The 288,358-nt window shown below is 43.4% G+C and overlaps 9 protein-coding genes, 1 long non-coding RNA gene, 4 other non-coding genes and 1 pseudogene across 25 annotated transcripts in view; 4 read left to right on the forward strand and 11 right to left on the reverse strand.

The window, feature by feature from the left end:
• LOC139415914 (transcription factor Sox-19b-like) overlaps positions 1-1,919 on the reverse strand; it is a 5,397-nt gene extending 3,478 nt beyond the window's left edge. The window contains exon 1 of the mRNA XM_071164079.1: positions 970-1,919. Within this exon, the coding sequence (XP_071020180.1) occupies positions 970-1,625 (656 nt within the window). The 5' untranslated portion in view covers positions 1,626-1,919. The remainder of the gene's footprint in view (positions 1-969) is intronic.
• Positions 1,920-23,465: 21,546 nt separating this feature from the next.
• Positions 23,466-35,000, reverse strand: LOC139415915 (eukaryotic initiation factor 4A-I). The gene is made up of 11 exons (XM_071164080.1): positions 34,917-35,000; positions 33,518-33,569; positions 33,060-33,192; positions 32,288-32,427; positions 31,444-31,612; positions 30,807-30,916; positions 28,875-29,018; positions 28,250-28,387; positions 26,620-26,709; positions 26,261-26,340; positions 23,466-24,734 (listed from the first exon to the last, which is right to left on the reverse strand). The coding sequence occupies exons 1-11, from the start codon at positions 34,937-34,939 to the stop codon at positions 24,590-24,592; spliced, it is 1,224 nt and encodes a 407-aa protein (XP_071020181.1). The 5' UTR covers positions 34,940-35,000; the 3' UTR covers positions 23,466-24,589.
• Positions 24,994-25,136, reverse strand: LOC139417656 (small nucleolar RNA SNORD10). The gene has a single exon (XR_011635204.1). It is a non-coding gene; the product is annotated as a small nucleolar RNA SNORD10 (small nucleolar RNA).
• On the reverse strand, positions 28,688-28,814 carry LOC139417659 (small nucleolar RNA SNORD10). The gene has a single exon (XR_011635207.1). It is a non-coding gene; the product is annotated as a small nucleolar RNA SNORD10 (small nucleolar RNA).
• On the reverse strand, positions 31,097-31,239 carry LOC139417658 (small nucleolar RNA SNORD10). Its single transcript, XR_011635206.1, has one exon. It is a non-coding gene; the product is annotated as a small nucleolar RNA SNORD10 (small nucleolar RNA).
• Positions 35,001-39,949: 4,949 nt separating the features above from the next.
• LOC139415916 (sentrin-specific protease 3-like) lies at positions 39,950-59,493 on the reverse strand. Of its 2 annotated transcripts, XR_011635038.1 has the most exons (12): positions 59,327-59,493; positions 57,704-58,486; positions 57,144-57,284; positions 55,355-55,466; positions 52,776-52,923; positions 49,088-49,135; positions 43,690-43,767; positions 41,897-42,034; positions 41,577-41,660; positions 41,430-41,480; positions 40,660-40,823; positions 40,087-40,176 (listed from the first exon to the last, which is right to left on the reverse strand). XR_011635038.1 is itself a non-coding variant. In XM_071164081.1 (11 exons), the coding sequence occupies exons 2-11, from the start codon at positions 58,446-58,448 to the stop codon at positions 40,713-40,715; spliced, it is 1,656 nt and encodes a 551-aa protein (XP_071020182.1). In that variant the 5' UTR covers positions 58,449-58,486; positions 59,327-59,493; the 3' UTR covers positions 39,950-40,712. The 2 variants fall into 2 exon arrangements, 1 of the variants encoding a protein (XP_071020182.1); XM_071164081.1 differs by having other exon boundaries at positions 39,950-40,823.
• A 6,287-nt stretch (positions 59,494-65,780) lies between these two features.
• Positions 65,781-71,342, forward strand: LOC139415917 (uncharacterized). Its single transcript, XR_011635039.1, has 3 exons — positions 65,781-65,879; positions 70,665-70,769; positions 70,922-71,342. It is a non-coding gene; the product is annotated as an uncharacterized lncRNA (long non-coding RNA).
• Positions 71,343-96,723: 25,381 nt separating this feature from the next.
• Positions 96,724-107,368, reverse strand: LOC139415918 (serine protease HTRA3-like). Of its 2 annotated transcripts, none has more exons than XM_071164083.1 (9): positions 106,591-107,368; positions 102,955-103,054; positions 102,125-102,347; positions 100,147-100,341; positions 99,941-99,973; positions 99,205-99,319; positions 98,390-98,447; positions 98,138-98,233; positions 96,724-97,948 (listed from the first exon to the last, which is right to left on the reverse strand). In XM_071164083.1, exons 1-9 carry the CDS (start codon positions 107,009-107,011, stop codon positions 97,780-97,782), a joined length of 1,410 nt encoding a protein of 469 aa, XP_071020184.1. In that variant the 5' UTR covers positions 107,012-107,368; the 3' UTR covers positions 96,724-97,779. The 2 variants fall into 2 exon arrangements, with proteins under 2 accessions (XP_071020184.1, XP_071020185.1); XM_071164084.1 differs by having other exon boundaries at positions 102,955-103,059; positions 106,591-106,857.
• A 3,225-nt stretch (positions 107,369-110,593) lies between these two features.
• Positions 110,594-128,763, reverse strand: LOC139415919 (SH3 domain and tetratricopeptide repeat-containing protein 1-like). Of its 2 annotated transcripts, none has more exons than XM_071164086.1 (20): positions 128,248-128,763; positions 126,579-126,629; positions 124,748-124,878; positions 124,018-124,123; positions 119,395-119,538; positions 118,923-119,121; positions 118,722-118,798; positions 118,389-118,584; positions 117,675-117,805; positions 117,476-117,517; positions 115,936-117,321; positions 115,556-115,725; positions 115,153-115,221; positions 114,793-114,916; positions 114,116-114,296; positions 113,869-114,019; positions 113,664-113,786; positions 113,421-113,571; positions 112,949-113,145; positions 110,594-112,623 (listed from the first exon to the last, which is right to left on the reverse strand). In XM_071164086.1, the coding sequence occupies exons 1-20, from the start codon at positions 128,402-128,404 to the stop codon at positions 112,291-112,293; spliced, it is 4,119 nt and encodes a 1,372-aa protein (XP_071020187.1). In that variant the 5' UTR covers positions 128,405-128,763; the 3' UTR covers positions 110,594-112,290. The 2 variants fall into 2 exon arrangements, with proteins under 2 accessions (XP_071020187.1, XP_071020186.1); XM_071164085.1 differs by having other exon boundaries at positions 111,496-112,623; positions 117,470-117,517; positions 128,248-128,511.
• Positions 128,491-143,614, forward strand: LOC139415923 (calcium-binding protein 2-like). Of its 3 annotated transcripts, XM_071164095.1 has the most exons (9): positions 128,491-128,789; positions 130,148-130,648; positions 132,270-132,368; positions 133,214-133,349; positions 134,269-134,299; positions 134,665-134,808; positions 136,050-136,159; positions 136,484-136,631; positions 142,154-143,614. In XM_071164095.1, the coding sequence occupies exons 2-9, from the start codon at positions 130,521-130,523 to the stop codon at positions 142,180-142,182; spliced, it is 825 nt and encodes a 274-aa protein (XP_071020196.1). In that variant the 5' UTR covers positions 128,491-128,789; positions 130,148-130,520; the 3' UTR covers positions 142,183-143,614. The 3 variants fall into 3 exon arrangements, with proteins under 3 accessions (XP_071020196.1, XP_071020197.1, XP_071020198.1); XM_071164096.1 differs by lacking the exons at positions 128,491-128,789; positions 130,148-130,648 and adding an exon at positions 131,979-132,066 and having other exon boundaries at positions 142,154-142,331; XM_071164097.1 differs by lacking the exons at positions 128,491-128,789; positions 130,148-130,648 and adding an exon at positions 132,040-132,119 and having other exon boundaries at positions 142,154-142,331.
• On the reverse strand, positions 143,579-186,602 carry LOC139415921 (tudor domain-containing protein 7B-like). 2 transcript variants are annotated; one of them, XM_071164093.1, is made up of 19 exons: positions 186,432-186,602; positions 174,048-174,260; positions 171,936-172,080; positions 166,346-166,571; positions 160,142-160,221; positions 159,199-159,449; positions 157,645-158,270; positions 157,184-157,400; positions 156,866-156,977; positions 156,494-156,696; positions 156,183-156,317; positions 155,410-155,493; positions 154,717-154,851; positions 154,312-154,425; positions 152,205-152,341; positions 151,806-152,032; positions 147,357-147,540; positions 146,908-147,068; positions 143,579-146,121 (listed from the first exon to the last, which is right to left on the reverse strand). In XM_071164093.1, exons 1-19 carry the CDS (start codon positions 186,507-186,509, stop codon positions 145,901-145,903), a joined length of 3,549 nt encoding a protein of 1,182 aa, XP_071020194.1. In that variant the 5' UTR covers positions 186,510-186,602; the 3' UTR covers positions 143,579-145,900. The 2 variants fall into 2 exon arrangements, with proteins under 2 accessions (XP_071020194.1, XP_071020195.1); XM_071164094.1 differs by lacking the exon at positions 186,432-186,602 and adding an exon at positions 181,402-181,486.
• LOC139415920 (dynactin subunit 1-like) lies at positions 184,997-222,913 on the forward strand. Of its 6 annotated transcripts, XM_071164087.1 has the most exons (32): positions 185,011-185,177; positions 188,155-188,409; positions 189,215-189,293; positions 190,245-190,276; positions 190,409-190,426; positions 192,063-192,086; positions 193,424-193,579; positions 194,364-194,387; positions 194,868-194,948; positions 195,122-195,238; positions 195,592-195,796; positions 196,511-196,589; positions 196,932-197,091; positions 199,189-199,293; positions 199,986-200,177; positions 202,370-202,489; positions 202,686-202,838; positions 202,946-203,112; positions 203,362-203,530; positions 203,742-203,810; positions 204,158-204,279; positions 209,322-209,412; positions 209,816-209,977; positions 215,007-215,138; positions 216,381-216,506; positions 216,828-216,970; positions 217,346-217,512; positions 217,702-217,832; positions 218,097-218,301; positions 221,210-221,283; positions 221,406-221,495; positions 221,650-222,913. In XM_071164087.1, exons 2-32 carry the CDS (start codon positions 188,182-188,184, stop codon positions 221,785-221,787), a joined length of 3,759 nt encoding a protein of 1,252 aa, XP_071020188.1. In that variant the 5' UTR covers positions 185,011-185,177; positions 188,155-188,181; the 3' UTR covers positions 221,788-222,913. The 6 variants fall into 6 exon arrangements, with proteins under 6 accessions (XP_071020192.1, XP_071020189.1, XP_071020188.1 ...); XM_071164088.1 differs by lacking the exon at positions 192,063-192,086 and having other exon boundaries at positions 185,006-185,177; XM_071164089.1 differs by lacking the exon at positions 194,364-194,387 and having other exon boundaries at positions 185,052-185,177.
• trnaa-ugc (transfer RNA alanine (anticodon UGC)) lies at positions 198,639-198,709 on the reverse strand. The gene has a single exon. It is a non-coding gene; the product is annotated as a tRNA-Ala (tRNA).
• A 2,655-nt stretch (positions 222,914-225,568) lies between the features above and the next one.
• LOC139417043 (E3 ubiquitin-protein ligase TRIM47-like) lies at positions 225,569-234,307 on the reverse strand (annotated as a pseudogene).
• Positions 234,308-262,470: 28,163 nt separating this feature from the next.
• On the forward strand, positions 262,471-269,040 carry LOC139417098 (putative ferric-chelate reductase 1). Its single transcript, XM_071166348.1, has 7 exons — positions 262,471-262,588; positions 263,269-263,471; positions 264,146-264,337; positions 264,543-264,641; positions 264,983-265,127; positions 265,312-265,431; positions 267,802-269,040. The coding sequence occupies exons 2-7, from the start codon at positions 263,271-263,273 to the stop codon at positions 267,843-267,845; spliced, it is 801 nt and encodes a 266-aa protein (XP_071022449.1). The 5' UTR covers positions 262,471-262,588; positions 263,269-263,270; the 3' UTR covers positions 267,846-269,040.
• The last annotated feature ends 19,318 nt before the right edge of the window (positions 269,041-288,358 follow it).

Consider the following 288,358-nt stretch of genomic DNA (forward strand, 5'->3'; position numbering starts at 1 on the left):
ATCATAAAATATGTGCAGTAGATTTATCATTTCTGAAACCCAAAAAAAAAGCCATCTTCTGAAAAATATATAATTAGCAAAAAGAAAAAAGGCTCTGTGCTGTGTGGGTGACAGTTGTGGAGAGTCATGACACTGGTAATAATGAATCGTCCTTTGACAGGCTAGCAGATCCAGTTTGGCAACTAACAGATGATTAGATCCACTTGTGTGAGTGTGTTGAAGTGTTTGCCCATTGGGAATATTGACTATTGTAACTCAACTAATTAGATGGGAGAAACAATTAAAGACCATTATTCTAATTGTCGAATAGATATTTTAAAACCATAACGAAATAGGATAGGTAAAGACTACAAATATTGAAATAGGCCTAGTGCAATTGACAAAGCAGTAAAAAGGAACTGTTAAAGTGTTTAATAATTGATCTTGACTTTCAGAATATCAGCCACAACGTATTATTGTGTTGTTGTAATTAGGCCTAAGGTAGCCTATACCGATACCATTTAATTGAATTAAACAATTGGTTTTGATGATTAGGACATTGATTCTTCATCTTCAATAGCCTTCCACTGTTCGACTTCGAGAAAGTGAGTGCCTGGTTATCATTACAGATAACCATGCACTCGTTATCATTACTGATATCAAATCTTCCATTCAGATGATACTTTATAGAGGCCATTTAAAGCAGGATACAAACTTTCAAGCAAGTGTTGAAGTAGACCAAGGTTTACGAGGGTGATCTCTTCAAGCTTACAATACTGAATAGACCAAATAATCTAATCAAAAATGCTCAATTTAGTGGAGCTGACGGGCATACTGGAAAAAACAAGTACACGCATCAACCTTTTAATTTAAAAGCTTTAAACAAATTACCCAAACAGGAATTACGTGTAGTCTAGGCGCATGTAACGTTACATGTCCCTCGAGTCATTTACAAGAATATGTGGAAGAATGGAACAGAACATAGCCTACCTGTAGGTGTTGGCTCCATTCATATACGTCTGTGCTGCAGTCATGGCCTGGGGATACTGGAGGGCGGACAGGTCATAGCGGTGCAGCTGCTGAGTGTAGCCGAGGGCCTCGTTCTGCATCCCAGCGTAACCTCCCGCCGGGCCCCACCCGTAGCTCTCCATTCTGGCGCTCCCACCTTGGCCCTGCGCGGCCGCTGCAGCCAGCAGGTTCCCGGCGGAGAGAGGGTACTTCGCCATCGGGTTGTCCTTCTTGAGCAGGGGCTTGGTCTTGCGCCGTGGCTTGTACTTGTAGTCGGGATAATCCTTCATGTGCACTGCCCTGAGGCGCTTGGCTTCGTCGATGAACGGCCGCTTCTCGGCGTCGGTCAGCAGCTTCCACTCCGCGCCAAGCCGCTTGCTGATCTCAGAATTGTGCATCTTGGGGTTCTCCTGGGCCATCTTGCGGCGCTGGCCCCTGGACCACACCATGAAGGCATTCATGGGCCTTTTGACCTTGTCCATTGGGTCCCCGCCCGGAGGGCACACGGATTTGGACCCCAGGTGAGAGTTGCCAATGTTTCCAGTGACCGGGGACATGCCCTGGGCCGTTTGGTGGTGGTGCTGCTGCTGTTGTTGTTGCCCAGAAGGCTTCAGCTCGTGTTCCATCATGCTATACATTGTTTGGAACTTTGAAAAAGTGTCTCAGTTCAAAATAAATCAAATTAAAAAAATTGATAACTAAACAGTCACAGCCTCTGTCGCCTGTTAAAGGCGAAGCCGAACGCACCAAGTGTTCCTAATTAACTAATAAGAACACACCCGCTTCGAACCACAGGGATTAAATTACGAGTTAATCATGGGAGAGAAAAGTAAACTCGAAATGTTTGCGCTGTTTTAAAAACAAACACTCCTTCAGCAGGTTCTCGGCGCAGTTGCAGACAACCACTTGTAGCGCTTCGATTCTCTCAAACTGAAGAGACCTGTGTGATGACAAAAAGTTCTTCCCTTTCACTCGTCGGGTTTTTCCTAGATAATTGTATTCCAAGAGTCGGGACCAATCCCTGGGCGCGATGGGCTTCCGCCGTGCGCGCGCTCATTTGCATCACCATAGGTGGGTCCGGCGCGAGCTGCATGTGCTGGAAGAGCGGGCACTTGTTGATGAGCAAAAGAAAGCGTGTGAGAGAGACCGTGTGCTTTTCAATGAGAAGACGGAATAATCCCGATACACCCATTTAAAAGTGTGTTTTTAGCTCCAATTATTATAATGAAACGTTTAAAAATCATTCGATGGCATTGGTAGTTTGGCACACAGCGTGCGCATGGATCGGTGTGTATAAAATTGGTCTACTTGCTGTGCTTTCATGATTAAGAGTAAAACACATAACATGTAAACGTATTATAAAACATTAATATATTTTAACACATTTAATCGATGTATTTCTTTCATGATAATGTCAAGACAATTTTAAGGCTATTGAATAGAATGCTACTTCAGTTGCACTTGTAACCACAACAACAAAGTCCACAACAACAGCAAAATAATTTTACCAAACGAATCGACACAGGGTGTTGTGTCAGTGTGTCTGCTGATTTTCTAGACGTCTGACCTCGTTCAAACGATTGTTAGCCTATAAAGACGTTTGCGGCTTCTTTACATGGTATTGATACGATTACAATGGCGCAAAGAATTCCCGTGGGGTTCCATGAGAATGAGGTCTGTTGGTTCAGCCAAATAGACGCTTTTCTAATGCTGGAGATCCAATAGAATACCGGTAGGTCAATGTTTCCCAAACCGACCAGGGGCATTCTGGCTCTCTATCAACCCAGTACCTAACTTCATTCTTCCTTTCATACTATTCTTTTTGAAAGGAAAAAGACCAGTCATCATTCAAGTGATGTCTAGCAGATAGATAGGGCTTTGCTCCTCTCCAAGCTCCATCAAAGGTCAGATAAGGACAAATCATTTCCCACAGGGCACAGAAGTCAATTCAACATATATTCCAAGTCAGTTCAACTTCATTTCAACATGGAAACAAAGTTCATTCAAACAGTGTGTGCCTAGCTGGTTGGAATCACTTGATATCATACAAGTGGGAATCTTTGTATAATATAGACAGACAATGTATACATAATAAATAGATTATTTCGTTTTATTAATATGTTCAAGGCACTTTTAAAGTGATTTTCATTTGGCTACTTTGAAAGAGGTAATGGTGTGGGCAGGTCACGGTACTGTCTTTAGTTGCTTTCTGAGGTGTCTAGCATGCAGGTGACACACAGATATGTGTGTGTGTGTGTGACACTAGCTTTGGCCCATGGGAAGTTTCTAGGCCAGCTCTCAGGTTAGAAATGACCCCCCCCCACCCTCCGAATAGGTGAGCCAGTTTCTGTGAGAGTGACCTGGTTGACACCTGACTGACAGACATTATAAATCTCTCTCTCTCTCCCTCCCTCTCTCGCTCTGTCTCGCTGTGTTTGGGTCTCAGTGTGTGCTTGAGGGGCATGTGTGTTAAAGGGTGTTTTGGGTAGCAGGTGTGTGTAAGTGTGTGAGAGGGAGAAAGTGTTAGATGCAGGTCTTTGTCACATAAGAGTGTGTGTGTGTGTGTGTGTGTGTGTGTGTGTGTGTTCTGTATAGGCATATAGAGTGCAGGTGTGCTGAGTGGGACAGTTTCTTAGAGAGACATCTGACTGACAAGAAAAAACAGATTCTGTGAAAGTGACCTGGTTGACACCTGATTGACACACATTATAAATCTCTCTGTCAATTCAATTTCATTTTAAGGACTTTATTGGCATGGGAAACATATGTTAACATTGCCAAAGCAAGTGAACTAGATAATAAACAAAAGTTAACAATAATCATTACACTCACAAAAGTTCTAAAAGAATAAAGACATTACAAATGTCATATTATCTACAAATAGATGAAGTACAAAAGGGAAAATAGATCAACTTAAACATGGGATGTATTTACAATTGTGTTTGTTCTTCACTGGTTGCCCTTTCCTTGTGTCTCTCAATTCAATTTCAATTTAAGGACTTTATTGGCATGGGAAACATATGTCAACATTGCCAAAGCAAGTGAAGTAAATAATAAACAAAAGTGAAATAAACAATAAAAATGAACAGTAAACATTACTCTCACAGAAGTTCCAAAATAATAAACACATTTCAAATCTCTCTCTCTCCCCTCTCTCTCTGTCTCGCTGTGTTTGGGTCTCAGTGTGTGCTTGAGGGGCAGGTGCATTGAAGGGTGTTTTGCGTCGCAGGTGTGTGTAAGTGTGTGAGAGGGAGAAAGTGTGTTAGATGCAGGTGTTAGATGCAGGTGTTTGTCATGTAAGAGTGTGGTGTTTGTGTATGTTCTGTTTAGGCTCCTAGAGTGCAGGTGTGCTGAGTGGGGGAGAAAAGCCTTAGAGAGTGTGTGCATGTGTGTGTATGCATGTGTTTGCGTGTGTGTGAGTGTGTGAGCGTGTGTGTGTTTTCTGGTGAGGCCAGGTGTTGGTCTCGGTTGGTGACTGACAGTAACGCCCAGACACCAATCAAACCAGGGATTGTGGGGCTCCACTCTGCCGTTTCCGTTTCCAAGACAACCCCCTTTGGAATCTTTTCCAACACTCCCTCCCTTTCTCCTCTCTCCTCCCTTCACTCCCTCTCTCTCTCTTATTTTACATTCAGTTTTGCAGTCTGTTTTTTTTCTTGTTTTTTCCCTTTTTCTTCTACAAAAACAACTCTCTTACTCAGGACCTCTGCCCCAGTCTCTCACACACACACACACACACACACACACACACACACACACACACACACTATTTCCCACCTCTCTCTCCCTACACACATTCACATATATATACCAGCCACCACTTTGCCACTCTTTGTCAATGTTAAAATCCTGTTTCCAAGTCCTTGAAAGTTTAAATCCGCAGCAACAAGTTGCAACAAGGTTTTCCATTCCTACTGCTTGACAAAAGCCCAGCCACTCACACCATTGTCCGGGGCTTTCCTTAAATACTAATGGACTGATGCGGCAGCACCTGTGCTATTGTACTGTCTGTTTACTATTAGAGCTTACTAATCACTTAAATGTGGGGTTCGTTCACATTTCTACACGTGCCTTGGGATATGAGTATTGACTACACGGCCTATATTCTGTCTGTGACCGTTGTTGTTGGGAAATCAAAGACGAATCTGAAATAAATAGGATCACATTTCTGAGTGATTTCTGTCATGATTTTAGTGGTTTGTAGTAGAGTCTTAAAGTAATGATGGGCTGTCGTTTCTCTTTCCTTATTTGAGCTGTTCTTGCCATAATATGGACTTGGACTTTAACCAAATAGGGCTATCTTCTGTATAGCACCCTTACTTTGAAGTCACAACACAACTGATAGGCTCAAACACATTAAGAAGGAAAGACATTTCACAAATGAGCTTTTAACAAGGCACACCTGTCAATTGAAATGCATTCCATTCATGAAGCTGGTTGAGAGAATGCCAAGAGTGTGCAAAGCTGTCATAAAGGCAAAGGGTGGCTACTTTGTTTAACACTTTTTTGGTTACTAAATTATTCCATGTGTTATTTTATAGTTTTGATGTCTTCACTATTATTCTACAATGTAGAAAATAGTAAAAATAAAGAAAAACTATTGAATAAGTAGTTTCCAAACTTTTTACTGGTGCTATATATATATCGGCTATGGGCTATGCAGAGCCTTGGTCGGGTCCATTTGGGTCTATCAGCTGGAGTTAAATAGACCAAGAACCTAAAGAATCAAACCAACCCTGACCAGAGGGAAAAGTTAGAATTTTGGTCTTGTTCCGAGCCGTGAAGACCTCTAGTTTGTAGCCTATGATGTTACTTGGGCTACAATACAGGCTTACATAAGGCTAAAGTAACCTCTCCTTTAATTATTTTAAACACACTTGAAACTCAAGTCGATACCTGCAATAGCCTACATTCAGGAAGTTTCATTCAGGAACATTCAAAAACAACACCCAAGAAAAAATTACAAGACCAAAGCGGATGTATAGTATTAGTTATGTCAATAGACAAATGTAGAGGATTAGTTTGGTCTTATAATATCAAGCCTTCCTTCTTTTGTTCCTCCATGTAACAGTTTCGGGGTCATTACCTATAATTATCTTCACACCGCTTCTCTCTCTCTCTCGCTCAATTCATTTCGAAGGACTTTATTGGCATGGGAAACATATGTTTACATTGCCAAAGCAAGTGAAATAGATAATACATAAAAAATGAAATAAACAATAAAAAATGAACATTAAACATTACACTCAAATGTCGCCCCGGACGTTAAGAGACGCATCTGCCATCCTCAAGGCAGGTGTTGATGGGCGATACCTGCCAATAATGTCGGCTGTTGCCTACTGTGTGTGGATGACGACCGTAGCAGTGGCCGCTTTGCAGCCTGAATACTGGTTGCCGCATTGGGTGCATTTGCATTGGAAACAAATTCGCAGCAGCCTTATACACGACAATGCGCCTCGCTACATGCTATTTAACGGTGAATAAAATAAAGAGCGCGTTTAACCAGTGTGGAGTTTCGAATCTTGCACGTCATTACTAATATGTCAACCCTGAGGGAGGGATGGTGAGAAGTGTTTTCACCTCGGATAATGAGAGGGCTATCAGGAGAAATTCGCTAAATTGTTGGGGAATAAAATAAATACGGGAATTACCACACTGCACCACACTATAAGTGCCTGATAATCAGGTATTAACAGCCATCACTTCTTTTGGAGTTTGTAGGAAAAAATGAAATAATGTCTTGGTTAAAACATGTTTGAAACTACACTCATGTTGTCAGCATGACTTGCCTAGTTAAATAAAAGTAAAATAAAATAATAAATAGGCCATAAGTGAAGAAATATTTACAATTTAGCATTAACACTGGAGTGATAGATGTGCAGATGATGATGTGCAAGTAGAGATACTGGGGTGCAAAAGAGCAAAAATAAATAACAATATGGGGATGAGGTAGTTGGGTGGGCTATTTACAGATGGGCTGTATACAGGTGCAGTGATCGGTAAGCTGCTCTGACAGCTGATGCTTAAAGTTAGAGAGGGAGATAAGTCTCCAGCTTCAGTGATTTTTGCAATTCATTCCAGTCATTGGCAGCAGAGAACTGGAAGGAAAGGCAGCCAAAGCAGGTGTTGGCTTTGGGGGTGACCAGTGAAATATACCTGGTGGAGCACGTGCTACGGGTGGGTGTTGCTATGGTGACCAGTGAGCTGAGATAAGGCGGGGCTTTACCTAGCAAAGACTTATAGATGACCTGGAGCCAGTGGGTTTGGCGACGAATATGAAGAGAGGGCCAGCCAACGAGAGCATACAGGTCACAGTGGTGGGTAGTATATGGGGCTTTGGTGAGAAAACTGTTGGCACTGTGATAGACTACATCAAATTTTCTGAGTAGAGTGTTGGAGGCTATTTTGTAAATTACATCGCCAAAGTCAATGATCGGTAGGATAGTCAGTTTTACGAGGGTATGTTTAGCTTAATGTGAGTCTGGAAGGAGAATTTACAGTCTAACCAGACACCTAGGTATTTGTAGTTGTCCACATATTCTAAGTCAGAACCCGTCCAGAGTAGTGATGCTAGTCGGGCGGGTGCGGGCAGCGATCGGTTGAAGAGCACGCATTTAGTTTTACTAGCATTTAAGAGCAGTTGGAGGCCATGGAAGGAGTGTTGTATGGCATTGAAGCTCGGTTGGAGGTTTGTTAACACAGTGTCCAAAGAAGGGCCAGAAGTATACAGAATGGTGTTGCCTGCATAGATGTGGATCAGAGAATCACCAGCAGCAAGAGTAACATCATTGATATATACAAAGAAAAGAGTCCCTCGAGAATTGAACCCTGTGGCACCCCCATAGAGACTGCCAGAGGTCCGGACAACAGGCCCTGCGATTTGACACACTGAACTCTATGTGAGAAGTAGTTGGTGAACCAGGCGAGGCAGTCATTTGAGAAACCAAGGCTATTGAGTCTGCCGATAAGAATGCAGTGATTGACAGAGTCGAAAGCCTTGGCCAGGTCGATGAAGACGGCTGCACAATACTGTCTTTTATTGATGGCGGATATGATATCGTTTAGGACCTTGAGCGTGGCTGAGGTGCACCCATGACCAGGTCGGAAACCAGATTGCATAGCGGAGAAGGTACGGTGGGATTCAAAATGGTCGGTGATCTGTTTGATAACTTGGCTTTCAAAGACTTTAGAAAGGCAGGGTAGGATAGATATAGGTCTGTAACAGTTTGGGTCTAGAGTGTCTCCCCCTTTGAAGAGGGGGATGACCGCGGCAGCTTTCCAATCTTTAGCGATCTCAGACGATACGAAAGAGAGGTTGAACAGGCTAGTAATAGGGCTTGCAACAATTGAGGCAGATCATTTTTGAAAGAGAGGGTCCAGATTGTCTAGCCCAGCTGATTTGTAGGGTTCCAGATTTTGCAGCTCTTTCAGAACATCAGCTATCTGGATTTTGGGTGAAGGAGAAGTGGGGGGGCTTGGGCAAGTTGCTGCGGGGGGTGCAGAGCTGTTGGCCGGGGTAGTGGTAGCCAGGTGGAAGGCATGGCCAGTCGTAGAAAAATGCTTATTGAAATTCTCGGTGGTGACAGTGTTTCCTAGCCTCAGTGCAGTGGGCAGCTGGGAGGAGGTGGTCTTATTCTCCATGGACTTTAGAGTGTCCCAAAACTTTGTGGAATTTGTGCTACAGAATACAAATTTCTGCTTGAAAAAGCTAGCCTTTTCTTTCCTTACTGACTGTATATTTTGGTTCCTAACTTCCCTGAGAAGTTGCATATCGCGGGGGCTATTTGATGCTAATGCAGTGCGCCACAGGATGTTTATGTGCTGGTCAATGGCAGTCAAGTCTGGAGTGAACCAAGGGCTATATCTGTTCTTAGCTATACATTTTTTGAATGGGGCATGCTTATTTAAGATGGTGAGGAAAGCACATATATATATTTTTTTGAATTTTACCCCTTTTTTCTCCCCAATTTCGTGGTATCCAATTGTTGTAGTAGCTACTATCTTGTCTCATTGCTACAACTCCCCTACGGCCTCGGGAGAGACGAAGGCTGAATGTCATGCGTCCTCCGATACACAACCCAACCAGACGTACTGCTTCTTAACACAGCACGCATCCAACCCGGAAGCCAGCCGCACCAATGTGTCGGAGGCTACACCGTGCACCTGGCAACCTTGGCTAGCGCGCACTGCGCCCGGCCCGCCACAGGAGTCACTGGTGCGTGATGAGACAAGGAGATCCCTACCGACCAATCCCTCCCTAACCCGGACGACGCTAGGCCAATTGTGCGTCGCCCCACGGACCTCCCAGTCGCAGCCAGTTACGACAGAGCCTGGGCGCGAACCCAGGGGCTCTGATGGCACAGCTGGCGCTGCAGTACAGCGCCGGAAAGCACTTTTAAAGAATATCCAGGTATCCTCTACTGACGGGTTGAGGTCAATATCCTTCCAGGATACCTGGGCCAGTTGATTAGAAAGGTTTGCTCGCTGAAGTGTTTTATAGAGCATTTGACAGTGATGAGGGGTGGTCGTTTGACCACGGACCCATTACGGACGCAGGCAATGAGGCAGTGATCACTGAGATCCTGGTTGAAGACAGCAGAGGTGTATTTAGAGGGCAGGTTGGTCAGGATGATATCTTTGAGGGTGCCCTTGTTTACAGATTTAGGGTTGTACCTGGTAGGTTCCTTTATCATTTGTGTGAGATTGAGAGCATCTAGCTTAGATTGTAGGAAGTCCGTGGTGTTAAGCATATCCCAGTTTAGGTCACGAACTCTGAAGATAAATTGGGGGCAATCAATTCATATATGGTGTCCAGGGCACAGCTGGGGGGCCGAGGGGGGTCTATAACAAGCGGCAACAGTGAGAGACTTCCTATTATTTTTTATTTATTGAATATTCAAAATATACAATATATTTGCAGTGAAGCCGCTCAACAACTACATCATACCAGTCATCCAACAGATTCAGAGCAACACACAGAAGCATCCAGGGTCAATGCCCGATCTACCACCAGGCCAAAAAACGTGAACCCGAACCCTCCAAGATCTCCCCACAGTTCCCCAATAGCTGTCCCTCAACCATTCGAGGCCCCTCCCACAGTCCCCCCCCCCCAGGAAGAAAAATAAAATTCCATTCCCCACCCCCAAGAACCCCCCAATTCACCAACAACCAAGAGAATGAACTAAAGAGAAATGAGGAAAAGACAGAAGAAAACAGCAAACAATGCAAAAATAAATAAACGTAATAATACATTTAAAACAAAGGACAACTAAAATCATAACAGCAATGCCAACTGTATATGTTTGTGTGCATGTCTGGCACTATTACATGTATGTGTGTGTTCTTGTATGTGTTTATTTGAATGAGAGTGTGTGTATACAGCGGGGAGAACAAGAATTTGATACACTGCCGATTTTGCAGGTTTTCCTACTTACAAAGCATGTACAGTGCCTTGCGAAAGTATTCGGCCCCCTTGAACTTTGCGACCTTTTGCCACATTTCAGGCTTCAAACATAAAGATATAAAACTGTATTTTTTGGTGAAGAATCAACAACAAGTGGGACACAATCATGAAGTGGATCGACATTTATTGGATATTTCAAACTTTTTTAACAAATCAAAAACTGAAAAATTGGGCGTGCAAAATTATTCAGCCCCCTTAAGTTAATACTTTGTAGCGCCACCTTTTGCTGCGATTACAGCTGTAAGTCGCTTGGGGTATGTCTCTATCAGTTTTGCACATCGAGAGACTGACATTTTTTCCCATTCCTCCTTGCAAAACAGCTCGAGCTCAGTGAGGTTGGATGGAGAGCATTTGTGAACAGCAGTTTTCAGTTCTTTCCACAGATTCTCGATTGGATTCAGGTCTGGACTTTGACTTGGCCATTCTAACACTTGGATATGTTTATTTTTGAACCATTCCATTGTAGATTTTGCTTTATGTTTTGGATCATTGTCTTGTTGGAAGACAAATCTCCGTCCCAGTCTCAGGTCTTTTGCAGACTCCATCAGGTTTTCTTCCAGAATGGTCCTGTATTTGGCTCCATCCATCTTCCCATCAATTTTAACCATCTTCCCTGTCCCTGCTGAAGAAAAGCAGGCCCAAACCATGATGCTGCCACCACCATGTTTGACAGTGGGGATGGTGTGTTCAGGGTGATGAGCTGTGTTGCTTTTACGCCAAACATAACGTTTTGCATTATTGCCAAAAAGTTCCATTTTGGTTTCATCTGACCAGAGCACCTTCTTCCACATGTTTGGTGTGTCTCCCAGGTGGCTTGTGGCAAACTTTAAACAACACTTTTTATGGATATCTTTAAGAAATGGCTTTCTTCTTGCCACTCTTCCATAAAGGCCAGATTTGTGCAATATACGACTGATTGTTGTCCTATGGACAGAGTCTCCCACCTCAGCTGTAAATCTCTGCAGTTCATCCAGAGTGATCATGGGCCTCTTGGCTGCATCTCTGATCAGTCTTCTCCTTGTATGAGCTGAAAGTTTAGAGGGACGGCCAGGTCTTGGTAGATTTGCAGTGGTCTGATACTCCTTCCATTTCAATATTATCGCTTGCACAGTGCTCCTTGGGATGTTTAAAGCTTGGGAAATATTTTTGTATCCAAATCCGGCTTTAAACTTCTTCACAACAGTATCTCGGACCTGCCTGGTGTGTTCCTTGTTCTTCATGATGCTCTCTGCGCTTTTAACAGACCTCTGAGACTATCACAGTGCAGGTGCATTTATACGGAGACTTGATTACACACAGGTGGATTGTATTTATCATCATTAGTAATTTAGGTCAACATTGGATCATTCAGAGATCCTCACTGAACTTCTGGAGAGAGTTTGCTGCACTGAAAGTAAAGGGGCGAATAATTTGGCACGCCCAATTTTTCAGTTTTTGATTTGTTAAAAAAGTTTGAAATATCCAATAAATGTCGTTCCACTTCATGATTGTGTCCCACTTGTTGTTGATTCTTCACAAAAAAAATACAGTTTTATATCTTTATCTTTGAAGCCTGAAATGTGGCAAAAGGTCGCAAAGTTCAAGGGGGCCGAATACTTTCGCAAGGCACTGTAGATGTCAGTATTTTTTAGCATAGGTACACTTACATTGTGAGAGACGGAATCTAAAACAAAAATCCAGAAAATCACATTGTATGATTTTTAAGTAATTAATTTGCATTTTATTGCATGACATAAGTATTTGATCACCTACCACCAGTAAGAATTCCGGCTCTCACAGACCTGTTAGATTTTCTTTAAGAAGCCCTCCTGTTCTCCACTGATTACCTGTATTAACTGCACCTGTTTGAACTTGTTACCTGTATAAAAGACACCTGTAGGACACCTTTAGGAAACGTATGATCTCTGTAATTGCAAACAAAGGTTTCTGTACCAAATATTAAGTTCTGCTTTTCTGATGTATCAAATACTTATGTCATGCAATAAAATGCAAATTAATTACTTAAAAATCATACAATGTGATTTTCTGGATTTTTGTTTTAGATTCTGTCTCTCACAGTTGAAGTGTACCTATGATAAAAATGACAGACCTCTACATGCTTTGTAAGTAGGAAACACTGCCGATTTAGCAGGTTATCAAATACTTGTATCTCCCCACTGTATGCATGTGTACAAACACCTGCACGGCATCAGCCTCAGGCCAACCGGCATTAGTTGTAAAAACACTGCCACTTAGTGTCATTCAAATGTACTTTTTATTATGTTAAATTTTGACTTTAAAAAAAACTGTTACTTTTTTCTTTGACCATCATTCTATCTCACACACAGCAACTCCACTCCCACTTGTCTCCAATTCCACATACCAACCCTCAGCTTCCCTCAGCCCATCCCATCTATCTCTGCTGGCTACCCACTTCGGGTTTCTACGCAACACATATCTTTCAACTATGCTGTGATGTTTAACGTACAATTTCTATCTAATCGAATAGAATCCACAGATTGCGAGTTGAAGATAAATACTTTTACTAAGAGTATTAGTATATTAGTAATTGACTGACCCAGTCTCTCCAGATCTCCTAACAGTACTATTTCTAGGGTCAATTTTAGATCAATGCAATGCATTTCAGCCATTCCTGAACCTGAGACCAGAAACAGGCTACCTGAGGGCAATACCAAAAATAAATGGTCTATTGATTCTGTATCCTCACAACAAAATCTGCAGAGCTTCGATGATTGTATGCCCCAAATATTCAACATTTTGTTGGTGGCAAGAATTCTATATAATTTTAGCTGAAAAGCACGAAGCCTTGAATCTTGCGTTGTTTTATATTGTTTTATATACCATGGAATCGGTACATCAAATCTCTTCCCAACCATTTTGAAATCTGTATGGCACAGTTGTCAACATCCTGGTCCTCAAATGAAAGTGGTATACTTTCCTATATTTTTATTCCTTTGCCAGTTTTTATCCTTTATATTGGGCAGACAGACCAGTTCCCTAGCTCCTCCCGCTGCCACCTGCCTCCTCCATTTTTGAAGTAATACTGTAATCAATTGGTTGTACTCTTGGATTGAGCAGACCTTTCCGTACATTTCTGATACCTCCATGAAAGGCATAACTACCATTCCAGTATCATTTAAGAACAAAATACCCTTTTCAAACATCTTTCCCATAAATACAGGTATTTTATCAACCAGCACATTTGAGTTCAGCCATAATATTTGTTGTAATATTTGTTCTATCTTTTCAGGGGGATGAAATTAAAAAAAGTATCATTTTCAATTAATCGAAAATGAGACATGGCAATCTGTACAAAGGCAAAAGGGCAATTTTTAAACAATGGATGAGCTTTTCTTAGTAATCTACTTGAGAACCATTTCGGGGTAAAATAAAACTTTTGAATGAGTGAAGTGTCACGTCCTGACCTTAGTTCCTTTTTTATGTCTCTATTTTGGTTTGGTCAGGGTGTGAGTTGGGGTCGGCATTCTGTTTTTCATTTCTATGTTTTGTTCTGTGTGTTGTATTTCTATGTGTTTGGCCTGGTATGGTTCCCAATCAGAGGCAGCTGTCAATCGTTGTCTCTGATTGAGAACCATACTTAGGTAGCCTGTTCCCACCTGTTTTTGTGGGTAGTTGTTTCCTTGTTTTGTGTTTTTTTTTTTCACCTTAAGACCTTCGTGTCGTTCACGCTCTTTGTTGTTTTTTTGTCATTCAGTGTTCAGTTTATTTAATTACATTTACTATGAACACTTACCACGCTGCGTGTTGATCCGATTATTCCTCATCATCAGACGAAGAGGAGAGCCGTTACATGAAGCTTTTAGAGAGAGGTTTAGTGCTTCTATATTTAATCATCTCAACCCACCCAATTCATATTTATTATATAGATAGGCAAGTTAATGTTTGGTTTAGCATCCCAGATAAAGCTAAATATTTTTTCCTCATATGATTTGAAAAAAACGAATCATCAGGAGTAGGCAGCGCCATAAGTGAGTAAACTGAGATAACTAAGGAGTTAATCAGGGCAATTTTCCCATAAATAGACAGTTATTTACCTTTCCATAGTTGCAGGATCTTGTCTATTTTTACAAGTTTTCTATTGAAATTCATTGTGGAGAACTTATTTATATATTTTGTGATATGAATACAGAGTATGTCTTCTTCACCATCAGCCCATTTTATAGGTAAACTGCAGGGTAATGTAAAAGTTGTATTTTTTTAAGGATCCAATATGTAATATTGTACACTTATCATAATTAGATTTTAGTCCAGAGAGTACAGAAAAGTTATCTAGATCTTCAATGAGACATTGCAGGGATCTAGCTTGCGGACTTAATATAAAACTTGAGTTGTCGGCATACATGGACACCTTTGTTTTTAAGCCTTGAATTTTTAATCCTCTAATGTTATTGGATCTGATTTTAATAGCTAGCATTTCGATGGCCATAACTAATAGATATGGTGACAGCGGACACCCTTGTTTAACTTCTCTTGACAATTCAAAACTCTGACAAGTAGCCGTTATTTACTATTTTACACGGGGTTGCTATATACATTATTTTTACCCATTTTATAAGAGAATTACCGAAATTGAAAAAAAAATATATATAAATAAAATCGAGTCTTACATTATCAAAATCCACTGTAAATACCATTCCTGGCTTCTTATGTTTCATGATATTCTACTATTTCTAGTAGTTGTCGTATATGATCTCCAATGTATCGTCCATGTAAAAAACCTGTCTGATCAGGATGAACAATACCTGGTAAAACCCTTTTAATTCTGAGTGCTATGCATTTTACTAATATTTTTGCATCACAACATTGACATGTAAGGGGCCTCCAGTTTTTTAGATAGACTGGTTCTTTATGTTTGCCATCTGGGTCTTGTTTTAATAATAGAGAAATCCAACCTTCCTGCTGAGTACCTGACAAACTACCATTTCTATAGGAGTAGTTAAAACAATCTAACAATGGAGCTTTTAGTATATAAACAAATACTTGATATACCTCTATCGGTATCCCATCAAGCCCTGGGGTTTTTCCAGACTGAAAGGATTTAATAGCCTCGAAGTTCTTCCTCTGTAACTTGGCATTCGCACTGATCTTTCTTTCTTGTTAATTTTCCATTTTTTATATTATTATAAGTAGAAGCTCGAACTGTTTGATCACAGACCTGGATAGTATGACACAACTCTGCAGGCTATCTCTGCAGTAGATTGCAACTCCGCCCCCTTTGGCAGTTCTATCTTGACGGAAAATGTTCTAGTTGGGGATGGAAATTTCAGAATTTTTGGTGGCCTTCCTAACCAGGATTCAGACACGGCTTGGACATCAGCGTTGGTGGAATGTGCTAAAGCAGTGAATAAAACAAACTTAGGGAGGAGGCTTCTGATGTTAACATGCATGAAACCAAGGCTTTTACAGTTACAGAAGTCAACAAAGGAGAGCGACAGGGGAATAGGTGTGATACTGGGGGCTACATGGCCTGGGTTAACGTCTACATCAACAGAGGAGGAGCAGGATAAGGGTACGGTTAAAGGCTATAATAACTGGTCATCTAGTGCGCTGGGAACAGAGAATAAAGGAGCAGATTTCTGGGCGTTGTGGAATAGATTCAGGGCATAATGTACAGACAAATGTATGGTAGGATGTGTGTACAGTGGAGGTAAACCTAGGCGTTGAGTGATGATGAGAGAGATTGCATCTCTGGAGGCACCAGTTAAGCCATGTGAGGTCTCCGCATGTGTGGGGGGTGGGACAAAAGAGCTATCTAAGGCATGTTTGGCGGGACTTGGGGCTCTACAGTGAAATAAAACAATCAGTTCTAACCGAGACAGCAGTAGACAAGGCATGTTGACATTAGAGAGAGGCATAAAGCAATCACGGGTGTGGGTGTTGATCGGGAGAGCTAAGACAACAACGGGTAAATGGCAATGAATGGGCAGAGAGGATCAGTTAGGTACATACAGGACCTGAGTTCGAGACTGGGGCTGACAGATAAACAAAGAGGTACCACGTTAGTAAATAGTCCAGCAGGCATCAGTTGTGTAGCCGAGTGATCATAGGGTCCAATGAGCAGCAATAGGTGAGTCAGCGAGCCGTTCGGTAGTCGCTATTACGCTAGGTGAGCGGGAGACAACGGCGTTCAGAAAGCTAGCGGGCCGGGGCTAGCGGATGGGTCTTCGGCGACATCGCAATGGAAAAGTCTGTTGAAACCACATTGGACGATTACGTCGGCAGACCAGTCGTGATGGATTGGGTGGGGCCCCGTGTCGACAATAAAGGGTCTAGGCCAATTGGCAAAAGAGGTATTGTAGTCCAAGAAGTTAGCTGGTATATGGGCCTAGCTCGAGGCTAGCTCAAGGCTAACTGGTGCTTGCTTCGGGACAGAGGCGTTAGCTAACAGTAGCCACTTAATTGCAGCTAGCTAGCTACGATGATCCGGTGTAGAGGTCCAGAGCTTGCGGCAGGAATCCAGTGATGTGGTAGAGAGAAGCAGTCTGATATGCTCTGGGTTGATATCGCGCTGTGCAGACTGGCAGGTATTGTCCGAGCTAAAGCTGGCTGGTGTCCGAGCTAAAGGTGAAGACCGCTAGCCGTGGCTAACAAAGACTGATAGCTAGTAGCTAGTTAGCTGGCTAGCTCCTGATGGAGGTTCCATTTATAAGGAATAAAAATAGCAGATCCGTACCACATTGGATGAGGATTGGATATTTAGTTTGTAGATAGAAAGTGAGATTAAAATATATATATGAAAAAACCCAACTATTTACACAGGATAAGACAAAGACAAACACACATCCGACTGCTACGCCATCTTGGAAAAAAGGTTCATGATTAATTCATATTAAGCTGACACCCTTTACCGAATATGGTGTCAGTCACTTAATGTGCATTTGAGAAGCCTAGCATGACATCATGGCCACTGAGTCCCACTCAGGGCAGTGTGTATCTAAACCCTATTTTAGAATTTATTGTCAGAGTCATTTGCACCAGACCAAATAATGAGGATTCAAATGCTATGGTAATCACCCCGATAACTTTGAGCTTGATGGAAAGGAAATGAGAATGAACAGAAATTAAGTGAGACGAAATCAACTAAGAAACGGGGGTTAAAAAAGGAAAGAAAGATAGATTAGAGAGGGGCAGAGAAAGACAGATGGATTAGAGAGGGGCAGAGAAAGACAGATAGAGAGGGGCAGATAAAGAATGAAAGAAAGACAGGCAGAAAGGAGGGAATAAGTTGAAGAAGGAAGAAAGGAGATAGAAAAGTTGGAGGAGAGAGAGAAGTCTGGCTAAAGAAAAGAAGAGAAGGGTGGTGGGTTTTGGTGGCGAAGGAGGTGGAGGAATGGAAAGGAGGGCGGGGTTGTTCCTCAGTGTTCTCTGACAGGCCCATTGAATGCACCTCTATTCTCGCTCTCCCTCCTCTCTTCTCATGCTAATGGTGCCTTCAGTCTCCCATCCATCCGTCACAGCCCAGAAAGACCTTGGCAGGCCCTTTACGAGCCTCCCCCTCGCATAATCCTCTGCCCCACAATCGAGCAGCCAGCAGGGGGGGGGGGGGGGGGGTGGAGGTTGGGGTTATAGCCAGCACAGACCCAGGGTAGTGAAAGTGGTTGGGGTTGGACGGTGGGCCACCTACACTGTGACTGAGTGAACACGTATAATAACACACAGAAACATAACTTGTTGTGATGAGGTGTCGGCCACAGGGGGTTTGGAAAGGGTTTAGGGGTTAGACCTGTTTGTTTGGGAAGGGGACAAACAGAGGTACGGTCTATGGTGGAGTGAGTGAGGGGAGTGCTGGGAAGTTGGCGGATAGTGTATGAGGGACAGATGGAAGAAAATGGTTTGTGTGGTGCATGGGTGGGTATGGGTGCATGTGTGTTGAGGAATATTGAATAAAGATGCCTTTGGGCTTGAATAGCTGCTACTATAATTGAGGTTATATACGGTGAGAGAGATGCTGGTAGATTACCCGACCAACAGGCTTACTCTAAACAATATACACTATACATATGTGGACACCCCTTTAAATGAGTGGATTTGGTTAGTTCAGCCACACCCATTGCTGACAGGTGTATAAAATTGAGCGCACAGCCATGCAATCATAGACAATCATTGGCAGAAGTATGGCCTTACTGAAGAGCTCAGTGACTCACGTCATAGGATGCCACCTTTCCAACAAGTCAGTTCGCCAAATGTCTGCCCTGCTAGAGCTGCCCCGGTCAACTGTAAGTGCTGTTATTGTGAAGTGGGAACGTCTAGGAGCAACAACGGCTCAGCTACGAAGTGGTAGGTCACACAAGCTCACAGAACAGGACCGCAGAGTGCTGTAGAGTGTAAAAATGGTCTGTCCTCGGTTGTAACACTGCTTCTGGAACCAACGTCAGCAAAATAACTGTTCGTTGCGAGCGTCATTAAATGGGTTTCCATGGCCGAGCAACCACACGCAAGCCTAAGATCACCATGAACAATGCCAAGCATCAACTGGAGTGGTGTAAAGTTTGCCGCGATTGGACTCTGGAGCAGTGGAAACTTGTTCTTTGGGGTGTTGAATCACGCTCTACCATCTGGCAGTCCGACTGAGCAATCTGGGTTTGGCGGATGCCAGGAGAATGCTACCTGCCCCAATGCATAGTGCCAACTGTAAAGTTTGGTGGAGGAATAATGGTCTGGGGCTTATTTCATGGTTCGGGCTAAGCCCCTTAGTTCCAGTGAAGGGAAATCTTAATGCTACAGAATACAATGACATTCGAGATGATTCTGTGCATCCAACTTTGTGGCAACAGCTTGGGGAAGGCCCTTTCCTGTTTCAGCATGACAATGCCCCCGTGCACAATACCGAAGTCCATACAGAAATGGTTTGCGGAGATCGGTGTGGAAGAACATGACTGGCCCGCACAGAGCCCTGACCTCAACCCTATTGAACACCTTTGGGATGAATTGGAATGACGACTGCGAGCCAAATCCCCGCAGCAATGTTCCAACATCTAGTTAAAAGCCTTCCCAGAAAAGGGGAGGCTTTTATAGCAGCAAAGGGGGGGACAGACGGCATATTAATGCCCATGATCTTGGAATGAGATATTCGATGTGCAGGTGTCCACAGACTTTTAGTCGTGTAGTGTAGCAATAATCAAAATGGCAAGGAGGGAATTAAAAGACAAATGGTTAGTAACAAAATGCCTCTGAATGTATCCAGGTCTTTCCCTCTAACATAGAAACACCAACAGAAACAGCAGTAATTCATATGGCTTATTGGGGCAAACCAGGATAGTTAAAGTGGATGAACTTTTCCTGAAACGACATCTGGTGGTTATTAGGCAAAACTACACTTCTAAAATCCTCAGACTTCATAGGATAGTTTTCCAGGATTATAATTTCCAATATAGTATTGAAATAGCTCTGAAATTTGGTGGAAAATGTATCACTTACTATCTGATCAAATGACTACTGTATTCTTGATCATGTCTACCATCTAACTACTACAGTGACGGTATGTATGAATATAATCTTGTCTCCTTTTGTTTCATAAGAAATGTATCATAGCAAAGATAGGTGATAAAATGATTGGAAATTCTGCAGATGTTATCTCAGCTATTCGATTGTCTGTTACAAGAGACGAGGCCTGTATCAAGACAAATAGATGGTTCTGCTAATTTAAAAAAAACATGTCTTTGTTTTGATTTCTGATACTATTGTATAACACTGCACTTGTTTCCCACCCTGCTCAAGCCAGCTGTGACATGTACTTATCAGTGGTCTAATCTACTGAAGTAAAAATACTTTAAAGTACTACTACCTAAGTCGTTTTTGGGGTAACTTTTTACTCCACACATTTTCCCTGACACCCAAAGGTACATTTTCAATGCTTAGCAGGACAGGAAAATGGTCCAATTCACACACTAATCAAGAGAACATTCCTGGTCATCCCTACTGCCTCTGATCTGGCAGACTCACTAAACACAAATGCTTTGTTTGTAAATGAGTGTTGGAGTGTGTCCCTGGCTATCAGAAAAAAATACATATATTTTTTAATTATGTGTACTTTTACTTTTGATACTTAAGTATATTTTAGAAACTACATTTACTTTTGATACAAGTTGTATTTTACTGGGTAACTTTCACATTTTCTATTAAGGTATTTTTTATGAGAATTGAGTATGAGAATTTGTTCCACTACTGGTGGTTAAACAAGCACCTATAGTAGCCTAGACAAAGTTAGTGCATAATAAGATGTCTGTTACTGTGTATTGTCACAGGCCACACTGTCAACAAATCAACCCAACTGTGTCAGTGGCGTGTAGGTATCAGATGCCTGATAAGATGTCTTTGTAACATGTCACCACAAGCCACACTTGAAGCAGATAGTTGCTTCAAGATAATAGCTTTAGTTGTACCAAGGAATCATGGCAATGTTCCAGTGACATGCAGGCGCCAGGGAAATGCAGCTACTAGCTAGTAGTAAAGTTGACACTTTTTATGCTGTGTGTGTGTTATTAAGTCTAATTGAAAGAGTGCGACTCTCCTTTGGCGCTGATGTGTGACCCACTAGCACCTCCCCTGGTTAGAGTGGAATAAGGCAACCTCAGTGTTACCCTCAACGATCCGTGACACACACGGATGAAACACACGGAAAGGTAGTGGAAGTCCACAGATATGAGTCCAGCTGTTGTTGTGCAGGACAAAGATGAGCTTGCTGCTCTCTCCGTGGCTGGTTGAAGGAGACAGAGGGGAGGCAGGAATTGGGGATCTGGGACCCAAGATGACTGACGGATTGGCTAACGACACTGTGTGGCGCAGCGGTCTAAGGTACTGCATCAGTGTAAGAGGCGTCACTACAGACACCCTGGTTCGAATCCAGGCTGTATCACAACTGGCCGCGATTGGGAATCCCATAGGGTGGCACACATTTGGCCCAGCGTCGTCCGGGTAAGGCCCGATGTAGGCCGTCATTGTAAATAAGAATTTGTTCTTAAATGACTTGCATACTTAGAAGTGTGACAGGGCCCTGGCAACCATGACTCCCTGAGAGAGGGCAGTGAGAATGAATGGTCATTATACCTCTAACATGGGACACTTCATCAGGTAGAGCAGAAAACCAGCAGTAGTCCGGACATTGTAGCATAAGATTAACACCCCTGAACTTGAGCAACTTGAAACAGACCAACTGTACTTTAAGTAAGCTGCGTTGACACGCAGCCCAATTCTGACATTGTTTTCTACAAATTGGTATTTTGACCAATCAGATCAGTTCTGATAAGTATCTCATGTGATTGATCAAAAGACCAATTAGTGGAAAATCAGAATTGGGCGGCTTGTCTAAACACAGTTCTTGTAGCAGCACCAGGGGGTGGTGGCAGTGGCCAATTCACAAGACACCAGGAACATCATTTCAGGGGTTCCGACTAGTTAGCAGAAAGCAGGTTAGGAGAACTAACGCAGCAGGTTTGGAGAATTAACGTAGCAGGTCAGAACTTACTGTTAGGAAGAGTTAGATAAAATGCTTTCCTAACCTGCTAGGAAAAGTCACTTCCTATTGCTGTACTCCCTAGTCACAACCTCATTCCAGTACGGTTTCAAAGTTGGGCAGCCTGACAGTTTAGTTGCCCCGTGGCGATTTTAAACAGCAGTTTGTAACCTACCACCTCTCTCAATTAAGATTTATCAAGATCGTCTCAGTGGTAGGATGTTTTAGGACAATTTGAGACGTCTAAATGTGTGAGATTAGTACATTGATAACTGCATTGTTGGAAAAGGACCAGTATGTAAGCTCACAGTCTTCTATGCTGTTGTCTACAAAGCATGTGACAAATTTTTTTAAAGTACATATTAATGCAACTTGAACCATGATTTCAAACAGTACCAGTTTGTAACCCACCACTCTCAAGGACATCTAAAGATGTAAGTGAAATACGAGACTTACCTTATGACTTGTGCCCAAAAGCGTTTCGTAGGCAGCACCACTGAATTATTTCACTGTTGAAGTTAAATTGGGTGGGACTTCCTATGGATTAGGAGGGATCACAATTCCATCAAGGTCATTAGGATCAGCCAATGATTTATACTCGTAAGTATACAGCCCCTAACTGCAGGTCACCAACCGTGGCTTTACACCTGTTCAAACACTAGCAGTAGGCACCCTTTCAGTTTACCAACTCAGTGGCACTGTAGTTGGCCTCAATGGAGCTGTCCATGCAGACACCACAACAGAACAGAGCCAATGTCTATGGCATACCCTAAATATGTGAAAGCAGATACCAACATAAACCACCTACAAACACCAGGAAAATTATTCAAATCAAACTATTGACAACCTAATGTGTGAAAATGGACACGAATGCAACGTCAGTTCTTGTTAAAAAGGAGAAATACCTTTATTTTATTTAAGACCATTAAAATAAATACTATACAGAACCCGATGTAGAAAATTTGGTACACGGCTTCCGTCTCAAAAAAATGTTAACAATCACATTTCCTTTGATAAATTCAGTTAAAAAATAGCACTGACCAAGCAATAACTCTGCACATTCCTTTCCCCGCCCACCCAGTGACAGGCAATTTTATCAAACGAAAAAATAAAGACAATCGCCCTCATTTGTAGGTTGGTCCTTCGTATAAAGACCTCTCCAACAGTTTGGTGAGGTAGGTTACAAAAGTGACCCTTTCAAATCGAATCTTTCTGGAAAGAAAATGATAAACTAATGGAAGTAGCCTGTGAAACGTATAATCCTCACAACCGGGTTTGTGACAATTGGAAGCAAGGCATAGCTGGATCTCTGTAGGGCTGCAGAACCCTTCCACCGCAATTGGTGGAAAATCTGGGAATTTTTGGGAAAAGTTGGAATGTCACATTTTCTGCCTTGAGCAGCAGTCGCCCTGTCACCCCACCAATACACGGCAGGCTTCAAACTAAAATAATGCTACCTAACGTCGGACTATACAAAAAGATAAAGTATAAACAAGAGAATCACACAGCAGAGATCAGGATCAAGGAAACATTTCATACTCATTCATGATCACTTCTCTACATTTTATTTTTTATTTGTTGATGCTGCTCCTTGAACCCCTTTAAAACCCACCTCCCAAGACGAGTTGGATACCAATATCAGTTGGATACATTGTAGTCTTTTCTGAAGTACTATTCTGGTAGTAATAACTTCTCCAAGATCCCCCCCCAAAAGGGCAATAGTAATTTTATAATCACACTTAACTATTAACACCCACTGACTGAAGATCAATGAAGCACGTCACAATAGTGAGGTCACGTCCAAAATTGCACCCTGTAGCCTACATAGTGCAGTACATAGGGAATAGGGTGCAGTGTCAGATGTAGCCAGAGAGTCACCCTAACTAAAAGCTAGTCACTTTCCAACATTATACACAAATGCCATGAAGTTGCATCAATTGGGGGTAAAGTGTAGACAACCACAACTAAGGTGGTCAGGTCAGTCCATGAAGTTAAATAGAGGGCACAGACGGCAGGTAGCCTAGTGGTTAAGAGCGTTACCAGCAACCGTTAGATTACTGTCCCGAAACCCCAAGACAACTGGAAAAAATGCCCTTGAGCAAGGCACTTAACAGAAATTGCTCCTGTAAGACGCTCTGGATAAGAGCATCTGCTAAATAACTAAAAATGCACAAACGCCACTACGGCAAAGATGCATGTGTGCCCTCTATCAAACTCTGGGGAGTTAAAACTTATCACCCAGTATTAGTTCTAAACTTCAGTGTTTAGTGCTTTTGGGCACCCACTCATTTAGAACCATCTCAGGGTGTCAGGGGTTTAAAAACCAAAGAGGAACAACCCCATCGACAATGCATTTTTCACTTTGGAAAGAGGTGTGGTGGAACTTAAGCTATACTATACTTACCTGACCAGAATACCGTAAAGGGCTATGAAGACAAGACAAAACCCCCAGTGTAAGAGTAAAATCATTTGTAATGAGTTTGAATACCAGTCGGTATTCAATCACAAGAATAGGAATCAAAGGTGAAATAGGATCGGATTTCAGGTCAAGGGGGCAGAGGGGGCTCCAGGATCTGAGTGATTGGAGTTTTTTTTTGTTGAAGCCAATGGGATTGGAGAGAGGGGACAGAAGGTTTGGGACGGGGCAGAATTAAATCTTCCAGAACCTAGATGAGGTCAGCCACGTTCATGGGCATCTCCTCAACAGTGGTGTTGTAGAACGTCTCGATGTCCCTCAGCGTGCGCTTGTCCTCCTCAGTCACCATGTTGATGGCAACTCCCTTGCGGCCAAAACGACCCCCTCGACCAATCCTGACCGGAGAGAATGGAGGGTTTAGGTTGGATATTTAGTTTAATCTATTTTGGTTAACATGTTGAAATGGACCTGCTGCATGTAGGAGCTGCTTGGTGCTACTGGACAATAGATCAGTTCAACCCATTATCTGGAACAATTGGCAGAGTTCACATTTAGCCATTCGTTCTCCCCAATTCTGTAATTCTACCCAGTGTAATCCATTAAATGCATTGTAAGAGAACCTGGAAAGGAACCTCAACTGCCATCAAAAATGCTGTATTCAGCCAGTGTGGAATCTGATCATTAGTTCCAGAGCCCTGAGGTCCAGAACATACCAGCCAACAGAACGCTGAGTGGTAGAACTAGAACACTCAGGGGGTTCCAGAGTCAGTTGACACGCATGGATTTCATCATTATACAGCTCTAGAAAGCTATGCTTACTATTCATGGTTGCAGATGCACAACTGAGCATTCTAGTCAATGAGCGCTGATGATTATCAAGTTCATTTCAATGGCTTGGAAATACAATGACATTAGAAAGTAGTTAAGAAAAACTTTGATCATTTTAGTGTATAATATTTGAGTGGAGCACACCATTAGAACGCCATTTGACAATTTGCTAGCGCGCAACATTGATATCAGTCTAAAGTACAACTGATGACAATGCAGGCAAAGTTGTTTCATAAGTAATATGACAACTTTAGCAATGGCAGTGTAAATCAGACTAGTCGCTGGCCTCTGTCCAGAATGACTGAGGGTGTCAGAACTTTAGGGCCCACACTACACTGTCGCTTGAGCTCGTTCATAATGGTATGAAGCAACAAGAGGCAAAGTCAAATATATGTAGGCGCATATCAAACATGTACCACCCTGGCGTCAAAATAACGCTCTGCATGTACCACCCTGGCGTCAAAATAACGCTCTGCATGTACCACCCTGGCGTCAAAATATCACTCTGCATGTACCACCCTGGCGTCAAAATATCACTCTGCATGTACCACCCTGGTGTCAAAATAACACTCTGCATGTACCACCCTGGTGTCAAAATATCACTCTGCATGTACCACCCTGGTGTCAAAATATCACTCTGCATGTACCACCCTGGCGTCAAAATATCACTCTGCATGTACCACCCTGGTGTCAAAATATCACTCTGCATGTACCACCCTGGCGTCAAAATAACGCTCTGCATGTACCACCCTGGCGTCAAAATAACGCTCTGCATGTACCACCCTGGCGTCAAAATATCACTCTGCATGTACCACCCTGGCGTCAAAATATCACTCTGCATGTACCACCCTGGTGTCAAAATATCACTCTGCATGTACCACCCTGGTGTCAAAATATCACTCTGCATGTACCACCCCGGTGTCAAAATATCACTCTGCATGTACCACCCCGGTGTCAAAATATCACTCTGCATGTACCACCCCGGTGTCAAAATATCACTCTGCATGTACCACCCTGGTGTCAAAATATCACTCTGCATGGATCATAATGTTCAAAATTTTAACACTGCCTTCTGGGAATTGCACTTAGTCACCTGTGGATGTAGTTCTCCCTATTGGTGGGCAGATCATAGTTGATGACCAGGGACACCTGCTGGACATCAATACCTCTGGCCTGGAGCGGGACAGAGACCGAGGGAATAATCACTCATTAGCGCTGTACTTCTACTGGTGACAAAGCGTAAGAGGATGCACATGTTTCACATAGTCAGTCAACAAGGAAACACATTACATTAGAGAATTACATGAGTTGGGACATTGAGCCCAGTCACTGGAGAGCAGACTAGATTCACTACCAAAGACCAAGCTGGTAGGAGAGTTCTGGGCCCAAATTAACAGGGAGTGGGTGGGGGTGACCATTTAAGTGGGACACCATTAACAGGAAGGGACTTACCAGCAGGTCAGTGGTGATGAGAACCCTGCTGGAGCCTGAACGGAACTCCCTCATGATCAAGTCCCTCTCCTTCTGGTCCATGTCTCCGTGCTAGAAGAGATCAGACATGAGCTACAAGTCATATGAATGCATAAGACATCGGTATGAGAGATTCCTTTAGACCCAAGGTCCAGTCTAGATATTGTAGACTATCATTGGTGTGGTAATGCCACGATGGCCTTTAGACTGGGTTGTCAAAATGCTATACACAGTGCGAAAATACTACATTTGCCTCATCTGTGCCCATAGCATGAACCAGCCTATTCCCCACTGAACAGAGCTGGCCTATTCCCCTGCCAGATATAAGATTCAGTGCCATTAACAGAGCTGGCATATAAATAGAATTGACCCCATTGACTTGACACTAATTGTATGGGACAACCCCACATCGACAGTTACATTAAGGAAATCAGACAACACTTATGGACATTACCATGATTGCCTTGTGACTGGGTCACAAATCTAAGAGCCAATTTGAGCTTGATCTGAAAAGGTATTGGACTCCGCATGGAGGGTGAGAGGCAATTGTGGAGCCTCCGGAGGCACGCAGAAACTAAACTTAACTTCTTGAGAATACTTGACACGCAGACGTCCCAAGTATGCCCCTGGAAATGCAAATGCGCTACGCTAAATGCTAAATGTACTCGTTACAACTCAATCTTTGATCTGAAAATTCTGTTAAAAATCGCGCAACTTTTCAGCGTCCTGCTACTCATGCCAGGAATATAGTATATGCATATGATTAGTCCCCTGCCAGATATAAGATTCAGTGCCATTAGAGGACACCGCCTTGCCCAGTTGACAGGGGGGTGGGGGGTCATTTTGATAGATTATAAACGATACCTAAAGTTATTACAAAAGGATAAAATTGACCCCATTGACTTGACACACTAATTGTATGGGACAACCCCACATCGACAGTTACATTAAGGAAATCAGACAACACTTATGGACATTACCATGATTGCCTTGTGACTGGGTCACAAATCTAAGAGCCAATTTGAGCTTGATCTGAAATAAAATATAAAACATTCATTAAAAGGTATTGGACTCCGCATGGAGGGTGAGAGGCAATTGTGGAGCCTCCGGAGGCACGCAGAAACTAAACTTAACACTATCGCGCCTCCCAAATATTGTAAGGCTGAGGACTCCATATAGTTCCGCATTGACATGGTTGATGGTAGGTGGGGCAAGAGGTCCTGTATAAACAAGCTCCCTTGACAACAGCACCGTGAAGCTGAAGCAGGAATACCCTGACTTCTGCAGAGGCTGCATCACTGTAAATGCTGCACGGCCAATGCAGGTGTTAAATTGACCACGCAGTGCCTCGATCTAAAATTACCGTAAACAAAACTGTTAAGTTTCAATTCTCCAGCATTTAGTCTGTAGCGTAAGGTCCAAGTTATATTCATGCTAAGGCTGAAGCTCAAAGGGGGTTCCTTACTCTTGCTAGAGATCTCATAGCAACAGCTAGAGTAGTCAGGTCAGTCCTTCGAAGTTAGAGGGCGCAGTGCGCACAACATTACAGCAGCGATGCATGGTGGTGCTCTCTATCCACCCTAATGGTTAGTCAAAAGGGTTCTCGTCTTACCAGAGCGGACACAGTAAAATCCCTGGCATGCATCTTCTCAGTGAGCCAGTCCACCTTCCTCCTAGTATTGATGAAGATCACAGCCTGGGTGATTGTCAGGGTCTCATAGAGATCACACAGGGTGTCAAGCTTCCACTCCTGGTAGAGGGGAGACATTGACAATGGGTTAGAAGATGACTAGGCAGTGAAGGATGTGAGTTTAGTCACTCACAAGGATAACCTTCCACAATATGGATATGGTGTGATCAGAAGTAGCTTTCGTATCATTTAGTTTAGCCTTGCGAGTTTAGGTACAAATGACCAAATAGAAGTATAGAACACATCAAAACAGATGATTAACCACCCAATATTTTCACTCATACTTCTAACCTAGTCCAACTTAACTATGAGCCCAAATCTCACAAGAGGAAAGTCTTTGGCAGGACAGTAAATCATGAAGGTGTGCCTTAGATAACGCCCAGGGAGCCCTGAGGCCATTCTAACAACCAGTTGACAGAATGCCAACTGGCCACCGAGGCACAGGGGGGATTCTGATCAGTTGACATGCACGAGTTTCATCAACACCCCCCCCCCCCCCTACAAAATGCAACCCCATCTTAGATCTGTGCCTAACAGCAACACACACCTCTTTCTCCACATTTATGTAGAACTGTCGGATACCCTCCAGGGTAAGCTCCTCCTTCTTGACCAGGATGCGGATTGGCTCACGCATGAACTTCTTGGTGACCTCCAGGACATCCTGGGGCATGGTGGCAGACAACAGCACCACCTAGAGGGGTGTCAGAGGTTAAAGGGCATGTTTAACTATTTGAATTAACAGGAACGATAAAGGGTTGTTAGATGTGTTTATAAGTCAATTGACTTTGGTCAATTGCTTGCTTAAAGCCGGAGTCTTCACACCCCCCTTTGAAAAAGGTCAAAAGTAATCGAGGAGCGGGAGAGTCAATTCACTAGGCGCCTTAGTCAAGAGGGCGGATCCCAAAAGTTATTTCAAACAAATCAATTAAAACGATTTAGTTTTACAGGCGCCTGGTTTCCTACCGACAAGACAAAAGTTGTTTCAAGGGGGTGCGGCAGATCGAAACTATTCCGAATCATGTCATGCTTATCTTGGTGGGGAGAACTCGTCCATTCACCTACTAACAAATAGACACTACCACAGTTTCTGGGTCTCGGAGCAGCAAGGGCGGAGAATGGACTTTCACACGAGAAAATGACAAATGAATAGCCCCCTTGATGTCAACTGTTCAACCTCAGGGAAGAGGCAATGCCAACCACACCCACAGGAGTGACTGGTGTGCTGAACAGTGGTAAACTGAAAGTTGGGCAACCGGTGACTAAGTTGTAAACTGCCAATAAGTTATGGGTTGGGACTGAGGCCAGTCACTGGAGAGCAGTTAAACTGAATCAAGTTCATAACTAAAAGCAAAGTACACAGCAATTGACAGCTTAGGATAGAAAACTCTAAAGTTTCCAAAACTGTAAAAATATGGTCTGGGAGTATAACAGAACTGATATTGCAGGCGAAATCCTGAGAAAAATCAGGAAGTGACTCTTATTTTGATATCCCTGTCTTTCTATGCATCCCTATTGCCCATTGAAAGGGATATCAACCAGATTCATTTTTCTGTGGCATCCCTAAGGTGTCTACAGCCTTTAGACATAGTTCCAGGCCTTTATTTTGAAAGATGAGCGCAAACGACTTAAATTGTATCAGTGGCCAGCAGAAGGCTCTGAGTGATTCTTGCGTAAGACAGAGGTAGTCATTTTCTCTCGGTCCTACTGAAAAGCCAATTGTGCCGGTTGATATATTATCAAATAGATATTTGAAAAACACCTTGAGGATTGATTATAAAAATGTTTGCCATGTTTGTCGATATTATGGACATAATTTTTTCGGTGTTGTCGTGACCGCCACTTCCGGTGGATTTCACAACATAACCAACAAAAGGAGGTATTTTGGGTATAAAAATAATCTTTAAGAAACAAAAACATTTGCTGTCTAACTGAGGCTTGTCAGTGAAAACATCCAAAGATCAAAGGTAAACGGTTAATTTGATTCCTTTTCTAATTTTCGTGACCAAGCTTCATGCTGCTACCTGGACATAATGCTATGCTAGGCTATCGATAAACTTACAAATGCTTGTCTTGCTTTGGCTGTAAAGCATTATTTCAAAACCTGAGATGACAGGGTGATTAATAAAAGGCTAAGCTGTGTTTCACTATATTTCACTTGTGATTTCATGAATAGGAATATTTTCTAGTAATACTTTGACCGTTGCGCTATGCTAATTAGTGTAGTTGATGAATATTCTCCCGGATCCGGGATGGGTAGTTTTAAAATGATAATTATTAAAGCCTATCCTACAGATCAGTTAGCTGAAAGGTATAACAAGTGACTTATGCAATCTAACTAAATGTCCTTAATTAAGACAGTGCACTTTAGCAATGACTACCACGTTAAATATTTCAAGCTAGAGGAAACAGAGCGCGAGTTACTACAGATGGGTGTAACAGTGCTGGTGGGTTGGGGTTAGTACTAGTCAGAATGACATACCTGCGTGCTGGTGGGGAGCTTCTGGAAGATCTCGTAGATCTGGTCCTTGAAACCACGACTCAACATCTCATCAGCCTCATCCAGCACAAACATCTTGATGTTCTTGGAGGCTGCATGGAGGCAAGGTAGATTGATGCACCATTAAACATACATCTACAAGTAGTCACTTATTCTGTCTTCACTGGTATTATCACTACTACATTCATGGCAGAAGGGATAAAATGAGGGTAAATGCCCAGTGAACTCTGATTCAATGCCTTTACCCAAGTTATGAGTGATTGAAAAATACTGTATTCAGCCAGTGTGGAATCTGATCATAAGTTCCAGAGCCCTGAGGTCCAGAACATACCAGCCAACAGAACGCTGAGTGGTACAACTAGAACACTCAGGGGGTTCCAGAGTCAGTTGACACGCATGGATTTCATCATTATACAGCTCTAGAATCCTACCCTGTCAAGTGGTCTTATGCACTGCAAACAATGTGCAACAAACCATTGATGTTCCCACTACACTATTAAATGGTCACCTAATACATGTGTTGAATTGGATAATGTGTATCCAAGTACTTTTTAAAAGCCTCACTCCAAGCAGAAATTCAGCCATTGGTCAATTAAACAATTGTTTAACCCCTACCTACCCAGGTATTTGCGGTTCAACATATCAAACACGCGACCAGGGGTCCCCACCACTATGTGAGGGGCCTCAGCCTGCAGCTTGGTGACCTCGTTACGGACGTTGGTCCCTCCAATACAGGCATGGCAGGAGGCTCCCATGTAGTCACCCAGGGCCAAGATAACCTTCTGGATCTATTGAGGGGAGGAGGAGACATAGTAAACTTCAAAATGTACAATTAGGGGAGAAACATGGTTTCAGACTATAGCAGGGTGGTTTTCTTTACTAAAGAAAACACTAGTTTGTAAGACTACCACCTATTTTCCACATCAAAACCTCAACTGTATATGTTGAAGCACATCAGATATACATCTGTACCCATAGCATGAACCAGCCTATTCCCCACTGAACAGAGCTGGCTGGGATGAACATGGAATGATTCTCTTCCCCTGACAGATATAAGACTCAATGCCATTAGAGGACACTGCCTTGCCCAGTTGACAGGGGGGTTAATAAGGTCAAAAACACAAAAAGTCGAGTTTAGAATTGTGTGACATTTCAGGGTTGACCCAGGGTTAGCAAAATGTCAGCTGTTTACATTTCAAAGCTACAGACACATTTGGCTAGCCCTGCTGGTTTCAGTGGCAGCTACTTAAACCCAGGCCAAACCAACGTTAGCTTTGTGGCACGTCTTAAAAGCGGTCACTGATAAGCCAGAAACTAAGCCTACTAAAAAGTTACTTCAAATGCAATTCTTGGATATAGGACAAGAAATGCAACGGTTTCATGCTAGAGATGTGAACATTACCCATTTGTTTTTAATTCCTTTTATTGTCCAGCTCATTCCCTCTCCTCCCTTGTCAACACACCTGCTGAGCCAATTCTCTGGTGGGGGCCAAGACCAGGGCCTGTGTGCCCTTCAGCTCCATGTCAATCTGCTGCAGGATGGAGATGGCAAAGGTCGCAGTCTTCCCAGTACCAGACTGAGCCTGTGCAATTACATCATAACCTGGAGACAGACAAGAATGCCAAGCTCAGCATATAAATAAAGGTCATACACACATACACACTGATTTAGTGTTAGGTTTACTATACTCTTTGGGTGTTAACCAACGCTTTTTACTATAACGTTACATTAAAACGCAAACTAAACCAGAAAGCTCCTCCAACCAACACCAGTTCGCTTTCCGAGTTGTTTCAATAAAGCAGTAAATAAGCTACTAAGCCCAAAATTAACTAAATTTGACTAGTTTATGTCATCTGTGCCCATAGCATGAACCAGCCTATTCCTCACTGAACAGAGCTGGCTGGGATGAACATGGACTTTTTCTCTTCCCCTGCCAGATATAAGATTCAGTGCCATTAGAGGACACCGCCTTGCCCAGTTGACAGGGGGCATGAAAGCAACACGCAGAAGGAAAGACTTCAGCACTTTTAGTACCTTCCGTTAAAGTGACTGTTAGTCGTCTTTTCAAGCTGACGAGCTAAGAAACATTCAGATTTCAGTCACTGTAGTGACCATGCTGTATTGACATGGGATCATTCAAAAACATTTGAACGGTGATCTTGCCATAAGGCTTAGATTTAGTATTTTACCATTATGCCTTAGCATCTGAAAATTGGGTGTGGTTTAGTACTCACCCTTGATACAAGGGAGGATAGCCCTCTGCTGGATAGCGGAGGGTTTCTCAAAACCATAGGCATAGATTCCCCTGAGCAGTTTCTCGCCCAGGTTCATCTCATCAAAACTGTCCACGATCTCATTCCAGTTGCTCTGTAGGTTCAGGGCAGAATAGACATCAACATTACATTTTAGTAAGTAAAACAGACAATCTTATAAGTTGACAGTGCATTCAAACTAGGTAAAAACTAGCCATCCTTTAACTACTCCACGACATATAACTTCATACATTGGAGCTTTTGGAATCCAATTAGCAAGGTAGGCCTCATTAAACAGTATCTTGACCACCTGAGTATGTACAGTCTCTGCATTTAATTAGGCAGATTTCACACATTATCGAGTTATACCTGGAGCTATTGCACATCTACCTAGTCTTTCACATCCAATGTAGAAGTTGTCACACAGAAGCAATACACACCTCAATGATCCCATCTGGCTCCATGCCCTCTGGGCCATTGTCTCTGGGAGGTCTGAAATTTAACAGTAGATGGTCATTAACAAATACCAAAGCATTAATGACACTAGGGAAATCCTATTATTTACAATCTAAAGCTCGCATATTGTAGCTTTAAAAAATATCGTTAGGCTATCGTTAGGCTACACTAGACAAGCAGGTAAGTCCCAGTAATAGTACTGTCAACAAAAGCAGTTTATCTACCAGAATAGCTGTAGAATAAGTCAGCTAAACTTTTCATACGCGTTAATACTATTGCCGAACAGCAGAATTGCACACTGGAGTTCGCTCTGTAGAACACCTCGAGGGGGGCGCGGCATTTTCGGAGAAAAAAAAAGCCCCATGGTCTACAAAGCCGCCATTTCAAGATGGTCGTTTTTCACGGCCTGAATGCTGGTGATAGCATGCGGGATAACAGCAAGCGTAAACGACTGAATATATAAAATTTGTTTTAAAAACTCAGGTGGGGGGACAATTTAGACTGTTTTTGAACATCCGAGGAACGCATTTTCCTACTGAAATGAAGCCCCATGAAAACGACTAGTGGGTACTAGGTTTACATATACGTGTCAAACTAGGATTAGCTTGCTAGCCAGCCAACTAGGCCCAAAGTAGAGCCCTTTTTCGATTTATTTGGCAGCTTAATCTATATCACATCGTGACCATTATTTAAATACACTAGCCGTGTCTGGTGTGCTAAGTAGGTCAGAAAAAAAGTAGTAATCGTAAATCCTTCCATCTTGATCATAAGGCCTGCCATTGTCTCGCAAGTACCGTTAACTACGACGACCATGTGCGTGAAATTTCCCCCTGCACTTGCCATCCAGCTGACCTGTAATTTGTTACCATGTTGCCCTGAAGATAAATAGGTCGCCGTATTTTCAAAAGTATGGTTTGTCAATACTAGATTAACAATTCAGGCGGTATTCCGGGAAGGCCTTGACCAGGCTTGAAAAGCATCACTGAAGTGTATGCGGAGAAACCGGCACCGTCGCATCTCGCACTGAAAAGTAGCAAGTTGGGCTAACGATATGGCAGGGGTTTTCAAATCAAGCCTACCCCATGTTTCCCAATTCACCTGTTTTTATAACACTGACAATAAAACGCTGTCTTTCGACGTTACAGATAAGTCAAAAAGTTCTCAAAAGGCCGGGTCGATGGACCTTTAAAGAGCTAACGTTCACAAAATTAACATTAACTGGCTAGCCCATAATATGCTAGCGACTAAACAAACAACTTTGCTTCAAACATTGCATACATTTTCATTTCACATGCGTTACGAAACTTCATATTTTTCTATTTAAAATGACAACTTAAACAATATTACGCAATACAGTGCCAACTATATGCGTTCATTCCTTACCTATCTTCATACTCAGCCGACATTATCACAAAGGATGAGAATGTGGTAGGAACCTTATATATACGTCAACGTGATGACCAAACTAGCAATTTCATTGCAGCAGCTCGATGTCAATCAATTGTGACTCCCCCCACTATGACATATCATTGGCTAATTTATACGTCGTTAAGTAAGTGATTGACAGCATAATCGCGTTGATTTGCACACAAGCAGGCGGGATAGAGTGCATAACCCTCCCATTGCATGTAGCTATTGGGCAAAAGCAGTCTTAATGTCGGTTTTCATTGGGTATCCACTTTGCAACATTGAGCGCGCTCGGACACTGATCTTAGAACAGCGTTTTTGGTCCTGTTTTAAAATCTCATTCAAGAATAAGAATTCTAAAAACCGATCCAGGGCTAGTTCATGTGAAACAAACCATATGACCAGAGCCCTGCACAAGTCTGCACGTCACTATATCTTCATTTCACAAATTTAAGTAATAATTATGCCGCGTTCAAGTGCCTGTCGGAACTAGGACATTTGGAAATGTTCGACTTGATAACTGGTTGAAGTTATACACGTGCCGCGTTCAACGAATCAACAAGCCAAAAATGTTCTTCAAGTACCGACTAACATTTGAAAGCGGCATTAGAAGACGTCTCCTATTTTCGCAACGTATACTGCTTCAGTTTATGTGGGATAACATGATTAATTTAAGCATCATCACTTACCTAGACTACCCTCTGTTTTTAGTCATGGAGACAAAACTAATCTAATGATGACTAATGTCGTTTGCTTTGGTAATGTTCACCATAAAACAACAACTGAGAGATGTGATGGGCAACCTCAGCTCCACTCTAGCCCTGGGTTCAAATAGCACACTTTTGAGGACTAACATTGGATGTTCAGTTATCATCACGGTCAAGTCATATTGACAAAATTCTGTTGAAGATGGGGAGAGGTAGGTCTGTTATAAAAACACGTTACACGTTTTTGACACAAAGATCAACTGACTAGTTGTTCAGCCTGTGATATTGTGACTATGTACAGACTCTGTGAGCATAGCCTTGCTGTTGAGAAAGGCCGCCTTAGAGGCAGACCTGGCTCTCAAGAGAAGACAGGCTATGTGCACACTGCCCACAAAATGAGGTAGAAACTGAGCTGCACTTCCTAACCTCCTGCCAAATGTATGACCATATTAGAGACACATATTTCCCTCAGATTACACAGATCCACAAAGAATTTGAAAAACAAACCAAATTTTGATAAACTCCCATATCTACTGGGTGAAATTCCACAGCGTGCAATCACAGCAGCAAGATTTGTGACCTGTTGCCGCAAGAAAAGGGCAACCAGTGAAGAACAAACAGCATTGTAAATACAACCCAGATTTTATTTTTATTTTCCCTTTTGTACTTTCACTATTTGCACATCGTTACAACACTGTGTATATACATAATATGACATTTGAAATGTCTTTATTCTTTTGGAAGTGTTAACTGTTAATTTCTATTGTTTATTTCAATGTTGTTTATTATCTACTTCACTTGCTTTGGCAATGTTAACATATGTTTCCCATGCCAATAAAGTCCTTAAATTGAATTGAATTGAATAGATATTGTCCCATCTTCATGACTGTCCGGTAATATAGTCAATTTTTGCAAAGGAAGACCTAGCAAAGCAGCACGCCTGAACTGCATACACAGAACTAACATCAACATGCATGATAGTCTTTCACAGTTGAGGAGAAATTGACTACTTCTCTTCTAAACTTTTTAAGAAACATTTGGGTGTTGAAAATGCCTAACCACTTGTATAATCTATTTGCATAAACTACAAACAGACATACTGTACATACCCCAGACACGCCATTATGGGTTTCTTCACGGTACCCAAACCATAAACAGAATTAATGAGTCACTCAGTTACGTATAGAGCCATGTCATTGTGGAATGCTCTGCCACCAGAGGTTACTCAGTTACGTATAGAGCCATGTCATTGTGGAATGCTCTGCCACCAGAGGTTACTCAGTTACGTATAGAGCCATGTCATTGTGGAATGCTCTGCCACCAGAGGTTACTCAGTTACGTATAGAGCCATGTCATTGTGGAATGCTCTGCCACCAGAGGTTACTCAGTTACGTATAGAGCCATGTCATTGTGGAATGCTCTGCCACCAGAGGTTACTCAGGCAAAAAACGTTTAACGTTAAAAAAATATATTGTATCACAGCGCATATAATAATATGAAAGTGTGTAAATAGTATTTTTGTTGTCTTTCATATATATTTAAAACTATTATTTTATTTTTTAATGTAAGCTAAGGACCCTGGGACTAAACACCTCCCTCTGCAACTGGATCCTTGACTTCCTGACAGGCCGCCCCCAGGTGGTAAGGGTAGGTAACAACACATCTGCCATGCTGATCCTCAACACTGTTAACTCATGACTACATGGCCAAGCACGACTTCAACACCATCATTAAGTTTACCGATGACACAACAGTGGTAGGCCTGATCACCGACAATGATGAGACGGCCTATAGGGAGGAGGTCAGAGACCTGGCCGTGTGGTGACAAGACAACCTCTCCCTCAACGTGATCAAGACAAAGGAGATGATTGTGGACTACAGGAAAAGGAGGACCGAGGACCAAGTTCCTTGGTATCCACATCACCAACAAACTATCATGGTCCAAACATACCAAGACAGTCGTGAAGAGGGCACGACAAAGCCTATTCCCCCTCAGGAGACTGAAAAGATTTGGCATGGGTCCTCAGATCCTCAAAGTTCTACAGCTGCACCAGAGAGCATCTTGACTGATTGCATTACCGCCTGGTACGGAAACTGCTTGGCATCCGACATTGTTACAGCAAAATTTTGGAATAAATATGGTATGCATTAATGGCTTTGTTTTCCCCAAATACAGTGGTGTAAAGTACTTAAGTAAAAATACTTTAAAGTACTACTTAAGTCATTTTTTTGGGTATCTGTACTTTACAATTTATATTCTTGACAACTTTTACTTCACCACATTCCTAAAGAAAATAATGTAAACTCAGCTAAAAAGAAACGTCCTCTCACTGTCAACTGCGTTTATTTTCAGCAAACTTAACATGTGTAAATATTTGTACGAACATAAGATTCAACAACTGAGACATAAACTGAACAAGTTCCACAGACATGTGACTAACAGAAATGGAATAATGTGTCCCTAAAAAGGGGGGGTAAAAATCAAAAGTAACAGTCAGTATCTGGTGTGGCCACTAGCTGCATTAAGTACTGCAGTGCATCTCCTCCTCATGGACTGCACCAGATTTGCCAGTTCTTGCTGTGAGATGTTACCCCACTCTTACCCCAAAGCACCTGCAAGTTCCCAGACATTTCTGTGGGGAATGGCCCTAGCCCTCACCCTCCGATCCAACAGGTCCCAGACGTGCTCAATGGGATTGAGATTCGGGCTCTTCGCTGGCCATGGCAGAACACTGACATTCCTGTCTTGCAGGAAATCACGCACAGAACGAGCAGTATGGCTGGTGGCATTATCATGCTGGAGGGTCATGTCAGGATGAGCCTGCAGGAAGGGTACCACATGAGGGAGGAGGATTTCTTCCCTGTAACACACAGCATTGAGATTGCCTGCAATGACAACAAGCTCAGTCCGATGATGCTGTGACACACCGCCCCAGACCATGATGGACCTTCCAACTCCAAATCGATCCTGAGGCCTCGGTGTAACGCTCATTCTTTTGAACGATAAACGATAATCCGACCATTACCCCTGGTGATACAAAACCGCGACCTGTCAGTGAAGAGCACTTTTTGCCAGTCCTGTCTGGTCCAGCGACGGTGGGTTTGTGCCCATAGGCGACATTGTTGCCGGTGATGTCTGTTGAGGACATGCCTTACAACAGGCCTACAAGCCCTCACTCCAGCATCTCTCAGCCTATTGAGAACAGTCTTGAGCACTGATGGAGGGATTGTGCATTCCTGGTGTAACTCGGGCAGTTGTTGCCATCCTGTACCTGTCCCGCAGGTGTGATGTTGGAATGTACCGATCCTGTGCAGGTATTGTTACACGTGGTTTGCCAGTAGCGCTGTCTTAGGCATCTCACAGTACGGACATTGTGCCCTGGCCACATCTGCAGTCCTCATGCCTCCTTGCAGCATGCCTAAGGCACCTTCACACAGATGTATAATTCACACCCCTATCAAGAGAAAATACCCAGTCATCCCTACTGCCGCTGATCTGGCAGACTCACTAAACACAAATGCTTAGTTTATAAATGATGTCTGAGCGTTGAAGTGTGCCACTGGCTATCTGTAATTTTTTTAAATCAAGACAAATCATGCTGTCTGTTTTGCTTTAATATAGGGCATTTGGAATGTATACTTTTGATACTTAAGTATATTTTAGCAATTACATTTACTTTTGATACTTAAGTAAAACTCAGTATTTGTTTTTAAATGTACTTAAGTAGTATTTTACTGGGTGACTTTCACTTGAGTCATTAAGGTATCGTTACTTTTACTCCATTGCATCTTCATGAAAAACCATCCTATTCCTCAATTTAAATGTATTCGCTTAATACATGACAGAAATATTCAACTTCCATTCATCTCTTCCGTGTTTGTTTATTCTTATCAACTTTGTCTATCATTGTCGGTTGCCACTATTGCCGCCTAATCTTGTTGAATTACCACTTGTGTTATCCTTGATGATTTTCTTAAATTCTAAGTGGAGGCGTCACCGGCTGGAGCACCTTTATGTATGCATTTTAAAAAGAAAATTGTCTAAAATTCAATAAATGCTTTTTAAAAGATAAGTAAATTATGTTCCATCTGACTTCTGCTCAAAACACACACACAAAAAAACTTAACACATGATACCTATCAACAATGTGCTTTCAGTTACTAAAAGAAAGAGGGAAATATGATGTAATACCACGTGCTTCCCTGGTCAAAAGTGATGCACTATTAAAAAGGGGCATAGGCTGCCATTTGGGATCCAAAGTTGTTTGTAGCCGGCATGGTCCAACCCACATGACGTCAACATGAACTAGTCAGATAGTTTTTATTTGAATCAAAATAAGAAACATAAATCATCACTGCCCTCAAAACACCATGAACAATAAGCATTAGCAACATGTTGATTTTTTTTTTTTTACTGACGAGAGGGCGGAACAAAAAACAAGAACTTAAGTAAAGAAGCTAGAATAACCACTTGTTTCCACTCCAATCTTGTCTGTTTGGGGGGCTCCTGCGTCGATAAGGTGATAAATCTGTTGAGAGAAAGAGAGAGTCTCCCAAGTCCAAATAAAATGGTTTTAAAATTTTTTAAAATACAGTTTCACTGTCAGAATAGCAGACATGGTTTACGTCCCAAAAGGAACCCTATTACCTATACCTTGTACTGCATCTGATCAAGGCCCATAAGGCTAGGGTCAAAAGTAGTACACTACATAGGGAACATTGAGCCATTTAGGACGCACTCTTAGACTTGGCCTCTGTCAACCACAAGGAAACAACCATGGACATGAAATTTTAAAACTAGGGGGGGGGGGGGGGGGGGGTGTCAAGGGAGAAAAACAGAAAGAGGGCAGAAAACACGTGGGGAGAAAATATAAAATGCCCTCCTGACTTAAAGTAAGTAGTAAAGTCTCTGGATGTCGTTGTGAAGAGAAAAATGTTCCTTTGAAATGTAACACTCTTTTTCTTTCTTTCAGTCACTAGCTTAACCATAGCTTGTTAGAACCATCCCTCACTTCCTCGTTAGAATCTGCCGCTTCTTCACTAAGAATCCTCAGAGGGCGTGGCGTCACAGCGAGAGCTTGCAGTGACACAGTTCTTTGTACATGAGTCTTCTCAGTTTGGGCATATCCTGCTGGCCGAAGCTGAACGGCTGCCCCAGGGCCAGAGTCTTGCAGTACTGGAAGGAACACAGAGAGAGAGGTTAGACATAGTGCAGTGTTTCCCAAACTCTGTCCCAGGCCCTGCCTGGGTGCAGGTTTTGGCCCTAGCACTACACAGCTGATTCAAATAATCAAAGCTTGTAGAGTTGAAAAAAAAAAAAAAAGTACACCCAGGGGTGTCCTGAGGACAGAGTTGGGGAAACCCTGCCCTAGTGTCGTGAACAAAGGGCCCCAAAGCAGTGTCCAGGCCTTCTGGCACCAAATGGTTCCAGCTAGCCATCAGAGGGCAAGGTTAAGCGGTTATCATATCAAACCTATTAAATCCTAGTGTTTTGGATCTTTGTTATTTCTATATTCTTATTTTTTAAAATGTAGTTCTGTCCTTAAGCTGTTCTTGTCTATTAGTGTTCTGTATTATGTAATGTTTCATGTGGACCCCAAGAAGAGTGGCTGCTGCATTTGCAAAAGCTAATGGCGATCCTAATACAATCCTGATTTAAAAGGAGTGTCTAGGTCTTTGGGCTGGATTTGGAATTCAGCACAAGAGTGTGACGTACATGGACAGCTATGAACCATGGCTCACGATCCAAGTATGAACATCTAGGATTATAATTAGGACCCACCTGAAGAACGAACGCTCCGCAGTCACTGTCATTGTTCTGGCGGCCAACATTCTGAAACACACATCGAAATGTTTTGGTAAAACAACATATTCCCAGACACAGTCAAACAATCATCTGGTTGTTAATTCCTGAAAAATCTTGACATACCATTTTGAAATAGCCTTTCCACCCTGTGAGGAAATCTCTCTGGTCTTTCTTGACAGCCTCCGCCTGCAGGTACTTTGCAATATGCTGAGGTGGTGGAAAAGAGCAGATCATTTATAGAGACCAGTTCTTGAAGTGGGCTGATGCTGTCCGCAACTTCACATTTAACTGCTTTAATACTGGCTTCTAAATATAAAATACCTAATGCCCAAAATGAGTACTGTCAACCATTTCAGTCCCACTTCAAAACAGACTAAATCAATATAGGTGATTTTTGGGACTTGTTCTAATCTGACAGTCACGAGTGGCAGTCAGGCACTCACCTTTGGGCAGCGTCGGTTAAGTGTGCGTTGGGAATCGAAGTAGGTGATGGCCCTACGGGGGATGTCCACACTGACCAGGGACCAGTGGACCTCCAGGTGGATGGGGATCAACAGCAGGTCCTTCTGGAATATGTCCACCTGAGTGAGAGCATTATGATGAATAACAACACGTAATATGTGCTATTTTCATCCGAGAGGGGAAAGAGAGAAAGGGTTGAAGTGAAAGTGTTGTCTGTCCTGGTTTGCTCTTGGGGAAGGGGGGTTAAGACTTGGGTTTCTGTTCGGGCACTTTAACAAAATACATTTGTAAAGACACTAGTACAATCAACGTGCGGTAGGAGACAACGCTACAGCAGATGGCAAAAGTTGAAATATTTTAACTCTGGTGACAAGTCCCGTCTACCGTGGCGGCTGACGGCATTTACCGTCATGCTCTAATAGAAAACAATGAAATCCGTTTTGCTGTCTAGCTTGTACCATCTAAAGGCACCATTAGAGTTAGCTAAGATGACATCAAAAGCTGAACGCAATGGCTTCGCCTGGGTAAACTTGCCAGGTAAGTACACTGAAAAAATATATAAAACGCAAGATACTAAAATCTTTGAAATGTATACAAGTTACAGTTCATAAGGAAATCAGTCAATTGAAATCAATTCATTCGGCACTAATCTATGGATTTCACATGACTGGGAATACAGATATGCATCAGTTGGTCACAGATACTTAAAAAGGTAAGTTAGGGGTGTGGATCAGAAAACCAGTGACCACCATTTCTCTCATGCAGCATAACATCTCCTTCGCTTAGAGTTGATCAGGCTGTTGATTGTGGTCTGTGGAATGTTGTCCACTCTTCAATGACTGTGAAGTTGCTGGATATTGGCAGGAACTGGAACACGCAGTTGTACAAGTCAATCCAGGGCATCCCACACATGCTTAATGGGTGCCATGCCTGGTGAGTATGCAGGCCATGGAAGAACTGGGACATTTTCAGCTTCCAGGACTTGTGTACAGATCCTTGCGACATGGGGTCGTGCATTATCATGCTGAAACATGAGGATGGCTGTGGATGAATGGCACAACAATGGGCCTCAGAGTCTCCTCAAGGTATATCTATGCATTCAAATTGCCTTCGATAAAATGTAAACTGTGTTCTCCGTAGCTTATGCCCGCCCATACCATAGCCCCACTATGGGGCACTCTGTTCACTACGTTGACATCTGCAAACTGCTCACCCACACATAATCTTCAGTTGTGAGGCCGGTTGGACGTACTGTCAAATTCACCAAAAAGACATTGGAGGCGGCTTATGGTAGAGAACTTAACATTAACAGCTCTGGTGGACATTCCAACAGTCAGCATGCCAATTGCACGCTCCCTCAAAACTTGGAGACATCTGTCGCATTGTATTGTGACAGTAGTGCACATTTTAGGAGTGGCCTTTTAATGTCCCCAGCACAAGGTGCACCTGTGTAATGATCATGCGGTTTAATCAGCTTCTTAATGTGCCACACAGGTCAGGTGGATGATTATCTTGGCAAAGGAGAAACACTAACAGGGATGTAAACACATTTGTGCACAAAATAAGAGAAATAAGCTTTGTGTGTTTTGAACATATGGGATCTTTTATTTCAGCTCATGAAACATGGGACCAACACTTTAAAATGTTGCATTTATCATTTTTGTTCAGTGAGGTATGCTACAATTTCAATGGAAAATGGATTGACAAAGGATCATGAAAAGCCAGCGTAAGGGGGAAAAGAAAACATTTATGGGATGAATATAGGGTTTCTTACGTTCTTTGTCCATCGTTTGACTCCATCGTAGCCTTTCGTCCTCAACTTGTCGTAAAAGAAACTGTTGAAGAAGTGAACCTGAGAGAGGGAGCAAGACGGATGGTACAGGTATTCTCATTCACTGAATATAGTGCCTTCAGAAAGTATTAATACCCCTTGACTTAAATCAACATTTTGTATTTATTTTCTCACCCATCTAACACAATACTCCATAATGACAAAGTGAAAGTGTTTTTGAAAATTTCACAAATGTATTGAGAATGAAATACGGAGCTCATTTACATACAGTACAAGTCAAAAGTTTGAACACACCTACTCATTCAAGGATTTCTTTATTTTTACTATTTTCTACATTGTAGAATAGTGAAGCCCTCAAAACTAGGAAATAACACATGGAATCATGTTGTAACCAAAGTGTTAAATCAAAATATATTTTATAACTGAGATTCGTCAAAGTAGCCACCCTTTGCCTTGACAGCTTTGCACACTCTTGGCATTCTCTCAACCAGCTTCACCTGGAATGCTTTAACAGTCTTTAAGGAGTTCCCACATATACTGAGCACTTGGTGGCTGCCTTTCCTTTGCGGTCCAACTCATCCCAAATCATCTCAATTGGAACCAAAAGTCTCAAATTTGGACTCAAACCAAAAGGACAGATTTTCACCGGTCTAATGTCAACTGCTTGTGTTTCTAGGCCAAAGCAAGTCTCTTCTTATTGGTGTCCTTTAGTAGTGGTTTCTTTGCAGCAATTCAACCATGAAGGACTGATTCACGCAGTCTCCTCTGAACAGTTGATGTTGAGATGTGTGTTACTTGAAATCCGTGAAGCATTTATTTGGGCTGCAATCCGAGGTGCAGTTAATTCTAATGAACTCGTCCTCTGCAGCACAGGTAACTCTGGGTCTTCCTTTCCTGTGGCGGGCCTCAAGAGAGCCAGTTTCACTAGATGGTTTTTGCGACTGCACTTGAAGAAACTTTCAAAGTTCTTAAATGTCTGAATTGACCGACCATCATGTCTTAAAGTAATGGACTGTCATTTCTCTTTGCTTATTTGAGCTGGTCTTGCCATAATATGGACTTGGTCTTTTACCAAATATGTCTCTTCTGTATACCACCCCTACTTTGTCACAACACAACTGATGAGCTCAAATGCATTAAGAAGGAAAGAAATTCCACAAGGCACACCTGTTAATTGAAATACATTCCAGGTGACTACCTCATGAAGCTGGTTGAGAGAGTGCAAGCGTGAAAAACTGTCATCAAGGCAAAGGGTGGCTACTTTGAAGAACCTGAATTTTTAAATATATGTTTAACACTTTTTTGGTTGTGATGTCTTTACTACTATTCTACAACGTAGAAAATGGTAAAAATAAAGAACAATCTTGGAACGAGTAGGTGTGACCAAACTTTTGACTGGTACAGTAAATACTCACACCCCTTTGCTATGACACTACAAATTGAGCTCAGGGGCATCCAATTCCCTTTGATCATCCTCACAATGTCACTACAACTTGAGAGTCTACCTGTGGCCAATTCAAATTGTTTGGACATTATTTAGAAAGAAACACACATCTATGTAAGGTCCCACAGTTGACAGTGCATGTCAGAACAGAAACTATACCATGAAGTCCAACAAACTGTTCATAGATCTTCGGGATACAATTGGGGAAGGGTATAAAACAATTTCTAGAGTGTTGTAAGTTTCCAAGAGCAGTGGTCTCCATCATTGGGAAAGTAAAAAAAAAAATATGGATCTAGCCAGACTAAAGATGGCCATCCGACCAAACGTGCAAGAATGACCTTAGTGACCAAGAACTAAATTACCACTGATTTTAGATCTACAGTTTTAGAGTTCCTTGGCTCAGATGGTAGAACCTTCCAGTAGGAAAACCATCTCTACAGCACTTCACCAATCTGGCATTTATGAGAGAATGGCAAGACTGAAGCCACTCCTAAGAAAAAGCCACATGACAGCAAGCCTGGAGTTTGCATAAAGGCACGTGAAAGACAAAAGAGTCTGGTCTGCAGAGACAAAAAAGTGGAACTCTTTGGCCTGAACGCAGAGCAAAACCAGTCACAACTCATCACCCATCTAATACCATCCCTCCCATGAGGCATGGTGGTGACCAATGTTCCCTCTAAGCTGCCACACAGAAGAAATATCAGACTTAGTATGCAATACATTTTGTTATAGGCAGAATGCATCGAAGTAGGATTCCATTGCATTGACTCAGCACAACTAAGCACCTACTTTACACAGACCGCTGCGGAATAACCGTTCAGAGCTGCGGTATCCCTATATGGAAATAGACCATTGCCATAAATAGATCTGTGCCATTTATTTGAACTGGACTGTGTTTACAGCATGAGCGGTGGCGAGTAGACGCGCTTGTTTTGAGATCAAAGCGAAAGCTGCATTTAGCCATGTGTGCACAGGTCATATCCTTGGCTAGTCAGTGAGTTATTAGCCCAGTCAGACCATTTGTAGTCAGCAACATTTCTAGATATCTTTGAAAAGCTAGTCAGGTGAAGAGCTTTTTTTTATTTTTTTATTTTTTTTTTTTTTTTTATCTTAAAGGGGCATTGTTGTATTTTGAGACAGGCTTGAATACGCTAAGTAGCCAATAGGCAGAGGGTGGCATAATTTGCCTGATTCCCTGTAATAACAGTATGGGAATAATAATGTATTTTATTTTGTAAAGTGGTTTCTTGCATCAACCACCATTTTCAGTCACCTTGTCTTAAGGACAAGTGGATGAGCAGGTTAATGTCAAGCACTGCATGACATTTTCAAATTGCTCATGGAATGTAGGTCTACATTGAACACTAGCCTACAGTAGCAGCCGATGTGTTTATGATAGACCAGCCATTTACATGTTAAAATTTTATGGGATGCATTTTCTCCATTGTTTTTGATGGTAGGCCACTCTGGTAGGCCTACATTATGATCAAATAGCCATTGTAGCCTACTTGACTACTGTCTAAAACTGTAACTTAAAGCGGATAAAGCCTGTGTTCACAGTAAACACGCGCTGGAAGTTGCACAGAAGTTTGCGCTCAGCAGACCTGAAATTTGCTCAGTGCTGGATTAAAATTGAGGGAACATTGGTGGCAGCATCATGCAATGGGGTAGCTTTTGAGCGGCAAGGACTAGGAGACTGGTAAGGATAGAGGGAACAATGAATGGAGTCAAATACAGGCAAATCCTTGATGAGAACCTGCTTCAGAGTGCAAATGACAGATTGGGGCGTAGATTGACACTCCAACAGGACATTGACCCAAAGAAACGCTAGAATGGTTTCAGAACAAGAATGTGAAAGTCCTTGAATGGCCCAGACTTGAATCGTGCTGAAAATCTGTGGAGACTTGAAGATTGTTATTCACCGCTGCTCCCCATCTAACTTAAAGCTTGAGAAAATCTGCAAGGAAGAATGGGAGAAAAATCCCCAAATCCAGATGTGCAAAGCTGATAAGACATCCAACACGACTCAGTTGTAAACGCCGCCAAAGGTGCTTCTACTAAGTTAATCCTAGAGGTCAACCGATTAATCGGAATGGCCGATTATTTAGGTATTTCTAGACACCGATTAGGCCGATTTTTTAAAACACCTTTATTTATCCTTTATTTAACTAGGCAAGTCAGTTAAGAACACATTCTATTTTCAATGACGGCCTAACGGTAGGTTAACTGCCTTGTTCAGGGGCAGAATGACAGATTTTTACCTTGTCAGCTCGGGGATTCAATCTTGCAACTGTACAGTTAACTAGTCCAACGCTCTAGCCACCTGATTACATTGCACTCCACGAGGAGACTGCAGTAAGAAGCCAGGGTAAGTTGCTAGCTAGCATTAAACTTATCTTTTAAAAAACAAGCAATCAATCATAATCACTAGTTAACTACACATGGTTGATAATATTACTAGTTTTTTATCTAGCGTGTCCTGCGTTGCAAATAATCGATGCGGTGCGTATCGTTGCTCCAATGTGTACCTAACTATAAACATCAATGCCTTTCTTAAAATCAATACACTGAAGTATACATTTTTAAACCTGCATATTTAGCTAAAAGAAATCCAGGTTAGCAGGCAATATTAACCAGGTGAAATTGTGTCCCTTCACTTGAGCTCATTGCACGAAGAGTCAGTGTATATGCAACAGTTTGGGCCGTCTAATTTGCCAGAATTTTACATAACATTGAATGTTGTGCAATGTAACAGGAATATTTAGACTTAGGGATGCCACCCGTTAGATACAATACGGAACGTTTATTATTTCAGTGAAATACGGAACCGTCTTGTTTTGCGAGATGATAGATTCGAACATATTAATGACCTAAGGCTCGTATTTCTGTGTGTTATTATGTTATAATTAAGTCTATGATTTGATAGAGCAGTCTGACTGAGCGGTGGTAGGCACCAGCAGGCTCGTACGCATTCATTTAAAAAGCACTTTTGTGCGTTTTTCCAGCTGCTCTTCGCTGTGCTTCAAGCATTGAGCTGTTTATGACTTCAAGCCTATCAACTCCCGAGATTAGGCTGGTGTAACCGATGTGAAATGGCTAGCCAGTAAGCAGGGTGCGCTCTAATAGCGTTTAAAACATCACTCGCTCTGAGACTTGGAGTGGTTGTTCCCCTTGCTTGCATGGGTAACGCTGCTTTAAGGGTGGCTGTTGTCTATGTGTTCCTGGTTCGAGCCCAGGTAGGGGCGAGGAGAGGAACGGAAGCTATACTGTTACACTGGCAATACTATAGTGCTTATAAGAACATCCAATAGTCAAAAGGTATACGAAATACAAATCGTATAGAGAGAAATAGTCCTATAATTCCTACAACCTAAAACTTCTTACCTGGGAATATTGAAGACTCCTGTTAAAAGGAACCACCAGCTTTCATATGTTCTCAGCAAAGAACTTAAACGTTAGCTTTCTTACATGGCACATATTGCACTTTTACTTTCTTCTCCAACACTTTGTTTTTGCATTATTTAAACCAAGTTGAACATGTTTCATTATTTATTTGAGGCTAAATTGATTTTATTGATGTATTATTTTAAGTTAAAATAGGTGTTCATTCAGTATTGTTGTAATTGTCATTATTACAAATACATTTGATAAAAAAATAAAAATAATTTAATCGTCCGATTAAACGGCGTTGAAAAATCATAATCGGTCTCTAGTTAATACTTATGCAAATGTGGTAATATATTGAAAATGCAGTATAGAACTATCAAAAAATATGTTTTCACTATCATTATGCAGTATTATGTGTAGATGGGTAAAAAAAAGAATTGGAACAAGTCAGGGGGTATGAATACTTACTTGAGGCACTGTATATGGTTTTTCTGTGGAGGGGAAAAACATCATGGATTTTGTGGAAGTATGTTGTAAATGTTTTCCTACCTTCTCGGGCACCGAGTCCATCACAAGGTCACCATACATGTTCATGACCTGAAGAAACATTTTATCACCACAATGTACAATGCCTTGCTTTTAAACTGTTTAAAGGCCCAGTTCTGTCAAACATGATGTTCCTGTGCTCTATCTACACACACTTACCAGTTTGGAATAATACTGTAAAATTGTGAAAATGTTACTACCCTTTTAGTTATAAAAGCGGTTTTGGGAAAAAAAACACACAAAAAAAAAAAACATTTTCTGTGGGATGGAGTTGACACTTACCTGGTGGCATCACCAGGCAGTAAATTCATTAATAGATCAATGAGAGTTCCAAACCTCTCTGCTAACATCTAGTTTTCCGTTTTTCCCTTCCCACTCAGACCACTCCCAGACAGTCATAGCAAAACTCTTGCTTGAGAAATTGCTATTTGTTTCTTTTTGACTATTTTAACCAAAAAACAATCACAGTAACCATGTTTCCATCCACAGTTGTTATGCATGTAAAGTTATACTGTATAAATACATTTAAAAAAAATCACAGCTGTGATGGAAACAGGTAGTTTCGGTACAATTTTATAAACGCAGACATAATTTGTTAGTTCGACGTGGTGGGATCTTTTTGTGAAGTAAAATTAATTATGCGAGAAATTCCAGTGTAAATGCCTTTATGGGCAAATATAGATTATAATAACCTTCATATAGAAGTAAACTTGGAGTCACACAATGATATGGTGTGTGTGGTCCTCCCACTGTCCATGTTATCTGGGATCCTTGGGACGTCCCTATCCCATTGAAGTTGAAATAAAAATAAAAAAAATGTAAAAGGGACACTTCCGGATTTGGGCATTGAGGCCCTTTATCTACTTCCCCAAAGTCAGATGAACTCTTGGATACAATTTTTATGTCTTGGTGTCCAGTATGAAGAAAGTGAGAGATAGTTTCATGAACCAATGATAACTAGCGTTAACCTAGACTACCAGTCATTGCGCTATCTGCTAGCACGCAGATACCATAGACCTCCAGTCATTGCGCTAACATTACTTAGCAATTGACCTAGTTAACATAAATACAAAAATGGTATCCACGAGTTCACCCGACTCTGGGGAAGTAGAAAAAGGGCCTCATTACCAAAATCCTGAACTATCCCTTTAATGTAAGGGATAAGGTTAGGGTGGAGATGAAGGTTAGGGTTTAGAGTCAGGATGTCCCAAGGATTCCGAATAGCACTGACCTACCTCGCACTACGACTAGAAAAACCATGCATTTTGTTAAGATACAGATTAAATAAATTAAGAACTTCAGAGTGGTGAGCATGATGCTCTTAAAAAAAAAATAAAAGGATCAATGCTTGGCTGCCATTTGACCAAAAAATATTCTTGCTCTTATCCATAATAATCTCATGTAGACCAGGGCTTTCCCAAACTGGGTCCTGTGGCCCCACCTGGGTGCACGTTTTGGATTTGACCTAGCATTACACAGCTGATTAAAATAATCAAAGCTTGATGTGTTGGTTATTTTGTGTAGTGTTTGGGCAAAAACAAAAATGTGCACCCAGGGGGATCCCAGGGACCAAGTTTGGGAAGACAAGTCTACCCACACAGCATTCTGAGTTGTTAGTAAGAGTGCATGTGCCATGACCAAAATAGGCACATTTGCCATTTAACACTAAGGTAGATTTGAAAATACAATGGAAACACATCTTACTTAAGATTATTATTCTGCATTTTTTTTTTTTGTTGATAAAAAGTCAATCTGGTGGAAACGAACCACTTGTAAGAAAATTATACAGTGCCACCATCACATCCCGCTACCAAAACCTGCAGGCTCTCTTTCACTGCAGCCAATGTTACTAAAACATTTAAACGTTAAAACCCTCGCAAGGCTGCCGGCCCAGACGGCATCACTAGCCGAGTCCTCAGAGCATGTGCAGACCAGCTGGCTGGTGTGTTTACAGACATATTCAATCAATCCTTATCCCAGTCTGCTGTTCCCACATGCTTCAAGAGGGCCAGCATTGTTCCTGTTCCCAAGAAAGCTAAGGTAACTGAGCTAAATGACTGCCCCGTAGCACTCACTTCCGTCATCATGAAGTGCTTTGAGAAACTAGTCAAGGACCACATCACCTCCACTCTACCTGACACCCTAGACCCACTCCAATCTGCTTACCTCCCCAATAGGTCCACAGACGACGCAATTACAATCACACTGCCCTAACCTTCTGGACAAGAGGAATACCTATGCAAGAATGCTGTTCATTGACTACAGCTCAGCATTTAACACCATAGAACCCTCCAAACTCGTCATCAAGCTCGAGACCCTGTGACTCGACCCCGCCCTGCACAACTGGGTCCTGGACTTCCTGACGGGCCGCCCCCAGGTGGTGAGGGTAGGAAACAACATCTCCACCCCGCTGATCCTCAACACTGGGGTCCCACAAGGGTGCGTTCTCAGCCATCTCCTGTACTCCCTGTTCACCCACGACTGCACGGCCATGTACACCAACTGAATCATCAAGTTTGCAGACGACACTAGTGATAGGCTTGATTACCAACAACGACGAGACGGCCTACAGGGAGGAGGTGAGAGCCCTCGGTGTGTGGTGTCAGAAAAATATTCTCACACTCAATGTCAACAAAACAAAAGGAGATGATCGTGGACTTCAGGAAACAACAGAGGGAGCAGCCCCCTATCCACACCGACGGGACAGTAGTGGAGAAGGTGGAAAGTTAAGTTCCTCGGCGTACACATCACGGACAAACTGAAATGGTCCACCCACACAGACAGCATGGTGAAGGCGGCGCAGCAGCGCTTCTTCAACATCATGAGGCTGAAGAAATTTGGCTCGTCACCAAAAACACTCAAACTTTTACAGATGCACAATTGAGCGCATCCTGTCGGGCTGTATCACCGCCTGGTACGGCAACTGTTCCGCCCACAACCGAAAGTCTCTCCAGAGGGTAGTGAAGTCTGCACAACGCATCACCGGGAGCAAACTACCTGCCCTCCAGGACACCTACACCACCCGATGTCACAGGAAGGCCAAAAAGATCATCAAGGACAACAACCACCCGAGCCACTGCCTGTTCACCCCGCTATCATCCAGAAGGCGAGGTCAGTACAGGTGCATCAAAGCTGGGACCGAGAGACAAAAGTTTGCCCCCGTACATTGACTTTGTACCGGTACCCTGTATATAGCCTTGCTTTTGTTATTTTACTGCTGCTCTTTAATTATTTGTTACTTTTATTTTTTTACTTAACTTTTTTTTCTTAAAACTGCATTGTTGGTTAAGGGCTTGTAAGTAAGCATTTCACTGTAAGGTCTACAGCTGTTGTATTCGGTGCATGTGATAAATACAATTCGAGGTACTTAAATTGTTACCTAGAAATGATTTGATACCGAGATAAAAATGGTTGCATTGGAGCTTGAAAAATAACAGCTCTTTGCAAACAAGGCACAATCCTAACTTGACATGCAAACAAATACAAATGTTGCTTAAGTCATGCAAAGACGTCATTGCAAAATACGCAAAATGTATGCAAAAATTCAAGTGCAGATATGAAGTTAGAATCCAGACTGTTGTATTTGGTCCGGGGTCCCACCTTAGGGCATAAAGTTGTTTTATGACTTGTTATAAGCATGCAACAGGCCTGATAATGCTTTATAGAGTGTTTAGTACAGGGTGCCACCCACCTGGTCATTGAGCCAGTTCTGTCCGTATAGCGTGCTGAGATCATCCATGGTGAGGACATGACGCTTGTAGTTGACGCGGAACCCTCGCACCATGGCCGTGCCGGACGACCTCTGGTAGGACTGGATTAGGTGTTGCACCACCGCTTTCCTGTTGGACATGGAAACAGACGAGGAATATAAAACGTTCAAAACCTTTTCTGTATTATACTGGCCGCCTTTTTGTATTTTTTGGAAATATGACATTAGTAAAGGATAACAACTTGAACCATTAACAAAATAAAAAATAATTTTACACACACATACATACAGTTGAAGTCAGAAGTTTACATACATCTTAGCCAAATACATTTAAACTCAGTTTTTCACAATTCCTGACATTTAATCCCAGTAAAAATTCCCCGTCTAAGGTCAGTTAGGATCAACACTTTATTTTAAGAATGTGTCATCTCAGAATAATAGTAGAGAGAATGATTTATTTCAGCTTTTATTTCTTTCATCACATTCCCAGTTGGTCAGATGTTTACATACATTCAAATAGTATTTGGTAGCATTGCCTTCAAATTATTTAACTTGGGTCAAACATTTTGGGTAGCCTTCCACAAGCTTCCCACAATAGGTTGGATGAATTATGGACCATGCCTCCTGACAGAGCTGGTGTAACTGAGTCAGGTTTGTAGGCCTCCTTGCTTGCACAAGCTTTTTCAGTTCAGTTCAATTTCTATAGGATTGAGGTCAGGGCTTTGTGATGGCCACTCCAATACCTTGAAATTATATATCCACATAATTTTCCTCCCTCATGATGCCATCTATTTTGTGAGGTGCACCAGTCCCTCCTGCAGCAAAGCACCCCCACAACATGATGCTGCCACCCCCGTGCATCACTTTTGGGATGGTGTTCTTCGGCTTGCAAGCCTCCCCCTTTTTCCTCCAAACATAACAATGGTCATTACGGCCAAACAGTTATATTGTTGTTTATTCAGACCAGAGGACATTTCTCCAAAAACTACCATCTTTGTGCCCATTTGCAGTTTTAAACTGTAGTCTGGCTTTTTCATGGCGGTTTTCGAGCAGTGGCTTCTTCCTTGCTGAGCGGCATTTCAGGTTATGTCACTATAGGACTCGTTTTACTGTGAATATAGATACTTTTGTATCTGTTTCCTCCAGCATCTTCACATGGTCCTTTGCTGTTGTTCTGCACTTTTTTGATTTGCACTTTTCGCACCAAAGTACATTCATCTCTAGGAGACAGAACGTGTCTCCTTCCTGAGCGGTATGACGGCTGCGTGGTCCCATTGTGTTTATACTTGCGTACTATTGTTTGTACAGATGAACGTGGTACCTTCAGGCATTTAGAAATGGTTCCCAAGGATGAACCAGACTTGTGGAGGACTACAACTTTTTTTCTGAGGCCTTGGCTGATTTCTTTTGATTTTCGCATGATGTCAAGCAAAGAAGCGTTTGAAAGTAGGCCTTGAAATACATCCACAAGTCCACCTCCAATTCACTCTAATTGTGTCAATTAGCCTGTCTGAAGCTTCCAAAGCCTTGACATCATTTTTAAAAAATGTTCCAAGCTGTTTAAAGGCACAGTTAACTTAGTGTTCTGACCCACTGGAATTGTGATAGATTATTTCACATAAAATTCAGTGTAAGGTTAAACAATTATTGGCAAAATGACTTGTGTCATGCACAAAGTAGATGTCGTAACCGACTTGCCAAAACTATTTACAATAAATTTGTGGAGTGGTTGAAAAACGAGTTAATGACTCCAACCTAAGCGTATGTAAACTTCTGACTTCTGTGTGTCTGTGTGTATATATTAAAAGTTTACACTTGGTAACAGCTGGGTCATATTCAATAGTGCACACTGTAGCAAGACATTTTTCTACAACTATTCCCTCAGTTTCATTCCATTTTCTTCTGTTTGGTGCATAAACCCTGGTGATGATGAATGGACAGAACTGGCTCAATGACCAAGTGGGCGGGACCCTGTACTAAACACTCGACAAAGCATTATAATACCTGTTGCATTACAGATGGCTTAAGTCACCATCTTCAGTTCATAAGATTAATGCCTTGTCATAACAAAAAGACTAACTTGCATCAACATACTGAGAACTTGGGTGATGCTGGTAACATGTTGGTGGTTTCCTTTCCCTTTGGTTCAAATAGCTTAACAGATAAGAAGAGGTAAAAATACCATATTTTGGAGTCAAATCATAGAATTAGATTCTATGTGTGCTGCGTAGAAGGAATGCGTGACTACTCTCTGTAAGGACAGATTTATTTACATTCCACCAGGCCTCGGCCAACAGAACCAGGCTTTTTAAGGCCAACATTTAAAAGGCTCCTTACCGATCCCAAGTCGACATCAGTTAGTATAAATATTAGGCTACATTGTGTTTCTTTTTTGGGTTGGTGTCGCTCTCTGTGTATGTGTCCCTGCACAGTACAGGAAATTATGTTTCATTGGGGTTTGTACATGTTTACCGTGTGTGAACCATGCGCAGGTGTGCGTGTATTGCTTTGCATATCTGTGTGTGTTTGCATGTGTATGTATGTGTGTGGGTCAGACGGACCTGTGAGGCTGTGAGAAGTTGTCATTGAAGATGTCCTGTAGTTTCTCCACCACGTCGTCAGCGTGGATGGGGATCAGACTGCCATACTTCTGGAGAGACTCGTCCAGGATCCCTGAGAGAATGGGAAAACAGAATGTTGGGAGAGTAATAGTGAATCACACAGACAGTAGAGGATTCTACTATGGGGGGGAAAATCACACAGACAGAGGATTCTACTATGGGGGGAAAAATCACACAGACAGAGGATTCTACTATGGGGGGGGGGGAAAATCACACAGACAGAGGATTCTACTATGGGGGGAAATGACAGACAGTAGAGGAAAATAAATAAATCACACAGTAGAGGACTCTACTATGTGTGTGTTTGGGGGGGGGGCCTTCAGCAGCCAAGCTCAGTCCTATAATCATATCCTGTTGGTAGCAGGTGTGCAAAGAAACTATACCAATAGGAAAGAAGAACCTTAATGTCTCTTACTTTAACTGAGCATCAATTGACACCTGATGTAGATTTCACCGGAGTTGATGCAACACTTCCTTGAAATGAACTGACCACCTGCACTGACTCTCCCTACCTAAATACACTCGCCCCCCTCCAATTCCCCCTTCCCCAAAGCAAGTGTAAATATTGGACTATAAATTGAGCCTTACTGTATTATCCTTCATGTTTATTCTATACTACTGAACCATTTACTTTATGTTCATATTCTTATCTTTTATTATTTCTTACTGTTGATGCATTGTGGAGAAGGTACCTTCAAGTAAACTTGTCATTGGACGGTGTATACTGTACATACGACTAATAAAGCTTGGACCTTCCTTTTACATTTTCCTCATAGGTTTGGTATGTAAAACCATGGCTGCGGTCCAAACACTTAAAGACACACCCTCGTCCCATTACGTGCGGCCTTGTGCCCTTGCGGGAATCCCCGTCGCCATCTTGGAGAGCGGTCCAAATGATTAGCCAAGCAAGGGAAGTTTGACGTAAGCCCCCCAGCCCTTGTTTTTAGTCGGCTTTGTGAGTGTGCAATTATGTTCACTCCGGGGCCTGAAACTCCCCATAATTTAATTTGCGACGATTGTACATCGCTAAGAAAAGTCAGCGAAAACTTAAACAACATCAATGGACAAGTCAACATAAAAGTTTAAGTAAAAACAAATACAAATAAGTTTGAAATTGTGCTACTAATGCACACGACGGCACAAACGTGTCTTGTAAAAAGTATATGTTTTTGTTTGGTTATCATTTGGAAATTTTAGAAGAAAAAAAATGTCCTTCTTAAGTTCCAGCTAGGCAGGCTAACGTTAGTTAGCTAATTCATTTGCTAGCTATCATACAGTAGGCATACATGAATAATTATACAATTAATATAAGTAGACATGCACTCATAATTGACTGTAGCGTATATAAAGCACCCACAAGCTACCGGTGGCTGAAAACACAATCATCGCGGGATGAACGAATTGCGAATTTCCGGCCAAGGGTGGTCCATTTAAAAATCATTCCTTCATTGCCCTGCAAGTGTATAATTGTCAGACGTCATCAAGTGTCCACTTAATTTGAGGGCTGAGTGGATAGGGTGTGTCTTTTAAGTGTTTGGACAGCAGCCCATGTCATCCAACAAGCTTAAATTTCTCCAACTAACAAAATATGACATGAATTGATGTACAGTGTATTTGCCAGAAATGTCTGCATAACATGTTTGTAAGAGTGTTTTAGTGATTTCATAACATAATCAATTTAACTAGAAACGGTCATTTTCCGGAAGAACAATTATATGTTTTAGTTTACCATGCACGCAGCTCATGTGTTCTTCAGTGAGGGCGACCTCCACAGGTTTCTCTCGGACGATAGAGTAGGAAGCCTCCGGTTCCCCCAGAACTCCCATCTGGATGGACTGGTAATCTCCTGAGTAACCATTCAACCGGTCGTCTGCAGGGATGACAACTTTAGTCAATTCAAATGTTATTCATCACATGCTTGGTAAACAACAGGTGTAGATGAACAGTGAAATGCTTAGTTACGGGCCCTTCCCAACAACACAGAGAGAATTGCTAACATTATGATGATTGTCATCTTACATCCTGGTTAGTATGAGTTTAGGAATAGTTAAAACATTACGGCAATTATGGTGGAGATTACACCGTTTAAGATTGGTCAAAATCAAGGCACTCATTGTCAGACGCTTTAAGCAATACACTTGTTTTCCTCTACTAAGTTAATGGTACCCGTTAATGTGTATAAAATAGATGGAATGTTTTATGTATTGCTACATCCAAGTGTGTTGTTTATCGAAGAAACTGTCAACCCTTCTGTTTCTCAAAAACAACTTCCCCATCTAGGGAGCTCACCTCGTTCAGACCCACTGAGCCTCTCGTCGTCTGACAGCGGGCTGAGGCCCGGGTCTGCTCCCCTCCTGTGCCGGTTGGCGTACTGACTGTACTGGGGCCACTTCCTCGCCCTCCTGTGCCCCAGGGTGCCGACCCACAGGGCCCGCTGACGCCAGGTCTTCCAATGCTGAGTAAGGCGGGACCGAAGGCCGGAATGGGAGCGGAGCTTCCGCCAGCGCCTTAGCCTGCGCTGCCGGAGCACATTGAGCCTGGACTGGATAGGGTTGCTGGGAAAGTCCCTGGCTTTATTTTCGGCCTGGTTGTTGTCATTGTCGTCGTCATCATCCTCCAGTGGTGCTTGCAGCTGGTGATGATGATTCTGCTCTTGTAGGGATGTGGTGGGAACCATGTGTGGGACCTCCCATTCAACCTCAGCCTCCTCTCCATCTTCCTCCTCTTCTTCCTGCTCCTCCTCATCCCAGCCTTCACCTTCTTCAAAATCCACTTCTTCCTCATCTTCTTCCTCATCCTCCTCCATCTCCTCCCGCTCCAACTCCTCCATGTACTCAGCATCCCAGGCCTCTCTTTCTTTCTGGTCCAGTTTCAGGTGCATGGGGCTAGGCATCTGGTGGGTGGAGGTGGGGTCCATCCCCAGATGACCCCCAGAGATCCCTACACCACCACCTCCACTGTCTTCCTGGCCCACAGCTAGGCCCAGCTCTCCCTGCCAGCGGTTCTGTGCTAGGCTGCTACCACTGTCCCTCATGGTCCACGGGCAACCCACGACCTGCGCCAGCTCGTCGCCTGTGGAACGAGTGAGGGGAGAGACAATGGAAGAATGGCACATGACTGGTTAGTGTTTGTTTTTTTGCAGTAGGTAAAGGTATTCTGGTACTAATAAGCAAATATATATAAAATTAAGTGTCTCGCATATGTGCACGCTTAATCTGCAACCATATTTTTTTCCCCTGCAATTATTTGGCCAAATGTGTGTGTTAGCTAGATAAGCTGTCCATGTCACATAGGTAGTTCTCAACAGCTCAATATAAGTTAAATTTGCATCGACTAATTTACATCCTTGGCCGTGAAAAAGCAATACGTGACGTTACTGTAACTAATCATTATTGCTATGAACAGGAAACAGAATGTGTAATTATTGCGCTAGCTAGGCAGTGGTGGTTTACACTCCTATTGAAGACGCAAAAGAATACATACTTTACAAATTTGCATTACAGGACTGCTCATTAGGTAGTAAAACATCAGCTGGCAAGGTGGCTACAGCTGGCGTATGCAGCTAGTTTGTTAGCCATTAGCTGCTAAGCTAACTAGCTAACGTTAGCTAGCTAATGAAAAGATGGATACATGTTTAGGTTGTTTCGACATGACCTACTTAAGCTAATTTTACGTTAACCATCAAAATACGTATATGTTACACCTTACTGGGTTACATACACAATGTAGAAGCCAATGCATTCGTGATATAGCAAGTTAGCTACATAACAAATTAGGTGTAAAACGGTGCTGTTAGCAAGACTAGCTAGTTATGTCGCTGCTAACGCAAGCTAACTAGCCAACATAAAAATAAAAAAAATACACCCGGTCGGCCTAACGTACGCGTTAGAGATAACGCTAACCCGTACTCACCGTTAAACTGCAGTTTTGTGCAAATATATGACTTATATACAGTTAAGCGTTTGCGCAGTGTTTTCAATTATATTTGGGATCAAAACGGACACCAATGTTCTAGTAAACCTCATTCAATGAAGCAGACAGGTGTAGTTAAAGCAATCGTCAGTCACCCCCGTTACTTTGATCCCTTTCCGGACTTCCGGTTTCAAGAAAATAACATCACTTTTAGAACAGATGATTTGCTGTTATACGGCACTATGCATAATAAGGGACATAACTTAAATTACATTTGGGACGTTTTAAAATGGGTTAAAAAGCAGTAGCAGTTTAGCAAGACGATTTTATAATAACAACCCTGCCGATTGACAACACAAAATCGGTCGCGCTGCACATGCGTCATTTTTGACCTAGCGCCTTGACGTGACATCCGAGCCTAGCAGGGCAGTGTACAGGTAAGAAAATCCGATTTTTTTTGTCTTCTCGACCATTTTGCTTTTTATCAATTTGGGAAGGAATTTGTGGTTCTGAATTTATATAATCTGTAAATGCGCGACATAACATAAAATAATTATACGTAGTGTAATTATATTCAGCTGTGAGCGCTTTGGAAGTGTGCTGTGTTATGAAAGTGTTTGTTTATTTGCCTGTCAGTTTCAACAAAATGAGACGTTTATCTAGTCCAGGTTTGTGATAATTCATGTTAAAATGGTAACAGTTATTTGTTGATAGAGCAAATTGATAGATGTTATGCATGGTTTTCTCAGATATTGAAATGTGACCCTTGCTCTATAGATTATTTTCTGAAAAATACGTTTGAACCACACACCCTGGCTGCCACTTCTCTGCACATTCTCAAGAATGTTATCTAAAATCTTTTCGAGTAGGCTACATCAAGAGATTGGATGACTCAGGGATTGCTTGCATCAATACAACTCTCCACTCATCCCCTGTTAATTCCACTCTTTCTTCTAGGGAAGCATAAAGTGCCTTAGACAGAATGTGTCACCAACTACACAGAGGAAAGTATGAGCAAGATGGACAAAAGCAGTTCCTCTGGATGTACACAGGAGGAAAACGTCCTTCAGCTGGAAAGACATGGTCATGTTCCTTGAGGGAGAGGACTGCTAGCATTGAACGTACGGTATGCAATAAGAATTGAGCAGTAAAGGAAGGCTAACCTATATCAGAGCCTTTTATGTGTAAATAGGTTATGTAAAGAAACACTGACAATGGTGACTGACTGTTAGACTTATTCTTAGAGGAGTATCTACCATGGTGGATAATTGAAGATATCCCATAAAGGCTGTTTACCATTAAAAAAGGTAGATCACAGTTCCGGTCTACTTAAGGAGTGGCTCTCCCATACGCACCAATGCAATAGCAGCTGAGTCTGGTCTAGTTAGTTCATTGACTGTGTATAAACCAGAACAAATATCTTGCTTGCTCTTCCGTCTCAGGTATCTACCACAAATCACGTGACAATATTTTTGCCCACAACAACACGTGCTCCGGTCGTTAAAGAACGAGCGTATCTTTGCTTGGCAGCCCGGCGAAGACCTGTCCGCGGAGTAGATGTGTGAGGTCACGTTCAGACGCTGCAAACAGCTGTTCCGGTACGACTTCTTTGACACACGATGACATCATGGGGAAGTCGTGGAGTACAGTGGTGCTGAATGACTGTCTGGGCATGTATGACTGGCCCCTCCCTGGGTGCCAAGTATTTGAATCCTTAACAAATGGGTGAGTTTAGATGGATCGATGGGCTAAGAGGAGAGAAAGAGAGAGAGATGGGGATAGAGAAATTGTCAGGGCATGTACAGCTGGTCACTGGGGGAAAAGTTCCTGGACCAACAAATGGGTGAGTTTGGATAGATGGGAGGAGAATGGATGGATGGATTTTGTTTTCTTCATGTGATTTGCAGGGACCAGTCAAAACAGTAGTGTTTACAGTAGTGTCTCATAGACTGGCTGGACATGCTTACTTACAAGCCCCTAACCAACAATGCAGTTTAAAAAATCAGAATAAGAAGAAAAAGGAACAAGTAATAAAGAGCAGCAGTAAAATAACAATAGCAAGTCTATATACATGTGGTACCGGTACAGAGTCAATGTGTGGTGGCACTGGTTAGTCCAGGTAATTGAGGTGATCTGTACATATAGGTAGAGTTATTAAAGTGACTATGCATACATAATAACAGAGAGTAGCAGCGGTGTAAAATAGGTTTGGGGGGGGAGCAATACAAATAGTCTGGGAAGCCATTTTATTAGATGTTCAGGAATCGAATGGCTTGGGGGTAGAAGCTGTTTAGACCTAGACTTGGTACCGCTTGCTGTGCGGTAGCAGAGAGAACAGTCTATGATAACATCATTTTGAAGAAGCATCATATGGAGTAATGCATGTCTTTATCTTCTCAGGAGACATGATATAAGAGATTATTACAGTGTAAGCATGGCTTTGTTCTGTTTCAGATGTTTGGTGGGACAGTGGCCGACTCCGGATCCCAGAGACATAGCCGAGTATGTGCAGGATACGGAGGACATGACAGTAGACAAACAATCAGCATACACATTCATTCATATCTACCTTCTCCCTTTGAAATGTATTGGAAGTCATGCAAACACGTCTAAACAGTGATTTCATAGTGGCAGGTTATTGCTGTTCAGTGTGTTATGCATGTATGCACTTTGCCCTGGATGCGGCTAACTATGCTAGAATGCTGTACCTAAAAGACAACTTCTAGTTGTTACCACACACTTTTACATTTAAGCAGACACACTTATCCAGAGTGACTTACAGTAGGGAGTGCATACATTTTTCATCATTTTTCCAAACTGGTCCCCGAACCCACAACCCTGGCGTTGCAAGCACCATGCTCTACCAACTAGGCATTGACCCAAATGTTCTCCATAAAAACAAAGAGAGAAAAAAAAACCTAAAAGGTTGTCAGTAGAGAAACAGATTGCACATCGCCCATAGATAAACAGGTATGGAGACAATACGACTACAGGCTATATATTTCTCTACTTCAATAAACATATATCCAGGGACACAAAACTGTTGAAATACAATGACACGCCAGTTCAATACAATACAACTTCTCGTGTCCGAAGTCCTGTAAGCTGCACCTGTTGTTGTCTCTCTCCAATACCAGAGCTATGAGGACCACAGCCAAGTACGATCCTAGGACACAGGTGGATGGGACACAAACACTGGTTATTTTGTATTTGTAATCAAAATAAATACACAGACTTATATAAAAACGTAAATATATTGGAAACCAAACCTTGCACCATTTTTTGTTTTCTTCAGCAACTCAGCCATGATTCATAGAGTTAAACGACTTGAGTGTCAATGAGGATTCACTAGTAGCTATCCTGTCATGGTCTGCACTCTGATTAAAAAAGGATTGTGGATGTGATTGGTTGCGTGACCAGCAGGGCTATTGTGATCAGATTGCAGATGCACTTAAAAAACTAGACGATTGCTTCTCCGATTACTTTTGAATTCGGAAGAGATGTTTCTGGGGGAAAAAAAGGTGCATTGTGACACCTTTCTGTTTTCTTGGTGGCATTCGGTTTGGCTTTGAAAACGGTGCCAGTTTGGGTCTGTTCCACCTGAGCTTTCGAACTGCGGGTAAGGGACCACTGTGATGACACACCAGGTTTGTTTGATGGATCCTTTTTGTCTTCCTCTCGGGCCTCTTGGGGGGAGGTGAAAGTGTACATTTGTGTGGTACTGATCCTGTGACTATTGGTACTGTTTTGGAGGGAGGGCATAGCCCCCCCCCCCCTTTCCTTTGCAACTACCATTCTCTTACCAACTATATTATTTACGTATTTATTTTTATTTATGTATTGTATGTCTCGTTTTGCTCTATATGGAAAGAACACGTTTAATTATTTGTAATGAACATCTACATCTTTGAAAATGACAATGGAAACACTGAAAAGAATGTGGGGCACTCTCTTTCAGTGTTAGCTTGTGATGTTATATATCAAATCTATCCAACCTATATTGATTGTGACTTATGTCTTTGACAGGTCAGAGACCCCAAGACTGCTGGTGATGCCAGGAGTGATGGTAGGAGGTACGGGGGAAAAACTGGGTGAGAACGGACTGGACAATGAACAGGTTTAATACCATTTGTTTTTATAGAAAATAAAATGATGCCTTTCATCACACCATCCTATTCTTTGGCATGCAGTCTAAATGAGAAACATTTGTGTTATTATATTACTAAACACTCATTCATTGTGAACGTCTTTTTGCGCCCCTACTGGATGGAAATTACAAATGTAATGGCTGTGCTCAATGAAATGGCACTTAAAAATGTAGATCCTTCAAACACCCACAAACAGGGAAATCGATCCCAATCAAAGGTGTTATTACGTGCTTCACTAAGGCAGTTATTTATCTTAGAACTTGTCCTTGTGGTAAAAAATGATGTAGGTAAAACAAAGCGTGAATTAAAAGTACGTATCTCAGAGCATCGTAGCACCATTAGGTGTAAAAACTTGACTTACCCAGTTGCGGCCCACTTCCTAGAGGCAGGCCACTCGATTTCGTCTCTGCGTTATATTGGCATCGAACATGTCACCCTCCCTAGGAGAGGGGGTGACCTTGATAATTATTGTTAAAACGAGAGGCTGCCTGGATCTTTAATTTAAAGACCCTTGCTCTCTTCAGTCTCAACGTAGACTTTGATCTGAAGCCACTCTTGTGATTATTGTGACTTTGCCATTGTAATTGTTTGTAAGCTTGTGAAGTCGAAAATGAATTTATGATCGTATGCTATCCATTTGTTGTTTGTATGCTGTTCTTTGTATGACATTTTAATATTTGATAATTAACCAATGATATTAGGCCACTCTTGGCCATGATTACAGACACCTGTGTCTTTTGACACTACATAAACAAGTCCTCCCGCAGTGTTTGCGATTATACCCTGATGAAGACAGCTTGGCTGTCGAAACGTTGGTAATTACATTTTTGCATCTGAGCTCCTGCGGCTCTCTTTTATTTTTAAGTTTTCTACTCCGCTAGCCAGCACCTCGCCTAAATAGGTGTGCATTTCTTTTTCTTCTAGACAATTCAAGACCACCAGAGGGCAGTAGAATCCTACTTTATATCACTTAGAACGTCCACAATGTTATTTGGAACAGAACTTTCAACCATAAGAATGTTCTCTCCCAGGGTGTGCATAACATTCTCTCCCAGGATGTGCATAACATTCTCTCCCAGGGTGTGCATGACATTTTCTCCCAGGGTGTGCATAACATTTTCTCCCAGGGTGTGCATAACATTTTCTCCCAGGATGTGCATAACATTTTCTCCCAGGGTGTGCATAACAAGGGTGTGCATAACATTCTCTCCCAGGGTGTGCATAACATTCTCTCCCAGGGTGTGCATAACATTTTCTCCCAGGGTGTGCATAACATTTTCTCCCAGGGTGTGCATAACATTTTCTCCCAGGGTGTGCATAACATTTTCTCCCAGGGTGTGCATAACATTTTCTCCCAGGGTGTGCATAACATTTTCTCCCAGGGTGTGCATAACATTTTCTCCCAGGGTGTGCATAACATTTTCTCCCAGGGTGTGCATAACATTTTCTCCCAGGGTGTGCATAACATTTTCTCCCAGGGTGTGCATAACATTCTCTCCCAGGGTGTGCATAACATTCTCTCCCAGGGTGTGCATAACATTCTCTCCCAGGGTGTGCATAACATTTTCTCCCAGGGTGTGCATAACATTTTCTCCCAGGGTGTGCATAACATTTTCTCCCAGGGTGTGCATAACATTTTCTCCCAGGGTGTGCATAACATTTTCTCCCAGGGTGTGCATAACATTTTCTCCCAGGGTGTGCATAACATTCTCTCCCAGGGTGTGCAGAGTTTCTACATTACAAATGCTTAGAAATAAGCTATACAGTGTACAAAACATTAGGAACACCTTCCTAATATTGAATTGCACCCCCCCCCCCCCCCCCTGCTCTCAGAACAGCCTCTTGTTGTCGGGGCATGGACTCTATGAGGTGTCGAACGTGTTCCACAGGGATACTGGCCCATGTTGATTCCAATGCTTCCCACAGTTGTGTCAAGTTGGTTGAATGTCCTTTAGGTGATACACACTGGAAACTGTTGAGCTTGAAAAACCCAGCAGGTTGCAGTTATTGCCACCTACTACCATACCCAGTTCAAAAGCTCTTAAATCTTTTGCTTCACCAATTCACCCTCTGAATGGCACACATACACAATCCATGTCCCAATTGTCTCGAGGATTAAAAATCATTCTTTAACCTGTCTCCTCCCCTTCATCTACACTGATTTGAAGTGGATTTAACAAGTGACATCAATAAGGGATCATAGTTTTCACCTTGATTGACCTGGTCACTATGTCACGGAAACAGTATTCCTAAAATGGGCTCAATGGTTATTGGCAACTACCTAAGATATTCTTAGTTTCACCAATCAGGTTTGCAGTGTTTCACAATGGCCAAGTCCCTCTGGAAATATGCTCAATAAGATCAGTGATGTCACCCTGAGGGATACTCCGTCATTCATTTTTAAGGTGAGGAAACACACCTGCATGCACACACACACACACACACACAGACTCCTTTCACAAATACTTTTCCTCTCTGGAAAAAGGAAAGGATGAGGAAGTAGAAGTACATTTTTTACAACTAACTGCGTGTCTACGACTATGATCAAATATCTACTATTGTGTCTCAGAACCTAATAGTTTGTCATTGCAAAGTTTTAGCCAGGATTCCAACACCAACCTTCTGTAGGACTTGGCTGGGCTCTACTTATTCGTGGTGGGATGTCAAATGAAAACATATAAACAAACAATCTGGTTTGAAGTCTTCAGGCGTCCACGCCTGATCTCACAGGAGGAATCTTTCCTCTGTTTTTGTTCCAAACAAACATGGATGGGTTTGACCCCTGAAAAGAAAAATGTCTGTCTGTGTTTGCACACACACACAAACACAGACATGCACTCTCACACACACAAACACAGACACACACACTGAGATGACACTGCATGTGCTCAAACACGTAAACAGGAAAAGAGCGGGCCTCTCTGGGTTGTCCTGAATGATGGGAACTTGGCCTTAAGAGGCTTCTGAGAAAACACCTAATGACAAGGGGAGGAGGGAGCCCTTAATCGCTCTGCGGTTAGGATTGAATCCCCAGAAATGCCTGTATTCGTTACAGCAAACCGTAACAAAATGCAGTAAAAAGTTTTGCAACGGAAAATGAAAATGAGTATTTTGTTTTATTGGACAAGTTCAGGATGTCCCCTACTTGTTTCAGTCCGTGTTCTTCTGTTTGGTGCCTAATGAATACGACCCTGGTCAAAATTGGCACTTTTTTACTGCTAGTTTAATGGGTAACAAGGAGCCTAGAGGAAAAGGGGGTGAGGAGAGTAAGAAGAAATGTTTGGAAAATTCCTCTGTACCCCTGAGACATGTAACGGAGTCAGTCTTAACATGACTACTCTAAACAACCTGAAACTGTTCATGTTGGTGAAAGTCAACAGAAAATGATTCACATTGATGTTAAACTTGTACATAAACTTGGAGAACTGGACTGTCTTAATCAGTTGATAGTAATTAAGTGGGATTTCCTTCAATCAGTTAGTTTTTTTTTTTTTTTTTAACAAGTGAATGCTGATACTCTTGAAGAGTTTTACCCTCTTGCATTATTTAAGGTTTATTCAAGGGCTCCACAAATAAATTATGTGAAAATATGAAAACTGGTCCGTCCACCTTCCCACCCGTCCACTCTCCCTCCCGTCCACCCTCCCGTCCGTCCGTCCGTCCACCCTCCCTCCCGTCCACCCTCCCGTCCGTCCGTCCACCCTCCCTCCCGTCCACTCTCCCTCCCATCCGTCCGTCCACCCTCCCTCCCGTCCACTCTCCCTCCCTCCCGTCCACTCTCCCTCCCATCCGTCCGTCCACCCTCCCTCCCGTCCGTCCGTCCACCCTCCCTCCTGTCCGTCCGTCCACCCTCCCTCCCGTCCGTCCACCCTCCCTCCCGTCCACTCTCCCTCCCGTCCGTCCGTCCACCCTTCCTCCCGTCCACTCTCCCTCCCGTCCGTCCGTCCACCCTCCCTCCTGTCCGCTCTCCCTCCCGTCCGTCCGTCCACCCTCCCTCCCGTCCACCCTCCCTCCCGTCCGTCCGTCCACCCTCCCTCCCGTCCTTCCACCCTCCCTCCCGTCCTTCCACCCTCCCTCCCGTCCTTCCACCCTCCCTCCCGTCCTTCCACCCTCTCTCCCTCCCTCCCGTCCGTCCGTCCACCCTCCTTCCTGTCCACTCTCCCCTCTGTCCGTCCGTCCACCCTCTCTCTCTCTCTCCCGTCCACTCTCCCTCTTTCCCGTTCACCCTCCCGTCCACTCTCTCACTCTCTCTCTCTCCCGTCCGTCCACCCTCTCTCTCTCTCTCTCCCGTCCGTCCACCCTCTCCCCCTCCCGTCCGTCCACCCTCTCTCCCTCCCTCCCGTCCACTCTCCCTCCTTCCCGTTCACCCTCCCGCTCTCTCTCTCTCTCCCGTCCACTCTCCCTCCTTCCCGTTCACCCTCCCGTCCACTCTCTCACTCTCTCTCTCTCTCCCGTCCGTCCACCCTCTCTCTCTCTCTCCCGTCCGTCCACCCTCTCCCCCTCCTGTCCGTCCACCCTCTCCCCCTCCCGTCCGTCCACCCTCTCCCCCTCCCGTCCGTCCACCCTCTCCCCCTCCCGTCCGTCCACCCTCCCCCCCCCCCCGTCCGTCCACCCTCCCCCCCCCCTGTCCGTCCACCCTCTCTCTCTCCCGTCCGTCCACCCTCTCTACCCCTCCCGTCCGTCCACCCTCTCTACCCCCCCGTCCGTCCGTCCCCCCGTCCTCCACCCCCCCCCCCCCCCGTCCGTCCACCCTCTCTCTCTCCCGTCCGTCCACCCTCTCTACCCCTCCCGTCCGTCCACCCTCCCTCCTGTCCGTCCGTCCACCCTCTCTCCCGTCCACTCTCCCTCCTTCCCGTTCACCCTCCCGTCCACTCTCTCACTCTCTCTCTCTCTCCCGTCCGTCCACCCTCTCTCTCTCTCCCGTCCGTCCACCCCCTCCCGTCCGTCCACCCTCTCCCCCTCCCGTCCGTCCACCCTCTCTCCCACCATTCTCTGTATGACCCCCTAACAAGCGTTTTCCTGGGTGCCCTGTCCAGGGGCTGAGTCTCCATCTCCAGAATGGATGTTGTAAACCTGAAGCTTGCCATGACGGTAGCTATTCACTTCTCGGCCACCCGTCCTCACTTTGGTCCCGAAGACGACCAGGAAATCCCTGTTGGTTACTGTTGGTGGACATAACTAGTGCCAGGAGTTTTTCCGGAGACATTCCTTGGGATATAAATCCTTTATCATTTCACTGAAGGTTACATAAATCTTCCGTGGAGCCAAGAAGGACTAGTGGTCTCTAAGGGGTCAGCCAATAGGGATCAGAATACATTATAAACAATATATAACAAACTAGTTGTTATAGCAGGGTTTGGAAAGCCAGCAATGCAAATCAATGTAATATTTTCCCAGAGACATTTTTTTTCTCCCCCAATTACTTTGCAATGCACCACTGTAAATCCATCTTCATGGCCTTCTGGAGTTCCAGATCGGTATGATGATGAAGGACAGAGCAACCGACAGGGAAGAAAGGAAAGGAACGGGAGTTGAGGAAGGGAAAGAGGGTTAGACAGTGATCCCAATACTTGGGAGAGAGAGAGGGAGGGAGAGACACAAACGGGTCCTCTCTCCTCCCTCCTCCTCAAAACCCATTGGATGAGAAGGTCAGAGGGGCGAGACCTCTGGCTTTCTTGTCCAATGGGTTTTCAGAAGGGGAAGAGGAGAGGACGCGAGGAGCATGCATTTGAGGTGTAGGTGTGTGTGCGCAGAATATATAGTTAGGATCACCACTTTATTTTAAGAATGTGAAATGTCAAAATAGTAGAGTGATTTATTTCAGCTTTTATTTCTTTCATCAAATTCCCAGTGGGTCAGAAGTTTACATACACTCAATTAGTATTTGTTAGCATTGCCTTTAAATTGTTTAACTTGGGTCAAACGTTTCGGGTAGCCTTCCACAATAAGTTGGGTGAATTTTGGCCCGTTCCTCCTTGACAGAGCTGGTGTAACTGAGTCAGGTTTGTAGGCCTCCTTGCTCGCACACAAATTTTCTATAGGATTGAGGTCAGTGCTTTGTGATGGCCACTCCAATAACTTGACTTTGTTGTCCTTAAGCCATTTTGCCACAACTTTGGAAGTATGCTTGGGGTCATTGTCCATTTGGAAGACCCATTTGTGACCAAGCTTTAACTTCCTGACTGATGTCTTGAGATGTTGCTTCAATATATCCACGTAATTTTCTTTCCTCATAATGCCATCTATTTTGTGAAGTGCACCAGTCCCTCCTGCAGCAAAGCACCCCAACAACATGATGCTGCCACCCCCGTGCTTCACTTTTGGGAAGCCTCCCCCAGAGGACATTTCTCCAAAAAGTACGATCTTTGTCCCCCTGTGCAGTTGCAAACCGTAGTTTGGCTTTTTTTATGGTGGTTTTTGAGCAGTTGCTTCTTCCTTGCTGACCGGCCTTTCAGGTTATGTCGATATAGGACTCGTTTTACTGTGGATATAGATATTTTTGTACCTGTTTCCTCCAGCATCTTCACATGGTCCTTTGCTGTTGTTCTGGGATTGATTTGCACTTTTCGCACCAAAGTACGTTCATCTCTAGTAGACCGAAAGCATCTCCTTCCAAAGCGGTATGACGGCTGCGTGGTCCCATGTTGTTTGTACTTGCGTACTATTGTTTGTACAGATGAACGTGGTACCTTCAGGCGTTTGGAAATTGCTCCCAAGGATGAACCAGACTTGTGGAGGACCAGACATTTTTTTTCTGAGGTCTTGGCTGATTTCTTTTGATTTTCCCATGATGTCAAGCAAGTAGGCCTTGAAATACATCCACAGGTACACCTCCAATTGACGTCACCTCCAAATGATGTCAATTAGCCTATCAGAAGCTTCTAAAGACATTACATAATTTTCTGGAATTTTCCAAGCTGTTTAAAGCCACAGTCAACTTAGTTTATGTAAACTTCTGACCCACTGGAATTGTGATACAGTGAATCATAAGTTAAATAATCTGTCTGTAAACAATTGTTGGAAAAATTACTTGTGTCATGCACAAAGTAGATGTCCTAACCGACTTGCCAAAACTATAGTTTGTTAACAAGAAATTTCTGGAGTGGTAGGAAAATGAGTGTTATTAGTGACTCCAACCTAAGTGTATGTAAACTTCCGACTTTAACTGTATCTGATCATTGTCCATGTAGTGAGGATTGAGTCTCCACTGGAGTCTGTCAACTCCCTGGAAGACTTTGACCTCCTGGAGACTAGGTTCACTGCCACATCCACAGAGAAGTGCATGGACTCCACAGGTACACACACACACACATGACACCATAATAATTGCCGGAACGGAGCATATGGAATGGCATTGAACACCTGGAAACCATGCGTTTCATGTATTTGAAACTGTTCCACTGATTCCGCTCCAGTCATTAACACGAGCATGTCCTCCCCCATTAAGGTATCACCAACCTGTACGTGACACCCTTAGCTCTGTGCCTATGAGCAGTCAGTTCTATAAGCCGCCCACTGTTCAGGTTCTGGTGGAAAGCTCTTTACTGGAAAGCTATTGTCATGATGCCAGATGTAACAGCCACACTCCAGCTGCCACACCTGGTAGAGGGTAAGCAAAGCCACGCCATCCCGCTGAATGACCCCAGACACTGGCTAGGCCCCAGACCTCTGTTCAATTGTAGAGGGCTGGAACAAAATGATGTCAATTAAAAAGCAACTAAACAAATGCAAATAGAATGTGTTGAATCGAAAACGCGCACACACACACCGGCTCCAGGCTGTGTTTTCCCTGCTATGTTCTGCATGCAGCTGTGTGAGTGAATGAATGCCCTTCCGAGGTAAAGCCATCCAGACAGCCCATGTCTCAGAGAGGGAACAGATGATGTGAACCTTGGCTAGAGCCTCTCTTTCCTCATATGCTACACACACACACACACACACACACACACACACACACACACACACACACACATACCAAGCCCTTTCTCCCCCATCTGCAAAACATCTGGTCGGTTTATTGACATCATACCACAGAGGGTGACTCAGCCTGCGGGTCACCTAGCAACACAGGTCAGCTCTGGCATCTAATTGGCTCGATTGGAAAGAGAAAGGGTAAAAATAAAGGCTCCCATTTTGTGTACCGGATCGGTCACAGCCTGTCACCATTGTAATGTTTATGTTGTCACAGTAAAGGCAAAGCACGTGTGTCTGTGTCATAAGAGGGAGTAGGAGGCGGAGGAGTAGAATTCAAGTGTGTGTGTGTGCTTGTGTTAGGCTTGGGCAGTATAGCGTATACACAGTGGCTGTTTCCGCATTTGGAAATAGCCATGACATGTTTTTTTTCAATAGCACAATTTGATGGTACTGTATCTAGAACCTAAACGAGTTCTTCGATTTTCCCCATAGGATAACCCATTGATTTAACCCTTTTTGGTTCCAGGTATAACCCTTTCCACAGAGCATTTTACATGGAAGCCAAAAAGGGGTTATTCTATGGGGACAGCCAAGTAACCCTTTTGGAAGTGTTTTAATGCATTTGAATATTTGTAGCAACTTTTTAAGTAAATACCTGTAGTAAATAGATTGCGTTCTTCATTTCACCTCGCACATCGTTTTTCATTGTGAAGTTTACCGGTAGTCCCCAGTCATGCGCCAGGTGATCTAGTTGCAGTATGGAATTCACAATTAAGTGTTTGCCAGCTAAATATTTTGTAACTATTAAGTTACATGTCTAAAATGTGCTAAATGCACTGCAGTTGTGCATTTTGTTTTCTAATTTAGAAGCTAGTTATCTAGCTAAGTGGTTAGCTTCTTGCAAAATCAAACTTCTCTTGGTAACCGCAGAGAATCCTGGAACAAGAGCCTTGCTGTCTAATATTTGTTTTGTGCGTGCAGCAAACTGTAAGTAGCATTTTTGAGTTACTTGTATAACTTTATGGATGTCTGTCCTGAAAATAGTTTGTCAGAGACTATAACATTTTCGCAATGCGCTCATTAGCATTTAGCTAGCATTCATTATGGGATTTTACAGAATTGCTAACCTTTCGGATTACAGAGGCTCAGTAGGGTTGAAAATAGCTCCCCTTGTATTCAGTGCCGGTATTACCGATTATCCCGGTATGCTCCCTAAAGGAGTATCTCATTCTCAATGCTTAGATGGCAATGGTTTGATTTTGTTTTTGTTATTTCTCTTTCCTCTTTATTTTTATTAAATTGGTTTGTAAGGTTTCCTAGTAACTAACATTGTCCAAAAAACTAAATCTACTCTAAAGCTATAAATATTTCCCTATCTGACCCTTCAAAGTTCATATGGTCTCTGGTTAGTGTTTGTAGTGTTTCTGTGTCTAAACCCTACAACCATATCCTCCTGATAATCGATCCAGATCATATGTTTGTCCTCATCATCATGTTATACACTCCTCTGCATGCCTTGGCCCTAGAAGCTGTGAAAACAGATGCACACAGATGGGCACACACACACACACACACACAGACTCAAACACGCATACACGCGCACACACACACAGATGAGCACACACAGTCATACACACAGACACCTGCACTCGCTCAACCCCCACTCCTCACTCACTATCCATTCAGTCACTCACTACCTCTAACATATGTGTGCCTTTTGGAGAGGGAATCATTTACCCTGGAAAATCTTTGATACTCCAAGTGTGTGTGTGTGTGTGTCTGCATTCATTCTATGGCTTCCTTTTGTGTGAAAGCCTCCCTGTCTGTTTGAAGTCCCGCAAGGAGGCTTTGGCCCAGCCAGGGATTTCCACCACAGAACCACTGATTTCCACATGCTTCCAGGTTGACTGAAGGCATTCAGGGCTCGAACCACCCAGTTTACAATGTATTCTTCATCATTGGAGGCTTCTAAGAGAATGTTGTTTAAACATTTTCTTGATGTTGTGTGACCTTTGGTTCCTCGCAAACTGGAGCATGGTTTCCACAGCGTTGTTTTAAAGGGATACTTCAGGATTTTGGCAATATATATATATATACTTTCCCAGAGTCAGATGAAGTTGTGGATACAATTTTTATGTCTCTGTGTCCAGTATGAAGGAAGTTAAAGGTAGTTTCACAAGCCAATGCTTACTATCATTAGTTTCTGCTAGCATGCTAATGAGCCTCATCGTTTTCCCGTGACTAAAATATGAACTGGATTAATAAATTCTTAATGATACTGTACGCATTGGAACCATTCCTTGATTCTCTTCCCTAAGTTGTACTGTAATTATAACCTGATGAAATCTCTGAAGATAAATTAATTTCCCTTTTAATATTGTGTATAAACTCAGCAAAAAAAGAAACGTCCTCTCACTGTCAACTGCGTTTATTTTCAGCAAACTTAACATGTGTAAATATTTGTATGAACATAAGATTTTAACAATTGAGACATAAACTGAACAAGTTCCACAGACACGTGACTAAAATAAATGCTATAATGTGTCCATGAACAAAGTAACAGTCAGTATCTGGTGTGGCCACCAGCTGCATTAAGTCCTCATGGACTGCACCAGATTTTCCAGTTCTTGCTGTGAGATGTTACCCTACTCTTCCACCAAGGCACCTGCAAGTTCCCAGACATTTCTGGGGGGAATGGCCCTACCCGTCACCCTCCGATCCAACAGGTCCCAGATGTGCTCAATGGGATTGAGATCCGGGCTCTTTGCTGGCCATGGCAGAACACTGACATTACTGTCTTGCAGGAAATCACACACAGAATGAGCAATATGGCTGGTGGCATTGTCATGCTGGAGGGTCATGTCAGGATGAGCCTGCAGGAAGGGTACCACATGAGGGAGGAGGATGTCTTCCCTGTTACGCACAGCATTGAGATTGCCTGCAATGACAACAAGCTCAGTCCGATGATGCTGTGACACACCGCCCCAGACCATGATGGACCCCCCCCCCCCCCCCCCCCAATCTCCAAATCGATCCCGCTCCAGAGTATAGGCCTTGATGTAACGCTCATTCATTTGACGATGAACGTGAATCCGACCATCACCCCTGGTGAGACAAAACCGCGACTCGTCAGTGAAGAGCACTTTTTGCAAGTCCTGTCTGGTCCAGCGACGGTGGGTTTGTGATCATAGGCGACGTTGTTGCCGCTGATGTCTGGTGCAGGGACCCTGGGCATCTGTCTTTTGGTGTTTTTCAGAGTCAGTAGAAAGGCCTCTTTAGTTAGTGTTCTAAGTTTCCATAACTGTGAGCTTAATTGCCTACCGTCTGTAAGCTGTTAGTGTCTTAACGACCGTTCCACAGGTGCATGTTCATTAATTGTTTATGGTTCATTGAACAAGCATAGGAAACAGTGTTTTAAACCCTTTTACAATGAAGATGATTTTTACGAATTCTCTTTGAAAGACATGGTCCTGAAAAATGGCTGTTTCTTTTTTTGCTGAGTTTAAAACCTTATGAAATCTCCGAAGCCAAACTCATTTCCCCTTTTTAATAGGTACATATAGTAAATATAACCTGATGTAAAAATAAATAAATATATATATATATACTGCTCAAAAAAATAAAGGGAACACTAAAATAACACATCCTGAATGAATGAAATATTCTTATTAAATACTTTTTTCTTTACACAGTTGAATGTGCTGACAACAGAATCACACAAAAATGATCAATGGAAATCAAATTTATCAACCCATGGAGGTCTGGATTTGGAGTCACACTCAAAATTAAAGTGGAAAACCACACTACAGGCTGATCCAACTTTGATGTAATGTCCTTAAAACAAGTAAAAATGAGGCTCAGTAGTGTGTGTGGCCTCCACGTGCCTGTATGACCTCCCTACAACGCCTGGGCATGCTCCTGATGAGGTGGCGGATGGTCTCCTGAGGGATCTCCTCCCAGACCTGGACTAAAGCATCCGCCAACTCCTGGACAGTCTGGATGGAGCGAGACATGATGTCCCAGATGTGCTCAATTGGATTCAGGTCTGGGGAATGGGCGGGCCAGTCCATAGCATCAATGCCTTCCTCTTGCAGGAACTGCTGACACACTCCAGCCACATGAGGTCTAGCATTGTCTTGCATTAGGAGGAAACCAGGGCCAACCGCACCAGCATATGGTCTCACAAGGGGTCTGAGGATCTCATCTCGGTACCTAATGGCAGTCAGGCTACCTCTGGCGAGCACATGGAGGCCCCCCAAAGAAATGCCACCCCACACCATGACTGACCCACCGCCAAACCGGTCATGCTGGAGGATGTTGCAGGCAGCAGAACGTTCTCCACGGCGTATCCAGAGTCTGTCACGTCTGTCACATGTGCTCAGTGTGAACCTGCTTTCATCTGTGAAGAGCACAGGGCGCCAGTGGCGAATTTGCCAATCTTGGTGTTCTCTGGCAAATGCCAAACGTCCTGCACGGTGTTGGGCTGTAAGCACAACCCCCACCTGTGGACGTCGGGCCCTCATACCACCCTCATGGAGTCTGCAATAACCCAAAACAGGTGGTTAAATCTATGTTAAGACTGCCAAGGTAATGTGTAAGAATGTAAATATAAACCCACCTTTCTCAAGCACGTGTCATTACGTGTAGAGGGTATTTTGTGTGTGTGCGTGCGTGCGTGTGTGTTTCAAAAGCCAGCTGAGCCTTATTCTATCTAAACTTGAAGACTAAAAATCACTGCCTGTGATCACTTCTGGAGGAATTTAAATATCAACACACCCTTGTTGTCACGTCATTAGAAATAGAGAGCATTTTGTGTGTGTGTGCTTGTTTCATCCTTTAGTTCAACAAAACGTTGGTTGGGCCTTATTCAATGTCAACTAGGCTGGTGCTGTTGTCAACTAGGCTGGTGCTGTTGTCAACTAGGCTGGTGCTGTTGTCAACTAGGCTGGTGCTGTTGTCAACGGACGGATATGTCTGCGTCTAACTCTGACTTTTATTTGAAATCACTCATGTCAATAGGAAATCGGCAACGAAATTAAACACAGATTTTAATTTTAGGAATCATTCCAAAAATAATACGGAATGCAGGCCTTTTATCTGCTGGAAAGTGTGTGTGTGTGTGTGTGAGAGAGAGAATGAGGACGCTCTACAATGTACCATAGAGAATACAGTAATTCTGTTAAATATATATATAGCCACAGAATTTGTATGTATTATTTATTTCTTTAATCAGGTAGGCCAGTTGAGAACAAGTTGTCAAAACCTTTGTCTAGGTCCCTTCTTCAGCTAACTCCTTCTGAGCTATATGAATCAGGTCCGTGCACGTTAAACTGCAGGACAAGATATCTTTTGACTCAATAAACTGCCTTTTTGTTACAACTGAAATCCGCTCTGTCCAGCGTCCATGATTTGGTCTCACTCTCCTGTAGTTAATCATCAACAGAAGGCAAGTTGAGAACAAGTTCTCATTTACAATTGCGACCTGGCAAAACGATTTAAAACGATTGCAGTCAAGACCGGCACTACCAGATGGTATGATCGATAAACTGTGACTGTAACACGTTTGTCTAATTAGCGCGAGTCGGTTTGGCTATGTTCTCTCTCTTTCTCCATGCATCACATAGACTGTCACACACACTGGCGCCTGCTCCACTCTTGCCCCTCCCCCACCCCTCTGTTGAAACAAGCAGTGTCTTTCTCTCAAGTCGTGTGAGCAAGTCTCCATTGAAGTTTAAAAATACATATTATTTCTTTAAAACACATGTATTTTGATTATCCGGATATCTGAAAAAATATGATATTCAAGTCGTGAAATCATTTCAAATGCCTTTCCCTAGTTTGTGTTTGGTTGTACTATCCTTGTGAGGAGGACCTTCTGGTAAAACAAGGAACATTCTGACAAGTGGGGAAAAGGAAGAAAGCTATTTTGGGGTAAGGGGTTAAGGAAAATAGGATTTTGAATGGGAATCAATTAATGGTCCCCATAAGGATGGTAAAACGTGTGTGAGTGTGTGTGAGGAGCAAGCGTTTGATTTGGCAGCCCTCCGAAAGCCAGTTGGCTCATAATGTGTGGTGTGGTGTTGTCCAAACAGGGATTAGCTAAAGGCCGTCATGTGTTAACTCAGAGACCAATAACATATGTGTTTATGACTACTAAATCAGATCAATCCAAAATGTGTTTTGACTTATTTCACTTTTTATTAGCTCCAGTAAGAATATAAGACAAATTGGTAAGATTTCACTTTTCCTACATGGTAGCCTAATTTAGATGTTGGACTCAAAAGCTTCACTGCAGTGTCCCCTTTAACAAAACAAAAAAAATACAAAACCTGTATGTTGATCTTCCATTACTTCAATGATTGCTACAGCGACAGATGAGGTAGAGAGACCTGTGAGGTAGAGGGACCTGTGAGGAACCTGTGAGGTAGAGGGACAGGTGGGGTAGAGGGACTGGTGGGGTAGAGTGTGTGTGGGGTGTGTGGTAGAAGGCTGTGTGGGGATGTGGGGTGTGTGGTAGAAGGCTGTATGTGGGGTGTGGGGTAGAAGGCTGTGTATGTTGCGTGTGTGGTAGAAGGCTGTGTATGTTGCGTGTGTGGTAGAAGGCTGTGTATGTTGCGTGTGTGGTAGAAGGCTGTGTATGTTGCGTGTGTGTGGTAGAAGGCTGTGTGTGTGGTAGAAGGCTGTGTGTGGTAGAAGGCTGTGTGTGTGGTGTGTGTGTCGTAGAAGGCTGTGTGTGTGGGCTGTGTGGTAGAAGGCTGTATGTGGAGTGTGTGGTAGAAGGCTGTGTGTGTGGAGTGTCTGGTAGAAGGCTGTGTGTGTGGAGTGTCTGGTAGAAGACTGTGTGTGGGGTGTGTGGTAGAAGGCTGTGTGTGTGGGGTGTGGTAGAAGGCTGTGTGTGTGGGGTGTGTGTCGTAGAAGGCTGTGTGTGTGGGCTGTGTGGTAGAAGGCTGTGTATGTGGGCTGTGTGGTAGAAGGCTGTTTGTTTGGGCTGTGTTGTAGAAGGCTGTGTGTGTGGGGTGTGTGGAAGAAGGCTGTGGGAATGTGGGGTGTGTGGAAGAAGGCTGTGGGAATGTGGGGTGTGTGGAAGAAGGCTGTGTGGGGATGTGGGATGTGTGTTAGAAGGCTGCGTGTGGAAGAAGGCTGTGTGGGGATGTGGGATGTGTGGTAGAAGGCTGTGTGGGTATGTGGGGTGGGGGGTAGAAGGCTGTGTGTGGGGGGTAGAAGGCTGTACGTGGGCTGTGTGGTAGAAGGCTGTGTGTATGGGAATGTGTGGTAGAAGGCTGAGTGTGGGGTGTGGGGTAGATGGCTGTGTGTGTTGGGTGTGTGGTAGAAGGCTGTGTGTGTGGGGGGGGGGGGTGTGTGTTAGGCTGTGTGTGTGGGGGGTGTGGTAGAAGGCTGTGTGGGTGTGTGGTAGAAGGCTGTGTGTGTGTGGGGTGTGTGTTAGGCTGTGTGTGTGGGGGGTGTGTGGTAGAAGGCTGTGTGGGTTTGTGGTAGAAGGCTGTGTGTGTTAGGCTGTGTGGTCGAAGACTGTGTTGGGTGTGTGGTAGAAGGCTGTGTGTGGGGGGTGTGTGGTATGAGGCTGTGTGTGTGGGGTGTGTCGTATAAGGCTGTGTGTATGTGTGGTGTGTGGTAGAGGTGTGTGGGGATGTGGGGAGTGTGGTAGAAGGCTGTGTATGTGGGCTGTGTGGTAAAAGGCTGTATCTGTGGGGTGTGTGGTAGAAGGCTGTGTTTGTGGGGTGTGTGGTAGAAGGCTGTATGTGTGGGCTGTGTGGTAGAAGACTGTGTGTGTGGGCTGTGTGGTAGAAGGCTGTGTATGTGGGCTGTGTGGTAGAAGACCGTGTGTGTGGGCTGTGTTGTAGATGGCTGTGTGTGTGGGGTGTGTGGTAGAAGGCTGTGTGTGGGGTGTGTGGTAGAAGGCTGTGTGTGGGGTGTGTGGTAGAAGGCTGTGTATGTGTCGTAGATGGCTGTGTGTGTGGGGTGTTTGGTAGAGGGCTGTGTGTGTGGGGTGTGTGGTAGAAGGCTGTGTGTGTGGGGTGTGTGGTAGAGGGCTGTGTGTGTGGGGTGTGTGGTAGAAGGCTGTGTGTGGGGTGTGTGGTAGAAGGCTGTGTGTGTAGGGTGTGTGGTAGAAGACTGTGTGTGGGGTGTGTGGTAGAAGGCTGTGTGTGTGGGGTGTGGTAGAAGGCTGTGTGTGTGGGGTGTGTGTCGTAGAAGGCTGTGTGTGTGGGCTGTGTGGTAGAAGGCTGTGTATGTGGGCTGTGTGGTAGAAGGCTGTTTGTTTGGGCTGTGTTGTAGAAGGCTGTGTGTGTGGGGTGTGTGGTAGAAGGCTGTGTGTGTGGGGTGTGGTAGAAGGCTGTGTGTGTGGGGTGTGTGTCGTAGAAGGCTGTGTGTGTGGGCTGTGTGGTAGAAGGCTGTGTATGTGGGCTGTGTGGTAGAAGGCTGTTTGTTTGGGCTGTGTTGTAGAAGGCTGTGTGTGTGGGGTGTGTGGAAGAAGGCTGTGGGAATGTGGGGTGTGTGGAAGAAGGCTGTGGGAATGTGGGGTGTGTGGAAGAAGGCTGTGTGGGGATGTGGGATGTGTGTTAGAAGGCTGCGTGTGGAAGAAGGCTGTGTGGGGATGTGGGATGTGTGGTAGAAGGCTGTGTGGGTATGTGGGGTGGGGGGTAGAAGGCTGTGTGTGGGGGGTAGAAGGCTGTACGTGGGCTGTGTGGTAGAAGGCTGTGTGTATGGGAATGTGTGGTAGAAGGCTGAGTGTGGGGTGTGGGGTAGATGGCTGTGTGTGTTGGGTGTGTGGTAGAAGGCTGTGTGTGTGTGGGGGGGGTGTGTGTTAGGCTGTGTGTGTGGGGGGTGTGGTAGAAGGCTGTGTGGGTGTGTGGTAGAAGGCTGTGTGTGTGTGGGGTGTGTGTTAGGCTGTGTGTGTGGGGGGTGTGTGGTAGAAGGCTGTGTGGGTTTGTGGTAGAAGGCTGTGTGTGTTAGGCTGTGTGGTCGAAGACTGTGTTGGGTGTGTGGTAGAAGGCTGTGTGTGGGGGGTGTGTGGTATGAGGCTGTGTGTGTGGGGTGTGTCGTATAAGGCTGTGTGTATGTGTGGTGTGTGGTAGAGGTGTGTGGGGATGTGGGGAGTGTGGTAGAAGGCTGTGTATGTGGGCTGTGTGGTAAAAGGCTGTATCTGTGGGGTGTGTGGTAGAAGGCTGTATGTGTGGGCTGTGTGGTAGAAGACCGTGTGTGTGGGCTGTGTGGTAGAAGGCTGTGTATGTGGGCTGTGTGGTAGAAGACCGTGTGTGTGGGCTGTGTTGTAGATGGCTGTGTGTGTGGGGTGTGTGGTAGAAGGCTGTGTGTGGGGTGTGTGGTAGAAGGCTGTGTGTGGGGTGTGTGGTAGAAGGCTGTGTATGTGTCGTAGATGGCTGTGTGTGTGGGGTGTTTGGTAGAGGGCTGTGTGTGTGGGGTGTGTGGTAGAAGGCTGTGTGTGTGGGGTGTGTGGTAGAGGGCTGTGTGTGTGGGGTGTGTGGTAGAAGGCTGTGTGTGGGGTGTGTGGTAGAAGGCTGTGTGTGTAGGGTGTGTGGTAGAAGGCTGTGTGTGTGGGGTGTGTGGTAGAAGGCTGTGTGTATGGGGTGTGTGGTAGAAGGCTGTGTGTATGGGGTGTGTGGTAGAAGGCTGTGTGTGTGGGGTGTGTGGTCAAAGGCTGTGTGTGTGGGGTGTGTGGTAGAAGGCTGTGTGTGTGGGGTGTGTGGTAGAAGGCTGTGTGTGTGGGGTGCAAATTGGATTCTAATAAGTATGTTCTCTCTCTCTCTCTTTGTCGCTGTCTTTGTCTCTCTCTCATTCTTTGTGTCTGTCTCTATCTCTCTCTCTCTCTCTGTTTATTTGATTGTAAAGTACATTGTATACCTCAGCAGATTGGGGAGCTATGGCTACTTAACTTGGAGGAACAAAGCGTTACACAACACACATTTGTCTGTTCTTGCTCATTTGGCTAGCTAAGATACTATCCTGCCAATACCTGAACACACTTTCTATGTATTCAGCATCCATTTACTGATCTGATTAAAACACAATGTCTATGTATTCATCATCATTAAAACATCTTATTAAAACACACAGTCCTTTCAATGCTCCTATGTATGACTAACAGTATACTAACAGTCGTCCATTGATTTAATCATACACTCCTGTCTGTAACAACAGCCTCTTTATCCGTTAACTCAGACAGTGTTCTTGTGTTTGAAGGGTCTGTGGAGACTAATGACAATGTCTCAGACACTGAGTTTATACACACACACACACACACACACACACACACACACAGAATATGTTTTACTATCCTTGTGGGAACCTAAAATGGATTATTTTCCCTAACCCTAAATCCTAAGCCTAAAATAACCTCTGTCCTCATGGGGACATGGGAAATGACCCCACGAGGGAGAATGTTCCTTGTTTTACTATCCTTGTGGGGACTTTTGGGTATTTCCAGTACCCATGAGGAGAGTAATACAAGACCCCCCCCCCCCCCCATGAGGCTGCATACTGTTAAAGGAGGGGTGGGGGAGCTTTACTGTTAAAGGAGGGGTGGGGGAGCTTTACTGTTAAAGGAGGGGTGGGGGAGCTTTACTGTTAAAGGAGGGGTGGGGGAGCTTTACTGTTAAAGGAGGGGTGGGGGAGCTTTACTGTTAAAGGAGGGGTGGGGGAGCTTTTTACTGTTAAAGGAGGGGTGGGGGAGCTTTTTACTGTTAAAGGAGGGGTGGGGGAGCTTTTTACTGTTAAAGGAGGGGTGGGGGAGCTTTTTACTGTTAAAGGAGGGGTGAGGGAGCTTTTTACTGTTAAAGGAGGGGTGGGGGAGCTTTTTACTGGGACACAGAGAGGAGAGTTTGAGGCTGCTGTCATCTTCCAGTAACACACTGACCCGTGTCAGCCAGGAGGGGTGAGGGTGGGGCGCAGGGGGTTAAGTGTGTGTGGGTAATGCATTACCCTTGCAAATCAAAGTCAAGTTGATAGATTAATTATCTTTATCATCATTGTGACCTTACAGCAGTACAACAGAACAGTCACAATAGTATGAGCTGTTGTGCTCTGTAGTTAGGGATAGGAGTATTCCTGACCTCATAACTTGACCAGGAAAAGCTCTTGGACCTGGTCATAGTCAGTAGGAACAGTATTAGGAGGAGCAGGTGTTAACACGATGCTGTTGTTAACTTAATGGGCATTTTCAGGTGTTAACACGATGCTGTTGTTAACACGATGCTGTTGATAACTTAATGGGCATTTGCAGGTGTTAACACGATGCTGTTGTTAACACAATGCTGTTGTTAACTTAATGGGCATTTGCAGGTGTTAACACGATGCTGTTGTTAACACGATGCTGTTGTTAACACGATGCTGTTGTTAACACGATGCTGTTGTTAACTTAATGGACATTTGCAGGTGTTAACACGATGCTGTTGTTAACTTAATGGGCATTTGCAGGTGTTAACACGATGCTGTTGTTAACTTAATGGACATTTGCAGGTGTTAACACGAGGCTGTTGTTAACTTAATGGACATTCGCAGGTGTTAACACGATGCTGTTGTTAACTTAATGGACATTCGCAGGTGTTAACACGATGCTGTTGTTAACTTAATGGGCATTTGCAGGTGTTAACACAAGGCTGTTGTTAACTTAATGGACATTCGCAGGTGTTAACACGATGCTGTTGTTAACTTAATGGGCATTCGCAGGTGTTAACACGAGGCTGTTGTTAACTTAATGGACATTCGCAGGTGTTAACACGATGCTTTTGTTAACACGATGCTGTTGTTAACACAATGCTTTTGTTAACACGATGCTGTTGTTAACTTAATGGGCATTCGCAGGTGTTAACACGATGCTTTTGTTAACACGATGCTGTTGTTAACTTAATGGGCATTCGCAGGTGTTAACACGATGCTTTTGTTAACACGATGCTGTTGTTAACTTAATGGACATTCGCAGGTGTTAACACGATGCTTTTGTTAACACGATGCTGTTGTTAACACAATGCTTTTGTTAACACGATGCTGTTGTTAACTTAATGGGCATTCGCAGGTGTTAACACGATGCTTTTGTTAACACGATGCTGCTGTTAACTTAATGGGCATTCGCAGGTGTTAACACGATGCTTTTGTTAACACGATGCTGTTGTTAACTTAATGGACATTCGCAGGTGTTAACACGATGCTTTTGTTAACACGATGCTGTTGTTAACACAATGCTTTTGTTAACACGATGCTGTTGTTAACTTAATGGGCATTCGCAGGTGTTAACACGATGCTTTTGTTAACACGATGCTGTTGTTAACACAATGCTTTTGTTAACACGATGCTGTTGTTAACTTAATGGGCATTCGCAGGTGTTAACACGATGCTTTTGTTAACACGAGGCTGTTGTTAACTTAATGGACATTCGCAGGTGTTAACACGATGCTGTTGTTAACTTAATGGACATTCGCAGGTGTTAACACGATGCTGTTGTTAACTTAATGGACATTCGCAGGTGTTAACACGATGCTGTTAACTTAATGGACGTTTAACTACAGTGGTGTTGCTTTATGTCGTTGACGTAATGGCATTTCTAGACTGTGCAGACTGTGCAGACTGTGCAGACTGTGTGTTCGTGGGCATAAAGTTTAGTTCTTCAACCCATAGCGCCACCATTTAATTTCAAAATGTGTGTCCATAGATTATAAACCCATTTATTTTTTAATTGCATTAACACGATCCAGAGAGGCATAACAAATGTCCAACGATGTAGATCACCATGACAACAGCTACCCAAACCCATACTAACTAACGCTGCAGTGGTGATGTCAGTGAGATGGTGGATCTGTCCCAAATGGCACCCCATTCCCTATGTAGTGCACTACGTTTGACTAGTGCCCATAGGGCTCTGATCAAAAGTAGTGTAGTATGTAGGAAATAGAGTGTTATTTGGGACGCATAATGGTGTGAGTGACTGTTACCATAACAATAACAAGACATGCTGCATCCAATCAACTGAGGTGTTGCCAAAGCAACACAGCGCTGGTGATTGAACCCAGACGCACAGGGGAATTCCAGAACTTCTCAGAAGTTCCCATGGAATGGGGAGGGAAGCAATGAATATACACTCTGAATAGGGGTCAAACTCATCCACAACGAAGAGGAAAGAATCCATTGATGACTAGTGATATAGTTAATATTAGGACAGTTGGATTTGACACGCAGGCCTTCCATTATAAGCATGGTTTGATACATGCATTGCTTTCTCAGTGCAGTTGAGGTTAGAATGGAGAAGAAAACATGTTGTATGACAAAGGGTACTGAGCTAAAGGGTTAGAGCTGCCACTTTGAAGGAGCGGGACACAAACTCCAAAGCTTAAAAGTAATCCCACTATGCCTTCCAACTGGTCGAAGGTCAAATGGTCAAAGACTCCAGTCACCCTGTTCATTGACTGTTCTCTCTGCTACCGCACGGCAAGCGGTACCGGAGCTCCAAGTCTAGGTCCAAAAGGTTTCTTAACAGCTTCGAACCCCAAGCCATGAGACTCCTGAACAGCTAATCAAATGGCTACCCAGACCCCTCTTTTACGCTGCTGGTACTCTCTGGTACTCTCTATCATAACCCCCTGGAGGGTAGTCAAACTGTTATCATAACCCCCTGGAGGGTGGTCAAATTGTTATCATAACCCCCTGGAGGGTGGTCAAACTGTTATCATAACCCCCTGGAGGGTGGTCAAACTGTTATCATAACCCCCTGGAGGGTGGTCAAACTGTTATCATAACCCCCTGGAGGGTGGTCAAACTGTTATCATAACCCCCTGGAGGGTGGTCAAACTGTTATCATAACCCCCTGGAGGGTAGTCAAACTGTTATCATAACCCCCTGGAGGGTAGTCAAACTGTTATCATAACCCCCTGGAGGGTAGTCAAACTGTTATCATAACCCCCTGGAGGGTAGTCAAACTGTTATCATAACCCCCTGGAGGGTGGTCAAACTGTTATCATAGCCCTCTGGAGGGTAGTCAAACTGTTATCATAACCCCCTGGAGGGTAGTCAAACTGTTATCATAACCCTCTGGAGGGTAGTCAAACTGTTATCATAACCCCCTGGAGGGTGGTCAAACTGTTATCATAACCCTCTGGAGGGTAGTCAAACTGTTATCATAACCCTCTGGAGGGTAGTCAAACTGTTATCATAACCCCCTGGAGGGTGGTCAAACTGTTATCATAACCCTCTGGAGGGTAGTCAAACTGTTATCATAACCCCCTGGAGGGTAGTAACAGAGAATGTCTGACTTCTGCCATAATCTACTCCTAGTCACCTTCCGTCTCTTCAGTATGAATCACTAACAAACCAGACAGGCTTAATAAGTCACAACAACCACAAACATTACAAGCAAAGCGTTAGGTTTATAGCTGTGTTAAGCTGGGTTAATACAGTTTCTGGAAAGAGATTGTTATATTGTTTTGACCGGAGGAGTTTCTGAGAAGAGCTGGATGAGTAATGCTGCTGACTAGATACAGTATTAATAAAAACACTGTGGTTTATGTTTTTGACACAAAGTATATTCATACACACACACACACTACGTTTGCACATGTTTTTAATGTAAACTAGTGGTGATTAGTCATAGGTGAGTGTACAGCTAGATAAGATTTAACAGCTTGACTACTATGATATTATATAACATCTGTCTCTCTCGCTCTGTTTCTCTGTCTATCTCTCTCTCGCGCTCTCTCTCTCACACATTTCCTATTCATTCCATCATTTCTCTCTCTCTCTGTCTCTCTGTCACATTTCCTATTAATTCCAACATCTCTCGGTCTGTCTGTCTCTCTCTCGCTCTCTCTCTGTCTCTCTCTCTCTCTCTCTCTCTCTCTGTCTCTCTCACATTTCCTCTTAATTACAACATCTCTCGGTCTCTGTCTCTCTCTCGCTCTCTCTCTTTCTCTCTGTCTGTCTCTGTCTGTCTGTGTCTCTCTGTCTCTGTCTCTGTCTGTCTGTCTGTCTGTCTGTCTGTCTGTCTGTCTGTCTGTCTCGATCTGTCTCTCTCTCTCTGTCTCTCACTCTCTCTCACATTTCCTATTAATTCCATCATCTCTCTCTGTCATCTCTCTTAATTCCATTCCATCATCTCTCTCGGTCTCTCTCCTGTGTTCTAGATGTGTAAGAAGCTGTGGTTTACGGTGATGGAGGGGAACAAGGTTCTAGACCATCCATCCTGGTGGGCAGAGTTCACCTCAGACAAGCCTGTGGTGGGTTTTCCTCTGACCCAAGCTGTATGGTTCTAGATCGTGGTTCTAGAGTCCCTGGGTCCCTAAATGACTGTTGAAGCCACGGTACCTACATTTTGGAAGCTATAGAAATGAAGTCGTTGTCACGCCTCCTGTTTCGCGACGAAGCTACAGACACCTTAATGCTTTAAAAATAACTTTAAAATTATGTTTTGTGAGATTAACAAACATGTTAAATTAAAAATATATAAAAACAGTTTACTTAAAGTATACATTTTAGTTACTTTATTGAAAATGCAAATATATTGAAAATAAAATACAGAAATGTCTAATGTACATAAGTATTCACACCTCAGAGTCAATACAAGTTCATTATAATCCACATAATAATTCACATTTCCTGTTGCTGCAGGATTATTTTCCTGCTGTAGCAAACTGGCTCAAATTAAGATCCTACATCTGTATGGCCCTCAATTTCAAACACCCCCAAAAATATAAAATAAAGGATTATTTTACGATGGTAAAAATGGGGTAATTGTGGGAAACTGCCTATGAAGGGAAGTAGCAACACATCTGCCACGCTGATCCACAACACTGGAGCTCCCCAGGGGTGCGTGCTTAGTCCCTTCCTGTACTCCCTGTCACCCATGACTGCATGGCCAGGCATGACTCCAACACCAACATTAAGTTTGCAGTTGACACAACAGTGGTAGGCCTGATCAACGACGAGACAGCCTATAGGGTGGAGGTCAGAGACCTGGCCGGGTGGTGCCAGACTAAGGAATTGATTGTGGACTACAGGGAAAGGAGGACTGAGCACGCCCCCATTCTCATCGACGGGGCTGTAGTGGAGCAGGTTGAGAGCCTCAAGTCCTTGGTGTCCACATCAACAACAAACTAGAATGGTCCAAACATACCAAGATAGTTGTGAAGAGGGCACGACAAAGCCTATTTCCCCTCAGGAAACTAAAAAGATTTGGCATGGGTCCTGAGATCCTCAAAAGGTTCTACAGCTGCAACACCGAGAACATCCTGGGGCATCCTGGGGCCATCCTCTGATACCGCCTGGTGTAGAGGTCCTGGATTGGAGGCAGCTTAGCCCCAGTGATGTACTGAACCGTACGCACTACCCTCTGTAGTGCCTTGCGGTCAGAGGCTAAGCAATTGCCGTACCAGGCAGTGTTGCAACCCCCAGCCACCCCAGTCATAGACTGTTCTCTCTGCCACCGCATTGCAAGCGGTACCGGAGTGCCAAGTCTAGGATCAAAAGGCTTCTCAACAGTTTTTACCCCCAAGCCATGAGACTCCTGAACAGGTAATCAAATGGTTACCCGGACTATTTGTATTGTGTGCCCCCCCAACCCCTCTTTTACTCTGCTGCTACTCTCTGTTTATCATATATGCATAGTCACTTTAACTATACATTCATGTACATACCACCTCAATCAGCCAGACTAACCAGTGTCTGTATGTAGCCTCGCTACTTTTTATAGCCTCGCTACTGTATATAGCCTGTCTTTTTACTGTTGTTTTATTTCTTTACTTAGCTATTGTTCACCTAATACCTTTTTTGCACTATTGGTTAGAGCCTGTAAGTAAGTATTTCACTAAGTTCTACACCTGTTGTATTCAGCGCACGTGCCAAATAAACTTTGATTTGAAAGAGTTTCAATTCATTATATTATATTTCATAATTGGAACTGATTTACCATATGATGCCAGCTAACCCCACATAAAGTAGATTATCGATAACTACATTAATTAAGATTTCAATCAAATGTATTTATAAAGCCCTTTTTTACCTCAGCAGATGTCACAAAGTGCTGATATAGAAAGATATTTGAGCTTATTTTGATTGCCAAATGATTCCATGGTTGTCTAATGTGTATATACAGTGCCTTGCGAAAGTATTCGGCCCCCTTGAACTTTGCGACCTTTTGCCACATTTCAGGCTTCAAACATAAAGATATAAAACTGTATTTTTTTGTGAAGAATCAACAACAAGTGGGACGCAATCATGAAGTGGAACGACATTTATTGGATATTTCAAACTTTTTTAACAAATCAAAAACTGAAAAATTGGGCGTGCAAAATTATTCAGCCCCCTTAAGTTAATACTTTGTAGCGCCACCTTTTGCTGCGATTACAGCTGTAAGTCGCTTGGGGTATGTCTCTATCAGTTTTGCACATCGAGAGACTGAAATTTTTTCCCATTCCTCCTTGCAAAACAGCTCGAGCTCAGTGAGGTTGGATGGAGAGCATTTGTGAACAGCAGTTTTCAGTTCTTTCCACAGATTCTCGATTGGATTCAGGTCTGGACTTTGACTTGGCCATTCTAACACCTGGATATGTTTATTTTTGAACCATTCCATTGTAGATTTTGCTTTATGTTTTGGATCATTGTCTTGTTGGAAGACAAATCTCCGTCCCAGGCTCAGGTCTTTTGCAAACTCCATCAGGTTTTCTTCCAGAATGGTCCTGTATTTGGCTCCATCCATCTTCCCATCAATTGTAACCATCTTCCCTGTCCCTGCTGAAGAAAAGCAGGCCCAAACCATGATGCTGCCACCACCATGTTTGACAGTGGGGATAGTGTGTTCAGCTGTGTTGCTTTTACGCCAAACATAACGTTTTGCATTGTTGCCAAAAAGTTCAATTTTGGTTTCATCTGACCAGAGCACCTTCTTCCACATGTTTGGTGTGTGTCCCAGGTGGCTTGTGGCAAACTTTAAACAACACTTTTTATGGATATCTTTAAGAAATGGCTTTCTTCTTGCCACTCTTCCATAAAGGCCAGATTTGTGCAATATACGACTGATTGTTGTCCTATGGACAGAGTCTCCCACCTCAGCTGTAGATCTCTGCAGTTCATCCAGAGTGATCATGGGCCTCTTGGCTGCATCTCTGATCAGTCTTCTCCTTGTATGAGCTGAAAGTTTAGAGGGACGGCCAGGTCTTGGTAGATTTGCAGTGGTCTGATACTCCTTCCATTTCAATATTATCGCTTGCACAGTGCTCCTTGGGATGTTTAAAGCTTGGGAAATCTTTTTGTATCCAAATCCGGCTTTAAACTTCTTCACAACAGTATCTCGGACCTGCCTGGTGTGTTCCTTGTTCTTCGAGATGCTCTCTGCGCTTTTAACGGACCTCTGAGACTATCACAGTGCAGGTGCATTTATACGGAGACTTGATTACACACAGGTGGATTGTATTTATCATCATTAGTCATTTAGGTCAACATTGGATCATTCAGAGATCCTCACTGAACTTCTGGAGAGAGTTTGCTGCACTGAAAGTAAAGGGGCTGAATAATTTTGCACGCCCAATTTTTCAGTTTTTGATTTGTTAAAAAAGTTTGAAATATCCAATAAATGTCGTTCCACTTCATGATTGTGTCCCACTTGTTGTTGATTCTTCACAAACAAATACAGTTTTATATCTTTATGTTTGAAGCCTGAAATGTGGCAAAAGGTCGCAAAGTTCAAGGGGGCCGAATACTTTCGCAAGGCACTGTAGTTGTACTGTATATCACACGTAAAGCTGTATATATTTTTTGCACATTTTGTAAAATACTGACTGAATAAAGGGTTTGTAAAATAAACATGAAATAAAGATTTTGACTAATACAAATACATGGATTGCATTGATGGATTATAATTTCAGTGAAGCACATACTTAGTTCATTTTATATTCACATCTTAAGTAACCATGCTTGCTTGATGAGTAGTACCCTTGCCTGAGACCTGAAGACATGCGTTAACTCCCCAAGAGAATGTCGAGGTTTTAGCTCAGCTGGCTAACACTGTTGTGGTTCACTGGAGACCCAGATTTGAAGTCTAGGTGATCACATTAGCATTTATTACAATCATATGACATTTTAATAATGTTAGTCCTTTTTATATACTCTTGTGTTCTCATTCCTATCAGTTGAGCTTCATGTTTGGCAATCAGCATCCATTCCAATCAAAATCGGATTAAATCCTTATGAACAAACTACCCTCCCAAAATGTCCTGATATTGTTTTCTTAGTAAAAAAAATAATTCTAAAGTTCTAAAATGATTCATCTCTTCTTAAAGGGATACTTCAGGATTTTGGCAAGGATGCCCTTTATCTAGTTTTGTTAGCACAGTGACTGGAAGTCTGTGGCTACCCATAGACTCATAGACTTCCAGTCTTGGCACTAGTGCTAGTTAGCAACCTTCTTCTAACTGCATGCAGAGACAAAATAAATGATATCCACGGGTTCGTCTGAGTCTGGGGAACTTTAAGAAAGGGTGGAATCCATCTATGTGTCATTCTAAACACACCATCTTGGCAAAAAATAGGTCACATGTTATTTGGATAGTCCCTCTATAAGAAGATGCATAAGAGGGGGAAAAGAGATTTAGTTCATCCATCTCTGGATCGGATTCTCTGGATCTGAACAAAGTTTGAAAACCCCAAAGATTCTAGTGTGTGTGTGTGTAACGATGTGTGCTGAGAGTCGGGAAGCAAGTTCAGGGAGTGAGTGTTTTAATAAATAAACACAACATAATACAAAATAAGAAACACGAACAATGCACAGAACTGACACAGGAACAGAAACAATAACGCCTGAGGAAGGAACCAAAGGGAGTGACATATATATGGAAGGTAATCAGGGAAGTGGTGGCGTCCAGGTGAGTCTGATGACGCTCAGGTGCGCGTAATGATGGTGACAGGTGTGCGCCATAACGAGCAGCCTGGTGACCTAGAGGCCCGAGAGGGAGCACATGTGACAGTGTGACACAGTTTTGTGTTTGTATTTGCCTGGCAACACACGCACACACACAACACATGCACACACACACACGTCGTCTGGGAAGGAAATATTCATTACTCAACACCACAACCCTTGTCCTCCCAACATCCGGTCCTTAAAATAAAGCTTTGGACATATGTTGTCTCAGATTTTACAGTGTGTGTGTGTGGATGTGTTTAACTATTCTTGGGACCAGAAGTCCCCTCACGAATAGTAAACAAACAAACATTTGACCAACTGGGGACATTTTGTTAGTTCCGACGAGGTCAAAGGCTATTTCTAGGGGGTTTAGAGTTAAGGTTAGAATTAGTGTTAGGGTTAGAATTACATTTAGAGTTTGGGTCAGAAGCTAGGGTTAGTTTTAGGGTTAGGAGCTAGGGATAGGTTTAGGTTTTTGGATTAAGGTTAGGGTTAAGATTAGGGTAAGAGTACGGGTTAGGGGTTAGGGAAAATAGGATTTTGACAGAATTGTGTGTCCCCACAAGGTTAGCTGTACAAGACTGTGTGTGTGTGTGTGTGTGTGTGTGTGTGTGTGCGTCAGTGTGTTGTAACTTTAACTTAATCTCAAAATAATTGCTCCAAAATGTTTGTGTTACCGTTTCAGATAAGGGTTTGAGGGATGTTTACGTTGGAAGTCACCACGATATTTCAACATCATAAATTGCATGTAGACTTAAGTAATTCATTTATTGGAAACCAATCAAACCACTTCTGACCTACTGGTGAATCCAAGATGGCAGACTGAAATTCATAATTTCCTCCTTGGGAGGGACATGGACAGGACCTATGAATTAGAAGTGCTTGCCATTGCAAACACTCTAGACACTTGTCTCTATTGTGGATGACCATTGGCACCTGAACGTGTGTGTTTGGACAGATTATTTTTGCTATATTTCTTTAAATTTGACCATCTTCAGCCTATAGATGTAGGATCTTAATTTGATCACTATTTTGTTGCAGAGAATTTTCCTGCAGCGCAGTTAATGCAGATGAGCTTGATGATTTACATAAATTCACAGAAAAAGCTTACTAACACAAGGTCATATTAACAGTAGTATTCCACTTCTCATGTAGCATCAACAATGTAGAAAATAGCAGAAATAAAGAAAAACCCTGGAATGAGTAGGTGTGTCCAAACTTTTGACTAGTACTGTATGTAGCTGTGGTTGTCTTGTCTGGGCCAGCCGTGTTTTCTCCTTCATGTCTCCCTGCTTTATTTCTATGTCTGTACCATCACTCATTCTCTCCTTCCCTCCCTCCGGCCGTTCTCCCTCTCTTGTATGTCTGTGCCGTCAATCTCTTATTTCAGTTTTCTCCTTCCCTCGCTCTCGTCTGTTTTTAGTAGCATTACTATTTCGTTCTCTTTCACTCTTTCTGTCTCCCTCTCTTCTTTCTGTCACTCTTTCTCTCTTTTCTTCTTCATCTCCTTATTTTCCTCCCTCTATATCTGTACCATCTCTCTTTCGCCCTTTCCCTCGATGTCTCACCCTTTCTCTAGGTTCACTTGCTGCGTCTCTATGCGTTACATTCCAGGCATTCGTTCTAGAACCCCAGGAGATTCTAGGAGGCCAAATTCTAGCTCTTTGTTTTCAGGAGACACAAGTTCATCCCAATGAATTATGAACCGAACATCATAACTCAACCCAAACTGCCAGGTCATTTAAAGTGTCCCTGTGTCTATTACTGTACTGTCAGCAATATTTACAGATGCTTAACTATAAGACAATAATGGTGTTAACTTAAAGCATGCTGAGCATACATCAGCCAAGACACCAATGTCTTCTTTTATAGCTAAATGGATGGTTTATAGCTAAATGGATGGTTCATAGCTAAATGGATGGTTTATAACTAAATGGATGGTTTATAACTAAATGGAGGTTTTTAGCTAAATGGATGGTTCATAGCTAAATGGATGGTTTATAACTAAATGGAGGTTTATAACTAAATGGATGGTTTATAACTAAATGGATGGTTTATAGCTAAATGGATGGTTCATAGCTAAATGGATGGTTTATAACTAAATGGATGGTTATAACTAAATGGAGGTTTATAGCTAAATGGATGGTTCATAGCTAAATGGATGGTTTATAACTAAATGGATGGTTTATAGCTAAATGGATGGTTTATAGCTAAATGGATGGTTTATAGCTAAATGGATGGTTCATAGTTAAATGGATGGTCTTTTTTACAGGGTTTAAAGCTCACAGCTGCGGAGGATAAAGGTGAATTGCAGTCAGAATGGGAGCAAAGGTTCATTTCTATATTGGTTTGAGATTGCACCGGTGGGTTGTGTTTAGGATTCTCCTTTAAAACACATGTGGTCTGAAACAGAGAAGGAATGGAGGCACCAGCTGTATCTAGAGAGAGAGAGAGAGAGAGACTGGAAAAAAGGAAGGATATAGTAACCTCTTCAGTTGCAGTTACTCAGTGCTTGGGATCCACATTCAACTGTGGACCTATTTCAGAGAACCAGACAATACCCATAACATGCATTATTTCTGATGTCCAAATGATCCATATGTATGCCATAAGAGATCTTATTGAACTTAAATGAAACATTAGTATGCATTAAATGACATAAAACTTCATATTGCATTTCCAAAATCTCACGTTTGCTCTGTTATGGCTGGATTGAGGCTACATAGACCTAAACACACACACACACACACACACACACACACACACACACACACACACACACACACACACACACACACACACACACACACACACACACTGCTTCTGTAATGCTTTATTATATACCCATGACCGGCTGATACACTAAATCACATGGCTCCAACAGCCATGTTGGATTGATCAGTTACCCACACAGACTGAGGTTTGGGCTGGGAAACTGGAGCCCGGCGGCCTCGCTCTGTGCCAAGAGCTACAACCACTGGCCTGAAAGGCTAGTATTACTATGGCCTATATCTTGTTGTTGTCATAACCACAGAGTAAATCTTCCAATGAACTAACTCAGCAAAAGTTAAAGGCTGTGTTCATAAGGCTGAAACATTAGTGTTGGAAAGAGACATATAATTTATAGTGACAGACATGTTAGATAATGAATATTATCTGTTCTACATTATGTATTTCTATCTGAACGTTTTTGTAGTGTTCCAACGTCAGAACTAAAATGCTTTCTATAGCGATTCTATTTCTATGGTTCCAACCTTCTGGAGAAATCCCAGGTTCCTCCTCTTTGATTGAGTCTTTTAAACTAAAGTAGGATGGAGAATATATTGAGTTAATTTGTATGACCTTTTACCTAGAAATCCCTTTCTGGAATCACAAAGCTGAAAACCAAACGTGTTCCTTGGCTGTAAGATTACTTTCTCCTTGGTGGGGAGGATCTGTTTCTAGGTGTGCTAGGTTTTCATGTGTTAGGATGCAACATCCTATTGTTATTATACCTAATATTTATAAATGGTTTAAACAGAGTTGTGCCTGAGCGAGATGGATAAACCATTACCTAAGTATCTTATAGTTAATATTGACAGATGAAAACTAAACCCTGGTCAAAATCATGACATTGTTTCATGAGATTCAAGAGCGATTTCACACTGAGAAGGGCCATCACGAGCACCCACTTAGGACATATCCATCACGAGCACCTAATAGGATATATCCATCACGAGCACCCACTTGGACATATCCATCACGAGCACCTAATAGGATATATCCATCACGAGCACCCACTTGGACATATCCATCACGAGCACGTAATAGGACATATCCATCACGAGCACCTAATAGGATATATCCATCACGAGCACCTAATAGGACATATCCATCACGAGCACCTAATAGGATATATCCATCACGAGCACCTAATAGGATACATCCATCACGAGCACCCTAATAGGATACATCCATCACGGCACCTAATAGGATACATCCATCACGAGCACGTAATAGGACATATCCATCACGAGCACCTAATAGGATATATCCATCACGAGCACCTAATAGGACATATCCATCACGAGCACCTAATAGGATATATCCATCACGAGCACCTAATAGGATACATCCATCACGAGCAGCTAATAGGATACATCCATCACGAGCACCTAATAGGATACATCCATCACGAGCACCTAATAGGATACATCCATCACGAGCACCTAATAGGATACATCCATCACGAGCACCTAATAGGATACATCCATCACGAGCACCTAATAGGATACATCCATCACGAGCACCTAATAGGACATATCCATCACAAGCACCCAACTTGGATATAAGTTGCAATTGAAACTTGTTTATATGTTCTTTCTCTCATAGCAATATGCCAAGCTTCTATACTAAGCTCACTTAGCAGTAGTAGCTGCATCAAGGATATTAGCCAACAATTCACAGATTCTCTGGCGTACAAGAATATGGGTCAACTCTTCCATGGCAGTAAGTCACATCTAAAACTCTTCCAGACTCTCTGTATCATCTCTCTCCCATACAGTTTCCTTTCTAGACGACCTCCTTTAGGACATTAGACATACATGTATGACCCTGTGACAAGACAAGTAAAACAAAGATTATTTTTTTGTGACCCCTAACATAACATACACACAGTGCCTTCAGAAAGTATTCACACCCCTTGACTAATTCAAAATAAAAATGTGTTACAGCCTGAATTCAAAAATGGATTTACATTTTTTTTTAAAAATCTGAGCCATCTATAATGACAAAGTGAAAACATATATTTTTTTTTTAAATGATACAGAAATATCTAAATTACATAAGTATTCACAAAGGTGCTTCTTACATACTTTGTAGAAGCATCTTTGGCATCGATTACAACAGTGAGTCTTTCTGAGTTTTCCACACCTGGATTGTGCAACATTTGCCCATTATTCTTGAAAAAAAATGTCAAGCTCTGTCAAATTGGTTGGTGATCATTGCTAGGTTGTCATAACAAAAGGGGTTGAATACTTATTGCCTCAAGACATTTCAGTGTGTGTTTGTGCACGTGTGAGAGTGTGTGTATGTGTTTGAGTGTGTGTGTAGCAGGCAGCCACAATACTCCGATTGTACTAAACAGGGCCTGCAGCAGTAAACATTCCTGACTTCCTCATCAGCCATCTCCAAGTGCAGCAGAACGTTGTCAAGGGAATCACACATGCACGGACACACACTCCTCACTGGGTCAATGTAAGAACGTCCTATGACCTCGATTCCATTAAAGATGTTCATTCACATAGCCTGTTGGTAAGGAAACCACTCCTCACTGGGTCAATGTAAGAACGTCCTATGACCTCGGTTCCATTAAAGATGTTCATTCACATAGCCTGTTGGTAAGGAATCCACATATGAAAACATTCAATCTGAAGATATGATGATTAATATATAACTCACTGCCTGTAAAGTGAGTTTATTTATTCATACTTTAAGCACAAGTTGGTATTGTAAACTACTTATGAACAACTCATAACACCTTCATAAAGGGGACATTAATGGAAAGTGTTACCAACGTGTCGGTTATAGTAGAAGACCGCAAGAATACAGCAACAGATTCAAATCAGACATTTGCTTACATTTACCAGCTGAAAAATAATGTATTTCTTTCAACTGACCATTTCTGACCAAAATGTGATCTTTCTTTCAACCTATAACTGACCAAATAACATTCACAGTTGGTTAGGGGAATGATTCCGAACCGACAGCATTGGACACAGCTACTCGTATATACAGAAATTATTTCTATTCTAACAGATTTAAAAGGCCATAAAAGCAATGTAACAATTGAAACATCTATTATGCTAAAACTTGTCTTACCAATGATCGCTTGCATTTGGAGTAAGTGATTCTCAAGTAACAGCTAGTAGGCTTTGACAAAGACATTTAGATGATACAAAACACATATATAACAATAAAAATCAAGTGTTTGGTTTCACTGGGACTTTCAGTCCTAAATGCATCTGGACTCCAGAGTTCTGTGGAGATTTCCCAAACAAGGTTCAGTCGGTCTATCGTTTCCCCATCAAGGTTCCAACAAACAAACACAGTTTTTCTGTTTGTTGATCGTCTTCACCTTGGATCTGAATGGTTAAAAAGTCACCCTTTAGGCATAGATCTAGGATCCTATTTTACCCTCCCAAATCCTATCATCAACCATTACGGGGAGAAACAAACAACTGACCCTAGATCAGTGATTAGGGGCAACTATCAGTGTCTAGGTCTCTCAACAAGCGTGTTTGTTTGGTGGTCCATATACTTTTATCAGTCTCCCGGATTCCACACCACAGTTGCCATGGTTACTGCCCGATGACGTCGTCGGGCTCGGTGTTGGAACAGCAAGGGGCCTGTTCATGAGTGACATTGCAACGTTACAGAACGTTCAGATTATTATTATTTTTTTAAAATCTTGAATACACTGGTGGTCATTTTCGTCATGATTACTGCATAATGACATCAGGCTGGATGTTGAAGAGTAGGTCGTCGTTGCCCCTCCTGACCTCCAACAGCAGAGTCGTCTCCTCTGTGAGCGCCCCCTGTAGGTCAGCAGTGGTCAGCAGCGGACGGCCGTTCAGCTTCACGATGATGTCGCCGTCTCTGATTCCACCTCTGTGTGGAGAAAAGGGATTTCAAAATATAGATATTCTGACATGGTCTGTGGGTATTGCAAAGCATTTCGTTTTTAAATACAAATAATAATGTTCATTTATCGCGGCTTATTCATGAACGTTATTATAAAATGTAACTAAATCTTTTAAGCCAATCAATGGTCATGGTATAGCAGTATAGACCACCTACTTCTGTGCAGGAGAGTGAGGAACCACTTCATGAACGTAGATCCCACTAGTGACCTCTGGGAAGTCTGGGTTCTGCTGCTTCAGCTCCTCAACCAGGCTACACAGGACAGACAGGCAGACACACAGTAAAGTTAGTTTTGGAAATAGTACCTTTTTCTGTAATTATTGTAGGCTATAGAGATGTAATATATAATATGTAATATATAGTTTAACACACGTTTTAGTATTATGATTACGTGTTACCAAGACTTACGCTGAGGTGATGGTGAGCATCCTTATTCCAATAAACCGCTTCTTCAGTGATCTCACTTCTGTAAAAAAAAAAGTTATTTACTCATCTGTTCTATTCTACTTCCTTTTTCTGTTAAAATGTGATCATGCTGTCATGGTTCCACCTGTCAACAGAGGGCGGCAGAGACCGTCCTAGAGACATTAACGACACTCAGGTGTGTCGATTTTAAAAGGAGGTGTGTTTTCTGTTGTCCTTTGCAGAAAACAGAATTGTTTCCTGAGTGAGGTTGTTTCCTGAGTGAGGTTGTTTCCTGGGTGAGGTTGTTTCCTGGGTGAGGTTGTTTCCTGGGTGAGGTTGTTTCCTGGGTGAGGTTGTTTCCTGAGTGAGGTTGTTTCCTGAGTGAGGTTGTTTCCTGGGTGAGGTTGTTTCCTGGGTGAGGTTGTTTCCTGAGTGAGGTTGTTTCCTGAGTGAGGTTGTTTCCTGAGTGAGGTTGTTTCCTGAGTGAGGTTGTTTCCTGGGTGAGGTTGTTTCCTGGGTGAGGTTGTTTCCTGAGTGAGGTTGTTTCCTGAGTGAGGTTGTTTCCTGAGTGAGTGTTTGAGACTTAGTGTTTGTTGTTTTATTCAAGTGTACTGTGATCCTGACGCTACCGGTTCTCAGTGAAGTATTATGTTTATCCTTAACCACTGATTCCTCGTCTGGTCTCTTCTCTGCACCTGGGTCCAACCTTGCTACGTTACACATGCATGATGCTTCTGCCTGTGTGTCTTTACTGTATGGTGACGGGCCTTGCTCGACTTGTCCAATGATTTGTTAAGGAAGGGGAGGGGTGGGCCTACCTTTGCTCTGCTTGTCCATTGATTCGTTGAGGAAGCGTGTGATCCTATCAGAGGGGATGGCGAAGGAAATCCCAGCAGCCACCTTGAGAGTGTTGATGCCGATCACCTCTCCATCCTGGTGGCAGTCAGACAGATAATGTAACATTGTGTTATGAATAGAAACTGGATTGCTACGGTTACCGATCACCTCACCATCCTGGTGGCAGTCAGGCAGATAATGTAACATTGTGTTATGAATAGAAACTGGATTGCTACGGTTACCGATCACCTCACCATCCTGGTGGCAGTCAGGCAGATAATGTAACATTGTGTTATGAATAGAAACTGGATTGCTACGGTTACTGATCACCTCTCCATCCAGGTGGCAGTCAGACAGATAATGTAACATTGTGTTATGAATAGAAACTGGATTGCTACGGTTACTGATCACCTCACCATCCTGGTGGCAGTCAGACAGATAATGTAACATTGTGTTATGAATAGAAACTGGATTGCTACGGTTACCGACCACCTCACCATCCTGGTGGGATCCTATACAGGGGTCTTTAAGATGTCAGCACTGGGCTGACTTCATTTAATTACATAGAATATTAGAATGGGAATCCTGGCAGCGTGACTCACAAGATCAGTGAACGTTTTGTTACTAGCGTATTATATTTCTATGGCAATGGCTTCTTCTGAAGATTATCACATTGAAGGTTATGACTAATGTTATGGGCGCGGATGTAACTCTTACCAAGTTAACGAGAGGTCCACCTGAATTTCCATACTGAGAAAAGATGGAAACAATGATTATTAAAACAACCAATGGGATGTGTGTATGATCATGGATGTCCTCTAAATGTCACAGACAGCTAGACAGCCGATGAATTGGTTATAAGTGGAGTGTGCTGTAATTACCCTTTAAATAAAGTTTAGATAAGCTTTAATAGAATGTCTCACGTTAATGATGGCGTCCGTCTGTACATAGCCCATGTCAGAGTCTCTGATGCCCAGCTCTTTGCCGTCCCTCTGGGCCGTGCTCACGATCCCCGTGGTAACCGTGTTCTGGAGCGCAAAGGGGCTGCCGATCGCAACCACAAACTCACCGGGTCGAAGGTCGGCCGAGTGGCCTAGCAACAGCACAGAGAGCTTTTTCTAAAGGGAGAAAAGAGAGAGGAAGGGGGCGATGATGGGAGGGGGCGATGATGGGAGGGGGGGGGGCGATGATGGGAGGGTGGGTGGGGCGAGAGAGGGTGGGGGAGGGGAGAGGGTGGTGGTTGGGAGAGGGAGGGGGAGAGAAAGGGTGAGGGAGAGGGGAGGGGGAGAAAGGGGAGAGGGGAGGGGGAGAGGGGAGGGGAGAGAAAGGATGGGGGAGGGAGAGAGAGAGGGGTGAGGGAGAGGGGAGGGGGAGAGAAAGGATGGGGGAGGGGAGAGAAAGGATGGGGGAGGGGGAGAGAGAGAAAGAGAGAGGGTGGGAAAGGGAGAGGAGAGAGAGAGAAAGAGAGAGGGTGGGAAAGGGAGAAAGAGTAGACAGAAAGGGGGAAGATGGAAAAGGAAAGGAGGAGAGAGAGAGAAGAGTTAAGTAAAAACATATGCTCACAGACGGATGGTGTAGGAGAGCGAAGGAGAGAGGGACTTGTAGGAAATCTTTAAAAGGAAACTTCATTTTTCAACTTCATATTCATCATGTCCATGTTGTGTTAGACTGAATTTAAAATGGATTAAATTGAGATTGTGTCATCCGCCTACACACAATACCCCATGATATCAAAGTGGAATTATATTGTTAGACATTTGTACAAATTAATTAAACATAAAAATCTGAAAAGTCTTGAGTCAATAAGTATTCAACCCCTTTGTTATGGCAAGCCTAAATAAGTTCAGGAGTAAGAATTTGCTTAACAAATCACATAAGTTGCATGGACTTACACAATTGTTGAATGACTACCTCATCTCTGTACCTCACACATATCTGTAAGGCCCCTCAGTCGAGCAGTGAATTTTCAAACACAGATTCAACCACAAAGACCAGGGATGTTTTACAATGTCTCACAAAGAAGGGCACCTATTGGTAGATGGGTAAAAAAAAATCAGACATTGAATACCCCTTTGAGCATGGTTAAGTTATTAATTACACTTTGGATGGTATATCAATACAACCGATCTCTTGCCGGAGAGGAAGGAAACCGCTCAGGGATTTCACTATGAGGCCAATGGTGACTGGAAAAAACTGAGGATGAATCAACAACATTGTAGTTACTCCACAATTCTAACCTAATTGAGTGAAAAGAAGGAAGCCTGAACAGAATAAAAATATTCAACAACATGCATCCTGTTTGCAACAAGTCACTAAAGTAATACTGCAAAACATGTGGCAAAGAAATGAACTGTTTTCTCCTGAATACAAAGCCTTATGTTTGGGGCAAATCCAATACAACATTACTGAGCACCACTCTGCATATTTTCAAGCATAGTGGTGGCTTCATCATGCAGCCACCACTATCATTTATATTAAGCAACTCCAGTGTATATTTGGCCTTGTGTTTTAGGTCATTTGTCCTGCTGAAAGGTGAATTCATCTCCCAGTGTCTGGTGGAAAGCAGACTGAACCAGGTTTTCCTCTAGGATATTGCCTGTGCTTAGCTCCATTCTGTTTATTTTTTTATCCTGAAAAACATGAACCTGAATATATAACCACCATAGTATTTGGACTGTTCCATTGTAAAAAGTCCAAAAGTCTTTAGGATACAGTGTTAGTCTTCCTCTCACCACAAATATTGGAGTCTTACCACAGACATATTGTTCACAAAGAATTATCAGGTAGAACAGACAACCAGCAGTAGTCCGGACCTCCATGGGGAAAGATTTGAATATTTTTATATAAATCAACCATTCAACAATACAGTGGTATAACTCATATATAATCCACTTCTCTCACCAGTGAGTTGACTTTTATGGTGGCGATGTCGGACTTCTTGTCGATGTCCTTGATGGTCGCCTCGTAGATGTCACCACTGTGCATCTGAACCTTGAGCTGCTGATGACCTGACATAGGCGTGGTGCTGGACACGACGTGGGCATTGGTCACTATCAGGCCCGTCTCTGACATCACAAAGCCTGACCCGCTAGACAGAGGGACGTTCCGGCCGAACAGAGGGTGTCTGGGGGTCAAGAGGTCAAAAGAGGTACACATAGAGCTAGAAATATTGAATTTCTAATGAGAAGACGAGAGTTTACTGTGTCATGTGAAGTGCTATTGCCTATGATGAGAGATGACATACGATCTACACTGTTGTGATGAAGTTACTACTAAGTTACTACGTTATATGGGATCATTTTGGTTCAACCATCATGTGCCCTTTCTTCAACATGAGACACATACTGACACAACACCCAGTTGGGAATCCAATTTGAATATTGAAACAATGTTGCAAATGTCGGAGAGACAGACAGCAAGGTTTTTACAAATCTCCACTGTTGAAAACTAAATGTTATTCTAAAAAGAAATGTGAGATAATGTCTAGATGCTTTTGATAGTGGAGATCAAGTTTATAAATTACTTGGCTGGGCTGATAAGACAGTGGATTGCGCAGTCAAATGGAACACAGTAAATAGGCATTTTAACGTCAGATTTGGCCGGTGGTAACTGGTGGAATAGACACCAGCTGGGATGCGCTTTAAACCAATCAGCATGCAGGATTAGACACCCCCAGTTGTATAATGCAGTACAAACACACGTGTCTGCCTACACAAACACACTCAGCGTACCTGAGGAAGAGTTCGATGTGGACCACAGCCGGAGCGATCTTCTCCACCACGTCAGCTATGAAGTTAAACTTATACCTGGGACTGGTGGGGTGTGAAGTACCTATACTAGCGGGAAGAATTACTTATGTTAATAATAGAACCCAGTCAGTCCTCTACACCATCACCACTCAAACGTCATATTTTCTAGCTGTTATCTGTTAGCTGCAGCCTAATGTGCAGAAAACAGTAGGCTTCAAAGTGGTAACAGTAAGGGCCCAGAGTGGTCCCTAGTTAGGTCATGTGATCAGGACAACATCAACAGTATCAGAACAGCAGCAACACATATCGGAGGTCAACAAGTGCAGGTTCCTCTGTGAAGCCCTACACTACTTTATTCTTCCCTCCACCTCCTTCCTAAATGAAACCTCAGCACTTTGGTCTAAAAGCAGCTGGGAGGTTGTGCCGGGCTGCAGTCTTTCAGGGCCATGAAAGAGCCTTGGTGGCGTGTGTGGCGTGCAGCAGTCAAACGTTAATTACAGCGAGTTATTTCCGGTACATGGCAGCCGCGCCACCGACTAGCGTTTTGTTTTCCTCAGCTGACTGCGGTTTCCAGTGTGTGTGTCGGTGTGTGTGTCGGTGTGTGACCTCCTTGGCTTGTACATGTATACAAAATCAGGCTAGACAGCTGAGTTTAGAGTACAAACAGTCAGCAAAAATACACTCTGTAATGAAACTAGCCTGTGGCGTACTAGTGACCTCAATATCAACTCCCAGATTTTCCAGTTACTGTCACATGCAGTTATACTAGGGCCAGGAGTTTTTCCTGACTGGGGGATCGTCATCATGAAAAACACTATCACTAACCAGGGCCCAGAGTTCCTAGTCAGATCACATGGTCAGGGAAAAACATCTGACTCTAGATTTTAGAACTATTCTCATTCTAACCATTTGCAAATCCAATTTTTGTCTATGGTCATCCTCGTAATCATTGACAAACCGTTGGCTAAGGGAGTCTAGAATTAAACATCCAAGCGAAGTGGAATTTCAGAAGAACATATTTCAGCACTAGGCTACAAATTGGTCCTCTACGGTTGGCTAACCAAGCATTAGAAAAACCAAACCAGTGGATGGCACAATCTTGGCAGTAACTGTGGAAAAACCAACTCTGCTATTAGTCTAGCCTGGTTCCCCAGATTTGTTTTACTGTCTTGCCAACTCATATGGTTATTGGCAAGACGGCACAAACAAATCTGGGAACCAGGCTGCTATTATCCTGTGTGGTGGCCAATAATGATACTGTACCTCATGCTTTTCTGTGGGATAGAAGAATATATTGTAATTCCAGTGTTTATGTGCACACATGCATGTGTACATACTGTAGATGCAATGCTAAGGTAAGGGTTTGAGAGAAGTCTGGGAAATGTGGGTTTGGAATGAAGAACAGTTTGAAGATACTAATCATGTACTTAGACTGAAGGCCAGCCCATCCTAATGATAATGGGGAGATCATTTTAGCTTTAGGCCGATGTGGTAGATGGTCCATCTGAAATAACTCAAGGATGACTTGAGGGCAAACAAGTAAGTTGAATGGGTTCACATGCTGATATAATATTAGACTGAGTGGGATATGCTGTAGACTGAGAAATGAGAGGCAATGGATATCTGAGTATAGAAACTAAAATATAAACAGTGATAATCTTCTATTCCTAACTCAACAGGGAATGATCAGTTTAGTTAGGGAAGCTTTGAGTAATTGGCCAATTTGTCAGGAGATTAAGATAAAACGCCACCATCCATAATAATCTGCCTGTGTGAGGTCTCTACAAAGCCTCGATTCTAATTGGCTCATGGATGATTTGGACCAATGAACAGATTAGAATACAAATCTCATTATCAGTCATCCGTATCCCTCTTATTAAACTCCATATAGTTATGGGTTCAAATACTATTTGAAATCTTTCCAATATCTTAAACATTTGCTCTGCTTTCTCTGGAGTGCCCGATGGGCAAGGTTTGCAGTTTTGGGACTATTCTATTGGTTCTATTGCACCAGGCAAACTCAATCAAGCCCAGATTACATAGTTGAAATTATTTCAAATAGTAGTTGAACCCATGTATGGAGATTAGAACAATTCAATGGCAGTCAGTCACATGCTTTTAAGCCCCTGACACAGAATAATTACCTCTGATCAAAGTCAATACAAATCGGATATGCCATAACTTTCTGTGTCTGCATGGGACTTCCTGCTTCGTGTAAAGTCTCTGAAGGGACACAAGCCAACTGTTTCCCTCATTAGTGAGAGAGTACTGTATTATTCGGGTCAGGTCAACCTGAGACGTTATACACTTAGTTGTTTTGAAAAGGGAATTGATGGACAAATTCAATACGGTTTGATTAATTCTGTGTAAAAGACCTGCAGGATCTCTCTACCATATCACAATGGAGCCCCCTCAGTTTGCATGGGCTCTGTTGTCTATATGACACAGTACAACTTTGTTGATGTCGCCTGCAGTAAAGCGTGTTACCCACCATCCAAAAAGGAACTCTTTAGGCCGGAGATGGTATGAAGTCATGTTTTAATTCTAGAATGTCCCCCGGGAACTATTTGTAATGTGCTACATTATTTTTTATTAAAATAAATACATTCAGAATGGAATGGGAACCAAGGTAACTGCCACCCCTGGGCAGGAAAATGCCTATAAATGGACACAGGAAATGCAAATAAAAGCTAGACAGGAAAGTAAACATTGAACTCTGACAAGTGAAGTCATTCATTCAGTGGCTGGTGATTAGTTTTAATCATGTGAGACTAATCTATAGGAAGTCTGTCTGGGTGTAATGATGGAGATTCCCCAAGGCACAGATCAGCTTTCTCTCCCCCAATCCTAACCTAAACCATTAGGAGGGAAAACCACAAAACTGGCCTCAGATCAGTGTCTATGGAAAACATTTGTCCTTTTGCAATGAGGGACATAAGGGACTTGTAGGGGTTGACTTTAGGGGTTAACTTTAACGATCCAGTCACCCAGACAGTCTGCTGGCTACCCGTTCTGACAAAGGTGGGGTTGAAGGGTTGTTCATGCTCTTCCACTAGCCTACTTACAGTAAGCTGTTCCTATATAGCGCACTACTTTTGAGCAGAGCCCTATGGGCCCTAACCAAATCTCAGCCTTGAGTATGTAAAAAAAGAAGTGCACTATATGGAAGAGGATGTCATTTTGGATGAACCCTGTAATTGCACTATGCAAACATCACCCATATCAATTCATCATCCACAAATCAAATCTGATTTGTCACATGCGCGGGAATTCAAAAGTTGTAGACTTTACCGTGAATTGCTTACTTACAAGCCGTTAACCAACAATGCAGTTCATGAAATAGAGTTAAGATAATATTTACTAAATAAAATAAAAAATAAAATAACAATACCGAGGCTATATACAGGGGTACCGGTACCGAGTCAATGTGCGCGGGTGCATACCGGTACCGAGTCAATGTGCGCGGGTGCAGGTTAGTCGAAGTAATTTGTAAATGTAGTTAGGGGTAAAGTGACCATGCGTTGATAATAAACAGCGAGTTTCTGCTAATATTGAATTGTATGTTGCAACTGTTTGTTGTTGTTGATTTAGTTTATTTTTTAGACACAAATGACTTACCTTTGTTTTGGTTGATTTTGCATGGTCCCTTCTGGACCGAGTTGATGGCTGGCAGACCCTGTTGCAGAGCCTTCCTACTCTGCGCCTTAAGCTGACACACGTTCCCATATGTATTGCCATCACTGCCGCAGACTTTATGCACTAATTTGCACTGGCAGAACCCCTTGGCGAGCCGCTTGCCGGCCGGGTGCTTGCAGTCGAGTCCATCACCGCAGGGAAGGTCGTCTTTGCGCCCGCATGGTTCGCCTTCGCCCTGGGCGCATACCAGGCAGCAGTTGCATCGGTCTGGAACGTACCCCATCGGGCAGCTGGGGCTGGGGCAAGTGCTCACGTCGCAGCGCTCGGTGCACTTCTGTTTGGGCTCAGCACGGACGAAGTCCTCCACGCAGAAGAGAACGGTGGCTAACAGAAGGACCTGCATTGTTGGCGATTTGTTGAAAATTAAACCTATAAAATAAAAATAATGTAAAGTATTTACATGAAGGTCATGTTCGTCACAAAACGGTTACTGGTAATTTGGGAAGATTAAACGACGCGCAACGTCTTTATGCATCACTTTCACGGGACTGTTGAGACAAATTTACGCTTGCAGGACAGACATTGGTGTCTTCTTACGACTGAAAAGTTCTTCACTCATATGCATATCCTGATTCAGATTAAATGGGTAACTGTCTCCCAAAGGAGTGGAAATTCATCACAAAGATCGATGCAGTGTTTACAACTAGCTGTACGTTATTTGTAAAGATCCCGGTGACGCTGAGTCTCCATTGAAATGAGTGTCAGTGCAGCAGTGCAGTGGCTTTTCTTTTCTCAGGTTTTTTGGAAGATCCCATATCATTCGTTCGCATCTGTTCTGGCTCTGCCCCTCCGAAGCGCATAGCTGAGCAAGGGGCCTTTGATAATAAAAACGCGCCCCCAGGAGGCGGAGAGTAACTGACTTCATTGACACACACACCTCATAACCATTGAGTTTTCATCATATCGAGCATGGACGTTGTCATCATACCCTGTGATGAATAACTTGAAAATAAACTTTGTCTGTACCTTGCCACGGTAGGCCAAAGCCTAATTAATCACAATACTCACTGAGCAATATTATGCAGGTTACCGTGATTTCGTCATGAATCTTGTTCTGGAGGCTGCTCTGCAGAGTGGTCACTAGCTGGCACAGCTTCAAAATCATAAAATCGGATAAAACCAAAAAGCATATTTTTGTTTTCATACATTTCTTTTTACACTATAGCTAATTTTTACTTTGCAGCTAGCCCATGTAGCAGTGCAAGATTCATGACAATAAACGTGTCAAAATATGTGTCAGAATATTGACGTAAATAATTGGGTCTCTGTCTGTAAACATGGGCGTGGATGCACTCAGTAACTGAGTTGTCGCGTGGCAATTTGTTTTTTCCTTTTCAAAATATGAAGTCATTCATTCGTCTGGATGTGAGCAAGTGCACTATACATCCTAAATGGCACCCTATTCCCTACACAATGCACTAGTGCACTATAAATGGAATCGGCTGCACTAATAGGTTGGCATTTGGGACGGAAACACATGTTTTTATAAGCACCCCTTTTAAGGACAATTTAAGATGACCAGCCGGTAGAAACATAGTGGTGGTTGTTTTTCGCACATACTCTCTCTCCAAGAGGAATGGGCATCAGGCTAGAGCCTAATACATGTTTGTTTAGGTAGAGAAGAGAGGAAATGGCACACTATCCCCTATATAGTGCACTAGGTTTGACCAGTGCCTGTAAGGAATAGCGTTCCATTTGGGACAGAACCATATGTGTTTCACCAACCGCGGGTATGTTTATTTGAAAGCTTAACGTCAATCACTCCTGGCACTTTTCGGAAACACTGGACCCCTTGTTCCAGTCACCAACTGAGCTGACCGTTAATGGGAGAAGCAGTACTTGGTGATATTTTCACGATTCCTAAGCATACTTTATATGTGTTATTCTTGGGATAAAAAACATTGAATTGTTGCTGAAGTTGTGATATTACCACTTATTACAGAAAAGTAAGACTCAGAATGACTCTTTCTCTTTGTCCGTAACTTTTTCAATAGTCAGAGTTTCCAGGCATGCATTATGTACAGAACTCCAGCACAGCATGTGGTTCATTTGGAAAGTGTTTGGTGCATACAGTGAGCTGCAAAAGTATTGGGACAGAGACACTTTTTGTGGTTGTTTTGGCTCTGTACTCCAGCACATTGGATTACATCAAGCTTGTGACTCTACAAAGTTGTTGGATGCATTTTTGTTTGTTCTGGTAGTGTTTCAGATTATAAAAATGAATGGTAAATAATGTATTGTGTCATTTTGGAGTCACTTTTATTGTAAATAAGAATAGAATATGTTGGGGGGGTATGATATTTATGCCTTTTTAAATAAAACATATGATATTCTTATTTACAATAAAAGTCACTCCAAAATGACACAATACATTATTTACCATTCATTTCTATTGGGCACAGAATAATCTGACACACAACCAAAACAAACACCAAATGCATCAAACACAAGCTTAAAAAGTCACAAGCTTGATATTTTTATTTTTTTATTTTACCTTTAATTAACTAGGCAAGTCAGTTAAGAACAAATTCTTATTTTCAATGACGGCCTTAACAGTGGGTTAACTGCCTGTTCAGGGGCAGAACGACAGTTGTACCTTGTCAGCTCGGGGGTTTGAACTTGCAACCTTCCGGTTACTAGTCCAACGCTCTAACCACTAGGCTAGCCTGCCGCCCCGATATAATCATTGGTTGCCAGGAATATGGGACCAAATACTACAGTTTTGATTACTTTATTCAAAAACTGTGGTCTGATGAGTCAACATTTTAACTGAATGCAAAGTGCTATGTATGGAGAACCAGGCACAGCTCATTACCCATCTAACACCATCCCTACAGTGAAACATGGAGGTGGCAGCATCATGCTATGGGGATACTTTTCAGCGGCAGGGACTGGGAGAATGGTAAGGACAGAGAGAACAATGAATGGCAAATACATGCAAATCCATGATGAGAACCTGCTTCAGAGTGCAAACAACCTTAGACTGGGGCCAAGATTTACGTTCCAACAAGACAATGACCCCAAGCTTACAGCCAAAGCAATGGAGGAATGGCTTCAGAACAATAATGTGAAAGTCCTTGAGTGGCCCAGCCAATGCCCAGGCTTGAATCCCATTGAACATCTGTGGAAAGACTAGAAGATTGCTGTTCACCACTGCTCCACATCTAACTTAACAGAGTTTGAGGAAATCTGATGGGAAGAATGGGTGAACATCCCCTAATTCAGATTAGCAAAATTGATACAGCCATACCCAACACGACTCAAAATTGATACAGCTATACCCAACACGACTCAAAGCTGATACAGACATACCCAACATGACTCAAAGCTGATACAGACATACCCAACACGACTCAAAGCTGATACAGACATATCCAACACGACTCAAAGCTGTAAACACAGCCAAAGGTGCTTCTACAAAGTATTTACTCAGGGGTGTGAATACTTATGTAAATAAGATCTCTTTTCAATAAATTTGCAAACATTTCTAGAAACATGTTTTCGCTGTCATTATGGGGTATTGTGTGAGGGTGAGAAAAGGGTGAGAAAAGTCAAGGGGTATGAATACATTCTGAAGGCACTGTAGCTACTTTAAGATTAATGTAGTAACTGCAACTCGCTGTGGATAAGAACTTCTGCTAAAACGTAAATGTTGGTAAGATAACTAGACGTTATAACTAGGGCCCAGAGCTTTTCCCTTGTCAAGGGGCCCCAGTCAGTGGCAATTTTAGCATGTAAATCTTGGTGGGGCAAATCCCCCAAATTCGTTGGGGATGCATGCCAGCAAAGCCACAACACAATACATGAATTGCACTATAACGGTGACCACAAACTGTTAGGGCCTACATAAAGCTCCCAACAACAGAGTCCCAACACCTTACCACTGTTACACCTGGCTATCAGTGGAGCCTTGTCGGGCAGCGAAACAGTTAATTCAGCCTCATTTATTGCCTTTAAAAAAACATAGCTGATATGACTGACTTCCTTAAACAAACGTGATTTCTACTGACAATTGATATGTACAAACTAAACCATAAGGGGATGACAAGCGGATAAGAGGCAATCCATAATTTCGATTAAGACCTTAACTGAACGAGCGATGACAGACGTAGTCAATATAACTATTTGTTCAGCACTTTTGAAATGTAGAGTGACAGAATTCAGAACAAGGGCCGTTCTTACAGTATTCTCCCTGTACACCAAGTCAGAATTTTAGGATAAAGGGGGCATATAAGCAAACAATAAAAACACTTACAATATTCAATGATTACATTTCTCTAAAACAGGTTATAGGCTACATGTGCACCGCCTAGTCAGAACAGTATGTGAAATTAAGAGGGGGAAATAGACTAAATTATTAGAGTGAAGCACATGGGCTACTAACAGCTTACTACACAACATACAATATAATCATTTATATTATAACCATCATATGGAAGTAAACTTGGAGTCACGAGATTATATGGTGTGTGGTCCTCCCACTATGACTCAGGAAATCATGCAGTCTATTAGGCTACAGATGAAATAAGTTATGAACTTAACAGGGTGGGGAAAGTGGACGGTGATGAGCTTGATGCTCCTTTCCCATAAATATCAAGGGTCTTATTCTGGTGACTTGATGATCGACATTTGACAACTAAAAATATTCTCTCTCTTATCCATAATAATCTCATGATGTAGACTACCACCACAGCATACCTGTAGTGGATCTGCCACCTGTTGGCTAGAGTGCACATGCCCAGACCAGAGGAGGCACATTTTCTATTCAACTCAACAGTTTCTGTGACAAAACTATCAGTAGAGTAAAAAAAACAAAAATGCCATGGAAACACATTGACTCTTTCAATTTTTATTAATTACATGAAAACCTAAGCGAAAAAGTACATTTTGTGTGCACTACGTCATCACGCATTGATTTGTTATCTACAACAAGTCCGTTGGGTGGAAACACCACTGATGGGATTGCTGAATATTCGCATGAAAATCTTTGAGCCGATTGGATGGAAAACTAGCTAATCATACAAAAAAAGGCATTGACGGCTTATCAGAGTGCTGACTTAGGATCAGTTTTGCCTTTTGGATCAGAATAAATATGACTGTATGGACAGATCCTAGATCAGCACTCCTACCATGAGACACTGTGGATATGGGCCCAGCCGCGCAGTCCAAGTGGTCTTCACTCTCACAGAGCAATTCACTCCACACTCCACTGTAACCTGCAACAGCTGGACCTTCTCCATTATCTTCTCTGACTTTTTATTAGAGATATCTTTCATGATTCATTACTTTCACCATGACTTTACTCATTTCAGGTCATCAACTGAAGACAAAAGACAATTATAGATATTCAGTCATTGCTGTATGATTCTATTCTAAGTGATATTGTTCAGTAAGGCACAGAACACTGATTGGCAAAATCACAGCAGTTCAAAAATGACATATTTAAACCGAACGAAGGCCTACAACGCCCACTTGGCACAATATCCTCCAACACCCATAAACTCTCTAGCCTGAGTGCCAGTCTGTTTGTGCTATCATAGCAACTCCTTGTAACTCATTGTCATGTTTTGCTTGACAATGAGCATTGGAGTTGGTAAGAGCACAAACAGATCTGGGTCCAGGCTATAACCTCTCCCCTCTTCTCACTAACTTCAAACCAAGATGGCCGTTTGGTGGTGACTTATTTCTTGCTTCCTGGATGTTCACCCTGTTCGTCTTGTACTGTGACATACTGCTGAAGATCTGGTCTGGCGAGAGGTTGATGCGTCGTACATTGAGGTCGGAGGCGAACGCTCGTGCTTTCTGGTAGAAGAAGAGGGACAGTTCCCGATCGACCAGGAAGTTGTGGTAGATGGTAGCCAATCGGGTGCAGAGCTGGAGCTGGGACTTCTTGTTGCCGATGTCCATGGCTGCAGCAAGTGCTAGGTGGTAGTACCCTGCGGCGTCATACGGGTCCTAAGGGTCAAAGGTGAAAAGTTAGGGGTTAGAAGTAAGGTTGGTTCGGGTCAGTGGAGGAATCGTTGAAGCCGTTTTGGTTTGGTCCATGTAAATCAAACGTTATATAGCCATAATGAAATGGAAATTCATGCATATGTTTTCTGCATGTTTTCGAGGGTTGGCACCAACTCCATCTTGACATGGAATTTCTCCAAAGGAGTGCAATTCAAAGTTTAACTTTTGGGATCAAATTTCAATTTCTTATAGATATGTATTTAAAACCTGAAAATACAACAAACTGCCCAGTCATGAATTCCATTGATTTATTGATTGATTTGATTACCTTCAGGTCATAGAATATAATGTCCCCCAGCGTCCGATACACCCTGACATAGTACAGGGTTTCCTCATCAAACTCCAGGGGCGTGGGGCAGAGTGAGAGGGCCTTCAGGTAGTAGTGTTCAGCCAGCTCAAACTGACCCAGACAGTGGTACAGAGTAGCCAGGCGGTGGAACGCCACACGCTCGTTCAGACGGTTTCCTATATGAAGTACAACCGTGGTTTCATTAGTTAGTATTTCTTCACAGAAAGAGCTATAGCCAGGCTGCACTTGTTTTTACTTCCTGGCACGGATTCTGCTGATGGCGGCTTTTTGTTGTTGTTGTAATAATAACTGTGATGTGGTTGTTTTTTCCTGCCAAACCTTACTGGAATGCACTGACTGTAATTCACTCTGGATAAGAGCATCTGCGATATGTAAATACATATTTCTATTGGAAAATAAAAGCAAGGACTGTCTCTGTTGTGTGTCCTACCCAGTTTAACACTGATGTCCAGGGCGGTCTGGGCGTACTCAACAGCCTCTCCATACAGCTTCATCTGCAGCAGCAGCTCCACCAGCTTGTTAGACAGTCTCAGTCTGACCTCTGTACTGCTGGTTTTCACCGCGATGGGCAGGGCACGGTCCTAACACACACACACACACGAGGTGGGTCACACACATACATACACCACCTCTGTCCTACCCCATAGAAGCAGTGTGTGCGTCTGTGTCGTACCCCATAGAAGCAGACAGCCTTCTCTCTCTCCGTTGAGCTGTTGAAGAAGACGTCCCCTGCTGCCTCCAGCAGCTGTAGGATGAAGTGTGTGTCTCCCGTACTCACCCCCACATCTTGGGCCACCTGGGAGGAAATACAAGAGGTAACATGTCAATGTAACTCTGAGTGACTGCTGTCTGCACTGTGCTATAGAATAGGTTCTGACCTGTAAATAAAGGTCCACCAGTTCAGTCTGGCCCAGCAGGTGGTATATCTTCCCAGCCTGTAACCAGGCGTAAGCCTCCTTCTCCCTCCGGCCCAGGTCTATGAAGATACCCAGGCTACGCTTGGTGTAGTCCAGAGCAGACCGCCTAGCCCTGGACACAGAGATGGAAAGCATGGGAAATGTTATCATTTGCTGCCAAATAGATAGATAGATAGATAGAGAGGGACGGACGGATGGACGGACGGACCTCTCTGTCCCCAGACTAAGGTATAGCTGGCTGATGGTCTCCAACACCTCTCCCTCCTGTCTCCTGTCTCCCCGGGTCACCAGCAGGGCCAGCTGATGTTCGTTGTAGATGATGCACTGGGCCTCATCCGGACACACTGCTCTGTAAAGGTGGCACAAGCGTCGCGTCACGCTCAACTGACCTGGGAGAGGGGAATAGAGCACGGAGAGTCGGATTAACAGCATCTTTCTGTTAGCCTACTGAGCTAAAGCCTCAACATTAGCAAGAGGAGTAACACATATTTGGGGCAGAAGTGATGAATCGGGTATATTGCAAATGAAATTCATGCCATATGTTCAGTATATAGTAACTTAATATTTAAACATTCAAATCTTAAATAAATACATTATAGAACTGTAGAATGCATAACCAATGTCATTTTAGCAGGGAAATATTCACGTATCAAAGATTCTGCATCTCGGTTTCTCCAACAAAAACTAACCACAGGCTTGAGAGTATTTCCTTTCCTTGGATCCAATACCAACGTTCTCAGAGGCTCCCCATACCTCCTAATGTTGATTCAGCTGATGGCTAGTGGCGAGAATAGTGTTTGAACCTGTATGTGAGCCATGTGTTCTGTAGCATTGTGGTGACAATAGGAAATGATGGTTTCAACCAAAAATAACAAATGAACGTACTGTCTGAGTGGTTTGACTTGATAGCCATGAGTAGAGCCCATTCATAGTAGATCTTTCCTCTGTCCAGGTGTCTCTGGTTCACACAGTACTGTCCCAGCTCCAACAGCACGGTGGTAAAGTTCACCTTGAATAACAAAAAAGGTAACGACTAATGACAAACGTTATAATGTATGTTATATGGCTGTTATAAAGGCTTTATGAAAGCATTCATAATGACACCTGCAGTAAATTGTAACGATAGCAAATATTACATAGAACTAAATAAATAAATAAAATAGTAAATTTTTTGACATGAAAAATAAATCAAATAAAGTTCTCCTAATAGGGATGTGTAAAAAATAAAAAATGAATAAAATGAACCTCATGTTCTTGTCCCTCCAGCGCTGACAACATCTCAACAGCTTCTGTTAGATGCTGCTCCGCTAACCTCTGAGGATGAAGAGACAGGACTGCTAATCTATCTGGAATCCTAATTAAAGTAGCAACATTTCACCAACTTTCCCCAAAATGAACAGATTTTCCGGGAAATCCCTGTTGGAATATTCACGGATTCTTTCCAAACAGGATTTCTGGAAAACCTGGGAATTTTGTCATCATAATTCATATATCAAATCAAATGTTATTTGTCACATGCTTATTTGTCACAAATGCTTACTTACGAGCCTATTCCAAACAATGCAGAGTTAAAAAGTTTGAAAAATTGTCTAAATAAAAAAAGGAAATAGTAACACAATAAAATAACAATATATTTCTGATTATATACCTTAGCCCCAGCCTTCAGACACAATAACCCCAGGTTAGCTTCTGCTACTGCCCAGTTAGCCCTGTCCTCAAACTCCTCACACACATCAATGGCCGTCTGGTAGCTCTCTGCTGCCCTCCTCAGGTCCCCCATGCTTCGCAAGGCTACACCCCTCATGTTGTGGACCAGTCCTTGAGATGAGATTGTACTTCATTAATCTCTAAGGGGAAATTAGTTTGTCATACTTACAGCAGTAGTAAATAAACGATACAAATACTCACATATTTTTACAATAACACAAACAAGCATTACAAGATATCTACAAAATAAATACATATGTAGTATTAAGTAAGTAGTAAGTTCAACAGTATAGTATGTGCAAAATAACAACTTAAGTGTACCTTCCTGTGGGGTAGTGCAATGTTCTGGCATGGAGGCCAGCACTGAATCGAGGACGTCTAGAGAAACCTCTGGTTGGCTGTTACAGATGTGGAGCCATGCTAGCCACACAAGGGCGATGTTTCGTTCAGGAATGCTAGAGGTGCCCGATGATGATGACGGCGCACAATGATGGTCTATGAGAGTGTGCATGGAGCGTACGGCGTGACCTAGCATCCCATGTTCCTGAAACAGCTGGGATAGGCAGAGTGTTAGAGCCTGGCTTAGAGTGTGGTCACCAGTGCCACCGACTCCATCTAATTGCCCAGTGAAGGAGAGCGACCGGCTGAGATATGGAGCCACTTGAGCCGGAATGGCGACGTCCTGCTTCCGGATCCCATAGAGTCTGTCTGTGTTCTCCAGAACCAGCCCCATTCCATTCAGACAATCGGCTAGCCTAGCAGACGGATGCATCGTGGCTCTCCTGGCAGAGCTGACACAGAGGTGAGGGAGGGAGAGCTGGCTGTACAGCCCCGCCAGGCTGAGGTAGCCATGGCTGGGCACGACGCTCCGGACACCAGGGGGCTCCGTCAAGAGAACCAGAAGCCTCTCCAGGAAGGGAATGGTGTCCGCCGCCTCACCTTGCCTCCAGTGGAGCTTGGCCAAAAGGAAGCATGCTCTGGCTTCTGCCATCTTATTGTGACTAAGCACCGCCTTCTTCAGGATAAATTTCAGAACTTCTGAGTCTTTCTCCACTGTCGAGACGCAGTAAGGGATGCCCATTAGCAGCGCAGCGATCCGCTCCGACAGAGCCAAGTATTTCTCTGTATTTTTCTGCATGAGATAGATCACCGCTAGGTTAGCGTATATGCTAGCTAGCATTAGCATGTCCGTGAAGATGTCTCGAGGGACGCTAAGGGCCTCCTCGAAGTAGACGCGAGCCTGGGAAAATTTTGATCGTCCTGCGCAGAGTTTCCCCAAAAGGAAACAGAGGCGGCTCTGTGACCAATGGAGACGTTTCTTCCTGGCAGTTTCCCTGGCAACACCTAGATACGCCACTAATTTGTCAACGTCGTCCGAGTGGCCAGTGAAAGTGGCGAGGAGCCGTTCCGGAGTTTGGCCATAGAGGTCGCCAAACTCTGGCTTGTAGTTGCTGCCACCCAGGAAGGATAGAAGAGGAAGGAATTTCTCCTGGTTGGTGGTGGTGCCTTCCTCAACTGGTTGGATGGTGAAGTGAGGCCTGCTGGGTAATGTAGTCTTAGAGGTCTCACTCTGGTCCTCCAGAGTTCCATTTGTCGTCACAGTTGCATGAGGCACCTTCGATTTCATCTTCCCTTTTAGCAGAATCTCTTCAATCTTCCTCCTCAGTTCTGCTTGTTGGTGAGCGTCCATGTTGCCTTGGGAACCATCTGCAAGACATTAGATGAAGATCATTATTTATGATTTTGTTGACATGTGGGAAGAATCAGAAAAAGGGAATTATTTGAAAGTTTTCCAAGTTGAGAAAAAAAATACTCAAACCCAATAGTCCATAAGTACAAAGCAGACAATAAATACCCCTACTTTGAGTTGGTTCATTTGGAGAATCCGGTTGAGCAATCAGATCTGGAATGAAAGCAATAATTAATGAATCAATATCAAAACAGACCGTCTTTACACAGTAAGCACGTCTAAGAGAGCAAAAAATAAAAACAAGCTGTACTTGCTGGCAGCTGTTCATCACCAAGAAAAGCCCCTGATCATTTCCCAATTTCTGTCTCACCAAGTTTGTAGACGTGTCCAACATCATTCTGGTTGATTTTTTTCAGCAAGGCGATTGTCTCCTCTTTAATCTGATCTTCTTTCAGCTTGAAAAACAACCTCTCTTCTTTCTCTAGGAAAATGTCAGACGCCCTAGAATGGAGTTAATAAAACTAAATGTCTACTAATTTCAGACAAGGTAGAATGATAACTTTCTGAAAGGAACGTGAGGAGCTACGATGTGGGTTTGAACATATAATTCAACATGGCTCTGAAAGCATTGTCCACAGTGTGCCTTTGTACATTTACTGTAATACACCCATAGAGATAAACCAAGTGTGCTATTATTGAGTTCCGCCCCCCTCCTTTCCTCTCAGAACAGCCTAAATTCATCGGGGAACAGACTCTACAAGGTGTCGAAAGCATTCCACAGTGATGCTGGCCCATGTTGACTACAATGCTTCCCACAGTTGTGTCAAGTTGGCTGGATGTCCTTTGGGTGGTGGACCATTCTTGATACACATAGGAAACTGTTGAGTGTGGAAAACTACACTTGAGTAGCTGATACCATCGAGCTGCATAGTTGCTGGCACACCAATCACCATGTAATTGTTCTATTTAATTCTATGAATATATCACTACTGTATACATGATGACGCAGCTAATCTGATGCAGTTAACCAGTTAACCAGTTAACCAGGTAATCAATATATAACTCAGCAGAAGGACACACTTACTCACAAAGGCTATCGGCCGGTCTGACCAGTGTTGTCATCACCAATCCCACTTCTCCTGTCCTCTCCAGTCTGCCAGTGAACCACTCGAAGCACGACACCAACAGGCCCACAATGATGATGCGGTCGCCCTGCTCCAGGCTTAGCTCGTCTGGCCCACCGGCGTCATACTCAACAGTGGCCACGCAAGAGCCAGTGGCTAGCATGGGGAGAGAGAGGTGGACAGGAGAGATTCATTAGAATTCCTCCACATAACTCTAATTCTATGAGAAAAAGGAAAAGTGAAGCCCTTAGAATTAGGATTGTCAAGTGGAATTCAAACAAGGTTCTTCTTACCAAACTGGCAGGGGAAATCACATGCTGGCTTGCCACTGCCAACTAAGATGTTCTCCGCACATGATTTGAGGAACCATCTATAGGGCGGAAACAGGAACGAAATACGTGAATAAAAAGGTGAAACTTGGAAAATTAGCAGTATGCTTCTTCTGTATTGACTAAGAATGAAATAGCTAAGTATACACTAGGCAAAGTACTAACTGGTGGAAGGGGATGACGGGCTCCAGGGCTGGTTTGGGTTTGGTCCCCCGGGCTCCATCCCCCAGGGAGAGTACGGTCCACCCCGAGCCCAGGAACGGGGGCTCAAACAGGGCGATGTCCCCCTGCTCCAGGTAGAGGTCTCTACCAGAGGTGGAGCTGTCGAACATCTGGGTGGAGCTGCAGCTGGCGAACAAGGAACCTGACAGAGGGGGAGATTTGTCATACTTTATTTGTGGGTATAACTAAATAACTAATCATTTGTAGCATTGTAATTAAGAGTATAACATGTATAACATCTCATAACAGCATAACATGGATACTCAATGTTCATGTGATCTGTATGTGCTGACTTATCAAATTAAGTGCTTCTGTATATTCTGAATACACTATTCTGAATACACCACAGTGAATGTGGGTACCAAAAGCTGTCGAAGTCAGATATTTTAAATCTGTGTGTCACTCGGCGAGTTACCCTCTTGCATGAGGATGCCTTTGTACATGAGGTTGAGAGTCTCCTCTTGGATAGAGATCTCTATGGCAAAGTACTCCTGGTCCAGAGAACTCAACCAGAAGTCCTGGTCCAACAGCAGGTTCTCCATGCACTGACCCAGAAAGCCTGGGGAACAGAGGTCAGATGTCAATATGTCAGAGGTCAGTCAGAAGTCCTGGTCTAGAAGTAGTTTATGCATTGATTTCAATCGGAGATATAAAATCAGTTACTTTGTTATTTCAGACCCGAACCTGTTCAGGCCCGGGTCGGGTATATCGGGTCCACCCGAACCCGTGAAGACCTCTACTTTGTTTGGTATTTATTAGGATCCCCATTAGCCGCTACAAAAGCATTAACTACTCTTCCTGGGGTCCACATGAAACATGATATAATACATAGTACAGAACATTATTAGTCAAGGACTGAAATACATACATTTAAAACGTGACATATAGCCTATGTCATGACTGTCCTGTGAGGATCCAAATAGGTCAGATCAGCTTTGCAATAAATAACTTCAACCAGACCCCCTCTCACCCGCAGAGGGGGAGGAGGGAACTGGTGGGGATTAACACCTCACACCCTGTTGTAAATCAAGGACAAAACATTCAGACATCCCTCTCTAAATTCCCTCAAGGAATGTACTTTGTTTTAAGAAGAGTTTTCGCGCCAAAAGTCTAACACGTTCAAAAGCAACTACTAGAACAATATTTCTAATACAGAATGTGGGGATTTGTCAGAGGCGACCTAAAATAACACTAATGTCGGTTTGGTTGTTATTTTGTGATGTCATTAAAAATATTATAAAGGAAATACTGTAACTTGGAAAGTATACATACGACATGTACAAAGTTTCCATCCTCTGCGTTGTGCATGCTATATGAAAAAGTATTAGTGTTTTTGTTAAGAGAGGGATGTGATTTTAGAAACTAAGAGGAAATTGTTTCTATAACTGTGCACAGTAAGTAGTCACCGCCCCCTTGATTGAGGTCAGAGAGTGTGTCAGCCTGACAGAACCGCCCCTTTTGAACAAACTGTATAAAATGATGGGTTAAGAATTTTCATGTAAATGCATACATGATTGCTTACTCCACGCGGGTGGTTGCTGTGCCGCCACCCGCTGGGAGTAAGAAATCAAGTGAGAGTAGTTTCCAAATGTACCAACGTTAAGTGTCTCGGACCCACTCCCTCTCTCGCCCTCTCCATGTCTTTTGTAACAAGTAGCCCTATTGTTGTCAGTCCACCAGGGACCTGTTTTTAATGTATTAAGTGTGTATGTTTATCTTGTGTTACCATTTAATTAGCTAGTAAATAAATAATTAAATCAATTTGCGTAATACTGAATCTTACCGAGTAAGGCTCGGGTTTTTGCAGATGCAAAGAGGTTACGACTGTTCAGAATGATGATATGATACAAGGTTATGATTAATAAGTTGACTGTTTAGAGATGTGATAGGTAAAGACCTTTAGAGTTTAATTCGGGAGATGGTAACTCTTTAAATAACTGCTCTCGTGGTGCCCCAGATCCTAATGAGTTAATTGTTACATGATTCATTTAATCGGGTAACAACACAGTTGATTAGATATATAACAGTGTTCAGATTAATGTTAAAAGTCAAGTCACGACACCTACATATCAGTACATGCACACAACATCTAGGTCTAATACACAGTACAGTGCAAATTACAATACACTATAAAAATGTCTTGTGTCTTGTCACAGTCCCCTTTGTGCTGTAAGGTGTTCTTGTATCTGTTTTTTAAAAACTGGTTTAATTGCTAGCTTGAGTTACTTGGGGTGGCAGAGAGTTCCCTGTAGTCATGCCTCTATTTAATACTGTGCGTTTCCCAGCCTCTGTTCTGGACCTGGGGACTATGAAGATACCTCTGGTTGCATGTTTTCTGTTGTGTGTGCCAACTGCTTGAACAGACAGTTCGGTACCTTCAACACCTCACACAAAGACCAATAGTGATGCAGTCAACTTTGAGCCAGGAGAGACTGACATGCATGTTACTGGCACTCGTTCTTTGCCACACATGACCACAAAGCTGGGCAGTAGTCCTGGTGCGACAAAACTAGGGCCTGTAGGACCTGTCTGGTCGACTGAGATGTCAAGAAGGCAGAGCAACGCCCTATCATGGACAGACCTCTTCCCATTTTAGCAACCATTAAGTCCATATCTTTTGACCATGATAGCTTGCTATCTAGGGTTAGACCCAGCAGTTTAGTCTCCTCAACTTGCTCAATAGCCACATTATTCAATAATAGATCCAGATGAGGTTTAGTGTTAAGCGAGTGATTTGTCCCAAAAACTATGCTTTTAGTTAGAGATATTTAGCACCAGCCTATTGCTAGTTACCCATTCTATAACTGACTGGAACTCTATGTTAAGTGTCTCAGTTATTTATTTTCATGCTACAGGCGACATGTATACTGTTGAGTCATCAGCGTACATAGACACACAGGCTTTATTCAAGGTCAGTGGAAGGTCATTTGTAAAAATAGAAAACAAAAATGGCCCTAGCCGGCTGCCCTGCGGTACACCACACTGAATATGTAGAGGATTCCATTAACGAAGAGAGAGAGAGGATTCCATTAATGAAAACCCTCTGTGTTCTATTATAATTGTAACTCTATCCATAATAAAGGCAGAGGATTCAAATCCACTGAAGTCTAACAAAACAACTCAATCTTTTTACTATCAATTTCTTTCAGCCAATCATCAGTCATTTGTGTCAGTGCCCTTTATAAAGTGCCCTTTATTTTCTGTAAAATAACTTGAAAAAACTACTTTTTCCCAGAAGTTTGCTAAGCACTTGCAACAGGCTGATTGGTTGCCAATTTGAACCATTTAAACACATATATATTTTTTTAACTAGTCAGTTAAGAACAAATTCTTATTTACAATGACGTTCGGCTTTAGCCGGGGTAGGCCGACGCTGTGCGCCACCCTATGGGACTCCCAATCATGGCTGGATTCGAACCAGTGACTGTAGTGAAGCCCCTTGCACTGAGATGCAGTGCCTTAGACCGCTGCGCCACTCGGGAGGCCATTAAAGGGTGCTCTGCTATATTTCGGTAGAAATGACCTCAGACCCCTCCATGTCTGAGGGCAAACGGCATCTTCTAGGCTTAAATTGAAGATGTGACAAACAGGAGTCACAATGTATTCTGCTACCAACCTAAACAATTGACCATCCAGGTTGTTGGCACCAGGTGATTTGTCCCTATTTTTTTCACCTCTTCCACACCCACTTTGAGGAACTTCAAACTACAGTGCTTGTCTTTCATTATTTGGTCCATTATGCATGAATATGAAGACTCAGCATTTATTGTTTGCATGTCATACCTAAGTCTGCTAATCTTGTCAACAAAACAGTTATTCAAGTGGTTGGCAATATTAAAGGGTTTTGTTATGAACAAGCCATCTGCCTCAATGAAAGATGGAGCCGAGTTTGCGTTCTTGCCTATAATTGTATTTAAAGTACTCCAGCACTTTTAACTTTCATTCATCTTTCTTCCATTGTATAGTTTCATTCTCCTTTTTGTTTAGTTTAGTTACGTGACTTTTCAATTTACTGTATGTTTGCCAGTCTGCTGTGTTGTCAGATTTATTTGCTATTACCTTTGCCTCATCCCTCTCTGCCATACAGTTTTTCAATTCATAAGTTTGCTAGAGAGCATTTGGATGATCCATAAGAAGATTGGGAGAATGTCATATGGTCAGATGAAACCAAAATATAACTTTTTGGTAAAAACTCAACTCGTCGTGTTTGGAGGACAAAGAATGCTGTGTTGCATCCAAAGAACACCATACCTACTGTGAAGCATGGGGTGGAAACATCATGCTTTGGGGCTGTTTTTCTGTAAAGGGACCAGGACGACTAATCCGTGTAAAGGAAAGAATGAATGGGGCCATGTATCGTGAGATTTTGAGTGAAAACCTCCTTCCATCAGCAAGGGCATTGAAGATGAAACGTGGCTGGGTCTTTCAGCATGACAATGATCCCAAACACACCGCCCGAGCAACGAAGGAGTGGCTTCGTAAGAAGCATTTCAAGGTCCTGGAGTGGCCTAGCCAGATCTCAACCCCATAGAAAATCTTTGGAGGGAGTTGAAAGTCTGTGTTGCCCAGCAACAGCCCCAAAACATCACTGCTCTAGAGGAGATCTGCATGGAGGAATGGGCCAAAATACCAGCAACAGTGTGTGAAAACCTTGTGAAGACTTACAGAAAACGTTTGACCTCTGTCATTGCCAACAAAGGGTATATAACAAAGTATTGAGATAAACTTTTGTTATTGACCAAATACTTATTTTCCACCATCATTTGCAAATAAATTCATTAAAAATCCTACAATGTGATTATCTGGATTTTGCTTCTCATTTTGTCTGTCATAGTTGAAGTGTACCTATGAAGAAAATTACAGGCCTCTCATCTTTTTAAGTGGGAGAACTTGCACAATTGGTGGCTGACTAAATAATTTTTTGCCCCACTGTATTCTATAACCATGTATGTTAAGTTAGGATTCAGAACTTGTGTATCATTCATGTAAATAAAAACCCCATACTATATCTAGTACTTCTTATACTAGACGACATTACCCATTGTGTAATACGTGGTGAACCTCCATATCTCTTCAAATGTTTTGAATGTGACAAATATGGCGTTTTCTTCACAGTTGATGGAAACAAGCCGAGCTGATAGTTCCTAAAAGTACAGGAGAGGAGAACAGAGAAGAGTTCTAAATGTACATGATTTCTCACAAACTACTGTATAAAGCAATGTAATATGTTAATAAAGTACTAACTCAATAAGAACAAATACAACCTGATAACACAAACACTTCAAATGCAAAACTGGTGATATGACCATACACAATGCATTCATTATATTCACTATAACTTTTCACACTTGCGATAATTCCACAAAAGCTGTGACAAAGCATTGACAAAATGGGGTGTGACTGTGCTGAGTACAGTATCATAGCAAATGCATTTTTAGCAGCATATATAGATTACAGGAGTACATAAAGATTACATGAAAATTACATAGGTTAACATTTATTGTCCTGAATCTTTCCCTGGAAGCAGAACTGAGCGATTTCCACTAAATGGGCCAACTGCAAAGTCAAAATTGTCTATATCGTAGTTCATGAAAACAAAAATGATATTTTGTGTCTTCATTTAAGGTTAATATCAGGTTTTATGATTTTGTGGCTGTGCTAGCTACTGACCACTCTGCAGCAATGCCTCCGGGTCAAGATTTCTGAAAATAAATGCCAACCTGTGACAAGACTAACCTGGATACATAAAGGTTAATAGAGTGTTATACCATGAAGAGAGCGTTGACCTCTATGCTGTCGGCCTCCAGGAGGCGGAGTTTCCCCCTCAGCACTTCCTGTGACCCCTCGTCTGCAGGAAGCTTGTCCGGCCCCTCCACCATGGCCAACAGCATGGGCAGCGCTGGAAACATGCAAGGACACGGTAAAAATCACCATTACAGTCTATGACAAGCTGAGTATGGGCAATCCTTCTCTAGTTAATGTTTTGTAGGAGAGAAGAGGTGACAGAGATACTCTGGTGACTTTGTAATAAACAATAATGCTATTTCTCAAAACACCACGTAGAAGTAATTCACTTCAGTCAGCAGTTCAAAAGTGTCGTTTGAGGTTTGTCATAGTTAAAAGACTAAAAACGACTCAAAACAACAATGTCAATATCCTGACAGATACAGTACTAATACTGTATCCTCAACTTTACTTCCTGTTTCTTTATTAACCAACGGCCATTTTGGACACAATCATCTCACCACTTACAGAAAAACCACATGATTTCACATGTGAAATTGAATGTGAAATCATGTGTTTTTGGAACACTTGATCACGTTTTCACATGTGTAGTTCCATGTTATCACATGTTGCTTTACATGTCTCGTGTTATCATATTAACTTCACATACGATCACGCGATCACATGAAAACATGTGTTTTTGGAACACTTAATATGTGTCCACATGACATTCATGTTGTTTTTCAGTAAGGGACTGGTCTGGTGACCCTGTGATTGACAGTGAATGACCCACAGAGATTAATCAATGACTTCAAAGTGGCTTTCTCAGGCTCTCTCAGGTCCAAGGTACAATAATCATAGTTCAAATTCCCTGTCAAATACATGATTTTTCCATAATGAGAAGTGAATTTCCAGCCTGGTCACAGATCTGTTTGTGCTGTCTTGCCATCTCCTATGGTCACTGTCACACCAAATGTAACAATAACCATAGGAGTTAGCAAGACAGCACAAACCGATCTGGGACCAGGCTAGTGAATTCTAGTTTAATAGCATACAGGCTACTGCTTTGGTGAGACAAGAGAAGAAAGAGTGCAGAACACACAATAACTGCAGTAAGTTGTTTATTGGTACACTAAAAACCACAGTAGAAATATACAAAATATAAAAACTGCTTCCTACTGAACGAACATGAACCTCTTACCTCATAACTTATATGATTGTAATATGTCACCTCTCCTTTTTAATGGTTGACTTTGAGTCTGCAGTCATAGCGTGGGTCAAACCACTACAGCAGTGTGTGTTGCGCTCAACCTAGCCTGGTCCCAGATCTGTCTCCATTGCCGTCATTATTGAGTGACAGGGAGTTGGCATGATAGCACAAATAGGCTGGCACTCAGGCTACTCTCTACCCCTATGTTGATACTGGAAGCATGAGGCTGTATGAAATAGCCTGATGGTTCATAGCAGAATGAGTCATTCAAAACCCACAGTTGAATCTTAGAGCTCATAATGGCAAGAGAGAGAGTTAAACCCATAAACCATAACTTTACTCCAACTACCACAGCCAAACCCCAAACTCTCCCCCCTTCTTTTGGAAATACTGTGGTTGGAACCTTCATGAAATTCCATTCTGTTAAATTCTGAGTTTCCACAATGAGAATGAAGTGTCTGATATACATACATTGGACGATTGAAAATGGAAATCCCCCTTTCACTGAAAGGTGTCATATTTCTGGGTCTGTATTAATACAGTGTCTCAGGGTATGATCTAGGATCAGTTTAGCCTTGTAGATCATAATGAATAAGATTATATGGACCAGTGGGAACTGATTCTAGATCAGCCTTGTAAAGTAAATACAGTTATTAGTTAGTCACCTGTTGGGAAGCCGTCTTCGGATGTGCCTGCTCCTCTGGAGCTGGAGCGCTCTGCAATATACAGACATGTTCATTTAATACTGAACACAGTATGTATGCTACTTTGATCGATTGTAAGAAGTAGGTAAACAAAATAACCTAAAAATTAAAAGGTGACATGCCCAAAGGTCCTTTATGGGCCTTTTGGCTAGCGGCTGAAATGTCCTTTATGTGTTTATTATGACAAGAGCAGGAAAAGTTATGATCCCTAGTCCTCTACCCATGTTTCCTGTGTGTGCTATCGCTTTCTCTCACACACACACACACACACACACACACACACACACACACACACACACACACACACACACACACACACACACACACACACACACACACACACACACACACACACAGAGAGAGAGGGAGACAGGAGGAAATCTGTCAAGTTCTGATTTCATAACAGTGTCCCCAACTAAACAAGAAGGAAGAATTGAGAGAAAGGGGGCAGGGTCACAAAACAGACCACCATAGATAGAACTGAAACAACAATCAAGTTGTCAAATAACCCTCTTTTAAACTGAGCTTGTATGACTAGCACAGACAGTGTCACCAGCAAAGCACCCCCACATAATAACACCTCTTCCATGCTTTACCGTGGGACATACACATGCAGAAATAATCCGTTCACCCGACACCGCGTCTCACAAAGACACGGCGGTTGGAACCAAAAATCTCAAATTTGGTCTCCAGACAGGAGGACAGATATCCACCGGTCTAATGTCCACTGGTCGTGTTTCTTGGCCCAAGCAAGTCTTCTTATTATTGGTGTCCTTTAGTAGTGGTTTCTTTGCAGCAATTCAACCATGTAGGCCTGATTCACGCAGTCTCCTATGAACAGTTGATGTTGAGATGTGTGTGTTACTTGAACTCTGTGAAGCATTTATTTGGGCTACAATTTCTGGGGCTGGTAACTAATGAACTTATCCTCTGCAGCAGAGGTAGGTCTGGGTCTTCCTTTCCTGTGGTGGTCCTCATGAGAGCCAGTTTCATCATAGCGCTTGATGGTTTTTGCAACTGCACTTGAAGAAACTTTAAAAGTTCTTGAATTTGTCCGGATTGACTGACCATCATGTCTTAAAGTAATGATGGACTGTCGTTTCTCTTTGCTTATTTGAGCTGTTCTTGACATAATATGGACTTAACCCTTGTGGTAAAAGACCATCTTCTGTGCACCCCCCACCTTGTCACATCACAACTGATTGGGTCAAACGCATTAAGAAGGAAAGAAATTCCACAAAATAACTTAAGGTTGGCGGCACACCTGTTAATTGAAATGCATTCCAGGTGACTACCTCATGAAGCTGGTTGAGAGAATGCCAAGAGTGCGCAAAGCTGTCATCAAAGCCAAGGGTGGCTATTTGAAGATTCTCAAATATAAAATATATTTTGATTTGTTTAACACTTTTTTGGTTACAACATGATTCCATATGTGTTATTTCACAGTTTTGATGTCTTCACTATTATTCTACAATGTAGAAAATTGTAAAAATAAAGAAAAACCCTTGAATGAGGTGTTCTGAGACTTGACTGGTAGTCCTAAAAACAATATCACGGTATGCTACTACTGCAGAGGCAGATTGTGGATCTGTGTGTCATTTTAATGTCACTTTATGGATCAATGACTCACCCATTTTTCTACTTCTGGTCCCCTTTTTTACCGGATCATGGTTGTGGTCTTCTGCTGAGAGCTCTCTCCGGTAATGGCGAGTGCTAGTGTCCATACGGTTAACCACCGCCACGGGTTCCACCTCTGGTTCCGCGGTTGACATAATTAACTTTTTCATGTTGTAGCCCTACTTTAAACTCCCCGAGCGAAGCTGGATATCATGAGCATCTGCACCCTCCTCGCGCCGTGCGCACACTATCCATAGAGTACGTCACAAACGTTTACTATCACTGTCGAAGAGGGCGTGAGACGTTAAAACCGCTGACTTAGAGATGCCTTGTCGTAGAAGAATATCAATATTGTGTTGTCACTTAATGGTCCATAGAAGCGTTACTTATTCCAAAGTCAGATCTTTGGTGAAAAATCGGTGATTGTCATCCGTTGTTTTGCTTACAGAGGATTTCCCAACTCCATCAGAATTGTCCTGTCCTGTGACGTTTGGCACACGAGCCACTCCACTGTGCCATCGGTGCGAAGAAAGTGCAGCTGACTGCAGGGAACAGGTTAATAATCGCTGACTGAACAAATAAAGTTTATTTCTTTTCTTAAATCCACCGCGCTGTTCTGTCAACAGAAGGAGTTCGCTGTTGTAAATATAGGCCATTGACTGGGAAAGTTGAACTGTTTTCTCAATCCTCAGATACATTTTTCCAGAAGTTTGAGTGCTAAGTGTCGTATATAAAACTTTTTCACTTTGACCTCATCGTGGCATTCATAATTCCTTGCTATTTCAGCTATTTCCTATTGAGAAATTGAAAATGCTACGCGCATGCACGCACGTAACCTACGTGTACGTACATAAAAACACAACTGCTTAGGCCTATTGATTAATGTAGTCCTATGTGTAGTCTATTGCATCATTTGACCATTTCCACAGTCCGCTGCTGCGTACTCTAAAATAAGTGTCCTTTGCCCAAGCTAACCTCTGTCACATCCTAGGAAGAGAGTCAGCGCTTCCCTTTCCTCCTCTCTATCAGCCTGGCCTGGAGTTAACACTTAGTCTAGGAGACCAGAGCCCTGTCTATCATGTCCAACTGAATGGAAAGAACGACTCACTATTTCCATTCGAATCTGTTAGAATAAATAAATAAACCTGATTCCAAACCCGTTTTGCACTATGAAACACCTAAAAGGTGTTTGAACCTAGATTAGACAATAAGCAAACAATAAAGCTATTGAATAATATTTATTCAACGTCACACACTTAAAAAAAGCACTTACACATACGTTTTTAAAATGACATTCGTAAGCACGTTTCTTTGGTGAAAAAGTCGAACCTTAGGTTCTGTTTTCCGGGGAAATAAGCTTCTGTCAAAATCGAATACATGATAGATATCAATTATGATATTAGGGTTCCTTGATAATGGCATTCTATTAAGTGTCCGAATTTCACGTTATTTCCCGGGAAACAGAACCAAATATTACACTGGAATGCATTTATCACCCAAAGACAATGAAATCATTTCAGAACTGAAACATTTATTTTAATAAGAAGATGTGTCTGAGTTACAATGACATCCAAACGTTTCCATTATAATTATTTATTTATATTATTTATTATTATTATTATTTATTTGTTTAAATGTTACTTTTTTCTCGAATTTACAAGCCTAATTTTGCATAGGTCCCAATTCCCTATGGACCCTGATCAAAAGTAGTGCACTACATAGGGAATAGGGTGCCATTTCTCTTATCAAAAGTAGTGCACTATGTAGGGAATAGGGTGCCATTTCTCTAATCAAAAGTAGCGCACTATGTAGGGAATAGGGTGCCATTTCTCTAATCAAAAGTAGTGCACTATGTAGAGAATAGGGTGCCATTTGGGACTAAGCCTTTACTTCTGCCTGTCTTCCCTCCATAGGTATTTAGTATCCAGGAGCATGACCAGGAGTCCGACGGGGCCCAATGCCTCTACTCCGTACCCAACGACCCTGAGGTGAAACTGGGCGGCACCTCCAGTGTCCCGACCACCTCCATGCTCTTCCTCCACCGCGTGTCCATCCTACAGGACCTCACTGAGGCACCAGACGACCAGGGCTCCCAGGCTTACCAGTGTGGCTTGTGTTGGCTGCCCCTCCCCAGCCTTGCTGCCCGTCAGGCCCACCTCCTGGTCAGCTGGACGTACAGCACAGGCTGTAACCGCCTCTACAGTGACATGATCAGACTGAATCCGTCTCCTCCTTCTCCATTGGTATCTGAGGAGCCATCGCCATCCTCACCCAGCCCAGTCCACAATGACCAGTGGGACCAGGAGGCTGATAGGGCCCGTCGTCTCAACCCTGTCCCCTACGACCTTGAGGCCAAACTGGGATCGAGGCGAGGCGGGTACACTGACCACCTCCAGGCCCACTTCGTCTGCCAGGTCTGTGTGTTTTGTGATTATAAGCACATGACAAATCTCTGTTCTTTACTGTAACATATGGACAATAAAGTTGTATTGTATTGAAGGTCTCCAATGAGGGCTACCAAGGCTCTGAGGGCTACCAGGGCTCTGAGGGCTACCCGGGCTCTGAGGGCTACCCGGGCTCTGAGGGCTCTGAGGGCTACCAGGGCTCTGAGGGCTACCAGGGCTCTGAGGGCTACCAGGGCTCTGAGGGCTACCAGGGCTCCGAGGGCTACCAGGGCTCCGAGGGCTACCAGGTCTATAAGGGCTACCAGGGCTCTCAGGGCTACAAGGTCTCTGAGGGCTGCAAGGGCTCTGAGGGTTACCAGGGCTCTGAGGGCTGCCAGGGCTCTGAGGGCTGCCAGGGCTCTGAGGGCTCTGAGGGCTACCAGGGCTCTGAGGGATGCCAGGGCTCTGAGGGCTACCAAGGCTTTGAGGGCTGCCAGGGCTCTGAGGGCTCAGGGCTACCAGGGCTCTCAGGGCTACAAGGTCTCTGAGGGCTACCAAGGCTCTGAGGGCTACCAGGGCTCTCAGGGCTACAAGGTCTCTGAGGGCTACCAAGGCTCTGAGGGCTGCCAGGGCTCTGAGGGCTCAGGGCTACCAGTGTGCCCTGTGTCAGCTGCCCATTTTTGGTTCTGGTGTGTTTTGCAGTTCGCTTTTGACTTGGTATATACTTAAGCATAAATATTATCTATGCAGGGTTGGGGTCAATTCCATTTCAAGTTAGTCAATTCAGGAACAAACTGAAATTCCAATTCTGTTTCCAATTTTTTTCTCATAGAAGGCAATGAGGTAAATTGAAATTGATGTCGGAATTTCAGTTTATTTCCTGTATTGACTGAATTGAAAAGGAATTGACCCCAACCCTGCATCTACACTTGGTAAACACCAACTGAAAGAGGACTGTCAGATTAAAGGTTACCACACGGCCTATTCATGTGAATCCTATCTTACCTTTTTATTCATCAATTCATTTGCTCTGCATTTGATGAATTGAAATACAATTTCAATTAAACATCATTCATCTTTGTGCCTTTGAAAATGTGCACTACTTCACTAAATAAATGAGTTGTATCCGTCACACGCACACTCACACTCACACACACGCACACACACACACACGTTGTGACAATGTGTGCGTGAGTGTGTGTATGACAGAGCCACAGTCAATCACACTCTGTCACGCGTGTTGTTTGGTTATCTGACCTAGACACATTTAGCCAGGTAATCACATGATAATACTCTCTGACGGATGGACGGAGGGAGGGAGGGAAGGAGGGAGGGATGAAGGAGAGGAGAGCAAAAGGACCCAATCCTGTCATTCACATTACTGAAGGAGAAAGACTGCACCTCCTATTTCTTTCTTTAGCTTTTGGTTTTGTACCGGACAGCTGAAGGTAAGGACAACGCAGATCAATTATCAGTTTGAACTCTTTGCACAGAATAGAAGGTGAGATTGGTTGATGACCTACTCCTTGACTGTGTATCCCTAAAGTAGGTGACACCTCTTTTCCCTCAGTGTGATTGGCTAGACTTGAATAGAAATCATATTTTTTTGTGAGTGTGTGACAACTGAGTAACTTTCCACATTTTTCTCCAGTATGTCTAAGACCCCATCCACCACTTCTGCAGCCTCTGTAACCTCGGCAACGTCTGCAACCTCTGTAACCTCGGCAACGTCTGCAGCCTCCACAGACAGGTAAGATCATCTGAGACAGGAGAATTCACAGCAGGGAAAGACAGTGGGAATGTTGGGCAACAATAAAGTTATTGAGAGACATTGGAACCGTACACACTGATATGTTGCCTGAGGCTGACAAAGCGGTTGTGATACACCTGATGTTTTTGGCCCAAAAATAATTTCAAGTGGTGTCTTCACCACGATACCTGGATCGTTTTTTTTGTTTTGTTGTTGCAGAAAATATCTCTGTTTTTATCTTGTTGTACCAAATGCGTCTTACTTCAGTTGTAAAACTTCAAGGTGTACGAAGGGGCCATTGAGTGATGACCTTATTTCTATGCATTCACCCGATGGTGATTATGTTAAGTCAAGGTGTACGAAGGGGCCATTGAGTGATGACCTTATTTCTATGCATTCACCCGATGGTGATTATGTTAAGTCAAGGTGTACGAAGGGGCCATTGAGTGATGACCTTATTTCTATGCATTCACCCGATGGTGATTATGTTAAGTCAAGGCGGCGAGATGATAAGTAAGTATCCTTGCACCAGCATTGGCATGTGTGAGCAAGAATGGCTGATAGAACGGCCATCTCCTGTTTCTGTAACGTGAGGCAGCTTGATGAACAAGTACACCACCTGGAGTGGACATGACGCTAGTCTGTCGCAGAGCATTACCCCCAATCTATCTGCTTAACGCTGAGTGCCAAGCAGAGACGCATTGTCTCCCATTTTACAGTCTTTTAGTGTTACTCCCAACCTTCCAATCTCAGGGTCGGACACTCTAACCACACGGCCACTGAGCCGGTAAGATACCGCTTGTCATTGTCTCTAATATGAACCCCTGTGTTCTCTTGGCTCCTAGCAAAGGTGGTAAATCCTCCCAGAAGTCCTCAGCCTCGGGTTCAGAGTCGGCTCCCAAGAAGGTGTCTAAGAAAGAGCAGAAGAGACAAGACATGGAGAAGATACACACCACCCTGCTCTGCAGCGTGTTTGGAGCGGTATACACACAGCTACTTTACCCTTTGACCCCTAACCCATAATCCTGACCTATAACCCCACACCACTTAGTGAGCGACATGCTAGGCTAACAGCAGGCTGGTGTTTGGTGGGGAGTGAAAAGTCAGGGAAGCTGCTATTTTAGCTGAGCTTCGGATCTCTGCATGCCGATGTATGTGAGTGCGTGCCTGCTTATCTGCCAGCATGCTGCATCCGTGCCTTCCTGTGTGTATGACTGTGTGTGTGTGGTGGTGGGGGGGGAGTAGTTATCCTCTCACCACTCATTAGGATTAAGGCTAGAAGATGCTGGAAGAGCATCGAACAAAAGGGGAAAGTTAGACGGTTATTTTAATCATGTTTAGACCAGATCATGTTTTATGTTTTATGAACAATTGCTGTTGTCTTCCTTTGAAATGTTTCCTGACATTATGAAACTTAACCCGGGGACATCGATTAAGGAAAGAAGAATTCAAATCAGAACTTAAAACTAGATCGTATTGAGCATGCTGTGTGAGCATGTCGGCTGTGCGTGTCAACACAACACGTCACACACGTGTGAACGAGGTTGAATGTTTTCCCAGAGAAACAGGGTGGAACTCTTAATGATTTAATCCACCATGAGAAGGAAACGTCCTTAACTGTACCTGTCCCCAATCCCTCACTAATTTACCTCACTACAGTACCAGAATGATCTCCTCTTACACAACAGTCTAAATCTAACATTTCCTGTCCTAAACTTCCAGCCATAAGCATCTGTTTTTGTCCCAACGTCTTCAAGGTTGCCCTTATCCACATTGTAGTACATGGGGATCTTCTGCAAGTCATGCGCTATAATATTACACAAAATGTAAGCCTGATTGAAGTATTGTCAGACAGTGTTGTTTCTCTCTAAAACACCTCTCCCCTGCTGTCTTCCTTTAGGAGAGAGAGTTGGCTCAAGCTGAGTTGGATGGTGAGTCTTCTTAGCACAGTGATGTTGCATATACAGTAGAATGCTTTATTTCAAGTAGGTTGACCAGTAGCACCACTCAATACATTGAGCTCGTATTACTCAAGTTAGGATTCAGCCAGACATTATATTTGTAAAAGGGGGGTAGCTTTGAGTCATCCATAGAAATAGCATGACTAGAATGGACAAAACTCCCCTCAGACCACAGAACTTTGGCAGTACTGTCAGGGGTAGAATCAATATGGCCGTCAGCCCAGCCATCACAGAATGTTGACTTGGGAATGGGAATGGGAATGTTCTTTCTAGTAATTCGACTTCCATGGTGTCATCATCACCTTCTGACCTCTAACATTTGACGTTTGGAGCAGAGCTGGACTTTGCCTTCAAGGAGTTTGACTACGACTGCGACGGCTACCTGAACTACAAGGACGTGGCAGAGTGCATGAGGACCATGGGCTACATGCCCACTGAGATGGAGCTTCTGGAAATAGTACAACAGATTAAGATGAGGAGTGAGTGTCTTATAACTGTTATATAGCTGTTATGGACCTGTTACATACCTGTTATAACCTGTTACAGACCTGTTATAACCTGTTACAAACCTGTTACAGACCTACTATAACCTGTTATAGACCTGTTATAACCTGTTACAGACCTGTTACAGATCTGTTATAACCTGTTATAGACCTGTTATAACCTGTTACAGACCTGTTACAGACCTGTTATAACCTATTACAGACCTGTTACAGATCTGTTATAACCTGTTACAGACCTGTTACAGATCTGTTATAACCTGTTACAGACCCGTTACAGATCTGTTGTAACCTGTTACAGACCTGTTACAGACCTGTTATAGACCTGTTTTAACCTGTTACAGACCTGTTTTAACCTGTTACAGACTTGTTATAGACCTGTTACATACAGACCTGTTATAACCTGTTACAGACCAGTTACAGACCAGTTATAGACCTGTTACAAACCTGTTATAGACCCATTACAGACCCATTACATACCTGTTATAGACCTGTTTTAACCTGTTACAGACCAGTTACAGACCAGTTATAGACCTGTTACAAACCTGTTATAGGCCTGTTACAGACCTGCTATAACCTGTTACAGATCTGTTATAACATGTTACAGACCTGTCAAAACCTGTTATAGACCTGTTATAAATCTGTTACAGACCTGTTACAGACCAGTTACAGACCAGTTATAGACCTGTTACAAACCTGTTATAGGCCTGTTACAGACCTGCTATAACCTGTTACAGACCTGTTACAGATCTGTTATAACATGTTACAGACCTGTCAAAACCTGTTATAGACCTGTTATAAATCTGTTACAGACCTGTTATAAATCTGTTACAGACCTGTTATAAATATGTTACAGACCTGTTATAACCTGTAACAGACCTGTTATAAATCTGTTACAGACCTGTTATAACCTGTAACAGACCTGTTATAACCTGTTATAGACCTGTTACAGACCTGTTATAGCCTGTTATAGACCTTTTATAACCTGTTCTAACCTGTTACAGACCCGTTATAGTTCTGCTGGAGATCAAGATGAGGATTGTGTGATATGACTGCTGAAGAGGGAGAAAGAGAGATGGAGAAAGACAGAGAGAAAGACAGAGAGGAGAACAGATACAGACTCATGTCAATGTAGTGACATGACTGACATGACTGTTGATTGGTGTGTTGGTCCAGTCCCTATCTGTGTCCTGATTGTTGATTGGTATGTTTCTCTGCAGTGGGTGGTCTGATGGATTTTGATGACTTCTGTGAGCTAATGGGTCCCAGGATAATGGGGGAGACTGTTGACATGCTGGGGCTGAAGGAGCTCAGATCAGCCTTCTCTCAGGTAAGAGATTGAGATTGGAACCAAATGACACTACAAATAAAAACACAGGCATTATAACTCAAACGTTCATCCTCCAGCGTTTACATCCTTGCATGATTGAGCTGACCTACTCTTCCTCAAATTCAGATTCAGCCCTCAACCAATATTAACTCACCTGTTTACTTAATCACCCCCATCCTCTCGTCCTCAACATCCTCTCCTCACCTCTCCCCTCCCTTCTCCTCATTCCTCCTCACCTCTCCTCACTCCTCCTCTCACCCCTCCTCGCCTCTCCTCTAACCCCTCCTCGCCTCACCCCTCTCCCCTCCTCACCTCTCCTCTCAGTTTGACCAAGACTGTGATGGGAAAATCAGTCAGGATGAGATGAAGGAAGCGGTGAAGTGTTTTCTGGGGGAGAAACTGAAGAAAGGAGAGCTGGAAGATATCCTCAAGGAGATTGACATCAATGGAGATGGAAGCGTCGACTTTGACGGTGAGGAGATAATTGTGCACACACACAGACGTGTACGATCACTTACAGTTCCAGTCAAAAGTTTGGATACTCATTAAAGGGTTTTTCTTTATTTTTACTATTTTCTACATTGTAGAATAATAGTGAAGACATCAAAAATATGGAATCATGTAGTAACCAAAAAAGTGTTAAATAAATCCAAATATATTTTAGATTTTAGATTCTTCAAAGTAGCCACCCTTTGCCTTGAATGTCACTCTTGGCATTCTCTCAACCAGCTTCACCTGGGATGCTTTTCCAATAGTCTGCTGAGCACAGGTTGGCTGCTTTTCCTTCACTCTGCGGTCCAACTCATCCCAAACCATCTCATTTGGGTTGAGGCCGAGTGATTGTGGATGCCAGGTCATCTGATGCAGCACTCCATCACTCTCCTTCTTGGTCAAATAGCCCTTACACAGCATGGAGGTGTGTTGCGTCATTGTCCTGTTGAAAAACAAATGATAGTCCCACAAAGCGCAAACCGGATGGGATATAGCTGCAGAATGCTGCGGTAGCCATATTGGTTAAGTGTGCCTTGAAATGTAAATAAATCACAGACAGGGTCACCAGCAAAGCACCCCCACACCATCAGCTAACTGGCTACAAGCTATTTAGTCATTGTTAGTTTTCTAACCTGGATAACACTCGCCAGTCCAGCTTCCCTGCCCCATCCACCGCTGCCCCCTGGACACTGATCACTTGGCTACATAGCTGATGCATGCTGGACTGTCCATTAATCACGGTAATCCATTCTGCTTGTTTATGTTTTATCTGTCGGCCCCAGCCGCACTTAGGCTCTGTGTGTAGTTAATCCGACCCTCTCTGCCTAATCAATCGCCATTCTACCATGCTGTTGTTGTGCTAGCTGATTAGCTGTTGTTGTCTCACCTACTGTTTTAGCTAGCTCTCCCAATTCAACACCTGTGATTACTGTATGCCTCGCTGTATGTCTCTCTCAAATGTCAATATGCCTTGTATACTGTTGTGCAGGTTAGTTATCATTGTTTTAGTTTACAATGGAGCCCCTAGTTCCACTCTTTATACCCCTGATACCTCCTTTGTCCCACCCCCCACACATGCGGTGACCTCACCCATTACAACCAGCATGTCCAGAGATACAACCTCTCTCATCATCACCCAGTGCCTGGGCTTACCTCCGCTGTACCCGCACCCCACCATACCCCTGTTTCCGCATTATGCCCTGAATATATTCTACCATGCCCAGAAACCTGCTCCTCTTATTCTCTGTCCCCAACGCCCTAGGCGACCAGTTTTGATAGCCTTCAGCCGCACCCTCATACTACTCCTTCTCTGTTCCGCGGGTGATGTGGAGGTAAACCCAGGCCCTGCATGTCCCCAGGCACCCTCATTTGTTGACTTCTGTGATCGAAAAAGCCTTGGTTTCATGCATGTCAACATCAGAAGCCTCCTCCCTAAGTTTGTCTTACTCACTGCTCTAGCACACTCTGCTAACCCTGATGTCCTTGCCGTGTCTGAATCCTGGCTCAGGAAGGCCACCAAAAATTCTGAGATTTCCATACCCAACTATAACATCTTCCGTCAAGATAGAACTGCCAAAGGGGGAGGAGTTGCAGTCTACTGCAGAGATAGCCTGCAAAGTAATGTCATACTTTCCAGGTCCATACCCAAACAGTTCGAACTACTAATTTTGAAAATTACTCTCTCCAGAAATAAGTCTCTCACTGTTGCCGCCTGCTACCGACCCCCCTCAGCTCCCAGCTGTGCCCTGGACACCATTTGTGAATTGATTGCCCCCCATCTAGCTTCAGAGTTTGTTCTGTTAGGTGACCTAAACTGGGATATGCTTAACACCCCGGCAGTCCTACAATCTAAGCTAGATGCCCTCAATCTCACTCAAATCATCAAGGAACCCACCAGGTACAACCCTAACTCCGTAAACAAGGGCACCCTCATAGACGTCATCCTGACCAACTGGCCCTCCAAATACACCTCCGCTGTCTTCAACCAGGATCTCAGCGATCACTGCCTCATTGCCTGTATCCGCTACGGAGCCGCAGTCAAACGACCACCCCTCATCACTGTCAAACGCTCCCTAAAACACTTCTGTGAGCAGGCCTTTCTAATCGACCTGGCCCGGGTATCCTGGAAGGACATTGACCTCATCCCGTCAGTTGAGGATGCCTGGTCTTTCTTTAAAAGTAACTTCCTCACCATTTTAGATAAGCATGCTCCGTTCAAAAAATGCAGAACTAAGAACAGATATAGCCCCTGGTTCACTCCAGACCTGACTGTCCTCGACCAGCACAAAAACATCCTGTGGCGGACTGCACTAACATCGAATAGTCCCCGCGATATGCAACTGTTCAGGGAAGTCAGGAACCAATACACACAGTCAGTCAGGAAAGCTAAAGCCAACTTCTTCAGGCAGAAGTTTGCATCCTGTAGCTCCAACTCCAAAAAGTTCTGGGACACTGTGAAGTCCATGGAGAACAAGAGCACCTCCTCCCAGCTGCCCACTGCACTGAGGCTAGGTAACACGGTCACCACCGATAAATCCATGATTATCGAAAACTTCAACAAGCATTTCTCAACGGCTGGCCATGCCTTCCGCCTGGCTACTCCAACCTCGGCCAACAGCTCCCCCCCCCCCGCAGCTACTCGCCCAAGCCTCTCCAGGTTCTCCTTTACCCAAATCCAGATAGCAGATGTTCTGAAAGAGCTGCAAAACCTGGACCCGTACAAATCAGCTGGGCTTGACAATCTGGACCCTCTATTCCTGAAACTATCCGCCGCCATTGTCGCAACCCCTATTACCAGCCTGTTCAACCTCTCTTTTATATCGTCTGAGATCCCCAAGGATTGGAAAGCTGCCGCAGTCATCCCCCTCTTCAAAGGGGGCGACACCCTGGACCCAAACTGTTACAGACCTATATCCATCCTGCCCTGCCTATCTAAGGTCTTCGAAAGCCAAGTCAATAAACAGGTCACTGACCATCTTGAATCCCACCGTACCTTCTCCGCTGTGCAATCTGTTTTCCGAGCCGGTCACGGGTGTACCTCAGCCACGCTCAAGGTACTAAACGATATCATAACCGCCATCGATAAAAGACAGTACTGTGCAGCCGTCTTCATAGACCTTGCCAAGGCTTTCGACTCTGTCAATCACCGTATTCTTATCGGCAGACTCAGTAGCCTCGGTTTTTCGGATGACTGCCTTGCCTAGTTCACCAATTACTTTGCAGACAGAGTTCAGTGTGTCAAATCGGAGGGCATGCTGTCCGGTCCTCTGGCAGTCTCTATGGGGGTGCCACAGGGTTCAATTCTCGGGCCGACTCTTTTCTCTGTATATATCAATGATGTTTCTCATGCTGCGGGCGATTCCCTGATCCACCTCTACGCAGACGACACCATTCTATATACTTCCGGCCCGTCCTTGGACACTGTGCTATCTAACCTCCAAACGAGCTTCAATGCCATACAGCACTCCTTCCGTGGCCTCCAACTGCTCTTAAACGCTAGTAAAACCAAATGCATGCTTTTCAACCGTTCGCTGCCTGCACCCGCACGCCTGACCAGCATCACCACCCTGGATGGTTCCGACCTTGAATATGTGGACATCTATAAGTACCTAGGTGTCTGGCTAGACTCTAAACTCTCCTTCCAGACCCATATCAAACATCTCCAATCGAAAATCAAATCAAGAGTCGGCTTTCTATTCCGCAACAAAGCCTCCTTCACTCACGCCGCCAAACTTACCCTAGTAAAACTGACTATCCTACCGATCCTCGACTTTGGCGATGTCATCTACAAAATTGCTTCCAACACTCTACTCAGCAAACTGGATGCAGTTTATCACAGTGCCATCCGTTTTGTCACTAAAGCACCTTATACCACCCACCACTGCGACTTGTATGCTCTAGTCGGCTGGCCCTCGCTACATATTCGTCGCCAGACCCACTGGCTCCAGGTCATCTACAAGTCCATGCTAGGTAAAGCTCCGCCTTATCTCAGTTCACTGGTTACGATGGCAACACCCATCCGTAGCACGCGCTCCAGCAGGTGTATCTCACTGATCATCCCTAAAGCCAACACCTCATTTGGCCGCCTTTCGTTCCAGTTCTCTGCTGCCTGTGACTGGAACGAATTGCAAAAATCGCTGAAGTTGGAGACTTTTATCTCCCTCACCAACTTCAAACATCTGCTATCTGAGCAGCTAACCGATCGCTGCAGCTGTACATAGTCTACTGGTAAATAGCCCACCCATTTTCACCTACCTACCTCATCCCCATACTGTTTTTATTTATTTATTTTTCTGCTCTTTTGCACACCAATATCTCTACCTGTACATAACCATCTGATCATTTATCACTCCAGTGTTAATCTGCATAATTGTAATTATTTGCCTACCTTCTCATGCCTTTTGCACACAATGTATATATAGACTCCCCTTTTTTCTACTGTGTTATTGACTTGTTAATTGTTTACTCCATGTGTAACTCTGTGTTGTCTGTTCACACTGCTATGCCTTATCTTGGCCAGGTCGCAGTTGCAAATGAGAACTTGTTCTCAACTAGCCTACCTGGTTAAATAAAGGTGAAATAAAAAAAATTAAAAAAAATCAGACCTCCTCCTCCTTGCTTCATGGTGGGAACCACACATGCGGAGATCATCCGTTCACCTTCTCTGCGTCTCACAAAGACATGGCGGTTGGAACCAAAAATCTAAAATTTGGACTCATCAGACCAAAGGACAGATTTCCACCTGTCTAATGTCCATTGCTCGTGTTTCTTGGCCCAAGCAAGTCTTCTTCATATTGGTGTCCTTTAGTAGTGGTTTCTTTGCAGCAATTCGACTATGAAGATCTGATTCACACAGTCTCCTCTGAACAGTTGTTGTTGAAATGTGTCTGTTACTTGAACTCTGTGAAGCATTTATTTGGGCTACAATTTCTGGGGCTAGTAACTCTAATGAACTTATCCTCTGCAGCAGAGGTATTTCTGGGTCTTCCTTTCCTGTGGTGGTCCTCATGAGAGCCAGTTTCATTATAGAGCTTGATGGTTTTTACGACTGCACTTGAAGAAATTGTCTGGATTGACTGACCTTCATGTCTTAAAGTAATGATGGAGACATGAAGGTCAGTCATTTCTCTTTGCTTATTTGAGCTGTTCTTGCCATAATATGGACTTTTACCAAACAGGGCAAACTTCTGTATACCACCCCCTTACCTTGTCACAACACAGCTGATTGGCTCAAACGCATTAAGAAGGAAAGAAATTCCACAATTCCATGTTGATTTGTTTAATACATTTTTTTTGGTTACTACATGATTCCATGTGTGTTATTTCATAGTTTTGATGTCTTCACTATTATTCCAGAATGTATAAAATAGTAAAAATAAAGAAAATCCCTGGAATGAGTAGGTGTGTCCAAACCTTTGACTGGTACAAACACACACAATTCTCTAACGCAGTGGTGGCCAAACATGTTGTGGCCTTTCTAATTTCCCCTCTCTTGCCTCCCAGAGTTCGTCATGATTCTGTCCATTCGATAAGCGCTGGAAGACCTGAGAGGACGCTATATCGTTTTAATGAATCTTGTTAGACTAAGACGAGATAACATTGTATGTGTGCATCTGTGTGTACTACTACACATGTACTACAGTTTAAAAGTTTGGGGTCACTTAGAAATGTACTTGTTTTTGAAAGAAAAGCCATTTTTTTGTCCATTAAAATAACATGAAATTGATCAGAAATAGAGTGTAGACATTGTTGATGTTGTAAATGACTATTGTAGTTGGAAACGGCTGATTTTTAATGGAATATCTACATAGGCGTACAAAGGCCCATTATCAGCAACCATCACTCCTGTGTTCCAATGGTACGTTGTGTTAGCTAATCCAAGTTTGTCATTTTAAAAGGCTAATTGATCATTAGAAAAACCTTTTGTAATTATGTTAGCACAGCTGAAAACTTTTGTTCGGATTAAAGAAGCAATACAATTGGCCTTCTTTAGACTAGTTGACTATCTGGAGCGTCAGCATTTGTGGGTTCAATTACAGGCACAGAATGGCCAGAAACAATAACTTTCATCTGAAACTCGTCAGTCTATTCTTGTTCTGAGAAATTGTGTTTTACGGGTACTATTTAATGAAGCTGCCAGTTGAGGACTTGAGGTGTCTGTTTCTCAAACTAGACTCTAATGTACTTCTCCTCATGCTCAGTTGTGCACCGTGGCCTCCCACTCTTTCTATTCTGGTTAGAGTCAGTTTGAGCTGTTCTGTGAAGGGATTAGTACACAGCGTTGTACGAGATCTTCAGTTTCTTGGCAATTTCTCACATGAAATAGCCTTCATTTTTCAGAACAGGAATAGACTGACAAGTTTCAAAATAAAGTTATTTGTTTCTGGCCATTTTGATCCTGTAATCAAACCCACAAATGCTAACGCTCCACTCAACTAGTTTAAAGATGAGAACAGCAGTTTTCAGCTGTGCCAACATAATTGCAAAAGGGTTTTCTAATGATCGATTGGCCTTTTAAAATAATAAACTACACGTGTTTGTGTCAGTATGTATGCTACAAGATCATATCCATGCCTAATGATGTAATGTGTATATCAGATCTAAGGATGAGATGTACTCCTCCCCATCCTCTCTTCTCTTCTCTCCATTCCTGCTCCCCATCCTCTCTTCTCTTCTCTCCATTCCTGCTCCCCATCCTCTGTTCCTCCCAACCTCTCCTGCCCCCCATCCTCTGTTCCTCCCAACCTCTCCTGCTCCCCATCCTCTGTTCCTCCCAACCTCTCCTGCCCCCCATCCTCTGTTCCTCCCAACCTCTCCTGCCCCCCATCCTCTGTTCCTCCCAACCTCTCCTGCCCCCCATCCTCTTTAATGTATTTGGGTTATTTATCTATTTATTGACACTGATGTGATATGACATGTAGATAAGTTACCATATTGCTATTTTAATAAAGAATTTGAATTTCATTATGAGTGACAACTACAGACAACAACAAAAAAGTTACGTTTTCTTTCTGTCTCGGTATGAACTTAACTTCTGCAAACAACTTGGCAAAGTTGACCATTTAACATTATTTCTAAAACGTTTTACATACTGTATGCAGTCAACCTCAAGTCTAAATGTCAACGAAAATAAAACCAATACGCTTAAAGGGATAGTTCAGCGATTTTACATATTTTTGTTTCCTCCCCATGAAAGCAGTGTATTTTAACAAAACCAAAGTGTTCTGTAGACTGATTTCAAAGTTAGGAAAAAATATCTAAATATGTAAAAATGTCTGAATTACCCCTTAACGCCAAGTAGATATTCTGTTCTCAGCTAAAGTCCAGCCAAACCATCACTCCCAACGGTAATTCAACAGTTCAGCAACATGTCCAATATACCGTGCAGTACTAGCCTAATATTGTAACAAACTAGAGTTTTTCTCAGTTCACATGGCCAGAAAAAACCCTTGGCCCCTAAGGATGTCTGCAGAAAGTCTTGTCGTCTGGCACAAATTCAACACTTGAAAAATAAATAAATGAAAACCCACTTTAATTTTTTTCCCGACCGATCTAAGTCACATGAGCGGGAAATAGAAATAACAATGGCTTCTTTGCATCATCAACTGACTAGAGGCAATGTATTTTTAGAGAGACAGTTCAGCGATTTTTACCTTCAAAGCAGTCTATGGACCAAAAGATTGGCTGAACTATCCCTTTAAGTATGTTTTGTAAACCTTCATGACGTCAGCCTGAAGTGTACAGGTCTCGGTAAAGGCCTTCATACTGTAACTGTCTTAATTAACAACAGTCTTTGATAAGTTGAGTTACAGTGCATTCGGAAAGTAATCAGACACCTTGACTTTTTCCACATTTTGTAACGCTACAGCCTTAGTTTCCCCCCCTTATCAGTCTGTCATTATATATTATAATGTGTAAAGCAAAAACAGGTTTAGAAATGTTTGCACATTTATAAAAAATACAAAACTGAAATATCACATTTACATAAGTATTCAGACCTTTTACTCAGTACTTTGTTGAAGCACCGTCAGCAGTGATTACAGCCTCAAGTCTCCTTGGGTATGACGCTACAAGCTTGACATACCTGTATGGGGAGTTTTTCCCATTCCTCTCAAGCTCGGTCAGGTTGGATGGGGAGCATCGCTGCACAGCTATTTTCAGATCACTCCAGAGATGTTCGATCAGGTTTAAGTCCGGGCTCTGGCTGGGCCAATCAAGGACATTCAGAGACTTGTCCCAAAGCCACTCCTGCGTGCTTAGGGTCATTGTCATCAAGGATCTCTCTGTACTTTGCTCCGTTCATCTTTCCCTCAACCCTGACTAGATTCTCAGTCCCTGCTGCTGAAAAACATCCCCACAGCATGATGCTGCCACATTTCACCTTAGGGATGGTGCCAGGTTTTCTCCAGACGTGATGCTTGCCATTCAGGCCAAAAAGAGTTCAATCTTGGTTTCATCAGACCAGAGAATCTTGTTTCTCATAGTGTGAGAGTCCTTTAGGTGCCTTTTGGCAAACTCCAAGTGGGCTGTCATGTGCCTTTTACTGAGGAGTGGCTTCCATCTGGCCACCCAACCATAAAGGCCTGATTGGTTGAGTGCTGTTTTTTTTTTAATAAAAAGCTGTTTTCGCTTTGTCATTATCGGGTATTGTGTGAAAATTGATGAGAAAAATATATATATTTAATACATTTTAGAATAAGGTTGTAATGTAACAAAATGTGGAAAAAGTCAAGGGGTCTGAATAGTTTGAATGCACTGTAAATACTTATTGTGCTTTGATTGTTAATGCAGCTTATGTATCACATACATATTTATTGAGTCAAGAAAACAAAAGTACAATATGAGTGAAGGCGTCAGGAAACCCATCCCATATCAAAGGCTAGACATTCAACAGATCATGACAACTCCTCTGTGTGGCAAAGCTTTTAGGGAAGTGATATTATTGAGCTTTTGATCAGAATGCCATTCTATACTGTGAGCGAGTGTGTTTCACTGTGTCCCCCCACTCTCAAGCACAACATGTCCAAGTCTCCTCTCCTTCCAACTGTCTCCCATTGTAACGGCAACAGTTCTGCTTTCTCATAGCAACATCCGTAGAAAAGTCCAGCATCCAACTACACTTAGATATCCAAAACAAATGTTTATACTTTATTATATCTATTTTTTAACATTTGTTTTGAATAGACCTACCTAGTTGTTCCTGCCATAACCAGCACTCTAGATGTACTGTTGTGCACAGGGTTGATCTAACTACACTTCTTTGGTGAGTTCGTCAGCGAACTCGGCCATGATGTCGTGAACCCAGACGTCCTTCTCCTCCTGCGAGGTGTCAACCAGGAAGACGGTCAACTTCCTGTCCCAGGGGTGATGCGCATCCTGTACGGCCTCCAGCTGGGCCACCAGCGGCTTCTTCTCCACATGGTTCCGGAACAAGATGGAAGCCTCCTCTGACCACTGCCTCAGCTTCACTCCTATTGGTGGAGAAGAAATGTTAGCCAATCAACAAGCTTCATACGAAAAAAACTATCCTCTGAATTCTGTATGAGAAATAGGCAAGTCAAAATTTTAATTTCATGAAATGGGATAAAAAAGTAAAGTAAAACATTTATATCACATATATCGTTTAAACCAGAGGTGTCAAACTAATTTTGTCCCAGGGGCAGAATTCGATCTTCAACAAGGTCCGGAGGGCTACACTGAAAATTTCCTCGTGGTCATAATTAGCAAAAAAGATAGTCCTCTATTAATCATTTTGGGGATTTTCTATGCTCCCTGACAGTCTAGGTTTAATTTCAGTGATAATTAGAGAGGTATAAAATGTAAGTGGTTTAAATGTAAGTCCATTATCCTTTCTACACAGTTTAAATGTGGTTTTAATCCATTTAAATTTGTTCCCCCGTCCACCAAAAACAGTTCCCCCTTCCGGATCTGGCCCGTATGTGTCACCCCTGCTCTAAACTCATGACTAACACTGAAGTCATTTCTCAGTTAATTTGCTATCCTGGCCACCAGAGGACTCCCTACTCAAACAATCTGTATGTTCATAATTAATGGACTAATCTAGACATTAACAAGCTCAAGGACCATGTGACACATTCCAGAGGTATTTGTTCACAACAACACAGCCATATAAGGGACATAACTCTTTTTCCAAAATGTGCAGATCAGAAGAACCACCTGTTTCTGATTCTTTTGCAGTCTGGGTGCATTCCGAAGTCTACGCTATATGGTTGCCTGGGGCAACTCTCCTTAGTTACCTGCGAGTTGTGCGGTGATGCCCTGGAATGGTAGCAGTCGGAACTCCTGTATGAGGGGGCGGAGCTGTGTGCCGCTGACCAGCTCATGTTTACCATAGTCCAGTTCATAGACCGACACCAGACCGTTGGTCAACACACCCTTCACCAGCACACGGTGCCAACTGGGAGGGCACAGAGATGTCAATTAATCAAGTTAAATCAATCAAGAGGTTGTTAATTCAAGTTCATCTGTAGCCTGGGTGCCCAATTTAGTACACTGTTAATGAATGCAGTCAGACAGATCTTACTAGAAGACCTACCCAAATCCCTCATACACACTCCTGGGCTACAGTGGCCCAACACACTCCCGGGCTACAGTGGCCCAACACACTCCCGGGCTACAGTGGCCCAACACACTCCCAAGAAACATTAACCCCCCCCCTGCTCCCATCCACTACCAACATACTTACTTGTTCTCTACTTTGGCAGCATATATCTGGTTCTTCTCCCCTTTGAGAGGCTTCTCCTCTGTTTTATTATAGTACAGGATCATCTCTTCCATCAGAACCACCAGCTTGTACATATCTCTCCAAGGTTGCACTACGAAGTGGCCCGGATGACACGCCACCGACACATAGATATCCATGTTATGACCTGCAGCAGAGACCGATTTAGAGAGAGTTTGGACCATATAATTACATATAGAACACTAGAATTGACTTTGGCATCCTAGCAACATGATTAAATATTGGACATCTTGGTCAGGAAAACTTGGTCAGGTAACTGATCAAATGTTAAAATATTGTATAAAACAATGCATTTGTAGATACAGTCTGATCCCAAATTATTGGCAACCTTTTTTTTTTTGCTCATCTTTATCAAGGGTGCCAATAATTTGGGAACTCGCTGTATATGTGAACAGTAGGGAATTCTCAAAGCTGACATGGTGTCTGTTCTAAAATATTCCCTACATAGTGAACTATGTAATAATAATAATAATAATAATGGCGCCGGAGGGGTGGCTGCCGTTTTATGGGCTCCTAACCAACTGTGCTATTTTCTTTGTTACCCCTCACATTGTTTGTAACTTATTTTATACATTAAGTTGCTGCTACCGTCTCATGACTGAAAAGAGCTTCTGGACATCAGAACAGCGATTACTCACCTCGAACTGGACAAAGATTTTTTCTTTAATGAGTGGGACAGGAAGGATATACTGCTTTCCGGAGAACAGTCCGCATGAAGAAAAGGTGGAGATACAGAGGGAGAATGTCGGGACGCCTTGTTAGGATCTGTAGGCGAGTGAGTAAATCACCACTACCATCGGTTCTATAGGCTAACGTGCATTCACTGCAAAACAAACTCAAAGATCTACGGTCGAGACTATCCTACCAACGGGACATTAAAAACTGATATTTTGTGTGTCACCTAGTAGTTGCTGAACGACGACGTGGATAATATAGAGCTGGCAGGGTTTTCCGTGTATCGGCATGACAGAGCAGCTACGTCTGGTAAGACCGGGGCGGGGTGTGTGTCTATTTGACAATAACTGCTGGTGCACAATGTATAATATTAAAGAAGTATCGAGGTATTGCTCGGCTGTAAGCTGTAGAACACAATATCTATATTATTCGTAGCCGTCCATTTACCACCACAGACCGATGCTGGCACTAAGACCCCACTCAACAAGCTGTATAAGGCCAGAAGCAAACAAGAAAATGCTCATCCAGAAGCAGCGCACCTAGTGGCCGGGGACTTTAATAGAGACAAATAAATCTGTTTTATCTAATTTCTATCAGCATGTCACATGTGCAACCAGAGGGAAAAAAAATTCAAGACACCACACACAGAGACACTTACAAAGCTCTCCCTCACCATCCATTTGGCAAATCTGACCATAACTATATCCTCCTGATTCCTGCTTACAAGCAAAAACTAAAGCAGGAAGTACCAGTGATTCGCTCAATACGGAAGTGGTAAGATGACGCGGATGCTACTCTCCAGGAGGAGTACACCACCTCAGTCACCAGCTTCATCAATAAGTGCATATCTTACATATCTCAACCAGAAGCAATGGATTACAGGCAACATCTGCACCGAAATAAAGGCTAGATCCTGCCGCTTTCAAGGAGCGTGACACTAATCTGGATGCTCTATAAGAAGTCCCGCTATTTCCTCAGACGAACCATCAAACAGGCAAAGCCAGACAGATTACCAGGGCATGTACTCAGAGCACGCGTGGACCATCTGGCAAGTGTCTTCACTGACATTTTCAATCTCTCCCTGACCAAGTCTGTAATACCCACATATTTTAAGCAGACCACCATAGTCCCTGTGGTGAATCCGAAGGTAACCTGCCTAAATGACTACCGCCCCGTAAGCACTCACGTCAGTAGCTATGAAGTGTTTTGAAAGGCTGGTCATGGCTCACATCAATACCATCATCCCGGAAACCCTAGACCCACTCCAATTCGCATACTGCCCCAACAGATCCACAGGTGACGTAATCTCAATCCCACTCCGCACTGCCCTTTCCCACCTGGACAAAACGAACACCTATGTGAGAATGCTGTTAATTGACTACAGCTCAGCGTTCAACACCATAGTGCCCACAAAGCTCATCACTCTGGGACCCTGGGACTAAACACCTCCCTCTGAAACTGTATCCTGGACGACCTGATGGGCCACCCCCAGGTGTTAAGAGTAGGCAACAACACATCTGCCACACTGATCCTTAACACCGGGGCCCATTAAGGGTGCATGCTCAGTCCTCTCCTGTACTCACTGTTCACTCATGACTGCATGGTCAAGTACGACTCCAACACAATAATTAAGTTTGCTGACGACACAACAGTGTTAGGCCTGATCACCAACAACGATGAGACAGCCTATAGGGAGGAGGTCAGAGACATGGCAGTGTGGTGCCAGGACAACAACCTCTCCCTCAATGTGAGTAAGACAAAGAGCTGATCGTGGACTATGGGAAAAAGCGAGCCAAACAGAACCCCATTCTCATCGACTGGGTTGTAGTGGAGCAGGTTGAGAGCTTCAAGTTCCTTGGTGTCCACATCAGCAACAAACTCATGGTCCAAACACACCAAGAAAGTTGTGAAGAGGGCACGACAACGCCTATTCCCCCTTAGGAGACTGAAAAGATTTGGCATGGGTTCTCAGAAGTTCGACAGCTGCACAATCAAGAGCATCCTGACCAATTGCATCACTGCATGGTATAGCAACTGCTCAGCATCTGACCGTAAGGCGCCACAGAGGGTAATGCATATGGCCCAGTACATCACTGTGGCCAAGCTTCCTGCCATCCAGGACCTACATAATAGGCGGTGTCAGAGGAAGGCCCAAAAAATTGTCAAAGACTCCAGTCATCCAAGTCATAGACTGTTCTCTCTGCAAACGCACGGCAAGTGGTACCGGAGCACCAAGTCTAGATCCAAAAGGCTCCTTAACAGCTACTACCTCCAAGCCATTAGACTGCTGAACAATTAATCAAATGGCCACCCAGACTATTTACATTGACCCTCCCTGCCTTTGTTTTTACACTGCTGCTACTCGCTGTTATCTATGCAAAGTCACCTCGACTAATTACCTTGACGAACCTGCACCCCCGCACATTTACTCTGTACCGGTACCACCTGTATATAACCTTGTCATTGTTATGTCATTTTATTGTGTTATTTTAGTAAATTTAGTAAATATTTTCTTAATTAACTCTATTTCTTGAACTGCATTGTTGGTTAAGGGCTTGTAAGTAAGCATTTCACGGTAAGGTCTACCTACACCTTTTGTATTCAGCCATGTGACAAATATAATTCGATTCGATTTACTCAGTACTTTGTTGAAGCACCTTTGGAAACGATTACAGCCTCGAGTCTTGGGTATGACAATACAAGCTTGGCACACCTGTATTTGTTTTTTTTCTCCCATTCTTCTCTGCAGATCCTCTCAAGCTCTGTCAGGTTGGATGGGGAACGTAGTTGCACAGCTATTTTCAGGTCTCTCTAGAGATGTTAGATCGGGTTCAAGTCCGAGCTCTGGCTGGGCCACTCAAGGACATTCAGAGACTTGTCTTGAAGCTACTCCTGTGTTGTCTTGGTTGTGTGCTTAGGGTCGTTGTCCTGTTGAAAGGTGAACCCTGTTGGAAGGTGAGCGCTCTAGAGCACGTTTTCATCAAGGATCTCTCTGTACTTTGCTCCATTCATCTTTTCCTCAATCCTGACACGTCTCCCAGTCCCTGCCACTGAAAAACATCCCCACAGCATGATGCTGCAAACCACCATGCTTCAACGTAGAGATGGTGCAGGTTTCCTCCAGACGTGAGGCTTGGCATTCAGGCCAAAAAGACTTCAATCTTGGTTTCATCAGACCAGAGAATCTTGTTTCTCATGGTCTGAGTCTTTAGGTGCCTTTTGGCAAACTCCAAGCGGGCTGCCTTTTACTAAAGAGTGGCTTCGTCTGGCCACTCTACTATAAAGGCCTGATTGGTGGAGTGCTGCAGAGATGGTTGTCCTTCTGGAAGATTCTACCATATCCACAGAGGAACTCTGGAGCTCTATCAGGGTGATCATCGGGTTCCTGACCAATGCCCTTCTCCCCCAACTGCTCATTTTGGCCATAAGGCCAGCTCTAGAAAGTCTTGGTGGTTCCAAACTTCTTCCATTTAAGAATGATGGACGCTCAGTTTCAATACAAATAGCAAAGGGTCTGAATACTTATGTAAACAAGGAATTTCTGTTTTTTATTTGAAAAAATATTCCAAAAAACTGTTTTTGCTTTGTCATTATGGGGTATTGTGTGTAAATTGGTAAATAGTTTTTAATCTATTTTAAAATAAGGCTGTAACGTAACAAATTGTGGAAAAAGTCAAGGGGTCTGAATACTTTCCGAGTGCACTGTATGGTACTGACCTGCAGGTGGTAGTTCCAGCAGCAGAGGTAGCTTGATAGGTGTGGTGGATGAGGGAGGTGGGGGAGTCCCCGGAGATGTGCTTGTACCGCCTGTCGGCCTTGGTTCCAAGCGGGCACGTCTCAGCTGGGACTTGGTCCCGTTGGAGCTGGCTGTGGTGGTGGTTGTGGAGGTCTTGGGGGTAGAGGTGAGGGTGGCAGTGGAGGTACAAGTGGAGGTCTTGGAAGGGCTGTGATAAGAGAAGATGAAATATATACTATTGTCAATTGTCAAAGAGCCACTCAAAAGTGTATTTTTCCTAACCCCAACCCCACAAGAAAGCGGAGTTCGCACAACGGCAGGAGATTCCACACTGTGTAGGATTCAGGAACTGGCTTGTTGAAATGGACTCCCAGCCCTACCAGTGGTCCCCTCTGTGTTTGAAGAGATCCGAAGCAGCCATTTGGCGGTTGAGACTCCTCGCGGGGTCCTGGAAGTTCTTGTCCGGGAACAGGTAGACATGGGCTACACTGCGCTTGGTCTCATCCAGCTTGTCGATCTGTGGAGAGAGGTCGGGGAGTGGATAAGAAGCCCAATATTTCAATACACAAACATATTTATCATACAAAACAGTCCAATCTCAGAGTGACGTTTCCAATGTTTACTCAGCAAAGATGTAACAGCTGAATACACACATTCAATACAGTGGAGTGTCCATTTCTACCCTGAGCCCTCACCCCCTCCCTTCCACTAAGATGTACTTCAGTACTTTTCCTTCATCCAGGATTTATCCATGCTCTCCTGGATTAAATATTTATTTTGTTATTCAGCAATCTACACACAATACCGCACAATGACAAAAAACAGAAATACCTTATTTAAATAAGTATTCAGACCCTTTGCTATGAGATGTTTCAACAACTTGATTGGAGTCCACCTGGGGTAAATGCAATTGATTGGACATGATTTGGAACGGCACACACCTGTCTATATAAGGTCCCACAGTTCATGTCAGAGCAAAAACCAAGCCATGAGGTTAAAGGAATTGTCCGTAGAGCTCAGAGACAGGATTGTGTCGAGGCACAGATCTGGGGAAGGGTGCTAAAACATTACTGCAGCTTTGAAGGTCCCCAAGAACACTGTGGCCTCCTCATCTTTAAAATGGAAGAAGTTTGGAACCCCCAAGACTCTTCCGAGAGCTGGCCAAACTGAGAACCCGATGGTCACTCTGACAGAGCTACAGAGTTCCTCTGTGGTGATGGGAGAACCTTCCAGAAGGACAACCATCTCTGCAGCATTCCACTAATCAGGCCTTTATGATAGAGCTGCCAGACGGAAGCCATTCCTCAGTAAAAGACACATGACAGCCCGCTTGGAGTTGGCCAAAAGGCACCTAAAGGACTCTCAGACCATGAGAAACAAGATTCTCTGGTCTGATGAAACCAAGATTGAATTCTGTAGCCTGAATGCCAAGAGTCACGTCTGGAGGAAACTTGGCAGAGAGAGATCCTTGATCAAAACCTGCTTCAGAGTGCTCAGGACCTCAGACTGGGGCGAAGGTTCACCTTCCAACAGGACAACGACCCTAAGCACACAGCAAAGACAACACAGGAGTGGCTTCGGGACAAGTCTCCGAATGTCCTTGAGTGACTCAGCCAGAGCCCGGACTCGAACCCGATCGAACATCTCTGGAGAGACCTGAAAATAGCTGTGCAGCGATGCTTCCCATCCAACCTGATAGAGCTTGACAGGATCTGCAAAGACGAATGGAAGAAACTCCCCAAATAAAGGTGTGCCAATCTTGTAGCGTCATACCCAAGAAGACTTGAGGCTGTGATCGCTGCCAAAGGTGCTTCAACAATGTACTAAGTAAAGGGTCTAAATAGTTATGTAAATATATATATATATTTTTTAATGTTTCATAAATGTGCAAAAATGTCTAAAAACGTGTTTTTGCTTTGTCATTATGGGGTATTGTGATGTCATTATGGGGTATTGTGATGTCATTATGGGGTATTGTGAGTAGATTGATGAGGAAAAACAACTATATCATCAACTTTAGAATAAGGCTGCAATGTAACAAAATGTGGAAAAAGTCAAAGGGTCTGAAAACTGTGCAAATGCTCTGTAAAACATTAAAGATATAAAACAGTAATACAAAATCTATCACTGTTAAGAAGAATTCCGCTTTAAGTTTACGATGGTCACATATACAGGAGTATGTGTATGCATTTGTATCTCAGTGTGAGTCTATAGTATGCGTTGATAACTTCCAATATCCATTCTGAGAATGTATCACACACTCACAAAACAGATGACTAGACTTGGTTAAGAAGAATTCCGCTTTAAGTTTACGATGGTCACATATACAGGAGTATGTGTATGCATTTGTATCTCAGTGTGAGTCTATAGTATGCGTTGATAACTTCCAATATCCATTCTGAGAATGTATCACACACTCACAAAACAGATGACTAGACTTGGCATAGAACTCAATCACACTGAAAAAAAAGAGGTGTAATACATTACCTTCACACTGCAGTCTGTGGAGTTGAGCACAGCGTCTCGGAACCACTGAACAGCGTCTGGAGTCCAGGAGCCCACACCACTCACAGTCAGGTCAGCCAGACAACACTTCACCGCCTAGAGAGACTACGGCACGTCAGACTACATTACCCAGACAACACTTCACCGCCTAGAGACTACGGCACGTCAGACTACATTACCCAGACAACACTTCACTGCCTAGAGAGACTATGGCAAGTCAGACTACATTACCCAGACAACACTTCACCGCCTAGAGAGACTACGGCACGTCAGACTTCATTACCCAGACAACACTTCACCGCCTAGCAGGTCAGACTACATTACCTATACACAGACACCCCCCCTCCCCCTCCCACACACACACCATCTCTCCATCCATGTTCTGACCTGTGGTGGGATGGCAATCAGGTCCCATAGGAAAGGAGGTGGGACTTCCCTCAGCTCAATCACCTCCACTGAGGCCTGCACCCCCAGGTCTATGAAGAGGATGTCCAATACACGACTACCATGGAGGTTAGTGATCTATAGGAGAAACAGGGTAATGAGAGAGGGTGAAAGAGTACAGGGAAAGTGTGAGAATATAACATATGACCTGGTTGTCTAGGATGTGCTAGCATTGTGTGCTACAGATGTGGGATCTTAATTTGATCACTCTTATGTTGCTGAGAATTCTTCTGCACTGCAGGAGCTGGATGATTTATACATATTCACTGAAAACCCACACTAATACACAGTTATTTTAAAAGTATTGCACTTTTCATGTTGCTTAATTTTGGCCAGCTAACCACAGACCAAGCAACATTATGGACTAAACGTTCAAATCCTGTTGCTGCAGGATTATTTTGCCGTGACAATACTGGTCAAACTAAGATCCTCCATCTGTATACATTTTTTACAATATTTGGTGTAGAATTGAGCTAATTAACTTCTGTCCAGGTAAGTCACCTTCTGCTCCACCTCTTCATTGTGGGTCAAACTGAAGCTAGATAGTATGACCTTTAGGCAGAACTGTAGCTGGGACATGCAGTATCTATCCCTGCCCCAAACTATTGACTGTATAGGCAACAGAATTCATCTCACCTCCACGCGAGACCATTTGCCTTTGTAGCGCGCCAGACAGCCTTTCCCACAGAACGGTCTGGACACCAGGAACTCTGACGTCCCCTGCCACGCAGAGGAGATTATGTTATCAGTATAGGACAGGATAATGTCATCAACGTGAGACAGACACTGGCAAAAAAACAAACATGAGATCTACGTTGACTCAGACTGTTGAAGCAGAACACCTCAGGTCAAAGTTAATATATCATATGTAGATTGATGAGGGGGAAAAACAACAACAATTTAACCAATTTTAGAATAAGGCTGTAACGTAACAACATGTGGAAAAAGTCAAGGGGTCTGAATACACTGTATATACAATATTATGTAGCCTGGTATATATATATTAGAGAGAGAGAGAGAGAGAGAGAGAGAGAGAGAGTCTGTATTTTGTGCATCTGAACAAACCTGAACACTGTCTTAGTGAATGATAACTGGGGACTACGGTAGGGGACTACGGTAGGTACTATGTTGCCACTGGGTCAATGACAGTCAGTTCCAGTGTCATGTGATGAGATGAACTAAATAGCCTGTGTCTTAACCCCGGATTATGTTCCTTAATCTCAACTGTGTCTGGCTCTCAGCAGCCTCTTCAGAGGACGACAGACAGAAGCTCTCACACACACAGGCACACACAAGCGCTTGGGCATGCACATGCACGCACACACAGTCACACACACACACACACAGTCACACACACACACACACACACACACACACACACACACACACACACACAGTCACACGGGCACCTGTGAGTGGAAGTATGCCTCAGCCTTCTCCAGGATCTCAGTGAGTTTGGCCAGACCTCGAGACGGGAGCTGGCAGTAGAAGGTCCCGTCTGAACACACACTTCTCACAGCCACGTTCATATAGGCACTGTTCACCTACAGGGAGAGAGAGAGAACCATGGATGGGTTAGACATGATCCCATTCCACTCAGATTCAAATAATATGGACTGAAAAACAGGGATTAATACAGTAGTGATGAAAGACGCTCCAGAACGTCTTCGACCCACTGACAGTGGTACAGGCAATCTCCCCTCCTATGACAGTTACCCACCTGTAGGGGGCTGGCCAGAGTCTTGTCCTGCAGGGCTTTGATACATGCAGCGTTGATGTTGACATCATCATCCTGCGACGTGTCGTACAGGACCACCAATGGGGTCTGCCCTCTCTCTAGGATCTCAGCCAATAGTATCTTGCCGCTGGCCATGGACTCAAACTTCTTCAGGACAGCAGGCTCCTGGCAGAAAGGCTCCAGACCTAGGTAGGAAAACAGACGGACAGACAGACACTTCATTAAGAAGAAGAAACTGAATCCAAACATCTGACTGTAACACTATTGTATAAAAATCAACAAGCCTTCTGCAACTTTGTGATTAAAAATATATATATATATAATTCACTGTCTAAGATTGTGATCAAAACTCACCAGCCAATTGACACTTGGTGGCCTGGAAAGGCAGGTTGAAAAACTTCTCATGCAGCTCAAAAACTTTGGCCTTGCTGATGACTTCTGAAAACCCGTGATCCACATAGTAAACCTACAGATTCGCAGAAAACAGTGAAAAAAAAAAAGTGGAGAGAAGTGATTCATTTTCTAAAATGTCAAACCCTAAACCCTAAACCCTCCACCCTAAACCCTCCTCCTATCCTTCAACCATTAACATGGCACCATACACCCTACGATATAGAAATCATTGTATCTTTATTCATTTCGAAGTTTCAACCAATTGACCTTTGAACTCACCTTGACCTTGTCGGCCATGACCTCTGTGACTTGTGCTCGTAGTATCTCCTCATCCTCCTCAGTCCTGACGGCAGCCAGCTGACCCGAGGTTAGGGAGGCCAGGGGTGTACCACTTTTCTTGTCACGAGTACGGGTGTTGTTGTCCTGGCAACAGTAGAATTCTCTCATCTTGTCCTCCAGAGCCTCCTGTGCCTGGGAGTAACCCTCTCCTATGTACCTGGATGGAGGATACACAGAGAGAGAGGGGAGGGTAAGGAAGCATTTCACGGGAAGGTCTACACCTGTTGTATTTGGCACATAAGACAAATATAATTTGATTTGAGGGGGGTAAGAAGAGAGCGAGAGGAGAATCTTTCATTTCTTTCTATTCATCCAGGTAAGGCTTAGTTAAACGGCACTGAGGGCATATTCTTACTGCACCACAACCAAACGACTCCCATGCCCATCCCACTGGTTCTTACCGGAGTATGACTCCGTTGGTATTAGCAGCCTCCCCCACCAACACAGAGGGGTACTCCTCTCGGGGGATGAGAAGAGGAGGTACAGTCTGGGTACTGAGCCTCCTCCCCACCTCCTCTCTGGCCCTGCGCTCCTCCACTGACTCCCTCCTGTTGTGGTTGTCCTCCCTGGTCCTCTTGTATAGAATGGCCCGTTTGGGGTTGTCCGGCATGGGGTATTCGATGGTGCAGAAGTCGGAGAGCAGCGAGAGATTCTCCAGGACGTGCTCGGGGAGTTTGGTTTTGTACGTGTCCAAGTAGAGTTTGGGTAAGCCGTGGGCCCATAGACCATTGCTGTATTTGACGAGAAGCTCTCCCAGTTTTTGTCTGAGGTCGGGAGAGAGGGTGGAGGGGGAGGCTGGAGGACGAGGGGAGGACGAGGGGGGGGTGAGTGGGAGGGGGCTCATGGTAGTGGTAGAGGGGGTGGTAGGGGGCTTTGACTGGGGCTTGATGTCCATGGATGGGGTGAAGGCGGTGGAGGTGGGGTATTGGACTCTGGTAGGTACAGGGGATGGGGTCTGTGTTTGTGTTGATTCCTTAGCCGGGTAGAGGAGTAACTCATTGGGGTTGCTGCTGCATGGTTTCTCTACCTGGAACAGGAGGACATATTCTTCTGATAAACAGAGTCTAGAACAACCAGTGGCCGGCCGTACAGTATGTATCAAGCATCTCAGAATAGGAGTGTTGATCTAGGATCAGGTCTTTCCTGTTCATGTAACCTTATTCATTGTGATCTAATAGTCAAAACAGATCCTAAATCAGCATATGAGACGTTTGATACATATATGCCCAGATCTAAAAACACACAAAAAGGATAATACTGCCATTATAAATCACATAATATTAAAATACTTCACACCATAGCCCTATGCAGTTGTGGGGACTTACAGGCTATTTGACTTAGAGAGTATCAACTGTTACAACAGGTATAGGGTGCAAATATTTTTGCTCTTGTGAACCAGATGAGGGATGCTTATGACGGTATTACTGAACTCCATGTAAACATAGAAAATGTTTGGCTAGAAAATAAAACTCTATATACAATATCAGTATTACACTCAAACCATGTTCTGTTTATTAAGCTATACATTATTCATCCAGCTTTTAAAAATAAACTGAAATAAAGTATTTCATATATACAGGATCATAATTTGAGCTAGTTTGCTACATCAAAATAATCCTGCAGCAACAGGAAATGTGAATTATTATGTGGATTTGAATTAATGGACATTTTTGTAAGGGTTGGTACATTTTTTCGTAAAGATATATCAAGTCTGAAATTTCAAAGTGGAAATTACAAACTTCAGAAGCCTTTTTCAACCTCAAATAGACTACAAGTTTTAATGTCCTACATTGCAGGAATGTTCTCCTGCAATAGGTTGGTCAAATTAAGTTCCTACATCTGTACATTCTGTGCAGATGTGTGTCCAGTGCTCCAGGTCTTACAAAGATAGTGGTATTTCAAGTGTAATTTAATACTGTACAGCAGTATAAATACAATACAAGTTTGGTACGTACGGTGCAGATGTGTGTCCAGTGCTCCAAGTCTTTGATTGCTTCACTAGGCAGGTCCTGTTTGTACAGTTCTCTGTAGAGCTGAGGCAGCTTGGACACCCAGAAACCATTACTGTACTTGTTCAGAACCTCTCTGATACGCCCTTGCACCTGCTGGGGGTTGTAGTTCCCACCGGGTGAGGGGTTGTAGTCCTTGGGGTAGTGATGTGGCTTGGGCTTCCCCGAGACAGCATTTTCTTTGAAGTTTGTGGGAACTGGAGGAGGAAAGAGGACATTTTAGGTGAAATTGGTTAGGCACGATTTGTATGAAATAATACAAGTATAGACTTGTTATTGCACAGTTTCTGGGATCATATGGAATAGAAAGTCCAGGAGTCTGTCCTGACCAGGCAGCTATAGTCTAGGGTCCAGAGAAAAACTCGTATTACATTGCAAGAGACTGTTGGTGCCTCGGGGTAACACTAAAAACAGTCTGCTTTCCTAGAACCTGTCTCTTATTACAGAGAATTACAAGAGACTTTTGATGCCTCGGGGGGTAACACTAAAAACAGTCTGCTTTCCTAGAACCTGTCTCTTATTACAGAGAATTAAGTCATGAGTTAGCAGCCTAATGCTAATCTCTAGCCTGTAATGTGACTTTTGAGACGTGCTTTATTCAAAGGACAGTAATGTGAAGGACTGGAACCAGAGGGGTCAGTCATCTCTTGAAACAGTCATTTACACAGCTGTTTTACTTCTGATGTAAAGACTGATCTCTCTGTGAGGAACTACACCCCAGATGAAAACAGCAAAGCTGTGGACCGATAAAACCCCTGATCTGGGACATACAGTGTGTGTGTGTGTGTGTGTGTGTGTGTGTGTGTGTGTGTGTGTGTGTGTGTGTGTGTGTGTGTGTGTGTGTGTGTGTGTGTGTGTGTGTGTGTGTGTGTGTCAGTGTCCCACGTACGGTTGCTCTGGGTGTTCCTGGAGAAATGAGTGTGCACTTCCTTCTGGAACAGTGACGGTAGGGTCATCCTTTTGTCTGACCTAGACACACAACAAGAAGAGAGAGAGAGTCTTGACTTGGAACCATTTCGACTGTATCCTTCAAATGACAGAGAGTCTAAACAGACACTTCTGAACCAATGGCGAAATAACAAAAGGACTTGCATTCATTTCCTTTTTGTTTAGTTTCCTGGTTGGATACATAATGGCAGTTTGTGTCCCCGTTTGCCAACCAAAAAAAGACTCAGGTGGAAGAAGCCAGCAATATCAGTCAACCCAGTCAGTGCTAGACGGGACTGCTGTACTCCGCTGTACTCCGCTGTACCCTGTTCACACTCCATAAACAATTCAACGGCTCAGACACCAGAGGTATGTGGCAGGGTCTACAGTCAATCACGGATTACAAAAAGAAAACCAGCCCCGTCGCGGACCAGGATGTCTTGCTCCCAGGCAGACTAAATCACTTTTTTGCCTGCTTTGAGGACAATACAGTGCCACTGACACGGCCCGCAACCAAAACCTGCGGACTCTCCTTCCCTGCAGCCGACTTGAGGAAAACATTTAAACGTGTTAACCCTCGCAAGGCTGCAGGCCCAGACGGCATCCCCAGCCGCATCCTCAGAGCATGCGCAGACCAGCTGGCTGGTGTGTTTATGGACATATTCAACCAATCCTTATCCCAGTCTGCTGTTCCCACATACTTCAAGAGGGCCACCATTGTCCCTGTTCCCAAGAAAGCTAAGGTAACTGAGCTAAACAACTACCGCCCCATAGCACTCACTTCCGTCATCCTGAAGTGCTTTGAGAGACTAGTCAAGGACCATATCACCTCCACCCTACCTGACACCCTAGACCCACTCCAATTTGCTTACCGCCCAAATAGGTCCACAGACGATGCAATCTCAACCACACTGCACACTGCCCTAACCCATCTGGACAAGAGGAATACCTATGTGAGAATGCTGTTCATCGACTACAGCTCAGCATTTAACACCATAGTACCCTCCAAACTCGCCATCAAGCTTGAGACCCTGGGTCTCGACCCCGCCCTGTGCAACTGGGTACTGGACTTCCTGACGGGCCGCCCCCAGGTGGTGAGGGTAGGTAACAACATATCCACCCCGCTGATCCTCAACACTGGGGCCCCACAAGGGTGCGTTCTGAGCCCTCTCCTGTACTCCCTGTTCACCCATGACTGCGTGGCCACGCACAACTCCAACTCAATCATCAAGTTTGCGGACGACACTACAGTAGTAGGCTTGATTACCAACAATGACGAGACGGCCTACTAGGAAGGAGGTGAGGGCCTTCGGAGTGTGGTGTCAGGAAAATAACCTCCCACTCAACGTCAACAAAACAAAGGAGATGATTGTGGACTTCAGGAAACAGCAGAGGGAGCACCCCCCTATCCACATCGACGGGACAGTAGTGGAGAGGGTAGTAAGCTTTAAGTTCCTCGGCGTACACATCACGGACAAACTGAATTGGTCCACCCACACAGACAGCGTCGTGAAGAAGGCACAGCAGCGCCTCTTCAACCTCAGGAGGCTGAAGAAATTCAGCTTGTCACCAAAAGCACTCACAAACTTCTACAGATGCACAATCGAGAGCATCCTGTCGGGCTGTATCACTGCCTGGTACGGCAACTGCTCCGCCCACAACCGTAAGGCTCTCCAGAGGGTAGTGAGGTCTGCACAACGCATCACCGGGGGCAAACTACCTGCCCTCCAGGACACCTACACCACCCGATGTCACAGGAAGGCCATAAAGATCATCAAGGACAACAACCACCCGAGCCACTGCCTGTTCACCCCGCTATCATCCAGAAGGCGAGGTCAGTACAGGTGCATCAAAGCAGGGACCGAGAGACTGAAAAACAGCTTCCATCTCAAGGCCATCAGACTGTTAAACAGCCACCACTAACATTGAGTGGCTGCTGCCAACACACTGACTCAACTCCAGCCACTTTAATAATGGGAATTGATGGAAATTGATGTAAAATATATCACTAGCCACTTTAAACAATGCTACTTAATATAATGTTTACATAGCCTACATTACTCATCTCATATGTATATACTGTACCCTATATCATCTACTGCATCTTTATGTAATACATGTATCACTATCCACTTTAAACTATGCCACTTTGTTTACATACCTTACATTGCTCATCTCATATGTATATACTGTACTAGATACCATCTACTGCATCTCGCCTATGCCGTTCTGTACCATCAATCATTCATATATCTTTATGTACATATTCTTTATCCCTTTACACTTGTGTGTATAAGGTAGTAGTTTTGGAATTGTTAGGTTAGATTACTCATTGGTTATTACTGCATTGTCGGAACTAGAAGCACAAGCATTTCGCTGCACTCGCATTAACATCTGCTAACCATGTGTATGTGACAAATAAATTTGATTTGATTTGAAATACCAATTGTTATTAGCTTCAGTGATCGTGCACGACCTTGGCTGTTTGCATTTCGAAATGCCCCTAATTAACCATATCGGGTCAAAATTAGAGGTTGATCGATTAATCGGAATGGCCGATTGATTAGGGCCGATTTCAAGTTTTCATAACAATCGGAAATCAGTATTTTTGGGCGGCGATTTTGCAGATTTAAAAATATATATTTTTTACACCTTTTATTTAATCTTTATTTAACTAGGTAAGTCAGTTAAGAACACATTCTTATTTTCAATGACGGCCTAGGAACGAGGCAGAACGACAGATTTTTACCTTGTCAGGTCGGGGGATCCAATCTTGCAACCTTACAGTTAACTAGTCCAGCGCTCTAACCACCTGCCTCACGAGGAGCCTGCCTGTTACGCGAATGCAGTAAGCCAGGGTAAGTTGCTAGCTAGCATTAAACTTATCTTATAAAAAAAACAATCAATGTCGTTGCTCCAATGTGTACTTAACCATAAACATCAATGCCTTTCTTAAAATCAATACACTCAAGTATATACTTTTAAACCTGAATATTTAGCTAAAAGAAATCCAGGTTGGCAGGCAATATTAACCAGGTGAAATTGTGTCACTTCTCTTGCGTTCATTGCACGCAGAGTCAGGGTATATGCAACAGTTTGGGCAGCCTGGCTCATTGCGAACTAATTTGCCAGAATGTTACGTAATTATGACATAACATTTAAGGTTGTGCAATGTAACAGGAATATTTAGACTCATGGATGCCACCCGTTAGATACAAATCGGCCATTAATCGGTATCAGCTTTTTTTTTTTTGTCCTCCAATAATCGGTATCGGTGCCGAAAAATCATAATCGGTCGACCTCTAGTCAAAATCCTCCCTTTAAAGCCAGTGGGGAATATACAACGCCGTACCATAAAATGCAAAGCACAACCAAAAAGAACGATGAAAAGGTTTTATTTGGCTCGCTCAGTTGTGGCTTGACCAGTAAACATAGCTACAAAGAGAGGACCATTAGGACAAATCAAGTTACTTTAGCAATGGTCAATTTACTTCAAATGAGTAATTAACACTCACCAATAAGCCATCCATCCTCAACAGCTCCCTCATGTAGGTGAATAGGCCAACATTGCTGTAATCAGGGTTGGGTAGGTAGGTGACCTTCTAAATGTAATCTGTTACTAGTTACCTGGCAAATTATTTTAGCAGTAACATTACTTTTGCATAACCAAATTCTGTAATCTAATTAATTTCAGTTCATGTTGAATTACTTTCCCCTTATGAGGCATTAGAAGAATAAAAAAAAATATTCATAAAACGCATTTGGTGTGTCATCGTAATGGTCTCTGACATCATAGTGGTCTCTGACTTGTGATCAGACTCGCTCAGGTGGAACAAATTTAAACTTGCACCTTTTTCCATGCTGAATTGAATGTCATTGAGAAAACAGAAAGATGTCAATGTATTGTTATCCCACAAACATCCTTTCTGAATTTAAAATGAAGCCAAGAAGTAATCATCTAGTTAAAAATAATATATCTGTAATCTGATTACAATATTTTAGCTGGTAACGTAACTGATTACAGGTAGTTTAAAAAACATATATAATCAGATTACATGTAATCAGTTGCTCTCCAACCCTGGCTGTAATGTGAGTGACCTCACATACACTCAGACGTGTGTATGTGCATGTGTGCGTGCTGCCTGCGTGTCTGTGTGTCTCTTTGCATTTGATTTGAGGCGTCAGATGAAAGTGACTGTCCTACTACAGACATGCTGATTCATTGGGCTGCTAATTTGTAGCAGAATAGGAGAGGGATTAGTCTGCCTTGTCCCTATGGTTTCAGTCATGCCACCCAGGTCTCTGCTGTGGTCCATTGTCTGGTGAGAGAGTGTCACTGATACACAAAACAGAAGATTGAGTCGGTTGAGGTCAGTTGTTTTCATTAGCTAGCTGCCAGGGCCCAGATTGTGATGGGAAAAACAGGATAGGGGGAGGGAGACAGAAGGGGTAAGAGAGAGAGAAAGAGAGGCTGCTGCAGCTCTGGTGCTACTCCTGAATAAGCACAGAGGGAGGAAAGGGAGCGAGCGGGAGGAAGAGAGGAGAGGGATGGCTGGCACCACCAATCCAACCAGTGGGTTCCAGCGCCATTGATTCACGGTGCTATTCTCATTCAAGTCATTAACTAAGGAAGAGACCGAAGAGGACAGACCGAAGAGGACAGACCGAAGAGGACAGCCCGAAGAGGACAGACCGAAGAGGACAGACCGAAGAGGACAGAGGACCGGAGAGGACAGAGGACCGGAGAGGACAGACTGAAGAGGATAGAGGACCGGAGAGGACAGAGGACTGGAGAGGACAGAGGACCGAAGAGGACAGAGGACCGGAGAGGACAGAGGACCGAAGAGGACAGACCGAAGAGGACAGACCGAAGAGGACAGAGGACCGGAGAGGGCAGACCGAAGAGGACAGACCAGAGAGGACAGACCGAAGAGGACAGAGAACCGGAGAGGACAGACCGAAGAGGACAGACCGAAGAGGACAGACCGGAGAGGACAGAGGACCGGAGAGGACAGACTGAAGAGGATAGAGGACCGGAGAGGACAGAGGACCGGAGAGGACAGACCGAAGAGGACAGACCGGAGAGGACAGACCGAAGAGGACAGACCGGAGAGGACAGAGGACCGGAGAGGACAGACCGAAGAGGACAGAGGACCGAAGAGGACAGAGGACCGGAGAGGACAGAGGACCGGAGAGGACAGACCGAAGAGGACAGAGGACCGGAGAGGACAGAGGACCGGAGAGGACAGAGGACCGGAGAGGACAGACCGAAGAGGACAGAGGACCGGAGAGGACAGAGGACCGGAGAGGACAGACCGAAGAGGACAGAGGACCGGAGAGGACAGAGGACCGGAGAGGACAGAGGACCGGAGAGGACAGACCGAAGAGGACAGAGTAAAGAAAGAGAGAAAGAAACACAGAATGGAGAGTGACTGACTGACAGAGAAAAAATCCTTGTCTTCATTATTTTCATCCTTTCATTTCCTGATTCTGATTCCTAGTAGTTCCTGATTCTGATTCCTAGTAGTTCCTGATTCTGATTCCTAGTAGTTCCTGATTCTGATTCCTAGTAGTTCCTGATTCTGATTCCTAGTTTGTTTTAGAATGCATGGAACAGAATCCTCCCCTCACAGCAAAGGCAATGCTTGCAACTCAAAGTGATATTTCCATAAAACTGGAATCCTTCATGGTGAAACAGCCACATCCATTTGCGTTATTACAACAACAAAGAAGATACTGAAAACAAACCATTTTTCCCCCTTTGACATCATCGCACGCACGGTAGACGAGCACAACACGTACTCAAATGTTTTTCACTAATCTGCACAACGCTCCTCATCTCCGCAACAGAAACAATAACAACCGTGGTGGAACGGCCAGTGGCAATATTTCCCCCTACTGCAGATTCCACCTTTTAACAGAGTAAGAAACTCTTAACTATTTCATTTCTAGAGAGTCGTTTTCTTCAAGGACAGAATTTCAAACAGCCCCAACAGATGATTGCTATTCACAGTATTAGGTCAGCAGGGTGAGAGAACGTCAGTCTGTCCTGCTTTTTGACAAGTTCTTCCTCCATTTATTTTCCATTTAACTCCTTTCAGTCATAAGGGAATGATTAGTGCAGTCTAGCCAGTCTAGTTAATGGTTTCCACTAACCACCACTCACCTCTCAGAGGGCACATAGGACTTCCTGGTAGCAGGGGTGTTCTGATTGATTGGTTTGTTCTGGTTGGAGCTCTGACTGCTCTTTCCCTCTGATTGGGTGTCCCTCATGTCCCTCCCCTGTCTGAAGTCTCCATGCTGGACTCCCAATCCTCGGCCGCCTTCACCTCCTCCTCGCCCCACACCGCGACCCCTGTGGTCTGGCTGTCTCAGAGAGGTTCTGGGCTTGGCTGGGGAGGAGACAAAGAGGGTAGTGGCAGGATGATAAGAAATACACAGCTGTATACACACATAGAAACATGTACAGAACTAACACACACAAATATGCAAAGCATTCCACGTCGTGCCATGTCACACTCAGAAACTCACGCCCTTCACATCCATCATCTGCAAAAGGTCCGTTGGCAAGGGGAGAAAATAGCACAGTGTCACGTTCTGACCTGTATTTCCTTTGTTTTGTATTTATTTAGTATGGTCAGGGCGTGAGTTGGGTGGGCAGTCTATGTTTGTTTTTCTATGTTTTGGGGGATTTCTATGTTTCGGCCTAGTATGGTTCTCAATCAGAGGCAGGTGTCATTAGTTGTCTCTGATTGAGAATCATACTTAGGTAGCCTGGGTTTCCTCTGAGTTTGTGGGTGATTGTTCCTTTCTCTGTGTTTGCACCAGATAGGACTGTTTTGGGTTTTTATGTTTCTATAGTGTTTGTGTTTATCCTTTTTGTTATTAAACATGAATACTACTTCACCCGAAGAGAACCGTTACACACAGTTAGACAAGGCACTGACGTCCTGTGCTTTAGTCAATTAGAAAAAAACGTCACTATAACTGCCACTGTAGATTACGTCATCATCATGCTTTCCGTTGCTGCTCAGTTTTGAGATGACATCATACCTTCCAGTCCGTTCCAGTAATGACATCGATCATCCCGAAAAGCCAGGCCGACAAGTCATCATCGCCAGTGGGATGACAACATAGCTTTTTAATATGCTCGATTGTCAAATTATCATACTCTTTTTTTAACGAAGCCTTGATTGGAGGTCAGATATTCTAGAATCTCTCTGCAGCACTTAACATTGTACACTACATGACCAAAAGTATGTGGACAAAATCTCATTCCAAAATCATGGGCATTAATATGGAGTTGGTATGAGGTCAGGGCTCTGTGCAGGCCAGTCAAGTCCTTGCAGACCGATCTCGAAAAACCGTTTCTGTATGGACCTCGCTTTGCGCACGGGGTCATTGTCATGCTGAAACAGGAAAGGACATTCCCCAAACTTTTGCCACAAAGTTGGAAGCACAGAATCATTGAGAATGTCATTGTATGATGTAGCGTTAAGATTGCCCTACACTGGAACTAAGGGGCCTAGCCCGAACCATGAAAAACAGCCCCAGGCCATTATTCCTCCTCCACCAAACTTTACAGTTGGCACTATGCATTTGGGCAGATAGAGTTCTCCTGGCATCCGTCAAACCTAGATTTTTCCGTCGGACTGCCAGATGGTGAGCGTGAGTCATCACTCCAGAGAACGCGTTTCCACTGCTCCAGAGTCCAATGGCGGCGAGATTGACACCACTCCAGCCAACACTTGGCATTGCACATGGTGATCTTAGGATTGTGTGTGGCTGCTTGGCCATGGAAACCCATTTCATGAAGCTCCCGACGAACAGTTATTGTGCTGACATTGCTTCCCGAGGCAGATTGGAACTCAGTATTGAGTGTTGTAACCGAGGACAGATGATTTTAATGCCCTACTTGCTTCAGCACTCGGCGATTCCATTCTGTGAGCTTGTGTGGCCTACCACTTCGTGGCTGAGCCGTTGTTGCTCCAAGATTTTTCGAGATTACATGGCTGTGTGCTTGATTTTATACACCTGTCAGCAACGGGTGTGGCTGAAATAGCCAAATCCACTCATTTGAAGGAGTGTCCACATACTTTTGTATATACAGTGTACCTGTAGCATGACGTACCATAGTTCCCATAATGCTCTATACCTGTATCCGGTTCATTAACCTAGTTCCGACATGACACCACCCTATCCAATCCAGTGCAAGACTAATATTACATCATCCGCCTTACATTACATCATCAACCCACATCAGATTCTGACATGTTACATCATCCATGTCAGCCAATCCCAGCTGTCATGACGTCACACACCACATCACTCCACACTACTCAACTCCACACCACTCCACACCAACCCACTCCATACTACTCCACACCACTCAACACTAATCAACTCCACACTATACCACACCATTCCACACTACTCCATACTACTCCAAACCACAACACAACACACCACTCAACACCATTCCACACCACACCACTCAATTCCACACCGCACTACTCCACACGACACACCACACTACTCACCACACTACTCCAGACCACACTACTCCACATGACACACCACACTACTCCACACCACACTACTCCACATGACACTACTCCACAGCACACTATTCCACACTACTATACTCCACACTGTTCTACTCCACACCATACTACCTCACACCCCACTACTCTACTCCACTCCCCACACTACACTACACAATTCTACCCCACAACACACTACTCCACACAACTCTACACACCACACTCCACTACCTCACACCACACTATTCTATCCCACACCACCCCACAATACACTACTCCACACCACCTCACAATACACTACTCCACACCACCTCACAATACACTACTCCACACCACCTCACAATACACTACTCCACACCACCTCACAATACACTATTCCACACCACCTCACAATACACTATTCCACACCACCTCACAATACACTACTCCACCTCACAATACACTACACCACACCTCTAAGCCTGGCGGTCTCATCCTCCCTTCCACACCTCTGCAGAACCTAATACTCACGAATGTGGCAGTCTGCCTCACAACGCAACTCTGAACAGTCTGACATGTTACATCCTCCATGTCAGCCCATCCCAGCTGTCATGATGTCACACTCCACACCACACTACTCCACACCACTAAGCCTAACTGTCTCCTCCTCCCTCCCTTCCACACCTCTGCAGAACCTAACACTCACCAAGTCCTCCACCGCAGCCAGGTAGTCTCCTTATTCCACTGCTTGTACAGATACTTTAGCTGCAGCTAATTACCGAATGTGGCAGTCTGTCTCACAACCCAACTCAGTTACACAGTGTCTAGTGACGCGCCATCTGAGTTTAGGCACTGGAGGTGGCAAGACAGAGACAGATACAGCAGAAGTAGCATCCCAGAGTTTCCTGGTTTTAGATTTCAGAAAGGCACAGTATTTCTAGCTGTAATCAGCCTCTATTCAGGAGATGTGAAGGGAGAGAGGGAGGAAGAGAGAGAAAGAGAAATAAAGAGAAAGAGAGAGGGAGGAAGAGAAAGAGAGAGAGAGGAAGAGAGAGGGAGGATGAGAGAGAGGGGGGGAGGAAGAGAGAGAGAGAGAGGGAGGAAGAGAGAGAAAAAGAGAGAGAGGGAGGAAGAGAGAGAGAGAGGGAGGAAGAGAGAGAGAGAGGGAGGAAGAGAGAGAACGAGGGAGGAAGAGAGAGAACGAGGGAGGAAGAGAGAGAACGAGGGAGGAAGAGAGAGAAATAGGGAGGAAGAGAGAGAAATAGGGAGGAAGAGAGAGAAAGAGGGAGGAAGAGAGAAAGAGGGAGGAAGAGAGAGAAATAAAGAGAGAGAGGCTGCTGTATTGGCATGCGAATCAGCACCTCTTGCTTCCAAATGCTCTGTTCACAGCTGCGATTAGTTTATTTGCTCTATCTTTCTCTGCCTCCCTCCCTCTCCCCCTCCCTACCTCCCCCTTCTCTCTACTTCATCACCCTCTCTCTCTCAGTTATCTCTTGATAACTGAAAGAATGTATTGAACACTGAAAGAATGTATTGAACACTGAAAGAATGTATTGAACACTGAAAGAATGTATTGAACACTGAAAGAATGTATTGAACACTGAAAGAATGCACTGAATACTGACAACTTAATCAGGAAATAGTCAAGCTACCTTTCCATGTCATTAACTTTCAACCTGTCAGCATACTCTTGTAAATCAAGTAATATACTGTACATTGTCCTACATCACTGTCCCACTGGGCAGAGACATGAATTCAACATTTAATCAACGTTGGTTCCACGTGGAAACAACGTTGATAAAATCAGCGTGTGCCCAGTGCGGTCCCATTCCAAACGTATGTAGGTAATTGAGTTCAGACTTATTCTACAATCAAGCTCAAGTGTCTGTGTAATTTGATAAAAGTGAATTGCATCTTCACCAGTTTCATTCCAAAAGGGGGCATTCAATGGAATCGGTATGAGGTGAAATCTCAGTTTCAAAAGGCTTGGATCTCTGCTAATACAATAGCTGGTGTATTCAGAGACAGTCACACAAGGCTGCCCTGCTCAAATAAGACCCAATATGCCTTTCTATACTGTAGGTTTGGTGGCTATGGAAAAGGCTGAGGCTACGGATCCTGAATCACGTTCTGCATGTTTCTTTACCTCTATTTTACACACGCATTTTTGTGGTCTCCTTCCCTTCACATTTCTCCCAGTCAATAGTGAATGATACGTCCATGTAGCATCTGCATAGTAACCATTTGACCTCAATCAGTTTCATGGGGATATGCATTTAGAGCTTCTTGAGTTATATAGCGTTGCGTCGAGGTAGCCTACAGCGTTGCGTCGAGGTAGCCTACAGCGTTGCGTCGAGGTAGCCTACAGCGTTGCGTCGAGGTAGCCTACAGCATTGCGTCGAGGTAGCCTACAGCGTTGCGTCGAGGTAGCCTACAGCGTTGCATCGAGGTAGCCTACAGCGTTGCGTCGAGGTAGCCTCCAGCATTGCGTCGAGGTAGCCTACAGCGTTGCGCCGATGTAGCCTACAGCGTTTCGTCGATGTAGCCTACAGCGTTTCGTCGAGGTAGCCTACAGCGTTTCGTCGAGGTAGCCTACAGCGTTGCGTCGAGGTATCCTACAGCGTTGCGTCGAGGTAGCCTACAGCGTTGCGTCGAGGTAGCCTACAGCGTTGCGCCGAGGTAGCCTCCAGCATTGCGTCGAGGTAGCCTACAGCGTTGCGCCGATGTAGCCTACAGCGTTTCGTCGAGGTAGCCTACAGCGTTGCGCCGAGGTAGCCTACAGCGTTGCGCCGAGGTAGCCTACAGCGTTGTTTTGAATGACGTACAGTGAGCAAATTAAAGTAGATGGTGTTAACAAACTGCAGCATAGCCTACCTGTGTTGATTTTAATCAAAGCACATATTTTGCTTAGTGACGTGAACTGTTGAGTTTTGGCACAATCATCCTAAATTCTCATAAGAAATGAGGTGGTGTTTTTGTCTTCCAGTAATGTTACACTGCTATTGTATTTGGTTATGTTATGTAGAATAGTATCATGATGTGAGCTTGCAGACATTGATTCAGCTTTGTTCTCTACAAGTAGAGAAACCCGCACATGCGCAGAAGCGTCGGGACCTTTAGCTGTGGGGAAGAGGGGTCGAGAAAAGTCGGCTCGGAAGCCACTCCATATTGAAAAATAATATGGATTAGGCAGTCAGACAAAGACCTCCCCCCACACAGACACACACACCCTACCATTGAGGATGAGAGGGGCGGCCGGTTTCACCCTCATCTGACAGTTGACCATTTGGGGTCGCCCAGTCTTCTTGGAGGTACGCTGTCGAGCCACCAGTTTGGCAACGTGGGCCGTCTCGCTGGAGACTGAGGCGAAACACACCATCTGGAGAGGATCGAGAGGAGACACACACCACAGGGCACACACACACACCACAGGGCACACACACACACCACAGGGCACACTCATTATCTCACACCAGCAGGATAATCATCGTTCAGCATCATTGCTTTAATTACTTTGGCGTCTCATAGAGACATCTTTTGATACTTTCATTATCTTTAGCCAGCCACTGGAGTGTATGTGTGCAGTAAGTGAATTGTGGTAGTAAATAGTAAACAAACAAACATTTGACCAACTGGGGACATTTTGTTAGTCCTGACGAGGTCAAATGCTATATTTCTAGGGGGTTCATGGTTAAGGTTAGAATTAGTGTTAGAATTACATTTTGAGTTAGAGTCAGAAGCTAGGGTTAGTTTTATGGTTAGTTGCAGGGTTAGGTTAGGGTAAGAGTAGGGGTTAGGTTTAGGGTTAAGTTTAGGGAAAATAAGATTTTGAATGGGAATGGGAGTCCCCACAAGGTTAGCTGTACAAGACTGTGTGTGTACGTGTTTGTGTGTCTTGAGTGTTGGTGTGTGTGTGTGTGTGTATGTGTGTATACAGTGGGGAGAACAAGTATTTGATACACTGCCGATTTTGCAGGTTTTCCTACTTACAAAGCATGTAGAGGTCTGTAATTTTTTTTATCATAGGTACACTTCAACTGTGAGAATCTAAAACAAAAATCCAGAAAATCACATTGTATGATTTTTAAGTAATTAATTTGCATTTTATTGCATGACATAAGTATTTGATCACCTACCAACCAGAGTTGGGACCACAGTCTCAAAGAAGTCATGGATTAAAATCCTGCAGCGCACGCAAGGTCCCCTTGCTCAAGCCAGCGCATGTCCCGGCCAATCTGAAGTTTGCCAATTACCATCTGGATGATCCAGAGGAGGAATGGGAGACGGTCATGTGGTCTGATGAGACAAAAATAGAGCTTTTTGGTCTAAACTCCACTCGCTGTGTTTGGAGGAAGAAGAAGGATGAGTACAACCCCAAGAACACCAACCCAACCGTGAGGCATGGAGGTGGAAACATCATTCTTTGGGGATGCTTTTCTGCAAAGGCGACAGGATGACTGCACCGTATTGAGGGGAGGATGGATGGGGCCATGTATCGCGAGATCTTGGCCAACAACCTCCTTCCCTCAGTAAGAGCATTGAAGATGGGTCGTGGCTGGGTCTTCCAGCATGACAACGACCCGAAACACACAGCCAGGGCAACTAAGGAGTGGCTCCGTAAGAAGCATCTCAAGGTCCTGGAGTGGCCTAGCCAGTCTCCAGACCTGAACCCAATAGAAAGTCTTTGGAGGGAGCTGAAAGTCTGTAATGCCCAGCGACAGCCCCGAAACCTGAATGATCTGGAGAAGGTCTGTATGGAGGAGTGGGCCAAAATCCCTGCTGCAGTGTGTGCAAACCTGGTCAAGAAATACAGGAAACGTATGATCTCTGTAATTGTAAACAAAGGTTTCTGTACCAAATATTAAGTTCTGCTTTTCTGATGTATCAAATACTTATGTCATGCAATAGAATGCAAATGAATTACTTAAAAATCATACAATGTGACTTTCTGGATTTTTAGATTCCGTCTCTCACAGTTGAAGTGTACCTATGATAAAAATTACAGACCTCTACATGCTTCGTAAGTAGGAAAACCTGCAAAATCGGCAGTGTATCAAATGCTTGTTCTCCCCACTGTATATGTGCGTGTTGCTGTGCAAGTGTTGTGTTGTGTGTGTGTGTCCATCTATCCGTCCGTCTATGTGTTTGTGTGTTTTCTCCTCATGCTGTTTGTCTCCCGGTCCATCCACCCACCCATCCACCCATCCGTCCATCCATCCACCCACCCACCCATTCGTCCATCCATCCACCCACCCACCCACCCACTCGTCCATCTATCCGTCCACCCATCCATCCATCCATCCATCCATGAGTTTGTATGTGTATGTGTGTACACTCTCTCCTCACCTCCCCAGTGCGGTTGCGCTCCATGTGAACCACGCTGGGAATGCTGTGCAGCAGGGTGTCCAGACTGGCATGACCCATCTGTTTATGAGGGATCTGTTCACCAGTCAGAGCTTTGTATTCAGACTGGAGGCGAGACAAAGACACCCCGGGCCCGCTCTTATTGGCCGCCAGCACCGCCCGTAACATCCTCTTCATCAGCTCCACGTCTGTCATCTATATGGACATAAAACCAGGAAGTAGAAATTCTGTTTTATGTCTGTTTTATATCATAGTTTGATCTATTGACCTATTCAAATAAAAGGGTGACTTACATAACTATTATTATTTTATTTGACCACGTTGTCCTGATAAAGGTGAGGTCAAAATACCTATTTTTCAAGGGAACCCTGGCCAAAATGCCTGGTCTCATAGACTAGACGTAACATAGTAAACGTAAATCCGGAACACCTGGCCAGGAGGGCAGAGAACTGGCACTGTCGTAGCACTTTACATTATAGCACCGAAAGTGGGACCAACATGGTAATAACATGGTAGCAAGTTAAAGGCCAATGAAAAAAAGTATGTTACTGTGATTGTTCTGTAATTAATGGATACTAATTCCCCTGTCTTTGGGCTCAATACAGGTTTGTTGTGTTAAAAAGGTCATTGGTACAAGGCACAGCCCCTTGAGGACATTATCAGATATACTTTGAACAGGGGTGCCTTGTCAGACAGGCTTCCTATCACTGATCTAAGAACAGATTGTCTGGGGCAGGATCTGGTGTAAGGGGCCCTCCTAGCCTGCCATTCTATTTCTGGTATCTTGCCAACTCCTTATGAAACTATGAGTGACATGGATTTGGCAAGGTTTTAGAAACAGACTGGCACCCAGACCAGGGACCTCCTGTTTAGTTCAGTGAAGATCTACCTCAATATTAATCTCACCAGAAAGATTTAACCAATGACACTGACAAAATGTTAAAATGGTGTTGATGTCACAACTATCTTAAAAATTATCGTTACAATCATAAAACAAAAATCACTGGATTTCAAGGATTGTAAATATGGAAGGCAGGTTTAATTGGAGGGCTTTCAGAATACCTACTGCAGTCAACATGTTGACTGTGTCTCATGATGAGCAAATTACACGTCACTCTAATAGAGTTATTTTTGTATTTTATTTGTATTTTCATTTTATGAACCTTTATTTAACTAGGCAAGTCAGGTAGCCTAGTGGCTAGAATATTAGACTTTTAACCGCAAGGTTGCAAGATCTAACCCCCGAGTTGACAAGATAAACATCTGTCGTTCTGCCCCTGAACAAGGCAGTTAACCCACCGTTCCTAGGCCGCCATTGAAAATAAAAATGTGTTCTTAACTGACTTGCCTAGTTAAATAAGGGTAAAATAAATAAAAACTAGACAAATTATAACTCCAGCACAACGCCCTGACTTGGAATTTGCATGCAGGATTTTTTCTGCGTTCATTTCATTTATTCTATTTCATATCAACTACAGACAATTCTCGAATTTGCCCCAAAGGCATGCCCTCAACTGTCTCCGGTAACTTTTTATTTTTTACACATAGGCCTAACAGTCTCTCAACTTCTTATAAAAAACTGTAAGCCTACTAAATAAACAGGACAAAGTAAAAAAAAGTAGTCTAAAAACGAAATAAAAGTAAGATGAAAACCAAATATGTCAACATGATAAATTGTTTATATTAGGTCTGTGAACTCTCTCTCCGCAGGAATTCCTCTCCATAGACAATAGAGAACAAGTGGTGACGTAATATGTCAACGGAGCATTGGCAGAGCTATTTAAATTGACATTAAAACATGTTCTCTGATAATGGCCTTGGCAGATCATCCTACAGGAAGCTTAGGAGCTCTATACTAGAACATGAGTTTGTAAAGATGGAGATAAACTATTTAATTACACACTTCTGGAACAAAGCTATAAATGACAATTCATACAATAACAACTGGGAACTTTTTAATTGTGAGGTTGGAAAATATGTTAGTATTCTTGCCAAGACGAGGAGAGTTGAAGAAGAATAATTACAAAGATCACCTCTCTTGTTCATAAGCCTGTTGAAAGTCTCTCAGAGGACAACAAATTTGTCCTGTTTGAGCTACAACACAAGTTGGATGATATGTATAAACTGAAAGCAGGGGGAGCCTTTGTCAGATCTACCACCCTGCATACCACTGCTGGATTGCTTCTGAAGCTAAGTAGGGTTGGTCCTGGTCAGTTCCTGGGTGGGAGACCAGATGCTGCTGGAAGTGGTGTTGGAGGGCCAGTAGGAGGCACTCTTTCCTCTGGTCTAAAAAAATATCCCAATGCCCCAGGGCAGTGATTGGGGACACTGCCCTGTGTAGGTGTGTAGCCCTCTTTCGGATGGGACGTTAAATGGGTGTCCTGACTCTCTGAGATCATTAAAGATCCCATGGCACTTATCGTAAGAGTAGGGGTGTTAACCCTGGTGTCCTGGATAAATTCCCAATCTGGCCCTCAAACCATCACGGTCACCTAATAATCCCCAGTTTACAATTGGCTCATTCATCCCCCTCCTCTCCCCTGTAACTCTTCCCCAGGTTGTTGCTGCAAATGAGAATGTGTTCTCAGTCAACTTACCTGGTAAAATGGCGAGAGTGGCGAGAGGAAGGTGAACAAAATGAATCTTATTTTCTCAGGTTAGAAGAACACCACTAAAAATAATACAATTCAACAAATACATATTAATGCTCTCATCACAAATGATGCCAAATGAATCTATCTTTAGTTGCAACTTCTACAGGATTTTATATAGTTATAAGCATTGTGAGGTGTCCTCAACTCAGTTTTTTTGACTCTCTGGGGGATGTGAAATCAATTTGGGAGGCTGAGAGGGAACACTGTGATGACCCTATTATAGTTGAAGAGATAATTTATTCTATTGAACACCTTAACAATAATAAGTCTCCTGGGACTGATGGTATATCTGCTGAGTTTTACAAAACTTTTTCTCAACAGTTGGCCACATTTCTATTGGAGGTATTTTCTGAAAGCATTGCAAATCAATGCTCTCCCTCCCAGTTTGACTCAAGGTCTGATTACATTAATACCTAAGTCCAAGAAAGACTTGCTTCTCCTCGATAATTGGCGTCCAATCTGTCCTCTCAATATCGACTACAAAATATTAGCATCTATATTTGCAAAAATATTGAAGACAGTATTGGACTCAATAATAGAAGGGACTCAATCTGGCTTCATGAGGAATAGACATGTATCTCATAATTTCCAACTGCTGTTAAACCTTATTGACTATTCTGATCTAATCTTCCAAGATAGTTTGATTGTCTTAGACTTTTATGAATCCTTCAATACAGTGGAACATAAGTTTCTATTTCGCTCCCTTGAGAAATGTGGTTTTGGGGAATTATTTTGTTGTACTATTGAAACTCTTTATAATGAATGGGAACAGTTCCATTAAATTAAAGCATGGCACTTCTCCTAGATTTGATTTGAAAAGAGGAATTGGGCAAGGTTGCCCAATTTCACCTTACCTCTTCCTGCTTGCAACCCAACTTCTTAAATGTTCTGTTAAATCCAGCAATATAAAAGGGATCTCTATTGCTGACAGAGATATTAGCATCACCAGTCAGCTTGCAGATGACACCACCCTCTTTTTGAAAGATGCTGATCGGATTCCTAGAGTAGTCCATGTGATAAATATTTTTCCCAAAGCATTTGGTCTTTGCCTACACCTTAATAAGTGTAAATTGTATGCTGTTAAAGACTGTGTGATAGCCTCTATATGCAACATTCCAGTCAAGGAAAAGGTAACATACCTTGGGATTACCATATGTAAGGGTCAACAGGAAAGATAAGATGCTCATTCAATTCCATACCTATTATCGAAAAACACGAAAAGAAGTTGAACCATTGGTTGCAGAGGGATTTATCCTTGAAAGGTTGAGTATTGCTTTCTAAAGCTGAAGGTATCTTCAGACTTACTTATGCAGCCCAGTCCCTGCATCTTGACAACAAAATAGGTAAAGCAGTTGACCAGATGCTTTTCAACTTCATCTGGAGAAACCGTACACATTATACTAGGAAATCTGTCGTTATGAACACATATGAATATGTGGTCTCAATTGTTTTCTTTTTTTCCTACTTTGAATAATACTTAAGATAAATTAGGCTAAACATTTCAGAATCCTTCTTCAATTTGGAATTGCATCCCTCCTTACATCTTCTCCCGTTTTAGTGGCTTCAATTTTATGTTACTTTGTAACTATAATATTGATAAGATTCCTACAAAATGACCTGCTTTTCATAGACAAGTATTCTTAGCGTGGTCGTTAATATATAAACATAATTTTCCCCGCATAGGCATTTCATTTGGAACTATATGTCACGTTCTGACCTGTATTTCCTTTGTTTTGTATTTATTTAGTATGGTCAGGGCGTGAGTTGGGCGGGCAGTCTATGTTTTGGGGGATTTCTATGTTTCGGCCTAGTATGGTTCTCAATCAGAGGCAGGTGTCATTAGTTGTCACCACGATGCATTTTGGTCCGCCTCTCCTTCACCACAGGAAAACCCTTACACTATACGGATATTTTGTATAGAAACAAGTCTTTATTTTTTAAGAACTGGTTTAATAATCATATCCTGCTGGAGGATTGTTACTCAATATGAGGATTGATTTTACCTCATTACAATATCCCTGTTACAACTAGAGAGTTCGCCATAGTCTTTGATGCTATTCCATCTGGAACTCTCATGTTGTTTAGAGGTGTAGCCAGACCTCACCTTCTTGACCTGCCCTCCTTAATCCAGTTGACTCTCCAATAGGAAAACTGTGTTCCTCCTTGCTCCCTCAGAACAACAGATACATGCTTTATTTCAAAGGGATATTGTATCCATTCTTTATGTCACAACTTACTGGAATACATTTTTCAATATCTATTGGAATAAAAAGTCAGGTGTTTACCACACAGATACCTGCTTGTTAACAAGATCAAAGAGGTCTCTTTCAGAATGATCCATAAGTATTACCCTGTGAATCATTACCTGGATAAAATTAAAAAATATATTAACATTAACTGCAGTTGTATTGAGCATCCAGAAACAGTTTTGCATTTATTTTGGCATTGTCTACTTATAAAATGATGAATATCTTGCCATTTCTTTACAAATGTTATTATTATTGATGACTTGTTTTTCTATGGGAGAATATGCTGCTCGGTTTCCTTAATTAACTATAATAATGATAAAGAAAAGCAATTTTACCTCAAATCTAATTGTGCTAATGGCACAATGTAATATTCATGAATGTAAATTCACTAACAAAAAACTACTCTTCCATGTTTTCTATGAGGAATTTGAGCAGTACATTTAAGACCATTCTACATTCTTCTAATAAGAAAGCTGTTGAAACAATCAATACGTGTGTATTTTAAGGTATTTGTGTAATCTGTCATTTGTTGTACCCCCAAGCATATGTTATCATTTTCTGTTTGTATACCTCTTGTATGTATGCGATTTTTTCTGCAATAAATCCAACGGAGCATTGGATAAAGTTGTAGTCTTTGCGCGGCAGTTAAAGCCGAAAAAGGCAAATGAACTACTTGGATCAATTAGGCTATAAAATAAAATGTAAACGTGCATTTGCAACTGCCACCAACAAGCCCCAAGTGTATGGGATCAATATCATGCCAAATGTATAGAGAACACACACAGCATCCATTTTGTATTCGTGTATCATGATCGGTACAAATAAGTGCCAATCCACAAATGCAATTCACTATCCACAAACAAACACATTTTGATGTGTTAGTAAATCGATATATTGCATTTCAATTTTTTCATAACTGCAGATATGCAGGTAATTTCCAAGAGCCTTAAGTAAAAATGACTGCCATAAAGATTTGCACATAGGAGAGATATGCGCAAACATGACAGATATGCCAAACCTACAACTCCATGTTTGGAAGCGCTTAGGTCTAGAAGAAAAAGAAACGCACACCTATTAAGACGAGGTGCTGGCTAGCGGAGTAGAAACTTGAAAATAAAAGAGAGCCGCTTAGGTCACCTGATTTTGGCAGGGATTTGACGAAAAGAAAAAGCCAAAAAGTTATTTCGAAAAGAAAGCGATTTGAGGTAGAAAAAAGTACTCATATAATGGTAATATAATGCCACAGATTGGACAAGGGAGTGTTGGCAGCTGTGTTGATTGTCTGATCCCATAACCTACCTTTTGCATGCCTCTCCTGGGGAAACGGCTAGAGGCCTCGGGAATACTTATTTCTCCTTAATGCTCATCGTCTGTGCAACATGAGACAGCGGATGTATTATAATATTGTAATGAAACAGCAGGGAGCAGGTCTCGAACCCTCGACCTTCATACCCCGAGATCCGTCGCGCTATCGACTGTGCCGCAAAAGCATGCTCGTTCGGCAGGGTTGATTTCCGCGCGTATAAACCCAGGGTCGTTACAATATTATCACTTACAATGTATGACATATCCTTCACATTTAGTGGTGCTATCCCACTTGGCAGCTAAATCAACTATTTGGGCGATGAACGGGTGTACGCCGCAATAGTGTTGCAAATATAGAGTGGGCTAGGGTTTCGATTATTTATGTTGGACATACTATGGTTACACATTATGGCTACCAGACTATAATTTCTGCAGGAATCAATATTGCCGCATCAACACGGCCGAACGAGAAGCTGTCAGCCATTTATAGAAATCGCTTTTTACCTGTACAAAACTTTTTTTCTACGAATTCAAATCGCTTTCTACGTGTGAGAACTTTTTTTCTATGATCAGGTGACCGAAGCGCTTCCAAACATGGAGTTGTAGGTTTGGCATATCTGTCATGTTTGCGCATATCTCTCCTATGTGCAAATCTTTATGGCAGTCATTTTACTTAATAAGGCCCTTGGAAATGACCTGCAATTCTGCAGTTATAAAAAAAATTATAATGCAATATATCGATTTACAAATACAAATCAAAAGGTGTTTGTTTGTGGAATGTGATTTACATTTGTGGAAAGTGATTTAAATTTGTGGATAGTGATTTACATTTGTGGATAGTGATTTACATTTGTGGATTGGTACTTATTTGTACAGATCATGATACACGAGTACAAAATGCATGCTGTGTGTTCACAATACATTTGATATTGATCCCATACAAGTGTCATGTCAAGCGACGTTATGTCGCTCTATCGAGCTCCGTACTCTTGCCACTTCATGGGACTCTCGGAGGGCTTTTAAGCATTCACCAAATAGTATCAAAACGAAAACGTACTATCACATCAACTATTTAATCTCAGTAATATGATAATTAATTCAAGTAATGCCAGTCAATATAACTCTTACCTTGCTGGGAAGCAACAGAGACGAGAGTGACACGGATGACTTGCTGCTCGTCACACTCCCTGATTGTCGGTCTGTCGCCCTTGCGGTCTTGAGCTGTCTCAGCTCACCCAAAGCTGCGCTCTAGCCAAGCGCCTCCCAGCAGGCCCGGTTGGTGGGTTACGGTAGCCTACCTCGTCTGTGATGTGATTGGCCATCTCCGCACAGCCCCACGCTAATGCCATCATAGCGCAGGCGCACACAGGTAACTGTTGTCCAAACTACAATGATTTATTATAAGTGACACTTATTCTGTGTACAGGTCAATTTAGTTTTCTTCATCGGGTATGCTATCGTCTTAGAGTGAGAAAAAACAGTAGGCAAAACATTATTCACTGCGTGCCACAAAGTAAGCTGCTTATCTCAGTCTCTGTTTCTAGTTCTTATAGAGAGCTGAGAGCTCAACGTTTTGTATATGCGGTGGAATGCTTCAGATGGTACTTCAGATGGAAGGTTGGTTACACTGTTGCATAAAGTGAAGTTGTACTACAGCTGAGCTACAGATACCTACATTGGACCTCAGGAATAGTAGCTGCTGCCTTGACCTAACCCTAATACTTGACAGCCAATGGGGATCCCTGATAAATACATCAAATTGAAATACAAAAATAAATACTTTGTAAATGGCTGACAAAATACTTTTTTGTAGGTAGCTTATGTTTAGAACTTCAACCTCAGGATAAGACTAAAATCATTAAATAAAAAGGTGTACTTATCCCATCCTAAAATCCACATAGCATGATGGTTTTAACATGCCTTTCAGTCCAACAATTATATAACCATCTGGTTGGGGAGACTGTAGTCAAGAAGGAGGAAAGGCAACAGCCCAGATCTATGTGAGAAATGTGAGGGAGAGAAAAAGAGACTGACTTTTATTTAATGATTTTAGTCTTATCCTGAGGTTGAAGCTCTAAACATAAGCTACCTACAAAAAGTATTTTGTCAGCCCTTTACAAAGTATTTATTTTTGTATTTTAATTTGATGTATTTATCAGGGATCCCCATTAGCTGTCAAGTATTAGGGTTAGGTCAAGGCAGCAGCTACTATTCCTGAGGACCAAACACATTAAGGCACTTACATCACACATAAAACAAAAGATAAAAACAGTACATCATATAACATTAATACACCACTACATATCAAAATGTATAATACCACCATACAACAATGTTACAATGTACGCGCGTGTGTGTAGAGTGTGTTTGCTAGCGTGTGTGCGTGTGTGTCTGTATCTCTTCACAGTCCCCGCTGTTCCATAAGGTGTATTTTTATTTGTGCAGGCTATCTCTAACATTCATAGTTCTCTTTTCATCATAGAGAGCCTTTAACAGCCAACAATCTAAGATAGCCTACCAAGCCATTGAATAAAAGGCTCTGAATATCTTTTCCATCTGAGTAATCTATGTTGACTACCACAACTATGCTTCAAGGCAAGCAACACTGAACCATGCATGAGAGCACAAGCTGTTCTGGAGGACTGTGTGATCTCGCTCTCCGTACCTGATATGAGTCAGACCTTTAAACAAGTTAACATTCACAAGGCCACAGAGCCAGACAGATTACCAGCACGTGTACTCAGAGCATGCGCTGACCAGCTGGCAAGTGTCTTCACTGACATTTTCAACCTCTCCCTGACCCTGTCTGCAATACCTACATGTTTCAAGCAGACCACCATAGTCCCTGTGCCCAAGAACGCCAAGGTAAGTAAGCAGCCTTTCACAAGCCTTAACGTGTGCGAGCCGGAACGGCTCATAGGAGCAGGAGCCTATCTCCTGTTTCTGTAGCGTGAGGCAGCTTGACGTATAAGTAAACCCCTGAACAGGACACCAAGGTAACCTGTCTAAATGACTATCGCCCCATAGCACTCACATATGTAGCCATGAAATGCTTTGAAAGGCTGGTCATGGCTCACATCAACACCATTATCCCAGAAACCCTAGACCCACTTCAATTCACATACCGCCCCAAACAGATCCACAGATGATGCAATCTCTATTACACTCCACACTTCCCTTTCCCACCTGAACAAAATGAACACCTATGTGAGAATGCTGTTCGTTGACGATAGCTCAACACCATAGTGCCCTCCAAGCTCATCACTAAGTTCAGGACCCTGGGATTGAACACGTCCTTCTGCTACTGGGTCCTGGACTTCCTGACGGGCCACCACCTCCTGAAACAACACATTCACCACGCTGACCCTCAACACAGGGGCCCTCAGAGATGCGTGCATATTCCCCTACCGTACTCCCTCTTCACCCACGACTGTGTGGCCGCGCACAACTCCAACACCATCATAAAGTTAGCTGACGACACAACATGGTTGGCCTGATCACCGATGATGATGAGACAGCCTACAGGGAGGTCAGAGACCTGGCAGTGTGGTGCCAGGACAACAACCTCTTTCTCAACGTCAGCAAGACAAAGGATCTGATAATAGGATAATAGGAAATTGAGACCCGATCACACCCCCATCCACATTGACGGGGCTGTAGTGGAGCGGGTCGAGAGCTTCAAGTTCCTTGGTGTCCACATCACTAAGGAATTATCAAGGTCCACACACAGTGGGGAAAAAGGCACGAGAACGCCTCTTCCCCCTCAGGAGGCTGAAAAGATTCGTCATGGGCCATCAGCTCCTCAAAAGGATTATACAGCTGCACCATTGAGAGCATCTTGGCAACTGGCAACTGCTCAGCTTCTGACCAGGCGCTACAGAGGGTAGTGCGCACTGCCCAGTACATCATTGGGGCCGAGCTCCCTGCCATCCAGGACCTCTATACCACCCAAGTCATACTGTTCTCTCAGCTACTGCACGGTAATCAGTACTGATGCACCAAGTCTAGAACCAACAGGACCCCGAACAGCTTTTACCCCCAAGCCATAAGACTGCTATTTGGGTAACTATTTAATAGTTAGTCCAGGTAGCTATTTAACTATCTGCATTTACCCTTTTTGCACTAACTCTTGACTCATCACATATGCTGCTGCTAATGTTTAATATCTATCCTGTTGCTGAATTACCTCCTATCTCTGCATGTCGACTCGGTACCTACCATGTGGATATAGCCAAATTATAGTTACTCGTTGTGTATTTGCTCCTTGTGTTATTATTTTTATATTATTTCTCTCTGCATTGTTGGGAAGGGCCGTAAGCATTTCACTGTTAGTCTACACCTGTTGTTTACAAGAATGTGCCAAAGAATGTGTATTCGATTTTTGATACCTGTAAATCAAAATCTCAAATAATGTCCCCATGGGAGAACCATTTGGTGAACCCTTTTGGTTCCAGGTAGAACCCTTTTGGGTTCCACGTAGAGGCCTTTCTGCAGATGGTTGGACATGGAACTCAAAAGGGTTCTGCCGGGAACCAAAAATGTTTCTCCTATGGGAACAGTTGAATAACCCTTTTGGAAACTTTTTTTATATGGAGCTCATGTGAGTGGAAAAACAGTACAAATATTTGAATCAGTTTTGTTTCTATATAAACGTTTTGCGCATTGCTAGTTAAATTAATTTCACTTTTGTCAGAAGAACCGGAAGTAGACCATTTATAATCAGAAAAAAATCACCGGAAGTTGGTGTGGGGTGGACGTTCTTATAATATAGGGTGGACCGTTCTTATAATATAGGGTGGACATGGTATTTTGCTAACTGACCCTTACATGTATATTTTTTTCTTCCGTTTAACCAACAAGTTATTTTGGAGCATCATACCGAACCTAACTTTGTCAATTTGCAGGTAGGTGGCAGAAGTTTGCTAACGTTATCTAGATTCTCAAGATTATTGACTGTTAGGTTAACACTTCGGATCTAGTATAACGTTAGCTATGAATCTGACGTTCGCTAGCTAGCGTTACTAGCTACAATGAAATATATTGTTGATTTAACGTTAGCTAGCAAATTATTTTAGTTAACGTTACCTCGCCAGAGTCACTGCTTCTTTCCATGGGAAAACTGTATGAATATACAATTTTCAGAGTAGTTAGGTAGCTCGAGCAAACAAATTAGCTAGCTAACGTTAGCTAACATTACAATCAGATTTTTGACTGACACAAAACACACCACTGTTAGCTAGCTTAGTAACCAACTAGCGTTAGCTAACTAAGTTAGATGACAAACGTTAACCACTGAACCTGGCTGGCCAGCTAGCTAGTTTAGCTTGCCAACTGTCATAATGTTTGTGCTGGATGACACTTTCACCTGATCTTACAGGGCAAGATGACACTGACAACCTCTGAAGTAGATACATACTCCTGAAAAGGAGGATTATCATTTCTATTGGTGACGGTCAAGTGCTGACATGAGCATAATCAGAAACACATCCTTTCTCACTGACTGACTGATGTTCTTCTTTCAGTACAGAGGTCCATATCAGATCCTACTAGTGTCTTGTCAGGTATTGTTATGGCAAGATTATTTTCTGTTTTCCCATAATGATCTAGCTGCTACAGCTGGAGACAACAATGTTATTGTGTACTTGCTGGGATTTGGGAGAAGTACACAAGCTCACTTAAGAGTTGTGGTGATTTCTGGATGCTGAAGGCGAAGCATCACTAATAGCTTCCCCTGCCAGAGACCCATCTCTTTTTCACCCCTCTCCTGTCTCTGTCACAAACACTTCCTGAGAGGAGCTAGGAGGAGAGATGGAAAAGCTTACACTGTTTGATACTGTTGTTATTTTGCGGATAAATAAGGCAACAAGTCAATATGGCTGGAATGCACAGGCGGCATTCCGTGGCCGGGGTAGCTTGGTGAGTCCTATCTGATATTCTGTCTAAGACTAAACTAGTTCCTACGTATGAGTTGATTTGATTGTACGGACAAACAGCAACAGTCAGTTATTTTACCTAAGGCTAGTGATTGTCTATAGGCTCCTTTTGATTTGTCAACCATTTTTAGTGGTGCCACAATCGAGAACAGAACTGTATCAAGAGCAGTTTTCTTGTTGATTCTGCTGGCAAAGAAATGAAGTTAAAATATTAGTTTTACTCACAATGCAGGCTATGCAGCACGGTGCTGAAGATGATGATTTTGGTGATGATGATGATGAAATAACATGTTGTGGCTCCATGATCTGTTCACCGCTTCAGCTGAAGAAGTCACGGTTAGGAAGGAAGGGTCGACTATTCCAATGTTAATGGCATTTCCTGGATGTTCCGGTGTTATGACATAAGAGCTCAGTTTCTAGTTCTCTTGTTTCTAGTTTCTGACTAACACCATTCCTGCCATGATCCTGGCTACTCCTCCCAGTTGTCTGCCTTTTGGACTATATCTATCAGGCTAGCTACAGCTAATCTGGTCTCCTCTCACATGGCATTGCCTCCCTGAAGACCCACATATGATGTTTGCCATGTTCCTCCATGGCCCATTTTGACCATTTCTCAAAAATGTCCTCAGTTTGGGTAGACGGTGAGCGGTACTGTCTGTGTCTACCGGCAGTAATGGTTACAGTCTGGTGAACCATATGACTGGGTGTGTGACTGCTCTGTCCTCAGGCTGTCTGTGGCCTAGCTAGCATGAGTCAGCTGGCTGTGTGTCTGTCTATATGGCCTAGCTAGCTAAGAGTCAGCTAGTTGACATTCAGAAGAGGGAACTAGACCTAGTGGATATATCATCAATATGTTTATTTCTAGTACTTGTTGTGACATAGGCCTAAATCAGCCATTTTCCCTCTCAGCCTCTTCCTGGCAATCTTATTTAACTAGACAAGTCAGTTAAGAACAAATTCTTATTTACAATGTCAGCCTACCAAAAGGCAAAATGATTCCCGCTGGGATTAAAAATACAAATATAGAACAAAACACACAACTGCTTTGCTTTATCTTGGCCAGGTCGTAGTTGTAAATGAGAACTTGTTCTCAACTAGCTTACCTGGTTAAATAAAGGTAAGCTAGTTGAGAACACATGACAACACAGCATGGTAGCAACACAGCATGGTAGCAACATGGTAGCAACACAACATGACAATATGGTAGCAACACAACATGACAACAACATGGTAGCAGCACAAAACATAATACAAACATTATTGGGCACAGACAACAGCACCAAGGGCAAGAAGGTAGAGACAGAATGCATCACGCAAAGCAGCCACAACTGTCAGTAAGATTGTCCATGATTGAGTCTTTGAATGAAGAGATTGAGATAAAACTGTCCTGTTTGAGTGTTTGTTGCAGCTCATTCCAGTCACTAGCTCCAGATAACTGAAAAGAGGAGCAACCCAGGGATGTGTGTGCTTTGCGGACCTTTATCAGAATGTGACTGGCAGAATGGGTGTTGTATGTAGAGGATGAGGGCTGCAGTAGATATCTCAGATAGGGGGGAGTGAGGCCTAAGAGGGCTTTATAAATAAGCATCAACCAGTGGTCTTGTGACGGGTTTACAGAGGAGTATAGAGTGCAGTGATGTGTCCTGTAAGGAGCATTGGTGGCAAATCTGATGGCCGAGTTGATGGCATGGAATGTTGTCATCAATAAAAACATGTTTGCATGCTTCACTTTGTTGTTGTGGAAAATCCAATGTTAAAATGTTCTCACCAAAATCTCACCAAGAACTCAGTTGTCATTGTTTCTTGTTTGTGGATAAATTACAGATTTCCAGGCACACAGAGAAGTGCAAAGATCACAAAAAAATCAAACTGAGGTGAGGCTGTAGACTAACACCAGCAGTCACAGGGTCCTCTGTCCTAAACTATGTTCTCTCTCTCCACCCCTCAGATTTCCGGCAGCCCCCTCCTGAGCAAGATGAGTGCGGACGGGGGAGGCAAGCCTGCCAAGGTGGGCTCGGTGGTGGAGGTGATCGGTAAGGGCCAGCGTGGCACGGTGGCGTATGTGGGCGCCACGCTCTTTGCCACGGGTAAGTGGGTGGGTGTGATCCTGGACGAGCCCAAGGGCAAGAATGATGGCACGGTCCAGGGGAAGAGATACTTCCAGTGTGATGAGAACTGCGGCATCTTTGTGCGCCAGTCCCAGGTAACTAAGCTAAGCCTCCATACCACACACACAGACAAACCTCTCTCTAACTGACACACACAGACACTCTCTCTCTGTGACACACATAGACACTCTCTCTCTGTGACACACACAGACACTCTCTCTCTGTGACACACACAGACACTCTCTCTCTGTGACACACACAGACACTCTCTCTCTGTGACACTCACACAGACACTCTCTCTCTGTGACACACACACAGACACTCTCTCTCTAACTGTGACACACACACACAGACACTCTCTCTCTAACTGTGACACACACACACAGACACTCTCTCTCTAACTGTGACACACACACAGACACTCTCTCTCTCTAACTGTGACACACACACAGACACTCTCTCTCTAACTGACAGACACTCTCTCTCTAACTGTGACACACACACAGACACTCTCTCTCTAACTGACAGACACTCTCTCTCTAACTGTGACACACACAGACACTCTCTCTCTAACTGACAGACACTCTCTCTCTAACTGACACACTCTCTCTCTAACTGTGACACACACACAGACACTCTCTCTCTAACTGACAGACACTCTCTCTCTAACTGACAGACACTCTCTCTCTAACTGACAGACACTCTCTCTCTAACTGTGACACACACACAGACACTCTCTCTCTAACTGTGACACACACACAGACACTCTCTCTCTAACTGACAGACAACCTCTCTCTAACTGTGACACACACAGACACTCTCTCTCTAACTGTGACACACACATTGTGGAAGAGTAATAGACTGGTGTATTGAACCGGTCTCCCTCTCTCTCCTTATCAGATCCAGCTAGTGGAAGATGGTGCCACCTCTCCAGACATCCCAGAATCTTCCACTGCCAAGTTCCTGTCCAAGCAGAAAGGTGAGCAGAATAACAAAGCTGTAGCCTTCATTTACATGGCCTCAGATAGCATCAGGATTGGGGTTAATTTCATTTCAATTCAGTCAATAAACTGAAATTCCAATTCTAATTGTCCTCAATGCTACTTTACTTCCTGAATTGAAATGGAGTTCTCCCCAACCCTGGATAGCATGGCACTTATCTTTAGGCTACAATCATAAAGACAACACTATCCAGGTTTCCATCCAACGTTTTTAAGTGAGTAAAGTACATGTTGGATAAATGTCATGACAGGCCTGATGGAAACAGACAATGTGTCCGTTAACTTTCCACATGTCGACAAAACTAAATACTCTAGACATGGTGGGATCTTTTTGTGTCGGTTAAATTCATTATGTGAGAATTGTCTGCAGAAACTCTTTATGCACAAATATTGATATAATACCCATCATATGGAAGTAAACTTGGAGTCACGCGATGACATGTTGTGTGGTCCTCCCACTACGACTCGCTTGGAAACCATGCAGTTCATTAGACTACAGATGAAATGAGGGATGAATTTATAACTATATATAATAACTATATAATGCCATTATTTTTATTTTTGAATGAGAAATCCATCAGTAGAGTTGAAAATGCCATGGAAAACCATTGAACTTTTCTGTTCACTACATGGGAATGAAACCGCAGAAGTAAATGTGATGTGCACTACGTCATCACGCACAGCCTTTTAATCCCCAACAAGTCCATTCGATGGAAACTCATCTTTGGTGGGGAAATGTGCGTATTGTTGTTAAGCAGATATAGAATATTCGCATGAAAATCTGTTGCCGATTGGATGGAAACCTAGCTACTGTAACACGTTATATTACGGTCCACTTCAAGTATTTGTAAAGGGTTTAGAAGTAGTTTATAAATGGTTGTGTGTGTTTATAATAAAATATGATCTGTTCTTTCTGTTTTTATCTTCAGACATCCCTGAGATTCCAAAATCAGTCAAACAGGTACAGGAAACGTTGTTTGGGAGCGATTTCCATCCCTCTCCTTTTCTCTCCCTCCATGTGACCTACCTGACCTCTTCCCTCTTTTCTACTTCTCTCTATCCCTCTCTCCTCTCCCCCCAAATACCATTACAGACGCCCGTTTCCAAGAAGGTATAGATATTTAAAACTATGCTCACCTACTTTGCCACGGTGGTTGCTTGCTTGTCACGTTTTCTTTTGAATGAGGCTGTTCAGGGTAATATTTTTGGCCTGTCATAGCCTTTCTTTTGAATGAGGCTGTTCAGGGTAATATTTTTGGCCTGTCATAGCTTTTCTGTCGTTCGTCTTTTGTTCTGTATTCTGCTAACGGATCACATGGGTGTTTCATGTCACCGTACATTTTCACTTTGGTTCCATGACACATTTAGGAGCATGATGTTCCATGTTCTGGCTGTTTGACACATTTAGGAGCATGATGTTCCATGTTCTGGCTGTTTGACACATTTAGGAGCATGATGTTCCATGTTCTGGCTGTTTGACACATTTAGGAGCATGATGTTCCATGTTCTGGCTGTTTGACACATTTAGGAGCATGATGTTCCATGTTCTGGCTGTTTGACACATTTAGGAGCATGATGTTCCATGTTCTGGCTGTTTGACACATTTAGGAGCATGATGTTCCATGTTCTGGCTGTTTGACACATTTAGGAGCATGATGTTCCATGTTCTGGCTGTTTGACACATTTAGGAGCATGATGTTCCATGTTCTGGCTGTTTGACACATTTAGGAGCATGATGTTCCATGTTCTGGCTGTTTGACACATTTAGCAGCATGATGTTCCATGTTCTGGCTGTTTGACACATTTAGGAGCATGATGTTCCATGTTCTGGCTGTTTGACACATTTAGGAGCATGATGTTCCATGTTCTGGCTGTTTGACACATTTAGGAGCATGATGTTCCATGTTCTGGCTGTTTGACACATTTAGGAGCATGATGTTCCATGTTCTGGCTGTTTGACACATTTAGGAGCATGATGTTCCATGTTCTGGCTGTTAGGTTCATTTTTTATATATATGTGTATATATATTTATTACTTTTGTGTGTGTGTGTGTGATATATATATATATATATATATAATACATTTTTTTAGTATTCTTGCTTGCATTGTGATGCGCCTTGTTTTTGCCTCGACTTCACTTGGGATTATTTTATTTTGTAACTCATTAAAAGTCATGTTATATACTTTTTAACATCGACTTCACCCACTTATATATTAACTACAGTACGTCTCTTCAGTTTTTAAAAGTAGCGGTTATCAGCTCAAACTTCATACTTGCATAAAGACTTAAAGAAAAATTCCACCCAAAAACTCTCTTTTGGTATTTGTTTGATTAGTCAATAGTTGATATAGTTCTAAAATGTTTTGCAGGTCAGCAATGAAGTTTTCAAGATATGCAGCTTTCAAATACAGAAATACAGTCGGTATGTTGCATCATATGATGCAAAGTGCGTCAAACCGGCTGTATTTCTATATGTCAACAATGAAGCAAATACTGAGAGTTTTTGGGTGGAGTTTTCCTTTAAGTGACTAAGGGGAATGCAGTAACACACAGCAGTCCAGCCTGCTGGAGAGTGATATATCAGTGTGTTTTGACTAATATTAACCCTGTGTGTTTCTGCCTCTCTGCCCTGCTAACTACTGCCCTTCGCCGTCTCTGCTGGGCCTGTGTGTGTGTGTTCTCTATCCTCTCCTCCGCCGCTACTATACCCTCCTCCTCCTCCTCTTCCTCCTCCTCCTCCTCCAGTCCGTCACCCGTCGTAGCACCAAGGTGAGCTTGTTATGAACAGCAGACGCTGTGGTAAAAGGGTTCCGTTAAAGACGAGCCCACCTGTCCATTCCTACTGTAGATCGTGTCGACCTTGTGATGTCACAGCTGCACGCTCTGAGGTAGATTAGAGCAATGGAATGTTGATAAGCTCATGAATATGGAAGATGTAGGTATGTGACAGAGTAGGAAAGTAGCTCACCACAGTCTGCGAAGGAGTGATGTTTTAGAGTGGGAGATCTCCTGCTACAGTCTAACGTCATAGACTGAGATAATCAACAGTCAGTATTTGACTTGAGAGTATGTCACACGTCAGTACATGGTGTGTGTATCTGTTTAGGCCTAACTATAGAATGTGAGAGTAGTAGAGTGTATAAAGTTGTTCTAGAAGATTCCCTCAGGAAGAGAGAACAGCAGTAGACAGCTCTTCAACCCCTAACAGTCTACTCTCATACAACAGTGGAACACTCCAGGTCGTCTCTCCTCCTCCAGCTCCCTCCCCTCCCTCCTCATGGTACGTTCCAGGCCTCAAAGCACCTGACTCCCCTGGGAGAAATCAACTCTGGTCCTGGAGGGGTGAACTCTGGTCTTTCCTGGAGGGGGGAACAAAGGTCAAATTCACTGCAATAACTGGAAATACGACAGCGTAGTTCGCTTTAGTATTTTAAACCAAAGTCCCCACAAAAAATGTGAAGCAGTAACTTACTACTGTAGTAGTGCCTCTAAAACCAGAGTTCATCCTTTTACAGACAGTTCAGTTCACCTGGCCAGTTCCTTGAGAACTGTTGGTACTTTATGGTGTAGGCCAGATCAGCACAGTAAAGGGTGACTTATATGGCACTGGGTGTGGTATTTTCTCACCACGGCAGGTTTCACTTAGATACGGGTTTACCGGAGTTCACCTGGGCTCTGGGTGGAATGTTTCTGTGTTCAGTTCTGGGAGCAGTCTGTTTTTATGGTCACTGGGATTAACAGGAAATGGTACGGTCTCACAGATGTAGTTCTCTTTTACATGTATTTTACTTGTATTTCTCCCTCTTCCTGTTCTCCTCTCTCGCTCCCCTTTCTCTTTCTATCTTTTCTTTACCTCTCTCTACCTCCACCCTCCACCTCCCACCTCTCTCTACCTCCACCCTCTCCCCCCTCTTCCACCCCCCACCTCTCTCTACCCCCTCCCACACCTCTCTCTACCCCCTCCCACACCTCTCTCTACCCCCTCCCACACCTCTCTCTACCTGCCCCCTCTCCCACCTCTCTCTACCTCCCTCTCTCTACCTCCAACCCCTCCCCCACCTCTCTCTACCTCCCACCCCCTCTCCCACCTCTCTCTACCTCTCCAGGCTCCCCGGGCCATCGGCTTGTCCAGCTCTCGGTCCAGGGAGGATGTCAGCGAGGGCAGCCTGTCTTCCAAGGGTGCGCTGGGGGCTCCTGTCGTCCCCCTGCCCAGCGGCATCCCCGCCACGTCCGGAGCTCCATCCCCCGCCACGCCTAGCAAGGTCAGTCCACAACCCCCTGTGGCCAATCAGATCATCACCTTAGGTTCTGGGGAGCTTTTTGGTCTAGCACAGAAAGAAAACACCCCATTTATCATAACATTGATACGTTGTTGGATATGTTTACTACTGGGCTGGAACAAAAGCCTGCAGCCTGATATGTACTTTATATTGAGCTGAGACGATAAACCCAAAAAATTATCGACACATACCACTTAATGAGGACATTTTGATGACATTCATTACGATAATTAGCCTATTCTACAGAAAAGTGAAGTTTGAAATTAAGTTTGCTAATATGGGGTGATTATTGGGATATTGGCGACTGTGCATGAAGATGGCGACCCCCATGTACTTACCACACATTCCTTGTTTTGCTAAGTTTGCAGTGTTGTTCATCGCTCTCCGTTACTATTTGTATGGTCATTGGCACTGTGTACATGATCCCAAAGCTTTAAGACGCAGACAATAAAAAAATGTTTACTGGCACATTGAACCATGTCGCTCGCCGTAGTTTAAGAACTCTGTGGGTAGTGCAAAAAACAAGATGTCATATCTGAATTCCTCCACCTATATGCAGTAGTAGTTTGAAGGGTGACAACAAAAGCTGGTGCACATTATTGTAAACGTATCATTCCATTTGTTGTATTGATTCAGTCAGTTTATGGTGATTGTATCTTTTGGTCCGCATCGCCCAGCTTCACCATGATATCACCTCCATCCATTGTGTTTCCTCATTCGTTGTCTGTTGACTGTTGTGTTCCGTCCATGTTGTCATTGTAAACAGGCTGAGCCTCCTGCATCAAAGCAGGTAGGGTAACAGTATCTGAACGCATGCTTATCTGGTCTGGGCATGTTGTTTGACTAACAAACCGGGGTTGCCCCAAATGGCACCCTATTCCCTATATAGTGTACTGCTTAATAGGGAATACAGTGCCATTTGGGACATATCCATTTGGGATGTATCCAGGGATCATAGGGTGCTACTCCTCAGCCTCACTACCACTGCCCTTCACCTGCATGCCAACAGAGGGCAGAGTTTCTTTGGTTTAATATTACTGAGTAAAGGAGTTTACTCCAGACACAGTTCCTGGTGGTGGGAGCATGTCTTGGAGCTTTTGAGGTGTTTTTTGGAATGTGGGTTCTAATGTCTCTGGTTGCTTTGAGATGTCCACTATCCCCTCTCTCAATGCCCCCCCTCCATCCCTTCCTATTCACCCCCCCCCCCCTTTTCTCTCTCTGTCTTCCCTGATGTGTTCACCTTCACACCTGAACCTCTCCGTGTTTCCAGGAGGAAGAGTCTCTGCGTGGCCAGGTGAAGGACCTAGAGGAGAAGCTGGAGACCCTGAAGATGAAGCGGGCGGAGGACAAGGTCTTTGTCTTTTTAATGATCTATTTATCTTGTTGTTTATTATGTACAGCACATTGACTGGATGTCTCTGTATGAATATACAAATATAAAGACATCTAAAGTAGATTTTTTAATTTTGATAAATATGTAGTAACTTGTATAATTATTTATTCATATTTACAATGATTATTCAGGTCAAGCTGAAGGAGCTGGAGAAACACAAGATTCAGCTGGAGCAGCTCCAGGAGTGGAAGACCAAGATGCAGGAGCAGCAGACGGACCTGCAGAAACAACTCAAAGAGGCCAAGAAGGTACAGTACACACCAGAATCATGAATGATTAACCTCTATGGTAGTCACCTTTTTGAAATGAGTACAGAACCTTCACGCTTCTTTTCAGGTTTCTGTCCACTTCTCTTATTAAATCAGAGTACTTGGCAAGACTTCAAGTAACAAACCGGTAGTCATTAACCTAGGATAATTAAAAGGTCATCCCTTATGTAATGTTGTACCAGATATGGAAGTCTGTTGTCAGGTACCTAGTTTTAGCTTTGGTTAGATTGACATTGCTAATGACGTCCACTCTTGTCATTCTGGATTTTTTGCGTATTTCGTCTGACTGTTCATTCACAAATGTGAGATTTACACTAATGTTCCTCTCCCAGGATGCCCGGGAGGCATTGGAGGCCAAGGACCGCTATATGGAGGAGATGTCAGACACAGCGGACGCCATCGAGATGGCCACCCTGGACAAGGAGATGGCTGAGGAGCGGTCCGAAAGCCTGCAGGTGGAGGTGGAGTCGCTGAAGGAGAAGGTGGAGGAACTCACCATGGACCTGGAGATCATTAAACACGAGGTTGAGGAGAAAGGTTAGAGGTCACTAGTAGTGAGTTGCTATAAAAGGCTGCTCTATTTATGGTATCTCATCCCATACAGAGGGTCAAAGATCATACCCCCAAAACATGCTAAACCTCCCCTGTTATTGTAATGGTGAGAGGTTAGCATGTCTTGGGGGTATGATCTTTGACTCTAACTTTCTCACTCATCATTATTCACGATTCATTCAGGATTATCTGTGATGGTAGCATCCAGATTAATGTAGCAGTGTTCAGAAACATTCTTGTGATAAAACTGACTCTAATGAAACAATATTGACCACTTATTTCTATTGGACTCAAAATAAATTGAAATGCAACCATAACGACATGTAAATGCACCCAACAAGTTTGTAGAGTCACAAGCTTGATGTAGTCATTCTGTGCTATGAATATGGGACCAAATACTCAACTTTTGACTACATTATTTATAATCTTTAGGGATGCCAATAATTTTGTCTCCTACCTTTTTTTAATTGAGAAAAATATATATTGTTAAACAAAATCGTTTTGCATACACGCTAGGTCAGTATTTAAATTATTTATTTTATACAGTCATAATTGTTCATTTTTATCAAGGGTGTCAATCATTTCGGATCCCACTGTCTTTGTATTTAAGAAAAAATAGCTATCATATATTTGACAAGGACTTCAGTATTGCTTGGTGAAGTTGAAACGAAACCTAACCTAACTCTTTTGCTTCTCCAGGTTCTGACGGAGCTGCCTCTAGTTACCACGTAAAGCAGCTGGAGGAGCAGAACAGCAGGCTGAAAGATGCTCTGGTCAGGTGTGTGTACTTAAAAAACAAAAAGGTGTTATTTCTTGAGAGATTTCAGTTTTGACCAAACTGTCTCATCCGTTACCTGATGTTTCATTGAGATCTAGTGCCCCTTATGGGTACACTGGGGTGTCTCTTCCCTTCAGGATTTGCTCAAAATGATTTCTGTCACTTTTTGGGGCAGTTTCCTGGACACAAATTAAGCCTAGTCCTGGACTAAAAAGCCTGCTCAGTGGAGAATCTCCATTAGAAGTGGTTTCTAGTGCAGGACTGCACTTAATCTGGGAAACCAGCCTTAAATGTTTCCCTTTAGTTTGATCTCTAACATAACTATTTGTTCCCCTCCCTCAGGATGCGTGACCTGTCGTCGTCTGAGAAGCAGGAGCACGTGAAGCTGCAGAAGCAGATGGAGAAGAAGAATGGAGAGCTGGAGACTCTGAGGACCCAGAAGGAGAAACTACAGGAGGAGATGAAGCAGGCTGAGGCCACCATTGATGAGTTGAAGGAGCAGGTCAGTCAGCCAGGCCATCATCGATGAGCTGAAGGTGGTCAGTCAACCAGTCTGTCTGTCAGTCAGTCAGTTCGTCAGTCAGCTGGGGGGGGGGGGGGGGGGGGGCTAGATTAAAGTCAACAAGCTCAAAGAATAGGTACGTCAACAAGAAGGTTAGACAGCCAGTCAGGCCACCATCAATGAGCTCAAATAGCAGGTCAGTCAGGCTGTCCGTGAGCCAGTTAGTTAACCAGACAGCCAGCCAGGACATTATCAACAAGCTAAAATAACAGGTCGGTCGGGTCAGTGAGTCAGCCAGTCAACTAGGTTACCATCAACAAACTCAAAGAACATGCTAGCCAGCCACTCCGACAGGCCACCATCATTGTGCTCAAAGTACAGGTAAGTTAGCCAGTCAGTCAGCCAGGCCACTATCAACGAGCTCAAAGAACAAGTCAGCCAGTCAGTGAATAGGTCAGTCAACCATAGTGTCAGTCAGCCAGTCCGTCCGTCAGTTAGCCAACCAGTCAGCCAGGCCACCATCAATGAGCTCAAAGAACAAGTCAACCAACCAGACATTCGGTTAGTCAGTCAGTCAGTGACCTCAAAGAACATGTCAGTTGGTTGTTCTGCCAGTCAGTCAGCCCACCATGGATGAGCTCAGTGAACAGGTTAGCCAGTCAGTCCACCATGGATGAGCTCAGTGAACAGGTTAGCCAGTCAGTCCACCATGGATGAGCTCAGTGAACAGGTTAGCCAGTCAGTCCACCATGGATGAGCTCAGTGAACAGGTTAGCCAGTCAGTCCACCATGGATGAGCTCAGTGAACAGGTTAGCCAGTCAGTCCACCATGGATGAGCTCAGTGAACAGGTTAGCCAGTCAGCCCACCATGGATGAGCTCAGTGAACAGGTTAGCCAGTCAGCCCACCATGGATGAGCTCAGTGAACAGGTTAGCCAGTCAGTCAGTCAGCCCACCATGGATGAGCTCAGTGAACAGGTTAGCCAGTCAGTCCACCATGGATGAGCTCAGTGAACAGGTTAGCCAGTCAGCCCACCATGGATGAGCTCAGTGAACAGGTTAGCCAGTTGCTCATATAGAGCAGGGGTCTTCAACTTTTTTTTGCCCAGGAACCCCCTCCCTGGCATCCCGGTGACCCAGGGAACCACCTCCCTGGCATCCCGGTGACCCAGGGAACCACCTCCCTGGCATCCCGGTGAACCAGGGAACCACCTCCCTGGCATCCCGGTGAACCAGGGAACCACCTCCCTGGCATCCCGGTGACCCAGGGAACCACCTCCCTGGCATCCCGGTGACCCAGGGAACCACCTCCCTGGAAAACTGGCGACCCAGGGACCATCATACTTTAGCAAAAAAAATACATTTAATGTCTCATCAGGTGAATGATAATGGCAAGGAGAAGTAATCAACATTTTGAAATGAATAGTTTTGGTAGATTGTTTTTCATTATTTTGACCTGCCCACGTTATTATTTACATTTGAGTCATTTAGCGGATGCTCATATCCAGAGGGACTTACAGTAGGGAGTGCATACATTTTTATATTGTTTCCCCGTGGGAATCGAACCCACATGCCTGGCGTTGCAAGCGCCATGCTCTACCAACTGAGCCACACGGGATCTAATTGGACAAGGAAGTGTAAACTCTTAACATAGCCTAATAGCTAGAAAGGTAGCTCCTAACACATTTTGACCAAGAAGGAGAGTGATGGAGTGCTGCATCAGATGACTTGGCCTCCACAATCACCTGACCTCAATCCAATTGAGATGGTTTGGACCGCAGAGGCCAGGAAAGGCAGCCAACAAGTGCTTAGCATATGTGGGAACTCCTTCAAGACTGTTGCAAAAGCATTCCTCATGCAGCTGGTTGAGAGAATGCCAAGAGTGTTCAAAGCTGTCATCAAAGCAAAGAGTGGCTACTTTGAAGAATCTAAAATATATTTTGATTTAACACTTTTTTTGTTTGTTTTCTACATGATTCCATATGTGTTATTTTATAGTTTTGATGTCTTCACTATTATTCTACAATGTGGAAAATCAAGAAAAACCCTTGAATGAGTAGGTGTGCCCAAAATTTTGACTGGTACTGTGTGTCCTAGGTGGATGCTGCTCTCGGGGCAGAGGAGATGGTAGAGACTCTAACTGAGAGGAATCTGGACCTGGAGGAGAAAGTTAGAGAGCTGAGAGAGACAGTCACTGACCTGGTGAGTTCAATCAACAATACCCCTGTCAACACTTACCTTAATGTCAACCCTGTTACCTTAATGTCAACCCTGTTACCATAATGTCAACCCTGTTACCATAATGTCAACCCTGTTACCATAATGTCAACCCTGTTACCATAATGTCAACCCTGTTACCATAATCTCAACCCTGTTACCATAATCTCAACCCTGTTACCATAATCTCAACCCTGTTACCATAATCTCAACCCTGTTACCATAATCTCAACCCTGTTACCATAATGTCAACCCTGTTACCATAATGTCAACCCTGTTACCATAATGTCAACCCTGTTACCATAATGTCAACCCTGTTACCATAATATCAACCCTGTGACCTTAATGTCAACACTGTTACCATAATGTCAACCCTGTTACCTTAATGTCAACTTTGATATCCATGTCAACTCCGTTACTTTGTATGCTTTGAGTAGTCAGTGATTTGTTGAGTCAACTCTGTTAGTATGTTTTGAATAACCAACTCTGTGTCAACTGTTTGCCCTTCATGTGGGTCCACGACATTGGCAAGGACACTGTTTTAGAGACAGAGAGACACCGTTTGTGTTTGAACCCTGTCTGTGCATGACTTTATACCTAAACCCCTGTCCACTCATCACTACACAACTACAGCTGCTCTGACCCTTAACCCGTCAACCCTGACCTTTCCCCTCCAGGAAGCGATCAACGAGATGAATGACGAGCTTCAGGAGAACAGCCGAGAGACAGAGATGGAGCTGAGGGAGCAGTTGGACCTGAACGGGGCCAGGGTGAGAGAGGCCCAGAAGAGAGTGGAGGCTGCTCAGGAGACTGTAGCAGACTACCAGCAGACCATCAACAAGTACCGCCAGCTCACTGCCAGCCTGCAGGTATGTACCGCCAGCTCACTGCCAGTCTGCATGTATGTACCACCAGCCTGCAGGTATGTACCACCAGCTCACTGCCAGCCTGCAGGTATGTACCTCCAGCTCACTGCCCATCTGCAGGTATGTACCACCAGCTCACTGCCAGCCTGCAGGTATGTACCTCCAGCTCACTGCCAGCCTGCAGGTATGTACCTCCAGCTCACTGCCAGTCTGCAGGTATGTACCGCCAGCTCACTGCCAGTCTGCATGTATGTACCACCAGCCTGCAGGTATGTACCACCAGCACACTGCCAGCCTGCAGGTATGTACCTCCAGCTCACTGCCAGTCTGCAGGTATGTACCACCAGCTCACTGCCAGTCTGCAGGTATGTACCTCCAGCTCACTGCCAGTCTGCAGGTATGTACCACCAGCTCACTGCCAGTCTGCAGGTATGTACCACCAGCTCACTGCCAGTCTGCAGGTATGTACCACCAGCTCACTGCCAGTCTGCAGGTATGTACCTCCAGCTCACTGCCAGTCTGCAGGTATGTACCTCCAGCTCACTGCCAGTCTGCAGATATGTACCTCCAGCTCACTGCCAGTCTGCAGGTATGTACCACCAGCTCACTGCCAGTCTGCAGGTATGTACCACCAGCTCACTGCCAGTCTGCAGGTATGTACCTCGAGCTCACTGCCAGTCTGCAGGTATGTACCTCCAGCTCACTGCCAGTCTGCAGGTATGTACCTCCAGCTCACTGCCAGTCTGCAGGTATGTATCACCAGCTCACTGCCAGTCTGCAGGTATGTACCTCCAGCTCACTGCCAGTCTGCAGGTATGTACCTCCAGCTCACTGCCAGTCTGCAGGTATGTACCTCCAGCTCACTGCCAGTCTGCAGGTATGTATCACCAGCTCACTGCCAGTCTGCAGGTATGTACCTCCAGCTCACTGCCAGTCTGCAGGTATGTACCACCAGCTCACTGCCAGTCTGCAGGTATGTACCTCCAGCTCACTGCCAGTCTGCAGGTATGTACCTCCAGCTCACTGCCAGTCTGCAGGTATGTACCTCCAGCTCACTGCCAGTCTGCAGGTATGTACCTCCAGCTCACTGCCAGTCTGCAGGTATGTACCTCCAGCTCACTGCCAGTCTGCAGGTATGTACCACCAGCTCACTGCCAGTCTGCAGGTATGTACCACCAGCTCACTGCCAGTCTGCAGGTATGTACCACCAGCTCACTGCCAGTCTGCAGGTATGTACCACCAGCTCACTGCCAGTCTGCAGGTATGTACCACCAGCTCACTGCCAGTCTGCAGGTATGTACCACCAGCTCACTGCCAGTCTGCAGGTATGTACCTCCAGCTCACTGCCAGTCTGCAGGTATGTACCACCAGCTCACTGCCAGTCTGCAGGTATGTACCTCCAGCTCACTGCCAGTCTGCAGGTATGTACCTCCAGCTCACTGCCAGTCTGCAGGTATGTACCACCAGCACACTGCCAGTCTGCAGGTATGTACCTCCAGCTCACTGCCAGTCTGCAGGTATGTACCACCAGCTCACTGCCAGTCTGCAGGTATGTACCTCCAGCTCACTGCCAGTCTGCAGGTATGTACCACCAGCACACTGCCAGTCTGCAGGTATGTACCTCCAGCTCACTGCCAGTCTGCAGGTATGTACCTCCAGCTCACTGCCAGTCTGCAGGTATGTACCTCCAGCTCACTGCCAGTCTGCAGGTATGTACCTCCAGCTCACTGCCAGTCTGCAGGTATGTACCACCAGCTCACTGCCAGTCTGCAGGTATGTACCACCAGCTCACTGCCAGCCTGCAGGTATGTACCTCCAGCTCACTGCCAGTCTGCAGGTATGTACCTCCAGCTCACTGCCAGTCTGCAGGTATGTACCTCCAGCTCACTGCCAGTCTGCAGGTATGTACCACCAGCTCACTGCCAGTCTGCAGGTATGGTTGGAAATCACAACTTCAGAGGAGTGTCAAAGAACATGCAATCAAAAGAATGACACTGAAAAACACTAACAAGCATGTTTAGTAGTTAAAACAATGGAAAGGTGAACTTGTTTGTCACACTTTGGGGTTTTAATAACTTCCTGAACACTTTCCTTTTAAGCAAAAAGGGGGAAGGTGTTAGGTGACAGTGGTTTATTTTGGTTGTTTGTATCTAAAGTGTGTGTGTGTGTGTGTGTGTGTGTGTGTGTGTGTCTAGGATGCCAACAAGGAACTGACCAGTGCTCAGAATGCCAACGCAGAGCAGGTCCAGCCTCCTCCACCAGCTGAGTTGTTTGACTTCAAGATCAAGTTCGCTGAGACCAAGGCCTACGCCAAGGTAAGGAACACAGAGCAGCAGGTTCTGGTGAAGACCCAGCTTGGGGTCCAACTGTCCCATTCAACACTTTGGGAGCATCATACCAGTCTGCCGATGTGCGTTTTGTTCCCAGAGAAACATGCATTGCATTTTAGTGTTAAATGTACAGGTGTGTGCTGTTATTGCAGATAAATAATGTGTGTGTGTGTGTCTCCAGGCCATAGAGATGGAGCTGAGGAAGATGGAGGTGGGCCAGGCCAACAGACAGGTGTCTCTCCTCACATCCTTCATGCCCGACTCCTTCCTGCGTCACGGTGGAGACCACGACTGTATCCTGGTGCTGCTGCTCATACCAAGACTCATCTGCAAGGTACATTGAGAGAGGGGAACAGTAACAGGTTCAACATTTGACTAGGAGTGTGTCTGCTTGTTTGTCTGTTTTCAAGATGCCAAATGTATGTTCCCCCCTCCCTCTAGGCTGAGTTGATCAGTAAGCAGGCCCAGGAGAAGTTTGATCTGAACGGTAACCCCGTGGAGAGGACTGGGGTGAAGATGAGAGGACCACCTGGAGAGCAGCTCAGCTTCGCTTCAGGACTGGTCTACTCTCTCACCCTGCTGCAGGCCACGCTGCACAAATACCAACAGTAAGGCCAAGTGTGTCTGTCTCTCTCTGCCACTACTAAATAGTAAGGAAAACCATGAAGGAGTTATCTTTTAGATTCTGAATAACTTTCTGTCTTAATTAGTAAGAGTAAGTGTACTGTGAATCTGACATACCCTATGTTACACTCAAAAGATACTACCAGCTCATTGGACAGTCTGCTTTCTCTCGTCTGTGGCTGTTGTCAGACTAGTGTCATTTACTTCATCCATCAAATATTCTCTCCCTCTAGAGCTCTGAACTGCTGCAGTGTGCAGGTGTATACGCAGATGGGGACTCTCTACTCAGAGATGAGTGTCCATGAGCGTTCCCTCGACTTCTTCATTGACCTGCTGCACAAAGACCAGCTGGATGAGACTGTACACGTGGAGCCTCTCACCAAGGCCATCAAGTACTACCAGGTTAGTACCACGCACGGATTCACACACACACTCTCTTCATATGCACTCGATGGCACACCTGACGGAGAGACGAAAACACTCGACCACACGCTATACACTGTCAACTCAACACCGATGAAACACATTATCAAGCCTCATCAATTTTAAGAATAAATACAACTCCAGATTGTGTGAGGCCTTGATTGATGTACCAATTTGTTTTATGTTACAGCAACTGTACAGCATCCACCTAGCTGAGCAGACTGAAGACTGCACCGTGCAGCTGGCTGATCACATCAAGGTAAAACTGTTGTGTACTGAAGAAAGTAAACCTCTCTAGGCCATGTTAAGGTCTTTCCTCCCTTCCTTGAGGTAATCAAGATTTCTAACAGGCCCCTAGTCTTTTCTAGGTTCAGTAACCAACATTGTTTAACTAAACTCAATTTGACTTTTTGATGTCTGACCTCTAGATCATTCAGTGTGTTGGATTGTATGGGGGCTGATGGCCTTCCTACACAACTGACTGCCTCTCTGTGCTCGCTGTGTGTGTCGCCCTCTGTGTGTGTCGCCCTCTGTGTGTGTCGCCCTCTGTGTGTGTCGCCCTCTCTGTGTGTGTCGCCCTCTCTGTGTGTGTTTGTCTGTGTGTAGTTCATCCAGAGTGCGTTGGACTGTATCAGTGCTGAGGTGGTGCGTCTCAGGGCTTTCCTGCAGCCGGGACAGGAGGGGCTGGCTCTGAACATCCTTCTGAAGGACCTGGACACCACGTGCAGGTCTGATATTTAATAATATTATTTCCATGTACTGTACCAGTCACAAGTTTAGAAAATAGTAAAAAGAAAGAAAAACCCTTGAATGAGTCTAAACCTTTGACTGGTACTGTATATATATTTTCGCAGACCCCTGGTTGAATACCCCTGATATAGCGATTTCTTCCAACCTAGGAAGTTTACCATGCTTGTGGTACTGCTTATGTTTAGGAGGCAGCCGCTCCACAGGTGACATGGCTCTATGTGTATTTTTCTATTCTATAAATCAGACTTTTAAGACCTTTGCGACGTATGTGTTTATAAAAAGTAACATACAATGTGATATGACATGCTATTCTATAAAATAATTTCTCCGTAATTAATATTACCTGATTGAGCCAATCATGTAAATGTAATTAACTAGAGTCGGGCACCACAAAATAATATTTATAGAGCTGTTATCTTACGAATAAACTCTTAAAGACCTAGTAATATTTTACATCAATAGCAGTCAATATTAATCGTCATCTTAATGCAGTCTCATCTGAAAGTTGTAAATTCTTAGATATCTGCGCGAACCCTGGCTAACAAGTTGAATCAGCAATACAAAATTGGGTTTAATTATTTATTTACTAAATACCTAACTAATCACACAGAATTACACATACACAATTAAATCATAACTTGATTACAAATTACGTCATAAAGGAAAACGTCCCTTGCGGGCGGAACAGATATGACAGCTTGTTACACAAAAGAAAAGGGGCTGGGTTTGAGTGAAAGAGCGGGAAGACTGAGTAACAAAGGCCGAAGCTGTGCTATCGTAAATATAGTATCTTATGCATTCTAAATTACCGCCCCTTTTGGAAAAGGAAAATGCAATAAATATTTACTCTGAGCTTTGGAAGGTTGGTGGAAGATGGAAGGCCGTGTTGCCAAACCGAGTCCTTTGTCCTTTGAAGAATGTCTGGTTGTCAATTGGATACATTGTAGTAGCGTCGTTGTGTGATAGACGGGATACTCTGTCTGTTCCTTCCTAGACGTTGCTAACTCAACGGCTAGGAGGTATCACTTCTGTATTGAATAAGAGTTCAAAGTTCATACCATTCGCCACCAAAGCTTACGCTGATGTTGGCTTTGTTCTGTAGTTATTATCTGAACCATTCTGACATCAGACCGTCGTCCTACATCCTCGGAACAGGAGGTTATATTGTCGTCAAGGGCTTATATAGGAAGGGAGAGGAGGGCGTGTTTGAAAAGTTTTATAGCCCATGTCCCTTCACAGGGGTGGGCCACTGATTGAGCAGAGCCCTATCTTATGAAAACCCAAATCTCACATTTTAGAAGCTAAAATCACATTTCATCCCATCACGAATAATTTCATATTCAAACATTTAAATTGAACAACAATTCCACGTGAATCCGATAACTCTGATGTGTAGACTTTCCATTGTAGAGTTTACGTCATCTTATCATTGATGAGAATGTCTCAGATGACAACCGAACTGACATCATATTCATTAAGTACCACCGCATGTGTTCCATTGGTCGGATTACCAGAATATAGTTCATTTTCCCCCACCTTCTGATGTTCCCAGAATCTCTATATTAACCAAGGGGTTTGCAAATGTAACCTCAGTAGGGTAGAAAGAGGAGAAAGGGGGGAAGAGGTATTTATGACTGTCATAAACCTAACCCCCAGGCCAACGTCATGACAAATGTTATTTGTTTTGTATTTGAAAATCATTACTGTATGTCGAATAAATTACAGTGTGTATTTAACAATCAAGGCTATGTAAATATTTTCAAAGGAACTGCAAGGAAATAAATGATAAAAAGATATATACAGTACCAGTCACCAGTTTAGACACACACTTATTCCAGGGTTTTTCTTTATTTTTACTATTTTCTACATTGTAGAATAATAGTGAAGACAAACTATGAAAGAACACATATGGAATTATGTAGTAACCAAAAAAGTTGTTAAAATATATTTTGATTTGTAGATTTGAGATTCTTCAACGTAGACACTCTATGCCTTGATGACAGCTTTGCACACTCTTGCCATTCTCTCAACCAGCTTCCCACATATGCTGAGCACTTGTTGGCTGCTTTTCCTTCACTCTGCGGTCCAACTCATCCCAAACCATCTCAATTGGGTTGAGGTCAGGTGATTGTTAAGGCCAGGTCATCTGATGCAGCACTCCATCACTATCCTTCTTGGTCAAATTGCCCTTACACAGACTGGAGGTGTGTTGGGTCATTGTCCTGTTGAAAAACAAATGATAGCCCCACTAAGCAAAAACCAGATGGGGTGGCATATACAGTTGAAGTCGGAAGTTTACATACACCTTAGCCAACTACATTTAAACTCAGTTTTTCACAATTCCTGACATTTAATCTGAGTAAAAAATCCCTGTTTTAGGTCCGTTAGGATCACCACTTTATTTTAAGAATGTGAAATGTCAGAATAATAGTAGACAGAATTATTTATTTCAGCTTTTATTTCTTTCATCACATTCCCAGTGGGTCAGAAGTCTACATACACTCAATTAGTATTTGGTAGCATTGCCTTCAAATTGTTTAACTTGGGTCAAACATTTCGGGTAGCCTTCTCCATCTTCCCACAATAAGTTGGGTGAATGTTGGCCCATTCCTCCTGACAGAGCTGGTGTAACTGAGTCAGGTTTGTAGGCCTCCTTGCTCGCATACACTTTTTCTATAGGATTGAGATCAGGGCTTTGTGATGGCCACTACAATACCTTGACTTTGTTGTCCTTAAGCCATTTTGCCACAACTTTGAAGTAGGCTTGGGGTCATTGTCCATTTGGAAGACCCAATTGTGACCAAGCTTTAACTTCCTGACTTATGTCTTGTTGTTTCTTCAATATATCCACGTAATTTTCCTGCCTCATGATGCCATCTATTTTGTGAAGTGCACCAGTTCCTCCTGCAGCAAAGCACCCCCACAACATGATGCTGCCACCCCCATGCTTCATGGTTGGGATGGTGTTTTTCAGCTTGTAAGCCTCCCCCTTTTTCTTACAAACATAACAATGGTCACTATGGCCAAACAGTTCTGTTTCTGTTTCATCAGACCAGAGGACATTTCTCCAGAAAGTACGATCTTTGTCCCCATGTGCAGTTTTAAACCGTAGTCTGGCTTTTTTATGGCGGTTTTGGAGCAGTGGCTTCTTCCTTGCCTAGCGGCCTTTCAGGTTATGTCGATATAGGACTCGTTTTACTGTGGATATAAACACTTTTGTACCTGTTTCCTCCAGCATCTTCACAAGGTCCTTTGCTGCTGTTCTGGGATTGATCTGCACTTTTCGCACCAAAGTACGTTCATCTCTAGGAGACAGAACGTGTCTCCTTCCTGAGCGGTATGATGGCTGCGTGGTCCCATTTTGTTTATACAGATGAACGTGGTACCTTCAGGCATTTGGAAATTGCTCCCAAGGATGAACCAGACTTGTGGAGGTCTACAATTTCTCTTCTGAGGTCTTGGCTGATTTCTTTTGATTTTCCCATGATGTCAAGCAAAGAGGCACTGAGTTTGAAGGTAGGCCTTGAAATGCATCCACAGGTACACCTCCAATTGTCTCAAATTATGTCAATTAGCCTATCAGAAGCATCCAAAGCCATGACATAGTTTTCTGGAATTTTCCAAGCTGTTTAAAGGCACAGTCAACTTAGTGTATGCACATTTCAGACCCACTGGTATTGTGATACAGTAAGTTATAAGTGAAGTTATCTGTCTGTAAACAATTGTTGGAAAAATTACTTGTCATGCACAAAGTAGATGTTTCTAACCGACTTGCCGAAACTATAGTTTGTTAATTCGAAATTTGTGGAGTGGTTGAAAAACTAGCTTTAATGACTCCAACCTAAGTGTATGTAAACTTCCGACTTCAACTGTAACTGCAGAATGCTGTGATAGCCATGCTGGTTAAGTGTGCCTTGAATTCTAAATAAATCACACAGTGCCACCAGGAAAGCACCATCACACCACCTCCTCCATGCTTCACGGTGGGAAACACGCATGCAGAGATCATCCATTCACCTACTCTGCGTCTGACGAAGACACGGCGGTTGGAACCAAAAATCTAAAATTTGGACTCATCGAACTAAGGACAGATTGCCACCAGTCTAATGTCCATTGCTCGTGTTTCTTGACCCAAGCAAGTCTTCTTATTGGTGTCCTTTTAGTAGTGGTTTCTTTGCAGCAATTCAACCATGAAGGACTGATTCACACAGTCTCCTCTGAACAGTTGATGTTGAGATGTCTGTTACTTGAACTCTGAAGCATTTATTTGGGCTGCAATCAGAGGTGCAGTTAATTCTAATGAACTTGTCCTCTGCAGCAGAGGTAACTCTGGGTCTTCACGGTCCTCATGAGAGCCAGTTTCATCATAGTGTTTGATGGTTTTCCGACTTCACTTGAAGAAATGTTCAAAGTTCTTAAATGTCTGGATTGACTGTCCTTCATGTCTTAAAGTAATGATGGACTGTCATTTCTCTTTGCTTATTTGAGCTGTTCTTGCCATAATATGGACTTCGTATTTTACCAAATAGGGCTTTCTTCCGTATTCCATCCCTACCTTGTCACAACACAACTGATTGGCTCAAACGGATTAAGGAATTAAGGAAATAAATTCCTTAACACCTGTTAATTTAAATGTATACCAGGTGACTACCTAATGAAGCTGGTTGAGAGAATGGCAAGAGTGCAAAGCTGTCATCAGGGTAAAGGGTGACTACTTTGAAGAATCTCGAATATAAAATATATTTAATTTTTGTAACACTTTTTTTTTGGTTGCTAAATGATTCCACGTGTTTCATCATTTCGATGTCTTCACTATCATTCTACAATGTAAAAAATAGTACAAATAAAGAAAAATCCTTGAATGAGTAGGTGTGTCCAAACTGTTGACTGTGTGTGTGTGTGTGTGTGTGTGTGTGTGTGTGTGTGTGTGTGTGTGTGTGTGTGTGTGTGTGTGTGTGTGTGTGTGTGTGTGTGTGTGTGTGTGTATATATTATCTATCTCTGTTATTTACCTTCTGCAGTGACATCAAACAGTTCTGTAAGAAGATCAGACGCAGGATGCCAGGGACCGATGTACCAGGGGTGCCAGCTGCTCTGTCTTTTGGAGCTCCGGTATGTGACTAGCGCTATGCTTAGGCCTTACGTTTAGGTTGGAGAGTCTTGGCTTTGTTAAGTGTTTCACAGTATCTTTGGAGCCCCAGTATGAACAACATTTTGTAGGTCTTGTGCGTAACCCAAACCCAGTGGGTCCATACATGCGAACATTAGCCAATTTCAAGTCATTGACGTAGTTGCATGTGATAGAACGCTACATGTTAGCTGTGACCATCAAGTAACCTGGCACACTTAGCCCTATGCTAACAACACCAGCTGGCCTTGACTATTGGCTGGCGTTTGGAGCACAGAGCCTAGTGTTTACACTTATCTCATAAACTACATTAATGCAACTGTCAACTTTGTGGAGGTGGAAATACTCTGAGAATGTGTGACTGACAGCTCTGTGGACCAATGGCAGGTGTCGGAGACGCTGACGGACTGCAGGCGTCAGCTGACGCGGGTGGTCGCCGTGCTACAGGAGGTGGCTGCGGCGGGGGCACAGATGGTCGCTCCCCTCGGGGAGCAGGAGGGGCTCAACGCTCTAAAACTGGATGATGTGGCCTTCAAGGCTGTTGAACAGGTACTATATACGGCACACACTTGTTAGCTCCCGGAGCTAATTCTTCTTGATCAATGTGGACGACCTGTCTGTCACACAATACAGTAACCATAGGCTACATGTACACTACATGACCAAAAGTATGTGGACACCTGCTCGTCTAACATCTCATTCCAAAATCATGGGCATTAATATAGAGTTGGTCCCACCCTTTGCTGCTGTAAAAGCCTCCACTCTCTGGGAAGGCTTTCCACTAGATATTGGAACATTGTTGCGGGGACTTGCTTCCATTCAGCCACAAGACCATTAGTGAGGTTGGGCACTGATGTTGGGCGATTAGGCCTAGCTCGCATTCGGCGTTCCAATTCATCCCAAAGGTGTTTAGTGGGATCTCGACAAACTATCTGTATGGTCCTTACTTTGTGCACGAGGACATTGTCACTTCTCAAACTGTTGGCACAAGGTTAGGAGCACAGAATTGTCTAGAATGTCATTGTATGCTGTAGCGTTAAGATTTCTCTTCACTGGAACAAAGGGGCCTGGCCCAAACCATAAAATACAGCCCCAGACCATTATTCCTCCTCCACCAAACTTTACAACTGGCACTAGGGTTGAATATTTTCTCTGTATTTTACTAATGTTCCATCCTGAGAATAAATCACTTTTCTCCCGGGTAATCCGGTATTTCCCGGTAAACCGGGAGTGTCAAACCTGACACTACCTTGGCCTGATGAGCCATATATAATAATAGATGTTATGATCCCTACATTAACAACATTTAATGAGCCCAAAAAATCCCAAATGTTTGTGCCATTATCCATTTCATACTGTAAATCAAATCAAATTGTATTAGTCACATGCGCCGAATACAACAGGTGTAGTAGACCTTACAGTGAAATGCTTACTTACAGGCTCTAACCAATAGTGCAAAAAAGGTATTAGGTGAACAATAGGTAAGTAAAAAAATAAAAACAACAGGAAAAAGACAGTGGAAAATAACAATAGCAAGGCTGCACACAGTAACGAGGCTATAAAAGGCCACATTACACGCCACAGAAAAACAAAAGCCCATAGATGTTTGCTCTCTTGGGTAAATAAATTAAACTAGCGCCAGTAGGCTAATCTTTTTGACTGTGGATTGAATTATATGGACTGGAATTATGGACTTCATTCAAACTATGATAAATCAGAAGAGAACATGCGATTCTGGTCCCACGAATGCGGCCTACAAATTAGTACAGGCTAGTGAATTTGATTTTAATTTTGAAATATAATAGGGCCTATTCGTATAATTCATAGGCTGACGTGTATATGTACAGTGGGGCAAAAGTTCAAGTTCTCTCACTTAAAAAGATGAGAGGCCTGTAATGTTCATCATAGGTACACATCAACTATGACAGACAAAATGAGAAAAAAAATCCAGAAAATCACATTGTAGGATTTTTAATGAATTTATTTGCAAATTATGGTGGAAAATAAGTATTTGGTCACCTACAAACAAGCAAGATTTCTGGCTCTCACAGACCTGTAACTTCTTCTTTAAGAGGCTCCTCTGTCCTCCACTCGTTACCTGTATTAATGGCACCTGTTTGAACTTGTTATCAGTATAAAAGACACCTGTCCACAACCTCAAACAGTCACACTCCAAACTCCACTATGGCCAAGACCAAAGAGCTGTCAAAGGACACCAGAAACAAAATTGTAGACCTGCACCAGGCTGGGAAGACTGAATCTGCAATAGGTAAGCAGCTTGGTTTGAAGAAATCACCTGTGGGAGCAATTATTAGGAAATGTAAGACATACAAGACCACTGATAATCTCCCTCGATCTGGGGCTCCATGCAAGATCTCACCCCGTGGGGTCAAAATGATCACAAGAACGGTGAGCAAAAATCCCAGAACCACACGGGGGGACCTAGTGCAGAGACCTACCTGCAGAGAGCTGGGACCAAAGTAACAAAGCCTACCATCAGTAACACACTACGCCGCCAGGGACTCAAATCCTGCAGTGCCAGACGTGTCCCCCTGCTTAAGCCAGTACATGTCCAGGCCCGTCTGAAGTTTGCTAGAGCGCATTTGGATGATCCAGAAGTATGATTGGGAGAATGTCATATGGTCAGATGAAACCAAAATATAACTTTTTGGCAAAAACTCAACTCGTCGTGTTTGGAGGACAAAGAATGCTGAGTTGCATCCAAAGAACACCATACCTACTGTGAAGCATGGGGGTGGAAACATGCTTTGGGGCTGTTTTTCTGCAAAGGGACCAGGACAACTGATCCGTGTAAAGGAAAGAATGAATGGGGCCATGTATCGTGAGATTTTGAGTGAAAACCTCCTTCCATCAGCAAGGGCATTGAAGATGAAACGTGGCTGGGTCTTTCAGCATGACAATGATCCCAAATACACCGCCCGGGCAACGAAGGAGTGGCTTCGTAAGAAGCATTTCAAGGTCCTGGAGTGGCCTAGCCAGTCTCCAGATCTCAACCCCATAGAAAATCTTTGGAGGGAGTTGGAAGTCCGTGTTGCCCAGCAACAGCCCCAAAACATCACTGCTCTAGAGAAGATGTGCATGGAGGAATGGGCCAAAATACCAGCAACAGTGTGTGAAAACCTTGAAGACTTACAGAAAACGTTTGACCTCTGTCATTGCCAACAAAGGGTATATAACAAAGTATTGAGAGAAACTTTTGTTATTGACCAAATACTTATTTTCCACCATAATTTGCAAATAAATTCATCAAAAATCCTACAATGTGATTTTCTGGATTTGTTTTCTCATTTTGTCTGTCATAGTTGAAGTGTACCTATGATGAAAATTACAGGCCTCTCTCATCTTTTTAAGTGGGAGAACTTGCACAATTGGTGGCTGACTAAATACTTTTTTGCCCCACTGTATATATCATAATATTTCCCCTTAATGTTATAAGCCTACCTCCTCTTTCGCTCTCTTTTTGCTTCATTCCTTCCTCGCTTTCAACAGTTAAATGAAATACGTTTTGTTGTCCTTCCTCATTCTAATGACGTCCTTGAATAATATAGGACTAAAATTAGATGTAGAAGGCTTTCACTTCTCTCCACAAAGATTTGAATGGTTATGGGTCTGAGTAAATAACTGCTCTATCCTACTGCCATCACGCATTCGTTCTTCTTTCAAACTAAACCCACACAGTGATTTTTCTATTGGCTGTATAAATCATTTCCAACTTAACAAATATTTTATATCAATAAAAGCAGTGTAATTCCACCATATTCAATAGACTTGAGGTCTACTAGTGAAATCGTCTATTGGTATAAGAAATAAAATTATAAATATAAATTATATCCAACAAGCTATTCTCGTCTAGCTTTTCCCAAATGGGACTCCAAGAGCACTCATTTTAAAGAAGAGAAGAAGAAAAGAAGTGTACTCTTTAAAATGAACAAAAAAAACAAGGTGACCCCCGAAAGCCAGATGGAGATAGATGCCATTCGGCCTTTATGTTACTGTATCATAGGCTATGCTGCAGCAAATGTAGGCCTACCTGTCACAAGAAAGGTTACCATGATGAGATGATACTCTAGGTCTACATGCATTGTGTACTGCGCTCCGTACTGAGATGGTCTGTCCCCACCCTGAGCGTTGATTCATCATGCAGAGGTTGTAGGTAAGGATCGGACTCTTTTCTTTTCGACTAAAATGACATACCCAAATCTAACTGTCTGTAGCTCAGGTCCTGAAGCAAGGATATGCATATTCTCGGTACCAAAGGGAACACTTTGAAGTTTGTGGAAATTTGAATGTAATGTAGGAGAATATAACACATTAGATCTGGTAAAAGATAATACAAAGAAGAAAACATGCATTTTTTTTTCATCTTTGAAATTAAAGAGAAAGGCCAGAATGTATTATTGCCCATTAGGGTTGAATGTCGGGAACCCGGTTACCGAGATTTACCGTCCAAAACTACTCCCTTTTCCTGGGATAAATAACTGGGCGAAACCGGTAAATTATAATAAATTATTTACATGAACAGCATGGTGTGAAATGGAACTGTTAAACCTCTACAGGATCGGTGTCCCCAAACTTAGATTTGTCCGTTGGACTGACAGATGGTGAAGCGTGATTCATCACTCCAGAGAACGTGTTTCCACTGCTCCAGAGTCCAATGGCAGCGAGCTTTACACCACTCCAGCCAACACCATGTGCAATGCCAAGCGATCTTAGGCTTGTGTGTGGCTGCTCGGCCATGGAAACCCATTTCATGAAGCTCCCGACAAACAGTTATTGTGCTGGCGTTGCCTCTAGAGGCAGTTTGGAACTCGGTATTGAGTGTTGCAACCAAAGACAGATGATTCTTATGCGCTAATTGCTTAAACACTCTGTGGTCCTGTTCTGTGAGCTTGTGTGGCCTACCACTTCACAGCTGAGTCGTTGTTGCTCCTAGGTGTTCCCACTTCACAATAACAGCACCTAGAGTTGACAAGGTCAGCTCTAGCAGGAAATAAATTTGATGAACTGACTTGTTTGAAATGTGGCATCCTATGATAGTACCACGCTGAAAGTCACTGAACTCTTCAGTAAGGCCATTCTACTGCCAATGTTTGTCTATGGAGATTGCATGGCGGTGCTCTCGATTTTATACGCCTGTCAGCAAGGGGTGTGGCTGAAATAGCCAAATCCACTTATTATGAGGGGTGTCCACATACAAAAGTATCTATAGTGTAGTAATGACAAATGTCCTTACATATGTTAGGTAACACACCGCTCTCCTCCCTCCCTCCACCGCTCTCCTCCCTCCCTCCACCTCTCTCCTCCCTCCTTCTACCTCTCTCCTCCCTCCCTCCCTCCACCGCTCTCCTCCCTCCCTCCGTCTACTTCTCTACCTCCCTCCCTCCCTCCTCCAGGCTCCCCCAGTAGAGGCTCGTACAAGCATTTCGCTACACTCGCATTAACATCTGCTAACCATGTGTATGTGACAAATAAAATTTGATTTGATTTGATTTGATTTATATTGATGAAGAGTTGGTCCTCTTGGTTAATTCTCTCTCTCTCTCTTCCCCCCCTCCAGGTGTATGGGTCCCAAGGTCTAAACCCCCATGAGTGTCTGCGTCAGTCCTGCAGCGCTGTCATCTCCACCATGAACAAGATGGCCACTGCCATGCAGGAGGGAGAGTATGATGCTGAGAGACCACAGGGAAAGGTACAGATAGATCTCTATGCAGGAGGGAGAGTATGATGCTGAGAGACCACAGGGAAAGGCACAGATAGATCTCCATGCAGGAGGGAGAGTATGATGCTGAGAGACCACAGGATGCTGAGGGACCACAGGGAAAGGGACAGATGGATCTCCATGTAGGAGGGAAAGTATGATGCTGAGAGACCACAGGATGCTGAGGGACCACAGGGAAAGGTACAGATGGATCTCCATGTAGGAGGGAAAGTATGATGCTGAGAGACCACAGGATGCTGAGGGACCACAGGGAAAGGGACAGATGGATCTCCATGTAGGAGGGAAAGTATGATGCTGAGAGACCACAGGATGCTGAGGGACCACAGGGAAAGGGACAGATGGATCTCCATGTAGGAGGGAAAGTATGATGCTGAGAGACCACAGGGAAAGGTACAGATAGATCTCCATGCAGGAGGGAGAGTATGATGCTGAGGGACCACAGGATGCTGAGGGACCACAGGGAAAGGCACAGATAGATCTCCATGCAGGAGGGAGAGTATGATGCTAAGGGACCACAGGATGCTGAGGGACCACAGGGAAAGGGATAGATAGATCTCCATGCAGGAGGGAGAGTATGATGCTGAGGGACCACAGGGAACGGGATAGATAGATCTCCATGCAGGAGGGAGAGTATGATGCTGAGGGACCACAGGGAACGGGATAGATAGATCTCCATATAGCAGCTCTATTAGAAAAGGCATCTTATCAGTTTGGAGTTAGATGCTACAAAAGGACCTTCTCCCTGGGGGGTATGAGACTGGGGGGGTTATGGCTGGAGACTGACTTCCTCCTTTACCAGCCGTTCAAAACGAACAATACTATATATTACATCTGGAACATGTCATGAAATAAACTCTAGTTTATTTCATGACATTGACATTCTCTCTCCCCTCTTCTTACCTGTTTCTCCCATCACACTCCCTCTACCGCTCTCCTCCCTCCCTCCACCGCTCTCCTCCCTCCCTCCACCGCTCTCCTCCCTCCCTCCACCGCTCTCCTCCCTCCCTCCACCGCTCTCCTCCCTCCCTCCACCGCTCTCCTCCCTCCCTCCACCGCTCTCCTCCCTCCCTCCACCGCTCTCCTCCCTCCACCTCTCTCCTCCCTCCCTCCACCTCTCTCCTCCCTCCTTCTACCTCTCTCCTCCCTCCCTCCCTCCACCGCTCTCCTCCCTCCCTCCGTCTACTTCTCTACCTCCCTCCCTCCCTCCTCCAGGCTCCCCCAGTAGAGGCTCGTGCAGCAGCACTCAGGGCAGAGATCACTGATGCAGAGGGCCTGGGAGTCAAACTGGAAGACAGAGACACTGTCATCAAGGAGCTCAAGAAGTCACTTAAGATCAAGGTAGGGACATGTCTATATTTCTCTGTTCTTACACACACATGCACCACACCACTCCAGTCATTATCATCCTTCTTCTTATACACATTCACACATTTTCCTCCACATGCACCCATCTTTCACCTCACCTGTCTCCCTCCCTCTGGTCTCCATCCCTCTGGTCTCCCTCCCTCTGGTCTCCCTCCCTCTGGTCTCCCTCCCTCTGGTCTCCCTCCCTCTGGTCTCCCTCCCTCTGGTCTCCCTCCCTCTGGTCTCCCTCCCTCTGGTCTCCCTCCCTCTGGTCTCCCTCCCTCCGGTCTCCCTCCCTCCTGTCTCCCTACCCAGGGAGAGGAGTTGAGTGAAGCCCACGTCCGTCTCAGTCTCCTGGAGAAGAAGCTGGACACGTCGACTAAAGACGCAGACGAACGTGTAGAGAAGATCCAGACCAAACTGGATGAGACCCTGGCCCTGCTCAAGAAGAAAGAGAAGTAAGACTGAACTGTTTGGAAGTAGGACGTTATTGTTATAGAATGTGCAGTAAAGCGGTGCATATGTCCAACACTGTCTCCTAGGTATTCACTACAGAGACTATAGCGTTCTGGACTATTGTGAAATGGAAGAGGACTGGACAGGTGTAAGATTTCCTCTAGCCTATCAGAGGGCTAGGTGGCGCCGCGATCACCATATTGTTAAACCTGTCAGTTCTCCAGTGAGACTAAGGGTTGTTTTTGTTTTAAACCCCCCCCCCCCCCCCACACACACACACACACCCCACACACACACACACACACACACACACACACACACACACACACACACACACACACACACACACACACACACACACACACACACACACACAGGGAGTTTGAGGAGACCATGGACGCCCTGCAGGCAGACATCGACCAGCTGGAGGCAGAGAAGGCGGAGCTGAAGCAGCGTCTCTCCAGCCAATCAAAGAGCACCATCGAGGGCCTCAGGGCCCCGCCTGCCTCGGGCATCGCCTCCATTGTCACGGGATCCGCCGGAGGTGAGGCTCCTGAGTCGTCTGATCCCTCACCTCACACACCTTAGTACACGCCACCTGTTATACCTGGCTCGTCATTCATACTATACATATTCCTAATGTTTTTACTGTTTTGTTGTTCTTTTACCTTTTTATCTCACAAGATTTCGTTTTATTTCTCAATTCTTTCTCCCCCCCCACCCCTTTCTCCAGCCGCTCTTGCCCCGGGAGCAGGGGGTCTGTCTGGGCCCATGCAGGTGGTGGACTCCCCTCTCCTCCGCCAGCAGGTGGAGGCTCAGAGACTGGGTATCAAACACCTGAAGAACGAGAACAATAGACTCAAGGTCAGAACACCGCAGGGAACTGACTCCTCTCTTTGTGTGTGTGTCACTAAGTCTCATCGTCTCTCTATTCAGTCCTAATCCAAATATGGATCAATGCTTTCTTTCTTGTTTCCAGATCACGTCTGTGTTGTATGTGGTTCATTGAATAGTGTAGTCATGGATACATTGTCAGAAGTTGTTGATATTTGTATGTTTCGGGCTCATAGTTAACCGACTGTGTGCCTGTCTCTATTGATAACTCTCTGTATCTTGTCTCTCCTCCAGGCAGAGAAGATGAGAGCCCAGTTAGCCTCTCTCCCTCCCCTCCACGTCCCCAAGTTAAACCTGAGAGAGGCCACCTCTTCTTCCTCTCCCCCTGCTGAGGGGACTCTCCACGGGATTCTCTACAGGAAGACGGAGCAGCTCCTAGGGACCCTGCTCAAGATGACTGCCACAGTTAAAGTGGTCGACATCACCGGGAAGACACCAGGTGACTGCGAGGGATGTGTGTTTGTGTGACAGGAAGACACCAGGTGACTGGGAGGGATGTGTGTTTATGTATAACAGGAAGACACCAGGTGACTGGGAGGGATGTGTGTTTATGTATAACAGGAAGACACCAGGTGACTGGGAGGGATGTGTGTTTGTGTAACAGGAAGAGACCAGATGACTGGGAGGGATGTGTGTTTGTGTAACAGGAAGACACCAGGTGACTGGGAGGGATGTGTGTTTGTGTGACAGGAAGACACCAGGTGACTGGGAGGGATGTGTGTTTATGTGTAACAGGAAGACACCAGGTGACTGGGAGGGATGTGTGTTTGTGTAACAGGAAGACACCAGGTGACTGGGAGGGATGTGTGTTTATGTGTAACAGGAAGACACCAGGTGACTAGGAGGGATGTGTGTTTGTGTGACAGGAAGACACCAGGTGACTGGGAGGGATGTGTGTTTGTGTAACAGGAAGACACCAGGTGACTGGGAGGGATGTGTGTTTGTGTGACAGGAAGACACCAGGTGACTGGGAGGGATGTGTGTTTATGTGTAACAGGAAGACACCAGGTGACTGGGAGGGATGTGTGTTTGTGTGACAGGAAGACACCAGGTGACTGGGAGGGATGTGTGTTTATGTGTGACAGGAAGACACCAGGTGACTGGGAGGGATGCGTGTTTGTGTAACAGGAAGACACCAGGTGCCTGGGAGGGATGTGTGTTTGTGTAACAGGAAGACACCAGATGACTGGGAGGGATGTGTGTTTGTGTAACAGGAAGACACCAGCTGACTGGGAGGGATGTGTGTTTGTGTGACAGGAAGACACCAGGTGACTGGGAGGGATGTGTGTTTATGTGTAACAGGAAGACACCAGGTGACTGGGAAGGATGTGTGTTTGTGTGACCGGAAGACACCAGGTGACTGGGAGGGATGTGTGTTTGTGTAAAGGAAGACACCAGGTGACTAGGAGGGATGTGTGTTTGTGTAAAGGAAGACACCAGGTGACTGGGAGGGATGTGTGTTTGTGTAAAGGAAGACACCAGGTGACTGGGAGGGATGTGTGTTTGTGTAAAGGAAGACACCAGGTGACTGGGAGGGATGTGTGTTTGTGTAAAGGAAGACACCAGGTGACTGGGAGGGATGTGTGTTTGTGTGACAGGAAGACACCAGGTGACTGGGAGGGATGTGTGTTTGTGTAACAGGAAGACACCAGGTGACTGGGAGGGATGTGTGTTTGTGTAACAGGAAGACACCAGGTGACTGGGAGGGATGTGTGTTTGTGACAGGAAGACACCAGGTGACTGGGAGGGATGTGTGTTTGTGTAACAGGAAGACAGGCTATGTTCATGGTTAGAACCTCCGTAGGAGCATCGTTAAATCTCAGAGTTGTTTCTGAAAACCATTGCTACTAAAGTTGCACTAGAAAGCTTGTTCTGTAACGACTGCCTCAGGTCACTCCAGAACAGCTCAGTACGTCGTCAGATGCTTCTTTGTTTTGCCCTTCTGAGGCAGAAGATCTCCGCTGAACACAGAATCATGAGGATTATCCATCTCTCTGCGACCGCCGATAACTTCAGAACCGAGTTGACTACAAGTACAACGTTGACAATGTCTTTGCAATTGTTACAAACAAGTGAAATAAAAAATATGCTTCAAATTAAAATGAAAATCAAAATGAACTCATTAAAATATCAATGTAATATGGACTACACAGGCCTATATATTTCAATCCTATTCAAATCTATTTCACGCCCATTCAATTGAGTTCTATTTTGCTAATTGCAGGTTGTCTGTAATTTTTACCTCAATATATTCCATGATGTGTAACAATGTGCAAATCTTGATTTAGGTCATTATTATGGGGTATCCATTAGAATCAGCTGCCGCAATATTTGCAGCCGTAGTTGATAATTTCTTTCTCGGAGCTGATCCGTCGTCAGTATTGTGACATCATTCTAATGTTAAGGTAAGATTTGAATGGAGATGGCTGATCTGACAGCAGTGCTACATTTCTTTCTCGGAGCTGATCCGTCGTCAGTATTGTGAAATCATTCTAATGTTAAGGTAAGATTTGAATGGAGATGGCTGATCTGACAGCAGTGCTACATTTCTTTCGATCCTATCAGTATTGACACTCTGCCTCAATGATGCACTTAGCGAACGTTCTCTCTGTCGTGGTGTTCTGGGAAACATGTTACGTCTTCGGTCGTTGTAGGAGAGATGCATCGTTAAAACACTCGTATGCCTACATTCCATCGCTATCGGGAAACCGTGTGTATGTGTGTGTGTGTGTGTGTGTGGCATAGTTTATATTATTTGTGTTTCAGTATAGGTAAAGTATTCACATCCCTCAACTTTTTCCACATTTGGTTGTTACAAAGCGGGATTAAAATGCATTTAATTGTAATTTTTTTCTCTCACGATCTACACAAAATACTTGGTCAAACTGGAAGAAAAATTCTAACATTTGTAAAACATTTATGAAAAATTAAACACTCTCTTGTGGAGTAACTACAATGATGTTGATCCATCCTCAGTTTTCTCCTATCACAGCCATTAAACTCTGTAACTGTTTTAAAGTCACCATTGGCCTCATGGTGAAATCCCTGAGCTGTTTCCTTCCTCTCTGGCAACTGAGTTAGGAAGGACACCTGTATCTTTGTAGTGACTGGGTGTATTGATACACATTCCAAAGTGTAATTAATAATGAATTAATTCCACTTTGACATGAATTGGGTATTGTGCATAGGCCAGTGACACAACAACTCAAATGTTATCCATTTTAAATTCAGGCTATAAAAACAAAATGTTGAAGGAGCCGATGGGTATGAATACATTCTTAAAGGCACGGTATGTGTCTTTGAGTTGGTACATAGATGAAGAACTAATATGTCTTTCTCTTCTACAGTGAGTGCTAGTGCTCAGCTCTTGGACCAGACGGCTCGGCTGCAGAGCCTGAGTGACGCCCTGGACAAGCTGAAGGTGACTTGAATTTATATTATCAACCCCTAGGAATAGTCAATAGTATTTATCTTCACCTTAGATTTTGTCCACTAATCTCTGTTTTTCATGGAAATGGCCATAACATCAAGTCTCTCTCTCAGGGTGAAGTGGCAGAGCACGTGGTTTCTCAGCAGCCTGGGGCAAAGGTCTCCTCTGACTTTGCCACCTTTCCCATTTCCTCTTTCGTCAAGGTAACACGCACATGGACACGGACATCAGACTTTCTTAGTTGGCACTCAAACAAATACAAGGAATACATCTCGATGCAACAGATATCTGGTGGATGCATCAACCTGTATTTGTTGTCCTTTGACATCCTCTTTTCTCATCCTCCTGTCTTCTCAGGCGAAGGAGGAGAAGCAGGGAGGCACGGTGTTTGTAGGCCGCGTGGCCATCCCGTGTGCCAAGGGCCAGGAGCAGGTGCACCGTCTTGTCCTATCACAGCAACACCTGCAGCAAGTGCACCGCCTCCTCATAGCCTAAGACGACACCCCATTGGCCTGCGTCCACAAGTGTCAGCAGGCTTCACCAATCGGAGCCCAGCAGACACAATAGTTATTATTTTTCCTTCAGTCTCTCACCTAAAGATCCAGTCCATTTCCTGTTGTTCCACAGAATCTCTCAGGATACGCTTTGTCACACTACATCCCCTAGAAGTAGAATTTTAATTGCCATCAGAGGCTTTATGCCCCTTCTAGGATATCTATTTCTATCATTTTTTTCTATGCCAAAGAGACACACGTGTTCTCATTGAGTACCTAATAATACTGTACAACTTCTTTTCTATTGCACTTCTTCAAGTCCTAAATGATTTTTTCCCATCTCCTTTTGTTCTGCTGTGGTGATTTATTATTCGCCTACCTGCGTATACCAGCAGCACCTTAATGTGTGGTTACCCTGTTTGGGGATTTTGTTCAATTGACTATTGTTATTCATTCATGACAGGCTATTTCAAACCTAGGGTGTGTCTGAAATTACACCCTATTCCCTATATCGTCAATAAGAAGAGGGTGGAATGAAGTCCCATAGCCAGTTCACACACTTAACTTTTCTCAATGTTAACTTATGTTCATTTGGAGTTAATATCTATTTGCATGTCATTAAGATGGGAAGCTAATTTAATGTTGTTTTTTAGTGTCAGTCCACTACTTGGACCTTTATAGATTTAAGAGTGAGAGCAGTAAGTGAACTTGTTACTCAGAGTATTTGAATTGGTTCACTGTGTTGTCTCTCTCATTTTCAGTTAGTCATTACACTATGAAGGTCTATCCATCATTATGTACCTCTGTCAAGACCTTTCACATTAGTCACTATTCATGGTAACTGATGAAGAATGCATGCAAGTATATCTGGGTGGAAGATCTCATTTAAAGGTTTTTGGCTAGCGGTTAAGGTTCTATGCAGACGGTCTCTAAAGCCGTGATACTTTAACTACAGGTTTCTGTCAGACCGGGTGTTCAGTGCAGATTGCAGAACATTTACCAATGCAAATGTTGACGTAGTTCAGACCGCACAGCGGACAGGAACCTGTCCATGGATGCAACAACTATACTGTACCTAACGACTAATGTGTCCAAAACAGAACAATTAAAGATCTTTCGAAGTCGTCCATTTTGTCAGATGAAATGATATTCACAATATGGTCCATTCATGTATGTATATAGAATTCTCCATTTTGTCAGATGAAATGATATTCACAATATGGCCCATTCATGTATGAATATAGAATTCTCAATTTTGTCAGATGAAATGATATTCACAATATGGCCCATTCATGTATGAATATTGAAGTTAATGCTTTTTATTTGTACTGTGTCCGAATTAAAACGTTAAGCATTTTATTTGCATAGTACCACTGATCATACACACAAAGGGTCCATTTCCCAGACAGGTTAGGCCTGGTCCTGGACTAAGATGTACTTTCAATACAGACTCTCCACTGAGCAGGCTTTTTAGTCCAGGACTAGGCTTGATGTGTGTCCAGGAAACTGGTCCTTAGAATTGTAATAAGAATGCATTTGATTTGTATAGCGCCACTCATCAGTCTGATCAGGAGAAGGAAATGGATGAGACTTTCAGCAAAGGCAAAACCCCCACTTGACTAGAAAGGAAAGATACAGCAGGGAAGGCCTAGAACTAACAGGAGACCCTCCACAGGAACTGAGTGAAGTCTCCTAGCGAGAGGAAAATGCCCTCACAGAAGAGTGATGTGGAGAGCCATGGTGGACTCCCATGATCCCAAGAGGATTAAGTCAAGTTGGCTACTCAATCACAAACCAAAGTGCTTTACATACAGTATCCCTATCCAGGATGAGACGTCTGAATAAGAACACTAATCACAACAATCGGTGTGATTTTTATTGTGTACATGTAAAAATGCTCCAGTGAATCCTAACCATATACAACCAACCCCTCACAGTGGGGAGAAAATACTAAAGACACATCTGAAAATGTCCGTCTATCTTTGAAAACACAGAACAGCCCTTCAACTTAAAAAGCAGTAAATGTTTTTTTTCTTCTAAAAACATATTTTCAAGAGTGAAAGACAGAATATGAAAGACAACCCATGAAATTTGATTTTTTTAAAGACTGCTGCCCATACCCAATCAAGTTCTGAGATAAGAGATCGGTACAGCAAGTAGCATTCGTTTGAACACTATATATAGGGCCCAGAGTTGTTCCTGCTCACATCACATGGTCCAGTAAAACCTGACCCAATGTGCCACTGCCTCCACTCTTCTTGGGGCCAAGAGTTTCCCACTGCCCCTTGACCCCAAAAACTGGGCCCTAGTTTTGAACAGTTTGTACCGTCCACAGCAAAGAGCTTTCCAGAACTACAGTAGAAGGGCCACCCAGAATTACAGTAGAAGGGCTATCCAGAACTACAGTAGTAGGGCTATCCAGAACTACAGTAGAAGAGCCATCCAGAACTACAGTAGAAGGGCTACCCAGAACTACAGTAGAAGGGCCATCCAGAACTACAGCAGAAGGGCCATCCAGAACTACAATAGAACTATCCAGAACTACAGTAGAAGGGTCATGCAGAACTACAGTAAAGGGCCATCCAGAACTACAGTAGAAGGGTCATCCAGAACTACAGTAGAAGGGCCATCCAGAACTACAGTAGAAGGACCATCCAGAACTACAGTAGAAGAGCCATCCAGAACTCCAGTAGGAGAGCCATCCAGAACTCCAGTAGAAGAGCCATCCAGAACTACAGTAGAAGAGCCATCCAGAACTCCAGTAGAAGGGCCATCCAGAACTCCAGTAGAATGGCCATCCAGAACTACAGTAGAAGAGCCGTCCAGAACTACAGTAGAAGAGATATCCAGAACTACAGTAAAAGGGTCATCCAGAACTACAGTAGAAGAGCTATCCAGAACTACAGTAGAAGGGCCATCCAGAACTACAGTAGAAGAGCCATCCAGAACTACAGTAGAAGAGCTTTCCAGAACTAAAGTCAGTATCTGTGGTACTTGTGGAGTCTCTGGTGTCTGTATGGGGCGTAGTGCTTCTTGGAGTTGGCCATGCCTGGTCTAGAGATATGAACGATTGAACCACTGACATACATAGTGTTGATTTGGACACCCTAGGACAACAACAAACTTGAATGCTGCTGGCTCACAGCCTGCATGGTCTCCCACTGGTCATCACAGACAAGTACAGCCAATTGATTATTGGTTACTGATTAGCCCCCCAATAGGTGGGAGTGTCGGCCTGCCCTAGAGCAGTGTTTCCCAAACTTGGTCCTGGGGACCCCAAGGGGTGCGTGTTTGTTTTTTCCCCTAGCACCACGTAGCTGAGTCAAATCATCAAAGCTTGATGATGACTTGGTTATTTCAATCACCTGTGTAGAGTTAGGGCAAAACGTTTTGGAAACGCTGGCCTACAGAGACTCATTTCAACTGTGTAAACAGTGATTGAAGTCACAGTTTGACTAAATCGAGTTATTATAATGATTAGGATCATGTGGTCATGTTCATTTCTGGAAGTAGGCTAATGGTCTGGCTAATGGTCTCCAATCAGCTCCAATTGTTGCAAATCCCCACTAAGTTAACGCAACATTACTAGGTCAAAAGGCTATCTTGCAGCTCATTGCACCTTTTTCAGACTATGTAGTTAGCTACCAAATATTGTGATAACTGTTTGACATCTCAGTCAGCTCCAATAGTGAAAGAACGTGCACTAACGCACTGGACCAGAGCTATCAGCCAGGTCAAAATTAAGATATGCAGCAAGACAGGTGATTGGGATTTGCTATTTGCTATGTGATTGTGAATTTGGCTGAGAGCGGGTCTATTTGGGATGAGTTGGACTGCAGAGGGAAGGAAAAGCAGCTAACAAGGGCTCAGCATATGTGTGAACTCCTTCAAGACTGTTGGAAAAGCATTCTAGGTGAAGCTGGTTGCAAGAATGTCAAGAGTGTTCAAAGCTGCCATCAAGGCAAAGGGTGGCTACTTTTAATAATCTCCAATATGAAATATATTTAGATTTGTTTAACACTGGTTACGACATGATTCCATGTGTTATTTCATCGTTTTGATGTCTTCACTATTATTCTACAATTTAGAAAATAGTAAAAAATATAGAAGAGTAGGTGTGTCCAAACTTTTGGGGACTGCTGAGGGGAGGACAGCTCCTAATAATGTCTGGAAAGGAGCTGATGGAATGGCATCAAACACATGGAACCCATGTGTGTGATGTATTTGATACCATTCCACTCTTCCCGCTCCAGTCATTACCAGGAGCCTGTCCTCCCCAACCTCCTGTGATGCGTGCGTGCACGCCTGTGTCTCTCTGTGTGTGTGTGTGTGTGTGTGTGTGTGTGTGTTTAGGCCTACCTGCAGGTAATTATTTATGCGGTGCTGCAGTAACAGTAGGTCTCTAGTCTTCTGTAGTTCTAACACAGTCTCTACCTGGGATGCCTTGGGGTCCCTCAGCTCTCTGGAAGACTTCTCCAGCTTCCTATCAACCCCGGGGAAGCGCAGGCCCTCACGGCCCTCCTGCTGTAGCCTGAAGGCCTACGAGAGGGATTACGAGATGCATAACAAAAGAGAAAGTGAATCATGTTAACAGGAACTGTTCTGTTGTTGTAATGTCGTTATTTAAATGATCTGAGAAGGGACCAACCTTTGTCTGTGTGATGGCTTCACAGAGGTCCTCAACACTCATGTCAAACTCCTGAGAAAGTGAGCAAAAGAAGGGCAGAAAGACATTAGAAACTGAGAACATTGTGATCCTAATTAATGTAATTATTATTATTTGTATTTATTGTTCATATTAATGTTTGTGACAGTCATGACCTCTGATCTTTGTGACTGAGTCCCTCTTGCAGTGCTGTGACTTCCTGTCTGTACTGTAACTCTTCCTGCTCCATGCAATCATGCTTCCCTCTTATCGACTCAACAGATTCTGTAAAAGTGAATAGAATACAACAGACTGACAATAAGAAGTTTTTATTGCATTTGTAATGGGGAAATTTGATCATGAATAGGATAAAACATATTTAGATACTCAAGAGGTTAGATTCTTACCCCTCTCTCTCCTGTTGTTCCTCAATCCCAGGGATGGGCAACTTTAATGGGGGTGGGAGACACAAAAAATCTGAACTCATCATGAGAGGCTGCAGTGATCTGCCCACCCACATCCACAAATGCCGACCTTAACCTTTTGGTGGTCGTAAGCAAAATGTTGTTTTGGGGCCTCCGCCCCACCTTGCGAGCAAAACATTGTATCTGCCCCTCTTTTGACAGAAGAAAGAAACATTTGCATAGAGTTTTAGAGTTAATTTCCTGCAATTCTACACATTTTGCCATGACATTCTTGCGTACCACCAGTTGCCCATCCCTGCTCTATCCGCTCTTTGTCCATTCATAACCTTTCTTTCTCCTCCTCCAGCCTTCCTCTCTTGTCCTCCAGCCTCCCTCTTTCCTCCTCCAGCCTCCCTGTCTTCTCCTCCAGCCTCCCTCTCTCCTCCTCCAGCCTTCCTCTCTCCTCCTCCAGCCTCCCTGTCTTCTCCTCCAGCCTCCCTCTCTTCTCCTCCAGCCTCCCTCTCTTCTCCTCCAGCCTTCCTCTCTCCTCCTCCAGCCTTCCTCTCTCCTCCTCCAGCCTTCCTCTCTCCTCCTCCAGCCTTCCTCTCTCCTCCTCCAGCCTTCCTCTCTCCTCCTCCGGCCTCCCTCTCTCCTCATCCAGCCTTCCTCTCTCCTCCTCCGGCCTCCCTCTCTCCTCATCCAGCCTTCCTCTCTCCTCCTCCAGCCTTCCTCTCTTCTCCTCCAGCCTCCCTCTCTCCTCCTCCAGCCTCCCTCTCTCCTCCTCTAGCCTCCCTCTCTCCTCCTCTAGCGTCCCTCTCTCCTCTTCCAGCCTCCCTCTCTCCTCCAGTCTCCCTCTCTCCTCCTCCAGCCTCCTTCTCTCCCACTCTGCACTCGCAGCATCTCCTCAAGCTGTTGAATATCCATCCATCTCTCCCTCTCTTTTTCCAGCTCCCTTGCTCAGTCCACCTTCTCAAATCAAATCAAATGTTATTTGTCACATGCGCTGAATATAACAGGTTGTGAAAAGCTTACTTACAAGCCCTTAACCAACAATGCAGTTTTAAGATTAAAAATAAATAAATAACTGAAGTAAAAATAAAAAATGACAAAATAAATGTATTTATGTACAGTATATACAGTTGAAGTCGGAAGTTTACATACACCTTAGCCAAATACATTTAAATTCCTGACATTTCATCCTAGTAAAAATTCCCAGTCTTAGTTCAGTTAGGATCACCACTTTATTTTAAGAATGTGAAATGTCAGAATAATAGTAGAGAGAATGATTTATTTCAGATTTGATATCTTTCATCACATTCCCAGTGGGTCAGAAGTTTACATACACTCAATTAGTATTTTGTAGCATTGCCTTTAAATTGTTTAACTTTGGTCAAACGTTTTGGGTAGCCTTCCACAAGCTTCCCACAATAAGTTGCTCCCGCCAGAGCTGACAGAGCTGGTGTAACTGAGTCAGGTTTGTAGGCCTCCTTGCTCGCACACTCTTTTTCAATTCTTCCACAGATGTTCTATTGGATTGAGGTCAGGGCTTTGTGATGGTCACTCCAATAGATTGACTTTGTTGTCCTTAAGCCATTTTGCCACAACTTTGGAAATATGCTTGGGGTCATTGTCCATTTGGAAGACCCATTTGTGACCAAGCTTTAACTTCCTGACTGATGTCTTGAAATGTTGCTTCAATATATATATATATACATAATTTTCCTGCCTCATAATGCCATCTATTTTGTGAAGTGCACCAGTCCCTCCTGCAGCAAAGCACCCCATACCATGATGCTGCCACCCCCATGCTTCACTTTTGGGATGGTGTTCTTTGCAAGCCTCCCCCTTTTTCCTCCAAACATAACGATGGTCATTATGGCCAAACAGTTCTATTTTTGTTTCATCAGACCAGAGGACATTTCTCCAAAAAGTACGATCTTTGTCCCCATGTGCAGTTGCAAACCGTAGTCTGGCTTTTTTTATGGCGGTTTTGGAGCAGTGGCTTCTTCCTTGCTGAGCGGCCTTTCAGGTTATGTCGATAAAGGACTTGTTTTACTGTGAATATAGATACTTTTGTACCTGTTTCCTCCATTATCTTTACAAGGTCCTTTGCTGTAGTTCTGGGATTGATTTGCACTTTTCGCACCAAAGTACGTTCATCTCTAGGAGACAGAACGCTTCTCCTTCCTGAGCTGTATGACAGCTGCGTGGTCCCATGGTGTTTATACTTACGTACTATTGTTTGTACAGATGAACGTGGTACCGTCAGACGTTTGGTTAGGATGAACCTAACCAAACTAATTTTCCAAGCTGTTTAAAGCCACAGTCAACTTAGTGTATGTAAACTTCTGACCCACTGGAATTGTGAGACAGTGAATTATAAGTGCAATAATCTGTCTGTAAACAATTGTTGAAAAAATGACTTGTGTCATGCACAAAAGTCCTAAACGACTTGCCAAAACTATAGTTTGTTAACAGGAAATTTGTGGAGTGGTTGAAAAATGAGTTTTAATGACTCCAAACTAAGTGTATGTAAACTTCCGACTTCAACTATATACAGTACTAGTTAAAGGTTTGGACACACCTACTCATTCCAGTGTTTTTCTTTATTTTTACTATTTTCTACTTTGTAAAATAATAGTGAAGACATCAAAACTATGAAATAACACATATGGAATCATGTAGTAACCAAGAAAGTGTAAAACAAATCAAAATGTATTTTAAATGTGAGATTTTTCAAAGTGGCCACCTTTTGCACACTAGAGGTATTTTCGGTAATATCTACATGTAGGTAGAGTTAAGTGACTATGCATAGATGATAAACAGAGAGTAGCAGCAGTGTAAAAGACGGGGGTGGAGGGGAGGGGGGGCAATGCAAATAGTCTGTGCAGCCATTTGGTTAGCTGTTCGTCAGTCTTATGGCTTGGGGACAGAAGCTGTTAAGGAGCCTAGACTTTGTGCTCTGGTACCGCTTGACGTGCAGTAGCAGAGAGAACAGCCAGTGGCTGGAGTCTTTGGCTATTTTTTGTTCCTCTTGTGTATGACTGTGTGTAGATAGGGTGCTGTGTGTGTGTGTGTGTGTGTGTGTGTGTGAGAGAGAGAGAGAGAAGAAGAAAGAGACAGACATACCGCTGCTAGTCCATAGTTAATCATTAAAAAAGTTTCACATACAACACATTGTCTCAAAGCAACGTCTTCCACTAATACTCAACTACAGTGCCTTGCAAAAGTATTCGGCCCCCTTGAACTTTGCGACCTTTTGCCACATTTCAGGCTTCAAACATAAAGATATAAAACTGTATTTTTGTGTGAAGAATCAACAACAAGTGGGACACAATCATGAAGTGGAACGAAATTTATTGGATATTTCAAACTTTTTTAACAAATCAAAAACTGAAAAATTGGGCGTGCAAAATTATTCAGCCCCCTTAAGTTAATACTTTGTAGCGCCACCTTTTGCTGCGATTACAGCTGTAAGTCGCTTGGGGTATGTCTCTATCAGTTTTGCACATCGAGAGACTGAAATTTTTTCCCATTCCTCCTTGCAAAACAGCTCGAGCTCAGTGAGGTTGGGTGGAGAGCATTTGTGAACAGCAGTTTTCAGTTCTTTCCACAGATTCTCGATTGGATTCAGGTCTGGACTTGGCAGACTTGGCCATTCTAACACCTGGATATGTTTATTTTTGAACCATTCCATTGTAGATTTTGCTTTATGTTTTGGATCATTGTCTTGTTGGAAGACAAATCTCCGTCCCAGTCTCAGGTCTTTTGCAGACTCCATCAGGTTTTCTTCCAGAATGGTCCTGTATTTGGCTCCATCCATCTTCCCATCAATTTTAACCATCTTCCCTGTCCCTGCTGAAGAAAAGCAGGCCCAAACCATGATGCTGCCACCACCATGTTTGACAGTGGGGATGGTGTGTTCAGCTGAGTTGCTTTTACGCCAAACATAACGTTTTGCATTGTTGCCAAAAAGTTCAATTTTGGTTTCATCTGACCAGAGCACCTTCTTCCACATGTTTGGTGTGTCTCCCAGGTGGCTTGTGGCAAACTTTAAACTACACTTTTTATGGATATCTTTAAGAAATGGCTTTCTTCTTGCCACTCTTCCATAAAGGCCAGATTTGTGCAATATACGACTGATTGTTGTCCTATGGACAGAGTCTCCAACCTCAACTGTAGATCTCTGCAGTTCATCCAGAGTGATCACGGGGCTCTTGGCTGCATCTCTGATCAGTCTTCTCCTTGTATGAGCTGAAAGTTTAGAGGGACGGCCAGGTCTAGGTAGATTTGCAGTGGTCTGATACTCCTTCCATTTCAATATTATCGCTTGCACAGTGCTCCTTGGGATGTTTAAAGCTTGGGAAATCTTTTTGTATCCAAATCCGGCTTTAAACTTCTTCACAACAGTATCTCGGACCTGCCTGGTGTGTTCCTTGTTCTTCATGATGCTCTCTGCGCTTTTGACGGACCTCTGAGACTATCACAGTGCAGGTGCATTTATACGGAGACTTGATTACACACAGGTGGATTGTATTTATCATCATTAGTCATTTAGGTCAACATTGGATCATTCAGAGATCCTCACTGAACTTCTGGAGAGAGTTTGCTGCACTGAAAGTAAAGGGGCTGAATAATTTTGTACGCCCAATTTTTCAGTTTTTGATTTGTTAAAAAAGTTTGAAATATCCAATAAATGTCGTTCCACTTCATGATTGTGTCCCACTTGTTGTTGATTCTTCACAAAAAAATACAGTTTTATATCTTTATGATTGAAGCCTGAAATGTGGCAAAAGGTCGCAAAGTTCAAGGGGGCCGAATACTTTCGCAAGGCACTGTATCTGGTAGTGTATCATAACGGACCTTCAGTAAATTTCTCTCTCCTTACAGATCTGACACTCTCCTGGAACTGAGTAGAGTAGAATAAAATATAACTGAAATAGAATACAATAGAATATACATATAAGTATCTGGCTCTGTATTCATTGGTAGGGTCAATGTCTACCTAGAGGGTGGCAGTAGTGAGCTGTCCCTCCAGTGTCAGAGCTCTCCGTCTCTCCTATTTCAGCTCCTCTACCTCCTCTGCCTCTCCTTCAGTGATCTCTGATCCTTTAGTGGACAAATGGAAACATACAAGTTATTTGATGTTGTTGATTGATTGATTGTTCATAGTTTTACTGAAGGTTTATCTTACCACTTCCAATTGAGCATCATAAGCCTAGAGATGACGAAAGAGAGGGGGGAGGGAAAAATAGAAAGAGAGAGAGATGGGAGAAAGAGCAAGAGAGAGATAGGGAAACAAGAGAGTGGGAGGGAAATAGGGACATGGTAGAGTAGGTGAGTTTATCATGATGATGTGAAAGAAAGATGAACGAGGTAGAGTCCCCCACCTCTTGCAGCACATTGAACTTCTCCTGGGTGACCTCTTCTCCTCCTCCTTTCCTTCCCCCTCTCCTCCTCCTCTCCTCCCTCTCTCCTCCTCCTCCCCTGCCTCCTCTCCTCCCCCTCTCCTTCCTCCTCTCCTCCCCATCTTCTTTCCCTTCTCCTTCCCCCTCTCCTCCTCCTCTCCCTTCTCCTCTCCTTCCTCTTCTACTTCCTCCTCTCCTTCCTCTTCTCCTTCCTTCTCTCTTCCTCCTCTCCTTCCTCCTCTCCTTCTTCATTCTCTCTTCCTCCTCTCCCCTCTCCTTCTTCCTCTCCTTCCTCAACTCCTTCCTCAACTCCTTCCTCTTCTCTTCCTCCTCTCCTCACCTTCCCCATTGCTTTCCTCCTCTCCTTCGCCCTCTCCTTCCTCCTTCTCCTCTTCTCCTTCCTCATCTCCTTCCTCTTCTCTTTCTCCTCTCGTTCACCCTCTCCTCCCCTCGCTTTCCTCCTCTCCACCCTCCTCTCCTTCCCCCTCTACTCCTCCTCTTCTCCATCCTCCTCTCCTTCCTCCCCTCCTTCCCCCTCTCCTCCCCCTCTCATTTCCTCTCTCCTCCCCCTCTCCTTCCTCCTGTCCTTTCTCCTCTCCTCCTCCCCTTTCTCCTTCCTCCTCTCCTCCTCGTCCTAACCCTCACCTTCCCCCTCGCTTTCCTCCTCTCCTTCCCCATCTCCTCCCCCTCTCCTTCTCCCTTCTCCTCTTCTTCCTCATCTCCTTCCTTGTCTCCTTCTCCTCTCCTTCACCCTCTCCTTCCCCCTATCCTTCCCCCTCTCCTTCCTCCTCTCCTTCCCCCTCTCCTTCTGCCTCTCCTTCCCCTTCTTCTTCCCCCTCTCCTTCCTCATCTCCTTCCTCCTCTCCTTCTCCTCTCCTTCCCCCTCTCCTCCTCACCTTCACCCTATCGTTCCATCTTTCCTTCCCCCTCTTCTTCCCCCTCTCCTTCCCCTCTCCCACCTGTTCCTATACTAACCCTGGCCAGCCTCAGACCTCACCACACATCACTGAAGGATACAGGACATGAGATAATGATATGATTGGTTTGTATAGTCGCATTACCCCACTGTTTCCCAAACTCAGTCCTCAGGACCCCAAGGGGTGCACGTTTTGGTTTTAGCCAAGACTAGTTGATCAGTTAAATCAGCTGTGTAGTGCTAGTGCAGAAACCAAAAGGTGCACCCAGTCAGACCCCTTGGGGAAACCCTGCATTACCCTTTCTCTTCTGCTCCAAAAACATGGATTGACAGAGTGGTTTCTGAGGCAAAAATAAAACACAACAGTTGGTCTGAAAATGGAACCTTGTGTAACCCCACCTAGAAAATCACATTGAAGACGTGCACACTTTCCTTTTTCTCTTTCTTGGAACTGGTCTGATGACACCAAGGATATACTGTAGAAAAACAGTCACATTCTGTTGTGCCAATGGAACTGAACCGGTAACAATAGATCAACAAGATACAAGATGCTTATCAAAAGAACTCACTCTGTTAAGTTTTCCGATGTGTTTGATCTTGTGAACATTACTGACATGGCTTTACTCTCTGTCTCTCTGCTAGAACAATGTTGTGAGTTCTGTGGTCCGTGTCCATCCACAGCGCACACACGCGCCTGGTCGCTCCAACAGAACAGCTCCAGGAGTCTCTCGTGCTTCTTACACATCCTCTCCTCCACATGGTCGATCAGCTTGTGGACCTTCAGCATAGCAACTCTCTGATGAGGCTGCAGGTGAATCTCACAGGAAAATGTCAGACACACCAGGCAGGACTTCTGGGCTTTGAGCTTCTTCCCCGTGCAGACATCCTAGGGCACACCTCCAGATTTGGCACTAGATCAAATATTTGTATTATTTTCATTTCTTTAGTGAATGAGTTCTCTAGGATATCAGGGCATCTTTAATCACACTCTTACATTTGGGGCAATATCACTGCTTTCCCTAATGTCTCTTTATACAGGCCAGGCAAAAACTGTGGCCAGATGGGATGGAGACTGGCTCAGTGAAGACATCCAGACAGACAGAGCACTGGAACTGCTCTTCAGATAATAGACCACTGGGAGAAGCCATGTCTTCAGGTTGAAAAATGTAAAGAATGGAACACCGTTTCAGAGTGATGGCTAAAACAAGGCAATGTCTTTGAAATGAATTTCCACTGTAAATGAAATGGAAAAAAACTCCCTAATTTTAACACTGGACAAATATCTAAAATGTCTTCTAATTCTATATAAAACACTGGATAAATATCTGAAACGTCTTCTAATCCTATTTATAAACTGGGTGGGTCGAGCCCTGAATGCAACTGTATACCACAGGTATGACAAAACATGTATTTTTACTGCTCTAATTACGTTGGTAACCAGTTTATAATAGCTATAAAGCACCTCAGGGTTTGTGTAATATATCCAATATACCACGGCTAAGGGCTGTATCCAGACACTTCGTGTTGCAGGGTGCCTAAGAACAGCCCTTAGCTATGGAATATTGGCCATTTCCCACACCCCCTCAGACCTGATTGCTTAATTAATAAAACACTATGGACAAATATGTAAAGCGTCTTATAATTCTATATAAAACATGGACAAATATCAAAAATGTCTTCTACTCCTACACTATGGACAAAATATCTAAAACTTCTAATCCTAAATAAAGCAGAGAAAGTAAATCAAAGAGTAAATCAACTCAAACTCATTCATAGCTCACATGCATGTGGCTACTTTTACAACAAGCCATGACCTTAAAATTCTGTTCATTAGTGCACACAATAGCAAAACTTTTTGCAAGAAAACTAACGTTTCTTATTGGACAAGTTCACCTTAGTCCATCCCTGTTTTCTTCTGTTTGCTTCCTAGTGAATACAGCCATAGTGTCTTATCAGCTGCCTGTGAAAGCATCGGTCAAAGACCAAAGAGTCCTCATGAATCATACTCGGAACTTTGGGAAACCAGCGTCCAGTGTCAATATGAATCATACTCTGAACTTTGGGAAACCAGCGTCCAGTGACATCATGAATCATACTCTGAACTTTGGGAAACCAGCGTCCAGTGACATCATGAATCATACTCTGAACTATGGGAAACCAGAGTCCAGTGACAGACAACCCAATGTTTTAGATCAAAGCTGATAACACATAACTGAATAGCAGAAATTATATCTCCTGCATCCCTGTGTGATGTTACTTAACATGGCTGAAAGGATGTTGACCTCTCAGGTGGCAGAGTAGAGTTAATCAGGTTCCGCTGTGTGTCAATCAAATGCTGAGGTAAAGTTTAGCCCCTCCCCTTTCTACAGTGCTGTATGTATGATATTGTGTCTGCCTCCCCATCTTTTAACCCTCTCCACGCCAGAAAGGTCTGACACACAGATATTCAGAAAAATAAAACCTTTTATTTTCAAAAGATGCAACAGTTTTCCATGATTTGTCAAAATCTAATTTCTATCTATAATAAACACACAATTCTAGGTAAAATGTAGTCATCAACCTATATGGTTTCATTTCAAAGTTATTACAGAACATTAATTATGGTTAATGCATTTTCCAACAACTAAAGACTGTAATCTGGAAGATAATCTATTGTAAAGTATTTGTGTAAGATATCTTTGTGATCAGGTTTGCATTCTGTTCTCTCTGTGTTTTCTCTCAGGTGTCCTCCTCCTCTTCCCCCTGTCAACTAGCTCTGAAAGATTCTCAATCACAGTGTAAAGTCCCCTGGCAGCCCTCGTCTGATCGGTTCTTCACGGAGCTGGAATTAACACAGGGGTTACATCATTTAGTACATTTGTTATTGCTACTTTCTCTCTCCTCTTCACGCTCCTTCCCCCTCATTCACTTTACTTTCCATCTTTATTCAATATCCTTATTTGTTTAACAATCTTACACTTAAATCCCGTTGAGTGAGGTTTTTCCTCATCCTATAATCATTTGGTGAGATTAATTATTCATAATTTATTATACATTTATATGTTTTACTGTGACTCTCACCTGCTTGAAGATCTCCGATTTGGTTAGCTTTGTCGTCGAGGTGAATTTCATCCTGAGTACAAACTTATGTCCTGTAGAGACCCAATGAGTCAATAATATAGGCGGGCGGGCGGGCAGGCGGGCAGGCGTGGGTTGACCTCTATTACCAGTTTGATTAGATATTAAGCACAATAAATCACACTTACCAGGTCCACTATTAGTTGTTGACTGTACAGCAGTTTGAGGTGTAGTGCTCATCTGTTGAGTTATTAGTTGTGTAGGTGATGTCAAGTTAGAGGCTTTGGTTGTCGTAGTAGAAGCTGTAGTTGTGGTTGTCGCATTAGAAGCTGTGGTTGTCGTAGTAGAAGTTGTAGTTGTGGTTGTCGCATTAGAAGCTGTGGTTGTTGGAGTAGAAGTTGTGGTTGTCGCATTAGAAGCTGTGGTTGTTGGAGTAGGAGCTGTAGTTGTGGTTGTTGTATTAGAAGCTGTGGTTGTTGGAGTAGGAGCTGTAGTTGTGGTTGTCATAGTAGGAGCTGTAGTTGTGGTTGTTGGAGTAGGAGCTACAGTTGTGGTTGTTGTAGTAGGAGCTGTAGTTGTGGTTGTCGTAGTAGGAGCTGTGGTTGTTGGAGTAGAAGTTGTAGTTGTGGTTGTTGTATTAGAAGCTGTGGTTGTTGGAGTAGGAGCTGTAGTTGTGGTTGTCGTAGTAGGAGCTGTAGTTGTGGTTGTTGGAGTAGGAGCTGCAGTTGTGGTTGTTGGAGTAGGAGCTGCAGTTGTGGTTGTTGGAGTAGGAGCTGTAGTTGTGGTGGTTGGAGTAGGAGCTGTGGTTGGAGCACTTGTAGTGTTGACAACTGAGGACAGTCGGTTTACTGTCATGCTAGGCACTGCAAATCAAATCAAATTTATTTATATAGCCCTTCGTACATCAGCTGATATCTCAAAGTGCTGTACAGAAACCCAGCCTAAAACCCCAAACAGCAAGCAATGCAGGTGTAGAAGCACGGTGGCTAGGAAAAACTCCCTAGAAAGGCCAAAACCTAGGAAGAAACCTAGAGAGGAACCAGGCTATGTGGGGTGGCCAGTCCTCTTCTGGCTGTGCCGGGTGGAGATTATAACAGAACATGGCCAAGATGTTCAAATGTTCATAAATGACCAGCATGGTCGAATAATAATAAGGCAGAACAGTTGAAACTGGAGCAGCAGCACAGTCAGGTGGACTGGGGACAGCAAGGAGTCATCATGTCAGGTATTCCTGGGGCATGGTCCTAGGGCTCAGGTCCTCCGAGAGAGAGAAAGAAAGAGAGAATTAGAGAGCATATGTGGGATGGCCAGTCCTCTTCTGGCTGTGACGGGTGGAGATTATAACAGAACATGGCCAAGATGTTCAAATGTTCATAAATGACCAGCATGGTCGAATAATAATAAGGCAGAACAGTTGAAACTGGAGCATCAGCATGGCCAGGTGGACTGGGGACAGCAAGGAGTCATCATGTCAGGTAGTCCTGTGGCATGGTCCTAGGGCTCAGGTCCTCAGAGAGAGAGAAAGAAAGAGAGAAGGAGAGAATTAGAGAACGCACACTTAGATTCACACAGGACACCGAATAGGACAGGAGAAGTACTCCAGATATAACAAACTGACCCTAGCCCCCCGACACATAAACTACTGCAGCATAAACCCAGACAGGATGACCACATCAGTGAATCAACCCAGTCAGGTGACGCACCCCCTCCAGGGACGGCATGAGAGAGCCCCAGTAAGCCAGTGACTCAGCCCCTGTAATAGGGTTAGAGGCAGAGAATCCCAGTGGAAAGAGGGGAACTGGCCAGGCAGAGACAGCAAGGGCGGTTCGTTGCTCCAGAGCCTTTCCGTTCACCTTCCCACTCCTGGGCCAGACTACACTCAATCATATGACCCACTGAAGAGATGAGTCTTCAGTAGAGACTTAAAGGTTGAGACCGAGTTTGCGTCTCTGACATGGGTAGGCAGACCGTTCCATAAAAATTGAGCTCTATAGGAGAAAGCCCTGCCTCCAGCTGTTTGCTTAGAAATTCTAGGGACAATTAGGAGGCCTGCGTCTTGTGACCGTAGCGTACGTGTAGGTATGTACGGCAGGACCAAATCAGAGAGATAGGTAGGAGCCAGCCCATGTAATGCTTTGTAGGTTAGCAGTAAAACCTTGAAATCAGCCCTTGCTTTGACAGGAAGCCAGTGTAGAGGCTAGCACTGGAGTAATATGATCAAATTTTTTGGTTCTAGTCAGGATTCTAGCAGCCGTATTTAGCATTAACTGAAGTTTATTTAGTGCTTTATCCGGGTAGCCGGAAAGTAGAGCTTTGCAGTAGTCTAAACTAGAAGTGACAAAAGCATGGATTAATTTTTCTGCATCATTTTTGGACAGAAAGTTTCTGATTTTTGCAATGTAACGTAGATGGAAAAAAGCTGTCCTTGAAATGGTCTTGATATGTTCTTCAAAAGAGAGATCAGGGTCCAGAGTAACGCTGAGGTCCTTCACAGTTTTATTTGAGACGACTGTACAACCATTAAGATTAATTGTCAGATTCAACAGAAGATCTCTTTGTTTCTTGGGACCTAGAACAAGCATCTCTGTTTTGTCCGAGTTTAAAAGTAGAAAGTTTGCAGCCATCCACTTCCTTATGTCTGAAACACATGCTTCTAGCAAGGGCAATTTTGGGGCTTCACCATGTTTCATTGAAATGTACAGCTGTGTGTTATCCGCATAGCAGTGAAAGTTAACATTATGTTTTCGAATAACATTCCCAAGAGGTAAAATATATAGTGAAAACAATAATGGTCCTAAAACGGAACCTTGAGGAACACCGAAATTTATACACTAGAGGTCTGCATAAATGTTGTCCTTGAAGAGGAAGACAGATAATCGTACCAATATTAGACTGCACAAGTATCCTACAAAATATGGTTGCAAAATTCCTGAAACATTCCCATGGTTGTAGGATTGTGCTCATTCCCTCCTGATTCTGGAGATTCTCCAACTGGGATTTCTGGAAAAACTCTCCTGGAAATGTGTTACCCAGAGAAAATATTTAGAGGCATCATGCAACTAATTGTTGTAAATCTTGTCTGTAAAACATCCTGCAAATGGATATACAGTACTGTAATTGTTTCAAAATCCATGACACTTTGGCAAACATTTCGTAAAAAATTCCAACAGACAAATTGCGTAAAAAATAATTGTGTTCTGTGTAATGTAATTTTCCCCAAATTCCCACATTTTTCAGGAAACCTGTTTGTAAGGTTTCCGGGTTTATGAATTCAGGAGGAAATAAGCAGGAAATCTAGAATCTTCCAAACAGGATTTCTGGAAAACCTGGTAATTTGGGAAAGTTACTATTATTTTTCAACTCTAGCAGACTCACTTGACTACGATGTTGCCCAATGAGGATGAGGATGGTGCTGTCCAGGTGACTGTTACTGATGATCTAGGTTGATTGTTGCTTTGACTCACCCCAGAGGCCTAACAGTAAAACAACATGTAAAGTCAATCAATAGAGAACAATGACATTGGTACACAATCATGTAAGGTAAGTCACTGATCATTTCTTATTGGTGGTTCTAGCTATAGTACGTAAAGGTAACAAACTCTTGTCTAGGATTGGAAAATTACGGTAATTTGCCCAAAATACCCAGGTTTTCCAGAAATCACGGTTGGAGGATCTCCAGAATCAGGAAGGTACAGTATGAGCAGGGATTGAATCCTCCACCTGGGAAAGTTTCAGGAATTTTACAACCCTAACCGTAACTCTTGTTGCACGGCACAAGAACGACCCCAGTCCCACTGCCCAGAGAGAACGTTCCCACAGCTGTGTTCTGTCGTTCCTCATGGGCCTCCAGGAGAAACCCTTTATACAGTGGGGAGAATTTATACTGTGTATGATTTTTAAGTAATTCATTTGCATTTTATAGCATGACATAAGTATTTGATACATCAGAAAAGCAGAACTTAATATTTGGTACAGAAACCTTTGTTTGCAATTACAGAGATCATACGTTTCCTGTAGTTCTTAACCAGGTTTGCACACACTGCAGAAGGGATTTTGGCCCACTCCTCCATACAGACCTTCTCCAGATCCTTCAGGTTTCGGGGTCGTCACTGGGCAATATGGACTTTCAGCTCCCTCCAAGGATTTTATATTGGGTTCAGGTCTGGAGACTGGCTAGGCCACTCCAAGACCTTGAGATGCTTCTTACGGAGCCACTCCTTAGTAGCCCTGGCTGTGTGTTTCGGGTCGTTGTCATGCTGGAAGACCCAGCCACGACCCATTTTCAATGCTCTTACTGAGGGAAGGAGGTTGTTGGCCAAGATCTCGCAATACATGGCACCAAAGTACGTTCATCTCTAGGATACACAACGCATCTCTTTCCTGAGCGGTATGACTGCTGCGTGGTTCCATGGTGTTTATACTTGCGTACTATTGTTTCTACAGATGAACGTGGTACCTTCAGGCGTTTGGAAATTGCTCCCAAGGATGAACCAGACTTGTGGAGGACTAAAAAATTTTTTCTGAGGTTTTGGTTGATTTATTTTTTTTCTTTTCCAATGATGTCAAGCAAAGATGCACTGAGTTTGAAGGTAGGCCTTGAAATACATCCACAGGTACACCTCCAATTGACTCAGAAGCTTCTAAAGCCATGACATCATTTTCTGGTACTTTCCAAGCTGTTTAAAGGCACAGTCAACTTAGTGTATGTGAACTTCTGACACACTAGAATTGTGATACAGTGAATTATATGTGAAATAATCTGTCTGTAAACAATTGTTGAAAAAATGACTTGGGCCATACACAAAGTAGATGTCCTAACCAACTTGCCAAAACTATAGATTGTTACAAAAAATTATTGTGGAGTGGTTGAAAACAAATTTTAGTGACTCCAACCTAAGTGTGTGTAAACTTCTGACTTCAACTGTATATTTACTTTTGAAATGCCTTACGCAAGAAGAATTCCTGCCTGAATCTGAATCAAGCCTGGCTGGTTTTACATGTTTATCTGATAGAAGTACCAAGCAAACAACCAAGTGAATGGACACTGATACACACATTCCTTTTGTTATCAAGTCTCTGTTGACACAGCAACGCCAAATCATGCAATACATTTGGAAAACCCACAACAAAAATGCACTATACCGTCCGTATACCCGTCATGAGTTTGCTACAACCTAGCCTATGAATTAAAGTTTGCAACGTAGGTGCACATTGGTCGAGAGACAAATTAGGGTAATCAAGGTGACAGACAGTGACACATTTAATATAGCCTTGCGCGCTCTTGTCTGCATTTAGCTGATTTAGGGTGTACTCATTAGTCCAACAGTTGCAAACAAAAGTCTTTCTCTTTCTCTTTCTCTCTCTCTCTCTCTCTCTCTCTCTCGCTCTCTCTTCAAAAGCAAATGTTTTTTTTAAGTGCATTTTAAGGAAGTCACCAATAAACTGCACACACTGCCATGGAAACAGAAAGTAGATTTAGCAAAAGAGTGCCTGTTACATTACTGTGCAGATTACCCATAAATATAATCCATGACAGTGTGGAAAAGTTAATCAAAATAACCAACTAGAGATAGAGAAACAGAAAGTAGAGTCAGCAAAGTGCCTGTTTGGGAGGTTAAATTAAACTCATGTACTACACTATCTCACATATGTAGGGCTTTTTAAAAGTCAAACTGCTTTATAACAATGCAGCAAACAATGTAAGAAAATAAAAATAAGATGTTCTGATGAGGTAGTTAAACTAAGCTTGTGAGGCATTTATAAGTTATATTCTTCAAGAATTATGTTTTTAATTTAACTAGGCAAGTCAGTTAAGAGAAAATTCTTATTTACAATGACGGCCTAGGAACAGTGGGATAACTGCCTTGTTCAGGGGCAGAACAACAGATGTGTGTACATTGTCAACTCGGAGATTTGATCTAGCAATCTTTCGGTTACTGGCCCAACACCCTAACCACTAGGTTACCTGCTGCCCAGAATCAGTGGATATATATTAATAATTTAAAAGTGTGAAATTGTATATACCAATAGCAGATTATCCCTTTAAAGTAAAACAAAATAAAATGTATGTTCTATTGGCAGATTGCCCCTTTATGTCACGGATCCCTCCAGAACTGTGTCATTACGCACACCTGGTCCCCATTTCCCTGATTTTAATTGTATAAATGTGCCTTTTGGTTTCCCTTGGGCTGTCGATTATTGTTCCAATGTCCATTGATCGTGTGAGTACCTGTGCTGCTTGTATTGCGCAGATGATTACGGGTGTCAACCCGTGGGGTATCATTGTGTGCGTGTATGTTACGGGTTTCGCCCCGGTGTATTTATTTGAGGTACTCCTCCCTCTTATGTTTGTGTTTCAACCCTGTGTTTTGTATAGTGTTTTTGTTTGGTCTTCGTTCCCGTGCCTGTACATGGCACACTGTAATTTGGGTAAATAAAACTCCTATTACGCATTCCTGCGGCTGTCTCCCGATCTCTTTATACCAACGTGTCCCTTTAAGGTAAAAGGAATGACAAACATGACAGCAACTAATGATCTCTTCAAACACAGGTAAACAGCTCAAGGGCAGCATGTGAAAATTCTCAGCTCTGTGCTGCTCAGCCATCAAACTGTGTTCCGGCTGTGGCTGGTTCCCGTTTCTTCGTCTCCACCCAGCAGTCCTCGGGACAGACCTTCTCCTTCCAGCTACAAGGAGTGTCCAGAGGCTACATCACACATGGCGGGTGCGGGCAGCAACCGATTGAAGAGCATGCATTTAGTTTTACTAGCATTTAAAAGCAGTTGGAGGCCACGGAAGGAGTGTTGTATGGCATTGAAGCTTGTTTGGAGGTTTGTTAAGTGTCCAAAGAAGGGCAAGGTGTATACAGAATGGTGTTGTCTGCGTAGAGGTGGATCAAGGAATCACCCGCAGCAAGAGTTACATTGTTGATATATATACAGAGAAAAGAGTCAGCACGAGAATCGAACCCTGTGGTACTCCTGATTTGACACACTGATCTCTGTGAGTCGAAAGCCTGGGCCAGGTCGATGAAGACGGCTGCACAGTACTGTCTTTTATTGATGGTGTTTATGATATCATTTCGGACCTTGAGCGTGGCTGAGGTGCACCCATGACCAGCTCGGAAACCAGATTGCATAGTGAAGGTGGTATAGTGGGATTTGAAATCAAATCAAATCCAAGTGTATTTGTCACGTGCGCCGAATACAACAGGTGTAGTATTACAGTGAAATGCTTACTTACAGGCTCTAACCAATGGTGAAATAAAAAAAAGGTATGTGTGTGTGTAGCTAAGTAAAGAAATAAAACAGTAAAAAGACATTTGAAAATAAGAGTAGCAAGGCTATATACAGACACCGGTTAGTCAGGCTTATTGAGGTAAATCATACAATGAGATTTTCCGAATTTTTGTTTTAGATTCCGTCTCTCACAGTTGAAGTGTACCTATGATAAAAATTACAGACCTCTACATGCTTTGAAAGTAGGGAAACCTGCAAAATCGGCAGTGTATGAAATACTTGTTCTCCCCACTGTATATATAGGAATTGTAAAATTCCCTTAACAGTGACCCTGATTTAGACCACTGCAGTAAAAGGTTAATTCATTGATGTCTTTCAATGGATTTTAGAACTGTCATGTGAGGACAACAGATGATATTGGCCTTTAATTGACAGTATGTTTATTGCTGTTTGCACTATCGCCTCCAGATAAAATACAGCACTCCTCACATTCCCCAAACTTAGGTCAGAGGGAACACTGATCTCAGACCAGTGCTTGGATGGTGGAGGGGTGCACAGGGATGGAAAACTCTACCACAAGAAACAGTACAAACACTTTAGACTTGAAACATAACATCCAGTAATACACACTGTATCCAACATGGAGAAAGAGACCTGTAGGAGGTGGAGGTGTTCCTCTGTGTGTGGCAGCCGCTCCAGCTCAGTGCTTCTCATCTGTAGCTCAGTGATTTCCTGCTCCAGTTCCTTGATGAACTCTTCAGGCTGCCTCTCTGCTGCTTTCTGCTTCTCCTCAATCACCTTGATGAGCTCAGCCTGACGTCTCTCGATGGAGCGCACCAGAGCAGTGATGACCCCCACACATCCTCTCGATCTGATGACATGAAATCCCGAAAAACAGTTGGCCTGAGAATTGACCCTTGTGGCACCCCACGTAGAAAATCACATTGAAGACTTGCACACTATCATTTGTCTCTCTTGGAACTGGTCTGATGACAACAGGGAAATACTGTAGAAAAACAGTCACATACTGTTAGATAAACAAGATGCTGATAAGAACTCACTCTGGCAAGTTTGACAGTTTGTTTGATCTACTGCACCTTATTCAGTCTGACCTAAATCATCTGATGCACCTCTGCCTCAGTCTTTGTCATCAGAGCCTAGGAATTAGAATTGGAAACATAATTGGAATCAACAAATTAGTAAAGCCATTCTACCATGTGGATATGAATTTGTCTTGGCTAAAAAGACAACAAACCACAGTGAAATCATGAAGCAGAAAGAAAAGAAAGTAAGATAAGATTTAGTCAAAAAGAAAGAAGAATGAGAACATTACCGACATGGCTTTACTCTCTCTCTCTCAATGTCATGAGTTATGTGGTCTGTCCATGCACTGCACACACACACATCTGGTCGCTCCAACAGAACAGCTCCAGGAGTCTCTTGTGATTCTTACAAGCTGATTGATCCTGTGGAGGACAGGAAGTGTGTCTCTACAGATTCACCATTCTCTGATGAGGCTCTAAGAGAGTTTCACAGGAAGAGGTCAGACACATTAGGCAGGACTTCAGGGCCTTGAGCGTCTTCTTCATGCAGACGTCGTAGGGAACACTTCCAGATTTGACACCAGATTAAATATGTTCAATCTTTTCGTCCTGATCCTCTTACATTTGGGACAACGTCACTGCTTTCCCTAATGTCTCTTAATACAGGCCAGACAGAAACTGTGGCCACAAGGGATGGAAACAGGCTCCGTGAAGACATCCAGACAGACAGAGCACTGGAACTGCTCTTCAGATAATAGACCACTGGGAGAAGCCATGTCTTCAGGTTGAAAAATGTAACAAATGACAGCTAAAACAAAGCAGAGTCTGACATGCATTTCCAAAAACTCTGTAATTTGTACACAACAAATATCTAAAATGTGTTCTAATGCTAAATAAAACTCAAACTCATTCATGTCTCACATGCAGGAGGCTAGTTTTATGACAAACATGACCTCAAAACTCTGTTCTTTAATGCACACGGAAGACGTTTTACAAGAAAACTAACGTTTCTTATTGGTCAAGTTCACGTCAGTCCCTTCCCATTTGCTTTCTAGTGAATACAGCCCTAGTGGCTTACCTGCTGCCTGTGAATGAATCACAGATGAAAGAATCCCCCAGCGGTCCAGAGAATCATCTTGAATCACACTCCGAACTATGGGAAACCACCGTCCAGTGACAGACAACCCAATGTTTTAGATTAAAGCTGATAGAAATTAACTGAATAGCAGAAATTCTCCTACATCCCTATGTGATGTTACTTACCTTGGCTGACAGGAGGATGACCTCTCAGGTGGCAGAGTATTACAGAACATTTATTATGGTTAATGCAAATTCAAACAACTAAAAGTAGATATTCAATTCCTTATAGTTACAGTAGGTCATAGGGTAAGATGTGTGTGTAGCATTTTTTGTGATCAGGTTTGCATCCTGCTCTGTCTGTATTTTCTCTCAGGTTTCCTCCTCCTCTTCCCCCTGACACCTAGCTATGGAAGATTCTCAATCGCAGTGTAAAGTCCCTTGGCAGCCCTCGTCTGATCAGTTCCTGTTATGAATTTTATGAATAATGGCTAAACAACGTATACATTTAACTATAACTATAATTAATTGAATTCTACCCTGTTTTAGTACATCTGATTTATAATGTTAGTTCCTAAGAAAGAGGTTATGTAGCATGGACAAGGGGTAATTGGAAATGATAACCATTGTTACCATTGCCAACACTAGGGCGTAAGAAACCACCCGTCCAAAATACACAGGACTAAAACTGTCCGGAAAATAATTAGAAATACACTTCTACACCAACACCAAAATAACAGAGAACAAACCCGCACAAATACCCAGCGGGCCTAGTGCCCTTAAATAGCCTACAAACAAACACTAACTCAAAACAGGTGTACCCAATTAAACCCAATAAACAGAAACAAACGGAAAGGGAATCGATGGCAGCTAATAGGCCGGCGATGACGACCGCCGAGCGCCGCCCGAACAGGAAGAGGCACCGTCTTCGGCGAGATTCGTGACAGTACCCCCCCTCTCCCCTGACGCACGGCTCCCGCAGCTCGCCGACCCCGGCCTCGAGGACGACCCGGAGGACGAGGCGCGGGGCGATCCGGGTGGAGGCGGTGGAAATCCCTCAAGAGGGAAGGATCTAAAATGTCCCTCCCTGGTACCCAGCACCTCTCCTCCGGACCGTACCCCTCCCAGTCAACGAGGTACTGCAGGCCCCTCACCCGGCGTCTCGAGTCCAGAATAGCTCGTACTGTGTACGCCGGGGACCCCTCGATGTCCAGAGGGGGTGGAGGGACCTCCGGTACCTCACCGTCTTGTAGGGGACCAGCTACCACCGGCCTAAAGAGAGACACATGAAACGAGGGGTTAATGCGATAGTAAGAGGGAAGTTGCAATCTATAACACACCTCGTTTATCCTCCTCAGGACTTTAAATGGCCCCACACACTGCGGCCCCAGCTTCCGGCAGGGCAGGCGGAGGGGCAGGTTTCGGGTCGAGAGCCAGACCCTGTCCCCTGGTGCGAACACCGGGGCCTCACTGCGGTGGCGGTCAGCGTTTCTCTTCTGCCGTTCACTGGCATGCCTGAGAGAATCCTGGACTGCCTGCCAGGTCTCTCTAGAGCGCTGTACCCACTCCTCCACCGCAGGATCTTCGGTCTGACTCTGATGCCACGGAGCTAGGACCGGCTGGTAGCCCAGTACGCATTCGAATGGCCACATGTTCATGGATGAATGACGAAGTGAGTTCTGGGCCAACTCAACCTCGCCCATTCTCCTGGCCGGTCCTGGCAAAACGACCTCAGAAACCTACCCACTTCCTGGTTTACTCTCTCCACCTGCCCATTACTTTCGGGGTGATAACCAGAGGTAAGGCTGACCGAGACCCCCAGACGCTCCATAAACGCCTTCCAAACCCGGGACGTGAACTGGGGACCCCGATCAGATACGATGTCCTCTGGAACCCCGTAGTGCCGGAAGACGTTGGTAAATAGAGCCTCTGCAGTCTGTAGGGCCGTAGGGAGACCAGGCAATGGGAGGAGACGGCAGGACTTAGAGAACCGATCCACAACGACCAGAACGGTAGTGTTCCCCTGAGATGGGGGAAGATCAGTAAGGAAATCTACCGAGAGATGGGACCATGGCCGTTTTGGAACCAGGAGGGGTTGTAACTTCCCTCTAAGCAGATGACTAGGAGCCTTACTCTGAGCGCATACCGAACAGGAAGAGACATAGAGCTTCACATCCTTAGCTAAGGTGGGCCACCAGTATTTCCCCCTAAGACCCCGCACTGTCCTATCAATCCCCGGATGACCCGAAAACGGGAGTGTGTGAGCCCACCGAATCAATTTATCACGGACACCAAGCGGCACGTACCTACGACCGGTCGGACACTGTGTAGGCGCAGGTTCAACCCTCAACGCCCGCTCGATGTCCGCGTCCACCTCCCATACCACCGGGGCCACCAGCCAAGAGGCTGGAAGGATGGGAGTGGGTTCGATGGACCGGTCCTCGGTGTCATAGAGACGGGACAGCGCGTCGGCCTTAGTGTTAAGGGAACCTGGTCTATAAGAGATCGTAAATCTAAAGCATGTAAAGAACATGGCCCACCTAGCATGACGCGGATTCAGTCTCCTCGCTGCTCGAATATACTCCAGATTGCGGTGGTCAGTCCAGATGAGGAAAGGGTGTTTAGCCCCCTCTAGCCAGTGTCTCCACACCTTCAGGGCCTTTACCATAGCTAGTAACTCCCAGTCCCCCACATCATAGTTCCGCTCCGCCGGACTCAGCTTCATAGAAAAGAAAGCGCAGGGACGGAGCTTCGGTGGCGTGCCCGAGCGCTGAGACAGCACGGCTCCAACCCCAGCCTCGGACGCATCCACCTCCACTATGAATGCTAACGAAGGGTCCGGATGCGCCAACCCGGGAGCCTCCGTGAACAGTGCCTTCAACTGGTTGAAGGCTCCATCAGCCTCTGCCGACCACCGCAGACGCACCGGCCCTCCCTTCAGCAATGAAGTAATGGGCGCCGCTACTTGGCCAAAACCCCGGATTAACCTCTGGTAGTAATTGGCAAACCCTAAAAACCGCTGCACCTCCTTTACCGTGGTCGGAGTCGACCAATTACGCACAGCGTTAACGCGGTCACACTCCATCACCACCCCCGAGCTGGAAATGCGATAACCCAGGAAGGAAACAGCTTGTTTGGAGAACACACATTTCTCAGCCTTGACGTATAGGTCATGCTCCAACAGTCGCCCAAGAACCTTGCGCACCAGGGAGACATGCGTGGCGCATGTGGCAGAATAAATCAAGATGTCATCAATATAGACTACCACACCCTGCCCGTGCAAGCCCCTGAGAATCTCATCTACAAAGGATTGGAAGACGGCTGGAGCATTCTTCAACCCATACGGCATGACGAGGTACTCATAGTGGCCTGATGTGGTACTAAACACTGTTTTCCACTCGTCTCCTCCCCGAATACGCACCAGATTATACGCGCTCCAGAGGTCCAGTTTTGTGAAGAAACGCGCTCCGTGGAATGATTCCACCGCCGTAGCAATGAGAGGTAGTGGATAACTAAATCCCACTGTGATCGAATTGAGACCTCCATAATCAATGCACGGACGCAGACCTCCCTCCTTTTTCCTCACAAAAAAAGAAAGGGTGACATGGAGGGCCGAATGTACCCCTGTCTCAGAGCTTCAACCCATACGGCATGACGAGGTACTCATAGAGGCCTGATGTGGTACTAAACGCTGTTTTCCACTCTTTTCCATATGTCTCCATAGCCAACGTCTCCTCCTGCGACAGTGGGTACACGTGACTCCGGGGAAGTGCAGCGTTCTCCTGGAGGTTTATCACGCAATCCCACCGTCGTTGGGGTGGTAATTTGGTCGCTTTTTTCTTACTAAAAGCGATAGCCAAATTGGCATATTCTGGGGGAATGCGCACTGTGGAAACCTGGTCTGGACTCTCCACCGTCGTGGCACCGATGGAAACTCCTATACACCTACCCGAACACTCGTCTGACCACCCCTGAAGAGCCCCCTGTTTCCAGGAAATGAGGGAATTGTGAATAGCCAGCCAGGGAACCCCCAACACCACTGGAAACCCAGGTGAATCAATAAGGTAGAAACTGATCTTCTCCCTATGATCCCCCTGCGTTACCAGGTCCAGCAGAATCGTGGCCTCCCTGACCCTAACGGTCGGCTATCTAAGGAGTGCACGGGGACAGGTGGGTCTATCTGCACTAACGGAATACCCAACTTACGGGCGAGTCCGTGATCCATAAAACTCCCAGCTGCGCCTGAATCGACTAGCGCCTTATGCTGAAGAGAGGGAAAAAAAATAAACAAAAACATGTGACCAACAGGGAGCTCTGGGTGAGTTTGGTGCCTACTCACCTGGGGTGGCCGAGAAGTGTTCCGCCTGCCAGCTTGACTCCCAGAGGGACTCTTCCAGCACCGGTTCGAAGTGTGTCCTCTCTGGCCACAATAGGCGCCGGAGGAGCCTCCTCCTCCGGTCTCCCTAGATGCAGCTCCTCCCAACTCCATCGGAGTTGGAGCGGGAGGGCTGAAAGGTGGAATTGACAGGACCCCTTCTGAACGCCCGCGGGCAGCTAGCAGGTTGTTCAGTCGAATCGACATGTCTATCAGTTCATCAAGGGAGAGTGTTGTGTCCCGACAAGCTAGCTCCCGGCGGACGTCCTCCCGGAGACTGCAACGGTAATGGTCCATCAGGGCCCTGTCATTCCACCCAGCACCAGCAGCCAGGGCCCTGTCATTCCACCCAGCACCAGCAGCCAGGGTCCTGTCATTCCACCCAGCACCAGCAGCCAGGGTCCTGTCATTCCACCCAGCACCAGCAGCCAGGGTCCTGAACTCCAACGCGAAGTCCTGCGCACTCCTCGTTTCCTGTCTGAGGTGGAACAGTCGCTCACCCGCCGCTTTGCCCTCTGGTGGGTGGTCGAACACAGCTCGAAAATGGCGGGTGAACCGGGTAGTGGTCCCGAGCCGAGTCTGGGCTGTTCCAGACAGCGTTGGCCCAGTCCAGGGCCCATACCCGTCACACAGGAGACGAGGAGGCTCACACTCTCCTCACCCAATGGAGCCGGACGCACGGTAGCCAGGTAGAGCTCGAGCTGGAGCAAAAATCCCTGGCACCCAGCCGCCGCTCCATCGTACTCCCTCGGGGGGGAGAGACGCAATATGCTGGACACAGAGGACGACGTAGGTGGAGTAGGTGGCGTCGTCTGTGGGGGAGCTGGCGTAGACGTCGGTAGACCACTCCTCTCTCATCGCTACATCCTCTCCATCATCTGGTCCATCGCTGAAACGATCCGATGGAGGATAGCTGTATGATGATGTACACGCTCTTCCATAGTTGGGAGAGGGGTGGTCGCTGCTCCTGCTGACTCCATAGGTGGTGCGGGCTTCTGTTACGACGTCTACAAATGGTGCGGTGGAGGAGTCAAACGCAGAGAGCAGGTAATGTCGTACGTGAATCTATTTATTCCAACGACAGCGGAGACATGGACATGCCAACACTAGGGCATAAGAAACCACCCGTCCAAAATACACAGGACTAAAACTGTCCGGAAATAATGAGAAATACACTTCTACACCAACACCAAAATAACAGAGAACAAGCCTGCACAAATACCCAGCGGGCCTAGTGCCCTTAACCTGTTAGAGCTCTAGGGGCGCTATTTCATTTTTGGATAAAAAACGTTCCCGTTTTAAGCGCGATATTTTGTCACGAAAAGATGCTCGACTATGCATATTCAGTTTTGGAAAGAAAACACTCTGAAGTTTCAGAATCTGCAAAGATTTTGTCTGTAAGTGCCCCAGAACTCATTCTACAGGCGAAACCAAGATGATGCATCACAGCAGAATTTCTGAAGCTCTGTTTTCCATTCTCTCCTTATATGGCTGTGATTGCGCAACGAATGAGCCTACACTTTCTGTCGTTCGCCCAAGGTCTTAGCAGCATTGTGACGTATTTGTAGGCATATCATTGGAAGATTGACCATAAGAGACTACATTTTCCAAGTGTCCGCCTGGTGTCCTGCGTCGAATTCGGTGCGCAATTGCCAGCTGCTTCTACTTTACCATTTGATTCAGGGGAGAAAGCATGTGTCCAAGAACGATGTATCAATGAAGAGATATGTGAAAAACACCTTGATGATTGATTCTAAACAACGTTTGCCATGTTTTCAGTCGATATTATGGAGTTAATTTGGAAAAAAGTTTGCGTTTTGAGGACTGAATTTATGGATTTTTTTTGGTAGCCAAATGTGATGTATAAAACGGAGCTATTTCTAATACACAAGGAATCTTTTTGGAAAAACTGAGCATCTGCTATCTAACTGAGAGTATCCTCATTGAAAACATCAGAAGTTCTTCAAAGGTAAATGATTTTATTTGAAGGCTTTTATGTTTTTGTTAATGTTGCGTGCTGGATGCTAACGCTAATGCTAACGCTAAATGCTAACGCGAAATGCTAACTCTAGCTAGCTACTTTTACACAAATTATTGTTTTCCTATGGTTGAGAAGCATATTTTGAAAATCTGAGATGACAGTGTTGTTTACAAAAGGCTAAGCTTGAGAGATGGCATATTTATTTCATTTCATTTGCGATTTTCATAAATAGTTAACATTGTGTTATGCTAATGAGCTTGCTGATAGATTTACACAATCCTGGATACAGGGGTTTTTTCATAGCTAAACGTGACGCAGAAAACGGAGCGATTTGTCCTAAACAAATAATCTTTCAGGAAAAACTGAACATTTGCTATCTGAGAGTCTCCTCATTGAAAACATCTGAAGTTCTTCAAAGGTAAATTATTTTTTTGAATGCTTTTCTGTTTTTTTGTGTAAATGTTGCCAGCTGAATGCTAATGCTAAATGCTACGTTAGCCATCAATACTGTTACACAAATGCTTGTTTTGCAATGGTTGAGAAGCATATTTTGAAAATCTGAGATGACAGTGTTGTTAACAAAAGGCTAAGCTTGAGAGCTAGCATATTTATTTCATTTCATTTGCGATTTTCATGAATAGTTAACGTTGCGTTATGGTAATGAGCTTGAGTCTGTATTCACGAACCCGGATCCGGGATGGGGAGATCAGAAAGGTTAAATAGCCTACAAACAAACACCCAATTAAACCCAATAAACAGAAACAAACGGAAAGGGAATCGATGGCAGCTAATAGGCCGGCGACAACGACCGCCGAGCGACGCCCGAACAGGAAGAGGCACCATCTTCGGCGAGATTCGTGACACACAAATTAGCAGAGAACTCTTGGGTGGATAATTCTCTAACAAATTGGTTTGACAGTATGTTTGGGAAATGGAAAAATGTCATCATCACTGTGTTGTGGGCAACTTTCACCTGTATGAGTGTTTTGGTTCTGTGTGGATGTTGTTTGATTCCGTGTATGAGAGGTTTGATTACCAGGACTCTGGAGAGGTCAGTGACGCAACAGATGGTGAGGTACGGACCGATTCCATGCTCTGGCCAGTGGGATGACGAATACAGGCCTCCAGGCCTAGGATATGGCTCTGTTTCTTTTAACTACGAGGAGCCAATGTGGATGAGACTGTTTCATAATGTTTAAGACTGTTTTTTATGAAGATTGTAATAAAAATCCCAACAGGAAGCGTTATAATTGGATATAGGCCTATAACAGTCATTGCTGAATATCGGAAAACATACATGTATTGGTTTGAATTATTCTTGTATACCATTTATGTTTCCATATAGTATATGAGGTATCAGTGTGTATTATTTAGTCATTAAGGGTGGATTGTGAATGGAATTTATATGTTTAACTTCTTGGCGCACACATCCAGTTAGTGGGATCATTTTCGTCAATATCCGCTGAATTGCAGAGGGCTAAATTCAAATTAAATTACTTAAAATATTTAATTTTCATGAAATCACAAGTGCAATATTGCAAAACACAGTTTAGCTTGTTGTTAATCCACCTGGCGTGTCAGATTTCAAAAAAGCTTTTCGGCGAAAGCATACCAAGCGTTTATGTAAAGACATCTCTCTCAGCAGACAAAACATTACAAACAGCTAGCAGCAAAGTAGATTGGTCACGAAAGTCAGAAAAGCAATAAAATGAATCGCTTACCTTTGATGATCTTCGGATGTTTGCACTCACGAGACTCCCAGTTACACGATAAATGTTCCTTTTGTTCCATAAAGATTATTTTTATATCCAAAATACCTCCATTTGGATGGGGCGTTGTGTTCAGAAATCTACAGGCTCGAGCGGTCACGACGGGGTAGACAAAAATTCCAAATAGTGTCCGTAAAGTTCATGGAAACATGTCAAACATTTTATATAATCAATCCTCAGGTTGTTTTTACAATATATAATCGATAAAACCACCCTGGATGGTTCCGACCTAGAATATGTGGACATCTATAAGTACCTAGGTGTCTGGCTTGATTGTAAACTCTCCTTCCAGACTCATATCATACATCTCCAATCTAAAATCAAATCTTGAGTCGGCTTTCTATTCCGCAACAAAGCCTCCTTCACTCACGCCGCCAAACTTACCCTAGTAAAACTGACTATCCTACCGATCCTCGACTTCGGCGATGTCATCTACAAAATAGCTTCCAATACTCTACTCAGCAAACTGGATGCAGTTTATCACAGTGCCATCCGTTTTGTTACTAAAGGACCTTATACCACCCACCACTGTGACCTGTATGCTCTAGTCGGCTGGCCCTCGCTACATATTCGTCGCCAGACCCTCTGGCTCCAGGTCATCTACAAGTCCATGCTAGGTAAAGCTCCGCCTTATCTCAGTTCACTGGTCACGATGGCAACATCCAACCGTAGCACGCACTCCAGCAGGTGTATCTCACTGATCATCCCTAAAGCCAACACCTCATTTGGCCGCCTTTCGTTCCAGTTCTCTGCTGCCTGTGACTGGAACGAATTGCAAAAATCGCTGAAGTTGGAGACTTTTATCTCCCTCACCAACTTCAAACATCTGCTATCTGAGCAGCTAACCGATCGCTGCAGCTGTACATAGTCTATCGGTAAATAGCCCACCCAATTTACCTACCTCATCCCCATACGGTTTATATTTATTACTTGCCTGCTCTTTTGCACACCAGTATCTCTACCTGTACATGACCATCTGATCATTTATCACTCCAGTGTTAATCTGCAAAATTGTAATTATTCGCCTACTTCCTCATGCCTTTTGCACACAATGTAGATAGACTCTCTTTTTTTCTACTGTGTTATTGACTTGTTAATTGTTTACTCCATGTGATGTCTGTTCACACTGCTTTGCTTTATCTTGGCCAGGTCGCAGTTGTAAATGAGAACTTGTTCTCAACTGGCTTACCTGGTTAAATAAAGGTGAAATAAATAATAATTTAAAAAAGGACTCAAACACACATTTTGCCTGAAAATGTGCACATTTACTGAAAATTACTTCAATTTGAATTATTCACTTTTTGTTATATAAATATGTAATAATCCTTAGTATATACAAATATTTCACCTCAAACTAGTTATTTATGATGTAATATTAAATATCAATAAACTAACAACTGCAACGCTGTTGATATACAACAACTTGTTAGGGTTAGGGCCAGGTTTGGAGGTTTAAGGTTAATGTTAGTTATGGTTGGGGGTACAGGGACAAGTTATGGTAAGGTTAGGGCCAAGGTTATGGTTACGGTTAGTGAATAGTCAGTTAAACAATTTCTTGATAGTTAGTTCATAAACAATTTGTAGCAGGGCTTGCCAAATAAAAATAAGATTCAATATAATTACTTAAAGATTAGAATATGGTGTCAGAGAGTTTCATGGACAACAACATTATTATCTTTGAACATTGAAATTAATCTGTGGTGTTCCATGCCTTTATGGAAAATCATATATTGACATTGACTAAACAAACTACAAGTCGAGACGTGATAGATTAACAGACTACATCCATAAACTATAGTGACGAAGAGACTGAAGAGACACACGCAGTGTCAGGTGCGTGAATGAGGACCCAAAAGCGAATTAACAAACAGAGTTTCTTTAATGATGAACACACGTGGACTCAGATGGACAGGTAGATTCCGACAGGACAGGACAAGGTTGCAGCAAACACGATGATAGTCTGGTTCAGGCATGAGACACACAAACAAGAATCCGACAAAGACAGGAGCAGAAACAGAGAGAGATATAGGGACCTAATCAGAGGGAAAAAGGGAACAGGTGGGAAAAGGGGTGAATGAGGTAGTCAGAGAAGACAAGGAACAGCTGGGGGAAAGAGGGACAGAAACGGTAACCTAGTACGACCAGCAGAGGGAGACAGGGTGAAAGGAAAGGACAGAAACAAGACACAACATGACAATACATGACAGTACCCCCCCACTCACCGAGCGCCTCCTGGCGCACTCGAGGAGGAAACCTGGCGGCAACGGAGGAAATCCTCGATCAGCGCACGGTCCAGCACGTCCCGAGAGGGAACCCAACTCCTCTCCTCAGGACCGTACCCCTCCCAATCTACGAGGTACTGGTGACCACGGCCCCGAGGACGCATGTCCAAAATCCTACGGACCCTGTAGATGGGTGCGCCCTCGACAAGGATGGGGGGGGGGGGGGGGGGAAGACGAGCGGGGGCGCGAAGAACGGGCTTGATACAGGAGACATGGAAGACCGGGTGGACGCGACGAAGATATCGCGGAAGAAGAAGTCGAACTGCGACAGGATTAATGATCCGAGAAATACGGAATGGACCAATGAACCGCGGGGTCAACTTGCGAGAAGCGGTCTTAAGGGGAAGGTTCTGAGTGGAGAGCCAAACTCTCTGACCGCGACAATATCTAGGACTCTTAGTTCTACGCTTATTAGCAGCCCTCACAGTCTGCGCCCTATAACGGCAAAGTGCAGACCTGACCCTCTTCCAGGTGCGCTCGCAACGTTGGACAAAAGCCTGAGCGGAGGGAACGCTGGACTCGGCGAACTGAGATGAGAACAGCGGAGGCTGGTACCCGAGGCTACTCTGAAAAGGAGATAGCCCGGTCGCAGACGAAGGAAGCGAGTTGTGGGCGTATTCTGCCCAGGGGAGCTGTTCTGACCAAGACGCAGGGTTGCGAAAAGAAAGACTGCGTAAGATGCGACCAATAGTCTGATTGGCCCGTTCTGCTTGACCGTTAGACTGGGGGTGAAAGCCGGAAGAGAGACTGACGGAAGCCCCAATCAAACGGCAAAACTCCCTCCAAAATTGAGACGTGAATTGCGGACCTCTGTCCGAAACGACGTCTGACGGAAGGCCATGAATTCTGAAAACATTCTCGATGATGATTTGTGCCGTCTCTTTAGCAGAAGGAAGCTTAGCAAGGGGAATAAAATGAGCCGCCTTAGAGAACCTGTCGACAACCGTAAGAATAACAGTCTTCCCCGCTGACGAAGGCAGTCCGGTGACAAAATCTAAGGCGATGTGAGACCACGGTCGAGAGGGAATGGGAAGCGGCCTGAGACGGCCGGCAGGAGGGGAGTTACCGGACTTAGTCTGCGCGCAGACCGAACAAGCAGCCACGAAGCGACGCGTGTCATGCTCCCGGGTGGGCCACCAAAAACGCTGGCGAATGGAAGCAAGCGTACCCCGAACGCCAGGGTGGCCGGCTAACTTGGCAGAGTGAGCCCACTGAAGAACGGCCAGACGAGTAGGAACGGGAACGAAAAGAAGGTTCCTAGGACAAGCGCGCGGCGACGGAGTTTGAGTGAGTGCTTGCTTTACCTGCCTCTCAATTCCCCAGACAGTCAACCCGACAACACGCCCCTCAGGGAGAATCCCCTCGGGGTCAGTGGAGGCTACTGAAGAACTGAAGAGACGAGATAAAGCATCAGGCTTGGTGTTCTTAGAGCCCGGACGATAAGAAATCACGAACTCGAAACGAGCGAAAAACAGCGCCCAACGCGCCTGACGCGCATTAAGTCGTTTGGCAGAACGGATGTACTCAAGGTTCCTATGGTCAGTCCAAACGACAAAAGGAACGGTCGCCCCCTCCAACCACTGTCGCCATTCGCCTAGGGCTAAGCGGATGGCGAGCAGTTCGCGGTTTCCCACATCATAGTTACGTTCCGACTGCGACAGGCGATGAGAAAAATACGCGCAAGGGTGGACCTTGTCGTCAGAGAGGGAGCGCTGAGAAAGAATGGCTCCCACGCCCACCTCTGACGCGTCAACCTCGACAACGAACTGTCTAGTGACGTCAGGTGTAACAAGGATAGGTGCGGATGTAAAACGATTCTTGAGGAGATCAAAAGCTCCCTGGGCGGAAACGGACCACTTAAAGCACGTCTTGACAGAAGTAAGGGCTGTGAGAGGGGCTGCCACCTGACCGAAATTACGGATGAAACGACGATAGAAGTTCGCGAAGCCGAGAAAGCGCTGCAGCTCGACGCGTGACCTAGGGACGGGCCAATCAATGACAGCTTGGACCTTAGCGGGATCCATCTTAATGCCTTCAGCGGAAATAACAGAACCGAGAAATGTGACGGAGGAGGCATGAAAAGAGCACTTCTCAGCCTTCACAAAAAGACAATTCTCTAAAAGGCGCTGGAGGACACGTCGAACGTGCTGAACATGAATCTGGAGTGACGGTGAAAAAATCAGGATATCGTCAAGGTAAACGAAAACAAAGATGTTCAGCATGTCTCTCAGGACATCATTGACTAATGCCTGAAAGACAGCTGGAGCGTTAGCGAGGCCGAAAGGAAGAACCCGGTATTCAAAGTGCCCTAACGGAGTGTTAAACGCCGTCTTCCACTCGTCCCCCTCCCTGATGCGCACGAGATGGTAAGCGTTACGAAGGTCCAACTTAGTGAAAAACCTGGCTCCCTGCAGGATCTCGAAGGCTGAAGACATAAGAGGAAGCGGATAACGATTCTTCACTGTTATGTCATTCAGCCCTCGATAATCTATGCAGGGGCGCAGGGACCCGTCCTTCTTCTTAACAAAAAAAAACCCCGCTCCGGCGGGAGAGGAGGAGGGGACTATGGTACCGGCGTCAAGAGCTACAGACAAATAATCTTCGAGAGCCTTACGTTCGGGAGCCGACAGAGAGTATAGTCTACCCCGGGGGGGAGTGGTTCCCGGAAGGAGATCAATACTACAATCATACGACCGGTGTGGAGGAAGAGAGGTGGCCCTGGACCGACTGAACACCGTGCGCAGATCGTGATATTCCTCCGGCACCCCTGTCAAATCACCAGGCTCCTCCTGTGAAGAAGAGACAGAGGAAACAGGAGGGATAGCAGACATTAAACATTTCACATGACAAGAGACGTTCCAGGAGAGGATAGAATTACTAGACCAATTAATGGAAGGATTATGACAAACTAGCCAGGGATGGCCCAAAACAACAGGTGTAAAAGGTGAACGAAAAATTAAAAAAGAAATGGTTTCGCTATGATTACCAGAAACAGTGAGGGTTAAAGGTAGCGTCTCACGCTGAATCCTGGGGAGAGGACTACCATCCAGGGCGAACAAGGCCGTGGACTCCCTTAACTGTCTGAGAGGAATGTCATGTTCCCGAGCCCAGGTCTCGTCCATAAAACAGCCCTCCGCCCCAGAGTCTATTAAGGCACTGCAGGAAGCTGACGAACCGGTCCAGCGTAGATGGACCGACAAGGTAGTGCAGGATCTTGAAGGAGAGACAGGAGTAGTAGCGCTCACCAGTAGCCCTCCGCTTACTGATGAGCTCTGGCTTTTACTGGACATGAAGAGACAGAGGCGGTTGGTGATTCTCCGTTCCCTCTCCTTAGTCGAGATGCGGATACCTCCCAGCTGCATAGGCTCAGCACCCGAGCCGGCAGAGGAAGATGGTAGTGATGCGGAGAGGGGGGCAACGGAGAACGCGAGCTCCTTTCCACGAGCTCGGTGACGAAGATCAACCCGTCGCTCAATGCGAATAGCGAGTTCAATCAAGGAATCCACGCTGGAAGGAACCTCCCGGGAGAGAATCTCATCCTTTACCTCTGCGTGGAGACCCTCCAGAAAACGAGCGAGCAAAGCCGGCTCGTTCCAGCCACTGGAGGCAGCAAGAGTGCGAAACTCAATAGAGTAGTCTGTTATGGATCGATTACCTTGACATAGGGAGGACAGGACCCTGGAAGCCTCCTCCCCAAAAACAGATCGATCAAAAACCTGTATCATCTCCTCCTTAAAGTCCTGATACTGGTTAGTACACTCAGCCCTTGCCTCCCAGATTGCCGTGCCCCACTCACGAGCCCGTCCAATAAGGAGAGATATGACGTAGGCGACACGAGCAGTGCTCCTGGAGTAAGTGTTGGGCTGGAGAGAAAACACAATATCACACTGGGTGAGGAACGAGCGGCATTCAGTGGGCTCCCCAGAGTAACACGGCGGGTTATTGATTCTGGGCTCCGGAGATTCGAAAGCCCTGGAAGTGGCCGGTGGATCGAGGCGGAGATGGTGAACCTGTTCTGTGAGGTTGGAGACTTGGGTGGCCAGGGTCTCAACGGCATGTCGAGCAGCAGACAATTCCTGCTCGTGTCTGCCTAGCATCGCTCCCTGGATCTCGACGGCTGAGTGGAGAGGATCCGAAGTCGCTGGGTCCATTCTTGGTCGGATTCTTCTGTCAGGTGCGTGAATGAGGACCCAAAAGCGAATTAACAAACAGAGTTTCTTTAATGATGAACACACGTGGACTCAGATGGACAGGTAGATTCCGACAGGACAGGACAAGGTTGCAGCAAACACGATGATAGTCTGGTTCAGGCATGAGACACACAAACAAGAATCCGACAAAGACAGGAGCAGAAACAGAGAGAGATATAGGGACCTAATCAGAGGGAAAAAGGGAACAGGTGGGAAAAGGGGTGAATGAGGTAGTCAGAGAAGACAAGGAACAGCTGGGGGAAAGAGGGACAGAAACGGTAACCTAGTACGACCAGCAGAGGGAGACAGGGTGAAAGGAAAGGACAGAAACAAGACACAACATGACAATACATGACACGCAGACAGACCTTGGAGAGAGGAAGACATTTCACTAAAACAAGAGTGCCTGAGATATCCTACTATTGAGTGACAGGTGAGTGATACTTTGTACTGTAATAACTCAAAATAATGACCTTCTTTTAATTTTTCGCCTGTATGTGTATCTCCCTATTTCTAATGTCATTGGATTGTGGTTTCTTTTGAATGCACCCCTAAATGGCACTATCAATTGCCACTAGCATTGCTACATTCTCCAAAAATGCTAACCAGGAGATTTTTGACGTTGCGAAATAACCAGCTAACAAATAAAAAATGATTTGTCCAAAATGTTAATTTATAAAGTATTCCTTCATTATTCCTTCACTCTTGTTTTGGCTAGTGATCTGTTTGTATTTGCTAATGATGACCGTAAGCCAGTGTTGGGTTCCATAGGACAGGAGCCTGTCTCCTGTTTCTGTGGTGTGAGGCAGCTTGATGTACAATACACCCTCCTTTACAGGATACCAGTCTATCACAGGACCTTAGCCCCAATTCCTCTCCATAAAGGAATATTCCACTCAAAAACTATACTTTTGGTGTTTGTTTCATTAGTCCACTGTTGATACAGTCCACAAAATGATTAGCATGTCAGAAATCAAGTTTTCAAGTTATAGAATTTTAAAAATTCACAAAGTGCCACAGTATGATGCACTTTGACATGGCAACGCAAGTCTGCATGTGTCATGCAACACATTTTAAAAGCACACAACAAAAAAGCACGAATGAAATGTTTCCTTATCGGTTCAAGAGGCCTAGTGTGGCATGATGAACCACCAGCACTGTCGTCCCTGTGGATCAAAACCAATGAGTGTCTGTCTGTACGTGCGCATGTGCATGTGTGTGTGTTTGTGTTTGTGTTTGTGTTTCTGTGTGTGTGTAAACGACTAGGCTACTGTTCAGTATGTGGGTGTGTGTACGTAACAATAGCAGATTAAAAGTCACCATGATACAATCTTGCCAGCTGAACCTGTTACAGTATGATACTGGGTTTGTGAATCGATGTCTCTGATAGCGTTGTCAAAAAGTGATATCAGACAGGCATGTTCCTCATGATTCCCTGGCAACACTAGGGTGGACAGTAAAATCCATGACAGTGTATGTGAATTAAAAAAAAAGATATATATAGTATTTCATAATACACACATAACTAGGTTCAAAATATTGCACTTTATTTATCTGGCTTGTTAATGAAAATAGGACATCCGTATCTTAAACTTCTGTCACCTCCAGACAAATGTAATGTTTTCAATTTCATCCCTTGAAACAAAATGTCTTGATTCACCAAAACTGTATCTAACCCTTTGGGTAACTTGACACAATCCAGATTGAATTCAAAAGACTGCCTGCTCTCCATCCACTGTGTGAGGCTCAACTCAGCTCAGTCCAAAAAAACAAAGCAAGAATAATGTGTTATTTGAGTTAGACAGGTGTGAATGACACGTGTTATTGGCCTGTAATGAATCATAGAATAGGTTTTTAAAAAATTATGAAATGTCATTTGGCGTTGGATGTGGATTATATTTAGACCTAAATTGTATCTATTGGTAACTAATTTAATTATATGATATAATTATATTATATATTATATATTTAATTATATTATTCTTATTTCTTTACAAATAGTCTTGTATATAGTTTCCAAGCATATTTTATACACAAGGAAGTGAATAGAATAAATTGGGTTCAGGAAGATGGGTCTTTAAAAAAAGGGTGACTTGACAGAGCTATTGTCGGAGGGTTAGGTTTAACAACATAATTGTTTCCATTGAGTGTTATCTCACCCCTCCTCCGGGAAGCCTATGTCACGCCAACCAGCATGCCATTGTGAAACCACCCCCCAAAAGAGGGGTGGTAGGTTTCTCAATCCTTTGTCCTTCCTCCCATTGCGAGTGCTGTTTTAAATAGCGGGAGAGTGAGCTCAGGTGGCGACATCGCCGCAAGGACACCTGTTGAGAACATCTACTTCTCAGCGCAGCATTAGCTTCTGGAACAGCTTGTTCAAGGAGAACCACATAAATCTTCCAAGTCACAAAAGTACAGGTAACATTTCCATCTATTTAAACGATTTATTTATTTATGTTGTACGTTTCTCTGGTGGAGGGCATTTTCAAGCCTGTGATAGGGTTGTTTTTTGTATTTTGCAGCTGGTTAGCTTCCACTATCAGATCAGACATTATGAACTTTTTCTCCTTGGAATACAGACTTTTTTCATTGCTTTTGTCACATGATTTAATTTAATTACGATATCTAAAAAAGTACTTATTACATTTTAAATGCTCAGCAGGACAGGAAAACAGTCACTTATCAGGAGAACATTCCCAGTAATCCCTATTGCCTCTGATCTGGCGTACTCACTAAACACAAATGCTTCGTTTGTAAATTATGTCTAAGTGTTGCAGTGTGTCCCTGGCTATCTGTAAATTTAAAAAACAAGAAAATCGTTCCGTCTGGATTGCATAATATAGGGAATGTGAAATTATTTATAATTGTACTTCTACTTTTGATAAGTATATTTTAGCAATTACATTTACTTTTGATACCTAAGTATATTTAAAGCCACATACTTTTAGACTTTTACTCAAGTAGTATTTTACTGTGCAACTTTCACCTTTACATGAGTAATTCTCTATTAATTAATGTATCTTTACTTTGACACAAGTATGACGTTTGGGTAGTTTTTCCACCCCTGCTTACTACGTGGATCTCTGTTACTCTATCAGGAATGGACAATATCAGCAGACTGATGTTCGCAGTTGTCATGGCAATGGCGTACATGGCGATGGGAGCCGAGGCACAGAACACCACAATGGCTCCGAACTCCAATGCTACTATGGCCAACGTAACAATGGCACCCAACGTAACAATGACATCCAGCGTAACAATGACATCCAGCGTAACAACGGCACCTGTCACAGCTCTCACGGTGAGTACCTAGGCTACACGTTTCACTCTGTCTCCCAGAGTCTCTGACTAGAAAAAGGAAACACACGATCTCTCTCTCTCCCTCTCTCCCTTTCTGCCACCCCCCCCCCTCTCTCTCTTCAAAATTAAATATTATTTTAAGTGCACTTGTAGGACAAAAAACTGCACACACTGCCATTGAAAAAGTGTGTCTGTTACATTACCCTGCAGTTCACCCATAAATATAATCCATGACAGTGTGGAAAACTTATATCTAGTATTTCATAAAACACACATACCTAGGTTAATTAACAAACTAGAGATAGATATAGAGAAACAGAAAGTAGATGAACTTCTTGATGCACCCATCCCGTAAGCAAGGCATGTTTTGGAGTTCTCACGTAGGATTTCTATTGGGCTTTTTTAAAGTCCCCCAAAGTGCTTTATTACAACGCAGTGTAATGTAGAAATCATCATTTAAATAAGTTATTATGTTGTGTTAAATGTAGTTAAACTAAGCTTGTGAGGTAAGTTATGTTCTTCAAGAATCAATTTAAAAGTTAAAAACGTTTATAGCAATTGCAGATTTCCCCTTTTAAGTTCAAAACTGTACTGTATGTACAAATCGCAGATTGCACCTTTAATGTAAAAAAGAATGACAAACATGACAGCAACTAATGATGAACTCTTCAACAGGTAAATATCTCAAGGGCGGACTGTAGAAAGACTCAGCTCTGTGCTGCTCAGCCGGAAAACTGTGATCCGGCCGTGGCTGGTTCCTGTTTCTTCGTCTCCATCATGAAGTCCTCGGTACAGACTTTCTCCTTCCAGCTACGAGGAGTGTCCAGTGGCTACATCGCTGTAGGCTTGTCCAAAACTTCCACACGGGTATGGAAACCTGCCTTTAGAATTAGTATAGATGTTACAATACCCAGGACAAGAGAGTTGGGGTTGGTGGGAGAAGTCATTTTAACTTGAGGAAACTCAGTATTTACATTTGATTAATGAATTGGGAAAAAATAGCCTAAATTAATACGGTTAAAATTACGATTCATTTTTATTGATTCGAATTCATCATCTCTCTCCTCTACAGGGTCAGAACGACACTACCTATGTGTGCGCAAACAACAACAGAAAGGTGAAGTTCTTCACCGCTCTCCTCGACAAAGGAGTTCTGACCATCAACAACAAGGTGGGTTGGACCAATCAGAACACAGTGTTTCATTTTGGACTTTCTGGAACAGATTTTAGTTTGACGGATTGATTTCAGGCAAATTCCGGAAGTGAACTGATATGTAATCAATGAGTTTTATGAATTGAACAAGATACTGATAGAGGATTCATGATTTAGAGTTACATACTTTTGTGGTCATTGAAGTTGATCCCAATTCTGACTCTTATTCCCTGCATATACACCTGGGTTCCATTTGGGACAGTGCCTGGGAGAGTAACAGGGTACCTGACTAAAACTACAGTGTAGGCCTACTGACATTTGACTAATGGTAATTGTGGTAAAACCGTTGTGTTGGGTAGCTGCCGCCTGTGGACTCTGTGAAGGGCTCAGTCAACGGTCAGACCATCCAGTGCACCTTCTCTGCTACTGTCCCCAACGCTACGGCCACCCGGAACATCGACACCAGCTACTACCTCTCCATCTCCAACGGGACTTTTAATAATGGTGAGTCACTCATCCAAACACGCTCCTGGTGATATTTCTCCTAGGTACAGATCTAGGATCAGCTTCAACTTCACCCTACATCTCCAAACACCCTGTGGACCCTGCATCTCTTCTTTCTGGTTTGTCTCTAACTCTCTCTCTCTTTCTCTCTCCCTCTTGTCATTCTGTCCTCCCTCAGAAACAGATACCCTAGGTTCTCCTCAGGCTATTCTGAACAGTGATAAAGCTGTGGACCTGACCGAACCCATCACTACTGTGTTAAACTCTTTAAACTCTGCTCCCTCCGCCTTCTGCCTGTCTCAAGGTAATAACCACATAAGAAGCACCACAAACACTTCATAATAATAACGGATAACATGACTAAACATTAAACTATAACAAACTATTTCATTATTAAACCATTAGCATTAAAAGCACTTCAAGGCATGAGCACTTTTATCATTTATAAATTGTTAACATTTATAAATAAATCATTTACAAATAATTTATAAACATGAATGACCATTTATAACGTTGTAATTCATGGAAGCTATTATAAAGTGTTACCGTAGTACCTCATCTAATATAATCCCCCCCCTCTCTCTCTCTCTCTCTCTCTCTACTACTTCTCTCTCTCTCTCTCTCTCTACTACTCTCTCTCTCTCTCTCTCTACTACTCTCTCTCTCTCTCTCTCTCTCTCTACTACTCTACTACTTCTCTCTCTCTCTCTCTCTACTACCTCTCTCTCTCTCTCTCTACTACTTCTCTCTCTCTCTCTCTCTACTATTTCTCTCTCACTCTCTCTCTCTCTCTACTACTTCTCTCTCTCTCTCTCTCTCTCTACTACTTCTCTCTCGCTCTCTCTCTCTCTCTCTCTCTCTCTCTCTCTCTACTACTTCTCTCTCTCTCTCCCTCTCTCTCTACTACTTCTCTCTCGCTCTCTCTCTCTCTACTACTTCTCTCTCTCTCTCTCTCTCTCTCCTACTTATCTCTCTACTACTACTTCTCTCTCTACTACTTCTCTCTCTCTCTACTACTTCTCTCTCTACTACTTCTCTCTCTCTACTACTTATTTCTCTCTCTACTTCTCGCTCTCTACTACTCTCTCTCTCTCTACTCCTTCTCTCTCTCTCTCACTCTCTCTTTCTCTCTCTATATCTCTCTCTACTTCTCTCTCTACTTCTCTCTCTCTCTCTGTCTCTCTCTACTACTTCTCTCTCTCACTCTGTCTCTCTCTCTACTTCTCTCTCTACTACTACTTCTCTCTCTACTACTTCTCTCTCTCTCTACTACTTCTCTCTCTCTCTACTACTTCTCTCTCTCTCTACTACTTCTCTCTCTCTCTACTACTACTTCTCTCTCTACTACTCTCTCTCTCTACTACTTCTCTCTCTCTCTACTACTACTTCTCTCTCTACTACTCTCTCTCTCTCTACTACTTCTCTCTCTCTCTACTACTTCTCTCTCTCTACTACTTCTCTCTCTCTCTACTACTACTTTCCTCTCTACTACTTCTCTCTCTCTACTACTACTTCTCTCTCTACTACTACTACTTCTCTCTCTCTCTCTACTACTTCTCTCTCTCTACTACCACTTCTCTCTCTCTACTTCTTCTCTCTCTACTACTTATTCCTCTCTACTACTTATCTCTCTCTACTACTCTCTCTCTCTACTACTTCTCTCTACCACTACTTCTCTCTGTCTCTACTACTTACCTCTCTCTCTACTACTTATCTCTCTCTCTACTACTTCTCTCTCTCTACTACTTCTCTCTCTCTACTATTCTCTCTCAACTACTTCTCTCTCTACTACTTCTCTCTCTCTACTATCTCTACTCCTCTCTCTCTCTCTCACTTTCTCTTTCTCTCTGTATCTCTCTCTACTTCTCTCTCTCTCTTTCTCTCTCTCTACTACTTCTCTCTCTCACTCTGTCTCTCTCTACTACTTCTCTCTCTACTACTACTTCTCTCTCTCTCTACTACTACTTCTCTCTCTACTACTTCTCTCTCTCTCTACTACTACTTCCCTCTCTACTACTTCTCTCTCTCTACTACTTCTCTCTCTCTACTACTTCTCTCTCTCTACTACTTCTCTCTCTCTACTACTTCTCTCTACTTCTCTCTCTCTACTACTTCTCTCTCTCTACTACTTCTCTCTCTCTACTACTTCTCTCTCTCTACAACTACTACTTCCCTCTCTACTACTTCTCTCTCACTACTACTTCTCTCTCTCTCTACTACTACTTCCCTCTACTACTTCTCTCTCTCTACTACTTCTCTCTCTCTACTACTTCTCTCTCTCTACTACTTCTCTCTACTTCTCTCTCTCTACTACTTCTCTCTCTCTACTACTTCTCTCTCTCTACTACTTCTCTCTCTCTCTACTACTTCTCTCTCTCTACTACTACTTCTCTCTCTACTACTACTTCTCTCTCTCTACTACTTCTCTCTCTCTACTACCACTTCTCTCTCTCTACTTCTTCTCTCTCTCTCTACTTCTTCTCTCTCTCTACTACTTCTCTCTCTACTACTTCTCTCTCTCTCTACTACTTCTCTCTACCACTACTTCTCCCTCTCTCTACTACTACTTCTCTCTGTCTACTTCTTCTCTCTCTCTCTCTACTACTTCTCTCTCTCTCTCTCTACTACTTCTCTCTCTGTCTCTACTACTTTTCTCTTTGATTCTTCTCCATAGCTCTTCTGATCCTGATAGGTGTACTAGGTATGATGATGCTGTAATGCAGGTCTGAAGGAGAAGCACCATGCAGTCAGGAATCCTGTCTCCTTCTCTTTACTCAACTTGGCCAGGCTGCGTCCCTAAATGACACCCTCTCCTTAAATATAGGTCTATTTTCACTATGTAGGGAATATGGTGCCATTTTGGAGTCACTCTGGTACCTGAACAAAGGACTATGTCAGATCTGAAGTTATATGCATATAGATCCAATCATGTTTTTCCACATACTTAATGAAACACCTTCTAGTTGGGGGTAGTAAGACATTAACCAACAGAATGGACCCAGTGATACAAGTGATACAATGATGATACAAGGCCAAGTACTAACATATTGTGTTGAAAGTACTAACATATTGTGTTGATAGACAATGGTGATACAAGGCCAAGTACTAACATATTGTGTTGATAGAAAATGGTGATACAAGGCCAAGTACTAACATATTGTCTTGATAGACAATGGCTTAGAAATATATATAAAAACATTCAACCTCATATTCATCATCTCCAGCATCAGTCCAACATCACCACTTACCTTCTATCTGAAAACAACACATCCTCCATATTCGTATACCACCATGTCATCCCCTTTATGTAACATATCTATTTGTGCATATGTTTATGCTATTTTATCTCACGTTATGAAGGAAGATTTATGTTTGTCTGTGTTTCTTGGTGGATGTTTGTGAGTGCGAGTGTATCAAATCAAATCAAATCTGTATATGTATGTGTATGTGTATAAATGTTTGTGTTCGCACACTTAACCCCCACTGGGCACAGACGTCAATTCCACTTTGGTTCAACATCATTTCATTTAATTGAAATGACGTGGGAACATGGATTCAACCCGTGTGTGCCCAGTGGGCCATAGATGAAGTCACAAGGGCTACGTTTAGACAGGCAGACTATTTCTGATCTCTTTTTATCAGATCTTTTTTCAGAGCTTATCTGATTGGTCAAAAGACAAATGAGTGGAAAATAACCACAGAATTGGGCTGCCTGTCTAAACGCAGCAAAGGTGGCAGAAATGGGAATTTGTGGGTTAATACTGTGTGTATATACTGTGTGTGTGTGTGAAGGCGTGCATAATGATGAAGCCACTGGATGGTGAACCTTCCTGATTACCTTTTTAAAGTATATACAATCATGGAAATATTTTATCAGACCATTTTTAAAATAAAAACTGTTATTTACAATAAATATATGTTTGACTATCTTTCATGGGTATATATATGTATTATTTATTGACACAAAAACGAGAACATTTAACATACTGTAATATAGACTCAATACCTGACACAGGCTCAGCTAGGGCAAGGTAGCTTAGTGGTTAAGAGTGTTGGGACGGTAACTGAAAAGTTGCTGGTTCTATTCCCTGAGCCGACTATAGCGTCTTGTTTTTGTGTGGTTTAGGCTCGGACTATTACAGTAGATGTGAGCAGAGCATGTTGAGTATCTGATACATACCTCTTAGGTCTCAGGATGGGGATTGGGCCGGTGTATTAGTGGGGGTTGGGTCTGTTGCCCTGCTCACGGCCTGGGTATATGTGCAGCTGTCATGTTGAGATCTTTGCTGCAGGGACGGGGAGCATGGGGGCATAGGTCTGATCTGGGGGGGCCTATATAAGGTGTGGCCAGGGTTTGTTTGGGTGGGTCTCAGCTCTCTCTCTCTCGCTCTTTCACTTTCTCTCGCTCTTTATCTTTCTCCCTCTCTCTCCTTCTCCTCCTTGGTGTACAGCCTCCAGCTTGTCTCAGTTTTTGTCCCAAATCGCACCCTATTCCCTACTAGGTGCACTCCTTTTGACCAGGGCCCTATATAGGGAGCCATTTGGGCCTGGTCTCAGTGTCCCACCTATTCCTGTACTAACCCTAGCCAGCCTCAGACCTCACCACACGTCACTGAGGGATACAGGACGTGAGATAATGATATGATTGGTTTGTATAGTCGCATTACCCCACTGTTTCCCAAACTCAGTCCTCAGGACCCCAAGGGGTGCACATTTTGGTTTTTGCCAAGACTAGTTGATCAGTTAAATTAGCTGTGTAGTGCTAGTGCAGAAACCAAAAGGTGCACCCAGTCAGACCCCTTGGGGAAACCCTGCATTACCCTTTCTCTTCTGCTCCAAAAACATGGATTGACAGAGTGGTTTCTGAGGCAAAAATAAAACACAACATAGCTACATTTAAAACTTCTTAGGGATAGGGTCCTTTTTTCTCACTTTCCGCCTGAATGACGTGCTCAAAGTAAACTGCCTGTTGCTCAGGCCCTGAAGCCAGGATATGCATATAATTGGTACCATTGAAAAGAAAACACTTTGAAGGTTGTAGAAATGTTAAAATAATGTAGGAGACTGTAACACAATGGATATGGTAGGAGAAAATCCAAAGAAAAACCAAACTGATTAAATTTGTTTTGAGAGCCTATGCTCAATGGAAAGTATAGGGGCGTTTTGAATTCTAGCTCCCAGGATGCAATTCCTATGACTTCCACAGAGTTTCAGCAGTCTATGTTCAAGGTTTCAGGCTTGTAGATTCCAAAACAAGTAAGAAATTTAGTTTTAGTAGAGGACACACTCTTGGAAATTCGTGTTTGGGCACAAGATGAAGACAAGACAATATTATAGTTTGATTACATTTTAGGGTATCTGAGGAGTCAATAGAAACGTGCATGTCTCTGCATGTTGAACGAATAGATTACTCAAATCGATGGAGCAAACTAAACTGACTTTTTGGGATATAAAGAAGGATTTTATCTAACAAAACGACATTACATGTTATAGCTGGGACCCTTTGGATGACAAGTAAGAGGAAGATTTTCAAAAAGTAAGTGAATATTTTATCGCTATTTGTGAATTTATGAAACCTGTGCAGGTGGAAAAATATTTTGATGTGGGGCGCCGTCCTCACACAATCGCATGGCATGCTTTCGCTGTAATGGCTACTGTAAATCAGACAGTGCAGTTGGATGAACACTAATTTAAGCTTTCAACCGATATAAGACCAATATAAGATATAAGAAGTATGTACCTGAATGTATAATATCCATAATTTTTATGATTATTTTTTGAATTGCACGCTCTCCAGTTTCACCGGAAGAGCATCCATCATTTAATTGAATTCAACAAAAGGACATGTGATTCTTACAGATAATTCCTTTCTATAAACCAGATTAGGTAACTATGATTAACTATGTATCAATAAAGAGGCTCTGCTTTTCTACATTTAAGTAAAACCTATTTTGTTTTCCATTCTCCTTTTTAGGGCACTTTCAAAAGGAAATGGATTGTCCATGGCAAAGTACGTTTCATATTGTGATGTCATCATCCAAAGTCCTGCCTCCACTGACAACACCAACAGCAACAATAATGAGTGGCAATTTGTTGTTTCCGCTGTCAATCAAATTGGGGTTGAACAAGGTAACACTCTCAGTGAACTGGTTTCACATAAACAAATAAATAGGTGACCTGCCCGTTACATAAAAAATCTCCTCATCGTAATCCACAAACACCCCTCACACTCACTTCCTCTCCTCAAACATATTGTCCAATAGCCCTCCACTGGGCTCGGTGTGGCAAGGCTCTTCCTGTTGATGGACTCCCTGGCCATGCCCAGTTCCCAAGCCGTCCCATCTCCGACCTGGACCAATTGAAAAGTATAACTCACACACCTATAGTCTAGTAGTTACATTTCCAATACCTATAGATAAGGTGCCTATAGACTTACCTATACCAACAGTATCACCAGGTGCATTGAGAAACTGTTTACTGATTCTGCTATATTTGTTCTGTATGGCCATTTTTCTAGGTAGTCACCATCATAGAAGCAATAGCTGGAAAATTAAGGAGATAAAAACAATTCATTGAAAGGATTTGAATCAAGGACAAAGAAAACTTTTAACAATATATTGCTGTATCTTTTCATGCTCTGCCAGGTAAGGAAAGGAGTGCCAAAGGGCAAATCTGGTAAATGGTCCATCTTCAGCTCTGTCAGATTTTTTATTTAGTTTTCTCGCAAAAGGAACATTAGGAATAGGAATAAAATGGGTTGTGTATTAGAAATGCACAGGTAGATTACCTGCCCCAGTTCATCCCTGCATCTCAGCCAATACAGTACTGATCGGGTAATCCAATAGTGTGTTTCAACCATCTTGGTGACTCACCTATGATGGTGTCTCCTGGAGATAGAAGAACACCGAGAAAACCCACCATCTCTCTGTATAGCAGGTCTATATTGTGTGTGAAGGAGAGTGACACATATAAAGGTTGGGGGTAACCCATCTCCAACATGACATCTTAAACCTTAGTTCAGACCTTACTGAGGACAATGATTTGTTAGTATTAAAAACATAGGCACGTGAAATATCGAGTAGTGAAAGTAAATCATAAAATAACTAACCATGGCATACCGGCTTGATTTCACTTTTCAAAGCTTGGCAGTCCCACATCATCGCCTACACACACACACACAGACACACACTAGAGGCCGACCAAATTAATCGGGAATGGCCGATTAATTAGGGCTGATTTCAAGTTTTCATAACAATCGGAAATTGGTATTTTTGGATGCCGATTTTGCCGATTTAAAAATATTTATTTAATCTTTATTTAACTAGGCAAGTCAGTTAAGAACACATTATTTTCAATGACGGAACAGTGGGTTAAGGAACAGTGGGAACAGTGGGTTAACTGCCTTGTTCAGGAGCAGAATGACAGATTTTTACCTTGTCAGCTCTGGGATTCAATCTTGCAACCTTACGGTTAACTAGTCCAACGCTCTAACCACCTGCCTCTCATTGCACTCCACGAGGAGCCTGCCTGTTACGCGAATGCAGTAAGCCAAGGTAAGTTGCTAGCTAGCATTGAACTTATCTTATAAAAAACAATCAATCAATCATAATCACTAGTGAACTACACATGGTTGATGATATTACTAGTTTATCTAGCGTGTCCTGCGTTACATATAATCGATGCAGCGCTAGGGGATGATTTAACAAAAGCGCATTTGCAAAAAAAGCACAATCGTTACACGACTGTACCTAACCATAAACACCAATGCCTTTCTTAAAATCAATACACAGAAGTATATGTTTTTAAACCTGCATATTTAGCTAAAATAAATCCAGGTTAGCAGGCAATATTAACCAGGTGAAATTGTGTCACTTCTCTTGCGTTCATGGCACGCAGAGTCAGGGTATATGCAACAGTTTGGGCAGCCTGGCTCATTGCGAACTAATTTGCCAGAATGTTACGTAATTATGACATAACATTGAAGGTTGTGCAATGTAACAGGAATATTTAGACTTAGGGATGCCATCCGTTAGATAAAATACCGAACGGTTCCGTATTTCACTGAAATAATAAACGTTTTGTTTTCGAAATGATCGTTTCTGGATTCGACCATGTTAATGACCAAAGGCTCGTATTTCTGTGTGTTATTATGTTATAATTAAGTCTATGATTTGATATTTGATAGAGCAGTCTGACTGAGCGATGGTAGGCAGCAGCAGGCTCGTAAGCATTCATTCAAACAGCACTTTAGTGTGTTTTGCCAGTAACCCCTTCAAGCACAGCGCTGTTTATGACTTCAAGCCTATCAGCCTAATGGCTGGTGTAACCGATGTGAAATGGCTAGCTAGTTAGCGGGGTGCGCACTAATAGCGTTTCAAACGTCACTCGCTCTGAGACTTGGAGTAGTTATTCCCCTTGCTCTGCATGGGTAACACTGCTTCGAGTGTGGCTGTTGTCGATGTGTTCCTGGTTCGAGCCCAGGTAGGGGCAAGGAGAGGGACGGAAGCTATATTGTTACACTGGCAATACTAAAGTGCCTATAAGAACATCCAATAGTCAAAGGTATATGAAATACAAATGGTATAGAGAGAAATAGTCCTATAAATACTATATTAACTACAACCTAAAACCTCTTACCTTGGAATATTGAAGTCTCATGTTAAAAGGAACCACCAGCTTTCATATGTTCTCATGTTCCGAGCAAGGAACTCAAATGTTAGCTTATTTACATGACACATATTGCACTTTTACTTTCTTCTCCAACAATTTGTTTTTACATTATTTAAACCAAATTGAACATGTTTCATTATTTATTTGAGGCTAAATTGATTTGTATTGATGTATTATATTAAGTTAAAATAACTGTTCATTCAGTATTGTTGTAATTGTCATTATTACAAACAAACAAAAAAAAATCAAGAAGTAAAACATTTACATTTTAGTCCAGAGTGACTTATCCAGAGTGACTTACAGGCATAATTAGGGTTAGGTGCCTTGCTCAAGTGCACATTAACAGATTTTTCACCTAGTTGGCTTGGGGTTTCGAACCAGTGTCCTTTCGGTTACTGGCCCAATGCTCTTAAACACTAGGGTACCTGCCACCCAAGATCAGCAGCTAGGGTCAACTTCAACCTACTCCCCATTCACTGATTCTGTTGGAGTGTGTGGAATACGCTTAAACATTAAACACTACTGTGTTTTAAGGACTCAAAATAAACTTTTACCTGAAAATGTGCACATTTATTGAAATTAATAACTTTTTGTTCAATAAATAAATATGTGATAATTGTTAATTTATAATTTTATAAAGATATATATATATATATACACACACATTACCAGTCAAAAGTTTGGACACACCTACTCATTCAAGACGTTATCCCCTCTGGAATATGTGGGACGCTAGCGTCCCGCCTGGCCAAAAGCCAGTGAAAATGCAGAGCGCCAAATTCAAATAAATTACTATAAAAATCTAACTTTCATGAAATCACACATGCAAGATACCAAATTAAAGCTACACTTGTTGTGAATCCAGCCAACGTGTCTGATTTCAAAAAGGCTTTTTTGCTAAAGCAAACGATGCTATTAGCTGAGGATAGCACCATAGTAAACAAACACAGACAAGCATATTTCAACCCTCCAGGCGCGACAAAAAACGCAGAAAGAACAATATAATTCATGCCTTACCTTTGAAGATCTTCTTCTGTTGGCACTCCAATATGTCGCGTTTGATCCGGAAAAACAAAACATTTCAAAATACTTTTGTAATACAACTTTATGTATTATTTAACGTAAATAATCAATAAAATTGAAGACGGGATGATCTGTGTTCAATACAGGAGGAAAACAAACTGTAGCTAGTTTTCAGGTCACGAGCCTCTACCAAGTCCTCTTCACTCTAGCCTCATTCTGAACAGTGTTACTTCTTCATTACACAAAGGAAAGACCTCAACCAATTTCTAAAGACTGTTGACATCCAGTGGAAGCGATAGGAACTGCAAGAAGGTCCCTTAGAAATCTGGATTCCCAATGAAAACTCATTGAAAAGAGAGTGACCTCAAAAAACAAAATCTGAATGGTTTGTCCTCGGAGTTTCGCCTGCCAAATGAGTTCTGTTATACTCACATACATGATTCAAACAGTTTTAGAAACTTCAGAGTGTTTTCTATCCAAACCTACTAATAATATCTTCTGGGGATGAGTAGCAGGCAGTTTAATTTGGGCATGCTTTTCATCCAAAATTCCGAATGCTGCCCCCTATCCTAGAGAAGTTATCTTTATTTTTACTATTTTCTACATTGTAGAATAATAGTGAAGACATTAAACTAGGTTTGTCCAAACGTTTGACTGGTACTGTATATATATATTTCACTTAAAACTAGTTAGGGTGCAATATTCAATATCAACACACTAACAACTGCAACTCTGCTGATAGGCAACAACTTGGTTTGGGGTTAAAGTTAGAATTATGGTTTAGGGGCCAGGGGTAGGTTATGGGTGAGGGCTAGGGTTAAGGTTAGTGGATAGTTAGTTTAATAATATCTTAATGGTTAGTTTCATTACAGAGTATTTATTATGATAAATGCAATTTCAGTCAACTGAAAGCAGATATTTATTTCATTTGTTATAGTTTATTTATTTATTAGAAATTGTGTAGGGTGAAATCTCTTGAGATTCCCATTCTCAAGGAAATCCACATATTTTCCAAAAAACAAGAAACTACAAACATACAATACTTAGCTAATTACAAAACATATAAACCCAGCATGTAAAGTGCTGGTCCCATGTTTCATGAGCTGAAATAAAAGATAGCAGACATTTTCCGTACGAACATAAAGTGTATTTCTTTCAAATTTTGTTCAAAAATTTGTTAACATCCCAGTTTTGAGCATTTCTCATTTGCCAAAATAATCCATCCACCTGTGGGTTTGCACAACGAAGACTTTCTGACTTTCTGCATTATCTGTCAGAAACCGTCTCAGGGACGCTCATTTGCGTGCTTGTCTTCCTCACCAGGGTCTTAACATGAATACAGTTTGGAGTGGTAACCAACTTCAGTGGGCAAATGCTCACCCTTGATGGCCACTGACACGCTGGAGAAATGTGCTCTTCATGGATGAATCCTGATTCCAATTGTACCTGGCAGATGACATCGTTTACCATCAGCTCATGTTTCAGCATGATAATGCAAGACCCCATGTCGCAAGCATCTGTACACAATTCCTGGAAGCTGAAAATGTGCCAGTACTTCCATGTCCTGCATACTCACGAGACATGTCACAAATTGAGTGTAACCAATGTAAAATGTCTAGCTAGTTAGCGGTGGTGCGCGCTAATAGTGTTTCAATCGGGTGATGTCACTCGCTCTGTGATCTGAAGTAGTTGTTCCCCTTGCTCTGCAAGAGCCATGGCTTTTGTGGCGCGATGGGTAACGATGCTTTGAGGGTGGCTGTTGTTGATGTGTGCAGAGGGTCCCTGATTCGAGCCCAGGTTGGGGCGAGGAGAGGGACGGAAGCAAGACTGTTACATGAGCCTGTTTGGGATGCTCTGTATTGACGAATACGACAGCGTGTTTCAGTTCCCGCCAATATCTAGCAACTTCGCACAGCCATTGAAGAGGAGTGGGACAACATTCCACAGGCCACAATCAACACCCTGATCAACTCTAAGCGTAAGAGACGTGTTGCGCTGCATGAGGCAAATGGTGGTCATACCAGATACTGATTGGCTTTCTGATCCACACCCCTTATTACCTGTACCTATGTGTGACCAACATATGCATATCTGTATTCCAAGTCATGTGAAATCCATAAATTAGGCTAATGAATTTATTTCAATTGCCTGATTTCATTATATGAACTGTAAATCAGTAAATCTTTGAAATTGTTGCATGTTGCGTATATATTTTTGTTCAGCATATAATTACTCCTGTTGAAATAAAATCATTGCTCTTTAATAAGCTGTGCGTATTGGCCAAGTGCGTGTGGCAAAATGGTTCTAGCTGACTGAGTTGGGGCTGTCAGTGAAAAAGGTCTAAAATATGTGTGAATTTGATCATTTAAAATGTTGCATCAAGAAGAAGGGGAGGGGTGTGTGGTAAATACAGTATATGGTGTCTCTCTCCAGAATGCAGCCATATGTAGGAAAGTGCCCATTTGGCAATGTCTGATTTCTGATCGTCTTAACTCTTTTTTTTTTCACCTCACACAAGTCAATGAAGTCCGTTTTTTGTAACATCCATTGCGAATGATATTTCCTCAGTATTTGAAAAATCTTTCCAACACTCTCGGCCTCGATAATGAAAAAGCCTCGGTGTGAAAGAGCAAATATCATGATCTGATGATCCCATATATCCAGTGGAAACGTCATATAAAAACAGCTTTCTGTGAGGAATAGACTGGTTGATACAACGTTGCAAGATAGCAAGTAACAGCTTCTGCTGGAACCAGTGTGATGATTTGATACAATGTTGCACTTCACTAGCTCAACTAAAGACAGATAGAAAGGGAGGCTGACAAGCGAAGTAGATAGATTAATATGATTGAAAGAAACTGCATTTTCATCAGGGTATTTTCTACTGTTTTTATTTTTGGCTTTAGGTCTATTTATTTTACTTAGTTGATGATGGAAGTTATAGGCCTACTGCTGCATTGGCCTGTAGGCTATCTCTTTATTTATTTATTTATTTATTTTATTTTACCTTTATTTAACCAGGTAGGCAAGTTGAGAACAAGTTCTCATTTACAATTGCGACCTGGCCAAGATAAAGCAAAGCAGTTCGACAGATACAACAACACAGAGTTACACATGGAGTAAAACAAACATACAGTCAATAATAAAGTATAAACAAGTCTATATACAATGTGAGCAAATAAGGTGAGAAGGGAGGTAAAGGCAAAAAAAGGCCTTGGTGTCAAGGTAAATACAATATAGCAAGTAAAACACTGGAATGGTAGTTTTGCAATGGAAGAATGTGCAAAGTAGAAATAAAAATAATGGGGTGCAAAGGAGCAAAATAAATAAATTAAATACAGTTGGGAAAGAGGTAGTTGATAGGGCTAAATTATAGGTGGGCTATGTACAGGTGCAGTAATCTGTGAGCTGCTCTGACAGTTGGTGCTTAAAGCTAGTGAGGGAGATAAGTGTTTCCAGTTTCAGAGATTTTTGTAGTTCGTTCCAGTCATTGGCAGCAGAGAACTGGAAAGAGAGGCGGCCAAAGAAAGAATTGGTTTTGGGGGTGACTAGAGAGATATACCTGCTGGAGCGTGTGCTACAGGTGGGAGATGCTATGGTGACCAGCGAGCTGAGATAAGGGGGGACTTTACCTAGCAGGGTCTTGTAGATGACATGGAGCCAGTGGGTTTGGCGACGAGTATGAAGCGAGGGCCAGCCAACGAGAGCGTACAGGTCGCAATGGTGGGTAGTATATGGGGCTTTGGTGACAAAACGGATTGCACTGTGATAGACTGCATCCAATTTGTTGAGTAGGGTATTGGAGGCTATTTTGTAAATTACATCGCCAAAGTCGAGGATTGGTAGGATGGTCAGTTTTACAAGGGTATGTTTGGCAGCATGAGTGAAGGATGCTTTGTTGCGAAATAGGAAGCTAATTCTAGATTTAACTTTGGATTGGAGATGTTTGATATGGGTCTGGAAGGAGAGTTTACAGTCTAACCAGACACCTAAGTATTTGTAGTTGTCCACGTATTCTAAGTCAGAGCCGTCCAGAGTAGTGATGTTGGACAGGCGGGTAGGTGCAGGTAGCGATCGGTTGAAGAGCATGCATTTAGTTTTACTTGTATTTAAGAGCAATTGGAGGCCACGGAAGGAGAGTTGTATGGCATTGAAGCTTGCCTGGAGGGTTGTTAACACAGTGTCAAAAGAAGGGCCGGAAGTATACAGAATGGTGTCGTCTGCGTAGAGGTGGATCAGAGACTCACCAGCAGCAAGAGCGACCTCATTGATGTATACAGAGAAGAGAGTCGGTCCAAGAATTGAACCCTGTGGCACCCCCATAGAGACTGCCAGAGGTCCGGACAACAGACCCTCCGATTTGACACACTGAACTCTATCAGAGAAGTAGTTGGTGAACCAGGCGAGGAAATCATTTGAGAAACCAAGGCTGTTGAGTCTGCCGATGAGGATGTGGTGATTGACAGAGTCGAAAGCATTGGCCAGATCAATGAATACGGCTGCACAGTAATGTTTCTTATCGATGGCGGTTAAGATATCGTTTAGGACCTTGAGCGTGGCTGAGGTGCACCCATGACCAGCTCTGAAACCAGATTGCATAGCAGAGAAGGTATGGTGAGATTCAAAATGGTCGGTAATCTGTTTGTTGACTTGGCTTTCGAAGACCTTAGAAAGGCATGGTAGGATAGATATAGGTCTGTAGCAGTTTGGGTCAAGAGTTTCCCCCCCTTTGAAGAGGGGGATGACCGCAGCTGCTTTCCAATCTTTGGGAATCTCAGACGACACGAAAGAGAGGTTGAACAGGCTAGTAATAGGGGTGGCAACAATTTCGGCAGATAATTTTAGAAAGAAAGGGTCCAGATTGTCTAGCCCGGCTGATTTGTAGGGGTCCAGATTTTGCAGCTCTTTCAGAACATCAGCTGAATGGATTTGGGAGAAGGAGAAATGGGGAAGGCTTGGGCGAGTTGTTGTGGGGGGTGCAGTGCTGTTGACAGGGGTAGGAGTAGCCAGGTGGAAAGCATGGCCAGCAGTAGAAAAATGCTTATTGAAATTTTCAATTATGGTGGATTTATCAGTGGTGTCAGTGTTTCCTATCTTCAGTGCAGTGGGCAGCTGGGAGGAGGTGTTCTTATTCTCCATGGACTTTACAGTGTCCCAGAACTTTTTTGAGTTAGTGTTGCAAGAAGCAAATTTCTGCTTGAAAAAGCTAGCCTTGGCTTTTCTAACTGCCTGTGTATAATGGTTTCTAGCTTCCCTGAACAGCTGCATATCACGGGGGCTGTTCGATGCTAATGCAGAACGCCATAGGATGTTTTTGTGTTGGTTAAGGGCAGTCAGGTCTGGGGAGAACCAAGGGCTATATCTGTTCCTGGTTCTAAATTTCTTGAATGGGGCATGTTTATTTAAAATGGTTAGGAAGGCATTTAAAAAAAATATCCAGGCATCCTCTACTGACGGGATGAGGTCAATATCCTTCCAGGATACCCCGGCCAGGTCGATTAGAAAGGCCTGCTCGCTGAAGTGTTTCAGGGAGCGTTTTACAGTGATGAGAGGAGGTCGTTTGACCGCTGACCCATTACGGATGCAGGCAATGAGGCAGTGATCGCTGAGATCTTGGTTGAAGACAGCAGAGGTGTATTTAGAGGGGAAGTTGGTTAGGATGATATCTATGAGGGTGCCCGTGTTTAAGGCTTTGGGGAGGTACCTGGTAGGTTCATTGATAATTTGTGTGAGATTGAGAGCATCAAGTTTAGATTGTAGGATGGCTGGGGTGTTAAGCATGTTCCAGTTTAGGTCGCCTAGCAGCACGAGCTCTGAAGATAGATGGGGGGCAATCAGTTCACATATGGTGTCCAGAGCACAGCTGGGGGCAGAGGGTGGTCTATAGCAGGCGGCAACGGTGAGAGACTTGTTTTTAGAGAGGTGGATTTTTAAAAGTAGAAGTTCAAATTGTTTGGGTACAGACCTGGATAGTAGGACAGAACTCTGCAGGCTATCTTTGCAGTAGATTGCAACACCGCCCCCTTTGGCAGTTCTATCTTGTCTGAAAATGTTGTAGTTTGGAATTAAAATGTCTGAATTTTTGGTGGTCTTCCTAAGCCAGGATTCAGACACAGCTAGAACATCCGGGTTGGCAGAGTGTGCTAAAGCAGTGAATAGAACAAACTTAGGGAGGAGGCTTCTAATGTTAACATGCATGAAACCAAGGCTATTACGGTTACAGAAGTCGTCAAAAGAGAGCGCCTGGGGAATAGGAGTGGAGCTAGGCACTGCAGGGCCTGGATTCACCTCTACATCGCCAGAGGAGCATATGAGGAGTAGAATAAGGGTGCGACCTAAAGCAATAAGAATTGGTCGTCTAGAACGTCTGGAACAGAGAGTAAAAGGAGGTTTCTGGGGGCGATAAAATAGCATCAAGGTATAATGTACAGACAAAGGTAAGGTAGGATGTGAATACAGTGGAGGTAAACCTAGGTATTGAGTGATGAAGAGAGAGATATTGTCTCTAGAAACATCATTGAAACCAGGAGATGTCATTGCATGTGTGGGTGGTGGAACTAATAGGTTGGATAAGGTATAGTGAGCAGGACTAGAGGCACTACAGTGAAATAAGCCAATAAACACTAACCAGAACAGCAATGGACAAGACATATTGACATTAAGGAGAGGCATGCCTAGTCGAGTGATCAAAAGGGTCCAGTGAGTGGAGAGGTTGGTTGAGGCTCACGGCGATTTAGACAGCTAGCCGGGCCATCGGTAGCAAGCTAGCATAGGATGGAGTCTGTTGTTAGCCACCTCTTGCGTTCGGTCAGTAGATTAGTGGGGTTCCGTGTGGTAGAGGGGATTAATCCAAATCACACAACAACAACAAAAATAAGAACAATAGATATAGTTATAGAGGCCCGAGAAGAAAACATAATAATAAAAATAAATAAATTGTCCGATTGTCTATTCAGATAACAGCCGGTAAGACAGCTAACGGTTAGCGGGCCGCAGATGGGCGTTCAGGTAACGTCGCGACAGAGGAGCCAGCCGGATCTCATTCAGGTAGATAACGTCGGCAGTCCAGTTGTGAAGGCCCGGTGGGGCTCCGCGTAGGCAGTGAAACGGGTCCGGATAGGTGACTGCAGCCCAGGAGTGAATGATGGAACTCAGGAGTGATTGACGGAGCTGGCTAGCACCGGAACAATCGATGTTTGCTCCGGAATCGACGAAAGCCGACTGTCACACGGATAGCAGCTAGCTAGCTGTGAGATCCGGGTATGAATGTCCAGAGAGCAGTTGAAATCCAGGGACATGGAGAGAAAAATTGGTCCGGTATGTTCCGTTCCGAGCCGCGCTGCGCCGTACAAAACTGGCGATAGATTTTCGAGCTAAAGGATAGCTGATGACCACAAACCGTGGTTAGCTGAATACTAACGATTTGCCAGTAAAGAAGCTAACTAGCTTCTGGATTAGCTTCTGGGCTAGCTCCTGGCTAGCTTCTGGCTAGTTTCTGGCTAGCTTCTTGGAGGATTACAGATCTGAGGTAAATAATAATTTTTTATAAATATAAATTGGTGAGGCTGGTTGCAGGAGAGTGTTTAGAAGATGAGTTGATGGAAAATAAAAATAAAATGTATGTGAAAAAAGTTGTAAATATATATATATACAGGACACGACAAGACGAGGACAAAAGACGTCTGAACTGCTATGCGATCTCTGAGTTCCAAGCACTCATATCACAGTAAATCAATGTGTCCATGTGGGAGGCTGGTGCTCTCGACATAGTTGAATTTTTAACTTTTAGATTTTTATCATTTTATTGTAAACTACGTGACAATGATTCTGAGAAACATAATTTTTATTATCGAATTGAACCTGTTCCATGAAAATACAAATATAAAAATAATCATAACTTGCACACAGATCGGTAGCAATGGTAAGATAAATTATAAGCATCCCCAAACTTGAAACTCACCAGTTGCCTATGGTCTTTACTACAATACCTTATTACACTCAAGCACGTGCGCACACATAGGAGGTCCTGTGAAAAAACATGCCCGCCTATGGAAGTCAAAGGCCCGTCCAACTGATTCGTTCTGGCACCGGAATAATGACAAGAATAAAACTACTGTCTAATAATAACAATTGAGATAATAATAATAAATACAAATGAAAACGTACATAAACGGCATAGAATAGTTGTTGTACTACTACTAGTACATCAAATATAAACTATTGCTACAACTACTAATACATATAATATAAACTACTGCTACAAGTACTAATACATCTAATATAAACTAATGCTACAAATACTAATACAGCTAATATAAACTACTGCTACAAGTACTAATACATCTAATATAAACTACTGCTGCAACTACTAATACATCTAATATAAACTACTGCTACAACTACTAATACATCTAATATAAATTATTGCTACAACTACTAATAAATCTAATATAAACTATTGCTACAACTACTAATACATATAATATAAACTACTGCTACAAGTACTAATACATCTAATATAAACTACTGCTACAAGTACTAATACATCTAATATAAACTACTGCTACAACTACTAATACATCTAATATAAACTAATGCTACAAATACTAATACATCTAATATAAACTACTGCTACAACTACTAATACATCTAATATAAACTACTGCTACAACTACTAATGCATCTAATATAAACTACTGCAACAACTACTAATACATATAATATAAACTACTGCTACAACTACTAATACATCTAATATAAACTAATACTACAAATACTAATACATCTAATATAAACTACTGCTACAACTACTAATACATCTAATATAAACTACTGCTACAAATACTAATATGTCTACATCTCATATAAACTACCACTACAACTACTAATACATCAAATATAAACTACTACTACAACTACTAATATGTCTACATCTCATATAAACTACCACTACAACTACTAATAGGTCTAAATCTAATCAAAACGACTGCTACATTTATTAATACCGCTAATATAAACTGCAAGTACTAACACATCTAATATAAACTACTGCTACAAATACTAATACATCTAATATAAACTGCAACTACTAATAAATCTAATATAAACTACTGCTACAAATACTAATACATCTAATATAAACTGCAACTACTAATAAATCTAATATAAACTACTGCTACAAATACTAATACAGCTAATATAAACTACTGCTACAAGTACTAATACATCTAATATAAACTACTGCTACAACTACTAATAGATCTAATATAAACTACTGCTACAAATACTAATACATCTAATCTAATATAAACTACTGCTACAAGTACTAATACATCTAATATAAACTACTGCTACAAATACTAATACAGCTAATATAAACTACTGCTACAACTACTAACACATCTAATATAAACTACTGCTACAACTACTAATACATCTAATATAAACTACTGCTACAAATACTAATACAGCTAATATAAACTACTGCTACAAGTACTAATACATCTAATATAAACTACTGCTACACGTACTAATATGTCTAAATCTAATCAAAACGACTGCTACATTTATTAATACAGCTAATATAAACTACTGCTACAACTACTAATACATCTAATATAAACTACCACTACAACTACTAATATGTCTAAATCTAATCAAAACGACTGCTACATTTATTAATACCGCTAATATAAACTGCAACTACTAATACATCTAATATAAACTACTGCTACAAATACTAATACATCTAATATAAACTACTGCTACAAGTACTAATACATCTAATATAAACTACTGCTACAAATACTAATACATCTAATATAAACTACTGCTACAAGTACTAACACATCTAATATAAACTACTGCTACAAATACTAATACATATAATATAAACTACTGCTACAACTACTAATACATATAATATAAACTACTGCTACAAATACTAATACATCTAATATAAACTACTGCTACAACTACTAATAGGTCTACATCTAATATAAACTACTGCTACAACTACTAACACATCTAATATAAACTACTGCTACAACTACTAACACATCTAATATAAACTACTGCTACAAATACTAATACATCTAATATAAACTGCAACTACTAATACATCTAATATAAACTACTGCTACAAATACTAATACATATAATATAAACTACTGCTACAACTACTAACACATCTAATATAAACTACTGCTACAAATACTAATACATATAATATAAACTACTGCTACAACTACTAATACATATAATATAAACTACTGCTACAAATACTAATACATCTAATATAAACTAATGCTACAACTACTAATACATCTAATATAAACTACTGCTACAAATACTAATACATATAATATAAACTACTGCTACAACTACTAATACATATAATATAAACTACTGCTACAAATACTAATACATCTAATATAAACTACTGCTACAACTACTAATAGGTCTACATCTAATATAAACTACTGCTACAACTACTAATAGGTCTACATCTAATATAAACTACTGCTACAACTACTAATACAATTAATAAAAACTACTGCTATAACTACTAATGCATCTATTATAAATGACTAATACAATGCATTCAGAAAGTATTCAGACCTCTTGACTTTCTACATATTTTGTAATGTTAGTCTTATTCTAAAATGGATTTTAAAAAATCCTCATCAATCTACACACAATACCCGATGATGACAAAGCAAAAACAGGTTTTTAGCAACTTTAGCAAGTTAATAAAAAATAAAAAAGTGAAATATCACATTTACCAAAGTATTAAGAACCTTTAATGAGTACTTTGTTGAAACACCTTTGGCAGCTATAACAACCTCGAGTCTTCCTGGGTATGATCCTACAACCTTGGCACACCTGTATTTGGGGAGTTTATCCCATTATTCTCTGCAGATCCTCTCAAGCTCTGTCAGGTGTGATGGGGAGCGTCGCTGCACAGCTATTTTATGGTCTCTCCAGAGATGTCTGATCGGGCTCAATCCTGGCTCTGGCTGGGCCATTCAAGGACATTCAGAGACTTGTCCCAAAGCCACACCTGTGTTGTCATGGCTGTGTGCTTAGGGCTGTTATCCTGTTGGAAGGTGAACCTTCGCCCCAGTCTGAGGTCCTGAGCGCTCTGGAGCAGGTTTTCATCAGGATCTCTCTGTACTTTGCACCGTTCATCTTTCCCTTGTTCCTGACTAGTCTCCCATTCCCTGCCGCTGAAAAACATCCCCACAGCATGATGCTGCCACCACCATGCTTCACTGTAGGGATGTTTTGGCCAGGTGATGAGCTGTGCCTGGTTTCCTCCAGATGTGACACTTGGAATTCAGGCCAAAGAGTTCAAACTTTGTTTTTTAGACCGGGAATCTTGTTTCTCATAGTCTGAGAGTCCTTTAGGTACCTTTTGGCAAACTCCAAGGGGGCTGTCATGTGCATTTTACTGGGGAGTGGCTTCCATCTGGCCACTTTACCATAAAGGCCTGATTGGTGGAGTGCTGCAGAGATGGTTATCCTTCTGGAAGGTTCTCCCATCTCCACAGAGGTCCTCTGGAGCTCTGTCAGAGTGACCATCGGGTTCTTGGTCACCTCCCTGACCAAAGTCCTTTTGCCCCGATTGCTCAGTTTGGGCGGGCGCCCAGCTCCAAGGAGAATCTTGGTGGTTTCAAACTTCTTCCGTTCATGAATGATGGAGCCCACAGTGTTCTTGGGGACCTTCAATGCTGTAGAAATGTTTTAGTACCCTTCCCAAGATCTGTGCCTCAACACAATCCTGTCTCTGAGTTCTACGGACAATTCCTTCGACCTTATGGCTTGGGTTTTCCTTTGACATGCACTGTCAACTGTGGGACTTTATATAGACAGATGTGTGCCTTTCCAAATCATGTCCAATCAATTAAATTTACCACAGGTGGACTTCGATGAAGTTGTAGAAACATCTGAAGGAAAATCAATTAAAACAGGATGCACCTGATCTCAAAGACATTCTATAAAAAAGTACTCTCTCTCATTGCTAAATACCAGGAAGTTTGAAAAGACAGGCTGAATGGGCGGGTAGTTTATATTCATGAGCTCGCCTTGACTGACAGCTCTTTGAAACGCCTATGTCAAACATGGATACAGTGAGCAGTGTTGCAGTAAAATCCTCTCAAGCAAACTTGGAATTGCATCAATGATGTAAAAGAAAATATACTTCTCCCTTTTGGTATGGTTCTCAGAAGCACTAAAGGATGTGATGGCATGACAAATGCGTGACAGTTTTGAACGACTCTTCCCCCCCTTTTGTTCCATGCTTGCTGAAGACCCAGATAGCCAGTAACTAGCTAACAACAGACACAGATAAAAGGGGAAACAAAAAATAATCTTTGCCGTAGATGAATAGTGTAAACTTTTAATGATATTTTCTGACACTGAGTCAAATTTAGAGTAGCTATTTAGCTATATAAATCACACCCCTCTGCAAACACACCTTATCCAATGTTGGTTACAAGACAGTACTTATCTAAATTAGGTAAGAGAATATCATGTTACTGCTGGTGTATTAAAATGAGAGAGCTAGGGTGATGTCACCAGATCCCTTAATAATCTTGCCTCCTCATACAAAGTGTTTGACATGGAGGAGGGGACCAGTAACTTTATGATCAAACTTGATAAAAGTAGAAGAAATAGTCATTCTTCATACTTTTATCTGGTTTCATCCAAATATCATCCCATCATGAAAAACACTTGAACTGTTCGTGACCGTTAACAGCTCTGATGCTCTGGGGTCTGGTGATGTCATAAAGCAGTGTTTGGATTCAGTTGAGACCAGGTGTGAGCTGCTGCTCAACGCTGAAGTCCTTCTTCCCAGAGATGGTCTGCCTGTACCAGCACCACCTGGACTGGACACAACATGACAAACCTATATTTTAGATCAGGGCGAAGCCATGGACATCACAAGCCCTCCAACAAAGCCAAGAGTAGGACAGAAACAGAATCTCCGAATATAGAATCCCTTGTTCATGTGTGGTACAGACGGCCCAGTCCATCACTGGGGGCGAGTTCATAGGTATCTAGAACATTTATACAAGGCTGTGTATGAGGAAGGCCCGCAGCATCATCAAGGTATCCAACCACCTCAGTCATAGACTGTTTTTCTTGCTACTGTCAATGGCTGTCTACCTGCGCCCTTGGACTATCTGCACACACAATCACACAATCATACACTCAACTACCATATGTTGCTGCTACTTTTTATATTAATCCTGCTGCTCAGCCACTTTACCCCTGATTGTTCACATGTAACTAACTACCTTGTCTGTCTCCCGTATTGCTGCTGTCGTTGTTGATATTGTTTTTCTACTTAGTGTATATTCTTTTGTTCTTTCTCTACTGGCATTAAGACTTTTTCCCTTCTATTTATTGATATTGATTCTGTGCTGTTGAGGAGGAACTGGCAAGGAAGCATTTCACTGTACCGTTTACACCTTCTGTATCCTGTGTACATGACAAATAAACGTTGGTTTGATTTGATATAAGCCAAAGACTAG

This window comes from Oncorhynchus clarkii, chromosome 9 (assembly GCF_045791955.1).
Source record: "Oncorhynchus clarkii lewisi isolate Uvic-CL-2024 chromosome 9, UVic_Ocla_1.0, whole genome shotgun sequence".
Lineage (NCBI taxonomy): Eukaryota > Metazoa > Chordata > Actinopteri > Salmoniformes > Salmonidae > Oncorhynchus > Oncorhynchus clarkii.

What these genes read in the sequence shown, in the direction of transcription:
- LOC139415915 (XM_071164080.1), bottom strand. Translation starts at nt 34,939, where the DNA reads ATGTCGGCTGAGTATGAAGATAG. An exon ending in TATCCTCCCTTGTATCAAGG is followed by an intron (nt 32,428 to 33,059) that starts GTGAGTACTAAA and finishes GTCTGTCTCCAG; the next exon opens with GTTATGATGTAATTGCACAG. An exon ending in TCATCACCACTGACCTGCTG is followed by an intron (nt 26,341 to 26,619) that starts GTAAGTCCCTTC and finishes GTCCCGCTCCAG; the next exon opens with GCCAGAGGTATTGATGTCCA.
- LOC139415919 (XM_071164085.1), bottom strand. Translation starts at nt 128,404, where the DNA reads ATGAAAAAGTTAATTATGTCAACCGCGGAACCAGAGGTGGAACCCGTG. An exon ending in TGGAGGGACAAGAACATGAG is followed by an intron (nt 114,917 to 115,152) that starts GTTCATTTTATT and finishes TTGTTATTCAAG; the next exon opens with GTGAACTTTACCACCGTGCT. An exon ending in TTATATTCTATGACCTGAAG is followed by an intron (nt 112,624 to 112,948) that starts GTAATCAAATCA and finishes TTTGACCCTTAG; the next exon opens with GACCCGTATGACGCCGCAGG.
- LOC139415923 (XM_071164095.1), top strand. Translation starts at nt 130,521, where the DNA reads ATGACCAGTGGGACCAGGAGGCTGATAGGGCCCGTCGTCTCAACCCTG. An exon ending in TCTGCAGCCTCCACAGACAG is followed by an intron (nt 132,369 to 133,213) that starts GTAAGATCATCT and finishes CTTGGCTCCTAG; the next exon opens with CAAAGGTGGTAAATCCTCCC. An exon ending in ACAACAGATTAAGATGAGGA is followed by an intron (nt 134,809 to 136,049) that starts GTGAGTGTCTTA and finishes GTTTCTCTGCAG; the next exon opens with TGGGTGGTCTGATGGATTTT.
- LOC139417098 (XM_071166348.1), top strand. Translation starts at nt 263,271, where the DNA reads ATGGACAATATCAGCAGACTGATGTTCGCAGTTGTCATGGCAATGGCG. An exon ending in CAACGGGACTTTTAATAATG is followed by an intron (nt 265,128 to 265,311) that starts GTGAGTCACTCA and finishes CCTCAGAAACAG; the next exon opens with ATACCCTAGGTTCTCCTCAG. An exon ending in CGCCTTCTGCCTGTCTCAAG is followed by an intron (nt 265,432 to 267,801) that starts GTAATAACCACA and finishes TCTTCTCCATAG; the next exon opens with CTCTTCTGATCCTGATAGGT.
- LOC139415920 (XM_071164087.1), top strand. Translation starts at nt 188,182, where the DNA reads ATGAGTGCGGACGGGGGAGGCAAGCCTGCCAAGGTGGGCTCGGTGGTG. An exon ending in CTGAAAGATGCTCTGGTCAG is followed by an intron (nt 196,590 to 196,931) that starts GTGTGTGTACTT and finishes CCCCTCCCTCAG; the next exon opens with GATGCGTGACCTGTCGTCGT. An exon ending in ACGAGAACAATAGACTCAAG is followed by an intron (nt 217,833 to 218,096) that starts GTCAGAACACCG and finishes TCTCTCCTCCAG; the next exon opens with GCAGAGAAGATGAGAGCCCA.
- LOC139415921 (XM_071164093.1), bottom strand. Translation starts at nt 186,509, where the DNA reads ATGGAGCCACAACATGTTATTTCATCATCATCATCACCAAAATCATCA. An exon ending in TCCTATGTGCCCTCTGAGAG is followed by an intron (nt 160,222 to 166,345) that starts GTGAGTGGTGGT and finishes TTGTGTGTCTAG; the next exon opens with GTCAGACAAAAGGATGACCC. An exon ending in AGGCATACTTCCACTCACAG is followed by an intron (nt 155,494 to 156,182) that starts GTGCCCGTGTGA and finishes TCTGCGTGGCAG; the next exon opens with GGGACGTCAGAGTTCCTGGT.
- LOC139415916 (XM_071164081.1), bottom strand. Translation starts at nt 58,448, where the DNA reads ATGAGGGACAGTGGTAGCAGCCTAGCACAGAACCGCTGGCAGGGAGAG. An exon ending in TGGACTCGGTGCCCGAGAAG is followed by an intron (nt 43,768 to 49,087) that starts GTAGGAAAACAT and finishes TCCCTCTCTCAG; the next exon opens with GTTCACTTCTTCAACAGTTT. An exon ending in TTAACCGACGCTGCCCAAAG is followed by an intron (nt 41,661 to 41,896) that starts GTGAGTGCCTGA and finishes CCACCACCTCAG; the next exon opens with CATATTGCAAAGTACCTGCA.
- LOC139415918 (XM_071164083.1), bottom strand. Translation starts at nt 107,011, where the DNA reads ATGCAGGTCCTTCTGTTAGCCACCGTTCTCTTCTGCGTGGAGGACTTC. An exon ending in CACATCGAACTCTTCCTCAG is followed by an intron (nt 102,348 to 102,954) that starts GTACGCTGAGTG and finishes CTTGACCCCCAG; the next exon opens with ACACCCTCTGTTCGGCCGGA. An exon ending in AGACGGACGCCATCATTAAC is followed by an intron (nt 99,974 to 100,146) that starts GTGAGACATTCT and finishes ATCTTTTCTCAG; the next exon opens with TATGGAAATTCAGGTGGACC.